The sequence below is a fragment of the Pinus tabuliformis genome, chromosome X (genome assembly GCF_031772625.1).
Source record: "Pinus tabuliformis cultivar Carrire ecotype Pingquan chromosome X, CPIR1, whole genome shotgun sequence".
Lineage (NCBI taxonomy): Eukaryota > Viridiplantae > Streptophyta > Pinopsida > Pinales > Pinaceae > Pinus > Pinus tabuliformis.
The window spans coordinates 1,144,095,431-1,144,383,788 of NC_142308.1; the positions used below are offsets into that span (position 1 = coordinate 1,144,095,431).

The 288,358-nt window shown below is 38.5% G+C and overlaps 4 protein-coding genes across 7 annotated transcripts; 2 read left to right on the forward strand and 2 right to left on the reverse strand.

Annotated features, from left to right (window-relative positions):
- Positions 1-39,961: 39,961 nt before the first annotated feature.
- Positions 39,962-42,192, reverse strand: LOC149143917 (uncharacterized). Its single transcript, XM_089451978.1, has 2 exons — positions 40,216-42,192; positions 39,962-39,976 (listed from the first exon to the last, which is right to left on the reverse strand). Exons 1-2 carry the CDS (start codon positions 42,190-42,192, stop codon positions 39,962-39,964), a joined length of 1,992 nt encoding a protein of 663 aa, XP_089308104.1.
- A 682-nt stretch (positions 42,193-42,874) lies between these two features.
- On the reverse strand, positions 42,875-44,020 carry LOC149143918 (uncharacterized). The gene has a single exon (XM_089451979.1). It carries the CDS (start codon positions 44,018-44,020, stop codon positions 42,875-42,877), a length of 1,146 nt encoding a protein of 381 aa, XP_089308105.1.
- A 4,538-nt stretch (positions 44,021-48,558) lies between these two features.
- Positions 48,559-179,385, forward strand: LOC149143919 (protein OVEREXPRESSOR OF CATIONIC PEROXIDASE 3-like). Of its 4 annotated transcripts, none has more exons than XR_016264223.1 (5): positions 48,559-49,002; positions 114,506-114,793; positions 114,903-115,226; positions 179,109-179,215; positions 179,305-179,385. XR_016264223.1 is itself a non-coding variant. In XM_089447484.1 (5 exons), exons 1-4 carry the CDS (start codon positions 48,787-48,789, stop codon positions 178,752-178,754), a joined length of 948 nt encoding a protein of 315 aa, XP_089303610.1. In that variant the 5' UTR covers positions 48,560-48,786; the 3' UTR covers positions 178,755-178,773; positions 179,109-179,385. The 4 variants fall into 4 exon arrangements, 2 of the variants coding, with proteins under 2 accessions (XP_089303611.1, XP_089303610.1); XR_016264224.1 differs by having other exon boundaries at positions 179,341-179,385; XM_089447484.1 differs by adding an exon at positions 178,635-178,773 and having other exon boundaries at positions 48,560-49,002; positions 179,109-179,385.
- Positions 49,488-65,004, forward strand: LOC149143920 (uncharacterized). The gene is made up of 4 exons (XM_089448614.1): positions 49,488-49,546; positions 49,664-49,716; positions 64,481-64,622; positions 64,751-65,004. Exons 1-4 carry the CDS (start codon positions 49,488-49,490, stop codon positions 64,956-64,958), a joined length of 462 nt encoding a protein of 153 aa, XP_089304740.1. The 3' UTR covers positions 64,959-65,004.
- Positions 179,386-288,358: the final 108,973 nt, after the last annotated feature.

Below are 288,358 nucleotides of genomic sequence, written 5' to 3' on the forward strand. Positions count from 1 at the left end.
GGTGGCATAGAGGACTATTTCGAAGTGAATGGGATCCCATTCCTTGTGCTATACAGGGATTAGGGGGGAAAAGAGGTTGGTGAGTGGGATGGTTTTCATGTAAATTGTAACCACCCTCCTCCCACATCTATCCAAGTAACTCGCCAATCAGGGTAAACATGCGACGAGAGAGGCCACTGTAAGGGATTCAACCTCCTTGGTGACCTTAAGGAAATGGAATCAGCGGAATGCATCAACCAGACCTTACACATCAATAACAACAACCCCACGAGACATCTCAGTCACTCAGACATCCTAACATTGGGTCCCAATGTCCTTTTATGCATCTTAACCTCTTGAAACTCTCATGCTATAGGCATGCCAGTGTTCAAGGACCTCTGGACGCTCTCATAGGCCTGCAAGCCAACGTTTAAGGGCTTTTCCCAGCAGACCAATGTCATTGTCCGTGGAATTCAAGGCACTTTTCTAGCCCAGAATTTTGGCCACTGCCCAGAACTTGTTATAACTTTCACAATTCATCAAATACATGATGACAAAGCTAATAAACCAGAGAACAACCTCAGGACTAAGCCTGACCATCCCCAACTGGGACTGACATTCTATCAAATACTTGGCATCAACACAACCTACAGGTCTAGGATACAAGACATAGCATGAATGAGTGAAAAAACTTATGAAACATGACAAGAATGATCACAACCTTCTCTATTGAACTATTATAACATCAACTAGGTCTTGCATCCATCATTTTAACATTTACAAGTAAATACATGAAATAACCATGACATGAACCGATCAATTGACCATGCTTATAACCAACATAAAACCATATAAATATCAGAGATATAAAAACCATTAAATCCACATATAAACAAGTGAAAAAAAAGAGAACTTAACTTTCATTAATCATAGGCAAATCCGACCAGTTTCGGGACTTCCACGTACCACCCGACTATAGACATGGTTGAACCAAATCTTTCTTTCAACCAATCACCACCATGCCATATTCCAAGGATGAATGTGGGATCTCATGGAAAAACCAATCCAAAAACAACCAAAGGACTCCAGAGGTTAAACCACCTCCACCCTCACCAAACCGTGATCGCACCAAATTGGTGCTCCGATCACAACCAAACCGAACTTGGAATGCCATCTAGAATCCATCACTATCATTGAGGAATTTTCCGTCTCCTTGTCTCTCAGGGTTTACCACAATCCAATCCTAGATCACTATGCCCTAAATCGAGACCAATCTCTCAGGCTTTACCGCAATCCAAACCCAAATCACTAAGCCCTAAATGGAGACTCCTCCCTCATGCTTTACCATATATCCTGCCAAAACCGGTCAAGGGATTCCTATGCCTTTGAGAATGAACCTTGAGACCACCTCCACCCCGGATTCTGAAGTCATTCCGACAAACGAAAGCTCAAAACTGAAATAAACATCCCAACACACCATGGCATCCAAAAAAGGCAAGGCTAGGCTGAAAACCACTGTCATAACCCGAAAAAACCATGCCACCGACAACAAGAGAACCATACACCAACATGCAAAGCCATGCATGTCTGAACCAGTTAGGAAATCACAATGCAATATGTTACCTGCAAGTATTCCTACTGAAGTTTCTTGATCATCCTCTTCTTCCTTGATCCTTGATTTCCTTCCTTTTTCTTTGTTTTCTTTTCCTTCCTTGATCCTTGCTTTCCTTCCTTTTTCTTTGCTTTCTTTTCCTTCCTTGATCCTTGCTTTCCTTCCTTTTTCTTTGCTTTCTTTTCCTTCCTTCATCCTTGCTTTCCTTCATTTTTCTTTCCTTGTTTTTCCTTCCTTGATCCAAAGCTAGAGTGCTCCAAGAAAACTCTAAGTTACCAAGAGTGAGAGAGCGAGAGAGAATAATGAGAGAGCTCCAACCTTGAATAGGCAAAAGGTTACGAATTGATCCTTAGAAGCCTTTTTATGAATGAGGCCTCTAATTTCATCATTTTCCATTACTTTCCTCCTCATATGCAACGTGTGACCTTTCACCTTACTTTTCTCCTAATTTCCTTTATTTTCATAAATAAATGTGCCAAAAATGCTTTTTTGCCTTTTAATGCCTTTGGCTTAGCCTTTGTCAATTTTCCTTAACCATAAACACATCCAGTGATGCCTACTAGTATATCTTTGCCCAACATTCAGCTTGGAATAAGTGTTCCTCAATCGTGGTCTTATTTTGCCTTTATTAATTGTTATTACATGAACTTTTCACTAGGGTTGTTACAAAAATGGGCTAAAATACCATTTCCCTAGCTAAAATGTTTAGAATTTGAGCGGAAACAAAAACCATAGCTAGAAAATTCACCCTTGTTCATTTGTTTCCCAACACGTGGGTAGCATGTGCTTGAGTCATCACCTATTTGGGAGGAAAAACTCTCTCCTCGAGCTTTTTCCCTTAATGTGAACCTCTAATAGATGATTAATTTGGTCTATAATATTATTTGTTAATGACCAATTCTTACGGGTATTGTTGTAAATAAGAATTACATGCTTATTAGGGAAGACACAAGCCCGACAATTAATAATGGTTGGGAAATTTAGTGATGGGTTGTATGGTATTTATTTATATAGGTCATTGCAACTATATTTATAATGCATAAGACATAATTTTGCCTTTATTTTATAAAGCAGTTTCCAATGTTGTTAATTTATAGCTTTGTGGTATCCAAGGAGAGGCCATAATTCTATATCAAATGCAATTACTTTTTATGGGAAAGTGTTGGTTAGGTATATTGTTGTATTTTCCATGCACTTGGTTATAATCCTTGTATTATCATAATTTATTATGTATGTGTTAAATTGGATGACTATCTATATGGGAATTTAATTATTTTTATTTATGGGCATTGTTGTTTGTATTGATATATGATAATTGCCTACAATTTCTACATCATAATGTTGATTACCATTTAATCAAATATCTGGGTATGTTAAACTATAATATCATGAATATTTGTGAATGTTATAAAGTACCTTGTAGCCACAACAATATGTGTAGGTTTCTAGGTGTGTTAAATTACATTAGTTATGTTAGGTCCATTAATGGTCAATATATGCAGGTTAATCTTTATTTAGTGTCATTCATGGTATGGAGATCAATACTTAGGTTGAATGAAACTACATTGAAGGAGTTGTTTCTCTAGATTTTTCCTCATCTTGTTATTTGGAGATTGGAACAAAAGGGACAAATCTCAAGTGGTTGATTAGAGGTTAGTCATTTGCTAGTCGCATGGTTATTAAGTAGGTGGTCCAAGGTAGAGATTAGAAAAAAACCCTTGATTTAAACTATTTGGTTGGGATGAAGTGGGGGGTGACTATGTTTCCTAGTTTTAAGAGTGAAGTGCATACATGGAAGCACCAAAAATTGGTAAAGAAGAAAGTTATACCCAAGGTAATGGGTTAGAAGGAAAATCCTTTATAAGGCACCTTTAAACATCATTTATGAATGATTGGAGGAAAAAAGTATTGGAGCTTATTTCTAGGTTATGGCCTGACTTTCCATGTCTTCAATAAAGGGTGGTTTGGATTTATCTTCTACTTAGAGAAGGATTCACTTTGTATTACGATGGGGGAAGTTGTTTTAGACATATGCATTTTTTACTTTCAATATATGGAATTCTTGTTTTGATCCATGTTTAGAAATGGCTACCAAGGTTTTGATTTTGGTCAAGATACTAAGCTTACCACTTGAATTTTGAACAAGTAAATTCTTAAGATATGTGAATAATATACTAGGTAAAAGTATTATATTTGACCCAGATTATAACTATAGTGATTGAGAAATTAGTTGCAAAAATTTTGGTTGACATTGACATTGGGTGATCCCTTAACTCTTGTGGATATCCATTGGACAATTTGTCACAATAGATCTGATAAAAATATACTTAAAATCCGAAATCTATACTATGAAGGTTATTTTTCCTTAGACTTTTGGATTTATTAGGTTACTATTTTATGCATACAATATATGAAATATGGAAAATATAGAACAAACATAAATACAATCACTCACAACCATAATAACACATGATATGACTTGGGAAACCCTTACAGGAGAAATCCTAGCTGGAAGGTGAGGTTCCCTTGCTCTCTTTTTATTTGAATGGAAATGGATGCAAGTACAAAGGAGTGAAACCTGTGGCCCATGGGATACCACAATGCACAAATCGTATTTATTTTCTCTCTCTCTATATACTCTTAGCAACTCTACTCATCTACGAAACAAAATGCACTCAAATAGAATGGAATCCCTTTTCCTCCCACTGACCCAATTATACCACAGTGTGATAGCCTACTAGTGGTTACATTTCACTGCTTCAACTCTTAAATGGAGTTACAATATTAACTTTTCTAGAGTCTTATTCATCATGATCACATGGCTAACACATTTTCCATGAATAACAGGGGCTAATATTACATCCTCTCAAATCATGGTGGACCAAACATGAATATCAACATCCGAGCGACATAAATTTTTCACATGGTCTTCGATTGAGGCAATTCTTGTGTCATTGGAAAGCTTTCTATGTGTAGAATAGCACTATGGGTGCAACACACAAGTGACAAATTTTTGCCCTCAAAACATGTCATCTGATGCATCAAACTATTTTTAAAAGCTTTCAAACCCCAATTCGCCGAATTGGAACCCATTGGTCCACTGAGTTGATTCCTCTAATTTTCCACTTTGAAAGCATCAAGATGGATAAAAAATAATATAATGATCCAATCTGGATCATTACAAATTTCCTTGTGGAGTGTTTCGAGATTGAGGTTGGTAATAAAGTATATACTGAAGTGTTGGATTATGTTAATGTACCATTTTGTTATGCTCGGTGCACATATATGGTCATGTCACAAAAAACTATTTGTACCCATGCATTTGTCAAATTTGGGAGAAGAAAGAAGAGGTAGGTTTAGAAATGAAATCTACCATAACTCCTTAAAAGGATGGGGGCTTGAAATATCTTGAACTTGGTTTAATAATTAAGGTTCAGGGGGTTTAGGTTCACGTATTCACGGATAAACAAGTTGATGTCGGTATTATTAGGGGGGGATGAGATCCCTAATGTGAATCGCAAGGATGAGGGTGACATAACACAAGAATTGGACATGGTCATTAATCGAGCCTAGTTCTCTAAGAGCCTACAAATCCTAAACGAGTTGAACAAGGATTTCAATCCTCTAGCCCAATCATTGTCTATTTTGAATGGTCATGACAATCTTGGTAAGTTACCTCCTATTTGTGAGTATGGTACTTTTGTAGTGGATTCTAGTGTAAAGAAGGTGTGGCCTACTCTCACTAAGAGAGTGCGAACTTTTAGGGTTCCTTATAAGGGTAAAAATGGGTGTCAAAATTATCACTTTTCGTTGAGTCTCTTAGTGAATGAAAGTGGGGAGAGTGGGGTTGTTTCTTCTATTTCTTTTTCTAATATCCATGTGGGAAGTGATTTTACTACTGAGGTGGAAATCCTCTCTTAGATATTGAAGAAGACAAAATTTGTGGTAGGGGAAAAGGTTGATATGACTTGAGACCTAAAAATTTGAATATTGTTGGCAATGGGTTTTGTTTGAGGGGATTAGGGATGGGTGTACATAAGGACATGAGTCCTGGATCAATAGATAAAAAGGGTTTCAGGAAACATGCAAAAGAGAAGGTTGTCAGCAAGATACAACGATGTAAACAATAGAAAATTTTGAGTGCGCACGTGCAGGGGGGGAAGGTGGAGAGGTAGAGGGTGGTTCTTAAAGTTAAACAACCCTAGTTTGATGGCATTAAATGATAATTCCTTCTTGTAATGTTAGTGCATTTTATAGTAAACTATGGGGAGTGGGGTTGTTCTCATTAATAGTCTTAGGAAATGTTTGAAATGTTGGGAATTTTTGGCAATTAATCCTATGGGACCTTCTAGGGAATTGATTACAAATTGGTGGTCAAACCTTGTTTTGACTAATTACTTGATGTGCTTTCAAGTATATGCATATAATTTAGTAGACCAAGTTTGGAAATGTTCATTATTATGATCAATGTATATGGCCCATATGATGAGAAATAAATTCCTTATGATAAGGTTTTTTTTTTTCTTTATAAGTGGTCTAAGAAGAGAGTTTGGTTGTTGGAAAGGGGGGATGTTAACTTCATTATTTATGGAAGAGAGACATTAAAGTTGATAAGGTTGGTAGATTAATTTATACATCGGTTGAAAGTCATAGGTCTTGTCAACGTGGAGCCCATATTTATCAAACCAATGGGATGAAGTGTCCAAGTGCTTAGATATATTCTTGGTTTCTAATGGTATTCTACATTTTGTTGAAAATAGCAACAAGAAATGATAAAAATAGAACGCATAAATTCCAGTTTAATTTGTTCTTGAATTAAACTGAGAATTAAAATCGAATTCTATTCTCATAGCAACTTGTAAATAGTTAATTAAGTTTAATTAACTTAATTAGCATAGGAATTTCGAGTTGGAAGTCTTTCTGAAGTCATGTATATGTTCTCCCTATATTATAGAGGTCCAGGATGAGTTAATTGTGAGTTATAATTAGATAACTTAGTTTACTGAGTTAAGTTCAATTAAATTAGTTCCAAACTGTTTTTGGAACTAATAGAGAGTTAACAGTCAATTGGTGCACTAATGCATTCACTAGTGCTACTCCATTTAATTGAAGATTCCCTCATCAGAAACTGATGCAGGTTGATTCTGAGAAAGACCCAATTGAGACTAGAGTGCAGGGGCAGTGTACTATCAGTTGTATAATTTTCTGAGTTGTACAAATGGTGCATGCAATCAGGGACTGAACCTAGAATGGATTGCGCAGTTTTGGATGCATTGGTTTCCCTTTAAGATGGGCTAATCATCCATAGGAATTGCGCAAGGAAATAGGGGCTTGGAGAGTTGGAGAATTGGCTAAGTGTTGGCCAAGAGTTTGCTTGTGAGCTAGAGATTGATTTTACTAAGTGCTGGGATTGTTCTTGTGAGAACTAGCATTGTATTATCATCTTGGATTTATGATTTAATGCAATACAAATAGTGAGGTTTTGAGCTGAGGCATTCCCTTAATACTTATTGTGTTATGTGCCATTGATTTATTTTCCTCTTGCTATTATTGTTTTTATTGATCTATTGGCTTCCGCTGGTTGAAAGTAGAAGTAGATTCTTGTCCTGTGCTTTATTAAATTGCACGAGCTTGTGAATATACAGGATTTTCTACATGGTATCAGAGTGGAGAACAATATACTAGATGAGATTTCGAAGTTTTGATTTTTTGGGTTACAAGTGAAATTCGAATTTGCAATGCATACTTTAGGATCGACAGATGGCATTCTACAGTTTGCGGCTCGAGTATGCCTTGGATGGCAACTCGAATTATATAACCAAGAAGGACGGGATGGAGGCCATGTTGGAGGATAATGGCTTGAAGGAATTCATTGATCATGACATTCCTAAGCCACCAGCATCGAAAGCTCAGAATATGGCCGAATGGAAGAAGTGTGTGGCAAGGGAGAGGCAGATAATACTTGAGGGAGTTCGAGACCACATTGTCTCGAGTCTCAATGGGAAGGAAACTCCACATGTTATGTGGAAAGCATTGAAGGAAATTTTCCATAATAGCAGTGACCAAAGGAAGTTGGTACTAAAAGATAAACTTCAAAAAATCAAGATGGAGGCAGGCAACTGAATTCAAAATTACTTGACCAAGTTCAGTCAATGTCGTGATGAACTTGGAAGTGTTGGAATCATGGTTACTGAGGATGATATGGTGAGTCTTGCTCTTGTTCGGCTCCCAAAGAGTTGGCATAGTTATTAGGACTATGTCAATCATCGGGAGAAGCTGCCAAATTGGGAACGACTGTGGTCAGATCTGATGCAGGAGGAGATTAGGAGGAACACTAGAGACATGACCTCTTCCAAGGAAGTGGAAGATGATTTTGCCTTAGCGAGTAAGGCAAAGAAGACCAAGGGAAATAAGTCCCAAGGTGAGGAGGATGGAAAGAAGATGGACTTGACGAAAGTCAAGTGTTTTCACTGTCATGAGCACGGGCACTATGCCGAGAATTGCCCACAGAAGAAAGAAAGCAAGAAGGAGCTGACAGTAGCGACGGCAGATGAAGCTCTAGCTTCACAATTTGAATTTCATTTCACTCTCGTTGCATGCATGCCCGGCACTGCCATGGGAGGCGTGTGGTATCTTGACAATGGTGTCTCATTCCATATGACGGGGAATAGAGATCTCTTTAGTGATTTTGAGGAGAAAGAACTCAAGCAGAGCATAGAGTTTGGAGATGACGAGAGGTATAGAGCTACTAGGATCGGTACGGTTACCTTTCAAAGGGAGTCTGGCTCCCCTCTTAGGATCACAGATGTGATGTATGTTCCAGGTCTAAAGAAGAATCTTGTTTCAGTCGCGGTATTGGAAGACCGTGGCCATGATGTGGTTTTTAGTAAGGTAAAGGTTCTCCTTAGACACATCACCACGGGACAGGTGAAACAGATCGGCTCATGGGTTAAGAACATGTATGATCTTGATGTTCAAGATGCATTCAAAGCCTTAAGGAGCAATGCAAAGGTTAGAGACTTGGTGGTTGAGAGGGAGAGTAAATTACCACTCAACATGCAGCCCCAAAAGAAGCCTCAAATCCAACTTCAGGATGTTGTGGAGCAACCACAACTAGAGAAGCTGAGAGGAGACCGAATTGAGAGATCCACTCAAGCAGAGAAGAAGCAGTCTCAGACAATTGTGGAGTAGGCACAATTAGAGAAGCCGAGAGGAGATCGAGTGGAGGCGTCCACTCATGCAGAGACCTCCAGTAGGGGGAAATTTCAAGCTAGGTGGGCAGAGGGATGACATGCAACCATACCTCCAGGTGTGAGGTGGGGCAATGTGAAGTGACAGTCCTAATAGGGCTGAAATTAGGCAAGGTCCATTGAGAGGCTTTATCTCATGGATCGTACCTTGCTACAGGAGCCCAAAGTACATAGTAGCGGGAGGAATTAGTGGGATTGATGTAGTCAAATATCAAAGTGATAGATGCTAGAGCAGTCAAATACTAAAGAGCATAGAGAAGGGTTGACAATAGCGCAGAAAGGCAGAGTCAACAGAAGTGCAGAGTTTTCAGTCGACAGAGGCAATAACAGTCAGAGACTTTGATGGCAGAGGCATCATTTTGATTCAGGTTGGATGTTTTTTTTTTTTTTTTGGAGTTGTTGGACCAATAACACTAGAAAGAAGTGTTGCATGCAGAACATTCCAAAGGTTCAGGATCGAGATCGAGTTGAATTCATTTCTTGTTGAGAGGGAGTATTGAAAATAGCAACAAGAAATGATAAAAATAGAATCTAAAAATCCCAGTTTAATTTGTCCTTGAAATAAACTGAGAATTAAAATCGAATTCTATTCTCATAGCAACTTGTACATAGTTAATCAAGTTTAATTAACTTAATTAGCTTACGAATTTTGAGTTGGAAGTCTTTCTGAAGTCATGTATATGTTCTCCCTATATTATAGGGGTCCAGGATGAGTTAATTGTGAGTTGTAATTAGATAACTCAGTTTACCGAGTTAAGTTCAGTTGAATTAGTTCCAAACTATTTGTGGAACTAATAGAGAGTTAATAGTCAGTTGGTGCACTAATGCATTCACTAGTGCTACTCTACTTAACTGAAGATTCCCTCATCAGAAAATCATGCATGTTGATTCTGAGAAAGACCCAGTTGAGACTAGAGTGCAAGGATAGTGTACTATCAGTTGCATAATTTTCTGAGTTGTACAGATGGTGCATGCAATCAGGAACTAAACCTATAAGGGATTGCACAGTTTTGGATGCACTGATTTCCCTTTAAGATGGGCTAATTAGCCATAGGAATTTCGCAAGGAAATAGGGACTTGGAGAGCTGGAGAATTGGCTAAGTGTTGGCTAAGAGTTTGCTTGTGAGTTGGAGATTGATTTTACTTAGTGTTGGGATTGTTCTTGTGAGAACAAGCATTGTATTATCATCTTGGATTTATGATTTAATGTAATACAGATAGTGGGGTTTTGAGTTGAGGCTTTCCCCGTATACTTATTGTGTTATGTTCCATTGATTTATCTTCCTCTTGCTATTATTGTTTTCATCGATCTATTGGCTTCCGCTGGTTGAAAGTAGAAGTATATTCTTGTCCCGTGCTTTAGTAAATTGCATGAGCTTGTGAATCTACAGGATTTTCTACACATTAGGTATACATATATCAAACCTAGGATGAAGCAATTGGAATATCTAATCACAATATTAATTTCTTATAACTAGAGCACATTTTTTTTTGTAAGAAAGTTTGGCTATTCTATAAGGGTCAAAGTAGAATACATAGATACAGTAGATTCATGAAGACTACTATGTTATCTCATTAGCAAACATCCATACCTAACATGGGTGATTGATAGAGCAAACCCAAAACCACTTTTTGTATTGAGAAAACATATATAGATAAAAGAAAAAACATCACTAGAACCTACATAGAGGGAAACTAGGTCATTTCAGTTCTTAAAGTAGAGAATTAAAGTATGTCCAAAATTGATACTAAGAAAGCTCGTTTATAAGGAAACTGGGCATGTCATAACTAACGAGTCTAATATTAATTCCAAATAGGAATGAAAACAAAAAAAAGAAAGACCTATAACTAGTTGTGACTATGCCCACTAATAACATCAGAGGTATAATGGAGCACAATTAGGGTTTCCTTGGAAGGCCCCAACAATTCAACCAAGAGTACATTGCCATTATTTCTCATCAACCAGGAATAAAGAGTTATCGAGAGCACGTTTTCTTGTCAAACACTTCCAACCCATTGGTCAATCTATTTCTAATTTGCTTCCCTAGACAACAAAATGTGAGTCGTGAAAGCCTTCATGTGCTAGTAGAGTTCTACAAATTGATACTAAGCAAGATCATTTATAAGGAAACTGGGCATGTCATAACTAAGGAGTCTAATATTAATTCCAAATAGGAATGACAACCAAACTAAAATTGTAAAAAAAAAATAAATAAAAAATAAATAAAAAGTCATAGAAAGAAGACCTATAACTAGTTGTGACTATGCCCACCAATAACATCAGAGGTAGAATGGAGCACAATTAGGGCGTTCTTGGAAGGCCCCAACAATTCAACCAAAAGTACATTGGCATTCTTTCTCATCAACCAGGAATAAAGAGTTATTGAGAGCTCGTTTTTCTTGTCAAACACTTCCAACCCATTGGTGCATCTATTTCTAATTTGCTTCCCTAGACAACAAAATGTGAGTCATGAAAGCCTTCATGTGCTAGTAGAGTTCTACCATTTGGTAGAATTTAGTGTAATAAGTGTGACTAGAGCCAAGGTCATGGAAAAACTCTTGAACCAATTGGTTCACATCCACTTCTTCATGATAGACCTACTCGAATTTGATGTCCTCATGTTGTGGTGAAAACACAACCCCCTATTATTAACTTAATTCTCATTATGGGGACCCTTTCATTGAATGGTTGGTCATATTACTATTTAATTTTGAGCATTTGGATTGCTTCAACGAGTTCGATATTTTCCTATCTTCCATTCATAACTTTTTGATCTCATTTGGTTTGTAAATGACGCCTAATTGAGATTGGATATTTTTCACTGCCTTGGCCTATTAAAATGTATAAATTGTACATTCCTTTTGTTTCATAAATTTATTTATTTGTAAATAATTAATTTTTAATTGTAAATTTTAATTTATATTTTGCAAATATTTTATTTTATACATAGGCCACGAGACCAAGATTGATATAATTAAATGGCTTTTGTAAGACCTTAACCATTAAACAAGTGGTGCACATATTAATATATCGGAACTTTGATATCCGAGGAATTCATTTGAAATCCCCGATATTCAAAGTCCAATCAATAAAGTGGCTCTTTTCAATAATCAAATGAATATAATAAACCGATTGTCGAAGGACCCACATTCCATGTCATTGTTTCCACTCCGACATATCGGAGGTAATGCATATCGAAGATTTCTTTTCGAGACACATTTTAAAAACTCTGATTCAACACTTCCTTCAATCCTCCACTATTTCTTTTCACCCATCCTCCGATATATGACATCCCTGATACTCTGATATCCTCATATCGTCGATCTCCGATATTCCCAACCCTCTGATTCTATGATAAAACCCTCCTATCCATATCGAAACTTCCTATCGGCTGTCACTCTTTTCAGCGTCTAATATCAACACTCCCTTTGATCTCCGATAGCGATATAACCTCTCGTTCTAACCTCTGGTAATCTCTCCATCTTTGATATCCCAATACACCCCCCTCTAACTTCTGATATCTGCCAGGCTCCGATATGTCAGACCCGATATGCGTATTAACGATGGTCTAACTGGAACATCATGTCCGTCTGTATATCAAAAGTTTTAAATGGTAACAATTGTAAAACCCTTGATATCTTAAACCTTTGATTTATGATATTCCTCTGGATCCGATGAGAACATAAACATCGGTTTAATGTTGATATCGCATCTGCTCCTCATCGAGACTTCTTTACATCACAAGTTTTATATTATTGCCATTGTTGAAAGTTTCGATATTCTCTTCGATACCTATTAACGCCTACCGCTTGTCACCTCCTATGGGCAGCGGTTGTATAAATTAAAAAAACCGTGATTTATATGGCTTTGGGCATAAATATAGTTTTTCACATTTTATGGTTTAAGTTTGTTTTTCGACATTTAAAAAAGAAAAAGCTCGTTACCAAAAAAAAAAAACTAATTATGTTTTCTTTTGACAGAGAGCTTCCGATAAAGGCTAATAATGAAACAAGATCTGACCAATGATACGATTGCCAATGAAATTCCTCGAGGTGGCAAATGGATCTATTAATAGGAAAAGGTTGTTGAATCAATTACTCACTATGAAACCGACGAGATAATTTTAGCACTGCACAAATCAAATAGAGCAATTCGTTCTACTATGCTCATCTGCATTTTTCCAGAATTCCAACTGAAGCCATCTTTGCTGTAACTAACTTTGTTGTTGAGAGATAAGGGGATTCTATTATATTTTCCCATTTTTTTTATAAATACTCATCTGTGGGTTGAGTTATGGGGATTCAAATCCGAAAGGAAGAGATGCAAAGGATTGCTTCGGCTTACAACCTATTTGTATAGGGGAGTTGAAACTCATTTACACCACTGTAATTTGATCGGATCCTTTTCTGCAGACAGGGAATCGAGTTTTGAGGCAGTAGAGGACTTGCACTATTGTAACTCTCTATTGTTTCTGTAACTTGATTCATCTTTATAATAATATTTATTTTTGTAATTGGTTGCATAGCACTACTGCTTGCTCTGTTATTGAAAATAAATTCTTCAGTATTTTTTTTTTAAATTCATTTATGATGTATGAGTATATTGGTTTGGCTTTAGCACTATTATTAAATGTTCACTGTTATACTCATTTAAAATATGGTCAAGCTATGTTGCAGGGTTAATCAGGAATGAGTTTTGAAACTGGAAATTGCATAAGAACGGACCTTTATCTCCTTGAGTTGCTAGCTATCTAACAATTTATTCTTATAGATGTCATGCTTTCTACATGTCATGTATTTGAACTATTTCAGTATTGTGGCATGAATATTTTCGTTCTTATGCATATGTTTTATTGGGAATTTGAGACGTTTGAAGTTGGATGTTTGTTAACTATTTAATAGGAATTTATTTGTATACATTTTCTCAAACAAGGATTAGATCTTGGAGTTATTTCCCTGATCTATTTCCTTTATCTAATTCCAATTTCAACATGCTTCTATTTATTTTCCTATCCTTTTAGCTTGCTCTTGATTGAGAGAAGGACTAATCCTTCCTTCAATCAAGGTAGCTCTAGGATTAGATGCATCTTAGATTATACTTTTCATTTAGTTCTACTTTCTGCATCCTAGAAGTCCCCTCATACAGAGGCAGCCTTTAGAGTGGTTTGGATGGGCCATAAAGTCAACTTAAGGATCACTTTCTTACCCGATCAGCAAGAAGAACCAATCTGATGTCTCTTCTCTATTGGTAGGTGAAAGTCATACTTTAAGCTAGTAGAGATAGAGAGAGGGTAACTAGACCCAATTGAACCAGTTAGAACACTATTTCAACGGAAAAGGAGCTACTTTAAGTTCCCGACCGGGCGGTCTCCCTTACATGTTGATGAGGCCATTTTTGGCGCTAATAGGAGAGCCTTGAGCCTTTCAGCTCATCCAAACTTACCGGATGATCAAGAAGCATATTGAGTCCTTGTCTAGTTTGAAGTTTGATGGTGAGAGTAAATTTTCTGCCTTAGATCATCTTTGTAATTTTGTAAATATATGTGAATCTTTCAATATTACTACTGACAATGAGATATGTAGGCTTCTTAATCTGACATTTTGAGAACGAATACGCAATGGTTCAAAGCACTACCAGCAAAATCAATTCATTCTTGGAACCATTTCATGCAGGTATTTCTAAAAGCGCATCAAAATTATAACTATGATAATTTGTGTTTAGAATTGGATAATATTTTCATGTATGAAGATGAATCTTTAGAAGAATTTTCTAATATATTTTGGTCACTTTGTTATAGATTTCATTTATGTGATTTACCTTCAAGTGAAGATTTGATTGAGCATTTTTCCTCTCTTGTTTCTTCTAATTATGAAGATACCGAATTAAATGATAAACAAGATATATCTAATTCATTACTTAGTCTTGAATCTGCAATTAATTTTATTGAGCCTGAGCCTAAGATTGAAATTAGATCACAACCTTTATCTTTGAAAAGTTGCAACAAACATTTTTCGATTTTTGAAATGAATCTTTCAAATATAAATGCAGAATTTGAAAATGTCACTGAAATAGTTTCTAATGATTCTTATGATCTGCAAGTAGGTGCAATAGAATTTAATTAACAACAAGATTTAAATAATGACTATGTCAATCTCTCTTCTCCTAAGGTAGATTATGAAAATTCAGAACAAATTTCTACTTCCACAACTGAAAGAGCTTCATTAAGCTAGAATTATAATGCAAATTGTCAAGATTAATCTTTTCAATCAACATTATATTCTGATAGTCATTATTTTCTTTATCCAGATATCTTTTCAGATCATGTTATATTAAACGATTATCATTTTAATCTTCTAGTTGAAAACAATTCTACCACTAGTTCTGAAAATTATGAAATTATCACTCATTCGGATGATAACTCTTTAGTCATTAACGATGTTCCTGAATCTCCCTCTCACATATTTTATCATCTTGCTAGTTCAGATCAACCATCTGATTTCCAATAGAGTGAGGTAATTTACAATGAATACCATGATGATGATGACAAAGTTTTTCATTCTGGACAAAGTGCACTAATATTAAAAACTAATTCATATCATGAAGATTCACGTGTTGTAATATTGTCTCCTCTTGTTGAACACGAATTTAATTTTGAGAATTTTGATGAGCCTATTTTGTAAGTTTCTAACGCAATTCATTCTAATTGTCTTTTGGGAACTTGAATCTATAACATTTTGTTGGAATGTCCTTCTAGTGGCAATTCAATTATTGAATTTAATGATAGGTTCCAAAGTTGCCCTGTAGCATTATTTTGTAATTATAATGTACACATCGATTTGGTTTTGTTCACTTTCTTTCGATTCTTTTGTTATGTTTTCTTTTGTGATATTTATGCAGACATGTTCAAAATCCTAGTATTGAAGACCCTTGAGATTCATTAATAGAAAATAATGAATATGTAGTTGAATATCAAGAAAAATTTCTTTTCCATTTTCACTTAATGTTCATCTCATTTCAAATATCTCTTTATTCTCTAAGGCATTGTCGACCAAATTTAACTCTTGAGAGTGTTCTACACAATCTGACCTACTACCTTCTCCTCTGGATAGTTTTCAATCTCTCACAAATATACACTCATACTTTTATGATCCCATAGATATTAGTTCAGAGAGAACATTCCAAAAGAGATGGTATACAAAGAAGTTATTTGTAAAGAAGTTGATGTTTCTACATACTTTAGCATTAGATGTACATAATGAATTTAGTTTAATTAGTTTAATTATAATTGCGCTTTTGTAATTGATTTTTGACTTTTATGTACATGCAACAAATAAAGCGCTTGAATGGTTACACTAGAAGTTTGATCTCACCTAGTCTTAAACTTCTTTTTAGATTAGGATTAGGAATATATTAGATTTCTTTTTGTTAATGTTTTATAGATTGAATAAAAAGATGATTTTAAACATTTTTAAGAAATACATGGAGGAAGATGAAGACCCATGAGGTAAACTTATTATTAAATTCTTCTAGGTATGCATTTTTATTATCATCTGTTTGTGTGTTTTATTTCAGTTTATTCTTTTCTGCTTCAGTGTTTCTTTCTTGAATTGTGTTGTTCTTTTTTGCACGTTTTGGTTTGATTTAGCTTTTGCTAATAAAACAGTTGTGCTAAATCCAAATGCTAAAAGGAGCATTTTTTCAAGCCTCACTCAGGGAGATTTCCTCAAATTTTAGTTTTTCTTATCATTTTTTATATATTTTTGAAAACAAGACTTGATTAAGGAAATAAAAATCCGTGTTAAGCTCTTAAAATAATTTTTTTAATCATAACTCTTCATTAGTTTGTTTATAATAAAATCATGAATGAGAAACTCATTAAACAAGACAACATTTTACTTGACAAATATATAGCAAGATCTTAAATGCCTTATGTCACGATATTGCTTTTATCTTATTTGAGTTATGCCTATTTCATGATTTTGCTTTCAATGGTTTACTTTTATTTTAGTTTGGTTTGCATTTCTATTCACTCCTGCTTTCGGATTTGATTTCATGACATTTCATTTTGTTTCCTTTTGAAAATCCCCTTGTGTGTGCTTTTGGTGATATTACCAACCTTTTAGTTGGAGGGCCTTTTCCACCCACCTTTGGTCTGATATATGGGAAATATTTACTCTTATTTAATGAAATTCATTGGCAAAAGGAAGAATACCAAGTTAATTATCAAATTGTTATCTTTAGGATTCAGATTTGAAACTCTTATTATAACTTTTTTCTTTATCATTTTGATAATATCACTTTATACGATAAGAGATAATTTTATTTTTGCAACAACTTATATTATAAACAGTTCTTGCTAAAGCAACAAAAAAACAACAAACAAGTTTTGTATTTTTATAATTCTTCTAAGTCATCCCAATCTCTTAAGGAGAAGATTTGTCTCCCAATTTATGATAAAAGCATTAGAGTGTAAATTAAAAGTTATGTAAAATACTTGAAAAATAGGGGGTCTCCATAATGAGCCAACCTACCATGATCATGGGTCTTGATGGTTATGACATTATCGTATCTAGTCACCAAACCAAGATAATGGCTTATCACAATTCGTTGTAAGATGATAGGTCTCATCACGAGCCAGCTTATTCATGACCATCAACGCTTGTGAATGGCATTGTCAATATTTGGTTACCAAGCCAGGACAATGGATTTTAGAGTTATTAATGAATTATGTCTCCTCTGAAATATTTAAACATAGATGGGATACTGACATTTCCTTTGGGCTAAAAGGTAACCCTGTCGAGGCTATGGACGCCTGCTGGTAGCAATGACTCTACCTATGACAACAAGATTTCATCTTTCCTACTAAACACAATGATAAGCTTTTTTTCTTTAAGTTGTTATCAATTAAATAATTGTTGTCAGACATGACTCTTATAATAAATTTTGAAGATACACAAAATGATAAAACTTTATTATTCGTTATTGGGATTTAATTAAAATTTGAATCCTAGCACTTTGATTTATTTAACCTTATTCATTTTTCTTAGAGTTTCATCATTTTTCCAGAGATAATTATTTCTTCCCAGTGTGTCACCATTGTTGTGGTAAAAACACAACCCCCCCATTATTGACTTAATTCTCATTATGGAGACCCTTTGATTGAATGGTTGGTCATATTACTATTGGATTTTGAGTATTTGGATTGCTTCAATGAGTTCAATATTTTCCTATCTTCCTATCATATTTTTTTGATCTCATTTGGTTGTTTGGTTTGCAAATGGCGCCTAGTTGAAGATTGGATATTTTTCACTACCTTGGCCTATTAAAATGTATAAATTGTACATTACTTTTATTTCGTAAATTTATTTATTTCTAAATAATTAATCTTCAATTGTAAATATCAATTTATATTATAAGAAGAGCTTCGGCGTAAATCACATATAGAAAGACCTTTGTCGACGCGTTTCGAACCAACAACTGTGGTTCATCGTCAGGACAAGTTGAAGAAACAGATTCAGCTTAGCATGTTAAATAGTCTGAGCAGAGACTCCAACGGCTAAATCGAACAACAGCTATTTTTGACCTTAGGACCCAGGTCAAATTATTATTCATTAATTTAATATTATTGTTATTTTTAATATTAATACAAAAAATATTTTTAATGGTTAGTTTTAAAAAATTAATTAATTAATTAATTAATAATTATATATATATATATATATATATATATATCTATATATATATATATATATATTAAAGTTATAAAATTAGGTTAAATAAATAAATAAATAAAATACTTTTAGAGGTTAGTTTAAAAAGATAATTTACTTATTTATTTAAATTATTTAATAATATAATATATATATATATATATAACGGGTAGTTTAAAAAAAATAAAAAAAAATAATTATAATGCTAAAAATCAGCAAATAAATAAATAATAATAATATATATTCGTTAAAAAAAATAATAATAATAATAATAAGTAAATAAATAATATTTATGATAATAAATACCAATATCAATCAGGGAAAAACGGAGCGACACAGGAGAAGGATTGGAAAGAGTCCAAAGCAAGAAGGATAAACCATAGGAGATAGGAAGGCTCCAGGGGAACGACGAAAGCGAAAAAGATGAAAGGGGGGGGGGGGGGGGGGGGAACTAAGATGAAAGGGCAGGGATCCAACATCTACTGATCTTCCAGCCGTCATCTCTATTGAGATTGTTAGGCCTTATTTCGATCTCAATAGCTTCCCTGAGTTTACGATGATGGAACATGGCAACTTTGGCAACAACCTCAGCCTCCTCAATACTAACGTGATGCTTGGTCTTATCCACATGCTCTGCTAGCGCTGAAGACTTGGTTCTCCCATGTCTTAGGTCAACTGCATGTTCGTTAATCCTCTGATGGATGGAGCGCCCTGTTTCCCCGATGTAGGGGGTCCCACACGAACAAGGGATCAAGTAGACACCCTTCATGTCCTTGGGGTTAACGGGATCTTTAACCGATCGGAGGGAATTACAAATAGTTTTGAGGGGTCTAAATGAAGAGGGAATATCATACCTCTTAAGGATCCGGGCAATCTTGTCCGTGGTTCCTTGGACATATGGAAGGTGGACACCTAGTCGGCGCTCTTTAGGCTCCTTCCTAATAACTGCATTTCTAGATGCTTTAAGGAAAGCCTTCTGACCTAGGTGCCTACTATATCCATTTTCCACAAAGACATCAAGGAGATGGGATTTCTCCTTTTCAAATCTCTCATTATCAGAAATCCTGAGGGCACGAGTAGCTAGGGTGTTAAGGACACCCATCTTCTGAGCAGGGAAATGATGGGAATCAGCATGAAGATACTGCTGAGTATGCGTTTTCTTCCGGAACACAGAGTGGGAGAGATAACCGTCCTTATTCCTAGAAATAAGAATATCTAGGAAAGGGAGGCAACCATTGACCTCTTTCTCCATGGTGAACTTAATGGCAAAGGACTGACTGTTGAGGTGATTGAAGAAGTGATCCAGCTCCTCTTGACCATGGGACCAGATGACGTTAGTGTCATCCACATACCTTTTCCAAAGCTTCGGAAGGAGACGAGCCGAGGCTAAAGCTTTGGTTTCGAAATCTTCCATAAAAAGATTCGCAACAATCGGGGAAAGGGGGGAGCCCATGGCAACACCACAAGTCTGTTCAAAGAATTCACCCTCGAAACAGAAGAAAGTGGAAGTGAGACAGATCTCAACCAGATGAGCGGTATCGGGATCTGTTAGGCGATAGATCACTTCCAAGGCCTCCTTTATAGGGATGCAAGTATAAAGAGAGACCACATCAAAGCTGACAAGAATGTCCTCAGGGTCCAGCCTAATATCCTTAATATCCTTAATGAAGGAAGCAGAGTCTTTAACGAAGGACTCAGTGCGGCCGACAAGGGGCTTAAGTTTGAGAGCAAGGAACTTAGCAAGAAGGTAGGTTGGACCACCAATGGTGTTGACGATAGGCCTCAGAGGGGCCCCTTCCTTGTGGATCTTAGGTAACCCATAGATCCTAGGAGTAATGGGACTGCTCTCAATGAGTTTGTGGCACAGGGAACTCACCGAGCTACTAGACTTGATGGCGAGAGCCACTGTCCTAGAAATCTTCTGTCCTAGCCCTCTGAAGAAGATTTCTAGGACAGTTGCTCTCGCCATCAAGTCTAGTAGCTCGGTGAGTTCCCTGTGCCACAAACTCATTGAGAGCAGTCCCATTACTCCTAGGATCTGTTATCTCAAAATCAAGCCCTGGAAGGCTGCAACCCAGGAAGACTTCAAGTAACTATTTCACACCAATCTTTTGACTAAGGCTTAGCCTCCTTAGCCTGAGAGGGCTCTCTCAAAGGGTTATTGATTTTGACTATAAATAAGATGGCTAACTCTCTTGAAATAACATTAACAAATATGAAGGCTGGACAAACATTGCATAGGTTTCCATTGGGCTTATGGAGTCAATCATACTTCAGTAAACAATGACACTGCTTTTACATAGAAGTCAGGGCATGTGGCATTTAGATGCTCAAAACACAACTCATAGAAAACCACAGTTTACAAATACACACAAGAAATCAGAGCAGCATAAGTGAATTCTGAGTGATTGTGTATTTATACAACTGTAAAAACATCAAGGACAAAGTAAAACCACACATCTTGAACATAGAAATATTGTATGAATCCTGAGAAGAAAAGCAGCAAATTATATTACTGAAACTGAGTTTTTACACAAGCCAAAACAATACTCTGTTTTATCAAATATCCAACCCTCATTACATAGATGTTCCAGCTATATATAGAAAATCCTTATTCTAACTACTTCGAGCTTCCTCCTCCAACATGAGGGGAACTCGAATTCTGCCTATGATGACACCTATCTTCTTTACAACAAACTATTAAATACAATTAATGCTAACTGGAGTTCTAAAAAGTTCTAATTTGACTATAACTCTAACTCTATCTTCCTCGTAGAATGATTCCTTCTTGTTCTCTGACACCTGGGCTCCTTTCAGTTTGGTTGAGATGGCTGAGATGAGCCACGTTGGCCTTGGATGCTATATGCTTTAACTGCTCAGTGATGTTGGGAGATATCCTTTGCTTTTCGGTTCCAGTCTTCCATAACTTGCTCGAATATACAGCAGCATGTCTTTAGCCCTTTAATAACCCAAAAATATAGGAGATCACCATGTTCCTGATGTGTTGGAGGCTTCATCGATGGGCAAGTGTGCAGGCCAAAATCCCTCGTATGTAACTCATTCAAAACCCTAATGACCGGTAATAAAGTGGCTTTATAACAGAAACTTTAAACTTGAGTCAAAACATGTCACCTTTTTAAAGGTACACCTGTCTTGATCTGAATGGTTGTGATAGCTTCATTTGGTCTCTTACATGTCCTTCCGGTGTTTCCTTTAGAAAATTCCCGATCATTTTACCAAACTGTTTGTTTGCGTTTAAAATCAACACCTACAGCAGTTTCGTAGCGCGCTACGAAACTGCTGAATTGTTTAAACAGCTTGTCTTTTTCCTGAGGTATTTACCGCCTAGACATTTGATTGCCAAAACTCCTTTTGGTCTTTGATACATATAGCAGGGATATTCATGTCCTCAAAACAATATAAACTAAGCAAAATTTGGCACAAAACCTTTCTTTGAACAGCAATTTCATTCAGCAGCTAACTGGCCTAGCTGTGCCTTCAAGTCTTCCACTTTCTTTCTCATAGCTTTATTCTCAGCTCTTAGATGCATGTTTATCTTTCTGAGGAGTTTGGCCTCTTTAATGGCAGGTACTGTCCATGTGTAAACATCGGCTACTGAATCCACCTGGTTTACTAGGTTTTCACTTCCTTTCAATACAGCTTTACGATAATTTGCATACCTGACTGCAGACTCCCTAGTGGCATTCTTCACATGAGCAATATCATGTTTAGCTGCTTCTAACTGATTCTTTATAGCTATAATATTTCCCCCTTGAGATATGATGACTGTTCTGTTGGTGTCTTTTTGCTTAATTTTCTCTGCCTCCTCTGTTCTGGGCAATTCTTCGGCTTCCTCTGTTCTGGACAATTTCTCAGCTTCCTTTACTTGCTTCCTTGTAATAGGTCTTCTGGGTTTGAAGATGAATTCTTCACCAGGTTCATCAAACTTCAGCCTTTTTGAGGCCTTAGGCTTCTTGGTACTTTCTGGTGATGACTGTGTCAAATCAATATGCACTGGTTCAATTTGCTCAAACTCAATGGCTTCCAATAAATCATTCAGGCTTGCCTTAGATACTGGGCTTTCTTCAACAGCTAAGGCTTTACCTTTTTCTTTACTTACTTGGCTTCTTGTCTTTACCCTTGACACTGTTTCAGACCTACTTGTTTCAGGTACAGTCCTCTTATGCTGAGCTTCTTCTTTTGTTGATTGCTGAGGAGGTTGTTCTCTGATGATCAGTGGTTTTACTGGTTTTCTTTGCTGTAACTTGGCTTGCTTTTTAACTCTTGCCTCTTTTTGAAGCTCAGCTATCGTGAATTCTTTGACTGGTTGCTCTTTAACTGGTTGTGGAGTAAGTCCAGTTTTGCTTTGGAAACCGGCCATGAAGATGAACGAATTCCAGTCTCTGCCTATCTTCTGAAGGCCATCTAAAACTAACAATTTAACCAAACCATGGTGAAATAAAGAAGTCTCGCAATCCTCTTTTCTCAGCTGCACCTTATCACACATTTTACTTAGACTGCGAAATAAGTAAAAAGGAATATCTATGGAAGCCTTCCCAGTGAAATGTAAAAGCAACTTGAAATGATAAGAGTAGACCTTATTGTATCTTCCTTCACATGTCAAGTATTTCTGAATGTAGGTGAGAAGAAGGGCATAATGCTCCTTAACATAGTTTCTGGGCACTGCTTTTGTTAGGTCTTCATTCACATATGCCTCTTTTAAGAACTCTTTACATGGATTCATATCAAATTTAAAGTTCTTAAACCATTCTTGCTGCCCTCTTGGGATTTCTGTTACAGCAGCTATTGCCTCTGGAGACACTTGAACTTCCAACATAGCTATTTTCGAATTTAAACCGGTGAAGTTCAAAGCAAACTCTTTGGTTACCTGCGCATGTCCTCCTTGCAGCTTTTTACAGAAGTTCCAGCACCCGGCATCTTTGAATGCTTTCTTCACGCCTTCATCCCTCAATGCTATGTCTAAACCTTCAGGTTCGGTCCTCTGGCATTTTCCAGATCTGTGTTCTTTCCTCTCCATTTGCTTTTTGAAATCTTTACACTCACAATGACCAACAGCTTCAGTTGAAATAGCGGTTCAGTTCTTTTTAACTCGGGCTCGCTTGTAATCAGGCTCGCTTGAAAACAGCCTCGCTTGAAAACTCAAATACATCATCCGATAAGCTTGTCACTTATGTAACACTTACGATCATCATCAAGATCCATGCACGGTACAATCCATCGGAATGATATTTCTGTGCGTTTCATCAAATCTATTGGTGGAGTGATGACTAATGAGCGCTTAGACATGCTACGGGAGGTACACAAAAACTGACATGAGAGGACAGAATTGGTGACTCATTAACAGACTTGACACTTTAGGAAAGATTCGCTGCGAAATGCACGAATCCGCGATTTCGCAGCGCGGTTAGTTTAAAATTCTAATAATGCGCTGCGAAACGGCTTAATGATAACGCGCTGCGAAATGACTGAACAATGATTACGCTGCGAAATCACGAAAAGACTTGGTGAATAGGATAAGACAAGACATGGCTTATAACACAATGATGGTGGAGGAGAACCAATAGGATTAGAGTATAATTTAAAACAAACACCTTTAAAACTCCAAATCCTAAGTATGAAACATAAAACGAAAACCATATGACACAGACCTTTGACATTGAACTAGGACCAAGGACTATATGCATAAAATTTTTATTCTAAGTGATAACAGGATCTATGGGTTACCTAAGATCCACAAGGAAGGGGCCCCTCTGAGGCCTATTGTCAACACCATTGGTGGTCCAACCTACCTTCTTGCTAAGTTCCTTGCTCTCAAACTTAAGCCCCTTGTCGGCCGCACTGAGTCCTTCGTTAAAGACTCTGCTTCCTTCATTAAGGAGCTTAAGGATATTAGGCTGGACCCTGAGGACATTCTTGTCAGCTTTGATGTGGTCTCTCTTTATACTTGCATCCCTATAAAGGAGGCCTTGGAAGTGATCTATCGCCTAACAGATCCCGATACCGCTCATCTGGTTGAGATCTGTCTCACTTCCACTTTCTTCTGTTTCGAGGGTGAATTCTTTGAATAGACTTGTGGTGTTGCCATGGGCTCCACCCTTTCCCCGATTGTTGCGAATTTTTTTATGGAAGATTTCGAAACCAAAGCTTTAGCCTCGGCTCGTCTCTTTCCGAAGCTTTGGAAAAGGTATGTGGATGACACTAACATCATCTGGTCCCATGGCCAAGAGGAGCTGGATCACTTCTTCAATCACCTCAACAGTCAGTCCTCTGCCATTAAGTTCACCATGGAGAAAGAGGTCAATGGTTGCCTCCCTTTCCTAGATATTCTTATTTCTAGGAATAAGGACGGCTATCTCTCCCACTCTGTGTTCCGAAAGAAAACGCATACTGAGCAGTATCTTCATGCTGATTCCCATCATTTCCCTGCTTAGAAGATGGGTGTCCTTAACACCCTCGCTACTCATGCCCTCAGGATTTCTGATAATGAGAGCTTTGATAAGGAGAAATCCCATCTCCTTGATGTCTTTGTGGAAAATGGATATAGTAGGCGCCTAGGTCAGAAGGCTTTCCTTAAAGCATCTAGAAATGCAGTTATTAGGAAGGAGCCTAAAGAGCGCCGACTAGGTGTCCACCTTCCATATGTCCAAGGAACCACGGACAAGATTGCCCGGATCCTTAAGAGGTATGATATTCCCTCTTCATTTAGACCCCTCAAAACTATTCATAATTCCCTCCGATCGGTTAAAGATCCCGTTAACCCCAAGGACATGAAGGGTGTCTACTTGATCCCTTGTTCGTGTAGGACCCCCTACATCGGGGAAACAGGGCGCTCCATCCATCAGAGGATTAGCGAACATGCAGCTGACCTAAGACATGGGAGAACCAAGTCTTCAGCGCTAGCAGAGCATGTGGATAAGACCAAGCATCACATTAGTATTGAGGAGGCTAAGGTTGTTGCCAAAGTTGCCATGTTCCATCATCGTAAACTCAGGGAAGCTATTGAGATCGAAAGAAGGCCTAACAATCTCAATAGAGATGACGGCTGGAAGATCAGTAGATGTTGGATCCCTGCCCTTTCATCTTAGTCTCCCCCCCCCCTTCATCTTTTTCGCTTTCGTCGTTCCCCTGGAGCCTTCCTATCTCCTATGGTTTATCCTTCTTGCTCTGGACTCTTTCCAATCCTTCTCCTGTGTCGCTCCGTTTTTCCCTGATTGATATTGGTATTTATTATCATAAATATTATTTATTTACTTATTATTATTATTATTTTAACGAATATATATTATTATTATTTATTTATTTGCTGATTTTTAGTATTATTATTTATTTGATTTAACTAGCATCCTTCATTTACCTTGTTTGTAAAAAAGTTAGGTCCTCAATTCAACTAATTCCCACCTAACTTTTATCTTAATAACCAAATATTATATCTTTAATATATATATATAATTTAAATAAATAAACTAAATTAAAGTTTTTAAAACTAACCATTAAAATTATTTTATTTACCTATATATTTCTACCTAATTTAACTTATTTCCATAAATAAGAATAATAATAATAATATTAAATTAATAAATAATAATTTGACTATTAATATTATTAATATATTAATATCAAGGCTATATTACTAATATAATATTAGTTATATTAAAAAAAAAAAAATTTACCTTAGGACTATATTATTAATATATAATAATAAATATTTTAATTAAATTAAATAAATTACCTTTTCTAACTAACCATTTAAATTATTTATTTATATTTTTTTAACCCTAATTTTATATATATATATATGATTATTAATAAATAAATTAATAAATTACTTTTTAAGCTAACCATTGAAATTCTTCTCGTCCTTAACAACATATTATTATATTATTAAATAATTTAAATAAATAAGTAAATTATCTTCTTAAACTAACCTCTAAAAGTATTTTATTTATTTATTTATTTATTTTTTAACCTAATTTTATAACTTTAATATATATATATATATACATATATTAATAATTAATAATTAATTAATTTTTTAAAACTAACCATTAAAAATATTTTTTGTATTAATATTAAAAATAACAATAATATTAAATTAATGAATAATAATTTGACCTGGGTCCTAAGGTCAAAAATAGCCGTTGTTCGATTTAGCCGTTGGAGTCTCTGCTCAGACTATTTAACCTGCTAAGCTGGATCTGTTTCTTCAACTTGTCCTGACCATGAACCACACTTGTTGGTTCGAAACGCGTCGACAAAGGTCTTTCTATATGTGATTTATGCCGAAGCTCTTCTTATAATTGTTATGGATCACAGAAGTCTCAATTCAACAATCAATTTATATTTTATAAATATTTTATTGTATACATAGCCCCCGAGACCAAGATTGATATAATTAAATGGCTTTAGGTAATATCTTAACCATTAAACAAGTGGTGCACATATTAATATATCATAACTTTGATATCGGAGGAATTCATTTGAAATCCCTGATATTCAAAGTCTAATTCATAAAGTGGATCTTTTCAATAATCAAATGAATATAATAAAGTGGTTGTCGGAGGACCCACATTCCACGTTATTGTTTCCGTCCCCGCATATAAGAGGTAATGCATATCGGAGATTTCCTTTCGAGACACATTTAAAAAAATCTAATACAACAGTTCCTCGAATCCTCCGATATTTCTTTTCACCCATCCTTCGATATATGACATCCTCGATACTCCGATATCCTCATATCGTCGATCTTTGATATTCCCAACCCTCCGATTCTTCGATAAACCCCTCTTATCCATATCGAAACTTCCTATCAGCTATCACTCTTTTCAACCTCCGATATCAAATCTATGATACAACACTCCCTCCGATCTCTGATAGCGATATAACCTCCCACTCCGACCTCCGTTAATCTCTCCATCGTCGATATCCTAATATGCCTCCCCCTCCGACTTTCGATATTTCTTAGGCTCCGATATGTCAAACTCGATATGCGCATTAACAATGGTCTAATTGGAACATTGTGTCTGCCTGTATATTAGGACTTTGAAATGGTAACAATTGTAAAACCTCGATATCTTAAACCTTCGATTTATGATATTCCTCTGGATCCAATGAGCATATAAACAATGGTTTAATGTTGTTATCACGTCCACTCCTCATCAGGACTTCTTTACATCACAAGTTTTATATTGTTGCCATTGTTAAAAGTTCCAATATCCATTTCTCTAATACTTGTTAAAGTTTTCCACTTGTCGCCTCCTATGGGCCGTTGTTGTATAAATTTAAAAAGTCGTGATTTATATGGTTTTGGGCATAAATAAAGTTCTTCACATTTTATGGTTTAAGTTTGTTTTTCGGCATTTAAAAAAGAAAAAACTCGTTACAAAAAAAATAATTATGTTTTCTTTTGACAAAGAGATTTCGATAAAGGCCGATAATGAAACAAGATCAGGCCAATGATACGATTGCCAATGAAATTCCTCTAGGCGGAAAATTGATCTATTAATAGGAAAAGGTTGTTGAATCAATTATTCGGTATGAAACCAATGAGATAATTTTACCACTGTGCAAATTAAACAGAGCAATCCGTTCTACTGTGCTCATCTGCATTTTTCTAGAATTCCAACTGAAGCCATCTTTGCTGTAGCTAACTTTGTTGTTGAGAGATAAGGGGAATCTGTTATATTTTCCCATTTTGTATAAATACTCATCTATGGGCTGAGTTATGGGGATTTGAATCTCGGAGGAAGAGAGGAAGAGGATTGCTTGGGTTTACAACTTGTTTGTATAGGGGAGTTGAAACTCATTTACACTATTGTAATGTGATCGGATCCTTTTCTACAAACATGGAATCGATTTTTGAGGCAGTAGAGGACTTGCACTACTATAACTCTCTATTGTTTTTGTAACTTGATTCATATTTATAATCATATTTATTTATGTAATTGGTTGCACAACACTATTGCTTTCTCTATTATTGAAAATAAATTCTTCAGTATTTTTTTTAAATTCATTTATGATGTATGAGTATATTGGTTTGGCTTTAGCACTATTGTTAAATGTTTATTGTTATGCTCATTTAAAATCTTGTCAAGCTATCTTGCAGGGTTAATCAAGAATGAGTTTTGAAACTGGAAATTGCATAAGAACAAACCTTTATCTCCTTGAGCTGCTAGCTATCTAACAATTTAATATTATAGATGTCCTACTTTCTACATGTCATGCATTTGAACTATTTCAGTATTGTGGCATAAATATTTTTGTTCTTATGCATATGTTTTATTGGGAATTGGAGATGTTTCCATTTGGATGTCTATTAACTATTTAATAAGCATTTATTTGTATACATTTGCTCAAACAAGGATTAGATCTTGGAACTATTTCCCTGATATATTTCCTTTATCTAATTCCAATTTCAACATGCTTTTGCTTATTTTCCTCTCCTTTTAGCTTGCTCTTGATTGAGAGAAGGACTAATCCTTCCTTCAATCAAGATAGGTATAGGATTATATGCATCTTAGATTATACTTTGCATTTAGTTGTACTTTCTACATCCTAGAAGTCCCCTCATACAGGGGCAGTCTTTAAAGTGGTTTGGCTGGGCCATAAAGTCAGCTTAAGGATCACTTTCTTGCCTGATCAGCAAGAAGATTCGATCTGACGTCTCTTCTCTATTGGTAGGTGAAAGTCATACTTTAAGTTAGTAGAGATAGAGAGAGGGTAACTGGACCCAATTGAACTAGTCAGAACCACCATTTCAACGGAAAAGGAGTTGCTTTAAGTTCTCGACCAGGTGGTGTCCCTTACATGTTGATGAGGCCATTTTTCCCGATCAACACCTCCTTAATGGATTTAATAGAGTGAGATATGTTGGATGTTGTGGTTTGATGGAACGTCAAGGTGTCAACAATCGCATTAGCTTTTGTCCCAATGAAATGGAGTGGGTATTTACCCCTACAAGAAGCTTGCTAGGCTATAGCCAATATAGGGATAACCAAAAGTTCAAACTTATAGGAAATCCAAATGAAATTGAAGCAGGTGACATAGTTAGGAGGAGCATGCATACTTACCATCAATTGGATGTTATGTGATTGAGGTGAATCAATCATCATGGAAAACAAAAAGCAAAGGACATACCACCTCGTCCTAGCAGCAACTTTACCTACTCTAATCATTATTGCCATCAACTTTTCCTAAATCATTTTGCAATGGCTCCCTTGAGAGAAAATGTCCTATTATATGGGCCTTACCTAAATATTAACCTCCTTTAGCATGATAGCATAGATCAAGGTGTTAATAAAACTACACAATGGAGTTTATTATCATTTGAAATATTGTGGTTGTATCCAACTAACGCTCCACTTAGGAAAAAACTAGAACACATTTCTGACAAACATCCCCATCCATTTAAGTTTAACCCGATGTGGTTAACTAAGGAAGATTTCCTGACTTTGGTTAAGAGGCATTGAAATTTATTTAATGTAATTTCCAATGATCCTTTTAGTAGTTAGTTTTCAAAGTCATTAAATATTATGAGATTCTCTTATTGGTTGAGAATCAACATTGTTATTCTATTGTTGCTTGACAAGATCAACACTCTAGCATTAGATTCTCAGGTTGTTGGCCTTACCTTAACGAAGAAACAAGTAGATATATAGGAAATGAAGGGAGAAACAAGTTCAATTTCATAATTCCCATACAATCTTTGGTTGGGTGCCTTAATTCGAAAGGAAAGGCTTAGCAGGGTTAGGTTAAATTCAAATTTTGTTCCCCTAAAAGCAAGTTTTGTCTTTTGAGGTTTTTCTAGTAAATATTGAAAGCCTTCGCCAATCGTGCATTGATGTTTTTCTAGTAAATATTGAAAGCCTTCGCCAATCGTGCATTGATGTAAGAAAAGTGGAAACAAAATTTATTGAATGGGTTGGGTAGAGAGTCAAGAACAATTATGAAACTTAGAGATATTGAGAGATGTTTGAATATCATACTTAGATATAATGTTGAAGGTGTTTTCCTAAGGAGGAATTGGTGGAGACTAAAGATTTATAAACTAGGAAAAATAAACCATTCATTGCTCATGAAGCTAATTAAAGAATGAAGAATTGTGCTACATAGCTAGGGTTAGGGGAAGAGAATACCTAAATTTTCACTTATTTAGTAGTTTTGAGTGTTCATACAATTTTGGACATGAAAAGCGATAATGGTGATATAGTGAGAAATTGCAAATGCTTTGGTAGCTTTAAGTGTTATAACTTTTGATTTTATTTACAAGGAACTTGAGGGAGTGAATATTCCAAAAGTTGTTAAACTGGCTTCTTATTTTCCTTAGATGGTGATGTTAGAAGATAATTAAATTTGTACAAGGAAGTCTTCAAGGATGAGCTATTGATTATTGTATCCTCTTTCTATAAATACAAAAGTCCAGGTCCTAATGAGTTGACTATTCAATTCTTATTAGGTTTTTTTTGAGTTGTTGAGAGGAGACTTATTAAGTGTATGTGGAAAGGTGGGACATAATAGCAAGGTTTTGGGCTCCTCATCCCAACTTTTATATCTTTTGTTCCAAGAGTAGATGAAATTCAATCTTTTGATGAGTTCAGGCTAATAACATTATGTGTTTATTTTACAAGATTATATGTAAAACACTAGTTGTGAGGCTAAGGAGGATTCTCTCCAAGGTAATTGATCCTAAACCGTTCAAGTTTTTAAAGGGGAGATAGATAGAATAAGTTGTAGGGTCTACATGGGAGGGTTTGCATACTACTGCAGTAAAAATGTTACTTGCTATGTCTATCAAACAAGATTTATCAAAAGCCCATCATAGGACTTGCTACCTTTATTTGAGACTTTTATTTATTCATATTGGATTTAGTGTTGTAGTGCTTAATTAGATAATGTACTACATTGCATCAATCTCATTTGTAGTTCTCAATAATGGGTGAAAGAAGGATACATTTTTGGTGCAATAGTTGGCTTTCAAGAGGTGGAAGGATTCTTAAATTTGTATTAGAGATTATTTCTAGTCTATTGGCACTATTTGGCATACATTTCCAAGGGAGTCTTGGAGAGGATTATGATGTGTTGTTTTGATTTTTTTCATAGAGAGGAAAGAGTCATAAGATGGGCCTTCATCTGGCAAAGTGGTAGCTCATATCTAGGCCAAAACCAAAATGGGGATGGGAATACAACACATTCACACCTTTGGAAAGGATTTAAAAATAAAAATCCTTTGGACCCTGACCATTAAGGGAAACCTATGAAAACATATTATCATTCATAATTATATATCTTTATCCTTGTTATTGGATTAAATTAGAAGCCCATGTAGTGGCATAAAAAAAATGTTTTCCTAATGGAATGTATTGAATTTATCATTCTCCATCACTGGAAGATATTTAGCATGGAAAGCATGCATTGATAGCAAAGTTAGACTAGGGATGAGCATAATTGTGGGCTACAATAGCTTTATTTTTCTCCCACCTCAACTTAATCATCTACTACAACATAAAGGATATTTTTCTCCTAGTCACATAGTTGACCAAGTATTTTGCATCAAGGGTGGAACGATTCTTTGACTTTGGGTCTTAAGGGTTTTAATTGAAGAGATGCCACATTTGCGTTAAGGATGCCTGATTAAGTGGTATGATTAAAAACAAAATTGTAGGCATGTATACAAACAAATTAGGATATAATGTAATGATGGAGTTGGTCACTCATGATTAGGTTTGGTGATGGAGTCATTTATGGAAAGTAAAAGCTAAAATGAAGAAAAAATAAATTATGTGGATTTCATTAATGAACAAGGAACCAACTTGGGACTTGCTATATATAAAGGAATACATTTGGTTTTAGCATTTGTATTCTTTGCATGAAGGATTAGGAACACGTTACTCATTTATTTGCCTAGAGCTCATATGCCTTACATGTTTGGAGGAATCAAAGTAAGTGAATTGGAGCAAATTATATTTGAAAAAGAAATTGAATTAAGGAATACTTGAGGTGTTGGTTTCAAAGAAGAGAAATGAAAGAATTTGAAGACATTCTCGTTTTGACTCTCTATGGTATACAATTGATTGCAATGCTTTGGTATTTGAACATAGAAACATAAATATTTTAGGTAGTTTTGCAAATTTGTGCTATATTTTTGTTCCATAGGACACATACATTTTTTAACAATATCTAGGTAAATTAAATTGATAGAAAACTATAACAGGAGATGCAACAAATGATACATCAATATGATGTTCCCAAAAAGTCTCAAACAAATAGTTACACTATCTATTAACAATCCTACTACAAGCCCAAAATAAAGATTAGCTTTGTCCTTATATAAACTTACCCAATGCTCCTTAATATTATATACTCTATGATATATTCCTAATATTCTCACTATTTTGAAAAACATGAAAAATTAACAAAGAACATACGAAGTAGTAGCATTCTCCATACTTACATTTGTTGGTTTAACTTCTTGGGTTACAGTGACCATATCCTTGTCAAATTGGTGCACATTTTCTTCCTCGAATTCTCCCCTAGATGAATTGGTTGGCAAGCTTTGGTGAGAAGCCATGCCCTTACACAAATTGAGAGCCAAAATTTGAACGAAACTACACTCAACTTCCACAACTACTAATTTCTTATTTAATTCCAAAAAATACCCCATATTTTTTGTTGCTTATGTTGTAATTTGAAATTTCATTTCATGATTTTTTTAAGCAATATTGAAAAATGAGGACATGTTGTAGTGCATGTACTACTAGTGGCTTATGTGGACATGACCAATTTATTGTACTTCTATAAAGTCCTTTTGATGCCTTGTATGACCAATTTCTTTAGCAAAATAAACATGTTATACCCCTTTTGTCTATGAACATACCACTCGTGAAGTCCCAAGCACTCAAATGTTATCGAACTCGAAGAACCACAAACTAGCCTAGCCAATTGGTTACATGGTTGGTGCAAACCTAAATCCTTTTAAGGCTTGTATATGAAGATCTACTAGGGGAGTGGTTCCTTTGGAAGATCCACAGTACCAAGAAAAACTTCGAATAACAAACAAAAAGAAAGAACACTAAATAACTAGCTAAGATGCTTAAAATACACACAATGTTTGTCCAATAAAGCTGCCATTCTCCCACAATGAGCTAGAGGAACTAATTCTAATAGATTACAAGCATGTGAGTTTAATGCATGTAATAAATAGATGAAGCGCCCCCATCCATTCACATTACATATTATATATTTAATAAGGTGTATAACTCATGGCATGTGATGATTTATGAATTCATTGTAGCTTTTCATGCCACGATTTAAGGCCATTAAACAAGCCTTGGTACAATTTAATAAGTGAGGGGATGATTATTGATATAATGTGTCGTTAACCTTTAATTGCCCAAATTTTGAACTTGAACCATAGTTTTCCCATTTACTTCTCGATTGCTTTCTTGTAAGACTTGATAAAAGTTGATGGAAGAAAAGGATAGTCTCATGGATCTGAATTGTGGATAGTGTGATTAATTATAGTTTTGGAATCTCCTCTCACTATTATCAATCACATGCAAATGTCTTTGGCTATTATGAAACCTTTCCATAGAGCATACATTTTTACTTTATAGTTGGAAGCAATACCAAGTCCCTAAACATAATAAGCTTATATTTCCCTTGTAGGGTCCTCGATGAACCTTTTGCATTTGCCACACTCATTTATGGGACACATACTAAAGGGTCTACTGCAAGACAGTTGGGAGAAATTTTGGCAGGTAAATCTTTAGCTTGAGAATACTTTGATGGTGCTTGTCAAGGATCAAAGAATAATAATGGTATTGAGGCAGTTGTTTATCTATTTGAGGATCATTTTATAAAGTTAAAAAGTAATTTGGGTAGTGGAACAAATGATATTTCTAAGTTTATGCCCCTTAAAATTCTTATGAAGTTAACTGTGGATAAAAATCTTAAGCATCTATAAATATTTGGGGATTATTTGTTAGTTATCATGTGGATGAATAATGAGCAAGGCATTCACGGTATTGCAATCTAGGGATTAGCTTAATAACATGTTTAGAATGTTGACAAAATATATTTTGAATTTTGTTCAAAATATATTTGAACAAAATTCACATTCTTGCATGTTCATAAGGAATTGAACTTGTTGGCTAATTCACTTTCAAAATAAGGGTTATAAATGGCGCCCAAGGATTTGATAAAAATGGAATTTGTGGCTAGAGACTTGATAGAGACAAGGTTCACTTTGATTTTTTTCTTAAAATGTTATATTTTTATCCAGTTTTAGATATAATGTCTTTGCGCAATGATTTTCTTATTTAGTTTTAAATAAACTAAAAGATTGAAATATGTTTCTCTTTGCTTTAAGTACAAGGCCATTTTTTTCTTGTGTGGTTCACAGTCCCCAGAGATCGATAACTGCCATGTCCAAAAAATAATTGTACTTGACATATCTGCCTGAAGGGATCACTTCCTACCAACCCAGCCACAGAGCCTGACCCCGAGAATGTTGAGAGAATTGAACCTGTGACCTCTCAATAACAGGGATGCTTTAAAAACATGGACTCGACCAACTGAGATAACCCTTAAGGATTTTAAATACAAGGCCACTATGAAAACATTCATGAATTATAATAGTATAACTTAGAGATTGTTAGATATATGATGCTAATAGTCACTCTTTTGGAATGTTGGTCTAGTTTGGGAGTGTTTGTTTTTAATCTAATTAAAACTTTTATATTACATAATTTACAAAATCATAGTATGTAGGGGGGGCTTTCCATTGAGGAAACCAAGCCCTCCTAAGAGTTCAAGCTAGCATGCCACAATGGGAAACCAAGTTTGGCAGAGTTAAACATGTCCACATAGAAAATATTATAGACTCGATAAACATAGGCATAAATTGGAAATGTTTGAACCAATAAAGTTTGGGATTAAAATGGTTGCATGTTATAGGAGGGTTCAACCATGTTTCTTGACTAATATAACTATGAAGCATAAAAAACACAAACATAATTAAAAATATTCAAATGGGAGGTAGTAAACCAAGGGATGGCCTAGAGTTACCTCTTTCTTAATAACATTGGGTTTCTAAGAGCTTGGAGTGCTTGCTAGGATAGAAGAGGGCGGAAGCGTGTTCTCGAGTACCAAGCTGGGGTTTTTTCTAGAGCCTTTGGATCTCCTCAAACCATCCTTGTCTTCTTTATGCTCAACTCATCTTGGGGGGTCTTTAATTGTGACAGTCAACTCAAACACCCCCTTCACAAAGGCCTCAAAACTTACCTTTAAAAAGTGAGAGCTGCTTCTTCATCTTAGTGATTTCAACCCCTTCTAGAGCGATTTCTTGGGAAACCATAACTTTCGTGGTCAATACATCTCAACAAGCATACAAAATTTCATTTCCCTAGTTCGAGAATTACCAGGGTCGTGAAGTTAGCCTTGTATCTCTGCTACGATCCTCTCAGAATACATACATTCCCATAATCTCTACATTGTTGCACCAACCTCATAAATGGAAACCCTACTTTATGTAGGACACATGTATAAAAATTGGTTGTAGGTGCACTCCATATCCTGCTTAACTCTTGTAACTTGTCACTGAACTGGATCCATGGAGTAGGCATAACCTCTCAACCCCTGCAACCATATGTTTTCCTCTATTTTTGCATTGAGAAGATGCCATGGATCCCACCCTTTCCCCAACTGGCCTATTAATAACTTAGGTTCCCTCCACCTGCATGTCCCCTCCGCACCAGTCTCAAATCTGAGTAATGAAAGGATGAATTTGAGTAGAGCAGAGACTAGGGGAACCTCGTGCATATAAATCCCATACCTCTTCTATCTAAGGGAATTAAAAATCCTTTGATGAAGTAGGAACACTACCCAATTCCCACTAAACCACCAAAATCACCTTGCATTTTATATGACCTCATTCATGGTGATCATCTTTCTCACGGATCAAATCCAAGCCACTATCCAACACAAGATCCCATCTGCATGCACCCACCCAAACCACCAACTTGATGATCCAACTCGCTCATGTGGACCATTAACATTCATCAGTTCCACACTCATTGTTGTGAGTGGGGATGTGTAGTACCTATAAAGAAGGAGGATGGAAAAGGAGCTCATACAAGGCACTCGTTACAACATTATGAATTGTTGCTCCCATCATCACTGACTTTGCCACAATGTTGATCTCAATTGCCATGTCTAGCATTTTTGTAACACCCTCCTCCTACATCTACCCAAGTAACCTACCAACCAGGGTAAACATGTGACGAAGAGTTACTATGATATGATTCAACTCCCTATGTAGTAGTTAAGGAAGTGGAACCGATGGAACATAGATAACCTAACCTTCTACACATGCAACAGAACCCCCAGGAGCCATCCAACCCATCCAGGTGACCAGCCCCCGAGACAAATTGACTTTTTGCTGCATTAAAGCCTCAATCACTCCCTTGACATGGGAATGCATACGATTGGAACCCTCTAGTCACTCCCACAGCAAGGCATGCATGCGATTGGGGACTTTTCTAGGTAGTTCTGTGCCAGTGACTCTGGATTCTGTGCCACTTTTTCAGGGCCAAGACTCAAGCCACTACCTAGAACTCCATGAAACTTCCATAAATGAAAAATAACATTGAAACAATGATACAAATGCAAATAATTGAACAAGGACTTGATTGGACCCCTACTAGCCATGACAAACATTTCGTCAAACATGTCACAAATATGCATCCTATAGGTTTAAACAACATATTTGAGCATAGGGGTCTCAAGTTTATCTAAGAATCACTAAGAAGCATTGTTGCCTCATCACAATAACTGCATTACCATCTATTAAGCAACACATTCATTGTACATTCAACGATTAACCAAAGCACATTGAGAGCCACACACTTTCACTGTCATAAAACTCATTCATAACCAACATATAACCAACAGAAATATCAAGGATATAACAACCATATAAGCCACATATAAACACATATATTTACCCATAAAATACCAATGAGAAAGAGAGCTCTTATTGATGATTGCATAAGCCAACCAAGTATGGGACTTCCACGAACCACCCGACTGTAGACTAGGCTAAACTAAATCTTTCTTTCAGCCAGTCACCTTGGTGCCATATTCCAAACATGAATGTGGGATCTCATAAAACAAAACAATCAAATCCATCTAGGACTTGTGGAGGCCAAACCACCTCAACCCTCAACCAATGATTCCACCTCATGTTGGACATCATTAACCATCACTTGATTAGTCTCTACCTAAGCTGTCCAGGGCTCTAGAGCATTTGTTCCAACGAGGGCTTCCAGGACTAGTAACTCATCTCACAGTTGCCGCCGGACTTCCAGAGCATTTGTCCAACCAGGGCTTCCAGGACTAGTAACTCAACCCACCAAGGGCTTCCAGAGCGTTTTTCCAACCAAGGCTTCTAGGACTAGTAACTCAATCCAAGCTATTATAGGGCTTCTAGAGCGTTTGTCCAACCAGGGCTTCCAGGACTAGTAACTCAACCCAAGATGTTACAGGGCTTCTAGAGCGTTCGTCCAACCAAGGCTTCCAGGAACTAATAACTCAACCCACAACCTAAGGCACAAGAAAACCAACTAGAAAACAAAAGTAAAACCCACAACACCATGACTATCTAGGAAATTGCAAGGCTAGGAAAAATCACTGTCAATCTAGGCAATCCCCCATGCTAATGACATATCATAACCAAATAAACACATACATATGCCATGCATGCCAAAACTAGCGAGGAAATCATACATGCAACTCGGTACCTGCAAGTCAAATCCGATGTAGCTGCTGATCCTGATGTCCTCTTGCGTTTTCTTGCTTTTCCTTTGCCTTGTTGCTCCAAATCCCAAATATGCCACAGTCCTCCAAGAGTGCTCTAAGAAAACTCTAAGTGTCCAAGAGTATGAGAGAGAGAGAGAGAGAGAGCTCCAAAACTGAACTGATCAAAAGCTTGCCAACTGATCCATAAGCCTTTTTATTAATGACGCCTTTATCTTCTTCATTTTCCATTATTTTCTTTTAATTCCTCCTCACATGCAACCTATGACCTTTCACCTTCCTTTTCTCCTATCTTCCATTATATTCATAAATAAAATGCCAATTAATGTCTCATGCCTTTCCAAAGCCTTTGCCATTGTCTTTGCCAATTTCATTTAGCCATAATAAATTGAAGTGATACCCCACTAGGATGTTTTGTCCACCATTCAGCTTGGAATACGTGTCCCATGACCTTGGTCTTATATTTTTTACATGGATTTTTAACCAAAACTGTTACAATCTTGCTTTGCCACAACCTAATACCCCATTCGAGGTGGTTTGGGAGAGTTGTTTTTCAAGTATTGTTCAAAGTGAACTTTCTATAAAGTGCCATGAGCAATTAAAACATGTGTATTTCATTTATTTTAATAAAATATGCGATTTTCTATCTTAGTAATTTTTCCTTATGAAAGATTTCACAAAATTTATTACAAATTTTTAAGTAAATCTTTATCTTTGCCCATAATTACTAAAAATAATATTTTATTATTATTTTTAAATAAATTATGATATTTTAACTTTTCAATTTTCTAATATATCTAGGTCTCTTTCAACAAATTTAGCATAATTTCATTGTGGCTTGGAACGGAATAATATACACTTTTCCATTTAAAATCCTTGCCATAGATTTGTTTAAAGGAAATAGAAGCATTTTGAAAACCATTTACATATTATAAAAAATATAAAGAAATATAAACAATCTATTTATTTGTATTTGATTAGATTATTTTAGACTTGAAAGTTAATATAAGTTATTATATTTGTGCATTCTATATTACGTAAATATATGACCATGTGTTTTAATAAGTTTGACCCGTAGAAAAATTTACTAAAATATGGAGACGTCATCTAAATTGTTATCGTTTTCATTGGTTGGAAATAGATTTATATAAATGAATTAAAAAAAAAGAAGATAAATTCATATTCAGATTAATAAAAAATATGTTAAAAACAAATTATATTATTTCAATGAAAAAGCAAAAATATGTACAAATATTCCTAATATACATGTAGTTCATTTATATGATATACATTAAATACGGATAAAATGTGAATTGAGATAAAGATTTTATATTTTTTTTTTTCCACTGGAAAAATCCGTAATTTTCATTATATGGAAAATTACATATTGTAGATGCTTTACGCATATGCTGAGGTCACTATTCACAGTCTATCTTTTAGTTACAAAAAGGATTCTGAACATAACCATCTAATCAGATGTACCTCGCAGGGCAATCTGCTGGTGCTATATATACCAACTATATACAAAGCCTTTTGGCTTTACCTTACTGTTTCAAAAAAATACATATTGCTTTGGTGATTACAAAATATATTTCTGTCAAAAAACCATGATATTCTTCAGATAATTTATTGTCCGGGTGCATTCTGATAACTCGGATCTATGTATGGTCGGTGGTAGTACTTGAACTCCTGTTGGCCTTGTACCTCTGTGATCTCCCATACTCCTCTGTCCATCAGCGCGGCCTCCTTGGATAGTTTGTCAGCACTTTCGTTATGTTCCCTGTAGATATGTGAACATGTGATGTCGTTAAAAGCTGCTTTGAGTTCAAATACTTCGTTTAATATAATGCTGAGTGTGTGAATGTGACAATCAGATATGCCGTTGAACCAATTTATGATGATTTTTGAGTCCCCGTAAATGTTTATGCAAGTGCAATGATGACCCAATGCAAAATGTAGTAAATGACGAAGTGTGATGAGTTCGGCAAAATTGTTCGTTCCAATTCCCAGTCCCGCTTTCACTTTGTAGTAATGATGCTCGTTTTTGTGTATGATAAATCCCCCTCCACAGCCCTGCCTGTTTGCGGCCCCATCAAAGAAAGCCCATGGAGTGTTTCGATCAATTCGGGGAGGAGGATGAGGGTGGCGCAGCTTAGGGGGCGGGGGATCTGGTAGTTCTCTGAATGCCGCAACAATTCCTGCCTCCATCATTGGCCAGTGTACAGGATTGTCATAAAAAATGATGCGATTTCTCGCTTTCCATATATGCCAGCTTACTAGAATTGGGAGATTGATGATTTTCGATCCTTTGTGCCGCGATTCCCATCCAGTCCAAGCCTCTGTCAGGTCTGTACCTTCCCAATTTCCAGAGTATGAAATGGTGTTTTTAAGAGATGTCCACAGTTCTTGTATCTTCCTGCAACGCATAAAAAGGTGCTCTGTGGATTCGGTAGCTCCTTTGCATAGCACGCACCAGGTTGGTCCATATTGTGCTCTGTGCGTTAGGTATTCGCCTGTAGGGACTTTGTTCCTCAGGATACACCAGAAGAAGAGTTTTGATCGCGGAGTTGCAGTGAGTTTCCATATACTATGCCACCAGTTCGAGATGACCTCAGGTTTTTTGTGGCTAATAAGAAAGATGTAGCCCGCCTTTGGAGAGTAAATTCCACTATCAGCCTGGTTCCATATCAGTTCATCCAGCCCCTCTATGATTCTGATGTGAGATTCAATCAGGGCCTCTCTGTAAATCTGCCATTCCTGATGCCATCTTTGTGGGAGATTTAATTGATGTGCTGTCCTCCAGGCCTGATGGAAAATGTCTGAGTTTTCTCTGTCTGCAATTTGGGCAATTACTTTGATATCTCGTGCGAGTAGATGTCCAACCAAATCTTGAGACAGAATATGTCTTCCTCCGCTGCCCGTCCATGGGTCGATTCCGATCCTAGCCAGGGTGCCATCTCTGATTTTCCAAACCAAGTTGTCTCTGATCATGGGCAGTGAGAATAGTAATGCTTTCCATATAGATGATATCCCAGCACAGTTCCAATTAGGTAGTCTGACCCATTCCATTATGCCAAGGGGCCATATATATTTGTGGTATGAGAGACGGGTCCATAAGCTCTGGCTAGTTAGCAATGCCCAGCTCATTTTCGCTGCCAATGCTTGTGCAAAAAGTGGAAGATCTTTTAGTCCCCATCCTCCCCACTTTTTTGGGAGTGCTATCTTCGGCCATCCGATCCAGGCAAAGATACGTTTGTCTTGATTTCCTGCCCAGAGATATCTGTTACATAATTGCTGTAGGCGAGCCAGAATGTGTCTTGGAATCCATGCGAGAGCCATCCAGAACACCGGAGTAGCTTCCAGCACGGATTTTATGAGTACTAATCGTCCTGCCCTGGATAGGTATCTATGACTCCAACAGGATAGTCTTTTTTCCAATTTTGATACCAGCCAGACCCAGTCTGCAATCTTCTGGCAAGTGGGCTTTAACCAGAAGCCCAGATACTTTAGACCCCTGTCCAATGGATGAATGATGTAAGGGAAAGCCTGTCGAGCTGTTTGAGATTCATTGACCGAGGTGCGGGCCAGAGTTATAGTAGATTTTCCTTGATTAACAATCATGCCTGTGGCCTGTGAGAAGAGTTGTAGTATGCGGGCAAGTGTCAATGTGTCTCTGATGCTACCATCCAATAGGATGAGTACATCATCCACGAACAGTAGGTGCGTGAGGAAGCATTCATCCGTGATCTTAAGGCCTCTGAGAGAACCTTCCCTTTTTGCTGAATTGATTAGTCGACTCAGTCCTTCCATGACCAATAGGAATAGAAGAGGTGATAGGGGCAGCCCTGACGAAGCCCCCTTTCAGAGTGAAAAAAAGGGGAAGCCGAGCCATTAATCAGGATGCTGAACGAGGGAGTAGAGATGCAAGCCATGATCCAGTTTATGAGAGGAAGAGGGAAGCCCAGATGAATAAGGAGCATCTTAATGTATAGCCAGCTGACTCGGTCGAAAGCTTTTGATAGGTCAATTTTCAGGAGGATGCATTTAAGGTGTTTGGACCAGATGGAGTGAAGGGCTTCCTGGGCGGATCCTATGGCTTCATGAATTTGTCTATCTTCCAGGAAAGCAAATTGCTGAGGAGCAATGTGTTTTGAAAGAATGGGTTTGAGTCTGTTAGCAATGATCTTAGAAATAATCTTGTATAGAACATTACACAGTGAAATGGGTCGAAAATCATCAAAGGAGGATGGGGAGTCAGATTTGGGGATGAGGGCAATGAAAGTAGAGTTTATCGCATGATATAAGCACCCAGATGTTCTACTTTCCTCTACCACCCTGAGAAGGTCCTGTCCCAGCAGGTCAAAGAAAGCTAAGTAGAATTCGATAGTCCAGCCGTCCGGCCCAGGACTCTTGTCCTTCTTGAACCATTTGAGTGTGCTTTCCAGTTCCTCCATAGTGACCGGGGCCAAAAGGTCAGTCGAGTCCTCCTCGGTTACAAATCTAGGGAAGTGAGTGGCCACATTAATGATCTCTGCCAAATTTGGACCTGGTGGATCTCTGCCAAATTTGGACCTGGTGGACTTCTGTACAATCTTCTAAAGTGAGATGTTCCAAGCTGGGAGAGCTTGTTGAAAGAGTCTGCAAGGCCTCCTTCGGGTAGGGGGAGATTCCATATAGTGTTTGCCACTTTCCTTCCCTTTGCGTAGTTGTGAAAGAACCTTGAGTTTTCATCCCCAACTTTCAGCCAAATAGCTCTGCTACGCAGTCTGATGGATTCCTCCCTTTGTCGAAGAATATTAGTCCTCTGGTTTTCCAACTCAATCAGTCGAGACTTGTCTTCGCCCGAGATAAATCCTAAGTTCCGATCGTCTAGTAGAGAGCTTAACTCTTCTTCAACAAGTGAGAGCTGAGCGGTTTCCTTGGTGAACTTCTCCTTGGCCCAATTAATGACTATATGCTTCAGCTCAGTTAGGTTTTTACAAAATCCCTTGGCCAGTGAAGCCTCTCTGTCAATGGGGTGTGCCATCCAGTACTCTGTGACCAATTTCATGAAGTCTTGGTCCTGAAGCCAGCTGTGATTGAATTTGAAGGGGGCTTTTGGCTTATGATGAGGGCCGAAGATCTCTAATAAAATTGGGGAGTGATCTGATATACCCCCCGATCCAACCCATTGTTTATAGAGATGTAAATGATGAAGCAGGGGGCCTTTTAGCAGGAATCTGTCCAGCCTGCGCGCCAAGGCAGCTGCTCCCACCCTTCTGTTCCTCCATGTAGGCATGGGTTTCTGCATGGGGATATCAATAAAGTTTGTCTGTTCCAGAGTATTTCGCATGAACTCTGTTATGGTATCCATCTGTGCCATAGAACCCCATGATTCACGGAACCCCAGAGAAAAATTTAGGTCTCCCCCCAGAATAGTGTGGTCAGGTGCCAATAATGTGAGATTAAGGAGCCGCCTCCAAAAGGGCTCCCTTTGGTGGCAGGGGCCATATACATTCACAATTCGAAAGGCTTGACCAAGTTCTGCAGAGAAAATGTCCATTCCCATGAATCCATGTCCTCCCCAGGATGAATCGACCCTGATAGATTTAGGGTTATAACCGAGCGCCAGTCCCCCAGATCGACCAGTGGCATCCATTGCCAAGAACTTCCATCTTGTCGCCAGTGAGAGTAAGGATTGTGTGATTGCCTCGGCCGAGCCTAGAGTCTCTTGGAGGAGAATAATGTCAGGCTGTTCCACCTCAAATAGTCTCCTGAGGGCTAGTTTCTTGGGGGCACTAGCCAGGCCCCGACAGTTGAATGATAAGCATTTCATGGGGGACCACTCCGGGGGGTTAAGGTTGCTCTAAGGACCCCATCAATTGTGGATTGTCGACCAGATGCGACCTCCGCCCCAGCCCGCCTGATAGCTTTGGAAAGATCAGATTTTCTGCCTCTGGAGGTCAGAGGTCCCAGTCCCAAGGGGACAATACCCAGACCGACCTGAGGTCCGGAGGTGACCGAAAGGTGAGTACGAGGACGAAGAGAGTAAGGGTGGGAGGTAGACTTTCTGGTTGATGACAGCGAGGAGGTAGAGGAAGAGGGCGGCAAGGTAGGAGGGGCAGTGGAGGCACACAAAGGAGGTGGTGAGATAGTGCAGTGAGCCATGGTGCAAGATGCAATTGAAGTAACGAAAGCAGAGGAGATACCAAGAGATAAGGAGGAAGAGTTTAGAGTAGTACCCGAGGCCTGTGCGGCTGCAGCTGCGGCCCGAGCCCTAGTCATAGGAGGCGAAGACGAGCCTAGCCCCTTCGACCCTGCCTTCACTGGTGAGCCCTGTGCTGATGTGTTCCCCTGCGGTGGGCGAAGGATGACCGGAGATGCGCCTCTAGATGGAGTGGGAGTGATCTTTGGGGAATCCTCCGGACTTTTGTTCAGCGGGCAGTCCTTGAATAGGTGTCCCACTTGATGACAACGGTTGCATCTGAACGGTACGCCTTCGTAATCGAGAATTTGGGTCCTGCTGTATTTTCCCCATTGCAGAGTGATCTTTTCCTCCAATCCCTCACGCGTATCCAAATGAACCAGCACGCGAGCTAGGGTTCGCTTCTTAGATTCTTCATACGTGCGATCATGATCCAGATACGTGCCCAATGCGTTACCAATCCTTATGAGTGCTTCCTCACTCCAATACTGTAGTGGCAGTCCAGGCAAACGCACCCACAGGGGTCCTGCACCAATCTGTTCGCGCTCTGGGTCAAAGAGGGGACTCCACCTCTTTAGCAGAACTGGTGCCATTTCAATGTGCCAGTATTTTGCCAGTACTAAATCCGTATAGACCTCCTTCGCGAAATGGAGGGAGAACCACCCTCGGGGGAGAACATGTACCTCCGGAAGTTCTTTGAGCAGGGCTCCCCAGATTTCCTTTACCCATTGCGTCAGTCGGCTTGCTGAATAGGCACGTCCCCGCACATGTCCTACCAAGACCGTTCTAGCCATGGTCACAGCTTCCCCTAAAGCTGATGGGTCTCCGAAGGAGATAGTGATATCTTTGGTCGTCGCTCTGATACACCTGGATTTCCTCTTCTTTGTGCGAGGCGCCGACGGGTGATCGACAAAGGGGTTTTTTACACCTTCAGGGGGGATGGGTTTCGAGGGTTTGACATTTACAGCCGGGGTACCAAAACATCCAGAGGGTCGAATCCCAGATTCCGGTAGGGTTTGAGATCCCTTCACCGGGGTGTCCACCGATGAAGTCGGGAGATCAGAGGGCAAGGGAGGGGGCTGATCGAAAGACAGAATATGAGGGGAAAAGGTAGAGAGAAGCTGAGCCGTACCAGGAGATAGCGGTGGGGCTTCAAGGCCAGGCGTCGATGCAGGAGGGTGGGCAGAGTCGAAATGGTTGATGAACGGATTTGGGAGTGCGACCACCGGCGAAGTGTCGAGAGAAAACGGTTCCGTAACAGTCAGGGGGGCGGTAACCGGCGCAGCAAAATTAGGGTTACCAAATATAATATGGTCCTCCAATGGATCCTCGGAATAATCCACGAGATCCACCTCCATGTGACCCTCCATGACAGCCAGCAGTTGAGGTAAACAACGACGGATGTTAGACGGCGCGTGATCGACTCCGTTGATCCGTTACAGTGAAACGGCAGGCCGGTAACAGCGACCGACTGCAGCACTTCAGCAAACCCTAACTTTCTTACCCTAGGCCCGCGCGCTCCTGTAGCTCTATTCGTTCTCCTTCTTCAGTTACTAGAGTCTCCTTTGCATTTGTCCTTTAAGGGGGAGCCTCCATTTCTAGCTCCTCGTCACTTAGCACTTTCGTAAGATCTACAATCATTATACTGGAAGCTTATTATTTTTGTTGAAGATTTGAAAGGATCCTATTTGTCTGAAGGTATTACCTGTGGCTATAGATAACAAAATTGAATTCTTTCTTGATGACCTGTGGCTCCTTGATCTTCACCATTTCTTCGCACCCTTAGATAGTCTTCTTCACATGGATTGATACCGAATTGATATTGTGATTGTGTGTTCGAATCAGATAAAGATTTTATATTATAAGCAAATATATACATATACATTTTAAGGAAAACAATTCGATATATCTTTTTTTTTCTTTGAAATATTTAGATGGAGGTTAGTTTAATCACTAGCCACAATAATGCCACAATAATATTTGGTAATTTGGTGAGACTTAGTTGAACTTAAACCTTAATTAGATTAAAATTGAAGACCTAATAACAAACTTTACCTTGAAATAATAATTTGAACATATTAAGGTAACAACTTTCCAAAACTTATAAACGTGATTCTTTTTTGGAGGTCATGAGTTCGAATCTAGAGAGGAGTAGGTGTATGTACACCTACATAGTTAAGTAGTCAAATCATTACACAAAGGGGATCTCATTGTCCCACAAACTAAAAAGTCTTATACATCAATTTGATATGTGATTAATCTGATACCTTAAAATTATATTTTTATACACAAACAACATACATTCTTACGTTTGTCCCTTCCATACTATGAAAAATAATTGATTTAAAATCATGTATATTATATAGTGAGGATATAACTCATAATCTAAGGTGTACTAATTTTACCATTAAATTACATGATTTACAATAATAAATGAATACATTTTACAAATATTATGCATCATTGTTATCTTATTAAACAATAACTTTATTTTATATTAACAATCATATTAATTAAATTAATAAAACAGTGTAATCCATAATTTACACAATAGCTTCATAGATAACAAATAAACTTCATAAACTTCAAAAATATCTAACTACCTTTATTTTTACTCATAATATTTAAAAATAACTAAATTTTAGCTTATTATACAACATGGTATTACCATTCAATTTTGCTTTGATCAAAAAATTCTGCCACTTATCCATAGTTTAACATTGAGAATTCGCTTTTTCTTATTTTTTTTTTGCAAGGTGATTAGTTAAAGTCTTATTATACTATAGGCTCTTTAGTAACTTCCATGTTTTAGTTACTAATTTATTTATTTATTTTATTCATTTTTCTATTATTTCCATTTTCATGAATTTTAATTTCTTCTCTTTATTTTCAATTTAAGATACCTTATTATTATATTAAAAACATATTTCAATAAATTTAATTATTAAAAAAATATTAATTAAAAATAAAATACATAAATATATATAAAAAATAAAAAATAAAAAATATATTAAAGTGTATATATGTTAATATAAACAATATTAATTAATCATATTCTTAATTTTTGATGATGACATTTAACAATATAATATTTTATTAATTGTTTTAATTTTGTGATAAATTTTTTATATTTATTATTTTTTAATTTAATTTAACTATATTTAAATTAAATAGGAGATATACTACTCGCTACTATATAATCCCTATTTTAATATCATAAGCAATACATTGTACACTATATCCACAAAAAAATATATCATAAAAACACCATATCCTCAAAAAAAATATATCGTAAAGACACCATATCCACAAAGAAAATCTCATACAAAAAAATATAGTAAGTAATCTCATAAGCAATACATTGTACACTATATCCACAAAAAAATATATCGTAAAAACACCATATCCACAAAAAAATATATAGTAAAGACACCATATCCACAAAGAAAATCTCATACAAAAAAATATAGTAAGTAATACATTGGACACCATATCCACAAAGAAAATATCATAAGGAATACATTTTACACAACGTTAACACTTTAAAATGAACATTTTGTAATAATTACAATCGTTTCATGATGCCTCATCATAAAAATGAAAATGAAATTTTAACATCCATGAGACTAGATATAGTCTATGAGATCACTAGCTTTCTCTGCTTTTTGCCTTTTGCAACTCAATCCTCTTATTATTCAAATTAATGATGAAATGAGCTGATCCAACCTTCTAAGAGTGCCCTCACTGAAAAGACAATGCCAAGAAACTGATGTTAACATACTATTGTAACTGTATTTGAAAGTATCACATTCCAAAATGAAATATTTTTCCGATTCCACTGTCTCACAAGCAAAAAAATACACAACCCGTTATTTCCAAACTTTTAAATACTTATACAAGTTAATTCCTAATTAAACAATAAAAATCTTTACTCTTCATATATCGAATAAACGAAGTATAAAGTAATTTGAATTGTTCGTTGGAGTTAAATTTTGCAATATCCTGGATATCGGTATTCAAAGGGTTTTAGATTTGAAAGCTCCGAGGTTCAGCCTTCTCTATTTACTACATAATGACAGTAGAGTGTAGTTTGCATTGTTAGCTGTGGTTCAGTTTTGCAATATCCTCCATATCGATATTTAAAGGGTTTTAAGATTTGAATGCCTCGAGGGAATTGAAGGGTTAAACTTTGAATGGACATTTGACATAACGCTGGGAGAATGAAGATAACAACAATGGTCATGACTCATTCTTCCTCTCCACCGCCACTAGCAATATTAAGTCCAGGGCGGTCACCTTTATCGCATAGACATTCTCTGCAAAGCGTTCGGTGGACATGGAGATGGTGGCCGTGTTCTCTGCAAGCTCGCTACGTTACTCAATTTCAAGTTGCAGCTTCTCGGCGCAACAGACCACTTTCTTCCTCAAAAACCAAGGTATCTTTTACAATTTCTTCTTAGTTTCCCTGGAGGCCCAATGCATTCAATGGAACATTTCCTTTCTCTTGTTTTTTCGTAGAGATAAATGCTTTTACTTGATTTGTCGGGAGCTTTGAACCCAAACTCTGCATTAACATGGTAATCCTCCTTTATATGGAGAAGATTACATAAAATTTAAACTTTGCATGCCTACCTTGAAAATTGAATGTCCTGATTATTAGTCAAACTGCTGAAAGACGGGATTTACCGAACAACCCATTTGAGTTTTGGTTTATTACTGTGAAATTTATTCACAAGGTCACTCTGTTGTCTGAGACATATATTCTCTATGGGATTGGAATTGTGTCCTTATTTGATTAGTAATAGGCTAGATGGTCCTGTTCTACAGTTGGACTAAGTACTATCTATTAATACCTTCGGTTAATGGAACTCTTGCAGCTACAAATACCCATTTCCTTTGTCAGGTAATGTAACTGTGGTCAATGGAATCAGAGGCTGCTTCTGACTTCCGAGTCCCCACGGATAATATGTTACTAGCAAGGTATACCCCAATTAAAAGAAAATGTTAAGTCCAATCTTATAATTATTTTGGTTGAAAACTTTCCCATCAGTGAAGGGTTGTTTTCAAGGTGAAATGAACTTATATTGTTTCAACCAGGATAACTTACAGGGAAAAGATCCAGTTATTTATTATCACTAAAAGTACTGGATGTTGGGTATACGAACAATGTCCCACATTGATTAGAAGTGATTGAAGTGGGAAGGATCATGGGTATATAAGGATGAACAAATATCTCCATTGGAATGAGGCCTTTTGGGGTAAAGCCCAAAAACAAACCCATAAGGGCTTAGGCCCAAATTGGACAATATCATACCATTGTGGAGATATGTGGTGTCTTGAGACCCAACAAGTGGTATCGGAGCCAAGTTCGAGGTTACCCAAGTGGATGAATCCTCGGAATGTCGAAACAAAGATGGTGAGCCCCCGTAAGCCTGTGGATGAGCTCGGTTAAACAGGCGGTGTGCTCCGGATTCTTCATGGACGTGTCTTGCCTACCAACACGGTGAAGAGGAGTTGACCTGGGATGGAGCAAGCTCTCGAGACCGGTGGTGCTACCATGTAAGGCGTGAGCCACCAACGCATTGAAGCGGAGAATCCTGGTTGGTAGAGAGGGGAGAATCCTGTGGATGGTTTGAGGGGAGGCTCGATGGTCCTTTGTTCGAGGGGAGGATTGTTGGGTATACGAACAATGTCCCACATTGATTAGAAGTGATTGAAGTGGGAAGGATCATGGGTATATAAGGATGAACAAATATCTCCATTGGAATGAGGCCTTTTGGGGTAAAGCCCAAAAACAAACCCATAAGGGCTTAGGCCCAAATTGGACAATATCATACCATTGTGGAGATATGTGGTGTCCTGAGACCCAACACTGGATAGTTTCAAAAGAGTCCTGTTTTTCATTTTTTGGCTTTTGATTAACCGAGCATTGTCTTAAGCTCTTCAATGATCAATTGTATCTCACAAATGGAATGTCTTGTAAACATGTTATACATGTTGGCATGTAGCTGTTTTTAATCGCATTTGATCTATTATCAAAGCTGGTATTTGGGTATGAGTCAAAACTACTGGACTTGACTTGGATAATGACTCATCGAGGCCAACGAGTAAGAGTTGATTCCGACTCAGAATACTTTAAAGTTGACTCGAGAAACCCCTAAAAATTTAAAAATATACGAAGTTTCAGAAGTTTTTTTCCCTCACTAAGTTGAAAGTTTGCATCGTCCATAAAATGCAAAATTTCAATAAATTGTCTCGAAGTGCACAGATGATACTCAATACTATAAAGTGACAGGTCTGCTGGTTGTATGCACAAAATGGGGTCAGTTAAACAAGAAAAATGAGTGCTTTTTTGTTATTCTGTGCCTTCATAGAGAGGCTACCAAGTCTAACTCATGAGACAGATGAATCAGACTTGCCAAGTCAATCTGACTTGTGTTTGACTTGCATACTCGTGAGTGAAAAATTGCGAGTAACTCAGGGTTGAGTCGACTTAGAAGAGATAACTCAACTTAGTTTCCTCAAAATGCAGAGTCAAGCACAGGATCAAAATACTCGGAAGAGTCTGGTAAAGCTGATTTGCATCAAGTGATGCGAAAATCTAAATTTGCATCTTGAAAAATCAAAATTATTGATCACTTTTCAATTTATTGTGGAGTTGTATTTGTAGAGTTCTCACATAATCATATTGATATTATTCAAATTTTATGGTGCTTGTACCTTAAGGCCCACCCATGGAGGGAAATGACTACTTGGTTATCAATAATTATATAGAAATGAATGAAATGGAAGCCATAAAAAATTAGAGTAATATTATAAGATGAGTAATCAATGATATAACACTGATAATTTAAATGCAAAAATATTAATATAAGGTGGCTAGCATGACATGGATGGTGGAATACATTTAAATGCAAGACTGTCAATAAAAATGGCTACACGAATTGGTACATTTTAATGGAAGACTTCCAATATAAGGCAGCTAGCATGACGCTAAAAATATAACATAACACAAAAAGGTGCAATCCTTATAAACTGGCTAAGTTGCATGAAATGCAGAAACATGTATTAGTTTTTGAAGCAAGAATGCTTGGAAACATGACCCCACACCTCCCCCAAAAAATTGGTACATTAGGGGAAACATAGTATACAAAAAATGCAAAATCACAAACCATGTCTATATTAACTCTCATAGATGATTACATGACACAAAATTCAAATTTATACTTTATAAATGAGGCTATACATCCAGAATCAGCCTTTATATTTGGTAAATGCAAAATCATATTTTTTTCCGAGGAAAAATCACAATTTTATTCAAAGAACAAAATTACACTTTTGTAGATGTTAAAAAATATTTGATCATACCAACCATGAAATGATTGGTGCCAAAACTATAAAAGAGAAACACAAATAAAAAATACATTTGGGAGCTAAGTGTGAAAGCACTTAGCTACCCTTTTCTGCCCTTCTTTTTCTCCACTTTTCGCCAACCACCATGGTTGGGAGTGGCAGTTATAATAGCTGACTAATTCTTTTCCGCATTCATAGGGACTTCTTTATCTAAATCCGAACTCTCTGATACATGGATTCTTTTGATGCCACCTGTCCCCTTTTCAAGGGAGATCTTTTCATTCTGCTGCATTGGAATTGTGGTTTCTGTTGCTTCATTAATTTTCGAGCTTGGAACGGTAGTTCCTGCATGCCCAACTCCTCCTTCCACTAGTGTTTCTTGTAGATTCCGATCAACAATACTTGTAGAATTCTCCATATTTTCTTCATCCTTTGCTTTGGAGAGATGCTATTCTGAGAATTGCCATCCCTTTAGCTTTTGGGCCTGTTTCTTTTTTTCCTTTTGGCTCTTTCTTTGCCTAAGGATACATGTTTTGTAAATGTCTTGTTTGAAGACAAATATGACATCTAAATGCCATGTTTTCAAAATCTAAAGGATGGGTCCACTGAAAGCTGTTATGAATCAGAAGTATGCGATCAGGTAAACCTTTACTAAGGTCTACCTCTACACAGATCTTGGCAAAAGTAAAAATTCCTTTTATGGCTCTATCCAGATCCAACTTTATAAACTTCCCCAAAGTATTTCCAATTCCTTCTAATACTTTGTGATGCAAAAATGGAGGGGGAGATTATGTAATCTGACCCAAACCGACATTTTGGAAACGACCGGGAACCATGGGGTCATAAAGAGGCCTGCACTACCCCAAAACCATGGACCCTCTTTTTGTTGATTTCTGGTAGCATCAAATGTGCTCTAAGTCTCAAATTTTGCAGGGAGGCTTGGGCACATGTATTCTAAAGAACCCAGAAAGCTTTTTGGCAAATTCCATCCAAAAACAATTTTATTAAAATAATTAATTATTTTTAGTGGGACTCTAAGTCTAAACTTAGGAAAATAAAATAATTAAAAGGTATTAATATAAATTGTGGGTGTAACTTCTAGAAGAAGACAAGGGTCAAGCAAAAATGATCTTAAGTTCCATTGATTAGCTTCTAATTTGGGCCGTTGAATGTCAACAAGGAGATTATTTAAGGAAGCTTGAGGGTCACTTGGAAGACACACAGAGAGTTCACAAGTTCGATTTTATGAAGCTGAGCAACTGCCGGGAGGATTTCAATAGTGAGCTGTGGCAGAGGGGCAGAGAGAGTTTTGGTTGGAGGATCTTCTTCGGAGCCAAGAATACTCAGCAGAGGGGCAGAAAGACACATAGAGGAGGCATCGCAGAGGGCAGAGAGGGTAACGCAGAGCCAAGAAGGGCTCACGCAGGCCCCACGCAGAGCAGCACAACAACTTCTAGTGCAGAGGTTCGTATTTGCTGGAGGAGCTGTCATTTTTGAGTCGGGAGGGCCAGAAAAGGCTCTTGAAGGCAGATTGATTCTTAATTGGGCTGACTCAGGGCCCACGCAGAAGTAGCCGGGGAACTCGCAATTTAGTGTTGATTTTGGGTAGCATCGGATGTGCTCTATCCACGAAATTTGGTGGAGAGGTTGGGGCACATGAGATCTCCAATACACAGAAAGGGTTTGGGCAGATTCTAAACAGATCAGGATATATTAAAATAATTAATATTTTTAATGGAGTCCCTAAGTCTAAACTTAGGGAAAATAAAATATTAATGTGTATTAATATGAATCTGTGTTAGAGTGGTCCAAAAGACACGGATCAAGCCAGATCTAATCTTAGCTGTTGATTAGGACTTAATCTCGGTCGTTAAGATGTCAACATGAAAAGTATAAGAGGAGGCTTGAGGGTCACTTGGAGATACACCAGAGTGATCAGTCATTCTATTCTCTAGAGCGGGGTTTGCTAAGAGAGATAGAATCAGTGATCGGGAGAGCAGCTGAGGGGCATTGAATACAGAGACTTAGAGAGGCAGAGATAGTGCCGGGACAACAACAGAGCAGCGAGAGAGAGAGAGACGCAGCAGCAGCTAGTGCTCACGCAGAGCCACACAGAGGTAGCTAAGTGCTGCGCAGAGCACCAGAGGGACCAATGTAGTTGACGCAGAGGCTTAGAGAGTTGACGCAGGGCCTCCTGGGGTTGACGCATGGCCAGCGCTGGGCTAGGAGAGGCTGACACAGTCCAGATTGGGTAGACGCTGGGGTTTGAGGGGCAGATTGGTGCTGAGTAGCTGCCGGAAGGATTATCCGGGGTTTTAACGAGTAGATTTGTTTGAAACGGAGAGGTATTACTGCGAAGGAAATTCTTTGTTGGGTAGGCCAATTTCAACACCCAGATTGTACTATGATATTGCTTAATAAGAAAACCCTCAGATAACTGCACCGATTTTCCCGCATTGGGTTTTTCCGGGGACATTGGTCCAAAAATAATGGTGTCATGTGGTGTGTTTGTTCTTGTTTCTTTTAGTTGTTGATCTGTAATATGTTGAGCATGCACTGGTGTTTATTTTTAGTATTTACTTTGTAAATAACTTGTTAAAGAAAAATAACAAGTAGGTAGGAATAAATCAAAAAAAGTGCATGAAAGGTTTCTAAACTAAGTAAACTTAGAAACTTCAACATGGTATTAGAGGGTGATTGCAGATCACATGAGGACTAAAAGACATCAGCGAAGCGGAGCAATAACAGCAAAAAACAGTTGTCCCGAGGTGACAAAAGCTGTTTCTAGCAGCGCAGAAGCCAAGAAGTGTGATGCAGAGCCAGCCAGAGCCACGCAGAAGAAGTCGGGAGCTGCACAGAGCCTCAGAGAGGCCAGTGTTGCTGACGCAGAGGGCTAGAGGGCTAACGCAGGGCATCCCAAGGTTGACGCAGACCCATCTAGGGTGACGCAGACCCAGCGTGAGGCAAAGAGGGGCTGACGCAGACCCATCTGGGGTGACGCAGAGAGGGGTTGACGCAGTTCACAGAGAGGCAGTTGCTGGAGTCTAGAAGGCTGCAGAAATATTGCAGAGTGGAGCTGGTGAGGTACTATAGTCAGAACAGTTCCTGACAGAGTAGGGCCAGAGGAGTTGTTACCGAGGGTTTCCAACCGAGGAACCTGGACCAGCAGTGTAGTTGCACAAGACGATCAGTGTGGGGGGCATTTCGACAAGCGACAAAAGGATTTCCAGGAGGGAAATCAAGACTCAGAGGGAGTCTAGAAGAGAACTTCCAGATGGGAAGTAGAGACTCAGAGGAGTTGAACAGAGAACTTCCAGGAGGGAAGTAGAGGAGTGTCATGGCACTACACGGGTAAGAGACCAGGATACACTGGACGGAGCATCGAACTTCGCAGTCTGGAAGGCCAGAATCTTATCAGTGCTTGACAGGAATCGTGTCAAGAACTTTGCCTTGAAGGTTATAGCTATCCTAATTGACCCCAATGATAATGACAAGTACGAAGAGGTGATGGCGAGGGGCAAGTGCATTATCCTTGACAGGGTCAAGGATCATGTGGTACCACATATAGCCAAGAAGGAAACGTCAGTTGAGATGTGGGAGGCTCTCAAGAACCTGTACCAGCATACTTCCGTGCAGAGAAGAATGCTGCTCGAGAACCAGATGAGGTCGCATCAGATGAATAAGGGTCAATCAATTGACACCTTCCTCAGAGGACTGAATGAGATTCGAGACCAATTGACTGCTATAGGAGCGACACCGGATCAAGAGTTTATGGTGAGGACATCCCTGAATGCTGTCTCAGAAGATTGGGAAGTGTTTGTCCAGAGTATCTTGGGCAGAGGGACTCTCCCACCTTGGGACGAGATGTGGGCAGCTCTTCGCCAGGAAGAGATCAGATGGAAGTCGAAGACAGGGAGTAGTGACAAAGGAATAAAGGTCAAGCAGGAGGAGGATGATGTGGCCCTAACATCTGAGGGAAAGCAAGAGAAGCGGAAGAAGAAAGATCTCTCCAAGATCAAGTGCTTCCACTGTGGGGAGATGGGTCATTATGCGACCCAGTGCCCAAGGAAGAAGAGTAAGGGAGAGTCTTCTAAGACTAAGGCAGAACCAGCACGGCCAAAGAAGGAAGTTTTGACAGACGATGACTGTGCCATGAGTGCACACACGCCACTTGAGAGGAAGTGGGGAGACATCGAGCTGGATTCAGGTGGACTACAAGCGATGAGGGGCAGGATCATTGAGGTACCTAGCCTCTTGGATTAGACCTTGCTACGGGAGCCCTGACAAGGAGTAGCAAGATTGGCTGGGTGGGTAGAGACGGATGCAGATGGAGCTGACATCGCGAGGCTAGCAGGCTGCAGCAGTGCGAGAGGCACATGAGTGTTGCATCAGTGCAGGACGACACAGAGAGGTGTGCAACAGTGCGAGATGCAGGAGAGTTGTGGCAACAATGCAGAGGTCAGAGAGGAAACACTTGTCAGCGGCAGAGGGAGCTTCAACATCAGTGGGTGTCTCTAGCCCAACAGGGAGGTCAGTTGGGAGATCAGTTACTTACTTCTCTTTTGACTTAGTTACAGGAGGACCCACAATAAAAACCATTTTCGTCAACGTTTCAAATCCCAACAGGGATCCATCATTAGGACTTCTTGAACTTCACTTTAAATTTTTCGAGTAAAATGATTTCACTCCATGTATCCCCTCCGTATAGGGAAATGATTCTGGATTTTAGACATCTGTGCAGTAACTAAGTTGCAGTGCAGCAGTGGGCAACACGATGCAACATGATGAGAGGAGGTGCAGTGCGGATGCAGTGCTAGGAGAAAGGACCAGCAGCAACACTGATGTAGTGCTGGGAGAAAGGACCAGCAATAGCATGGATGCAGAGGGAGCTGTTATACAGATGCAGCAGCGACAGTGGCAGAACCATGGGCAACAATACAGGATACAACAGCGCAGAGAATGTTGGGCAGGAAGGCCTAGCATTAGCACAGGTACTGATGGCAGATGATCAGAGTAATACTCAGTGAGGAGTATTGCTAGAGCACAATCCTCGCTAAGAGGGAGTGTTGATTTGGGGTAGCATCGGATGTGCTCTGGCCATGAAATTTGGTGGAGAGGTTGGGGCACATGAGATCCCCAATACCCAGAAAGGGTTTGGGAAGATTCTAAACAGATCAGGAGATATTAAAATAATTAATATTTTTAATGGAGTCCCTAAGTCTAAACTTAGAGAAAATAAAATATTAATGTGTATTAATATGAATCTGTGTTAGAGTGGTCCAAAAGACATGGATCAAGCAAGATCTAATCTTAGCCGTTGATTAGGGACTTAATCTCGGCCGTTGAGATGTCAACAGGAAAAGTATAAGAGGAGGCTTGAGGGTCACTTGGAGATACACCAGAGTGATCAGTCATTCTATTCTCTAGAGCGGGTTTGCTAAGAGAGATTGAATCAGTGATCGGGAGAGCATCTGAGGGGCATTGAGTACAGAGAGACAGAGAGGCAAAGATTGTGCTGGTACAGCAGCAGAGCAGCCAGAGAGAGAGACGCAGGAGTAGCGCATGCTCACGCAGGGCCACGCAGAGGCAACTAAGTGCTGCACAGAGCACTAGAGGGGCTAGCGTAGTTAACGCAGAGGCTCAAAGCGTTGACGCAGGGCCTCCTGGGGTTGATGCAGGCCAAGATAGACTGACGTAGGGCCAACACTGGGCTAGGAGAGGCTGACGCAGTCCAGATTGGGCAGATGCTGGGGTTTCAGGGGCAGATTGGTGCTAAGTAGCTGCTGGAAGGATCATCCGGGGTTTCAGCCAGTAGATTTGTCTGAAACAGAGATGTATTACTGCTAAGGAAATTCTCTGTTGGGTAGGCCAGTTTCAACACCCAGATTGTACTCTGATATTGCTTAATAAGAAAACCCTCAGATAGCTACATCGGTTTTCCTGCATTGGGTTTTTCCGGGGACATTGGTCCAAAAATAATGGTGTCATATGGTGTGTTTGTTCTTGTTTCTTTTAGTTGCTGATTTGTAATATGTTGAGCATGCACTGGTGTTTATTTTCAGTATTTACTTTGTAAATAACTTGTTAAAGAAAAATAACAAGTAGGTAGGAATAAATCAGAAAAAGTGCATGAAGGTTTTTTAAACTAAGTAAACTTAGAAACTTCAACATTTAGTTGCCGGATCAGTCGGGATCAACAATGTTGAGTGAGCTATTCTTACCAGTCTTTCTTGCCAAGTAATTTTCTCTGTAACGAGATTGTTGGGAGGGCATCCAGAGTTGTATTCAAAATACTTTTCCATAATAATAAAAACCCTCAGATCTGCTGCACCGGTTTTCTCGCATTGGGTTTTTCTGAGGACATTTGTCCAAAAAATACTGTGTCACTTGTGTGTATCTTTCTCTATTGTTTTGTTCTTGTTTTGGGCAAATTAATTAATTAAGTGAAGGCTGCAGTTGTATTAGCTTCGATATTTGCTGTAGGAAGCAGTAAATAATTTATTTTAGTAATTAACAAATAGGAGAAATTTAATTAGTTGATGCAGTGGTTGATTTGGGTGGGGTTCTCGAATTTCACAATTTGCAGTCTAGGTGGAGAAAACCCACTGATGTAGATCCTATGATTTGGGCTAGAATCCGTTGAATCTGCATATAACTACTCGAGAATGAAAATCGTTGTAAAGTGCATTAACCTCAGGAAGGTTAACTGCCATCGCTGGAACCTAATTCATCTTTTCTATGATGTAGGGTCTTCTAATATTGGGGATTTGACTAGATTTATTTTGTGTCTTAGCCTTTCTATTTACCACATCCTTAAACAAAACTGGTCCCTTAGTGTTATTGGATCTAGGACATTCTCCACGCAACCTTAGGTTTATGATGATAGATGAGTCTTGTTCCATGCCATATTCTTATAGCTGGATGGCATCTTGCATTGATTTCCTTGCAAAAATCAAACTTTGTAGCTTCGTTGGAATTCCCTTTTCTAGGACCTTGTGCTTCAAATCTTGCACTAGATCCCCAACAAAAACCCATATAATAATCGATTTCCCATCAAGGGTTTTCATAAAAACTTGAAAAGATGCCTTCTTTACCAGATCTGATTCGCAGTTATCATTCCCCTCCAATTTTTGAGATTTACCCCCCATCTTTAGAGATTTAAAGGGGACCTAATAAAACTCCCCCAGATCTGTAGAAAGAACAAGTTTTTCTACCAGATCTGAGAAGATAGATTGCAGAACCACAACACAGATCATTTGTGCAGGGTTTTGCCTCCAGAAATTCTCAAGGGACGAACCCCACATTACACGTTTTCGGCTACACAACATGATAAAGGCGTAGACTGCCAACTTTGAATGCGATGCTGACCAAACAAAACTCCACAAAAAAGGATTGGAGTTCTCCTTAACAAGACAAACCCGATCTAGTAACCATCACACACACAACAACCACATATGGAGAGGAAGGGCATTGACATGTCCATTGACAAAAAATTGAATGACATACAACCATTCTTTGCTCCAGAACTTTAGACAATACGTCCTAAACAACAGCCACGTACAATCACACCCAATGCATAGAGCACGAGGAAGGAAGCAACCTCCATGAGCACCAGGATCATACCAACGTTCAGTGACAACAAAGCCTGCAATCAAAGCATGAAACCCTAGTGCTCCTCATTTTTTAACATTTGTATATCTAGTTTTGAAGATTAGGTTCCTAATGCAAAATCACACACACACACACACATATATAATGTCACATTATCTTGAAAGAAAATAAGAATTATACAAATAATTGACATTTTAAAAGGAATCCATGTCTATATTAACTCCCATAGATGATTATATGGTGCAAAATCCAAAATTACACTTTATAAATGAGGCCGCACATCCAAAATCAACCTTTATATATGAGGCTATATGTGTTGAAAATGAAATCAAACATGAGCTAAAGATAAATACAATCACATATCCATCTCATCTTCATCTTCATCAACAAAAATAGAACAAGATTTTTGTTCAGTAGAATTGGAGCTTGGATTGGAGGATGAGGTAGCTCCACTTCCAATTGCATCACTACTAATATTGAGAGCAGCAAGAGAGAGTTCCAAGTTTGTGCACTTTGGGTCCACATCCTAGTCTTTTTAAGGTCCACTGAGTTCCAAGTTTGTGCACTCTGGATCCACATCCCAGTCTTTATGAGGTCCACTTGTATATTCTTCACCCCGACGAGACACAAGGTGTAGGTTTGAATGCACATATACAAGATCCTTAGCCTTTTGTGATTCCAATATGTTGTTCTTCACAGATGAATGAAACCATAGGTGGTCCAATTCCTTTTTGCTGATGAAGAGCTTGCCACTTGTGATAGAATATGAGTGGCAAGGATTTGCAAATATAGACCATTTGCCCCATGACAAGTCCACTATTTGATTCGAAATTGATCTGAATTGATGAATGGGTGTAAGACTTAGTTCTTGCAAGTTTAATCTAGCAATTTATGACGGTTAGTAAACCATGTAAAAGACAATGCAATTGTGATGTGGAATGAAACAAAAGGAAAAAATAATGAAAGGGGAAAAAGGAGAGACTAAGCCGAGGAATGGGAAATGAAAGGTTAGCCTGTTGGCCTTCCCATTACCCCAACTTTCCTTAATTTTTCACGGAGGTTCATTCTCAAAGGGTCTTTTTGGCGAAGGAGAGAAGAAGGAACAACCTTGTAACTGGAGATGGCTGAATGAAAGGTTGAGTTCCCATTCAAACTTGGTTTTCCCATTTGGGTTCCCAGGGTAAATAATGTCTCCATGTGTTTTTTTATTTATCTAACATGTCCATTTTTAATGGTTTCTATGAATATTTTAGTGGTTGTTGTGTTCGTTAGTGAGCTAAGATTTCATTTATCTCTGTAGCATTGGAGTTTTCATTCAAACTTGTAGTAGTTTATGAGTAACTGGATATTCTAACAGCTCTCTTTCCACCACTGTTGTTTAATTTTTGACATTGGATATTATTGGACATTGTTATTTGGCTGTTGCAATCTTGTAGGAGTTTATAATTCGGTTTAATTCTAGCTGTTGGGCAAATTTCTCAGTCCCACAGGCTCAATCTCCCCCTTATTTTGCAATTTCACTTTCCCTTTGAGCCATTAGTCACTACTAGGCAAAGTCATATTCCTTTTAGTGAATCCTTGTTCCCTGGGCAACTCTATACACATCAAGGATAATTCCTCACTCCTTGGGGGCAATTTTATACACAATTGGGTCAATTTCTCACTCCTTGGGTGGCTGTATATACAACAAGGACAATTCCTCATTCCTTGGGCAACTCTAAACATGATTGGGACGTTTCCCAATTGCCTGGGATGATTCCCCACTTACCTGGGACATTTTCCACTTGCCTGGGATGTTTTTAACTTTTTCAATTGCCTAGGATGTTTTCCCACTTACCTAGTGCGTTTTCCACTTGCTTGGGGCATTTTTCCAATTGGTTGTGTCATTTCCCACATGCTTGAACGACTTCACATCTTTCCTTGGGTGAATTTACATTGTCAGTCGATTTCACTACATTGCTGAACTATCTTGTTGAGAGGAATTTGGTGGGTACTTGTAAGGCATTCTTTTTCCCATATCAAAAGGCTATTTTTTAGCAAGGAGACATATATAGGAGTTCCACTACTATAGAAGGTTGAGAGGGGTAGGCAAGCTCCTTATTATTTTGACGATTCCTTACTATTGTGGGAAACAACCCTGGATCTAGCAACAAGGAAGTTGGAACAATTAACATGGAAGATGCTACAAAAACAAATACAATTTTCTCTTTATTAATGGTAAATCTAGTGGAGCCACGTAAGGAACTCACTAAAAATCCTACATCTAAAAATGAGCATTGAGAAGCTTGATTTTTAATTGCAATTTCAAGAGCAGTTTCTTCCAGTGTATATAATATCGCCGAGATATCGCCGATTTTCGTAAATATCGCAATATTTTCGGGGAGACGAAATATCGCCGAGAAAATATCGCGATATTTTGTCTCCCCGAAAATATCGCGATATTTCCGAAATATCGGCGATATTTCGGGAAAATATCGCGCGACGATGCAAAAAATCGCCCGGAGACAGTGAAAAATTGCCACGCGGCTATAAAAGTCCGATTTTGTTTTTTTTTCAATCATTTTCATTTCTGATTGCTGGAGAAGGAAGGGGAGAGCTATGTGCTTGCTGCCAAGGAGGGTTTGAGCGTTGAATAGCTATTATCGCCACCAACAACGAAGATTTTGTTGATCTAAGCTTGAAGAACAGTGAGACAATTTCATTTCTTCCATTAACAGGTATGTTCAAATAAACCCCTATGTTAATGAATTTTTTGTTAGTTTTAGGATTATTTTTGCTTGCCTATTTGCCTACAATCATTTTGCTTGTTTTTTTTCCATTTGCTATGATTTTCATGCCCATGAGCAAATGCAAGGGTTTTAACTTTTCTCCATATTTGGAGAGCAAACTCCATGTTTTTTTTTAACTTTCAAATACACCCTCTTATTGTCATTTATGGTTTTTCATTGAATTCACATTGCAAAATTGCAAATAATGTAGCAAAAAAACTATTTTGTAAAATGATGTGGTTATTACTTATTAAGTTATTAATTCCAATTGTTTTTTTTGGTGCCCTAGGTTTGAATTACCCACTACAAAATTCAAATATGCCAAAAGCCTTGGACCCATTTTGGGAGTATGGGAACCGTGATGGTGGGACAAATCGGGCATATCTTACATGCAAATTGTGTGGGACCAGGATGACAAGAGGGGTTACACGACTGAAATACCATTTGGCTAGACTTAGAGGACATGATGTTGGGATTTGTACAGTTTCTAGTCCGAAGCTTATACAAAAAGCTCTTGAGGCAATTGATGAAAAAGATAGAAAGAAGGAAGAGACAGAAAGAAACAAGGCTGAACGTGCAGGTAGATCTTTCGGGATATCTTCTCCTGATTTTGATGTTGAGGGTAGTGGGAGGGGCTCCACAGCTGGCACATCATCACCTGCTATTGCTAGTGCGAGGTCATCATTTTTTTTTCCACGAATAGGACATGGATCACAACCTGGCATAAAATCGCTTGTTAAAAAAGAAGAAGAAGCAAGAAGCAGATAGAGTCATGGGGAGGTGTATTTTCTGGAGCGACTTACCTCTCAGCATCACCAAAACCAATCCATTTTGGCAGCCAATGTGTGATGCTATCGCTGTTGTGGGCCCAGGGTACAAAAGTGCTACATATGAGGAGTTGCGGGGGTCAATTCTTCAAGCAGAAAAGCAGGACATCAACTCTAGATTGTTGGAGTTGAAAAAAACATGGGAAGTTACTGGATGCACAGTGATGTCTGATGGTTGGACAGATAGGAAGGTTAGGACCCTTCTAAATTTCTTGGTACATTGTCCTAAAGGTACCATGTTTATTAAATCGTTGGACGCATCAAAACATATCAAAGATGCAACAACGATATGTGAATTGTTAGATGGGTTCATTTGGGAGATTGGTGTGCAAAATGTGGTGCAAGTCATAACAGACAATGCAGCGAATTATGTGTCTGCCGGCAAGATGCTTATGGAGAGGCATCACACATTGTTCTGGACTCCATGTGTAGCACATTGTCTCGATTTGTTGCTTGAGGATATGGGGAAACTCTCCTTCATCAAGGAGGCGGTTGATATGGCTAGAAGCGTCCCCAAGTTTATTTATAACCATGCTTTTGTTCTTAGCCTCATGAGGAGGTTCACTAGAAACAAGGAGTTGCGGCGTCATGTGATCACACGTTTTGCCACAAACTTTATTACTCTTCAGTCCTTGCTTCGATGTCAGTGCGAGTTGAAGCAAATGTTTGTGTCTGATGACTGGTGTAATTGTAGATACAACAAGAGACAGGACGGGAAAGCCATTGCAAAAATGGTGTACTCTGAGACGTTTTGGCGTGGAGTAGAAGAAGCATGCTCAGTTAGTGAACCTATAGTAAAGGTTCTTAGATTGGTAGATGGGGAGAAGCCTGCAATGGCTTATTTGTATGAGGGCATGGATAGGGCCAAGGAGGCCATTCGTTCTTATTATGCAGACAAGGGTTCTATTGGCCTTGATAGGCAGATGATGTTATGGGATGTGATTGATAGTCGGTGGACAGGGATGCTTCATCGACCCATTCATGCAGCAACACTCTTCCTCAACCCCGCATTTTCATACAAATGTGGCTTTGATTTTGATGGCGAGGTGATGGAAGGGCTCCATTCTTATATTCATAGGATGGTACCTGATCCTGAGCTTCGTAGCAAAATCAATCGCGAGATACAGTATTATCGAGATTGTGTTGGCCTATTTGGCTTTGATGATGCTATTAGGGAAAGGACCCTCTTCATGCCACGTAAGTGACAAGTCATTACTCATTAGAAATTAGAATTTTCAATTTAGAATTTCCTTACTTATAATTCTATTTTTTTAAAATTCAATTATGTAACTTTTATTTGAAAGTTTAATTATGTTTTAAGTTTTTGAATTTTTTATTTCTTTATTTTGTTGTAGATATTTGGTGGCGAAGCTATGGTGCAAGGGCACCAAATTTGCAAAAATTGGCCATACGAATCTTGAGTCAAACATGTAGCTCTTCAGGGTGTGAGCGCAATTGGAGTGTATTTGAGAAAATACACGCAAAAAAGCGCAACAGGTATAACTTTGAGCTCCAACCTTCAGTTGAGCAATTACACTTATTGTAATTTTTAATTTTTAATTTATGACCTTCAAGTGTCAAGAGTCAAGAGTCAAGACTCATTAGTTTTTTTGACACTCTTACAGGTTGGAGTTCGCACGCCTCAATGATTTAGTGTATGTGCATTACAACATCCGACTTCGAGTGAGGCAAATAGAAGCACCAATGGATCCAGATGCCATTTCCTTAGACAATATTGATGTATTGTCTCAGTGGAGGGTGGAGTCTGAGGAGCCCATCTTGGAGGAGTCACCTTCATGGTTAGAGCCAGATGATCCATTAGAACAGGGGTAGCAAGAGGAGGACTCGAAGGAGGAGCAGCACTCAGAGGAGGAGCAAGAGGAGGAGGAGGAGGAGGAGGAGGACACTGTGGGAGCATCAACATCAACACCATCTGCTATAGATATAGGAGAGCACAACTCCATACCTAGCACTCATTATTTGACATTAGGTGCAGAGGCAGGGTCAGGGCCTTCTACTACTAGGGGCAGGCCTGGCAAACAACCCATCATGTTTTCCCGTAAAAGGGGGAGAGGGAAGTGATTTCAGCAAGATAGCTACTAGTTTTATTTGTTATGCTACATATAACTCATGATGATGAGATACTTTTATATATGTGATGTTATTTTGTATTGGTTCTCCACATTTGAGTCCTTGAATGGACAATTATCAGGGATCAACATGATTTGGTATCGCCTTTGATGTATCATTTCTATTTGACATCATATATATCAGTGCTTTCTTCATATTTATGTGCCAATGTGTTTATTTCATGTTGTTATTGCTTTATATGTTTAAAAATTTGAAAAAATGAATATATTATGCATTTTTTATGCTTGCCGATATTTGCTGATATTTTGCCGATAAGATATTTTCTGGACCCTCGCCGATATTTTGCCAATACCGATATTTTCAACGCTGGTTTCTTCTTCATTCTTTAACTTGTTGTTTCGGTGCAGCTCTCATTTCAATTTTAACTAGTGTACAAGTAGTGGCTGTAACTAGTGGTTCGGTATAGGGAGTAAGAGAATTCACGCACATGGTTATACTGATAGAGTTCATCTGGAATGGGTAAATCTCTTGGTATAAAGAGATATGGTTCTTGCATTTTAGAAATATACTAGGTACATAATTAAACTTCTCACTACCTTGTTTTTCCAATTCAGAAATTGAAGAGTCTGGCTGTAGCCATTAATGCTGAAGAGAGAGTGCATTGGCGTAGTGGAGATTAGCATTGGTGTTTGGTCACTAAATTTAAAGTGTTTGCAAAGCATTGTTTGCTATTGAGCTGGTAGTTATTTCCAGGTTGGTTGTTTTGTGCAGGCTGTATTGAGAGAAGGCCTTGTAGCCAGGAGAAGGAGAGAGGCCTTTGTACAGGGTAGAGGATAGAGGCCTAGTGGTCTTTTTGAGAATACAACACTTTGCCCAAGATTGAAATAGATAATAGAAAGATAATTCTGCACAATATTTGTGTTGGTGAAGCAAATGGGCTACAAATCCCTCATTTACAGATCACTATTTAAATAGGTCCATAGTCCTTGTCTCACTCAAAGATGATATGTCTGCAAAATCCTCTAATTCAACAACAAAACAAGCAAAATTTTCCCTCACTTTCTTTTTGAACTTTGTATAGAAGCTGGAAACAACCTTTGGAAGGCTTTCTTCACGCCATTGGACAACTCCTTGTCTTTATGTGGGGTGTCCCTTTAGCCCATTTCTTTGAACAATGAGTTCTTCATTGTAGAAGTTTGGATTTAGATCATGTGCCAAAGCATGCAATGGAGTGTTAAAAACACTCCACCTCGCAAAAATGATGGACCTCACACACTTTGCAAAACCAGCACCAACAAAAAGAAGAGTGGGAGCCTCTTGTGTAATAATTTCACGGTTTTCTCAACCATGGTATCCATGTCATCATAAATCTCTTTCAAGAAGGTTTGTCTGCATTTGCCTCTTGGATAAACTCAAATGCAGGTAATGTGAACCTGAGCAAGAAATTTATCTTGCTCCATCGATCCTTATCAATCAACACCCTTTGCATCATGCTTCCCCTCTTTGAATTTGTTGGTCTCTTCTCAGCTCAAGCCACACCCACCACCATACACATTAATGCACATTTGGCTTCAATATGATTGTGCAACATGATAAAGTTTGAGGTATATCTCGTCTCAACTGTTGAAGTATGTAGCTATGGTCGGTCTTCATAATAACAAATTATTGATGTATTTTGAACAAATAAAATTATTATTATTTTTATTGTCAAGCATGTTCTTCATGCTTTGTATTGGTCAAAAGAAAATTTAGAAGGGCATGTTCTTCATGGCCTTTGCAAAAGAAATAAATTTGAAATTTGTCTAGTGTCATTTGTCTCACCAAGATGCCAAATCGGCCCTCCTACCCCTCAAAGCTGACTCAGCTACATGTTGCACCCATTCGCTGGTGGAGAAGACTATATATATAGCACATTTGCATCCCTCATTTGGAGATCATCACACACACTCACATCTGATCTGAAACGAAGAAGGATTCTTGGAGGTCGAAATCAGAAGCTAATATTCATCTCTTTTAGCCTTCGCTCTAGTAAACAAGGAGGCCAAAGTCTGTTTGAATATCTGAGACATCTTCTGAGGCATGCAAAGTCTTTCTGTGGTACATCTTCTGAGGCATGCGAAGTCTTTGTGTGGTGCATATTCTGAGGCATGCGAAGTCTCTTTCTGTGGCACATTTTCTGTAGAGCATGCGAAGTCTGAGGCACATAATTCTGTAATGATACCCGAGTTCTGTGGCTGAGATAGAGGCCGAAATTCGGCCCTCTTGGAGACCTGTGACAGACTACATCAGACCTCTTTTGTGGACAAATTTGAAGGCACCTTGTCTTGGTATGCTGGAGGGTTGACTTGGATCTTGGTGAATAGTCATCTTGCTTCTATACTGGTCAGTTTGTCTATGATTTTGATGTCTCTTGTTGAATTGATTCTATAAGAAAAGACTGCTGGGTTTTCCCCTTGTGGGTTTTGCCCTGGCTGCTGGCCTAATTTCTGGTGTCTCTTGTCTCTTGTGCACTGTGATCTTTATTTATCTTGTACTTGAATGGTTAAATTGTTAAAGTATAATTGTTTGTTGAAGAATAAAGAAGGGCTAAAACAACAATAACACCTTCACAAATAATTGTCAAGATCAGAAATTCAACTTGTAATTGAATTTCAACATCAACAACTTTGAGCAATTCCAATTTGGAGTGTTCTCAATATATTGCTTGAGATTGGTGGTGTTTGGTGATGAATTTTATGGTCACTCTAGCCTGCCTTGTGACCTTATGAATCCATGTAGTTTAAGCCTCAATCTCTTCTAAAATCAGAATTAAAATATGGACAGCACAAAAAGTCCAAAAAATATGATTGTATTTACCCTCAATAATCATGCTCGCATTGTTGCAAATAGGCGCTTTATCCATGATGACTTGCACTGCATTTTCTAGGGCTACTTGCTCAATAGCAACAATTAAGTGTTCAGAAATGAAATTACCATCTTTTACCTCACCCGGACAATCTTTTGCTCTCAAAAGCATTACATCTTTTTGTGATGATGCAATGACATCGATCAATGGCCTATGCTATATATTAGTCCATCTATCTAAAATAATTTAAACCCCTGAGCTACTCAATGAGCTATGAATTGGTCTTGAAACATCCTCAAGCAATTGCCTCTCTTTCTTGAGCAAAACTATTCTGATTTTTCATAGTTTGGCTCCTTGATACCTTGAGGGGTTGTGTTAATTACCCTCACCAAATCCTGCCAATGGGGGATCCAAACCATGTTAAAAGGGATATTGCAAGTAGAGATGGCTCTGGCCACTCTTGGTCTTGGCTTCTTTTCTCCATTGATTGTTGAGCATCCATTAATTTGCTATTTTTACCTGCAGTCGAAATGTTTGATGTCTATTCGTGAACCTATGCCAGCCTCCTCTTCTTTGTTTCATGGACCATCCTTGGCCCATTACCAGCAACCAAGCAAGTATTCCTACCAATATTGCTTCTTTGCTCTTTCAACTTTTGAACATCATTATTCTCTTTGTCAAATTTGGCCCCCGCCTCCATATTTCTGGTGTGTGCACAAACATCATCACCCTTTACCATTTATGAAAAATATGTGACTTAACTCTTATGTAAGACCCCTTGTAGATCTTACCGTTGTTGCATAAATTAAAATTACACGTCCAGTCATATGAACACTGATTGCCCATTTGCTTGAGCTTAGTAAACATACTTTTAAAGAGGATAGTATTCTCTCTGCTTTCTTGCTTGAAGAGCTCTAGTGACATGAGAAATCACACTTTGAGAAAACATGGATGCTGCAAAAATAGTAAATAAATCCGCTCACCAAATATAGGGCTGCCCACAACCTTCTTGTTGCTGCTGCTGGGAATGCACCAAAGCTTGCCCCCAATTCTCCAATATATAAATAAAATGGTTGCTGCTGCTGTAGGAAGCTCCTCTTGTTGAAGAAAGTGTGAAGAATGAGTGATCTGAAGCACTTTCTTATAGGAAAAGAGAGGCTGTTAAGATTTCTAGATATTTCCAATTTCATTTTTTTTAAATGAATGTCAAAATTAATTAACTAGGTTTATAAACTAATTAGATGTCTTCGTTATTTCTTCTTCAAGTATTTTTAGGCTCTCTATGGGTACCATGCGCCTCATGGGTGTTTGTGTGGGCCCACAAACTTCCAAAAAATTGCCTGAAACACAGCCCAAACTCGCTGAAAACCTTGGAAACGTCGTTGGTTGTACTATATGATGCTTCCAAATTGGGAAACACCATAAGATATGGTTGGTGATGCTTCCAAGATGTTTCATACTGGTTTCTACATTTCTAGGTGTTTCGGGTATTGGAATGCTGCATAGCTAAGCATTTCTTGCAACATAGTAAACTAGTAATTATGAGTTTATTATTAAACTGTAGTTTTGTTTACTTGAATTTAAGGGAAGTTGGTCTATCGCTAGTCATAAATTCCTTATATTATATGAGCATCAAGCACCATCATATAAGAGTGAATCATTACATCAAATGAGGCATTAGGTCCGTGACTCCTTTGTTTGATTAATTTGATGTAAGTTTGAATGATTGAATCAAAATGTGGCATTAGCGCAATTTATTTGACTTCATTCACCATGATGCAAATTATGCAATAAAAGCTCCACTTTGTTGTGAATACTGGATAAGTTAGGCACTATTCTCAAATAATATTTTGATCTCATGCTATCCATGAGATATTGAGCTTCATGGAATAACAAATAAGAAATGCATTGAAGAAAAATATAAAAAATGTTTTTTTAGTGAGCTGATCATAGGAATGCATTTGATGGAACATCAACATAATCTTCAGTTTATGGTTCAAGACGAAGTAATGAGAACAACTGATCATTTGTTTAATTCCAGGGTGACAAAAGAAAGGATCTTATGTTGTAAAATCAAGTCACCTAAATAATTAAAAACAATTGATCATTTTTAATTCCATGATGACGAAATAAAGGAATGCCCTAAAATCAAGTCACCTAAGCCTTTTTATATGGTGAAAGAAGCATGAGGAACACACTCATTGTAGTTTTTGTTTAGATCTCTGTGGTTGTGCCTTTGCTTATGCAGTTATTCACAGATCACTTTGTAATAGAATTCACTTACTCCAAGCATTACTCAAGAGACATTAGATGAGTTCAAGTTTATATGGTCAATACATTTTGTTTACTCCTTTGTAAGATGATGATGACAATATTGAACCTAATCATAATAAATTATTCCACTTTAGAATTATGTCGCAAGAGTAACTATTTATGCGTGGTATAAATAGTTTTGATGTGATAAGTAACATTCTTGGCCCTATAACTGTATTTCCTAGATTGTCAATTTAATATGGTTTAGATCTTTCTTATGAAATTTATCCAAGTATATATGTGGATCTCTTTTATGCATTCCCCATACCTATTTTCTCCACTTCAGACTTTTACATTGTTGAAGAGCATGAAAATAGATCCGCATTGTAATAGAGCAAGCAATTTAAAATGGTCCAATTTCTTTACCAAGCCAAAAGTTGCTCATTTAACTATTCCTTCTGCAATTTTGATATCTTGAAGCTTATTTGATAAACAATGATAGTGTTTTTTTTTTTTCTAAGTAAGGTCTACTGCTATATTAAGAAAAAGAAAATATTTACAGGGGAATACAATCAGCGAGGAGGCCGAAGCCTGTCCTCAAGCATAACCAGCTTTAACCGAGACATGAGACCTAGTCCAGTAGAGTTTTTGGACCTTTGACATCCTTGACTCAAAATTACAAAAACTGTAGTCTGACTGGCTTGACAGAGCCAGGTTACAATATGAACCATTAAGCTTAGATGAAAGATTGCTGAAGCCATGGACTACAAAAAAGATCAAAAACCATATCCTAAGATTCAGCTTTAAGACTGTAAAAAAACTAGAACAGAGCACCCGTGATTAGATTGGCTGGTGGGAGGAGGCCTCCTGCCTTCCATTGTCTGGGCTGGGTGGGCCGAGCCAAATCACCGAGTCATCTTCATGCTGAGTCTGGTATTCCGGAATTGGCGAATCCTCATCAATTAAGTCCTCGACCTCCATTTTTGAAGCAGGCGGTGGCGGGACCTCTTCTACTGAGGCAGCGTGGCTGGTCGAGCCCAGTCTTGGAGCCCAAGTTCTGCCGACGTTCCTCTCTGCATTGGAAAATGGAAGTGGCTGGAGTTCTTCTACAGGAGCATCAAAGCCCGAAAGGTCCTGAGCAGCTTGCTGGGGAACTGGCCTGCGAACTCGATGCATCACGCCATTCTGATCAGCCAGAAGGATGTCGCAATCCTGGACGAATTCCACTGAAGGGGAGCTTGAGGTGGAACGTTCAGGATCCTCTTCTGAGATAAAAACAGTGAAGGTAACCACAACTTCAGGACGGACGAGACAACTGGGAAACCGAAACCTGAATGTCTGATAAGTGCCCTGAGGAAGGAGACACTCTTGCTCTGAGCTAGAAGATGAAGGGGGCTCTGCAGAAATGGGCGGGATTGGATACAGATCATCCAGAATTACGCGGGTACCCGTTCTTCCGCCGCGTCTTGGGACCCCTCTGAGGCGCGACATAGCTTGGAGAATGAAAATAACCAGATACTCGAGCAGCCAAAGAGAAATTACAGTCAGGCCGCCTTCATACCAAATGCTGAAAGTCGGAATAAGGAAATTCTGTGCAGGGGCCAGCCGGTGGAAACCCATATAACAGTGAGCCTTCTGTCTTAGCACGGGGGAGAGGCCTTGGGCCTTTCGCCCCTCTCCTACCCAAGCCTGAACCGCCATTCTGGTCATTAAAGCGAGTTCCTCCCGCTCAATTCGCAGACGAAGAGCCATTAAACACTGCATTAATCCTCTGATTTCTGTACAGGCTCTCTTGTACAGACGCCGGCGATGGCTGGTGCTTACAGCTGGCATGGCGCGTGCCATTGCAAGGGACAATTAAAGACACCCGCATCCGGGTGATAAACAATAATAGTGTTATGTATGAAAAACAAATGCAAAAGTTGTAGAAAGTTCATTGGTTATATAATAAAGAGAACAAATTTCAGCATTGGAATTTGCATTATGAACGTACTATTGCCATGGATTACCTAGGCATACTTGACTTTCCATTACTCTATGGTCTTTATGTAAGAGCTAGATATGCAATTTTTGCAAACAAATCTTATAGAATTTTTGAAAACTTCATCATCTCCACTATTGACCTGATTACCTTTATTATCTTTAAAATATAGTTGTGATGGACCTCTAAGTCAAATTGCATCTTTTCTTTGAGAGTCATCACAAGGTCCAATAATAGAAAAGTATTAAAATTTTCTGTACGAGTACTCTTTGAAAGTTATAGGACGAGTCTTTGTGGCCTGAATTAGCATGGATGCAGCTTAAGAAATGTTGGGCTCCCTAGGAAACATATCCTTAGTATAGCTAAGATTCTGGGATTTCTCACTCTATTGCAAGGTTGATTTTTTTCCATCCACAACATTAAAGTTTTGAATGGCATTGGTCGATTTTCACTTCTAATTTTTGTCAAGCTTCTTGTTGTGTGGATCAAGTTTGGCTGATTTGTTTGAAATTTTTGCAATAGAGAGGCAAGTCTTCATGCATTTCCCTTTGGCTTCTACATACATGGATTTCATATATGTTTTATCAAGGGTTTGAATGGCAAACAATGTAAGCTTTGTTTGGATGTAGTTTTGCAATACATTGATATACTCAAACACTAAAAATGTTGATCACAATAATGCACATGTTCTGAGTCTTGACATTGATGCTTCCATTAGAAGGATTGATCTAGATTGACCACTACTTGAAATGGGATTTGCTGAATAAAAAGGGAGGTGATTGATGTTGAAATTATATGAAATTGATTAAAAGGAATTTGGGTGCTACAAGTCATGGGATTAGTGCTCAATGGAACTTTAAAAATCGTTTTTGGTAGATAAGCTAATTATATTAGGGTTCGACGAATGACCACAAAAGTAGGTCAATGGGATTGAAGAGTATAACTAGTATGAATACAATGTGGGAGTTGAAGTGCAACTCCTAGAAATGTCAAAAATAATAGACACCTTACATAAATATAAAATCAAAACATATGTATAAATTGTGGCAAAGGTATGGTGATACAAAACATTATGTGAGTTTGGACAACTTAAGAACTTGTCAAGAGAGGGAGTGAGAGAGAGAGAGTGATTAGATGATGAGGTTGATGCTGTCAAGGTCTATTGAGTTTGATGGCAGATGGTGAGGGGGTAGAACAGGGCATTGGCTTGTTGACAAAGTCCTCTGGAACTATTTGGGGGTCTGACTGTATGATCTTCGGGGGAATGTGTGAGCAAAGTATACTTCTAGCATCTGAGGTTGAAAGAAGGAAACCTCAAATGGATATTTGGTTGCTCCTCTGGGTTTGGGAAGTAATCTGATAGGTGGAGGTGCTCTAATTTGAATTTGTTTGAAGTTGATCTCTCTAATGCTATGAGAACATGTGGCTTGATGCATGGGTTGGTATCGTAAAATTGGTCTTGATAACATTAGTTGGCCTGCCAAATGTGGAGGCTAAGGAGAAATCAGGGGTCTCACCATTTTTCTATCGGGATCTTTGTTGTGCCATTTGTTGCTCCAATATGACGGATCATCAGGGAAGTATGAGGTGATCAGTTTGGTCATCCGATGTTGGGGCATGGCATGCAAGAGCTAAAATCTTTGCCAGAAGATATCACCGACGAGGAGAGCTAAGCATCTCTAGTCCTGGTACCGAAAGACAGTAAGGAGGGAGCCCCATTAATCTTGATAGAGGTAGTATTAACATCCTCTGGTCTCATAGTATAAGGGACATCATAAAATAAGATGCATCTCCATCTCTGGTTTGTAAAGGTGGCACACTTGGCAGATCCTATGAGATTGTGGTATATGGTTATTTGTCTCTAGTGGGAGTTAATGGTAGTTGACCTGAAGTTGTCCCAAAGGGATCTTGAAGGCCATTGCTTTGGTGAGTATTTTGGTCATCTCGTTGGTTACTATTTGGAGCTCTTGTAAACCATTTTCTAGTTGAGCTAACCTCCTCTCTTTCTTCAGTTATTGTAATGTTCCCTAGAAATTAATTGTCAAAGGGACGGAATACCCTATAAATTCCCGTAGGCTAGAGTCCTCAATAAAAGGGAAAACTCCCAAAATACCCAAAGTCTGGGTGAGTTTTAGGGTAGATGGGCAAAGAAACCCAAAATTGGGGTTTGGAGTAAAGTTTATTCAATCATTTAAGAAGAAGAGGCCCCTCTAGGAAATCTATAAATAGAAGAAGGTTGAATTCATTTTGAAGCATCAAGTGTGGATCAATTTCATTTGTTTCTTGAGCATTAGCTTTGAGGGTTTTAAGACCCTTTTTCCTTTTGTCTATTTGGTGGTGAAAGATTCCACTCTAGTTGACACCGTTCCCTTTTTATCTCTAATTTGGCGCAAGATTATTTTCTGAAGGAGGAGTGAAATTCTTTGTTGGATTGTCTTTGTTCTGGGCACAAGAAAACTATTGGAAGACATCGAATTTTTTTAGGACTTTTTGGTTCTTGATCTTGGCACAATAAACATCATCTAGGAGAGTGAGGTTTTCTTGTAATTCTGTCCTGGCACAGGGCAATCATCTGTAAGGCAGCGAAAGTTCTTGATTGGCTCTTATTCTGGCACAGGAAAGCTTTCTAGAAGGGCAGTGAAGTTCTCTGTGATCTTGATCCTTTTCATGGGAATAATAATATCACTGAGGAAGCAGTGAGGTCCTTTGATTATTCTTGAAGTTTGCGAGGAAGGAAGTTTGGCTGAAATCTCCTCCTAAGGTTGAAGTCAAGAGAGTATTCTTCCTTGAAGTAGACGAGACTGTCGAGGGCACAAAAAACGTAGTTCTGGCACAGTTTGTGTTTGAAGGCCCTAAGTCAATTGTAACAGGCTGAATCTTACTATCTGAAGCAACAAATCTCTGAATCTAGGCAAACGAGGATTTTAAGAGTTGAAGGAAGCAAGGGTTTGGGCAGCGAGGGTATCTGTGGAGGCTTTCGAAGGTTGTTTGAGGCCCAAATTGACTCCGCAATGGATTATGTGGACAAGCAGATCAACGTTTTCATCCGAAAGGAAGAGTCCATATTGTAGTTGTTTTTTGTAGTACGAAGATGGTTTTCAAAGTTTGGTTTGGAACCCGCAATAGTTTTATCTAGTCCAAGTTGGTTGTATCTCTGCAATTGTGGATTGTGGTTAGGGTTTGCTGTACATCGGGTTCTGTTTAAGGAGCGTATTGCTGTGTGATTTTTTATGAACTATTGGTTATGTGGATTGGATTGATAAATATAGTGCACTAGTTTGATTCATTGGATATCTTCTGTTTTGCCTATTGCTAAAGTTCACTGAAGAATACATTGACTTCTTGATTTATTTATTTATTTATTTTTTCTGTTGCAATTGGAATTTTTATTTAAAGTCTTAATACCCTAAGAGATTATAGGGCAAAAATTACCCTAGCTCTCTACAATTATTCCTATTTTGTTTGGATTCCCTCCCTTTCCCTTGTATCGACTTGTAGTCGAGACCATCGAAATTCAAATAGATTCACAAACATTTTTTTTTCAACAATTTGAGTTGCTTTGATTAAGGTTTCTTCCTAAAGAGAACTTGAACCGCACTGATTTCAAATTACTTTAAATTTGTGTGTGATTGTGGCAGTGTTTAGATACACAAGTAAGTTGTTGTGGGATTTTGTCATATTTTGTAGTATGTTTTGCAACTTGCATATTGTTCAGAATTCTGTTTTCCATAAGTGTGCATTGTGTGTTTTATGCCCTTACTATATTGGTTTGAAATTTTTCAAATTTTGACAAAACGAGTCTTCATCTCTGCATCTCGAGTGGTAGGCCTTCTCTTTTTTGGAACTAGGAATTACACATCTTCAATTGTTCTTGTAAATTTGAGTTGTGCTCACAAACTTGGGGTTGTGGTCTTGTGTCCATCTTGCAACTTTGGCTAATAAGCTTATGCCTCTTTCAACCTTGCTTTGTCTTTTGCTCATAACTTTGCAACTTGGGGTTTTTGTTGAAGAATGTAACTCGTGTCAGTCTTCATAATTGTATTTGAGTCATATATTTGTCAAAAGAAAGAAAGAGAAAATTTATTTATAAAAGGGGAATTGTTTATAAGCATGGGTTTCATGCTTCATTCATTTCTAGGTCAAAGCCTCCATTTTAGGCTTCTAGGGTTGAGTTGTTGTCATCTTATAGATCCTTCTTGGGCTTCTTAAGTTAAGAAAAAATTATTATTGGTCATGTAAAACCTCATTCATCAAGTCGGTCCCACGCTTATCATGTCGGCCTCAAAGTACAGACTCCAACCACTGTAAATAGCGAATTAACTCGACCTATTTGACATCACTTGGATCTGCAACTTAAGAAGAAAGGATGAAATGTGAATATCATAAAAGAGCCTATTTCATAACTAGAAAGAGAAGGGAAACCAAGTGAAAAAGAAAGAAGCCCAGTCTTTGTCTTTTCTGTCACACGTGAAGGGATTGAAGCTTTGCAGGACAAAGGTACAAGATTATGATTACAGACCAAATTGTAAAAGGACGAAAGCCCTAATTGGTTAGTTTGATAGATGATTCGATGGACCAAAGGCCTATTTGATTCTGCATTATGTTGAAGGTAAATTCTTGAGGGCCGACTTGATTCATGGAGGTAAGGTCTTTGTCTTAGGTCAAGATTGTCTCAATTTGATTTGAAGTTTCTAGTAGAAAAGTTTGACTGGGTTTTCCCGATCATAGGGGTTTTTCCCTGGCTGAGTGCCAACATCTGTTGCCCATTTGTCTTTAATGATTTTTATGTTTTGGTAGCTGTTTGATGATCAAGAATATAATAATAATAATAAGAAGAAAAACCTAATAAGAATATCACAAGCGACTATCAAAGATAAAGAGAAATCAAATTAAATAAGCCCTAACTAAGCTGCCCTAGATTTCTCAACATGGTATCAAAGCTAAGGTCAATGACATAAAAGGCAGCTAAAAGATCACAATTTGTAGGGTTAAAGGACAGTCTTGAAGGCAAAACTCCTAGAATGAAATCCGAGCTTTAAAAGAGCATATTTCTGGGCACAATTACAAGTCTATACAACTAAATCAGGTCGCAGACCTAAGCTTATAGGTTGAACTAAGCAGTGTTGAAAATATCGGTATCGGCAAAATATCGATGAGGGTCCAGAAAACATCTTCTCGGCAATATCGGCGAAAATATCGGCAAATATTGGCAAGCATAAAAAATAATTTTTTCAAAATTTTAAACATAGCCAATATTTTGCCGATATTTTCAAAATATCATGATATTTTGCCGATATTTGCCAATAAACCGAAAATATTGCGATATTTTCAAAATCGAAAATATCGCGATATTTTCAAAACAGAAAATATCGCGATATTTTCTCAGCGATATATCGTTTTGCCGAAAATATCCCGATATTTTCGAATATCGCCGATATATAGCCGATATTATCAACAGTGTGTTGAAGTACCTAAAGGGGACTTGTAGCATATTTGTCAGGTCAGAAAGGCTAGATCTATAACCTAGACAAGGTTGAATCCATTGTGGGATAACGTAAAGTTCTATGCTTAAAATTTAGTCTCTGAAATCAATCTTGAGAGGTTATCATGGGTTCTATACTAGATCAAAGTGACCGAGTCATTTAATTTGAGGACCAGAGATAATCCGTGTAGCCAACAAAGAATTCACTTGAAGTAGAAATCAAGACTGAGATCTATGAAGAGCGAAGTTCTATCTAAAATTAAGAATCTGAATGTATCTCAAAAAATCGAAATTACAAAGACTAGAAACCAGCGAAAGGTGCAAGTATCAAAAGGACTAGGACAAAATCATTTGAGAGGCATTATAATTTATAAGCTTGTTTTTTTTTTTTTTTTTTACAAAATTGGTTGCTTGTTATATTCAAAAAAGTTGGAGGAGACTAAGCTCCGGTTTTACAATAGATGAAATCACAGTAGTTGCTTGTGACTGTATTTCATTGTGGCAATACACAAAAATGCCTTTACTGTTCGCTTGTAAGATACTAGAACAAGTATAAATTCTTATGAATTGGGACAGCAGCAGACTGGTTTTGCAGTACATCTAGTAAATGGTGATATGGCTGATATGTCGGGCGTTGGAGGCCTCAGGATGGCTGTCGGAGATCACGAGTTCTGCTGATTAAGATCCAATTTGCTGTTTCAAAATCTTCAAGAATGAGATTCAACTGCGTAGACAGAGATTTGCTGCAGAGGGAATCAAAAGTGTATTGGATTTGGTCAGAGTCCTTAATGACAGAGGCGCAGTTCATTGGAGAGAGGCGATTTGGGACAATCATGTGAATCAGGGGATGAATTGGTGCAGGCTCGCATGATTGCATAAGAGGCTTCCTTTTTCCCGAGAGTTGGCCTGGCTAGCTCTCTTATCCGCTTCTTGGTTGTTGGATCGTAGGACATGTAAGAAATGGTATTCCAGGTCCTGAGACAGCAGATTTTTACAACGACTGATGATTTGATGGAGAAAAAGATTGGATGCTTGTCTGTTGCTATTCATTAAACTGATTATTATAGCCGAGTCGCCAAAAATGAGGGCTTTGTTGATCCCTTGGTTCTGAAGCTGTAAGATACCTTGGTAAAGACCCAGAGCTTCAGCTCGGTTGTTGCTTAGATTTCCCAAACCCCATTCAAAGGAGGACACAGGTGCGCCTAAAGGATCAAGAATGATGCCCCCTGCGCCGGCAGCTCCCGGATTAGATTTAGAAGCTCCGTCAAAGAATAAAGAGTGAGATTTCTTTGAAAGGAGCCATTTACTGAACTCGTCTTTTGTGAGGCGGATTTTCCATTCAGGGTTGTCGGCTTTGCCTCTGAACTTACTGATCTTTGTTGTTGAAATGTTGCTGGACCTGTCTATAAGATTCCAAATAAAATTTCGCTCCTCTGCCCATAGGCTGACGGGATCGATTCTCTTTGTTATCTTAGATGCTATAGTTTCCGAGGCAAGGCTTGATGCTTTAATGAGAATGTGCCTGATTGTAGTTGTTTTATCTCGGAAGATCATACTATTTCGAGCGATCCATATGCGCCACAGAAGAGCAAAAGGAATGGCGTTCCAAACTCTTTTAGCTGGATTTTGCTTCGCTGATTGCCAAGGATAATTTCTCCTCCAGTTGTTTAAGGCTTCATCAATAGAATGTTGGGAATTCCAAATAGGGGGTGCAGAGGGGATGATGCTGCAAAGGGACAAGAAATAAATAAGTGCTGTATGGATTCCTCCGCCGCTTGACAGTTGGGACACCTAGAGGGTCCGAAAATGCCTCTTTTCCTGAGATTCTTTGCAGTTAAAAGTTTACCATGCAGAAGTGTCCACATGAAAAATTTGATCTTTGGAATTGCTTCAGCTCTTTTTAAAATCTTCCCGTGAGCCCAAACAGCAGTGGGGTGTTCCTTGCTACTCAAGTAGCTGTATCCTGCTTTGATGGAATAATTTGTTCCTGAAGGGTCCCAACGAAACTCATCCTTTTCACCTTTAATGGTGGGTGCAATACTGTGCAGACAGTTGCAAAGAGAATCAAAGCTACCTTTAAGATGGTGGGGTATGGGTGGAAATTCCCATTGTACCCAGGCATTAGATGATACATTCCATTGAGAGATTTGACTCAGGTTAGATATGCCTTTACTTTGAAGATAATGAATTATAGGGTCCATACCTGGAAGACTGTTTATGGGAGGGTTCCCCATGATTTTGTCCGAACCAAAGTTCACCGTTTCGCCTCCTTTTGGCACTTTGGAAACATTTTGCGCCATGAAGACGATGGCTTTTTTACAAAGTTTCCATATCTTTGTACAGTGTCTGTTGGGGATCTCAGAAGTGAGAATTTGCGTTCTTGACTGATTAAGATATTTTGATTCTAGGACTTTTTTCCACCATGCAGGTTGATTGTCCATTAGTCTCCAAATCAATTTCCCACCAAATGCTAAATTCATAAGAGATGGGGACCTGATGCCAAGACCTCCATTCTCTGGACTTTGAATGACCTGTTTCCAATTTACTAGGTTGTATTTTTTCTTTTCATTCTTGCCCCCTTGCCATAGAAAAAATCTGAGGATGCTATCCATTTTTCGGTGGAATGAAGCTGGAGCTTGGGCCAGAGAAAACTGATATAAGGGGAGGGAGGAGAGACCTGATTTTAGAAGAACCTGTCGCCCAGCTGGATTGAGCCACAGAGTTCCCCATTTCTGAACTTTCCTTTTCATTTTGTCTAGCGTTAAGTCCCAGACTCCAGTCTTTGCTTTCCCTATGGTTACCGGCATTCCCAAGTAACTGAAACAGTCCCAATTTAACTTGCAGGGGACACCAAAAACGTTGGCAATGCTATGTATCATTTGGGATGAAGCATTCCATCCATAAATACAACTTTTAAGGTGATTTATTTGACCTCCTGAATATCTCATAAACTTGTCAAGCAGGGACTTGAATCTTCTTGCAATAATGGTGGTCGCCCCCCCTAGCAGAAGGGTGTCATCGGCAAATTGAGAGTGGTTTATATTTTTAATGCCATCTTCAAACTTGATGCCCGTAATGAGGCCTGACTGCCTCTTTTGGTCAAGGGCACAACTAAATGATTCTGCCATGAGGATGAAGAGATAAGGGGATAAGGGGCAACCTTGCCTTAGTCCTCTTGAGGATTGAAAGGAGGGTCCGGGTCTTCCGTTGATGAGGGGAGCGATCCAAGGTCCAGAGATGCAGGCTCTTATGACATTAATAAGGAGAGGTGAGAAGCCCATCCTTTGAAGAACTGCAAATAAAAATGAATGCCTTACCCTGTCAAAGGCATTGGCCAGATCTAGTTTCAGAATGAAGCCTTTCTCATTCCTTGCATGACTTGAGTGTATGGCCTCTTGAACTAGAAGAATAGAGTCTGAAATTTGTCTATTAGCCATAAAGCCTCCTTGGTTTTCTGAGATCAGCATCGGTAGAAGAGGTTTGAGCCGAGAGGCTATGATTTTAGTGAAAATTTTGTATGATGAATTGCATAAAGATATAGGCCTGAAGCGAGAGAAATTGGATGGGCGGTTCTCCTTAGGAATGAGGGCCAAGTGGGTAGAATTTGTATATCCACCTATTTTGCCTTTTTTTTGGATCCACTTGATGTATTTTATGAGGTCCTTCTTTATCAACTCCCAGTAGTCCCTGTAAAAACAAATCGGGAAACCATCCGGTCCAGGTGCCTTGTTGGGCTGGAGGCTCCAGATTGCTTCAACTATTTCTTCCTCTTTTATTTCTGCTGTCAGGTTTTTATTCAGATCATCTGTGACTTTAGAATGCAAATGTTGTAGCAAATCATCATAAGATTCTTCCTCCTGTGCTTCGGTTAAAAGGTCCTTAAAATGTTCTGTGGCTGCTTCTTTGATATCTATTTGTTCCACATGTTGAGTCCCTGTGCTGTCCGTAATGGCAGTTATGGTGTTTCTGACTTGTCTTGCAGTGGCTTGTTTATGAAAGAAGGAGGTATTCTTGTCCCCACTTTCCAGCCATATTTGCCTTGATTTGATACGCCACTTTTCTTCCTCCTGCCTTTTAATTTTGCTCAATTTATTGTACAACTCTTCTTCTTGGACTTTTTCGTTATGGCAGTATTCCTTTTGTTCTATTGTGCATTGAAGTTCAGCAATTTGAAGTTTTAGCTCATGTTTTTCCTGTTCTGGCTCCTTATAGTGCGATTTGGCCCAGTATCTAAGCGCTTTTTGCACATTCTTTAATTTGTTCTCCCATATGTAGCCTGGGGAACCTTCAATATGCTGTCCCCAGGTGAGCTGGATGATGTTTCGGGCAGCTTGATGATCGCTCCAAATATGATTGTATTTAAATGGAAGCGGACCAAGGGCGCAGTGAGTATTCAATGCGAGTGTGATTGGATAGTGGTCTGAAACGGCAAAGGGTAAAATGGCAGAGTTTACAGATGAGAAGGTTGACAGGAGGGAGATATTAACCAAGAATCGATCCAGCCTCTCCATGATATTGTGGCTGCCCAGCCTTCGATTGCTCCATGTGAACTTGCGATTTTTTGGAGCTATATCTATCAGATCACCAGTGTGCATTATATTTTCCATTTGGTTCCTGAAAGGATCTGGCAGAAAATTCCCCCCTCGCTTTTCATTAGCATGCAGAATTAAGTTGAAGTCGCCGCCTACTATGATGTTGCTATTGTCTTCTTCCATAATGTGATTACTAAGAGCTTCCCAACAGATTTCTTTATCCCTGTAATGATTGGGAACATATACATTAAAGATGACAATCTGTTGATTGCTGATATTATTTCTCAGAATTGTTTTTATCCAATGCTGATCGATTAGCTCAGCTTCACTTTGCCAATCATTTTGGTTCCAGATGGTGGTAATTCCTCCAGAAGCTCCTCTAGCTTCGCATATGCTTCCTTTGTAATATTTATACTTTCCAATGATCTTGTTGATTTCTGATTCTCTTTGCTTTGTTTCCTGTAGTAATATGATGGATGGTTTCTCCTGCACTATAAGATCTGTTAGAGCATTGATTTTAGAGGGGTGCCCAAGTCCCCTACTGTTCCAAGAAAGTATTTTAATCATTTCAGACCTGTGATTCGAGGAGGTGCTCTGCCTCCCTTGTCTCTACTTGCTACTTCTTGATCTTTTGTGCCCTGAATGTAAGATTCTATTGGATTCTGCAGACCAAGGGCTATGTCTTTCTGCGCGTTTTCATCCCTATGCTGTTTTGTAGTCTTTCTCCCCGGCTTCTTTTGGCCATCAAAGGAAGATCCCTGATCCTTGGAGTTGCTTCGGGTTATTCTAGGGGGGAGGGGTTCAATTAAGAGGGGAGGAAGGGCAGTCATAGAGTGAGGGGAAGAGGGATGATCAGGAGGGTTCGAAGGAGTAGGGTCATCTTCAGGGAGGGAAAGAACATGGAAGGGGTTGGAGGATGGAGGAGATTGAAGGGATTTTCCAAATCCAGGGGATTGAGATTGATGAGGAGGGGAAGGCGGAGGAGATGGGATTTGGGCAGAGGTTTTATGAGAGGAGGGACCAGGTTCATTGGGTAAAGAGGGACTAGGGGTTGATTTTTTTTTTACCACTTCCCATTGCTGTTCTTGAGTATTATTATCCACATTAATGATCTTAGTACAACGATTAGCAAAATGACCATACTCGTGACATACCTTACACTTGAAGGGGATCTGTTCGTAATCGAGCTGTTGTATGTGCGACCATTCATCGACTTTGATCTTGATGGCTTCTGGAAGTCCTTTGCCCAGGTCGACCTCGACGCAGATATGGGCACATGCTTGCATGTTGTCTCTTGGCTCGCTTCTGTCAATATATTTGCCGACTGCATTTCCGATGGCTCGCACAGATTCATCTCCCCAGCAGTGTAATGGGAGATGGGGGAGGCGAACCCAAACAGGAACCGCATTAGGAATATCAAGCTCTGGATCGAAATCTGGCGTCCACTTGTTTAAGTACAGACCTCTGGAGTCCATAAAATATGGCCCATTGCGAAATATCAGATCCTTGTCATTCTTTGTCTCGAAGTGGAAGGTGAAGTAACCCTTCCCACAGAATCTAATAGCAATTTTCCCTTGGATTTTGTCCGACCAATTTCTTTCCACCCACCTCTGAACAGTTTTAGGTGAGGGCCAAAGACCAGTGAATTGCCCTATCAGACCCTTTTCGGCCAAAGCAAGTGCAGCCATTCTAGGCAGAGTAGGAGGAAGGGAAACCTCTTGTAATCCTTCTATTTTTTTTACAAATTTTGAAATGGCTGGGCGAGCTCGTTGAGGCGGCAAGGAGCTAACAAGAGCTGAGAAAGCCAGCTGCTGAGCGACCTCCTCCGGTGGAGCCTCCGGAGGGGCCATCAGGAAAGAGAGGGGCGCGAACCAGAGTTCTGATGGCGGCCAAGGCAGCGCGCTCGCGCGCTAGGGTTCTCAGGAGCGCGGGTTCGACAAACTTTTATAATTTATAAGCTTGTTATAAAAGCCACAGTCGCTGTAATATTTGAAGGAGATAAGGTCCCTGTAAAGTAATACTTGTGCACATCTATAGAAAAAGCCCTGTATACAAGAGGATGAGTCTCCACAGTAGCATTAAAAACCGACTTAAAAAAATCACGGTACTTGACATAATAAGACTTGTTTTGAAGTGGGATGTAATCTCAGTCTTTTGAAGTCTTGTAATTTGTGGAATGATGAATAGGTTCAAGGTCTACAAGCAAGCATATTATCTTTGTCTTAAAAGCAAGCAATTTAGACCAAGGAGAGGTCTATTTGGAAATATGTAACAACCTATTCCTGAAAACCTCTACTACAGTCAAGAGAAGATATCTAGCATTTTGGGCATCAACTTGAAGACCTTAGCTAACTCAAGTAAGTATTGATTGTACTCTTCATGTTTTAGTTTTCTAATAATTTGTCTCCAGTTTGCAAGAAAAGGGAAACAAGTGTGAAAATTTCATCACCGAAATTCTATTGCAACAACTAGAATATTAATTCTTCTAACTTATAAATTAATTATTCAGTTTATTGCTATGACAACAATGAATTAATCACACTGTAATCTTCACAAATTAAAATACTGTGGAAGATAAACTGGAAACTGAGAAAATACTGGCACACACACACAAAAATATAACACCATTATTTATAAACAGAAGTCCCTGGAAAAACCCAACTTGGGAAAACCGGTGCAGCAGTTGAGGGTTTTTATTATTAAGCAACAGTGAGAAATTCTGAGTACAATAAAAATCGGCAAACTGGCAAATCTATCTAAGAGGAATACTGGCAAAAATTATCTGAGGGAAATTACCCTCTCTTCGAGCAATCCCGACACTTGATTGCCCTTGAAAAACTAGCCGTCCAACCAACTCTGTGTAGGCCCTACGTCACCCTAGCGCAGTCCCTCAAATGCACTGCTTGAATCAACTGCCAATTTGGCAGTCCTGCTTGCTGCTAACTAAAAAACTATCTCTCTGGCACTTTGGAAAATATTCCCGGCCTTTGGAACTAAAAATGAGCTCCTCTTCAGCTGGATCAAATTGCCTTCTTGAGGCTTTGCGTTGCCCCTGTGTAGCCTCTTGGAGAAAATCTCAACCTCCTCTTTCTGACTCTCCAGAACTGGAAAAATTCCTCCAGACTCATTGTCTTTGCCCCTTTTTGACTCTGCTTCCCTTCTCTAGTTTGAACTCTTTCGACAATTGCTGTTGCTCTCTGGAGAATTAAACTGCCCAAGGAAATCGATCTCTTGTCTCACAAGTGTATCTCTCCATCTACCCATCGACTTCTTCTTATAATCTCCTGTTGGGACTGTTACCCACCACCTGTGGGTAGTGTATATAGGAGAATTTTATTTCTCCTAGATGTTCCTCAGCCGACAACCAACAACCCTTTGCAACCACTAGATAGCACGATGTGCCATTATCTCCACCACCTGAGCCAACCATGTGGTCCCTCTTCCACTTGTTATGATTGTATGTTTGAAGGTGGGCCTTTCGACCCCAAAGGTATGGCTTTTCGTTGGTATAGTTGAGTAATTTTCCTTGTCATGGGCACTATAACCCACCATTTTGTGGGTGATGTTCTGAGGATAATTTTTTTCTCCATGATGGTCCTCATTCGATAGCCAGCAACCCCTCGCAACCACCAACTAGTTCGATGTGCCATTTCTCTACCACCTGAGCCAACCATGTGGTCCCTCACCCAGCGGTCATGATCGTATGTTTGAAGGTGGGCCTCCCGAACCTAAAGGTATGCTTTGTTATTTGGTAATTGAGTATTCTAGTTTGTTTATCATGGAAACTTTGGGCATGGATTAATGGGGGAATTCGGCGGAAAGAGTGGTCTAGGTCTGTGCTCTTGCCCCTAGGTCTCTTTTGGGATGTTAACCTTACACCCTAGTCCCGTGGGATCTCTTTTATTGACCTATTGGTTTTAGGGATGGTACTACACGGGAAACCCTAATTTTAATTGCGTGGTCCCGCTCCCTGATTTGCATATATTACTCCTCTTTTGCTCATTACACCCCCAATCATCTCTTCTCCCCACTTGGGTCCATATTCCTCCTCTGGGTCCACAGAGGGTCAACGACCCCTTCCCCTTGCCCCACATATTGGGTCGAGCCTGGAATGATGCTCGGAGGTTGATGCAGCTAAAAGAAAATGAAAAAGCATAATTGGTCACATTCAACTGGAAATTGTACCACAAAATGCAAAATATGGCTGGGACAAATACATTTAGCAGCACGTGGGCAAAAGCCATGGCATGAGCTCTACCCCATTACATGGCCATCACCCTGGTTCCTACATGGCCCTTGATAAGCCTCCTTTATCATTCAGGAACCCATGATTGTCCCAACCCTTGGTGAGCGATGAACTGCCCCACCTTATAAGGGGGTATCCACTGCTATATTTTACGCATCATGCTCTCATTACCTAGAGCCCCGAGAAGTTAACCAAAGAAAATCATAAAAAGGCAAAAGGCATATGAAGAAGGGTGGAAAAATAAAGGTCGGGGTAACTCATGCACCACAATTGCTCCCTCTTACACATTATTTACCCGAGTGTGGGCTTACCTTTTATTAGCTACCCTTGTACCATGGCATGTGATCCAGGTTGCCCCCTTTCATTCCCTAGTCCATTCCATCATTATGCCACATGACACCACCATTTGAAGGATGTACCACGGACATACCACCCCCTTTAGAGGTAGAAACCACCTAATAGGATGCCTGGTTAATCCTATTTGGAGTTGGAAGACATTAGTACATGCCAAAGCCCACTATGGAAGGGCATGCCATTATCCTTGATTTATAAACTCTTTTACTTGATTTCTTTAATGACTTGGTGTGCTGGAAGGCACACAAACGCATTAGATCTTATGCAGGATTGCAATTGGTTTCCATTTGGGTTTGGTCTTCCTATACGAGGTCCTGACCCCAGAGGGCTACATTGGCACATGTAGGGTGTGTGAAGAGAGCCATGGGCCTCCACAATACCAGACAACACTCCATGGATCCCAACAACTATTCAGAGATTGCTCGTGGTTCACTTATTGGACGAGGAAGATGTCCCTGATCCATCAGGCCCAGCTGGCCCCAGAGTTGCACCATACACTTGGTAGATGATCCGAGATTTGCACAATGATGTGGCATCACCTACACCATCATCCTAGCCCTTGCAGGCGATCTACATGCATCTTCAATTTGTTTGGAGACCCATGAGGACACTTGTGTACCCCCACATGTCATTTGGAGCACCATAGGTTACTACAAGGGGCCAACCCCTTGTCCATTGCTTTTGGGAGTTCAACTACACATTATGGCACATATGGACTCCATTAGGCTTCCTCCAAAGGCCGACGACACGCACTATCCATTACTCGACCTCTTGAGAGGCTTATTCTTTTGTTTATGAGCTAGTTTGGTGGGCTTGTCACTAAAAGTTAGTTATTTTGCACATTATTTTATTGTAGGGGCTATTGTAGGCCTAATTAGCTAAATCAAACTCATTAGAAGTGTATAAATACAAGTGATGTGAATTCATTTTAGCATCATCACTTGGATTGATCATTAGCTCTTGTGAGAATTTCACATTCTTTGGAGGAGATTTTTGGATGAATGGATGAATTTTGATGTTTGGTTAAATCTTCTTTGTCTTAGAGCTTCTCTTGTTGGCAAATTTGATGATTGGATATATTCTTCTTGCATGTAAGTACCTTTAAAATGCTATTTTGTTATGTAATTTTGCTGCATCATGATGTTGGGAATTTCACTATTCTAGGGCTTATTTACTGCATCAATTTATGCGAGGTTGTGGAAATTAAGTTTCTAAATGGTGTTGTATCATGATTGGGCCATGCAATGAATGAATGAATGTTCCTAGGGATAACTATTTCTCTTGATAAGTCATCGAATTATGCTAAACGAAGTATAAAGACCTTGAAGCTGCTTCAAACTAGCCCTAAGCCTAGCGAAGTGTCTTCTAGGCCTCCTTGATAAGTTGAAATCGAGCCAAACTCTAATTTATCCATGACTCCATCTCTCCCAAAGAGCAAGGCACTGGTCTTCCACTGGTGATCACTTTAAAGAATATTTTTCTTCACCTTCTCTCTTTCTTTTTAGGCCTGCTTAGGTCACCTAGAGCATCACTTATCTCACAATCTAGCCATCCAAATATTTCAATTTTTGGTCCACAACTGCGCTGGAGTTTTCTCTGAAGGCCCTCCAAATTTGAGGCAATTCTAACAGTGGGATCTTGAGATATTGCAAGCCCGAGCTCGAGGGCCGTTTCTTGCCCTACATTTCCTTTGGCTAGGGACCTCATTGGGATTACTGCATCAAATTCAAAGAAAATTCCTCCTTTAATCCCTTTCTCCCCCTCAATTAGGTTAAGCACACCTTTGGTTGACAAATTCCATTGCCTTGACCTAATTCTGGTCCACTTGGTCCCGTGTGGTCCCACAACTTATTGAAGCCAATTTCACGAAGACCACTTGGAATCCAAGTTTCCACAAGGATTTTAGGAGCTAAGAGTCTTCTTGACAAGTCATATACTCAAACCCTAGCTCTTAGAATTCCCTTAAGCACTTCCTAGAGAGCCTTTCATCTTACTTTCAAAGCAAGCAAGCCATATATTTGAGCCTCTCTTGTGAATAGGATTCTAGGATCACCTCTCATCCTATCATTGATCCATTTATTTTCATGATCCTTATTATAACGGGTCTCCTCCCATCGGTGAAAGTTCGTAAAGAGTAGGGAGCTTTAGCCGAGGTGACAATGGGCTATTGCTCCATTGTTTCCCTTGACCTAGTAGTAGCCCTTCAAGGATCCCCTTTTAGGACCCCTGCTAGTTTGAGCGGTAACATTTTGGCGTCGTTGTCGGGGACACGAAACGTGTGTTTTGTTCCCATATGACACATTGACATATCATTATTGGTGACTCCATTGGACGAACGAAGCCCTAGTTCTTAATTATATTCTAAGGTTGATGCTTGTAGGGTGAAGCATGCATTTTTCTGGGCATCTTTAAAATCACCTTAGTGACTCCTACAAAATTTACATGTATACCTGAAGTAAGGTGTCTTTCTTTGATGATTTTCCCGCTTTGGACATCGCTAGCGTCCTTAGGCACCCTAATCATGTCAAAGGAAGAATGGTAAATGGGGTACCCGTGTTTTATGGTGACCCAAGCTCTGCGATTGACCATGTGGAAAGATTTAATGCACATACTTCAAAGGAGAAAGTGGTCCACCAGGATGTCCTTATGTTGTTATTCTTTAGTTCTCTCTATGGTCATAACTCATGGTTGCAAAATCACGAACCTAGGAGCATCTCATCTATTGAGGAGTTTGTTGATGGCTTTCTTAGGCATTTTCAAGTATGCCCTGCATTGAGCATTCAAGAGGAAGGCTTCATCGAGCATCATCAAGACCTTGAGAATCTAAGTGATGAATGGGAAGATGAGTCCTCCTTGGGTCCACATGATGAAAAGAATGATTTTGAGAACACCTGTGTTGGGAAGGATGAGTCCATGGAAAGTGAAGTTGAGACTAACCTTACCTTTCTCAAGGATATTACTCTCAATGAATCTCCTTTTGAGAACCTTGAAGAAGGTGACCCCATTAGCCCCTTGGAAGATGACATTGAAGATTACTTCCACATTGAAAAGGAGAAATGGGAAATTGTTGGTCCTCAATTTGATTGTGCTCCCATTTATGACACCGACAAGGAAGATGAGGTTGAGAGTGGTCTCCCCTTTCTCTTAGGCATTATTTATGATGACATATTCATCGATACCCTTGAGAAGAAGGGTCATTATTTTCCCTTACATGAAAAGGATGATTTTGAGGAAGAAAAACTCGTTGAATATAGTACTTCACCCTCCCCTTTGCCTTATCCTTTTGTTCATCACTTTAATGTGAAAATTCCTTAAGCCCGGGAATTCCTACTGCAACACTGATGATATTTCTTCTACTTGTTAGATTTACACGAACAAGTAATTTGCAGTTTCCTACGACAAACATCGAAATACATACACTGCAGCCTACACCATAAATAATATGCCGAAACAAGAAACTCAACAATAGAGAAAGATACACACAGATGACACAGTTGTTTTTGGACAAATGTCCCAGAAAAACCCAATGCGGGAAAACTGATGCAGCAGATCTAAGGGTTTTTATTATTAAGTAGTAGCAAATTCTGAATACATATTTGAATACCTCTCAGGTTATTCAGTTACAGAGAGAGAAATACTGGCAGAAAGATCTGTGAGATTACCTCACACAATCACTGAGAAAACCCTGGCTGATTCGGATACTGAATGAAGTGCCTCTAGCAGGCCCAACGCTGCTCTGCGCAGTCCTCACGTAGTCTCTGTGTCAACCTCTCTTGCTCTGCGTCACCCAGTCCCTACGCTGCTCTGCGCAGTCCTCACGTAGTCTCTGCGTCAACCTCTCTTGCTCTGCGTCACCCAGTCTGCTGATCAATTTGCTGCATGGAGTCTCTGCTCTCAGCCTCTCGATCTCCCACCCCGACTCCTAGCTTCTAAAGTGACTCTCCTCAACAAAATCTCGGAGTCTCTCTCACCCTTTGCGCTGCCTCTGCGTGGCCCTGCGTCAGCCTCCGCGTCTGGGCTACTGGATCACTCTCTGCCTCTCTCTGCTGATGATTCTTCATCTGAGAAAATCTCTCTCTAGATGCTATTCTTGCCCCTCAACTGCAAGAAATCTCCTCGATCAGAACTTCCTACTGAGAACTTCTCACTTCAGAAATTTGATCTCTTGATCTCTCGGTGTGTTTTCGAAATGATCCTCAAGCCCCTTCTTATATCTTTCGTTGGACAACCAACGACCTAGATTAACTTCTAATCAAAGGATCAAATCATTTTGGCTTGATCTTCGTCTTCTTCTAGGAGTTACACCCACAAGTAGATTAATACCCATTGATATTTTTAATTTCCTAAGTTTAGACTTAGGGTCCCATTAAAAAATATTAATTATTTTAATAAAATTGTCTCTGGGTGGAATCTGCCAAAACGCTTTCTGGGTTATTTGGAACACACGTGCCCAAGCCTCTCTGCAAAATTTGAGGCCTAGAGCACATCCGATGATACCCCAAATCAACACACCCTCTTAGCAAGGAATGTGCTCTAACAATATACTGCTGCTGCATACTGCTCTGACTCTGAAGCATCGTCCTCTACGCTGCTGATGTCTGACATGTTGTCCACCAACTACTGTGCTGCTGCTGCAACTGTATTGCTACTGACACTGCCACTATCAACACTGCATCCATACTACAACTCCCTCTTAAGTGTTGTATCTGTGCTACTGCTAGCACTGCCACTGCCCTGCAAACTGTTGCTGATAACAATGGGAAAAAATCTAAAATTACTTGATTAACTGTGTTTAGTATGATACCATGTGAATGCTGAAGCTTGACTGCGACTAGTCTCTGCGTTGACCCTTTGAATATACTGCGCTGCTGCTGACCTCTGCTCTGTGCCATCTGCACTGCTGCCAACTCTGCTCTGCGTTGTTCAGTCTCTGGCGCTCTTAGCTACTGCAAGTTGCAACTGTCTCTCGACACTCCTTAGCACCATCCGACACTAGTCCATCCTGCTACTCCTGGTCTGGGCTCCCGTAGCAAGGTATTGATCCAAGAGGTGGACTCCTCAAGGATCCTGCCCATTTGTAGCTCTTTCAAACTACAACTCCAAATTAGCCCACCTCCCTCCTGGAGGTATCTCGACTGTCATGGCAAACTCCTCCTCTTTGATCTTCGCGGGCGCAACCTTTGGATCATGTTTCTCATCTTTTTCCTTCTTCCTGAGAGGACACTGTGTAGCATAGTGACCCATCTCACCACACCTGAAACACTTGATCTTTGAGATGTCCTTCTTACGTCTCCGCTGCTCCTGTTGTCCCTTCGATGCAAGGGCTACATTATCCTCCTCCTCCTTGGGCTTCGACCCACTACTGCTACTGCTTCCGTCAAGTTTGACCTTGACCATGTCTCTCCTCAGTTCCTCTTGTTTTATAGTTGCCCACATCTCATCCCAATTCGACAATGCTGCTCTGCCCAGGATACTCTGGACAAAGACTTGCCACTCATTTGAGACAGAATTGAGGGCTAGTTTAACCAACTCTGAATCTTGAGGTGTATGCCCTGCAACAAACAATTCATCACGAGTCTACTTAATCTTCGTGAGGAATGGATCGACACGCTCCCCCTTCTGCATCTGAACAGATCTCAACTTTTGCTCCAAGTACATCTTCCGCTGCTCGGAAGATCCTTGATATAGCGTTGCCAAGGCATCCCACATCTCTTTAGCAGTCCCTCTGCTAGCAACGTGACACACCACGTGATCTTTGACTCCATCCAGGATCATCCTCTTAGCCTTCGCCATCTCTGCCTTGTACTTCTTCAGCGGATCTGGATTTGCTAGTTCAGCCACCACGCTGTGGACGTATGTCTTGAGGGCATGCTCATCTAGAAGGAATGACATTCTAGCCTTCTAGATGACGTAGTTGGATGCTCCATCCAACCTGTCCTGATCCCTCAAGCCACTGGTTGCCATTTCTGCCAACAAATAGAAAGTCGAATGACCTCCTCTCTCCTCTGTGCTGTTGCTGGGCTAGCCTACGCACTCCCTGTTGGAGCTAGTAAAAATGTTGCCCCTTGCTGCTGCTCAACTCTAGAGAATTCAAATTCCTTGGCTAGGAATTCTCTGAGGAAGAAATTCCCTCAACTGTGCTTCTCATCTTTCTTCTAACGATCTTCCGCCCAGCAAAACTACCTGTAGAAAAATTTGCATCCCACCAGCTCTCCTCACACTGAGGCTTCAGCGTTGCTCCCTCTGCCCTGGCAAAAATTCGAACTGGAAGTCCTTCTCTCCGTCGACTCTCTCGGAGAGAGACTGCCTCGAAAATTTGCACTCCCAGCTTGGATTGCGCAACCCCTCTGGAGTTTCGAGTTGTTGCCTCCTGCAGCTTTTTCGAACTCCCTCTTCTGCCCAGCACTGGATCTACCAGCTCTGCTCTTTTTGCTTCACCTATACCTCCGATATCATGTGAAAATTCCTTAAACCCGGGAATTCCTACTGCAACACTAATGATATTTCTTCTATTTGTTAGATTTACATGAACAAGTTATTTGCAGTTTCCTACGACAAACTTCGAAATACATACACTGCAACCTACACCAATAAATAATATGCTGAAACAAGAAATTGAGCAATAACGAAAGATACACACAAATGACACAGTTGTTCTTGGACAAATGTCCCCGGAAAAACCCAATGTGGGAAAACCGGTGAAGTAGATATGAGGGTTTTTATTATTAAGCAGTAGCAAATTCTGAATACATCTCTGAATACCTCTTAGGTTATTCAATTACAGAGAGAGAAATACTGACATAAATATCTGTGAGATTACCTCACACAATCATTGAGAAAATCCCGACTGATCTGGATACTGAATGAAGTGCCTTTGGCAGGCCCTACGCTGCTCTGCGCAGTCCTCACACAGTCTCTGTGTCAACCTCTCTAGGCTTTGCGTCACCCAGTCTGCTGATCGATTTGCTACCCGGAGTCTCTACTCTCAGCCTCCTGGTCTCACACCCCGACTCCCGGCTTCTAAAACTGACTCTCCTCAGCAAAATCTCAGACTCTCTCTCACCCTTTGCGCTGCCTCTGCGTGGCCCTGTGTCAGCCTCTGCGTCTGGGCTACTGGATCACTCTCTGCCTCTCTCTGCTGATGATTCTCTGGCTGAGAAAATCTCTCTCTCCGGATGCTATCCTTGCCCCTCAACTGCAAGAAATCTCCTCGATCAGAACTTCCTCCTGAGAACTTCTCACTTCAGAAATTCGATCTCTTGATCTCTCAATGTATTTTCCAAATGACCCTCAAGCCCCTTCTTATATCTTTCTGTTGGACAACCAATGACCTAGATTAACTCCTAATCAAAAGCTCAGATCATTTTGGCTTGATCTCCGTCTTCTTCTAGAAGTTACACCCATAATTAGATTAATGCCCATTAATATTTTTAATTTCCTAAGTTTAGACTTAGGGTCCCATTAAAAAATATTAATTATTTTAATAAAATTGTCTCTAGATGGAATTTCCCAAAACGCTTTCTGGGTTCTTTGGAATACATGTGCCCAAGCCTCCCTACAAAATTTGAGGCCTAAAGCACATCTGTTCCTACCTCAATCAACATTCAAGTCTTCCACAAATGATTCCCTTGGCCCTTTTCAAAGTGACCATGAGCCCTTTCCCCCTTCTGAGTATGGTGTCAAGGAAGAACCCCTCATTGACTATATTTCATCTCCTTTGACACACCCTCAAGATTATGTCATATGATCAATTTATAATCCACCCTTTTTGGTATGATCATCATAGGCAACCTAGTGTTTTTCCGTCTCATCATTCTCCCTTGCCTACTAATCATAATCCTATAGAGGCCATAAAATATGACATAAATGATAAGGACCATAATGGAAATAATATGCCTGAGGTTTCCATCTATCAAAAGTTTATGAGCCTAATCATCGACATCTCTATATTTTCGCTGGAAGAGAGGATCTCATGGACTGGATTACATCCTTTTCTTTCCTCTTCTCACATGATCATCCATGTGTGGGCATTCTATTTTCCTTCCTCCCACTGTCCTTGTCATCCATGTGATTCTGTCCACATTCGCTTTGGCATTGCTACATGATTAGTTATATAGACTAACATATTTATATTACTCTGATGATATGTTGGTTGCACTAGTTTTAAGATTACACTTAGTATTAGTTTTTTACCATATGCATGTTAGGGTAGGATGCATTGCATGCTGATTTTCACATTAGAACTAATGACATATGATATTTCTCATGGTAGATTAGCTGCATTTAGATTAAAATTTGCATATTTTTATTTTTCTGTTGATTTTATGGCCTAACACTAAGCATGGGTGATCATAAGACACCATAAAAACATGCTGCCCCATGCGTTTAGTCTTTGATATGTGCAGATAATGAGTCTACGGTAACCAAAAGATTGTTGTTGTTCTCATGACCTCCCTTTCGAGTAGCTTTGCCACTTTTCCGAGAGATCATGTCCCAGTTGGAGCCAGATTTACTTACGATTTTGTGGGTGATGTCTCTAGGAGAAATTTTTTCTCCATGATGGTCCTCAGCCGGCAACCAACAACCCCTTGTAGCCACCAACTAGCTCGATGTGCCATTTCTTTGCCACCTAAGCCAACCATGTGGTCCCTCATCCATTTGTCATGATCGTATGTTTGAAGGTGGGCCTCCCAAATCTAAAGGTATGCCTTGTTATTTGGTAATTGAGTATTCTAGTTTATTTATCATGGAAACTTTGGGCATGGATTAATGGGGGGTTTTGGCAGAAAGAGTTGTCTAGGTCCATGCTTTTGTCCCCCTGGTCTCTTTTGGGATGTTAACCTTGCACCCTAGTCCTGTGGGATCTCTTTTACTGACGTATTCGTTTTAGGGATGGTATTGCTTGGGAAACCATAATTTTGGTTGCGTGGTCCTGCTCCCCGATTCACATATATTACTCCCTTTCCGCTAATTACACCCAAAATCATCTCTCCTCCCACCTAGGTCCACATTCCTCCTCTGGGTCCACATAGGGTCAGCCACCCCCTCCCCTTGCCGCACATCTTAGGTCGGGTCTGGAATGATGCCCGAAGGTTGATGCAGCGAAAAGAAAAAGAAAAATCATAATTGGCCACATTCAATAGGAAATTGTACCACAAAATGCAAAAGATGGTCGAGACAAAAACATTTAACACGTGGGCAAAAGCCATGACATGAGCTCTACCCCATTCCATGGGCATCACCTTGGTTCCTACATGGCCCTTGATGAGCCTCCTTTATCATTCAGGAACCCATGATTGTCCCAACCCCTGGTGGGCGATGAACTACCCCACCTTATAAGGGGGTATCCACTGCTATACTTTACGCATCATGCTCTCATTACCTAGAGCCCCAAGTAGTTAACCAAAGAAAATCATAAAAAGGCAAAAGGCATATGAAGAAGGGTGGAAAAATCAAGGTCGGGGTAATTCATGCACCACGATTGCTCCCTCCTACACATTATTTACCCAAGTGTGGGCTTCCCTTTTATTAGCTACCCTTGTACCATGGCATGTTATCCAAGTTGTCCCCTTTCATTTCCTAGTCCATTCCATCATTATGCCACATGACACTACCATTTGAAGGATGTACCACGGACGTACCACCCCCTTAAGAGGTAAAAACCACTTAATAGGATGCCTGGTTAACCCTATTTGGAGCTGGGAGACATTAGCACATGTCAAAGCCCACTATGGAAGGGCATGCCATTATGAAGTGCTCACTTGTTATCCATGGTTTATAAACTCTTTTACTTGGTTTCTTTAATGACTTGGTGTGCTGGAAGGCATGGGGACGCATTGGATCTTATGCAGGATTGTAGGTGGTCTCCATTTGGGTTTGGTCTCCCTATACGGGGTCTTGACCTAGAGATTGCTCATGGTTCACTTATTGGATGAGGAAGGTGCACCTGATCCATCATGTCCAGCTGGCCCCAAAGTTGCACCATACACTTGGCAGATGATCCAGGACTTGCATGATGATGTGGCATCACCTACACCATCATCCTTGCCCTTGCAGGCGATCTACAGGCATCTTTGATTTGTTTGGAGAGCCATGAGGGCACTTGTGTGCCCCCACATGTCATTTGGAGCACCATAGGTTATTACAAGGGGCCAACCCCTTGTCCATTGCTTTTGGAAGTTCAACTACACATTATGGCGCATATGGACTCTATTAGGCCTGCTCCAAGGCCCAACGACATGCACTATCCATTATTCGACCTCTTGAGAGGCTTATTCTTTTGTTTATGAATTAGTTTGGCGGGCTTGTCACCAAAAGTTTGATAGTTTGCACATTATTTTATTGTAGGGGCTAATGTAGGCCTAACTAGCTAAATCAAACTCATTAGAAGTGTATAAATAGAAGTGATGTGAATTCATTTTAGCATCATCACTTGGATTGATCATTAGCTCTTTTGAGAATTTCGCATTCTTTGGAGGGGATTTTTGGATTTTTGGATGAATTTTGATGTTTGGTTAAATCTTTTTTGTCTTGGAGCTTCTCTTGTTGGCAAATTAGATGTCTGGATATATTCTTCTTGCATGTAAGTACCTTTAAAATGCTATTTTTTAATGTAATTTTGCTGCATCATGATGTTGGTAATTTCGCTATTCTAGGGCCTATTTACTGCATCAATTTATGTGAGGTTGGGGAAATTAAGTTTCTAAATGGTGTTGTATCAGGATTGGGCCATGCAATGAATGAATGAATGTTTTTAGGGATAAATATTTCTCTTGATAAGCCATCGAATTATGCTAAACGAAGTATACAGACCTTGAAGCTGCTTCAAACTAGCCCTAAGCCTAGCGAAGCGTGTTCTAGTCCTCCTTGATAAGTTGAAATCAAGCCAAAATCTAATTTATCCATGACTCCATCTCTCCTATAGAGAAACGAAGTATACAGACCTTGAAGCTGCTTCAAACTAGCCCTAAACCTAGCGAAGCGTGTTCTAGTTCTCCTTGATAAGTTGAAATCAAGCCAAAATCTAATTTATCCATGACTCCATCTCTCCTATAGAGAAAGGCACTGGTCTTCCACTGGTGATCACTTTAAAGAATATTTTTCTTCACCTTCTCTTTCTTTCTAGGCCTAGCCTGCATAGGTCACCTAGGGCATCACTTATCTCACAATCTAGCCATCTAAATACTTTGATTTTTGGTCCACAACTGCGCTGGAGTTTTCTCTAGAGGCCCTCCAAATTTGAGGCAAATCCGACAGTGGGATCTCGAGATATTGCAAGCCCTAGCTCGAGGACCATTTCTTGCCCTAGGTTTCCTTTGGCTAGTGACCTCATTGGGATTATTGCATCAAATTCAAAGAAAATTCCTCCTTTAATCCCTTTCTCCTCCTCAATTAGGTTAAGCACACCTTTGGTTGATAAATTCCATCCCCTTGACCTAATTCTGGGTCCACTTGGTCCCATGTGGTCCCACAACTTATTGTAGCCGATTTCACAAAGACCACTTGGAATCCAAGTTTCCACAAGGATTTTAGGAGCTAAGAGTCTTCTTAACAAGTCATATACTCAAACCATAGCTCTTAGAATTTCCCTAAGCCCTTCCTAGAGAGCCTTTCATCTTATTTTCAAAGCAAGCAAGCCATATATCTGAGCCTCTCTTGTGAATAGGCTTCTAGGATCACCTCTCATCTTATCATTGATCCATTCATTTTCGTGATCCTTATTATAATAGGTCTCCTCCCATCAGTTAAAGTCTGTAAAGAGTAGGGAGCTTTGGCCGAGGTGACAGTGGGCTATTGCTCCATTGTTTCCATTGACCTAGTAGTAGCCCTTCAAGGATCCCCTTTTAGGACCCCTCCTAGTTTGAGTGGTAACAAGCACTTTGGGGTATGGATTGGTGGGGGGATTCGGCGAAAAGAGTGGACTAGGTCTGTACTCTTGTCTCCACTGACCGATTCCCCAGTTAACCTTGTATCCTAGTCCCATGGGATCTCCTTTACTGACCATTAACTTCAGGGTCGACACTACATGGGAAATCCCAATTTTGGTTGCGTGGTCCCCCTTTCCGACACCATATACATCAATCCCTTCCACTCATTTTAGCCCCATTCATCTCTTTTTCCATCCAATTCCACATGTGTCCAATTGGTCCACATAGGTTTATTCTCCCTTTCATTGTCCACACCTTGGGTTGGCCTTGGAATGATGCCCGAGAATGATGCCCGAAGGTTGATACAGCTAAAAAGAAAAGAAAAATCGTAGTTTGGCCACTCTCAACAAGAAATGTACCACAAAATGCAAAAGATGGCCGGGACATACAAATTTAGCACGTGGGCAAAAGCCAAACATGAGCTCTATCCTTTATCCATGGCCATCACCCTGGTTCCTATGGGCCCTAAATGAGCCCCCTCCATCATGAAGGAACCCATGATTGTCCCAACCCCTAGTGGGCAATGAATTGCCCCACTTTTAGGGGGTGTCCACTGCTATATACCACACAACATGCTCTCATCCCCTGAAGCCCCTAGCAATTATGAAGGAAAATCAATCAAAGCAAAAGGCATATGAAGAAGGGTGGAAAACAAAGGCTAGGGTAATTCATGTACCATGATTTTCTTCCTCCTACACTCATATACCCAGGTGTGGGCTTTCCTTTATCATAGCTACTCTGTACCATAACATGTGGTCTGGATGATTCCCCTGATCCCCACTCCATTCCACCCCTTTATCATTTGCCACCTACCACTTGAGGGATGTCCTTTGGACATGTCACCCCTTTTAAAGGCTGAAACCACCTAATAGGGTCCTTGGTTAACCCCTTATTGAGCTTGGAGACACTTATACATGCCAAAGCCCGCTATGGAAGGACATGCCACCATGAAGTGTCCCATTGATTCCATGACTTGTAAGTTCTTTTACTTGATTATTCTAATGGTTTGTTGTATTGGAGGGCAAGGGGACGCATTGGATCTTATGCAGGATTGCAGGTGGGTTTCCATTTGGGGCTTGGTCTCCCTATACGGGGTCCTAACCCTCCTGAGGGCCACATTGGCACTTGTAGGGTGAGTGTTGAGAGCCATGGGCCTCCACCATAGCAGAGACTACTTCATGGATCCCCAACACCGATCATTGATTGCTCGTGTTCCACCTTGTTGGATGAGGTTGATGCACCTGGATCGCCATGCCCAACTGACTTCACACTTGCACCATACACTTGGTAGATGTTCCAGGGTCTAGAGGATGTCTCCTGCTGCAGTGGGAGGATTTATATCATCATCCTTGCCCTTACATACGGTCTACATGCATTCATTTTCGATCCACTTGGAGACCCATGAGGATGCCCTTGTGCCCCCACACCCACTTGGGAGCACCACAAGCCCTTGCCTGAAAAACAAGGGGCCCACCGCTTTTCTACTATGTTGGGAGTCCATTTTCACATCATGGCACCCCTTGGACTTCATTAGGCCTCTTCAAAGGCCCAACGACTCATTATGTTGATCATTCTGCCCTCTTGAGAGGCTTATCTTTATGTTATTGAGCTATTTGGTGGGCTTGTCACCAAAAGTATTGTTATTATGCACATTATTTTATTTTTGGGTCATTACTAGTCCAAATTAGGCCATTCGAATTCATTAGAGATTGTATAAATACAAGTGAGGTGATTCATTTTCATCATCATCACTTGGATTTGCATCTTAGTAGCTTCTTGAGAATTTCACATTCCCTTTTGGAGGAGGATTTTGGATGTTATGGATGAATTTTGATGTTTGGATATCTCTCTCTTGTCTTGGAGCTTTATTATTGGCATAATTTGGTGATTGGATATACTCTTTTACACATGTAAGTAATCTTTTCATGTCTATTCTTGTTATTTGCTTTAATACATGAATGTTGTTGGGATTTTCACTATACTAGGTCTGAAATTTACTGCTTTTCTTATGCGAAATTGTGGAAATTTAATCTTTTGTAGCGTTGCATCATCTCATGTATCATGTGTGAAAGGGTGAATGTTCCTAGAGTTTGTTTCTATTGAACATCTCGATAAGTCATCAATTATTGCACTTTGAAGTATAAATTCTTCTAGCAGCTACTATCATGCCCTAATTGCCATGCGAAGTTGTCTAGAAGGCTCCTTGATTGGTTGTAGTTCCTCTAAATCATAAATTTCATCTTAACTCCATCTTCCCCAAAGGATAAGGCATTGATCCTTCCATAAGTGATCATTTTCAAAGAGAATTTCTCTCACCTTCCCCTCTTTTTTTAGGCCTAGCCTCCATAGGTCACCTAGGGCATCACTTTTCTCATGATTTAGCCATCAAAAGAATTTGATCCCTTGCCCACAATTGCGCTGGTGTATCCTCTAGGGGCCCTCCAAATCTCACGAAATTCTGACAGTGGGATCTTGAGATATTTCAAGCCCTAGCTTGAAGATCAATTCTTGCCCCTAGTTTCCCATTGGATAATGACGTCATTGGGATCATAGCATTAAATCATCAAAAGAAGATTTTTTCTTTGATCCTCTACCCCTCCCTAATTAGGTCAAGTGCATACTTGGTTGACCAACTCCATAAACTTGACCTAATTTTGGGTCCACTTGGCCCTTTGTTGTCCCGCAACTTTTTGACTCCAATTCCATAAATATCACTTAGAAGCCAAGCATTCATAGGGCCTTTTGAGTCTAGGGGCTTCTTTGATAAGATATATTCTCAAACCCTAACCTCAAAAACCCTCTTAGCCCTTTTTAGAGAGCCTATCATCTTGCTTTCAAAGCAAGCAACCTATCTCATTGAGTCTCTCTTGTGAATAGGTCTAGGAATCACCCACTTATCTTATCATTGATGATATATTCTCGTGATTCCATCATATCGGGTCTCCTCCCATAAGTGAAAGTCCGTAAAGAGCAAAAAGCCTTAGCTGAGGTGACAGTGGCTATTGCTCCATCGTTGCCCTTGACCTAGTATTTGCTCTATAGGATCCCTTCCTAGTACCCCTGCTAGTTTGAGCGGTAACAAAGAATCCAATGATCAAGATTAAAACTTAATCAAGGGCTGAGATTATTTCCTTGTCAGTCAGTGTGAGTTTCTAGATGATTCACACCTTTCTCAATTAATACTGATTAATTAACCACTTTTCCTAAGTTTAGACTTCGAAAATATTTAAAAATTGGCTAATATTCTAATTGAACCATCTCTAAATTGAATTTCTAGAAATTATTTATGGGTTTTGGTAACCTCTCCACAAAGTTTCGAGTCTAGAACACCTCCGATGCTACAAACACTAACACTCCCTCTTAGCGAGGAAGGTGTTCTAGTGCTATACTGCTGCTACAACACTCTGTCTCTGCATCATCCTCCATACATGCTGCTGATGTCTGGCCATTGTGACTGCTTGCCATTGCTTGCCAACTATTGCACAACTCTGATGTTGCATTTGTACCGCTGCTGACACTGCACTGTACTGCTGACAACTCTGCATCTACATTGCAACTCCCTCTCAACTATTGTTGCTGCTACGACAACTCCAGCATCTGAGAAGCATCCGAAATAATAAATCAATTGTATCTCATGATACATTTGTCTCCTGAGTCCTGACTGCTACTAGCCTTTGCACCGCCCACTAAGGATTCTGCGCTGCTACTAACTCTGCTATTGAGCCTCATGCTCTGCTGTCAACATTGCTCTACGCTACTCAGCACTTGACTGCAACTGTCACTCAAGAATTTGATTGCATCACTGATACTGATCCATCCTGCTACTGAACACTATGGGCCCCCCGTAGCAAGGATATGGTCCTACACTGGACCTTGCCCAAGTCTCCTCTGCAATTTTGGGACTATATCTCCATATTGCCCCACCTCACCACTAGAGGTATAGCTGCAAACATGGCGAAGTCTTTCTCCAACCTGGAGGACTTGTCTATCTCTGCGGATGCTGCTGCCTAGTCCTGCTTCTCTTGCTTGTCCTTCTTCCTGAGAGGACACTGGGTACTATAGTGGCCAAACTCGCCACACCTGAAGCACTTGACCTTAGATAGGTCCTTCTTTTTCTTCTTCTCCTGTCCCTAACTGAGACCCTTTGATGCTAGGGCCACATTCTCCTCCTCTTTCTCACCCTCTAAACCCTTGTTGCTACTTCCGCTGATGGAGCTCTTTACTAGAGCTCACCTCATCTCCTCCCGCTGCAAGTTTGACCACATCCTGCCCCACTCTAATGTGTCTCGTCCCAAGATACTTTGAACAAAGACTTGCCATTCCTCTAAGACACTATTTAGGGCCAAACACACAAGCTCTGTAGGTTGAGGTGCTTCCTTAACGGCTGTAAACTGATCCTGAATTTCATGAATTCTGGTGAGGAAGGGTCTATGCCTTCACCCTTCGGCATCTTGATGTTTCTCGGCTTCACCTGCAGGAACATCTTCTGCTGCTCGGAAGGATTTTGATATCGCTGAGCGAGAGCATCCCACATATGTTTGGCACTGTCCTTGCCAGATATATGCGAGACTATATGGTCCCAGACTCCATCTAGGATCATTTGCTTCGACTTTGCCATCTTTTTCTTGTGTTCCTTCAACTGATCTGCATCGGTCGGTAATGCGACACATTATCTGCATAGGTCTTCAGTGCATATTCATCACACATGAATAACATCCTTGCCTTCTAGATGAGATAGTTGGAGGCTCCCTCCAGCCTATCCTGATCTCTAAGCGCAACTGTGGTCATCTTTGAAACTGAAACGAAAAACTCCCTCTTTCACTTGCTCCGCTGCTGAATCTGCTATTCACACTCCCTTTTGGAGTGAGAAGAGCTACTTGTAGCTACTACCAACTGCAACTGGAAATTTGAATTTCTAGGCTAGAAACCCTCTGAGAGAAATTTCCCTCTGTGTGTGCACTTCCTCTTCCACCGGACATTGATTATGCTCTAGCAAAACTGTTGCAAAACCCTTTTGCGCCCAAATAGGAATTTGCTCAGCGAAAATTACTGAGCTGTTGGTGCTTCCTCTGCCTGCTGGAATCACTTAACTAGCAAGTCGATTTTTTCTGCCAATCCTACATTGAAAAATCGAACTGCCCAACAATTTGCACTGCCTGGCTAGGCATTGCGCAACTCCTAGAAAAAATCATTGCGAATTTTTTTGCTTCTACTTCTAAGCTTCCCGTATGATCAAAATCGCTCTGATACCGTGTGAAAATTTCACCACCGAAATTCTATTGTAGCAACTGGAATTAATTCTTCTAACTGATAAATTAATTATTTAGTGTATTGCTATGACTACAACGAATTAATCACACTGCAATCTTCACAAATTAAAATACTACGAAAGGTAAACTGGAAACTGAGAAAATACTGGCACACACACAAAAAAAATATAACACCGTTATTTTTGGACAAAATTCGTTGGAAAAACCCAACTTGGGAAAACCGGTGCAACAACTGAGGGTTTTTATTATTAAGCAGTAGTGAGAAATTCTGAGTACAATAAAAATCGCCAAACTGGCGAATCTATCTAAGAGGAATATTGGCAAAAATTATTGGAGGGAAATTACCCTCTCTCCTAGCAATCCAGACACTTGAATGCCCCTAAAAAACTAGCTGTCCAACTAGCTTTGCGTAGGCCTTGTGTCACCCTAGTGCAGTCCCTCACACTCTACCTGAATTAGCTGCCAATCTAGCAGTCCTGCCTGCTGCTAACTGAGAAATTGTCTCTCCGACACTCTGGAAAATATTCTCGGCCTCTGTAACTGAAAACAAGCTCCTCTTTAGTTGTATCAAATTGCCCTCTTGAGGCCCTGCGGCCCCTGCGCAGCCTCTTGGAGAAAATCTGGGACTCCTCTTTTTGACTCTCTAAAATTGAAAAAACTCCTTCGGACTCACTGTCTCTGCCCCTCTCTGACTTTGCTTCCCTTCTCTGGCTCGAACTCTTTCGGCAACTACTGTTGCTCTCTGGAGAATCAAACTGCCCAAGGAAATGGATCTTGTTGCACATTGTTTGTCATAGTTCCAAGGAAGCAGTTGTGCCAATTTTTTCAAAAGATCAGAATCATCAGCGAACAACTTATCATGTCATCGTAAACCCATTCTGCAAATTTGTAATGTAAATGATGCTAGTAGGACTGTATAATTATGTCACAACCTAGGTAAGCCTATGATTTTTGCGACAAATTTAATCCTAGGAGGTTTTATAACCTTATCGATTGCCCGTGTTTCTAAACACGGCTAATCGGAAGAGTTTTTTCCCTCCAGTTTAAACCACAAAGCTAGGGTGAAGTTTATTTTCGATGTCTTAGGTGAGTCATATTTTTCTTAGTCAAGTCTGTTGTAAAAGTGATTTGGGAATAATTTAAGCTATTTGGCTAAATTATTTTATTACAAATCACTTGGTCTACTAGATCATATTGTGTCGCAGAATTGGGTAAATATTATGAAGGTCTATAACGAACGGGTATCCCCTTTTGAGGGTTGAAATGTAATTATCTAATGTAAAAAATATTTTAGTGCATGGTCCCTCGCAATCAGACACCATGGCTAAAGTATTTGAGAGTGGAAAAATAAATAATCCCTTCAAGTGTCAATTAATTAATTTTTTTGGCAAAATAAAAATTAAATCCTAAGCTAGAAAATTAATTAATTTAGAGTCAAAAAATTAAAATTAGAGATTAATTTATCCAAGTGGAAAATGACCAAAAAATTCGTGGGTCATGAGGAAGTCAAATTTTGGAGGTACCCCACCAAGGCAAAATTGGATATTTTAAGAAAAATTAAGCCTTTGGACCTTGGTGGTTAAGTCGAAGTTACATTTTTGAGGAAATTAGTCCAAAATAATTATTTTTGGATTAATAAAAAATGGTTTTAATGTGAAATTCGAAAATTCCTCAAAAATAAGTATTTTCGACGACAGAGATTAAAAGATGATCAAATATTTATCGACAATTGAGATTATTTTGACGGGGATCAAGCCAACTAGCCGTTATTTTCCACTTGGAGGGATTTCCTCTATAAATAGAAGGCTATTGAGCTTCTATTGTAGTCTTTGGCTGATGTAAAATTCTGTAAAGTGGGTTTGAAGCCACCACTATTCTGCTGGGAACGTTTGAATCTCATAATAAAAGACTTTGGGGTACAGTTCATGGTGTCTATATCTCATTGATCTTTGGTATGTGTTGTGTATGTGGTTTCCTATATTGTGCTTCAATGTTATATGAATTGTTATTTCGTTTGTAGATGATAGGAACAATCTATTGGTAAGTTTTGGGCTTATCTTAGGTGATCCGATTCATTGTATGATCTAACAATTTTCTCTTAAGGAATATATAGAGTTTGTAGGTTCCCTGACCTTTGGGCTCCAAGTTCACAGACTGTGGGCATAGGCTGACCTTGTTTGGGCTCCGGGAAATTTATGTGATTTTCTCACTTCGCTAAGGCTGTGGTTAATATCTATCTTTCGAAATACATCAAGCCATTGCCAAATTTTATAAAATAAATTATTCTTCAAAAAATCTTTCAAGCATTGTATATTTGTATATAATTTGTAAATTATTTTTGTAGAATAAATTTTGTAAAGAATTTTTTCTAACCCTTGTTTTGCATTAGCTGGGGTTTGGGATTGTATTTTCAAATTTTTGTAGATATTGGGGTTTTGGGCATTTTATTTTCATTTGTGCAAGTGAAATTCAAGAAGATTTGCGGGGTTGGAGCTAGATCGAGGTCCTTGAGGGTAAGATATAGTCTCTAGAATTTTGACAGCGCCAACATCAAAGGAAATTGGACAAATTGCTGATCTGAATCAAAATTGAATTTTAGGAAAGGGTTTCGATTTTTTTTTGGTCTCTAGGCCCAACGTCCCCTTCTAGGCCTAGCCACAGGCCAAATCTGGCCTCTTCTTCCTTGCTGTGGGCCCCATCAGCCTTGACATCAACCTTTTTAGGCCTTTAGGCTTGGCCGCAGGGCTTACGACCTTCTTCCAGCCCTCCTAGGCCTGCTGCAAGCCTCCCCTTCCCCTTGGCTTTCCCTCTTCCTCCTTCACTGCTCCTTTCCTCCTTCGTCTTGCCTCCTCCTCCCCTCTGCTTAGCCTCCTTATGCCTCCGTCCTCCTCCGTTGCTCTTGGCAACCCTCCTCTCCCTTGCCGTGGCCCTTTGAGGGCTCCCCCTTGAAGCCGCAAGCCTAAATAGGCCTTCTTCCCTCTGCCGCAGACCCAATCAAGGGCTTTCTCCCTTCACAACAGCCCCTTGTGGGGTCTTTCTCCTCTCGGCAGGCCTAAAATGCCTCCTTTCCCTTAGCCGCAGTCTTTCCTTGGCTCATTGTTGGCCTTCTAGCTCTCTTCCTTTGCTCTCTTTGCCTATGTGGGTAATTTGTCAATTTCTGGACTGAGTATTGGTGTGTTTTGCAGAGGTGTTGAGCATAATCTTTGGTGTTGTAGGTGTTCCAGTCGCTAGAGAAAATTTTGGGCAATTGGGCAAGTTTCTTCTACACTTAGAGCCTAAGTGTTTGATCTTTAAACCCTAAGTCCCCTCACTGTTTTGCTTCAACAAGAGAACTAATTCATATCAGTGATAAAATACTTATGAAAATGTTCTAAAAAATCATTCATAAAGTGCTTCACACATTAAGGAACTAATTGGATAAATTTGGCATTATTGTTTGAGTAAGATTTCAAGTTCTGGTGACTGTCATATATGCATCATAAGGTTTGAAATTATATCAGTGACATAAGTGTCTCCTCATTGTTTACATTCTATACTAAGAGAGATTGAAAGTTTAGGACTGTTTTGGCATTTGACACTAATTAGCTCACTGATTTCACAAGTAATGCACTGCTGTCATAAGGCCTACTTACTCATTGAATATCATTAGATCATAAGTAACTTGAAGTGCTTTCTCTAGCTCATGCTTTGTTATTGTGAAGAAGATCATTGGCATTGGTAATCTTGGATAAGAGTACTAATATTTGCATGTCTCTTGTGAGTTCGTTCATGATCTCTAAATGTTATAAAATTTGCACTAATAGGCTCACTCATAAAGCACTTGAAGCATTAAGCTCTAATCTCATAATTGTGTTGAATGGTTTAAGATATTTGGGCATTGACATTAAAGTAACTTGTTTCAATTGTGCATCATGGAGAGATTGTGATCTTGAGCTTCTAAGAATCTAATTGGTTGTGATCAAATTACAATATTTCGACATCCTTCTAATTGATTGGCATCTTGTATTGAAAATCATTGGCTAAGTGTTCTAAGTGGATAAGCGATCTTGTTCTCTTTTGACATCATTGGTTTATGGTTATTGAGAATCCTTGGCAATCTTAGAGCATACATCTTGTGATTATTGAATAATTGTATCGTGGGCATTTTTATCTCTCGTTGGCACTTGATAACTTGGCACATTTTCTTGTGGTTAAGATTGTATCTCATTGATAAGTACTTGTTGATATAATTTAAGAGCAAATCATAACTAAGTACTTAAAGAACACTTAAACAATCTTACCTTAAGAATCACTCATTCACCTTGCATATCATTCTAAGCTAGTCTTGCATCTAATAACTTACCTCCAGGCATAAGCTTGGTTGATAGACATTTAGGGCCACCCTTTCTCATCTAGCTTGAGGAGCCTAGCACCTCTTTAGTGGTTAACACAGTGACCTTGCAATTGTCCGAGCCACATTCTTTGCAGCGCCAGAGGCATTAGGTGGTTAGAACATAGGTGGAAGTATCGATAATCAACCCTCTGCTTGCTTCACGTTGGCTTCTATCACACAACCTACTCTAGAGACTAGTTCCAAAATAGTTAAGAGGAATGTTACACTTAGAATAGGCATCTAACTTAAAATCAACCAAGATTCTGCATTACACCTAAGTTTTAGGATTTGCATAGCATATAAGATAGTTAAGAATTCAAGCAATGGCTTAATTGATATAAAACAAGAAATTGACTCCATAAGGCACTGGTCTCACATTTAAATCTAATCTAATTTATAAATCTTGCTAAATCAACCAAGTGGCTAAGCCATTCAATTACATCTCCCAGACTTGTTGGTTGCCAACGAGTCTTTCATTTCCATCTTCCATAGAGACTACCCCCCATAGCTTGTTGTTGGGAGACAACTAGAACGGAGTGGGTGGGGATCAGAGTGACAACTTCCGTCCTGAGTCGTTGTTGCACCGTGCCTGTACAATGTGAGCGACAACAAATCTTGTCTCACAAGTGTATCTCTCCATCTACCCATCGACTTCTTATAATCTCCTGTTGGGACTCCAACGACCAAGATTAAAACTCAATCAAGGGCTGAGATTATTTTATTGTTGATCTGTGTCAGTTTCTAGATGATTCACACCTTTCTAAGTTAATACTGATTAATTAACCTCTTTTCCTAAGTTTAGACTTAGGAAATATTTAAAAATTGGCTAATAATCTAATTGAGCCATCTCTAGGTGGAATTTCCGGAAACGATTTCTGGGTTTTGGAGAACTCCTATGTTCTAGCCTCTCCACAAAGTTTCAAGACTAGAATACCTCTGATGCTACAAAAACTAACAAGAAGCTCAAAGGAATATCAAGCATGAGAGACAAAGGTATGTAATCTTGAGGTAAGTAGAGCATGATCATTTGTTTAGATTCTAGTATGAAATGTTTTTAGGGTTTAGTTGCTTCTAGGGTTTGCAAGTTTTTTCGTAATGAAGAATGTTAATATCCAAGGATTGTAAACCCTAGATAAAATATACAGAAACTCTTATCTGAATTCTCTAGTTCCCTCTAAGAAACCCTAAATTCTAATTCATAATATTTAGGGTTTGTAGGTATGTGATAATCTTTTATGAAAATAGGATTTGTAGTACTTACTACTTTGTACTCAAAATCCCTTGGAATTCATTCTCTAAGAAAACCCTAGATAAATATTATGTTATTGTACTTGTATATTTTGGTTGTGCTTGTCAATAAATATTGCAGGTGTGGTGACTTGATAAATCAAGTTGGATCCTTGGGTACAAGTTGACACATAAGGAAATGAACCATGAAAACGTTGTCATAATTCAGAGGGAGCCCTTCAATAATGAAACCCCACAAGTTTTGTAAATGGAGCAACTCAAGTTATATCTAAGACCACAGGATTTGTCGCTGAACTTCTTCATTAAAAAGTACGATCACTTTTGAAATTTACCTTGTATTACTAACTTTCTTATTTTTAAGGTTTTGAATCATAAAGATTCTTGTTAGGGTGATTGATCTCTAGATTAAATCAACGCTTGTCATACTCTCTTTTGTTTACTTTGGTAAAACCCTAACCTTTAGGGTTCACTGTAAAACCCCAATCTTCTTAGGGTTTGTTGATAAAGTCTATAATCTCTTGATGTATGAAACCCTAGCCTTTTTAGGGTTTTTCGTTGATATCTAGGTTATAGGAAGAAACCATAGATTTTTAGGGTTTATTAAATTAGGGTTTATGACGAAACCCTTGAATCAATTAATAAAAGATCCTAGGAATGAAATCCTCGGTGTATGTGCTTCCGTTTTATTGAAACCCTAGCTTGGTCAAGTTGTTGTATATCTAATGTTAAAATTTTGATGTTTGTGTCTAGGGTTTACGATAAAACCCTAGTAGAATTTGATATAAAATTCTAGGGCATGATAATAAAACCCTAGATATAGAAATGCTTTCATTATGATTGAAATGCTAACTCGATATAGTTGTTGACATCTAAGGCTTTAGTCTTAAATATGGAATCTAGGGTTTGTGACAAAAACCCTAGCATAAATGGATGAGAAAGTTTAGGGTATAAAAGATGTAACCCTTATTGATTATCAACCTAACTAGGTTTAGGTTTTGATATCTAAAGTTTGATTATTTTGATATTCCCATTGCAATAACATGCTAATCCTATTTTGTTAACTTCATGCTCCTATATATTTGTACTTGGTTGTACTCGTTCTTAAAGATTTGCAAGTACATAATCTTCAAGACGTTGAAGATGTTCATCTACCTCTTAATTAAAGATGACTGAGCATGATGAAGAGAGGAAGCTATGAGAATCTTGAAGTATTTGTTGGTGACCTTTTTGCCAAGTTAGGATAGAAGGAATGATGTATCAGAAGGTTGAAGTTCTCCGATGATGTGGTAATGCGAAAGAAAGAGCCTGTATAATTGAAGAATAAAGTTGTTGATCTCCCTAAGCTGAGAGGAAGCTTGATTAAAGAAAGTGTATATCTCCCCAGTTAAGAGGGAGGACATATTGTGACAACTATAGTGAAGACCTTGAAGAAAGAATGAGATCAAAGAATGGATGGATTCATGAAGTTGCAAACAAAGACTTGATTGTGTTGAGGAGTGCTGAGGCTGAGTTTGGTGCTGCTGAAGAAGTTAAAGAAGAAAGCTTCCGACGAGATGTGTTTGGATAATATGATGATGATCTAAGCAACATCAGAAGGATTAAGGACCCCGAAGGTTTGTGCTAACTTGTATATATTTGAAAGTCTGTTACGAATTGGGGTTGTGATTGTATAGGTAGATCTCTACATAAGAAGGTTGAACATTTTTGGAAGCATGCTTGGACTAATGGATATATTTGATTTAGTTGATAGGGAGAGATGAAGCATCTTGGGGCGACAAGATGCTGGGGAGGACATCTAGCTAGCCTATGATGATGTCTAGATCTTGAAGTGGAGAGGGTATCATTGGTCTTGTATAGCTCCGACCTTGGATACGATACCTAAATCCCTGGGTTGGTGTTAGAGCTGAAACCTGATGGTACCTATAGTGGCTAAAGCTTGGAACACACCCTAGTCTCAACCGGTTAGATACCTTGATCAAGTATCTAATTTATAGCATTGCGTGTGCTGTGACTATTTATAGAACATATCATTTTGAGATCATCCATGTACCTATGTATATATGTAATTATAAATACCTCCCTAGTTAAGAGGGAGTGTTGAAGAATGTAACTAGTGTCGGTCTTCCTAATTGTATTTCAGTCATATATTTGTCAAAAGAAAGAAAAAGAAAATTTATTTAAGAAAAGGAAATTATTTATAAGCATGGGCTTCATGCTTCATTCATTTCTAGTTCAAAGCCTCCGTTGTAGGCTTCTAGTGTTGAGTCCTTGTCATCTTATAGACTCTTATTGGGTTTCTTAAATCAAGAAAAATTTACTACTGGTCATGTAAAACCTCCTCCATCAAGTCGGCCCCAAGCTCATCATGTGGGCCTCAAAGTACAGACTCCAACCACTATAAATAGCAAATGAACTCGACCTATTTGACGTCACTTGTATTTGCAACTAAAGAAGAAAGGATGAAGTGCGAATATCATAAAAGAGCCTATTTCATAACCAGAAAGAGAAGGGAAACCAAGCGAAAAAGAAAGAAGTCTAATCTTTGTCTTTTCTGTCACACGTGTGAAGGGATTGAAGTTTTGTAGGATGAAGGTACAAGATTATGATTACAAACCAAATTGCAGAAGAACTGAAGCCATAATTGGTTAGTTTGATAGATGATTTGATGGACCAAAGGCCTATTTGATTCTGCATTATCTTGAAGGTAAATTCTTGAGGGCTGACTTGATGGATGGAGATAAGGTCTTTGTCTTAGGTCAAGATTGTCTCAATTTGATTTGAGTTTTCTAGTAGAAGAGTTTGACTAGGTTTTCCCCTTCATAGGGGTTTTACCCTGGCTAAGTGCCTGCATCTGGTGTCCATTTGTCTATAATGATTTTCATGTTTTGGTCGCTGTTTGATGATCAAGATTATAATAATAACAAGAAGAAGAAAAACCTATTAAGAATATCACAAGCAACTATCAAAGTTAAAGAGAAATCAAATTAAATAAGCCCTAACTAAGCTGCCCTAGATTTCTCAACAGTTTTGACCTCCACCAACTCTCCAACTTGACCATATGGTCTTTGACCAGTGCCGTGGCTTATACTTGATGGATTTTTCCTCAGTGGGATCCTTCAACCTCACAAAATAGCACTTACTCATATGACACAAATGTAGTAATTTAGATCATTTACTTTTATTTTTTAAGCTTCAAATCCAACTTATGTTGAAGCACCACTTTGTAATAGAAATGTGTATACATATTGTATATCACTTGACCTTTGTTGAATAAATTAAGATGAAATAGTAATATTAATGTTCAACAAATGACCAAAAAGGTAGGTCAATGGGACAAAAGAAAATTAGTACGATCAGTGATAAGTGCCCGTGGGAGTACATAAAGTTAGTCATTTAAAACATAATATCCCATATTAATACACGTTTTATTTCATGTGTTCTTTGGCATTTCTCCAAAGTCACAATATGTAAAATTTGAGCAACTTGGTTGATATGGTGAGCCCCAAATAAAGGGAAACTACGGCGGTGAAACTAAATGCAATATATATGGAAAATATGCATTAGATACAAAATATAAATAATAATAAAATTGAGAATAATCTATGAGAATATTTAAAATCCACACAATAAGCTCAAATCTAAGATAAAATTGGAGGTTAAGCTTTCAACAATCTAAAACAGAAATCACAGGAAAGGTTGACCTGACACAATTAAAATATTAAATCATTTCAACAAGAAAACCTTATGCTTCTCCTTTTAAATCATTGAAGACAATACATTCTTAAATCTGTTCAACGCCCATTGATGGATGAAAAAATTCCTCTGCTGTTCAAAAGTTTTACAGGATGAGTTGAAACTTCTGGAAATACTTCAAAAGGTTCAAAAGCTTGTGTAGGTGTTTTCTTACTATGAAATATGTAACATTTATGACTATGATGTACAAAAAGGCCTATCTATCCATTTCAAAATGAAACAAAAGGCCTTTGAAATCATCGACATCGGGTTTTTAAAGTTTAAAGGGTCAGAAAGATGAAAATATCAAAACAATATGAAGTAATTCTATTAAAATTTCGAGGCATTCCTAAATATTTTGAATGTAGTCTTAAACATTAACTGTATATTTATGGTATGGAAGGGTCCTACAACCCACTTCGTTTGTCAATGATAGCTTTGATAGATTCAAGGTTGGGGAAATGCAAAAATATGGATGTAAAAATATATTAAAATGGCATTGAAATGCTATTAGAATAATACAAAGGATCAGTATTTTTAATTGATGTTGAGATCTATGATCAGATTCAACAATACATTTATTTTGCTAGATTTTTGAAGAAGTAAGAGTACAAGAAAATGTGCAGGTACTGTTTTAACCATTGCCCCTTCCCAACACGGGTAGGAAATTTGGAGCCGTGGAGAAGTAATGGTGCCCCATCTCATACTTGCTTACATTCACAAACTGTTAAATTTTGGTTGTCTTACCAGATTGACATCTAACCTCGACTAATTTAGTTATGGATGGCTTTAGTTCATTGACAATATATTGCAGTTCCATGGTTTAGGGTTTTGTGTTTTAACATCAAAAATATTATGTTAGAGATGCTATTAGTATGTTTACTATTTCGATATGCCTTTTATTAACAGTAATAATTCTCAAGCTTGACCAAACAGAGGAGGAGGTTGATCAGTGTTAATATTAAGTGTCAATGATCACACATTTCATTTTCAACACCATGTCGGGGATATACTATGAATTAATACAACTAGGACTATCTTTTCCAGAAGGCACGAAAGAATGAAGAAGATGAGGACTCTCTAGATGAAGATGCTTTGGAGGCCTTGTTTAGCCAATTAGAGAAGGATCTGGAAAAAGATCAGTTATCTGATGATGATGAGAATGATATGATTACTGAGGAGGAAGTCTCTAAATTTGAAGAAGAGTTGAATGAAGCAATATCTGATATAGATGATGACGAGGAAGCACTGGATGAGTATCCACCATTGAAATTAGAAAACTGGCAACTTCAGATATTGGCTGCAGCTCTGGAGGTTGGGCGCCGTAAAGTTAGTGTAAGTGAGAAGCTTTAGTTGTGATTGGCATCATTGTACATCTATTTTTTATTTCAGTCTCTTGTTTACCAAGTCCTAGATCAACTGATCCAAGTTTTCTGCTCGGCAGGTTAAAAAGCTTGCAGAAGAATTAGGCCTTGACAGAGAAATAGTTCTTGATTTGCTGCGGAATCCTCCTCCTGAGTTGCTTCTAATTCAACCTGTGAAAGATAACATTGGGTCAGCTCAATCTTCCGTTAAGCCTGATAAAGATAATGTAGGGTCATCTGGATCTGATAGAAAACCCATAGATCCTACATTAAAAGAGGCATCAGAGAGTGACGCTGAGGTTCCAATGTTTGTCAATCAAGCGCAGTGGAATAGGAAGAAACGGATGAAAAAAGTGCAGATTGCTACACTTGAAAAAGTCTACCGCCGTACAAGGCGCCCAACTGTGAGTATTTCTTTTTGTTTTGTAAAACTATTATAATAGTGTGCTTCAAGTGGTATGCTTATCTCTGATGCTGTTAACAGTATACAAATATGAGAATATAAAATGGGAAAAAGAGGGGGCTATTGGTGTTAGTCTGATTTGTGTGTCATTTAGCAAAATGTTGTTGATGCAAGTTTGTTATTTTATGTTCAAAACCTCCATTTATTTTTAGCTTGAATGTTGGATGAATCAGCTTGCCTCAATGAAGATGCCCATAATGGTGCATAACTGAAATCACTGTAACTCACGATCTTGGTAGAAAGAACTTCGACAAGTGACAAACAGGGAAAGTTTAGCGAAGCATATCTTTATTAATCAACTACCTAAGAACAGAGCATCTTGGACAAGTAATATGGAAGTTGAAGTGATTACCTAGTCCATAGTCGAGAATGTAAAAATTCTTGTGAGATTTCATTGTCCAGTCAATCTTTGAATGTAAAAATTATTGTGAGATTTTGTTGTCCATGTTGATTTTTGGTAGCATCGGATGTGCTCTAAGTCTCAAAATTTGCAGGGAGGCTTAGACACATGCATTCTCCAATACCCATAAATCGTTTTGGGAAATTCCACCCAGAAACAGTTTTATTAAAATAATTAATTATTTTTAATGGGATCCTAAGTCTAAACTTAGGAAATTAAAATAATTAATGGGTATTAATCTAAATTGTGGGTGAAACTTCTAGAAGAAGGCAGAGATCAAGTCAATATGATCCTAGCCATTGATTAGAATCTAATCTGGGCCTTTGATTGATCAACGAAAGGATTATAAGAGGAGGCTTGATGGGCACTTGGAGAACTCACGAGAGACAGATACTCAGTTACTCGAGTAAGATCGATTTTCTCACTGGTCGAAGTTCGGCAAGAGAAAATCGAATCAGAGGGAGAGTTGCAGGCAATGTTGCAGGAAGCGTCCCCCCTGGTTCCAAGGCCCGAAGCGCATCCCGTGCGGATGCATCCAGGAAGCGTCCCCGGAAGTGCGCTTCCGCCTGTTTTGGACGCTTCCTGGAAATTTCAGAAGCTTTCCTCCAAAGCGCGCTTCGTACGGCGCTTCGGCAGTACGAAGTGTGGCGCTTCGGAGGGCGAAGCGTACGCTTCCGTACGATTCCGGAAAAGCGCCGTGCTGTTTAGAAAATCGTTTTTTTTTTCAATTTTTTTTTTTTAAATTTTAGGTGAGTTTGCTTGTTGGGGGTGGGTCCACCTTGGGTTAGGGTGAGGAATGAAGGCAAAAAAAATATAAAAAAATATAAATATAGCAGATGCTCCCTCATGGTAATGTTAAATTCTTAAAGTAAAAGTGACATTCTCCTTTATTTTTCATTTTCATCCTTTTACTTAAATTTTTAACATTACCATGAAATGACTCAGGATGTTTGAGAGTGGTTCCAGCCTCATTGGACTTCATATGGAAAAAATAGAATTTCATATCTTATTCAAAATTCAGCAGACTTAACAGTTTTCAGGAATTCATGATCAATGGGATTGTGGCATTTCATTAGATTATATCAAGTATGAAGGTATGCGATTAGCATTTAATCAAGAGCACCAAGCCCTATATGTACCCTAGTGTTGGTGGTGTTAATTGTTGAACTCCTTTGTCACGCGGCATGCCCTTAGCAAAAAATTACCTTTCAATCAAGTCAAAATCATCGATCAAGCATGTTAAGCATTTTCTACCATATTTTAAGTCTTGAATTAGGTAGTTTGATCAAAATTGGGCAATGTTGACTAATATCCCTAGACAATCGAGGTAGAGGCAAAGGCTAGATAAGAGGAGAAGAATCTAGATTCTAGATGGTTGATGCATCTAAATGGTTGATGCTCGAATAATTAATCATTAATGTACAATGGATGTTATATCTATCTTGATTTATGCAAAAATATGCATGTTTTCATGTCTTCTACAACTAATTTGGTATTTGGGATGTTTGTTTTGAGTATAAATGCAAAAAAATATAATATATATATATATATATATATATATATATATAGCAGACGCTTCGCTTCCTAGATTTTTGGAAAATGACGCTTCTGCGTCCCCGCTTCGTGCAACATTGGTTGCAGGTGAGAAAGAGAGAGGCGACATCAACATCTGTCGGGAGGGCAAGGCAAGAAGAAGCAGAGCAGGGAGAGCCAACACAAAAATGTGACGCAGAAAGAGGCAGCGCAAGGCAGGTTGACGTTGGGACTGCGTGAGCAGTCTAGCACTGGGCTAGCGTGAGGAAAAGTGACGCAGGAAGATGCAAAGGGATTCAGAGGGCTGAGGAGCACTTCTCCTGGATCAAAGATTTGTCAGGAAGTGTCTGTAAATTTTCTCACTTCTGTTCTATTGGTTGTATATTGTACAAGAGTTTTTTGCTGAAGAATATAAAGAAACCCTCATCTGTTGCACCGGTTTTCCCACATTGGGTTTTTTCGAGGACGATTGTCCAAAATTAATTGTCATTGTGGTTATTCTTGTGTTGTTATTGCATTCTCTTTTAGAATTTTATTTGTGAAGACTGCAGTAGAATTTATTTTGATATTCACCGTAAGAACATTGTGAATAACTTATTTCTGAGTTAATAAGTAGAAGAAATAATATTATCACTATTGTAGGATTTCTATTTTGAATTTTTCACATGGAATCAAAGCAAGGTTAAGCAGGAGTGCAAACTGAAGAGCCCTCATTGAGGAAAAGAAGGGAGTTCGAAATTACTGCAAAGGCAGAAAATCGAAACCCTAGAGAATTGCGTAGTTCTCAGGAAAGGACGCAATTTATTCTACAACAGTTGCTGGGGTAGGATAGCGTCAGAAAACAACACAAAGATGGATATTCAAAGTAACTCAGAATTGGCTTCTAGACTAGAAGAATTCACATGCCTAGCAAGTTCAGCGTCAGCGTTAGCAGATGTTTGGTATATTGATAGTGGGGCTTCAACTCATATGACTAGAGTACGAGAATATTTCTCGAGCTATCAAGAAGAACAAATGGATTTTCATATTACAATGGGAAATCAGACAAAGTGTACTCCAATAGGGAGGGGCACCATAACATTTCAGACAGAAGCAGGAACCAACATCCAAGCCACCAATGTTCTGCATGTGCCGGGATTAGGAATGAATCTGATTTCAGTGTCCCAGTTACAGGACAAGGGATACGATGTATACTTCATTGGAAAGAAAGTATATGTCAAGCATCCAAGTTGGAAGAAGAAAAGACAAATTGGAACTCATAGCAACAAATTGTATAGGTTGCAGCTTGAGTCTCCAATGGCACTTATAGACAACAACTATGATGGTGAAAAGGAATGAAATGAATTATGGCACAGGCGAATGGGACATTTACACCATGGAGCACTGAGGATGCTCAAAGAGACTGTTATAGGAGTACCAATCCTTAGTAGTGAACATGATGACTTATGCAGAGGGTGTGTACTAGGGAAGTACGCTAAAACAACTTTTTCCAGAAGTAACAATAGAGCAGAATGTGTATTAGGATTGATACACTTAGATATCTATGGTCCTATGTCCACAAGAGCTCTTAGTGGTGGCGAATACTTTGTCATGTTTATTGATGATCACTCCAGAAAAACCTGGATCTATTTCTTAAAGACTAAGGCCGAGGTCTTTGATCGTTTTCGAGAGTTTAAAGCTCTTGATGAAAATATGACAGGGAAAAAGTTACAGGTATTGCGTTCAGATAATGGTGGAGAATATATGGACAAAGACTTCACAGATTTTTGCGCAAAGGAGGGCATCAAAAGAGAGTGGACAACTCCATATAATTCGAAGCAGAATGGAGTAGCAGAACGGAAAAATAGAACTATTGTTGGGGCAGCCAAAGCTATGTTGTATGATCAAGATCTACCTAGGTATCTATGGGTAGAAGCTTGCAACACAACAATATATATCCAGAATAGAACTCCTCATAAAGCATTGGGGAAGAAAATGCCCGAAAGGGTCTTCACAGGGAAGAAGGCAGAAGTCAGTCATCTCAGGATATTCAGAAGCGTGGCTTCTTGTCACATTCCAGACGAGAAGCACAATAAACTGGATTAGACTGCAGATAAGGGATATCTCGTAGGATACAACGAGACCTCAAAGGCATACAAATCTACATTCTTAGCAACAGGGAGATTGTAGTAAGACGAGATGCAAAGTTCATGGAAGATAGAGCTTTCAGGGAATCTCGTGAGATGCCTGCAGAAGATCAGTCAGGAGATGTTCCACTGGTCCAGGAGCAGCAAGGAGGATAGGCAGTAGGACAAACACTTGGATCGAGTATAGTGACCAATACCAGTATCTCCTCAGAAGGAGGAAATCCAGATGGTTCTGAGCAGATGGAATAGCAGGATCAGGAGGAGTTGATTGAGCCTCCCACCACCAGTGGTAGAACCAACAGAGAAGTACGATAAACACTGAGGGATGTAGAGGAGTTTGTTGGAGCTCCTAGAACCGAGAAAAGGTTGCGTAGGCAACTTGACAGATACCAGGCATTGGTAGCTCAGGTTGAAGAACACTCTAGCTTTTAGGAAGCTGTTTAACACCAAGTATGGGTGGATGCCATGGTAGAAGAATACAACTCTATCATGACGAATGATGTTTGGGAAGTAGTACCTAGACCAGAAGATAGATCAGTTGTAGGATCACGATGGATCTACAAGATCAAGTATGCTGCAGATGGCAGTATAGAGAAGTACAAGGCTAGGTTCGTGGCAAAGGGGTATGCTCAGAAAGAAGGAATAGACTATGAAGAGACCTTTGCCCTAGTTGCTCGATACACCTCTATCAGATCCGTTATATCCCTAGTAGCTCAAATGGGATGGGAGATTCACCAGATGGATGTCAAGACAACATTCTTGAATGGGGTGATAGAAGAGGAGGTGTATATAGAACAACCCGAAGGCTTCGAAACTCATGAGAAGAGAAATCATGTTTGCAGATTAAAGAAAGCCCTGTATGGGCTCAAGAAGGCACCTAGAGCATGGTATGGTCGGATTGATAGTTACTTGCAGCAGTTGGGATTTGTCAAGAGTGATGTTGATCCCAATCTCTACTATTTGATGGTAGAGAATGAGCCACTTATTCTGGTATTATATGTAGATGACTTGTTCCTAACTAGGTCATCCAGGCTCATACAGGATTGCAAGAAGAATCTTGAAGCTGAATTCGACATGAAGGACATGGGGTTGATGTATTATTTTTTAGGATTGGAAGTTTGGCATAAGAATGGGGAATCTCTTCAGAATTTCTGTAGCATATCTTCCTTGGACAAGGAATATTTGCTACAGAAATTCTGAAGAGATTCAGAATGCAGGATTGTCGACCCATGGCTACTCCCATGATCACCAACTGTCAGAAAATAGATGTATCAGGAAACAAGGAAGTAGATCCCACCTTGTACATGCAACTCATTGGGTCACTCATGTATCTGGTCAACACTAGGCTGGACATTTGCTTCGCTGTCAACACTCTTAGTTAGTTCATGGTGAAACCAAAAAGGGTGCATTGGGCGACAGCTAGACACATTCTTAGGTATGTGTGCGGAACAATCGGATATGGTTTGAAATACTCCCGATGGGAGGACGTCAGATTGAATGGGTTCACAGATGTAGATTGGGCAGTTAGTTCATTGACCGAAAAAGTACCTCGGGGTACTGCTTCAGTGTTGGATCGGGGATGATATCTTGGTGCAGTAGGAAATCATAAATCGATAGCCCCGAGCTCAGCAGAAGCAGAATATATGGCGACCAACACAACTACGTGCGAAGCTATATGGCTCAGAAAATTGCTTGTGAGCTTGTTTAGAAAAAGGATGGAAGCGACCAGGGTTTACTGTGATAATCAGAGTTGTATCAAACTCTTTGAGAATCCAGTATTTCATGATCGGTTGAAACACATAGATATAAGATGTCACTTTATCAAAGACCGTGTTTAACGTGGGGCAGTACAACTACAATATGTCCCCACAGGAGATCAGGTAGCAGACATACTCACAAAGGATCTCAAAAGGGCTAAGTTCACTCAATTCAGAGAGCAGATGGGTATGGAAGAGAATCCATTTCAATAGCAGCATCAGTTTGCAGTGCAGGGCAGTTGGCAGTGGTAGTGCCAACAACAACACGGATGTAGAAATTCAAAGGGAGTTGCAGTACAGATGCAGCGTTGACAGTGGCAGGGTCAGTAACAGTACATATGCAACATTTGCGCAGTGGTTGATGGACAACAGGTCAGACATCAGCAACGTAGAGCACGATGTTATGAAGTTAGAGTGATGCTTCAGATGATTGCATTGCTAGAGTACATTTCTTGCTAAGAGGGAGTGTTGATTTCTGGTAGCATCGGATGTGCTCTAAGTCTCAAAATTTGCAGGGAGGCTTAGACACATGCATTCGCCAATACCCAGAAATTGTTTTGGAAAATTCCATCAAGAGACAGTTTTATTAAAATAATTAATTATTTTTAATGGGACCCTAAGTCTAAACTTAGGAAATTAAAATAATAATCTAAACTGTGGGTGAAACTCCTAGAAGAAGGCAGAGATCAAGTCAATATGATCCTAGCCATTGATTAGGGTCTAATTTGAGCCGTTGATTGATCAACGAGAGGATTATAAGAGGAGGCTTGATGGGCACTTGGAGAACTCACGAGAGGCAGATACTCAGTTACCTGAGTAAGATTGATTTTCTCATTGGTCGAAGTTCAGCAAGAGAAAATCGAATCAGAGGGAGAGTTGCAGGTGAGAAAGAGAGAGAGGGCATCAGCGTCAGCATCAGTTGGGAGGTACAAGGCAAGAAGACGCAGCGCAGGGAGAGCCAGCGCAAGGCAGGTTGACGCTGGGACTGCGTGAGCCGTCTGATGTTGGGCCAACGTGAGGAAAAGTGACGCAGGAAGACACAGAGGGATTCAGAGGGCTGAGGAGCACTTCTCCTGGATCAGAGATTTGTCAGGAAGCGTCTGTACATTTTCTCACTTCTATTCTATTGGTTGTATATTGTACAAGAGATTTTTGCTGAAGAATAATAAAGAAACCCTTATCCATTGCACTGGTTTTCCCACATTGGATTTTTCCGGGGACGATTGTCCAGAATTAATTGTGTCATTGTGGTTATTTGTGTGTTGTTATTGCTTGCGCTTTTAGAATTTTATTTGTGAAGACTGTAGTAGAATTTATTTTGATATTCACCGTAAGAACACTGTTAATAACTTATTTATGAGTTAATAAGTAGAAGAAATAATATTATCACTACAGTAGGATTTCTATTTTGAAATTTTCACAGTCCAGTCAATCTTCTAGTTCATAATTTTGGGGAAGAGGAATTTGAAGAAGTAATGTCGCAAGGCAAAATCAATTTCTAGACTAGACAAAAGGCTTCAAAAATGAGAATAATGTGAGATGAGTCTTGCAAAAAGATTACAACTGCCAGACAGATCATCTTAAAAACCAGTTCCTTGCTTGATAAAGATTTACTGTAATCATTCTGACCGTCAACCAATTGAGTTTTTAATATTTGATTCAAATGGGATAACTTCTTTTGGATAACATTTTGGGTGAAGAGGTTGCTTTAAGGTCCTAACAAAGCAATTATTAAACCATAGCGATCTCAATTGGATCTTCCCTCAAATAAATATGAAGTTCGGAACTTTGGAATCTTGGATGAAACATATTTAGATATGTTGAAGACAAAATCTTAACTCCTGCTAAGTGTTACCTCCAAGATCTGTACTCAAATATATTCAAATCCCTAAATGAAGTGGAACCCTAGAGGCACTTAAGAAGGTTGCCCACCATCACCACAACAACTCTTCTTCACAGTTTAGGCTGGATCTTCTTTGTCACAAGAGGAAAACCCTAGAAAAGTTGTTTATGATATCTTGAGAATTTGAGGGATGGTGAATTGGCATGACCAATACATTCCTAATTAGGCGATGGAGTTAGGGTTAACAATGAAGAGGGTCCGAATAGTATAATGGAGGCATAGTTGGGCTGTTATAAACATGATTTGACTGTTGATTTTTCTTATAAGAGATTGATCTTCTAATCTGATAATTACTTCCAATGATCCTTAATCAAGTTATCTTATGTCATTAAGCAATTATACATAGAAAATCTCAACAATAATGCAATATTAACAATAGAATCATAAAGAGACAACCAAACATCGAGAGACAACAAATTTGCCCTGGGAAAACCCAACCTTGGGAAAAACCCAGCAAACTTTTCTTCTTAGGAGAATAATTCTTTAATAGTATAATTCAGAACCTTTCTAGGAATTTGAGCCCAATTCAAATTCAAAAATACTAGTCAAACCTAGTCAAAATAACAGCGTCTCGAAGCTGGTCAATGTTGAATTTCCACAACACTCAAGAATCTGGGTTTGGTCTTAGAATCTCTAACACAAACACACTCAAGTGCCACAACAATAGTACTTTGCACAACGGAATCCACACACATCAGTGAATCAACTAGTGCACATGACAATTTTTAACTTTTCAAACGTACTACATGTTATATTACAAACTAGAATACAACAATCTTAGGGCTCCCGTACCAGGTATCATGGCCCTTTACAATTCTCCTGATACAAGGATGCAACTAGGGCTTGGTGTCAGTCACTTTGACCACCAATCTACCCTGGAGAAGACAATACTTGACCTACTTGTTGATGGTGGTCACACACAACCCTTTCAATTCACATGTCCTGAACACATCTGGTGGGTTCTGTTGCCTCTCATTCTGTAGCTCCTCAATCTGCCTCTATCAATGAACTTTTCTCCTTTAGGTCACTGAACTCGGCTCAATAAACTCTGCCCTCTAGTTGCCTCCTTTGTCCTTCAAGGTCTACAACACATAGGGTCTTTGATCAACTGTTCACAACTCTGTTTGTGAACAACCCTTTGGTCTGCCCACTTCTGCCTTCTTCTGCTACTATAATAATGGCAAGTCTAGGGCTTGGAGGTTGCCCTCTTTCCACCGTAGAAGTCCTTCTCTACATAGTGAACTAGGGCTGATTTATTAAACCCTTTTGGTTGCTCCTCTAGTGCTTCAAAGTCTGCGACCCTTTACCTCCAATACATTGCCTCTCTTAGCAGACTTGTTGTCCTTCACAAGTCCTACACTTAGGGTACAATGTGACAACTACTAACAGTCCTCCAATCTATTCTTAAGCTGCCACCAACAGTCCCAAACCGGGACCTCCAATTCTGCATTGCATCCTGCACTACTTCTCAACTTTCAGATCTGCCCATCTTTAGTCAGAATCTTGACTGATCTAGGGCTTCAAATATCTGCCCCTTGTTATGCAATTTGACTCCTCAAATTGCACAGATCTAGGTTCCCATGTACAACCACTAATAATGAACATCCTGACCATTCTTAGGTCATCCATCTCATCACTTTAAGCATACTCTTCTTCTTTACAAATCAGTTCCAACACATTTGTCCTATTTGCACTTCTGTCCAACATAGTCTGCAACCTCTCCTATTCTGCTACATTTGCACAACCCTAGAGGAATGCGACCTTCCATACTGAGATAACTTACTTTCTCATTAGGGTCTGATCTCTCATCCCTGTGCTCAAAATTTGGTTGCTTAGGAATATAACTAGGGATTTGATTTGTTCTTGAAGAAACCCTCAACTAGGGCTTAGCGTTTGCTGTACTAAACCCTTTACGACAACCTTCTCCACTCTAGAATCAGTCCTCCTTGGCATCGGCATACATGGTAACCCTACAACAAACCTGATCACAACTTCGGCCTCCTATTTGTACTGTTGTAACCTACAACAAGGTCTCTTCCTAATTTCAGCTCTTCGACTATCATTACTAGGCCAGGAAAAACCCTTATCTCGGCCTTATTAGCCCTCCTATACCTGTGTTGTGGCTGAGGCTTCTAGGGTGTCTTTCTTTTGAGCAAACATGCATTATGACCTTGTATTTGAGGCTTGGCCCTCTCTATAGAACTACGACCCCTTACCCCTTACAGAACAGGGATATTGGCCTTGCCTTACTAAGCTCCTTGGCTGTCCAAACTCTCCATAGTCTCGCTGCCACTTGAGGATGAATTTACTTGTGCATAATTAGATCTCGGCCTCCTAGTAGCCCTTTACGACGTCCTCTTCTTACGCAGATCCTACCTTCTCCGAGGCACGAACTTCATGAGGAAACAGTCCTCCCCTTGGGGCAAAATGACCTAGAAGGAACCCTTCTTGCTCCTCCATTCGTCCTCCCTAAAGGTGCTGCGACCTGAAGTATCCAAACCTCCTTCTAAGGCTACATAGCGACAATTTCTTGATCAAATGAGCTCCTCCCACTTGATGTGTCTAGCCTTGATCCTAAGGCCTCCTTAAATAATCTCTTAATTAGGCCTCTTAGGAACCCTCTAGAACTTAGGGGTTTTGATCCTCTAGACCTTGGGAATTAATTTTTCCTTTTAATCTTCTTTTTAATTCCTTCTTTAGATTTTAAACCCCATCATGGGTCTAAAACCCTTTCGCTTGGGTTCTTTTCCCACAAACCCTTTTTGTGACCAAACTCACACAAACCCATCTCACTAGGCTTGTGGAGTACCTCTCAAGCTACACAATTCAACAGTCAAACTCTCCAAAAAGCATGAAAGTGAATTCTGGTCAACTATGTTTAATGGGGGCCGAATTTCTACAGTCAAAACAACCTCCTTCCTCCATGGTCAAACTTGTCCAAAAATCAGTCAAACAACAATCCAAACATGGTTTGAATCTCGGTCAAAATAGAGCAGGTCAATGATGGTCAACGAGTAGCTTCAAACCTCAGAAATCTTCCTCCTTAACTCACACGTGTGAACAAAAGAATAGTAGATGTGATGATGATTTGAATTATTCCATTTGTGAAGTTGAATTGAGTATTTATGAGTCAAATGAGATGGGTTTTGACCAAGGGTCACACCCATTCATTGGCAGGGCCAACTTGTCACTTTGGGGCCTGCATGAAGCTCAAATTAATAGTTTTAATTTCCATATCTAATATTTTTCTTTGGCCAACTTAGGGGTCCTTTTTGGCATGCGGAAATACTTCCTGATGCTACACAAAAACCAACACTCCCTCTTAGCGTGCAAGGTATTGTCCTGCAACATATTTCCCTTCGCTGAAAATTCTCCTTCCTTAAGAAAAGTTTCATGAGCTTGTCATATTGAAGCATGTCTATAAAATAATCTTATCCTGAATTAGGAAACACATGTTTTTCAAATATCCAGGGTAGGCCAAAATCCTTTATGGCTCCTCAGGCAAATATGTCAACTCTTTTGGTCATGACCTACCCTAGGCATCAAATTTTTTCAACTTCTCAAGAGAAATTGCCTTTGACCATGCACCTTTCTGTTCAAAGTCCTTTGTGACTTACCCAAGTCCTTTTGGTATCAAAGGTGAATTTCATCTATTTCCTTTGGTCAACATAGCCAAATCCTTCTGGCAGCAATTTCCTTTTGGCTTCTAAGGAGATTTGTCCAATCGTATAGTTTCCCTAGAACATTCACTTTTGGTTGACCTAGCCAAGTCCTTTTGGCTTCAAAGGTGAATTTATCCATCTCTTCTTGGTCAAAGTCCTTTATGACCCAACCAAAGTCCTTTATGGCTTTAGGAGATGGTCTACTAAATTCTACAAATACCTCATCATTTCTTTTAATGAGGGAGACATTCAACATCATACTAAGCTCGTCTTTGTCCACAATCTACTCATTTGTGGATATGTACTAGAGCTCTATTGCTCCTCTTGATCCATGTCTCAGATGAAGTGATCCTGTCATTGCTTCATGACTTGTAATGTTGCTGCAAAGACCCACTTCGTCTCATCAGACACATCCAATGTACAACATGTTGAAGAATCTAGGGCAATTAGATATAATAGGATTCTGCTAGACTTGATAACAATTTGTGAAGCTTTTTTACAATTTATCTTGTTAGCTTAATCTTCTTCTCTTCTTATTAATGCATGTGTGTTTACTTCATCAAACTCCTATCAAAAACATAAAAACAAGAAGACAAGATGTTGGCTCTTTGCCAGGGCAAAACCTCTCTCTCTTAGAGAGGAAAACCCTTTTGTAAATTTCTCTTATTGAAGCTTCTTATTGATCAATGCCAAACCCTAGACCCTTGACAAGAATATCCTCCAAGCACAAGTCAAATCCTTCCTCCTTCCTGCACTTTGTTTTCCGACACTTCGTCCTCCTTCTTCCGGCACTTCGTTCCCCGACACTTCGTCCTCCTTCTTGCTTCTTTGACTGGAGATAGACCTTGTCTATGTGAGCTCTAGAGGAGATACTTGGCTTTTATACTTATTGAGATCCTTCACCTATGGAGACACCTTCCTTTTCTTGACTAACCGAGTTTCTTCTTTATGTGTAGTTGTAGGCTTGATGTGACAACACAACAACCCTAGTTTCTTGCATGCGTGGGAGGTTTCCTTGAATATTTGACTCCTTCTATCTTCACTTGGGAGAGCCTCTTCTTCGCTCTAATGGGAGGCCTTATAGGCCTAAGTTACTAGCCCAAACAATGAGAGATATGGGACTGATATGCTGCTGCTATTATGACTGCAGAGAGGCCTCTTTTTCTTGCACGTGTGGCTGTGTTTGACTCTTAGAACAACCCCTTAAACTTCGGTCTTGTCTTCTCCTTCTTCGCTGCACTAGAGGCTCCTTATACTTGGCTTCTTTCACTCTTTTCTTGACTTCTCTTGCTCGCTGATTTCAGAGGTGAGTTCCCTTTTCGTTGGAGGAGTGGACAACCTCTATATATAGAGGACTGTCCGTCCCTTAGGCCGACTTGAGGCCGACTTGAGGACAATAGGCTGACTTGAATTTTCTTCATCGTTTTTGCTCCTTTTGGTGACGTTGTTGCATGGAGAGGACTTGTCTTTGCTTGGAGGGATATTCTTTGACTCTTATACAAATATATACATGGTGTAACATGCCCTTAAGGGTCTTCAACATTTTCTTTTGACTCTTTGACTCACCTATAGCACTTTGACATGTGCTAGACCTATTTCAATGAGCAAGAAACTCATTGATAAATATAACAAAAAATAATATTTCTTTTCTTGAATAAATACAAATATCAAAAGTACATTTATGAAGACCGAACCTAGTTACACTTTCTTCAACACTCCCTCTTAACTAGGGAGGTATTCATAAATCATTACAAGGTGTTTGGCTATTTTTCAATCTTGAAGAATTCACATAAGAGAAACTAGATTGGCAATCCATTTGTTATAGCATCATAGTAACCAACATTGTTCATAGCAAGGCCTTGACTAACAAATCTATCTCTCATAAGATTAGAGCACAATATTGGCGAGACCAATGACTTATAGACACCTTAGTCATTGTCTCTCAAGGTACATACCCACCCGGGTGTTCACTAAGTATGACCTTCTAGGACTATTCTTGCCTTGGGTTCCCAACCCTCAAAGAATATCGATCCTCTTGCCTATTCTTGTCTTGGATGCCCTACACATCCTCAAAGAGTATCAGATGCCAAATGATTACCCAATCCTCCCATTCTTTCTTCCCAAGTGAAGACAAGAATGTTGTGTCTATCTCTTCCTCTTAATTGAGGAAGACATGCCCAAGTTTCCTCTGACAAGGAACTTGCCCAAGCTCCTTTGTAGTTGGGAACTTGTTAGAACTCCCTCTTAACTAGGGACTTGTCCATTCATCAACAACTTCTTTTTCATGGGTCCTTCAACTGCTTGATCTCCTTCTTTCCTTTGATGTCATGAAGTCTTTGTTTGAAATTCTTCTTGGTAGGGCATCGACCATCGATCACTTTCCTTCCTGGTTTGTCATGTCATTGCTCCCTTCGTGGAAAGTGGCCTTCTTGATATATATCAGGTCCTTTTGTCATCTGGATACTCCTTTGTCATCTTGTCTATGCTTCAGAATACTTATGGATGCTTAGTTGTACTTGCTTGTTCCCATACTTTGATTTAGTAGCCCTTCATGACTTCATCTTGATATTGCTTCAACATCAAATGGTGCTTTTGCTGGATGGCTTCTTCATCATGACATCTTTGTAGATTTGAATCAATTATCTGCACCTTACTATCTCCAAGGCCTTCATAGGTGTCAAGGCCCAAGGGTCCTTTGATCTTTTTCTTCCTTTGTTAGAGTTGTCATGCCTTCTTTCGAGAGATGTCTTTAATGGATCTTGTCAGATAGTGATTCTTTGTGACCATGGTGTTCTTCACATGCTTGATCTCTTTCTTCATTTGCTTCCTTTTGGATGATTAGTCAACCACCTTATACTCCTTATGGGAGCACTTCTTTATGTTGACCTTCATTGCATTGCAGTACATGTCTTCAAGCATGTCATTGGTGAAAGAGATCCTTTTATACTTGATCATGCCATAAAACTATTCCCATGACTCAATAATATATATGATGACATGACTTAACTTTGATGCATACATACCTCATCTTGATTCTTCTTTGATCATCTTGGCTTCATTTGATTGTCCTTGGTGTGGCCTTTCTTGCTTCATCTTTTCTTGCCTACATATCATCCTTTTCTTGAATCCCATGAATGGGAATCCAATGAGACATCTACTCTTGTTTATGAACCTTCTTTTGAAGATTCTATTAGAGGATCTTGAAGATCCTTACCTTGCAAATGTTTCTTCTTTTTGATGATGAAGGCCTTCTAAGATTTTTTAATCATGATCAATTATTCTTTCATTGTGGATGAGGTCCTATAATAGGTATGCTCCTTGTACATGAATATCTTGAGCTATATCTACCATGCTCCTATATTCTAGAAGATATCTTTAACCATGCATTCTATTCTATTCCTACATGCTCTTATACTACTCAAAACTTTGAAAGAAGACTTTAAGTAAAGAGGTTGACTTAGTCATAGTAGAGATCTAGAGGATCTTGCAAATGTTTCTTCTTTTTGATGATGAAGGCCTTCTAAGATTTTTTAATCATGATCAATTATTCTTTCATTGTGGATGAGGTCCTATAATAGGTATGTTCCTTGTACATGAATATCTTGAGCTATATCTACCATGCTCCTATATTCTAGAAGATATCTTTAACCATGCATTCTATTCTATTTCTACATGCTCCTATACTACTCAAAACTTTGAAAGAAGACTTTAAGTAAAGAGGTTGACTTAGTCATAGTAGAGATCTGGAGGATCTTCCTTCTTCTGCTTCTTGTCTTCTTCTTTCACTTCTTGAGTTACATGAGCTTCTTCCCTTTTTCTTTTGTTGTTGTTGTCCTTCTTAAGTTTAGGACAATCCCTTTTGTAGTGTCCATATTCTTGGCATCCAAAGCATTGGACTTTGGACATATCTCTATTGCTTGTTCTTCGTGGACCAAATTTGCCAAATTTTCCCTTTCTCTTGGCCATGGTAGCAAATGCTTGCTCCTTTGATCCCACATCATCCTTTGCTTTGAGTCTAGTTTCCTCTATCTTGCATAGAGACCATAGTTCACTTAGTGGAGTAGCTTCCTTCTTGGCATTTATGCTTGATGTGAAGTTGCCCCAATCCTCAGGTAGAGCATTGAGTACTACAATTGTCATTTCTCTGTCAGACATGACTTCTCCTAGCTCTTGAAGTTGATCCCTCATCTCAGAGATCTTCATGAAGTATGGAGCTATTCCTTCCTTTGATATCTTCATCTTGTACAAATCATTTCGTAGAGATATCACTTCTCCAGCTATGCTTACCGAGAATAGCTCTATTAGCTTGTCATAGATTTCTTTTGAGGTTTCAAATTTGGAGACATAAGGAATGAGAGAGTCTTTGATGGATTCTATTAGAATCCTTTGAGCTCTTGTCTCATCCTTATTGTACTTGGCTAAGGCTTGAGTTTGTTCCTTAGCAGGGATAGTGATATTCCCTTTGATGTGGTCTAGAAGTTCATTCTCTTTGAGAAGTAAATCAGTCCTCTTCTTCCATGCAAGGAAGTTAGTGGTCCCAACCAATTTGTTGCTTTCCTTGCAAAAAGACATTGAGGTATATTCAAGAGGGGACATATACTTACTTGATAGAGTTTGAGATGTAGTGGACTTGCTTTCTTCTTGAAGACTTGATGGCTTGCCTTCCTTAGATCTTGATGTTCTTCAAGTTGCTTCCTCCAAATGGACTTGTTTGATGATGCTTTTCCTTTATGAATGATAGATGGTAGACCTTTTTGTCCTTGATGTGATTGAGACTTCTTGGCTTGATGCTTCAACCTTGTAGATATTCTTGAGATGTTCTTCCTTGATGAGTCACCTTATGAGTGTTCTTGAGATGCCCTTTCCTTGATGTGTCACCTTAGCTCCGATACCATGTTGAAGAATCTAGGGAAATTAGATATAGTAGGATTCTTCTAGACTTGATAACAATTTGTGAAGCTCTTTTACAATTTATCTTGTTAGCTTAATCTTCTTCTCTTCTTATTAATGAATGTGTGTTTACTTCATCAAACTGCTATCAAAAACATAAGAAGAAGAACACAAGATGTTGGCTCTCTGCCAGGACAAAACCTCTCTCTCTTAGAGAGGAAAACCCTTTCGTAAATTCCTCTTATTGAAGCTTCTTATTGATCAATGCCAAACCCTAGACCCTTGACAAGAATATCCTCCAAGCACAAGCCAAATTCGTCCTCCTTCCGGCACTTCGTTCACCGACACTTCGTCCTCCTTCTTGCTTCTTTGACAGGAGATAGACCTTGTGTATGTGAGCTCTAGAGGAGATACTTGGCTTTTATACTTATTGAGATCCTTCACCTATGGAGACACCTTCCTTTTCTTGACTAACCAAGTTTCTTCTTGATGTGTAGTTGTAGGCTTGATGTGACAGCACAACAACCCTAGTTTCTCGCATGTGTGGGAGGTTTCCTTGAATATTTGACTCCTATCTTCGCTTGGGAGAGCCTCTTCTTCGCTCTAGTGGGAGGCCTTATAGGCCTAAGTTACTAGCCCAAACAATGAGAGATATGGGACTGATATGCTGCTGCTATTATGACTGCAGAGAGGCCTCTTTTTCTTGCACGTGTGGCTGTGTTTGATCCTTAGAACAACCCCTTAAACTTCGGCCTTGTCTTCTCCTTCTTCATTGCATTAGAGGCTCCTTATACTTGGCTTCTTTCACTCTTTTCTTGACTTCTCTTGCTCGCTGATTTCAGAGGTGAGTTACCTTTTCGTTGGAGGAGTGGACAACCTCTATATATAGAGGACTGTCCATCCCTTAGGCCGACTTGAGGATAGTAGGCTGACTTGAATTTTCTTCATCGTTTTTGCTCCTTTTGGTGACATCGTTGCATGGAGAGGACTTGTATTTGCTTGGAGGGATATTCTTTGACTCTTATACAAATATATACATGGTGTAACATGCCCTTAAGGGTCTTCAACATTTTCTTTTGACTCTTTGACTCACCTATAGCACTTTGACATGTGCTAGACCTATTTCAATGAGCAAGAAACTCATTGATAAATATAACAAAAATTAATAATTCTTTTCTTGAATAAATACAACTATCAAAAGTACATTTATGAAGACTGAACCTAGTTACACTTTCTTCAACACAACATAAATATCACTTTGCTACACCCAATGTACCATGAGGTGTTCATTTGTATAGCAAATATCTGGTCCATAGATATGGAATTGTAGTCCATACAAAACTAAACAATGTATTTCCTGTTAATTTTCCACTGTTCTATGCTATTACAATCACTTAGCCCAATGTTTTCTTCAATTAGCAATCAAATTTAATCTTCCAATGATAAATAGCAATTGTAGATAGAACAATAAATGCAATGTACAATAGAAGACAATCGGGAGCAATGACAAGAGACACAAGATTTGGTCAAAGACCAGGGAAAAACCCCACCCCACAAGGGGGAAAACCCTTGCAAATTCTTCTTCTATTAGATTGTCATCAAATGTTCAGTAGAGAGATACAATAATTTAATTCATCAACAAAAAGAGTCAAAGTCAATTCTTTGACTATCGAAGAGATCAATCATCCAATATCCAATAGATGAGCCTCAAAGTCAAATCTAGTCAACAAGTCAAAGTCTGCAATTCTACCACAGTCAACAACAACCAAAGATGCCCTAACCAATCCACAAGTCAACGGTCAAACTGCCTCAAAGGAGCTTGGTCATCAGTTAAAATATTCGGCCTTCCAAGTTGGTTAAACCTTAGTCAAAATAGTCCCAAACAACTCGGTCAAACTTGGTCAAAGGAGAGAGAAGAACCCTGTGGTTAACTTTAGATTTTAGAGGTCAAAGTCAATGGTCAATAATAGTCAAAGTAGCCCAAAAAATCTTAGTTCCTCCATAGAAAAACTCAGCCTCCAAAGATCGAACTTTTGCAAGTTAAAGTGAGTCAAAATACCAAGTCAAACTTGGTCAACAGTCACCCAAACAAAAAGTCAACGCAAAATTTCAGAAGTAGCCTTTATCCCTTTGCATGTGTGAGCTCAGACCTCTCAATTGCAGACCTGTATGAACCAATCCAAAGAAGAGAGAAGAAGATGCTTGTGATGTGATGCTCCAAAGTGATGTGGGATTAGGTCTATTTATATGTGTTGGAGGAGACCCAATTTGACTTCTAGGCCGACCTGAACTTTTGTGCACGTGTGGGTTTTCACATTAAAAATATATTTTTCCTTGACCAAATTAAATTCTTCGAAGGGCAAAGAGGGTCTTCTCTAGACGAGGAAGGTTGTCCAAAGGAGAGAATTTGTCCTTGAGTTGCCAAATTAACATTTCCAAGAAATAATATATAAGGTCAAAATCCTTCATCTTAATTTCTGAGGCTAACTCCTTCTGAAGCTGAAGTAGGTCTTCCTTGTGGTTATCCTGGTTGCTTCCTCTGTTACGAAAACAATCCTTTTTACTACTGCTACTCCCTCTTACTTGGGAGATCTTTCTAGTCACAAATTTTGCTTTTTTCTTTCTGAAGCTTTGTATCAATACAATGTTCCTGCAATCTCATTCAGTATACCATGGAATTATAATTGAGTAAAAAAATTACAAAGACAAAGGGATGTTAATGAAAAGAATAAAATTAATCAAAGGAGAAGAATATAAGTTAGGAGAAGAATATAAGTTATCTTTTGATTAAGAGATATATGGAATTGTCGACTCCCTCTTGATCCTTGCTTCCTTACTGAAATCTACCTACAATCTCATTTTAGTTCTTAACATCAATGATATAACTTTCTTCCTTGTATGACTTGTAGGGCTAGGGTTTATTCATCCCCTAGATCTTCCTCTGACATTCAGTATTCCAAATCTTGTACTAGGGTTTTATCCTTCAAACCCTAGGGTTAAATAGGTTGTCCTTTGCATCGAATGTTTTCACAAGGATTAGTTCCTTTTGATCATTGTTAACCTCAACCCATGACGTGATCTTGGTGTCTATAAGTCAATTTTATTATTGTAAGTGGAGGAATATATATGTAGTCCTCTACCTTTATCAGAACAAATAGCAGTCTGAGCAATATTTATTATACTAGACTATTAAATGTCGATTTTGGACATAGTCAAAAAGTCTGTAGTGAAAAAATGAACGTGTTCAATGGAGCTTGGCACTAATTACTTATTATGCCCATTCATGGAACTTGTATTCCTTTCTTTATTGTTCGATCATCATTCATTTTGTCATTAGCACATCGGGTTCTAACTGCAACCAAAATGAAAGCATGACCTAGACTTATCAGAATTCGACCTTCATGGTCAATCTTTCACAGACAATAAATGGGTTTCGCTTCCGCATCTCTGCTCATGTGGCTGATCTACATGTCTACAATATCCAATCACAAAACATCGAGTCTATCACCTTTTGACCTTCACATATGTGACTCATCCGAATATCTTGAATAGCCTGTAAACACCCCCGCACCTTAACCTCGATGGAAAGTGTTCACTTGCTAGTCCAATATCCCTTGTAATAATTAGAGAGATGGGATAATAAACCTTTTTTTTTCTCCAGAACTTGAGATAGTATCACCATTGTGTTCATCTCGATGAGATGATTCGGTGATATAAAATTTTACCCTAATCTGTTAATTTTTCATCAATTTGTTCTATGCTGCAACTATCACTTCAGCAATATCCAATAACATCCAATTTAACAATTTTACTTCTTCAATTATCCAATGATAGTAGAGCAATAGTAGATAGAACAATTAAACAAATGCACAATGAAAGACAACCAAGAGTCAAGAGACACGAATTTTTGGTCAATGACCAGGGCAAAACCCACTATGGGGAAAACCCTTGCAAATCTTCTTCTTATTAGATTGTCTTCAAATGTTCAACAAAGAAAGAGTACATCATCCAATATCCAATTTCAATATCCAAATAATGTCAATATGCCAAGCAACTATCCAGGAGAGATGGAGTCAACTGTGGTCAAATCTGATCTTCCTGAAATCTGCTCAAGTCAACAATAGTCAATTGTTGTTAAAGTGTGCCCTAACCAGAGATAGGACAATAGTCAAATGGTCTTCAAAGGAGGTCGATCCCAGAGCAATTTATGCAGCCTTCTTAGCTGAACAAAATGAGCCCAAAACAATGCAATTAGGACCAGTCAAACTTGGTCAACATAGAGGAGTAGCCTGCGGTCAAAGTCTGTGATTAGGGCTTTGGTCAAGTAGCACAAATTGCTTTGAATTAGCACCAATAGCCACGGCCTGTTGGAACAAAAAGGATTCACCCAAAAACGCAGTCAAAACATGCCAATAATGACCAAGTTGACATTGGTCAACGTCCTGCAACTCGTCCCAATCAGAAACAACCACTTGTCCTTCGCACATGTGAGAGAAATCCTTCAAATTTGAGCTGTACGAACCAATAGGAAGAGGAGAGAGAAGATGTGTTGTGAGGTGATGAAGTGCCAAATGAGGTTTGAGGTCTCTTGTATTTATATGAATTCATGTGGGTGAAAAGACATGACTTTTAGGCTTCATGAGCCAACATGATGGTGTAGCTGACCTTTACAATTTGCACATGTGTGGACTTCAATTAAGAAACACACTTCTTGTCCGATTTGAGTGATATTTAGGTCAATTTTGGTCCTCTCGAAAAGAGGAATTCAACGCAATAATTATCTCCATCAAATGAGTTGTCCAAAGTGGAATTTGACCCTAGTTGCATTATTTAACAAATCCGTCCTCTGGATGAAAAGTTATGATCTTTTAAATTTTCGACAAATCAGGGGGTGCCATGTCATCGACCCTGCCACGTAGAACCCACGTGGCTATGCCACCTGGTTAACCTTCCAGTGCCACATGGAAAATTGTTAATGGCTGCCGACCTGTTCATTGCCTTCCTGATCCAATCACGGCCAATCGCCATTTTTGGTGTTAAATCGACCGTTATCCTGGCTACAACTCCCGGTTTTGTTACCTGGCTAGAATTCTTGGTGTGCTACTCAGTTAAAATTCCTAGTGCACTACCCAACTAAAACTCTAGGTTCATTACCTGACTAGAACTCCCGGTGTGCTACCTACCTGGTGAAAACACTTGGTGCGCTACCTAGTGAAAACTCTCGATGCAACTTTGCTTTTTCCTCCAGAGAATAGTCTCCGGGATAGATTTTATGGGATGGTTACCCTGGCCCCGTTACCCCGACCCCTTACCAACACATGCCCCGCCTCATGCATCAGGAAACTAATCTCCAAGATAGAATTTACGGCCTGATTACCCTGACTCCTCATCAACGTGCACCCCGTTTCATGCACATGGGGAACTAATCTCCAAGATTGACTTTATGGGCTAGTTGCGCTGGCCCCATTACCCTAGCTTCTCATTAACATGCACCCCACTCCATGTATCTGGGGAACTAATCTCTGGGATAGATCTTATGGGATTATAACTCTTAAGGTACGCCTTCCACTCTTCCCTTTTGCGATAAGGCATAATCAAAACATTCAACCTGCTGCTTCCATGACGAGGCTTTTTGTTACGCCATGCAAATAAGGTTTAATCGACCAAGGCTATAAGGTTAAGTTCATGTCTGAATTGCAACAACACCACTCGTAGCACAATTTCACTCGTAGCCCGCAGATGAAGCTTTTGGCTGGAACTCGGGCCATGAGCAACATGTTCGCTCTTGCATCCGGTGGTTTCCATGAGGGTTTGCCCCCTTTTTGCACTATACGCCATTTACAAAGGAGTCTATCATGGCCCGGTTGCGGTGATTCTACAAACGTCTAGACTTGTGTCAAAGTTCCACCACGACCATTGGGGTTTGCTAAGACACCCTCTGGTGCTATCCCTTTTGAGCTTACGTTTGAGTTACTCTCTCCAGGTTCACAGTGTCTATAACGAGGATCTTTGGTCAGGGACTTGTTCATACAGGCCAACGACTTATCTATCCAGTCCCTCAAGGATTTGCAGTTCCTAGGATCTCTAGTATATTACCTGGATCTAACAGATCTCGGCATAGAGTTCTCCATGTCCCATTTGAGGACCCAATAAGTGCCACGAGCATATAACAACCACCATGAAGCACATGGTGCCAAGCGGGCCACTAGGAGATCAACACTCTTCAAGGAAACATGGAATCCCTTCTTTAGGTCCGAATTCAAGCAAGAGCCTTATGGAGAGGCACCTAATAAATAAGATTGCGGGCTTACAAGCACTCCCTTTTTAGGGACAGGGAACTCCAACCATAGCTACATCAATGGTTGTCAGTCACCTTCTACTACAGGCTTGGTGACTCTTGAAGGCCTCCAATGATCACATTACACACCACAATGCAACCCAGGGCCTACAATAAACATACAAGTAATTATGTGCACCTACTTGGGCACTTCTTGTATGATGGACCAAGAAGCAGAGCTTGTAATGGGTTCCCAAACAACTTGGCTATTTGCAAGGACCCGTGGATGATTTCTCCAGACAAGGTGCCAACCACATTCAACACAAGACTATAACCAACTATTCAAGGTTATAACCAAGCTCAAGAAGACATGCTTTACACAACACAACATACAGATATATTTGACCAAATCTTGAGTAACATCATGATGTGCATCATTGAGGGCTCGAAGAGGTCCCTCATATGAGATCTTAGATTGATGAGAATAAGGACAGAGGAAAATCCTCAGCATTATCACCTTGTAACATCAGCCATGCTGGTGCAAGTTATCGTTTATGTAATCATCATGCTGTAACAAGAAGTTCTCATACTGAATATTACTGTAAGTAAATCAAGCTTCTCATAGGCTATTCTAATGCCTTTCAGACATTGCACAATATGTTAATCAATTTGTGTAATACTAATAATATAATCATGTATTTGCACAACAACACCATTTCAAACTAGAGATGTATTACACATTCATTATCAGAAGACATACTTAAGAAGCACTTATAAGTCTTTGGGCAATTGAGTCTGGGACTAAGACTATCCCCCAACCATAGATAGTTGCAACCAATTCTCCCTTGCAGCTATCACCCCCAAGCCATATTCCAGGGATTGAGGGGTCTGTTGCTCAAGGCTACAAACACCAACTCTAGTTGCTCCTAGGACTCCAAAGATCCTTCTGCATCCACCCTCCAACTGAGTGGTAGTCAATGATGCACATGGAATCTAGAGACTGACCCTCTCCACACTAAAACTGAGTTGTAACCAACAAGGTGCAGGGAATGCAAAGACTCACCGTCTCCACCCTTCAGTAGAATCACGAGCATCAAAATACATAGGGAATCCAGAGACTCATTGTCTCCACCCTTCAACCGAGTTGTAATCAACAAGGTGCAGGGAATCCAGAGACTCACTGTCTCCACTCTTCAGTAGAATCGTGAGCAACAAAATACACAGGGAATCCAGAGACTCATTGTCTCCACCCTGCAAAACTCAACACCATGATTCCACCCAACCTAGGGAATCCAGAACAATACAAATCAAACATACAACAAGGAAGCCATCCAGAAACATTCCAGAAATTTTCCCAAGAATAATTCCTTCGCTGTAGCCCTTTAGGGATTTTCCAAGAATCACCATCTCCACCCTCCGGCCAATGGGGACTCAAGAGGCGATTTCTTCCCCACCTCGAAGTGATTTCCTCCCTGACATCTCTTGCCATCAGAATGTTGCTCATGTTCTCTGCATTCTTCTTTTTCCAAGCTTCTCTTGCTTACTGTTAAAATTGGCAACCAGGGCAAAACTTCATGTGGGTCATCTTATTCATGGCTAATAATATTTTTATTAGATTCTCTCGTCGAGAGGTGTAGGATTGATATAAAGATCATCCAATTCTGATAAATATTCATGAAGATATGAATTTATTTTGATTATGGAATTATTATCAAGCCGACCTACAACTCATGTAGGCTCAGAAGCCCAACAGTTGCATCTATTCACCCACCAACGTTGTGTATAAATATAAGAGGACTTTTCCTCATTTAGACTCACTCATCTCATCACATCTCTCTCTCTCTACTGCGCAGATATGAGTCTCTTCTCTACTGTGCTGAAATGGGTCTCTCTCTCTCACACATGTGAAGCCGGAAGCTGTTGAAATTGAAGCTGCAACTGCAGAAGTAAAGATTGACTTGCGTGGCCTAGAAGATCTCCTCTTTGGAACTGCGCTGTAGGTTCATCTGAACCTCCTCTGAAAGCCGCAACTTTTGGTGGTGGAATGAAGTCAATCCGATGAACGGTTTGCAAGATATTGACTGCCCTAGTTTGAAGCCGGAAACTGCTGAAATTGAAGCTGCAACTGCAGAAGTAAAGATTGACTTGCGTGGCCTAGAAGATCTCCTCTTTGGAACTGCGCTGTAGGTTCATCTGAACCTCCTTTGAAAGCCGCAACTTTTGGTGGTGGAATGAAGTCAATCCGACGAACGGTTTGCAAGATATCGACTGCCCTAGTTTGAAGCCAGAAACTGCTGAAACTGAAGTTGCAACTGCAGAAGTAAAGATTGACTTGCGTGGCCTAGAAGATCTCCTCATCTGAACTGCGCTGTAGGTTCATCTGAACCTCCTCTGGAAGCCGAAACTTTTGGTGGTGGAATGAAGTCAATCTGACTGTCGGTTTGTGAGATATGGTCTGCCCTAGTTTGATAATGAAGCCGCTAATGCTGATGCTACTGATCTAGGGTTTGCTACTGCTGATATGAATCAGATTTATTGTACTATTTCTCTCTGCTGAATTATTGAAGATAAAAGAAGATTTGATCAAAGGGTTTCCCCACACATTGTGGGGTTTGTCCCTGGCTAGCCGCCACATCTTGTGTCTCTTGTCTTGGCTTGTTTTCTGTCGATTGTTTAATGTTCTATCTGCACTTTACTTTATGTACATGTGATTGCTAATCGGTGGAATATAATAAGAAAAAGAAGTAAACTGTTATAAGCATAGAACATACCATAACTTAACACTTACCCTTTCTTCTGCTTCTTTCATCCGTCTATTTTGTTCTTCCCCAATTCTCTTCTCTAAGTTCCCCTATTGTGCGAGCCGTCTTCTGCTTTGTATACACTCTGATGACATTTCCAGAAGGTCTTGCCAACCCATGGCAAGTGAGCCACGTATTCCTCTTTGTTACTTGCTGGTTATGCTTAACCAATAGCCCATACCTTTTGCGGGCCTTGATCTTCTCCTTCAGCAACGCTGCCACCCCTGCATGTAATTCAAGGTTCTCTTTGTTGAAAAATGTGTAACTAGGTTTGGTCTTCATAAGTATGAAATGTATTCTTGTAAATATAAAATGGAAAAGAAATTATTATTATTATTATTATTGGAGCATGGGTTTCATGCCCAAGTTCTTTTACTCTATTGGTCAAGCACACATTGAGTGCTTCTAGGATTTGTCCTAGGTAGAAGAGTCATTATCATGTATGGGAGACCCTATGGGCACATTGTAAATTGTAAAGAAAAATTTATTTTGTCTTTGAAAGTGTCAAAATACCTCCAATATCAAGTAGGCCTAAGGAGCTATCAAGTCGGCCTAAGGCGCTGTCAAGTCGACCTACATGAAGAGCCACATCCACCCTTGAGGAAGCCTATATATAAGAAGAACTCGTCCTCCATTTGGATCACTCACTCTCTCATCTCTTATGCGAAGAAGTAGAAGAAGGAGAAGTCGAAGAAGGAAGTGCAAAGAAGAGGAAGTCGAAGTGTTTCTGGGCCTTATCTATTCTTCTGGGAAGATCGAAGTTAGGGTTTCTGCGTTGGATCTTTTGGGGTTCGATTTTGGAAGCAAAAGAGAAGGGAAGGCAAGCGAAGGTCTCTTAGGGCATTCTACTAGCCCTAGGACTCAAGTCAAGGCAAGCGAAGTCAAGAGGAAGGCTATTAGAGGGAGATCGAAGTCTCCTAGAGAAGCAACAACAGTTGCTGGGGAGCAGAATTTCGGATCTATTGGGAGGTCGAAGATATTGCAATAGGAGGTCGTGGTAGACTTGATCTTGGAGGGTATTTTTCTGAGTCTAGGTCATGGTATTCGTCAATTGAAAGATCTGAAAGATAAAGAAGAGATTTATGGGTTTTCCCCTCAAGAGGAGGGGTTTTGGCCCTGGCTTGCAGCCTATATACTGTGTCATTGTTCTTATTGTTTTGGTAGCTATTTGATGTATTGCACATTGGAATAATAACGAACAAAGCTAATAAGTAAAAGGTAACACAAACAGTTATCAAGTTAAGAGAATTAACATATTCATTGCCCTATTGAATTCTCAACATGGTATCAGAGCTTTGGTTCTCTAAGGGCATCATGAAGATCTCCTCTACAATGAAGAAGTTCATCAAGAAAATTGCAAGCCATCTCAAGAAAGGTATCAAGGAAGCATGGAGTTTCTTATTCTCTTCAAAGAAGGCATCAATCAATGAAAGGGATGAAGGTCTCTTCTCGGCTCTCTCTGGTACATTCCAAGACGAAGACATCTAGGTAATTGATAATGGTGCATCAAGGCACATGACTGGTCACTCCAACCAATTAAAGACCTTATCAAAAGGAAAATCTGCTTATTATGTGGAACTTGGAGACAACAAAAGCTATTCGGTGAAGGGAATTGGATCAACTTCCATAAAACTCGAAGATGGAAGCAACATCCACCTCAACAACATTATATTTGTTCCAGGTTTGCACAAAAATTTACTTTCTATTTCAAGTTTAGAAGACAAAGTAGATAGAGTAGCCTTCATTGATGGAAAAGTAGTTGTTTGGTGAAAAGACTCGAGCATAGATCAAGCGAAATTTATTGGTATCCGAGAAGGAAGGCTTTACAAATTAATATCTCCCATAAACCAAGCCCTAGTTCACATTGAGATTAGTCCATGTGAACTTTGGCATCGAAGGTTTGGTCATCTACATTTCAAAATACTTCCAACTTTAAGTTCCATAGTAGATGGAATATCGAATTTGAAGGAGGATCATGAAGGTGTCTGCAAGGGATGTGCATTGGGCAAGAATACCAAGAGACCATTTGGAAGCAGTGCGCCGCAATCGAAAGAAATCTTGGATCTCATTCACTCTAATGTGTGTGGCCCTATGACTCCAAAATCTCTTGGAGGCCATCTATACTATGTCACATTCATAGATGATCATTCAAGAAAAACCTAGGTTTACTTAGTGAAAACCAAGGATGAATTATTTACAAAATTTCAAGAATTCAAGGTTGAAGTGGAGAACCTTACAGAAAGAAGAATCAAGATACTGAGATCTGATAATGGAGGAGAATATACATCCAAAGAGATTATAGCATTCTGTAAGGAGTCTGGGATTAAGAGGGAGCTGATAGTCCCATACAATCCCGAACAAAATGGAGTCGCCGAAAGAAAGAACAGATCTATTGAAGAAAGTGTAAAAGTAATGTTACATGATCAAGATCTACCTAAGTTTCTGTGTGGAGAGGCAACAAAGACAATGGTCTACATTCAAAATCGATGTCCTCACAAATCTCTAGATAACAAGACTTCAGAAGAAGTGTTCACTGGGAAAAAGCCATCTGTAGATCATCTCCGAAGCTTTGGGTGTCCTGTATATATTCATATACCAAAGGACAAAAGAAAGAAGTTGGATCCTTTCGGTATGAAGGGAATATTTGTTGGGTATAGTAACTCATCAAAGGCCTATAAAATCTATATGAAAGATGGACATCACATTGAAGTTAGTCGTGATGTCATATTTGATGAGAGTATAGCATTCAAGAAGTCAAAAGAACTTTCCATAGATTCTGATGACGAAGAACTTCCGATATTTGAGGAGGAAATTGACAAGGAAGGAGAAGGATCACACCATGAAGAAGAAGGGCCAAGTGAACCTGTTCAACCCATGGTCATTCCAGAAACAAGGAAAAGACCTAATTGGTTGAAATCCACACTACTTGATGTAGAAGGTCATGGGGCAGCACAAGGATCATTTAGAGAAAGTAAGAGACCCAAGAAATATTCTGGTTATGCTACATACATGACAAAATTAATAGAAGCAGAACCATCCACCTTTGAAGAGGCTATAGATTCTACAACATCAAGAATGGAAGGATGCCATGAATGAAGAGTATCAATCTATAATGAAGAATGGAGTTTGGGAGATCGTACGTAGGCCCGAAGACAAATCTTTGGTTGCTTCCAAGTGGATCTATAAGATAATGCATGTAGCTGATGGAAGTATAGGTAAGTATAAAGCAAGATTTGTGGCTAGAGGTTTCTCTCAACTTGAAGGCATCGACTATGAAGAAACATTTGCTCCAACAACAAGATATACAACGATTCGATCATTAGTCTCTTTGGCAGCATCGATGGGATGGAACATCCACCAAATGGATGTCAATACCACGTTTCTGAATGGCACTGTTGTCGCACAGATTGACACGACAACCCTCAGACCGGGGGCTGTCACTCTGATCCCCGATCCCTCTGTTTAAGCCTGTCTCCCGCGGCTAAGGGGGGTAGTCCCTGTGAGATGATGAGACCAACTGTCGACTAGTTGGTTGGGAGACATGAGACACGATTAAAATAAGCACTAAAATGATTTGATTAATTTAGCAGACCAGTGCCTTAAGAGATTGTTATTAAAACGATTACTTGTTAGATGATATAGAAACATAAACTGTGAACAACAATCATTTGTCATCAGCTAAATCACAATGCTCTTAAAATGACCAAAACGATATCCAGCAACTGAAAATTTTGAAAAGATGAAAGCCTTAAACCACCACGAGAATCATGAATTATTAACCAGATATCATATTCGCATCTCGACTTGAAAATTTTAGATCTCAGCATGAAAGATGATAAATCCCGAAAATGACTGGATCTGACGAGGAAAAATTTTCCAAAATTTTTTTATACTTTTTTAATTTTTTTTTTTTTTTTTTTGATTTTATATTAAAAAAAATAAATAAAAAAAAAATAAAAAAAACTATTTAAAATGAAACTAAAACTTAATAAAATTTAAATCGCTAAGCCAAAATAAAACCTAACAAGACCTAAACTAAGATTGGATCTAAGTTAAACTTTATTCTAAAATCAAAACAAAATTGATTCCTAAAAATTTAAATAACAAAAGCTAGCTAAAAGGAAAGAATTCAAACCTAATGTAAATCAAACGCATATCAAAATTCCCTTACGCTACACGCATATTGCTTCTAAACGACTTGATGAGAAACGACCAAAATCATGAAATAGACTATGGAAATACGATCGTAATGGGAGAATACAGCTGAAACAAAAAACGCAGGCTTATGAGAGATGTTACCTGGCCCGAGGGTGAAGTCGTTTGAAACCGGTTCTATTACCTGGGGCAGAATAGTTTCACGCCTGAAGTTTGCAAGCAGCCTGACGTTTCGATGGCGGATGAAGATTACTTAAGAGCCTGCCACTTCCAGCCAATCAGGCAGCAGTGATTCAAGCAAATTGCGTGGGCGTCTTCAGTTTGATGGCCGGTGTGTTGACAAAATGCGGTTTCATCCACGTCGTCTGCCCTCTGGCGCTTGAACGCCTTATATCTGGCCACTGAAATTTAAATGTGCTGCAACTTGAGGCGATCCACGGTCTTACGAATTGATGAATGCCAGAAGTCGTGACCCTGGCTCAGACAAAAAAATCTAACGCAGGCCCAAGAAAATACGATGATACGCAGAGCCTCTCAGATGTATACACGCTGAAGCCGCTGCTTGTTCTCGTGAAAGGAGACTGGGCACGATTTTGTCTGCTAACCAAAAGAAATTCGGCAGCGATTGCAGGATGGCGTGATCTCTCACGCAGATCCCATTCAGGAGCTTATTTCTCAGTGAAAAATCCAGGCGTATACCAAAACTGTGATGACCCTCAAAAATTTGGAATTAAAATCTTTATTTGTCACTGGGATTGAGGCGTCTGATATCAGATGGCGGAGGTCTTTATGAACAGTTTTCGACAAATGAGGAGCTCAAAAAATTCTCAGTTTCTCTCGCTCCAGAAACTCTGAGAAATTTATCAAAACCCTATACCTGTAAACACAAGAAAACAAAAACCCTAATTAAATAAAATAATAATATTTTAAGTGAATAAATCGACGGATGAGATCAAGAGATGTCTTGATCCTCATCAACGGTCGAGATCATTTCTACATGGATCACTCGAACTAGCCGTTGGGATCATTTCCTTTATATAGGGTCTTAGGTGGTCATTTCAATTCATTGGATCTGTGAGTCTGGTACTGAAGAAGCTCTCTTGTAAATCTGTTTCTGGTTAATAAAAGAAGACTTTGGGGTCCATATCTTGCTGGTGTTACTCTCTTAAAATGCTGTGAGATTGTTTCATTTTCTGCATATGTTATTTTCAGCCTTTAATAATAGCTTTTTGTAGAGTATTGTGAGCGCAGGTATCTTGTTCACTTGCTGGGGTTTGGGTGCTGTTAGGGTTTCTGAAGTAGTGGCAGGTATCTCCATTACTTCCTGAGATCTAGCAGCATTTTTGCCCTCTTTATTGACAGTTGTTTTGAGCTGTGCAGAAAACATTTTCTGAAGGAATTTTGTGGGCGTTCGGGGAAGTTCTCGGCTGAACCAGCCAACTCCCGCAAGCATTTTCTGCTGAGCCCAGTTGGATTTGATCCTGGGTTTATCATTCGGTTTATTTTTCTAATTTTGCATGAGAGATTTTATGAAGTTCCTCACAGTGACAGTCTGAAATTTCTGTTCTTTAAAACATTTATGTGCTTATGGATAAATCTGGCTGTTAAGGGGTCAAATCTGTAAATTAATTAGCTGTTCTAGGGTTTCAGATTTCAAGATTTTGCTTTGTACAGTTTTGATTAGGGTTCTCAGTTTTCTTGTATCTACAGGCATAAGATTTCTGGACAAGCGACTGTTGGGAGCCTCAACCTGCATTTTAATACGGGCTAATCAACGAATATTCACTTATTTAACTAATCTGAGGACGCAGCGCATTGACTGGGTGAATCATTTGCTCACCACGTCCAACGTTCAAGTGAAACAGCGAAGTGTATATTGCGTGAAGGCTCCAGTTTCATTCAGGCAGCAAATCTGGGGTCGATCATTTCATTTACAAACACTCAGGCCTGCATAAGGATCTTTTCTTCGGGCCGCCGTCAGAGTTCTGGCTACGCAGTATGTTCTACTTGTTGAATCCGTCATCGATCATTCAGGTTTTCACGCCAGACGGAAAAGATTGAGACGAAGGTGAGCCTCAACCGTTCTCAGGTAAGCACTGTTTCATCGCCGCCATCTTTACATACGCAAGCTCAAATCGATTTTTGTTTTTAAATCGCTGTCAGTCTCTCCGCCTGCTAGCTGTGTCCTCTCATGTGTCTCCTTATTACCATCCGGAACGCTTCCTGTTGTTACTTGTTTCCTGGGCGGAATAGCCAGCTTTCTGATCCACGCTTTCCCTTCTTTGACGGTTTCTCACCGAAGTAATACGCATGATATCAGCTGCTGTTCATTCCGTTTCAGACCCGTGTGCAACCTGCCAGTCAACAAACCAAGGGAAATCCAAAACGTATCGATATTTCCTCTGCTGCGTGAAGTGCGAAATTTTTCCTACCTAAGTCTTGCTCACGTCCTGAATCTCGGGCCTTAGTATCTTTTATCATTCAGTCGTTTTTTTTTTTTTTTTTTTTTTTTATGTGGTCACGATAGTTTTAGTTAGACTTCGTTTTAGTTTTTTTTTGGTTTTAATTAGTTTCGTTTCATAAACTTCGATTTGGTTTTATAATATATATAAGAAATAAAAAAAAAAGGGTTAGCGTAGATTGAAATTTGGATTTCAATTTAATTTTTAGTTTTGTATAGTTTTTATTTTATGTGTTAGTTTTTAATGTTTTAGATATTAGTTAGATTTTAGATTTTTTCTTTTTAGGATTTTTATAAAAAAAAAAAAAAAAGATTTATTTAAATTTTGATTTAGTTTAATAGTTTTAATATAATTTAGTTTTAGAATAGATTTTAAATTTTGAATTTTTTAGATTTTTAATTTTAATTTTTATAATATTGAAAAAAAAAAAAATTTGAAAAAAGATTAAAAAAAAAATAAAATTTTTGAAAAAGTATAAAATTTTTTGTGGAAAATTTTCTTTGTCAGATCCAGTGATTTTCGGGATTTATCATCTTTCATGCTGAGATTTAAAAATTTCAAGTCGAGATGCGAAATTGATATCTGGTTAATGGTTTATGATTCGTGGTTGTTTAAAGTATTCATTTTTTGAAAATTCTGAATTACTGGATATCGTTTTGGTCATTCTAAGAGCATTGTGATTTAGCTGATGATAGATGATTGCTGTTCATGGTCCATATTTTTATATCATTTAACAAGTAATCGTTTTAACCACAATCTCTCAAGGCACTGGTCTGCTAAATTAATCAAATCCATCTAGTGCTTTTCATATCGTGTCTCGCGTCTCCCAACCAACTGGTCGACAGTTGGTCTCATCATCTCATAGGGACTACCCCCCTTAGCTGCGGGAGACAGGCTTAAACGGAGGGATCGGGGATCAGAGTGACAGCCCCCGGTCTGAGCGGTGTCGTGTCAATCTGCGCGACAACATTTTTTGGCGCCGTTGCCGGGGATAGAGTTTTTCTGTTCCTGGCGTTTCATCGACATTCATCTTCTCATCTCTCATCTCTCAGTTGAGCTGGCAGATTCAATATTTTTGGCATCTTTTCATCCCATATCAGTAGCATCTCTTCGGTTTGTTTCTTGTTTGGGTGGCGACTCCACTTTCTCATTTTTCCCAGACAAGAAGCCTTCCTCATATCTGCTTGTGATTCCTTTTTGGATCTTAGAATCAGATTCATTGTTGAAGTGGCGACTCCACTTCTTTCATCTCTTGATTTTCTTGAGCAGAGATCTAGTTCTATCATTCATCTAATCCCTTATCATTCATCATGGATTATTCATTTAAGCCATGTCGTTTTACTGAACGTCTCCATGATTTTCCGGAAGATGCCATTCCTAAGTTACCTATTTTCTCGGGTGGTGATCCAATCGCTGCTAAAAGGCATCTAGACTTGTTTATTCGCATCATGATCATATATTGCAGACCCTCTCAGTTTAATCATGATGATATCAAGATGCGTCTATTTGTCCTTTCTTTAGAAGATGATGCTTTGAATTGGTTTAACAATTTTCCTATGATTTTTGCACTTCTTTACAAGACATTGTTGATGCTTTTAAAAATAGATATGATAGTCCAAACAGCTTGCCTTCTACTTCTAAAAAAATTGTGCAACAGAATGAAAGTATTTTGATAAGCGGTCCAGCTGAAAGATCCCAAGACGATTCATCATGTCAGAATGTGTCATCCACCGGAAATATTGCAGATCAAGTTCATGATAGTGAAAAATCAGGGACAAATGACAATGAAAGGGAAGAGCAAAAGCAAATTTTACGAGATCTAATGATGCTGGTGAGAAATATGGAAATCAATCAAACTAGTTATGTCAATGATGTGAAAACTTTATGCACCCACCTGGAAAAACGTAATAGGGAGATTGAGGTCACGCAAAATCAGCATGCTAAAGAAATTGAGGCCATGAAAACTAAATATGAAACAGAAATTGGAAACATGCATAGCAAGATGTCAGTCTTAGAGGAAAATATGGTGACCATGAAAGCTGATCATGATAGGGAAATTGACTCTATGCAAAACAAGTTACTAACTATGGAAGAGGAAATGACTATCATGACGTTCAATCATAATAATCAGTTGGCTGACATGCAAGTGAATCATAAAGAAGAAATAAATTTCATGCAGCATTACTTGATGGACATAAAGGAAAAGAACAATAAAATGATAAAAGACATGGAAGAACACCATGTCAGACAAATCAATGCTATAAAGGTTGAACACTCTAGTCAGATGGATTCCATTAAAATACAGGTTCAAAGGTTTCAGCAATTGGAAGATGAAAGAAACCAGGTGACATCAATGGATCAGGAGCCTTCTCATGTGCTGCAACAAGCTCCATTTTATTATGAGGAGGTTATTGATTCGATTGAAAGATGGTTAATTGAAGGTGATCCGGATAGACTTAAGAATGATAAAGATCAGATGCGGGCTAAAGAAAGACATATCACGAATACTTCATCTGATAGTTTTGAAACAGAAAGTTCCAGGTCATCAGTAATTCAACCTGCCAGAAAGAAAAAACGTAAGAGAAAGAAAATAAGAAGAAGATTTGATTCATCAGACGGCCGTGAGCAGCTTGATTTTCGGATAGGAAAGAGTCCTACCATATGCAAAATTGGACATGGCACATCCGACAAGCAGCCGACAGATTTGCCTGAAAGCAGGCAAATGCTCAGTATGCACTATATTGAACACATCTGATGCCATGGGGCATCTTTTGTATCGTATTTCTAACCCTACTCCTTGCTTTTTCCGCATTTTTATTTCTGCTTTAGATAGTCAATAAATGAAGAGCTTTTATCTTTCCTGTGCTTAATGTTATATGATGATTTTTGGATGGACGCTACTTATTTTTGTGTTGTATGGATGCAGATTCTGGATTCTCACATTCCTGTAAGCAGCGACGTGTCCCCAAGTAGAGTCAGATGTTGACCAGTACCGGTCAACTACCCATGCAGTACACCACCCTTTTCTTGGCAAAAAGGGGCAGCACCTGATCGACATATCCGTGCCATCCTGCAGTCATCAGCAGTTTCATTATTTTGATTGTAAACCTAGTCTGCATGTATTAATTGTAAATAATCTTAGCAGATATGAGTCGTGTATGTGAATTGCCTAGGTGGACCTAACTTTCTAGTGGTAATCTACGTCCCGGAAGGTTTTTTGTCTCACCGATCCATGGATCGGCAGAGTTTTCCTTCAAACCTGACCCCAAAGCCGGGATGGATTTTGTCATTGGAATTTTAGGAGAATCCTAGTGTGTTGATCTGCTAGGTTATAGTTGTGTCGCAGAACTGGGTGAGTTGTGAGGGTCTATGTTAAATGGGTTTGTCCCCTTGAGATGTAAATTGTAAAAAGTCATCATGAAATGTGTCTTGAGGGTTGAAAATGTTTTAAATCCCCTCGTGAGTCCTAAGTCCTAGGTCCTAGGTGATGTTTCCGAAGGCTTAGTTCGATGATCCATTTAAAAAATGAAATAAAATAATAAAATAAATAAAAATTAAGAAATTTAAAATTTTTATAAAATAATAAATAATAAAAAATTTAAAAATTTAAAAATTAAAAAAATGAGATAAATAAAAAATAATAAAAAAAAAATTTAAAAATTTAAAAATTTAAAATATGAAATAAATAAAAAAATAATAAAAAATTAAAAAAACCCTAACTAATAAAATAATAATATTTTAAGTGAATAAATCGACGGATGAGATCAAGAGATGTCTTGATCCTCATCAACGGTCGAGATCATTTCTACATGGATCACTCGAACTAGCCGTTGGGATCATTTCCTTTATATAGGGTCTTATGTGGTCATTTCAATTCATTGGATCTGTGAGTCTGGTACTGAAGAAGCTCTCTTGTAAATCTGTTTCTGGTTAATAAAAGAAGACTTTGGAGTCCATATCTTGCTGGTGTTACTCTCTTAAAATGCTGTGAGATTGTTTCATTTTCTGCATATGTTATTTTCAGCCGTTAATAATAGCTTTTTGTAGAGTATTGTGAGCACAGGTATCTTGTTCACTTGCTGGGGTTTGGGTGCTGTTAGGGTTTTTGAAGTAGTGGCAGGTATCTCCATTACTTCCTGAGATCTAGCAGCATTTTTGCCCTCTTTATTGACAGTTGTTTTGAGCTGTGCAGAAAACATTTTCTGAAGGAATTTTGTGGGCGTTTGGGGAAGTTCTCGGCTGAACCAGCCAATTCCCGCAAGCATTTTCTGTTGAGCCCAGTTGGATTTGATCCTGGGTTTATCATTCGGTTTATTTTTCTAATTTTGCATGAGAGATTTTCTGAAGTTCCTCACAGTGACAGTCTGAAATTTCTGTTCTTTAAAACATTTCTGTGCTTATGAATAAATCTGGCTGTTAAGGGGTCAAATCTGTAAATTAATTCGCTATTCTAGGGGTTCAGATTTCAAGATTTTGCTTTGTACAGTTTTGATTAGGGTTCTCAGTTTTCTTGTATCTACAGGCATAAGATTTCTGGACAAGCGACTGTTGGGAGCCTCAACCTGCATTTTAATACGGGCTAATAAATGAATATTCACTTATTTAACTAATCTGAGGACGCAGCGCATTGACTGGGTGAATCATTTGCTCACCACGTCCAACGTTCAAGTGAAACAGCGAAGTGTATATTGCGTGAAGGCTCCAGTTTCATTTAGGCAGCGAATCTGGGGTCGATCATTTCATTTACAAACACTCAGGCCTGCATAAGGATCTTTTCTTCGGGCCGCCGTCAGAGTTCTGGCTACGCAGTATGTTCTACTTGTTGAATCCGTCATCGATCATTCAGGTTTTCACGCCAGACGGAAAAGATTGAGACGAAGGTGAGCCTCAGCCGTTCTCAGGTAAGCACTGTTTCATTGCCGCCGTCTTTACATACGCAAGCTCAAATCGATTTTTTAAATCGCTGTCAGTCTCTCCGCCTGCTAGCTGTGTCCTCTCATGTGTCTCCTTATTGCCATCCGGAACGCTTCCTGTTGTTACTTGTTTCCTGGGCGGAATAGCCAGCTTTCCGATCCACGCTTTCCCTTCTTTGACGGGTTCTCACCGAAGTAATACGCATGATATCTGCTGCTGTTCATTCCGTTTCAGACCCGTGTGCAACCTGCCAGTCAACAAACCAAGGGAAATCCAAAACGTATCGACATTTCCTCTGCTGCGTGAAGTGCGAAATTTTTTCCTACCTAAGCCTTGCTCACGTCCAGAATCTCGGGCCTTAGTTTCTTGTATCATTCAGTCGTTTTTGTATTATGTGGTCACGATAGTTTCAGTTAGACTTCGTTTTAGTTTTTTTTTTTTTTTTTGGTTTTAATTAGTTTCGTTTCATAAACTTCGATTTGGTTTTATAATATATATAAGAAAAAAAAAAAAAGGGTTAGCGTAGATTGAAATTTGGATTTCAATTTAATTTTTAGTTTTGTATAGTTTTTATTTTATGTGTTAGTTTTTAATGTTTTAGATATTAGTTAGATTTTAGATTTTTTCTTTTTAGGATTTTTATAAAAAAAAAAAAAAAAGATTTATTTAAATTTTGATTTAGTTTAATAGTTTTAATATAATTTAGTTTTAGAATAGATTTTAAATTTTGAATTTTTTAGATTTTTAATTTTAATTTTTATAATATTGAAAAAAAAAAAATTTGAAAAAAGATTAAAAAAAAAAAAAAATTTTGAAAAAGTATAAAATTTTTTGTGGAAAATTTTCTTCGTCAGATCCAGTGATTTTCGGGATTTATCATCTTTCATGCTGAGATTTAAAAATTTCAAGTCGAGATGCGAAATTGATATCTGGTTAATGGTTTATGATTCGTGGTTGTTTAAAGTATTCATTTTTTGAAAATTCTCAATTATTGGATATTGTTTTGGTCATTCTAAGAGCATTGTGATTTAGCTGATGATAGATGATTGCTGTTCATGGTCCATATTTTTATATCATTTAACAAGTAATCGTTTTAACCACGATCTCTCAAGGCACTGGTCTGCTAAATTAATAAAATCCATCTAGTGCTTTTCATATCGTGTCTCGCGTCTCCCAACCAACTGGTCGACAGTTGGTCTCATCATCTCACAGGGACTACCCCCCTTAGCCGCGGGAGACAGGCTTAAACGGAGGGATCGGGGATCAGAGTGACAGCCCCCGGTCTGAGCGTTGTCGTGTCAATCTGCGCGACAACAGGCACCATAGATGAAGAAGTCTATATAGAACAACCCTTGGGATTTGAAGTCAAAGATAGAAAGGCATATGTTTGCACATTGAAGGAAGCATTATATGGCCTCAAGCAAGCACCAACGGCATGCATACCTCCAAAGAATAGGCTTCACAAATAGGCTTCACAAAAAGTTCTACTGACTCGAACCTTTATATTAAGGTTGAAAATAATGAACCTGTAATTATTCTTCTGTATGTAGATGATCTTCTCTTGACAGGTGTAGAAGGTCGCGTTGAAGAATGTAAGAAGCAACTGGTAGCAAAATTTGACATGAAGGATCTTGGGTAGATGCATTGGTAGCAAAATTTGACATGAAGGATCTTGGGCAGATGCATTAGTATTTGGGACTAGAAGTTTGGCAAGGATCGAATGAAATCTATTTGGGTCAAGGAAAGTATGTGATCAAGATTCTAAAGAAGTTCGACATGATGGACTGTAAACCTATGACCACTTTGATGATCACAAATTTGAAAAAACTGAGGAGTTCCAAATCAAGCCCTGTGGATCCTTCTAGGTATAGACAACTTGTTGGCTCATTGATGTACTTGGTGAATACTCGACCAGACTTATGTTTTGCAGTAAATGTACTCAGTCAATTCCAAGTGGAGCCGAAGCATGATCATTGGATAGCAGCAAAGCATATTTTGAGATATCTGCGAGGAACCATCAACTACTGTTTGAAATATGATTGAAGGAATGATGTCCAATCAATTGGTTATACAGATTCCAATTGGGGAGGCAGTGAATAGGATGGAAGAAGCACTCCGGGAGGATGTTTCAGTTTAGGATCCTCCATTGTCTCATGGAGGAGTAGAAAGCAAGACATTGTTGCTTTGAGTAGTGCTGAGGCTAAATATGTTGTAGCATGTGAAGTATGCAGAGAAGCAGTATGGTTAAGGAAGCTGCTATCTGACTTGTTTGAAGGACCGATGAACCCTACAGTGATACTTTGTGATAACACCAATTGTTTTCGTTTGTCTGAGAATCCAGTGTTTCATGGAAAGACAAAGCACATCAACAACAAGTATCACTATATTCGAGAGCTAGTACAAAATGGTGTGCTGCAACTACGGTATATCTCCACTGATGAATAGGTAGCTGACATATTGATGAAATCACTTCTAAACAAGAAGCTTGTATACTTAAGGGACAAGCTTGGTTTGGTGGATTTGCCCTCCCTAATTGAGAGGGAGAGATAGACACTACATTCTTGTCTTCACTTGGGAAGAAAGAATGGAGGATTGGGTAACCATCTGACATTCGATACTCTTTGATAATTTGTTAGGGCATTCAAGACAAGAGTAGTCGTGGACCGATATTCTTTGAGGATTAGCTACCCAAGATAAGAATAGTCCAATGGGAGGTCATACTTTGTGAACACCCGGGTGGAGTATGTACCTTGGGAGACAATGAGGATGGTGTCTATACATCATTGGTCTCGTCAGCGTTGTGCTCTGACCTTGTGGAGAGATAGAGCTATTAGTCAAGGCCTTGCTATGTGACAATGCTGGTTAATATGATGCTAGACAGATGGGTTACCAATCCGACTCTTCTTATGAGATCTCTTCAGATTGAGAATAACCACAGACCTCTTATGAATAACTCCCTAGTTAAGAGAGTGTTGAAAAATGTGTAACTAGGTTTGGTCTTCATAAGTATGTGTTAATTTTAGGCAACAATGGTATGTTCCATGCTGTAGAGCAATTTTACTTCAATTTTTTTATTAGCCCAATATCAATATTCAGATTAGAAATAACATCAACATGATAGTAAAATGCAGATAGAACATAAACATAAGCAGTAGAAGATAAGCCAAGACAAGAGGACACAAGATGTGGCATTAGCCAGGGATAAACCCCAATGTGGGGAAACCCTTGATCAAATCTTCTTTTAGTCTTCAATAGTTCAACACAGAGAGAGTACAATTTACAAATCCAATAATTTATAACAGCAGCAAAAGAGCCCTAACTAGAAGAGTCAACGCTGGTCAACAGGGTAGATTTGACCCTTAGCGAATCGGTCAGCTTCAGTCAACTTCGGCCTCCAAACAACAAGATAAAACAACCCTCAAAACAATCAAATTCAACCGAGTCAAAGTTTGGTCAAACAGCCCACCTGCGGTCAGCCCTAGCTGCAGTTAATGCTGGTCAACTATCAACGTTTAGCCTCGATTTTTGTGCCTAGAAATGCGGCCTGCCCAAACAAAGATAGCCCTCACAAAAACGCAGTCAAAGGAGGTCAACACATGTTGGTCAATGCTTGGTCAAACTGTCCAAAAATTTGGTCTCCTGAAATTTCAGCCTCCTAAAATTTCGACCTCCCGAAATTTTGACCTTCTGAAATTTCGGACGTGTGGAGAGAGAGAGGCCTAGAAATCCATACCCAATCAATGAGGAGAGAGAGAGAAGTGTGAAGATGAGTGTGTCCAAATGAGGCTAAGTCACCTTCTATTTATATGCAACATTGAGGATGAATAGACGTGACTGTTGGGCTTCTGAGCCTACATAAGTTTGCTGGCCGACCTTGACAATTTGACCATAATCAAAATAAATTCATAACTTCATTTGTACATGTCAGAATCGGATGATCTTTAGATCAATCCTACACCTCTCGGAGAGAGGAATCCAAGAAAAATATCAGCTGTCATAAATAAGATGACCCATGTGGAGTTTGGCTCTAGTTGCCAATTTTAACACTCCCTCTCAACTAGGGAGAACTCCATCTGCTAATCCATCTGCCAATCTGTACTATCTCTGCCATCAATGCACTACTCTGCACTGCTCTGCTCTGTTGAACTATGAAGAAGAAGAAGTGATCGAGAATGTATCATACCATTCTTTACTGACCCGAAGTCAGTCCCAATCAAAAGAGAGTGTCTCATACCACTCTTACTGACCCGAAGTCAGTTCCAATCAAAAGAGAGTGTCTCATACCACTCTTATTGACCCGAAGTCAGTTCCAATTAATCCCAGATCAATATTGGTCATCCTAGCATAGGGAGTACGGTAGTACACGATGCGTCCATCGGTAGTTCTATGGTCCCTATCCTCATTTCCCTACTCATTAGCCAAATGAGAGGTACTTCCCATGAGTCCCAGACTGCATGGGTAGGATGTCTCTCATACCACTCTTATTGACCCGAAGTCAGTTCCAATTGATCCCAGATCAATATCGGTCATCCTAGCATAGGGAGTACGGTAGTACACGATGCGTCCATCGGTAGTACTATGGTCCCTATCCTCATTTCCCTACTCATTGGCCAAATGAGAGGTACTTCCCATGAGTCCCAGACTGCATGGGTAGGATGTCTCAACAGGAGAAGGATGAACCACTCATCCTGCCTACATGTCGCTAAGGGGTATCATATGGGAAGGCTGAACCACTCACCCTGTACACAACAAACCACTAGGGGAAGGCTGAACCACTCACCCTATGGTTGCTCATCGCTCCAAGAAGTACCCCAAGCCCCCGGAGCTCCCAAAGCTCAATGTCCATCTCATACAAGACCCTCATAAGAGGGTCTCTCCACGACTCCAAGTCGTTTTCGAAAGGCCAAGAACTTGACCTTCCCCAATGCCTTGTCAGAATATCGGCGACCTGCTCATCAGTCCCAATGTGATGGAGCCTTATTGCTCCTCGTTGTACCATATCCTGGATAAAGTGGTACCTAATATCTATATGCTTGGAGCGATCATGAAACATGGGATTCTTTGATAATCGGATCCCACTTTGGTTGTCGCAGAGGATCACAGTGGTATCCAACACATGTCCAAACAGCTCACTGAAGAGCTTCCTCAACCAGACAACTTCATAGGTGGCCATACTAGCAACTATGTAGCCAGCCTTGACGGTGCTCAAGGAAACCAATTTCTGCTTCCTGCTCATCCAGGATATCAAAGCAGAACCCAAAGAAAAACAACATACAAAAGTGCTCTTGCGATCCACCACACTGCCAGCCCAATCAGCATCAGAATAACCATGCAGCCTCACATCTTCGGCAGTGTATCTCAGTCCATGAGTGATTGTGCCCCGAAGATATCTCAGAAGATTCTTGGCACCAATCCAATGTATATGATGAGGCTCAACCATATATTGGCTCAATGTGTTAATTGCAAAACATATGTCCAGATGGGAGTTCACCAAGAACATCAGTGCTCCTATGAGTTGATGATACTCTGAAGCATTTCCCAATTCAGGTCCAACAACACTACCACATAACTTCTTAAAGTTAAGTTCCATTGGAGTAGTCACAGGCTTGCAGTCCACCATCCCAAATCTTTCCAATATCTTCACAACATTTTTTCCTTGAGAGAGGAAAATTTCACCTGGCTTTTGCCAGACCTCCAACCCTAAAAATAGTGCATCGGTCCTAGGTCCTTCATCTCAAATTTAGAAGCTAACTCCCTCTTACATTTGTGAATGAGAGGGTCTGCACTTCCATCAACTCCATGCTTGATTTTGTAGAAACACTTAGAGGTGACAACCGGTTTGTCCTGGGGCCTAGGGACCACATCGTAGACATCATTCTTCATAATTGACTCGTATTCTTCATTCATAGCATCCTTCCATACTTGATGCTTCACGACTTCTTCGAATGATGAAGGCTCATTTTGAATGATAGTGCTCATGGCGGTCAAATATCCTTGATACCTGCTCGGCTTCTTGCTTTCACTGAAAGTCCCCCTTGGTGCAATGTGTCTCTCAGCGTCTTCGAGAGTCTCCCTAAGCCATGAGGTTCTCCTTTTGGAGGAGGAGGGCTCATGAGGAGGAGGATTAATAGGATCCATAGGTTTATCAACATTAGGCATCGTTTTGTCTTCTTTTGCACCTTGATTTCTAGTGTCAGCTTCTTTGTCCTTTCTTAGGATAGGAAGGTTGTTGATATTCCTGAGGCCATATCTTCGTCAAAGGTGACATCATGACTTATCTCAACTTCCTTTTGACCAACCACATAAATTCTATGTCCCTTAAAATTTTTACTAATGCCCCCAAAGATTCCTTTCTTCCGAGATGCACCCAATTTACTTCTTTTCTCTTTCGGCACATGAAAATATACGAGACTTCCAAAAATTCTAAAATGAGAGACATCAGGTTTCTTACTAGTAAACATTTCTTCGGGAGTCTTGGAGTCCAATGCTTGTTGAGGGCATCAGTTTTGAACATACATGGTGATATTTGCAGCGTCAGCCCATAGGAACTTCGAAAGACCTTGATCATGAAGCATGGCACAAACTGCTTCTACAATAAAGCGATTCTTCCTTTCAGCCATACCATTCTGCTCAGGAGTGTATGGCGTTGTAGTCTCCCTCTTAATGGCAACTTCTCTAAAATAATCTTGGAATTCATTGGATTCGTACTTGGTCCCATTATCAGTCCTCAATATCTTGATTTTCTTCTTGGATTGGTTTTCGTTCAAGGCTTTGAAGTGTCGAAACCAGGTGAACACTTCATCCTTCTTCTTCAAAAAGTAGATCTAGGTCTTGCGAGAATAATCATCCGTAAAGGTGAGATAATATAAGTATCTTCCCAAAGAGTTTACGGGCATCATACCAGATATGTCGGAGTGGATCAATTGCAATATATTTGTGGTCTTGCTATTACTTGAGGGGAATGGTCCCTTTGTAAGTTTTCCTTCGGCACATTCTGAACATACACCTTCATGCTCTACTTTGAACTCGGGCATACCTGTCACCATTTGTCTCACATCGGGTAGGGCCTTATAATGAAGATGGGCAAACCTTCGGTGCCATAGTTCAGATTGTAGAGATGTGTCGCAAGACATGGCTCCCAATGGACTTCCTCCAACTTGATACAAAGTGTCAACCCTGAACCCAAGAGTAAAAGCATCTTTAAAATTTCTTTTCCAAACATGTACCTTTCCATCAATGAATGCCACCTTGAATCCTTTGTCCTCCATGGCTGAAATGGACACCAGGTTCTTCTTGAGATCAAGTACATATAGTACTTCTTGCAAATGAATAGTGTTACCTTGATTCAATTGAAGGGTAACATTCCCTACTCCCTTCACGGGATAGGTGGCATCGTCTCCAAGGATGATCTCCAAGTTTGTATCCTTTTCTATCAGATTAGAGAGGGCTTCCTTATATCCGGTGAAGTGCCTTGAGGCACCACTATCAATTAGCCAATTTCCCAAAGTGTCTGGAGGAGAGGTAGTGGAGAGGCCCGATATAAGATAGTACTCTTTTTGCTTATTGTTAACAACATTTGATTCTTCCTACTTGGAGTTCCTTGATTCCTTTGCCATTGGACCTTCCATTCCTTTGATCGTTGTTGTTGAAGTTGCCCCTGGAATGATTGTGATCATCATCATGTGATGTGTCCCTTCTATTTGGACACTCCCTTGCATAGTGGCCAAAATTATTGCAAACAAAACACCTTCCCTTCCTTCCTCCCTTAGATCCAGGGTTTCCATGGAAATGACCTTTAGACCCTGCATTATTTATCCTTTTGGCATGAGCGGAGAATGCAGTGGGGTTGCTTCTATTAGAAGGCATTTCTTGCTCCACCATTCTTGTTTCTTCTTGAATGCATCTCGACATCAATTCTTCAAACCCTGGAATTCGATCATTGTTGAGGAAAGTGGTTCTAGATACATACCACTTAGGTGGGAGTCCTGTAAGGGTGGTGAGAGTAAGTTCCTTGTCAGGAATGACTTGTCCAATTGAGAGTAGATCATTCTTGATCTCAGTAATCCTCAAGAAATAGGATTGAATATCCTCGTCCTTGCCCTTCTTAATATCCGTCAACTTATTCTTGAGGAATAGAATTTGATTAGCATTACTAAGCTTGAACATGCCGACCAACCTATCGTAGATCTCCTTGGAGGTCTTGAATTCGGAGATGTAGGCCACCAAATGCTTGCCAATGGAATCCCTGATAATCTTCTTTGCTTTGACTTCATCCCTATTGTACTTGGTCTTCGCAGCAACCGGTGCATTTGAAGGAGGTTAAGGGATTTTACCCTGCACATAGTCCATCACTTCTTTTTCTTCCAAAGTCAAATCAAGAGACATCTACCATCCATGATAGTCATATTTATCATGGAGCTTGTCTTTAGCCGGGAAGTAGGATGAGGAACCCATTGAACCTTTTGTCCTTGCCCAACTGTCTTTGGTGATTGCTCTTTCACTCTTGCTTGGGCTTTGTCTTCACCTCAGCGCTGATACCATGTTAATTTTAGGAAACAATGGTATGTTCTATGCTTTAGAACAATTTTACTTCAATTTCTTTATTAGCCCAGTATCAATATTCAGATTAGCAATCACATCAACATGATAGTAAAACGCAGATAGAACATAAACATAAACAGTAGAAGACAAGCCAAGACAAGAGGACACAAGATGTGGCACCAGCCAGGGACAAACCCCAATGTGGGGAAACCCTTGATCAAATCTTCTTTTAGTCTTCAATAGTTCAACAGAGAGAGATAGTACAATTTACAAATCTGATAATTTATAACAGCAACAAAAGAGCCCTAACCAGAAAAGTCAATGCTGGTCAACAGGGTAGATTTGACCCTTAGCAAATCGGTCAACTTCGGCCTCCAAACAACAAGATAAAACAGCCCTCAAAACAGTCAAATTCAACCCAGTCAAAGTCTGGTCAAACAACCCACTTGCGGTCAGCCATAGTTGCAGTCAACGTTGGTCAACAATCAACGTTTAGCCTCGATTTCTGTGCCCAGAAATGTGGCCTGCCCAAACAGAGATAGCCCTCACAAAAACGTAGTCAAAGGAGGTCAACGCATGCTGGTCAACGCTTGGTCAAACTGTCCAGAAATTCGGTCTCCTGAAATTTTGCTCTCCTGAAATTTTGGCCTCTTGAAATTTCGCTCTCTTGAAATTTCAGACGTGTGGAGAGAGAGAGGCCCAGAAATCCGTACCCAATCAATGAGGAGAGAGAGAGAAGTGTGAAGATGAGTGTGTCCAAATGAGGCTAAGTCACCTTCTATTTATGTGCAACGTTGAGGATGAATAGATGTGACTGTTGGGTTTCTGAGCCTACATAAGTTTGTTGGACGACCTTGACAATTTGACCATAATCAAAATAAATTCATAACTTCATTTGTACATGTCAGAATTAGATGATCTTTAGATCATCCTACACCTCTTGGAGAGAGGAATCCAAGAAAAATATCAGCTGTCATAAATAAGATGACCCATGTGGAGTTTGGCCCTAGTTGCCAATTTTAACAGTATGAAATGTATTCTTGTAAATATAAAATGGAAAAGAAATTATTATTATTATTGGAGCATGGGTTTCATGCTCAAGTTCTTTTATTTTATAGGTCAAGCACCCATTGAGTGCATCTAGGATTTGTCCTAGGTAGAAGAGTCATTATCATATATGGAAGACCTTATGGGCACATTGTAAATTGTAAAGAAAAATTTATTTTGTCTTGAAAGTGTCAAAATGCCTCCAAGATCATGTCGGCCTACATGAAGAGCCACGTCCACCCTTGAGGAAGCCTATATATAAGAACTCGTCCTCCATTTGTATCACTCATTCTCTCATCTCTTATGCAAAGAAGTAGAAGGAGAAGTCGAAGAAGGAAGTTGGAAGAAGTAGAAGGAGAAGTCGAAGAAGGAAGTGCGAAGAAGAGGAAGTCGAAGTGTTTCTGGGCCTTATCTATTCTTCTGGGAAGATCGAAGTTAGGGTTTCTGCGCTGGATCTTTCGGGGTTCGATTTTGGAAGCGGAAGAGAAGGGAAGGCAAGCGAAGTCTCTTAGGGCATCCTACTAGCCCTAGGACTCAAGTCAAGGCAAGCGATGTCAAGAGGAAGGCAATTAGAGGGAGATCGAAGTCTCCTAGAGAAGCAACAACAGTTGCTGGGGAGAAGAATTTCGGATCTACTGTGAGGTCGAAGATATTGCAACAGGAGGACGTGGTAGACTTGATCTTGGAGGGTATTTGTCTGAGTCTAGGTCATGGTATTCGCCAATTGAAAGATCTGAAAGATAAATAAGAGATTTATGGGTTTTCCCCTCAAGAGGAGGGGTTGTGGCCTTGGCTTGTCGCCTATATACTGTGTCACTGTTCTTACTGTTTTGGTAGCTGTTTGATGTATTGCACATTGGAATAATAACGAACAAAGCTAATAAGTAAAAGGTAACACAAACAATTATCAAGTTAAGAGAATTAACATATTCATTTCCCTATTGAATTCTCAACACTCTTCTTGCTTCCCTCTTCTTTCAATAGTGCATGGTCTTGCGTACTTCTTACAGTTCCATTAAATTCATGAACCGGTCCCTTAAGACATACAACAACCAACCTTTAATGGCTGTCCCAACAACTCAGATTTTATTGCCTTAAGGAAGGTCATACCATCCAGGAAAGCAACCTCCCTTGTGTTGAAAAATGTAACTATGCTCATTCTTCATAATTGTCTATGTATTTATATCATTGTATATTTACTGTAAAAAGTGAAAAAGAAGAAAAAGAAAATTATTGTCAAGCATGGGTTTCATGCTCTTTTATTTGTCTCCTAGGTCAAAGCATGCATTTCATGCTTCTAGGGTTTGTTATGAGTCAAGAATTTTTGCCATATGTATTAGACCCTTCTTGGCCTATTTATATGAAGAAAGAAAAAATATTTTGAGTCAAGAAAGTTAGATTTGCCTCCAAGACCAAGTCGGCCCTACCTGTGACAAGTCGGCTTTGATGTGGCTATTCGACCTATTGGAAAAGGTATATATTGGAGAAGACTTCGACCTTTTAGGACAGATATCACTCACATCTTCAATCTGCAATAGAAATGAAGTGCGAAGGTAGAAGAAAGAGGAGTAGCCCTAATGAAGGAGAGAGAAGCCCTAGCAAAGTCAAAGATCTGAAATTTATCTTGTTGCAGCTCCCATGTGCAAGTTTTCTAGGGTTTTTGGGCAGATTGCAGTTCCAAAGTTGCAGGCTGAAATTGCAGACCTAAAGTGGAGGCGAAAACCTTGATTGAGACAAAACTTTGAAGCATTGATCTTCGTTGACTTTTGGAAGCCTTGTCTTGTTTGGAGAGAATTCTTTGGAGGGCTGACTTGGTGTTAGGAGGGAATCTTTGTCTTGGTCTAGAGGTCTTGGATGTCTCATTTTGACTTGGTTCTATAAGAACAAGAGAATTTTGACTGGGTTTTCCCCTAGGAGAGGAGTTTTGCCCTAGTTGAAAGCCTACATATTGTGTTCTATTGTTCTTGTGATCTTCATGCTCTTTATGGTTTGATAGTTGCTTGATGAAAAGAAGATATAAGAAGATAATATAATTCAAATATATCACAAGCTATTATCAAAGTAAGAAAATCTTTTCTGGCTTTTGTTTCTAACATCCAGTCCCTGGAATCCGTGTCCCATAACTCAACCCGTAATTCTTTTATGAAATTATTTACATTGCAAAATGAGGTTACATAATTGGGGTTGTCACAAACCCCTCCCCCTTGGGGGAACACCGTCCTTAGTGTTCTTTACCGATATGCAACACAAAAGACATGCTTAAAACAAACAAATATTGCTTATGGAGCTTTATATACATAGCTCTATATAACATTTACAGTTTGTTGAAAATTGACAGCTAAGGGATGAATTTCCTTGATTAAAATCTCATTTCTAATAATTCTAGAGCGACTTTCTAAAAATAGAAAGTCATGTCTATCATTTCAATCATGACTTTCCAAAAATAGTAAATCACTTTACTTCAATTGGTAATCAAGTATAGTTGATGGAAAATAACTTAACTTATCATTAATCGATCCTAATAGTTTAATCTCGACTTAATCATCAATATTATTATTATTATTACTACTATTATCATTTATGATACTATTATATTATTATTAAAAGGAAATTCATGTCTCTCAATCATGGTTCTCAATCACGACACTCAATCATGTCATATGTAACTCCCCTCAATTAATGCATATGTTACTCTCTCTCACTTAATGGATATGTTACACTCTCTTACGCACTCTTTAAAAGCATGGCATATTCCTCTTACAAACCCATTAAAGCATGTCATAAAAAATTCCTCTTACACACTCTAATGCATATGTTACATTATGTCCTTTATGGCATAAGCTGCTAAGGCATGCGTGCCTCATTAATGACAAGAGTTACTAAGGCATGCGTACCTCCTTAATGGCATGAGTTACAAAGGCATGTATACCTCCCTAAATGGCATATGTAACTCCTCCTCAAGGCATGCGTATTACTCCTTCTTTATGCCCAAAATTTGTTGCTCCTCCTATATATATGTATCTCATATCATCTCATTCTCACTACTTGTGCATTGTGAAAGAAGGATTCAAACTTGAGAGAGAGAGAGTTGGAGAGACTTGAAGAAGATTGTGAGAGAGAGAGTTGGAGAGTAAGAGCATAACTTGAAGGTTGATTCAATGTTTGCATCCGCTGTTGCTACTAGTGATCTTCATGCCACAACTTGTTCAGATATGGGTGAACTTACTCATTCTCTTGATCTCTCATTGTACTTTGTATCTTTGCTGAACAATTGATATATAATAGAAGAGGAATCTGGTTGGGTTTTCTCCTTGTGGGTTTTGCCCTGATCATTGGATCTAAATTCTCTTTGTCTTATCTTGTTCTTGATTGCCTTCAATTGTGCATTTGGTTTATGTTCTATCAACAATTGCTTAACTAATATTGCAGCAAAAAGAAGTTTTGGAATAAGTAATTGTTACAAAATAGAACATTATAATTTCAACGCAGTTCATATACATTTGCTTTAACCAACAAACAGAAAGGGACATCCTTTTCTCATTGTGTCAACCATTTCCTAAGTGGCTTCCTCAGGCCCAAAGTGCCTCCACTGCACTTTGACTTGCTCTATTACTTGATTCTGGAGCTTGGTGCTCCTTCGATCTAGGATGTATAGTGGCTATGGCTGGAACTCTCCCTCTGGTTCCACCCGTAGCATAGGCCAATCAATCACATGATTAGAATCTTGTACATATCTTTTAAGCAAAGAAACATGAAAAACATCATGGACTTTTATTAATGGAGGTAAGGCCAGCTTGTAGACCACTGGTCCAATCCTTTCAAGGATTTCAAAAGGTCCACAAAAACGAGGTGCTAGCTTGGCACATGACCCAATCTTTAATGAACTGTTCTTGGGCTTAATCTGCAAATATACATGTTCCCCAACTTGGAACTCTTTATGTACCCTATGCTGATCTGCATAGCTTTTTTGCTTGTCTTGTGCCACCTTCAAATTCTGTTTGATGATTTTAATTTGCTGCTCTATTTCTTTGAGCATATCAGGCCCAATAAGGACCCTGATTATTGGATCACTCTAGCTGATAGGAGTATTGCAACTCCTCCCATACAATTTCTCAAATGGACTCATCTTCAAGGACTCTTGGTAGCCATTATTATATGCAAATTTTACAAGTGGAAGATACTCCTCCCACTTCTTTTGCTAGTGCATTACATACATCCTCAACATGTCTTTGAGGATTCGGTTCACCCTTTCTGTTTGTTCATCCGTCTACAAATGATAAACAATACTAAAGGCCAATTTAGTCCCCAAACCTGCAAATAGCTCCTTCCAAAACTTGGAAGTGAACTTAGCATCCCTATCTGAGATGACCTTCTTGGGAACTTGTTAAAATTGGCAATTAGGGCCAAATTCCACCTTGGGACAACTCATATGATGGAGATGATTATTGCATTGGATTCCTTTTTCCGAGAGGTCCAAATTTGATATAAAGATCAACTCATTCGGACAAGCAAAAGTGGAATTTTGAATTTATTCTCTCTCATGCACAAAATGTTAAGGTTGACCTTAGTTTAATGTAGGCTCATGAAGCCCAATAGATGTGTCCTTTCACCCTCAACGAATTGTATAGACAAGAGTGACCTCTCTCCTCATTTAGACATCACTCACTCATAATTTCTTCTCTCTCCTAATTTGATTGGTTCGTATAGCTTCGGGATCATCTCTCTCTCTCTCTCTCACTCACGTGTGGATGAAGGACGAATTTCTGGGACATATTGCAGGCCGAAATTTCAAAGTTTCAGGACAACATTGACCGAGCCCTTATTGACCAAGTTTGACTGCGTTTTCTGGGGCAGGATTTCGATCTCATTAGGGCGCATTTTTGGGCACAAAAATCGAGGTTTTCTGGGCATGTTGACCAGTGTTGACTTCTGTTTTGACCGCAGAAAATCACAACACATTTTCTTTCTCCTTTGAACGAGTTTTACTAAGCTATTTTGGGCTACATTTGACTCCTGTTCAGGGTGCTTTTGACCAAGGAAGACCGAGCTACATTTGACTTCCTGTTCAGGCCGCGTTTGACCAAGGAAGACCGAGCTGCATTGGTGAAGTTTTGCTGGTGTTTTGACCAATGTTGACTTTTTGGTTAGGGCTGAAATTGACTGCAGAATTTGACAGGGCTGATTTGACTGTGTATTGGGCATGTGAATTTGATTTTTGTACTCTCTCTGTGTGCTGAACTATTGAATAATAATAAGAAGATTTGATCAAAGGGTTTTCCCCACATTGGGGTTTTTCCCTGGCATTCGCCATATCTGGTGTCCTCTTGTCTTGGTTTGTTTTTTGCATATGTTTTTATGTTCTATCTGCATTTACTGTCAATGTGATTGCTACTAGAAATGATTGGAAATTGTCATTGGGCTGCTAAAGGAACATTGAAGTAAATTATGCTAAGCATAGAACATACCATTGTTATCTAAAATTAACATGGTAACAGAGCTCAGGTGAAGACAAATCCCAAGCAAGAGTAAGGAAAAGCAATCACTAAGGGAAGTTGGTACTTGGAACTAGTCTCAATGACGACTACATCTTACTTCAAATCCGAGGACAATCTTAAGGACAAATCCGACTATCATGCATGGAAGATGTCTCTAGATTTGACTTTGGAAGAAAATGATGCTATGGACTATGTCAAAGGAAGAGTGGTGGAGCCTCCATCAAGTGCATCCGCTGCTGCAAAAACAAAGTACAAGAAAGGTGAAGTTAAATCTAAGAAAATTATTGTTGATTCTATTCACAAGCCTTTGGTTGCCTATATTTCTGATTTGGAAACATCTAAGGAGATGTATGACAAAATGGTTGGGATGTTCAAAGTAAATAATGCAAATCAAGTCCTCTTTCTGAAGAACAAGTTGAAAGACATCAAGATGGATAGAGGAGAATCCATTCAATCCTACTTCATGAGGATTACCGAAATCAAGAATGATCTCCTATGTATTGGAGAAGTTATTGGTGACAAGGAGCTCACTCTTATTGCACTTGGAGGCCTTACAAGAGAATGGGATGTGTTTAATACTAGCATCCTCAATAATGATAGGATTCCGGGATTTGATGAATTATTGGCTAGATGCACTCAAGAAGAAACAAGGATGATGGAAAGATACAAGCCCTCAAATGGAAACAATCCTACTACCTTCTTTGCTCATGCTAAAAGGAAGAACAATGCTGGTCCATGAAGACAAGGTCAAGGGTTCAAGCCAGGATTCAAAGAAGGAAGAAAACGAAGATGCTTCAATTGCAACAGGTTTGGCCACTTTGCTAGAGAGTGTTCTCACAAGAAGGATACTCCAAGAGATGGTGACAACAATAACAACAACCACAAAGGCAATGGAATCAAAGGAACAATAGGTTCAACAACAAAGGAAAGAGGAATGCTCCCACTGCTCGATATGGAAATGTTCGTCCTCCCAAGAAGTCGAGAAACTCCTCATATGAAGAAGTTAATGTTGTATAAAAGCAAAAATAATTTTATCTTATTTCTGCCCTCACCACCACCTCTCCTTCAGATACATTGAATCATTGGTTGATTGATAGTGGTGCCTCAAGGCACTTCACTGGGTACAAGGAGGCCCTCTCAAACTTGATTGTAAAGAAGACAAATATGGAGATTATACTTGGGGATAATGCCACTTATCCCGTGAAAGGAATTGGGACTGTCACTCTTCACTTAAATCAAGGTCAAATCCTCCAAGAAGTGTTGTATGTACCTGATCTGAAAAAGAACATGGTCTCTATTTTTGCGATGGAAGATAAAGGTTTCAAGGTGACATTCATTGATGGGAAGGTTCGTGTTTGGCAAAGGAACCCGAAAGATGCATTCACACTTGGATTTAGCGTTGAAGGTCTCTATCAGGTTGGAGGGAGTCCTTTGGGAGCTATGACTTGCGATACTTCTCTTCAATCCGAATTATGGCACCGAAGATTTGCTCACCTTCATTACAAAGCCTTATCTGATGTAAGGAAGATGGTCACATTCAACTTAGATCGTGAAGGAGTTTGTCAGGGTTGTGCAACTGGAAAACATACAAGGGGGCCATTTCCCTTAAGTGAAAGTCAAACTACTGATGCTCTTCAATTGGGCCATTCTGATCTATTAGATATTTTGCCTGTAACATCTTTGCGAGGATATTTGTACTATGCAATTTTTGTGGATGACTTCTCTGGCAAAACATGGTTCTATTTCTTAAAGAAGTAGAACAAAGTGTTCAAATGGTTCCGCTCTTTCAAAGCCTTGGTTGAGAATCAAACAAGGACGAAGATCAAAACATTGAGGACCGATAATGGGACCGAATATTAGTCAAATGAATTCAATGACTATTATAGAGAAGCTGGCATTAAGAGGGAGACCACTACTGCATATACCCCTAAACAAAATGGTGTTGTCGAAAGGAAGAATCAAACTAACATAGAAGCCACCCGTGCCATGCTTCATGACCAAGGTCTACTGAAGTTCTTATGGGGAGAAGCTGCCAACACCGCTGTGTATGTTCAAAATAGATGCCTGCATCAAGCATTAGACTTCAAGACACCCGAAGAAGTCTTCACTGGTAAGCAACTTGATGTTTCTCATTTTAGAATTTTTTGTTGTCCCGTATATTTTCATGTGCCAAAAGAGAAAAGAAACAAGCAAGATGCATCTGGGAAGAAATGAACGTTTGTAGGCTATAGTGAAACTTCGAAGGCATATAGAATTTATGTGCCTTGTCAAATATAAGTGGAAATAAGTCATGATGTCACTTTCGATGAAGATTCTGCCCTTAGGAAAGTCTGAGATCTTCCTATTACTAGGAAGGACAATGATGATGATGCAAGAAAGCAGGATGAATCTTCGACAGATGATCCAATGCCCGATGTTGAAGGTCCAATGGATCCCATTGATCCACCTCCTAGTGAGCCCTCTACTTCAAGAAAAAGACCTTTGTGGCTCAAAGATACTCTTGAAGATACTAAAAGACATGTTGCACCAAGGGGAACATTTCGTGAAAGCAAGAAGCCGAACAGGTACCAAGGTTACTTAGCTGCAATGAGTATCATTGTACAATCTGAGCCATGTACATTCGAAGAAACCGTGAAGCACCAAGTTTGGAAGGATGCGATGAACGAGGAATATGAGTCAATCATGAAGAATGATGTCTGGGATGTGGTTCTAGACCCAAGGGCAAGTCTGTGGTCACTTCAAAATGGCTTTACAAAATCAAACATGGAGCTGATGGGAGTGCTGAAAAGTTCAAGGCTAGGTTCATTTCTCAAAGGGAAGGAGTGTACTATGATGAGATATTTGCACCGGTTGCCTGATATACCACTATCCGTTCGATCATAGCCCTTGCTGTCTCACAAAGATGGAGCCTACACCAAATGGATGTCAAAATTGCTTTCTTGCATGACTCGCTTAAGGAGGAAGTCTATGTAGAACCTAAGGGGTTTGAAGTTCAATATTGTAAGACACATGTATGCAACTTGCACCAAGGGGAACATTTCGTGAAAGCAAGAAGCCGAACAGGTACCAAGGTTACTTAGCTGCAATGAGTACCATTGTACAATCTGAGCCATGTACATTCGAAGAAACCGTGAAGCACCAAGTTTGGAAGGATGCGATGAACGAGGAATATGAGTCGATCATGAAGAATGATGTCTGGGATGTGGTTCCTAGACCCAAGGGCAAGTCTGTGGTCACTTCAAAATGGCTTTACAAAATCAAACATGGAGCTGATGGGAGTGCTGAAAAGTTCAAGGCTAGGTTCATTTCTCAAAAGGAAGGAGTGTACTATGATGAGATATTTGCACCGGTTGCCTGATATACCACTATCCGTTCGATCATAGCCCTTGCTGTCTCACAAAGATGGAGCCTACACCAAATGGATGTCAAAATTGCTTTTTTGCATGACTCGCTTAAGGAGGAAGTCTATGTAGAACCTAAGGGGTTTGAAGTTCAATATTGTAAGACACATGTATGCAGGTTGAAGAAAGCCCTCTATGGGTTGAAGCAAGCTCCCAGGGCTTGGTATGAGAGGATAGATAGCTATCTTATGAAGCTGGGATTTACAAGGAGTGAAGCTGACCCGAACCTATACTTCAAGGTTGAAAAGGACACGCCTCTCATTCTGGTCCTCTATGTGGATGATCTCTTTCTGACAGGTGATGACCCTCTCATTCATCAATGCAAGAGGGAGTTGGCTTTCGAATTTGAGATGAAGGACCTAAGACTGATGCACTATTTCCTATGGTTGGAGGTTTGGCAAAAGCCAGGTGAGATTTTTCTTTCTCAAGGAAAATACATTGTGAAGCTACTTGAGAGATGTGGGATGGTAGATTGCAAGTCCATGTCTACTCCGATGGAACTCAACTTCAAGAAGCTATGTGGAAGTGTTGTTAGGCCTGGATTAGTGAACCCTTCTGAGTATCATCAACTTGTGGGGGCCTTGATGTTCTTGGTAAACTCTCGTCCTGACATATGCTTCGCCGTGAACACGTTGAGTCAGTTTATGGTCGAGCCTCATCACATTCATTGGATTGCTGCTAAGAATCTCTTGAGATATCTCCAGGGCACAATCCATTATGGACTGAGATACACTGTCGGTAATTTGAGGCTACATGGATATACTGATGCTGACTGGGCTGGCAGTGTGGTGGATCGTCTTCAATATCTTGGATGAGCAGGAAGCAGAAATCAATTGCTTTAAGCATCGCCGAGGCCAAATACATTGTTGCGAGTATGGCCTGTTGTGAAGCTGTTTGGTTGAGGAAGCTCTTCAGTGAGCTATTTGAGCATGTGCTGGATACCACCGTGATCTTCTGTGACAACTAGAGTGGGATTCACCTTTCAGAGAATCCCGTGTTCCATGATTGCTCCAAGCACATTGATATCAGGTACCACTTTATTCAGGATATGGTACAATGGGGAGCAATAAGGCTCCAACACATCAAGACGAATGAGCAAGTCGCAAGCATTCTCACGAAGCCTTTGGGGAAGGTCAAATTCTTAACCTTCCGAGAGAGACTGGGAGTCGTGGAAAGACCCTCCTATTAGGGTTACGCATGAGTTGGACACTAAGCTCTAGGAGCTCCTGGGGGCTTGGGGTACTTCTTGGAGCTATGAGCGACCATAGGGTGAGTGGTTCACCTTCCCCTGTGATACCCCATCATGGTTGACATGTGTGTAGGGTGAGTGTTTCACCTTCCCTTACGATTGACATATGCATAGGATGAGTGGTTCACCTTCTCCTATGGCATATGAGCAGGATGAGTGGTTCACCTTCTCCTGTTGATGCCCCAACATACATCCTACCCATGGAGTCCGGGACTCATGGGAAGTACCTCTCATCTGGCCAATGAGTTGGGAAAAGTGGTTAGGGACCATAGCACTACCGATAGATGCATCGTGTACTGCCGTACTCCCTATGACTAGGATGCATGGTGTTCAACAACTTGATATGGGATCAAGGATTGACTTGTGTTAGTGAAAAGTGGTAAAGTCTTGTGACTCACTCTCGATCACTTCTTCATTATTATTTCATGGTTCAACAAAGCAGAGCAGAGTAGTGATGACAGACAGATTGACAGGTGGAATTGTCCCTAGTTGAAAGAGAGTGTTAAAATTGGCAACTAGGGCCAAATTCCACCTTGGGACAACTCATATGATGGAGATGATTATTGCATTGGATTCCTCTTTTTGAGAGGTCCAAATTTGATATAAAGATCATCTCATTCGGACAAGTAGAAGTGGAATTTTGAATTTATTCTCTCTCATGCACAAATTGTTAAGGTCGGCCTCAGATTAATGTAGGCTCACGAAGCCCAATATATGTGTCCTTTCACCCTCAAGGAATTGTATAAATAGGAGTGACCTCTCTCCTCATTTGGACATCACTCACTCATCATTTGTTCTCTCTCCTAATCTGATTGATTCGTACAACTTGGGGATCATCTCTCTCTTTCTCACACGTGTGGATGAAGGACGAATTTTCTGGGATAGATTGCAGGCCGAAATTTCAGAGTTTCAGGACAACGTTGACCAAGGCCTTATTGACCAAGTTTGACTGCGTTTTCTGGGGCAGAGTTTCAATCTCCTTAGGCTGCATTTCTGGGCACAAAAATCAATGTTTTCTGGGCATGTTGACCATCGTTGACTTTAGGTTGACTTCTGTTTTGACTGCAAAAAATCACAACAAATTTTCTCTCTCCTTTGACAAGTTTGACCGAGCTGTTTTGGGCTGCATTTGACCTCTAGTTCAGGCCGAGTTTGACCAAGGAAGACTGAGTTGCATTGGTGAAGTTTTGCTGCTGTTTTGACTAGCGTTGACTTTCTAGTTAGGGCTGAAATTGACTGCATAATTTGATAGGGATGATTTGACTGTGTATTGGGCAAGTGAATTTGATTTTTGTACTCTCTCTCTCTCTCTCTGCTGAACTATTGAATAATAATAAGAAGATTTGATCAAAGGGTTTTCCCCACATTGGGGTTTTTCCCTGGCATTTGCCATATCTGGTGTCCTCGTCTTGGCTTTTTTCTGCATATGTTTTTATGTTCTATTTGCATTTATTGTCAATGTGATTAAGTTAATGTGATTGCTACTGGAAATAATTGGAAATTGTCATTGGGCTGGTAAAGGAACATTGAAGTTAATTGTGCTAAGCATAGAACATACCATTGTTATCTAAAATTAACAGAACTCCATGCAACCTCACAATCTCCCTTATGAAAATTTGAGCCACCTCACTAGCTGAGTTGGTGGATTTGACCGCCACAAAGTGAGCTACCTTGCTCAACTTGTCAATCACCACCATAATTGCATCATGCTGTTTGGAGGTCCTCGTTAAGCCTATAATGAAATCCATGGAGATCACCTCCCACTTCCATTTCAGAATGGGAATGGGCTGCAATAAACCTGCTGGATGTTTGCACTCAACTTTCACTTGTTGACATTCTATGCATTTAGCAACAAAATCAACCACTTCTTTCTTCAAATTTGGCCAAAAATAAACTTTTTATGGTTGTGAGAGTCTTTTGGTAACTGAGATGGCCTGAATATGGCTTGTTGTGGAATTCTTTCATGATGAGCCCCTTCAATTCCTCACTATTTGGCGCAGATTCTATTCTTGAATTTGATTAGGCCATCACCTATGAGATGATACTCTTCATCCTCACCATCTTGCTACAACCTTCTCCTTTATTTGTTGGTACTTTTCATCACGTTGTCCTGCGTTTTTGGCCCTTTACCCCAGGTCCACTTCATAGAAGCTTATGGCTGCCAGATGATTCAATTGAATCCTTCTTCTAAGTGCATCGACCACCTTGTTCTCTTTGCCCTTTATATATCTGATTTCAAAATCAAACTCGCTGAGCGTGGCTAGCCATCTTGCCTGCCTTGCATTTAACTTGGCTTTTCAAATAAATACTTCAGCCCTCCATGATCAATCATTAGGGTGAATTTTCTACCAAGAAAGTAGTGTCTCCACATCTTTAGTGCATGGATGACGACAACTAATTCCAGATCATGAGTTACGTAATTTTGTTCATGTTCATTTAGCTTTCGGGACTCATAGCACACCACTTGACCTTCCTGCATCAACACTCCATTGAGCCTTCCTTGCAGGCCTCTGTGCATACTACAAAATCCTTATCAGGATTTGCAATTCTCAACACTGGTGCATTCGTGAGCAACTGTTTCAATTGCTCGAAGCTTTTTGCACACTCAACTGTCCATTCAAATTTCTTTTCTTTTCTCTGCAATGATGTGATAGGATGACCTATCTTGGAGAAGTTTCAGATGAACCTCCTATAGTAACCTACCAATCCCATGAATGATCTGACCTCATTCACATTCTTTGGTGTAGGCCATTCCATGATTGCCTTAATCTTCTCTGGGTCAACTGCTACTCCCTCCCTTGAGACAATATGCCTCAAGTAATGAATTTGTGATTGGAAGAAGTTACATAAAGCTTATTCTCTCTTAGCAATTGCAATACTGTTGCCAAACGTTGTTCATGCTTTTCTTCAGTTCTTGAATACACCAATATTCATCAGCAAAAACAATGACAAATTTGTTCAAATAAGGACGCAACACACCATTCATTAGACACATGAAAGTGGCAGGGGCATTAGTAAGCACTACAAACTCATAATGCCCGTATCTTGTCCTGAAAACAGTCTTGTGGATATCCTCCTCTTTGATGCACACTTAAAGATACCTAGACCCTATGTTGCAGGAAACGTAGGGCAAGGGGGCGTTTCCATACAGAAACAGGTACGAAACGCTGAAACGCGTGTGGTACGGCCCTGAAACGCGTTTCAGGCCGTACTGCTACGTTTCACGAAACTGAAACGTGACCAATGCGGCCTGAAACGCGTTTCAGGGCCGTATGACTCACGTTTCAGCTTTTTACTTGTGTTTTTTTTAAATTTGTTTTCTAATTTATTTTTAGGTTATCCTAGTGACTTCTAGGTGCTTCTAGATGCCTGTCTAAAGTTATAAAAGTGAACTTTTGCCCTAGTGTTGATATGCAGTTCATGGTAATGTTAAATTCTTAAATCCTTTTACTTAAATTTTTAACATTACCATGAAATGACTCAGGATGTTTGAGAGTGGTTTCACCCTCATTGGATTTCATATGGAGAAAGTAGAATTTTAGATCTCACTCAAAATCCAGCAGACTTATCTGTTTTTCAGGATTTCAGGATTGGGGGGGATTGCAATGTTTCCATTGGATTTTATCGTGTACTAGGGTATGGAACTTGTATTTAATCAAGAGAACCAAGCCCTCTATGCAGGGGAGACTCCCAATAATGAAGAGCATGTAGGCCCTAGGGTACTAGGGTATGAAACTTGTATTTAATCAAGAGCACTAAGGTCGTTCGACTATGTAGGAGGAGACTCCCAATCAAGCATGAGACAAGAAATTAGAAATTTCTCGTGGCTGATTTTGGATATTTCTATTTTCATTATGTGATCATTCATGAGTAAATGTGATGTAAATTTAGAGACTTATAGTTTATGCATTGACAATTGACAATTTTATCATAATGTAATAAATTAGAATGTATCATATATGCTTTATGATTGCACATATTTCTTAAATGTCCTAATATATATATATATATTCGCATTTCCCCGTTTCCAAAATTTGGGGAGGTCGCGTTTCGTATCGGTTCCCGTTTCGGAAACTCGTACCCGTTTCCCCGTTTCGTGCAACCTAGTCTAGACCTCAAATTGATTTTGGAGAGTACTACTGCTCCCCTCAACCGATCGAATAAATGATCATTCCGTGGCAACGGATACTGGTTCTTAATGGTTACTTTATTCAATTGCCAATAGCCAAAACAGAGTCAGAGCGTCCCATCATTTTTCGTCACAAATAACACTGGAGCTCGCCATGCGACCCACTCTACCGTATGTAACCTTTATCAAGCATTTCTTTTAGTTGCAATTTTAGCTCTACCAGCTCAGTAATGCTCATCTTGTATGGTGCTGTGGACACTAGTGCTGCTCTAGGAACCAATTCAATAGAGAAATTGACTTCCCTATGAGGAGGTAAACCAGGTATATCCGCTGGAAACACATCCTCATATTGCTGCAACACCAGATACTTCTTCAGCAATTCACTTTCTTCTTACCCAATGCTGTCACTAGCCTCTTTATTGTTGGATATTTGCACAACAAATAATTTACAGCCCTTCCAGCTACTGTGTTTAGCATGCATTGCTGTGATTAGTCTGACTGAAATTGGTTTTCGCTTGCCTTGTAATATTTTCCTTTTCCGAGCATCATCCAAGAATTCAGTTGCTTTTTCAAAACAATCCACTTTGGTCCTATGCATGTACATCCAGTCCATGCCCAATAATATGCTATACTCACCCAATGGCAACAAATTTAAATGTGCTATTGTGGGCATGCCACTGAGTTCAAATGCACAAGATTTCACCAAATGACTAACTTTTCTCTTTGTCCCGATTTCCAATTTAACTAGCCATGGCTCTGTGTGCAATTCCTTAATCAATTTGCACTTTTCCACAAGCTTCGGGCTGACATAGCTGTACTTAGAAATAGGGTCAATTAAAATGGAAGTGACTTGATCACACATCTTACCTTCCATCTCAATGATGGATGCTTGGTGGTCTGCTTGGCGATTGTCCACGACTGCATAAATTCTAGGCAAGCTCTGAGCTACGTCCCCCACTATGCGAGCTTCCTTGGAACTATAAATCTTAAGCCCTGGATTTCTTTGGTGTGGGCAGTTCCAAATGGAATAGCTGAAATGGAGAAAGCGTCAAAGCTTTCAAGCATGCCCCACACTACGTTTCTGTACTGTAAGAGGTTGGTGAGACGCCTATCTCGAACTTTAATATTCATTCACCACCAATTTTGAAACATTGCAGGTTTGGTTCTAGAATCTAAACACTACAAAAATTTAAAATTAAATGAATTCCAAACCCGAGTGGGGTTGTTGCCTGGCGAATTGTCCTCTGTTGCGCTGTTGCTATTCGAAAAAAAAACCTAAAACTAAAAACCATGCTGCAATAAACTTGAAATCCGGTCGTACTTACACAGTATCCATTCCCAATATATGGGATTCGTTTCCAAAATGCGGGATCCGTTTCCAACAAATTGGGATCCGCCACGTTGCAGTTTCTTGGACGGATCAAGGCGGATTCAGATCCGCCACGTTTCAGTTCCTTGGACAGATCAAGGCAGATTCGGATCCGGATCAGATCCGTGGATCCTTAACATATCAAACAACCAACAATACATCATTCTTCAATTGTGATTTCACCAAAACATCAAGAGGGCCTAATTGTGCCACACTTAACCAACAACTCTAGCTAGGGCAAATCCCAAAATAGGTTGAATAGTGCTAACTTGTACACAACAACAAGAAATATGCTTCAATAAACATAATGTTTGCAGGTAGAGTCTAGATGAAGGGAGGGTTTCACCTCAACCCCAACATTTTTTTATTAGAGGAAATTTGCTTTCTTTAAAGGTTATATCAACATACTTGAACTAGTAATTTTGGCCATCAAATCAACCCAAGAAAAACAAAGAAAGATGAAGAACAACACATTAAAATGCCGCTTATCTTCTCTCTCCCAAAATATCTTCATCTAAGCTAGGAGGGAAACTTCTACACTTCCAACCATGCCTCAAGCAAATGAATCTTTCATCTACCTTCATTCTAAATCAGGGCTTCATCCATCTAGAGTTTAAAGAGGTGAAAATAATATTTTAATCCATATAAGGTGTCCTCCAACCCAAGGTGCACCTCCCTTGGGCTTTCTTTAGGTGATTTAGGGCCTTTATTGTCAACAACTAGGGTTTGTGAAGGGAATTTTGGGTGAGGGCTTTTATATCTAGATATTTTAGTATTAAAAATACAAAATACCCAAATTAATCATGATTCCATCAATATATACTACACATGAAATGTTGAAGAATAAAATAGTCTCTAGGACAGAGGATTAACATAGAGGGTTTCTTTCCAGGGCACCTCAAAACCTTCTGAAACCACTGGTAGTCAGAAAATGCAGAAGGCTGAAGTCATTTTGGTCATTGTGGAACCTAATATCTGGGACCTTGTTTTCATTCTTATCATCTGGAAGATCAGATAAAGAATTACTGGAAAATATATCTTCATTTGAGAGGGAATCTTCACATACCTAATTAGTTCTTTTTTAAGGAATATTTCAACTTATAGTCACCTTTGCTCCAATCTTGTGTGAACTTCGATTAGGAAATATGTCAAAATTTTCATTTTTCTGAAAGTCAATTTCAATAAAGATGAATGGTAGTGAAAAATTTGTATTTCAAACATTTGATTTGATTATGCAGGATGCGATGGTAGATAATATCATACACCTGACAAATTTGCCACGTAAGGCTATTGTGAAGTGGTTCAATGACAAAAGAATGCAGGAGAGTCCCAAAATTGTATATAAAAAGCGCCAGTAATAGTATGCCAATGTTTTTGGTATGTCATCAAATGAACATATTTAGTGTTCTTTGTATTAGTGGACATTGCTCAACTTTGTAAAATAAAATGCAGAATTGTGGAATTAAGATCGTGTCCGATTTCCCAAGTCTTTGAAAATCAACAAATTTTTTATTTTTATTGCATGCCATTGTGTTCTCATATGTAGCATTCTTCGTATCAAAAGGTTTTGTTTGGACATTGTAAAATAGTATCACATAACAGAAAAACCAAGTTCTCCGCTTGCTGCATTGTTAAATTTACAGTTTTGCATTTTGTCATATAACTTTAAAGTACAGATTGTGTTAGAAACCATTGCCCTTCAATTTTTTCAGGTCTTCCTCATTCACAGACCTTGCGCTGCCTCACTGTCAAAATAATACAGGACAAGAATTGCACTGCAAATGAAGCAAAACATTTGAAAATAAAGAAACCAGAAGAGGTACTGCACATATTTGAAATACAAAGCCTAGCTCATTGCATTGGTGAATTTACAGTTTTTCATTTTGTCATATAACTTTAAAAGTACAGGTTGCAATATAGACCAGTACTCTTCAATTTGATCAGGTCTTCCTGTTCGCGGACCTTGTGCTGGCTGGGTGGCAAAACCTACATGAACGCACTGCAAAAGAAGCAAAACATTTGAAAACAAACAAACTTGAAGAGAGGCATGGAAAATCTTTGATATGGAAATCCTAACTTGGTCATGCCGTACTTTTGAAGAGAAAAACATTGAGGTTTTGCATTGCATGACCCCTATCAGTTTAATATTTTGAACCTATTATAGTAGTCCATTTCTACAGTAATTGACTATTCACCTTGAGACATGCATTACGTTAGAGTCTAAACAAGTGCTACAATTGAAATGTAGCTCTACATAATAGTCGCAATACCTTGCTTTGCAAGATGATAATTATACATGTTCTTGGTGTATGTTGTTAGAATGGTTACATTCAATAAGTGTTATTTACGAATCATGTTATATGTTGAATATGGAGCCACTGTAATGATAAAATTTAAATAATGAGGTTCGAGATTTGGTGGTCAAATCACCGAATCAAGTAGGGTGTTGTAGATAGTTTTCTGGAGTGAACTGTGTGTATTAGCTTGAAACAATTCACTCCAGAAAATTATCTACGAATGACTGGCTGTGGAAATCTGTAAGTTCCCAAGGGGATTTTTTTTCCCCTAGGGTTTCTCTGTTTGGCTAGGGTTACTAATAAATCAGATGATACACAGAAGTACACTCTCTAACAATGAGCATGCATGAATATAAAGATCTTTACAGCAATATAATTGTCTAGCAGTAGTGCACATTCACAGTAACAGTAGCATGGAAGAATTCCAACAGTAATTAAGTTCTTCAGCAATCTCACAGCAGATAGGGTTGACTGCCCAAGTAACAGGTATTGTATCCAACCAAGGAGAATGCTGATTTGTGGTGTCAGCAAAACCAGTACACACTGTAACTATACTAAACTAATAAGTCCAGGTATGCTATAACAATTTATTATCTACTGTGCTATTCTGCTCTTACTGCACAGGGATCTGCTTGTCCTGGGACTGTCCCTTCCTGATCCGAGCTGATGCAACCCGTGGATCCTTGAATGAGATCTGTGTTTGAAATAGCCCTTGTTGTGACAGATGCTGACTGTGGATTATCCCGGCGACACTAGACAACTTCCTTGCTGGCTTAAACTCAGACCTCGGTGCGTCAGGGAGGCTTCACTGCAGTTCCCCTCTACTTAACTGAGCGTCTGGTGCCCACAGATCTTGCTGTTCCAGCTTGCTGACCAGTCGAGTAACCACAGAAAATTCCTTCGCTGCTGTCTCAGATTTCAGCCAGACGGGTCTGCAGCCCTGCGGCCCCAAATTCCTCAGAATATCTTCCAATTGGGCCGCAAATCCAATAAATCAAACTGTCTCCAACGAACCTGCAAACAGATTGCTCCAAATCTGCCTCAGGGAAGGCCAAACTGCCTCAGGAAATGCCCTCTGAAGTTGCCCAGAATATCACGCAATTCTGCTACAGAAAGGTCAATTCGCCACAAGAAAGAATGCAACAAAACCTGCCTACACCAGATCTGACCAGAACAGCTTCAACAGATCTGAGTTTTGCCCTAGATTTGCAACAAAAACTTGCTGTCTACCCAATTGGATGAAACCCACCATTCCAGACCAGAACAGAAGATAAAGGAAGAGTTTACTAACTAGGGTGAAATATTTCACTACCAAAATTAGTAGGGAAAAAAGGGTCTTAAAACCTTCAGAGCCTGAGGCTCAAGAAAATCAGAGATATTCCAATCCAAAATTGATGATCTCCATTTGATCTCAACTCTCCTCTATTTATAGATTTTTCATGGGCTCATGGGCTCCCAAATGTGAGGGGTTGTGGGTGCAACTCCCAATTTTGGGTCTTTTTGCTTGAGCCGACCCAACTTTTGCCCCAACATTGGAAAATTTGGGTTTTCTACCCCTTTCTCAAGACTATAGCGTAGGGGGTCAGATAGGCTATTTTGTCCCCCTTTATTCAATCAATTGGGAGAGGACATTACAAAATCTACACTCGATAACAACTAGGGTGTGTTATTAATGTAATCTATGGCAGCTAATAGCGTGTGACAGATGCAACATTGCAACATTATTAATAAAATATTTCTTTTATTTTATCTTGCCATCATTTGCGTACCATATTATCCTACATGGTATCAGAGTTATACTGATTTAGTGTGTGTTATTAATGTAATCTATGGCAATTCATAGCATGTGACAGATGCAACATTGCAACATTATTAATAAAATATTTCTTTTATTTTATCTTGCCATTATTTGCGCACCATATTATCCTACATGGTATCAGAGTTGTACTGATTCTCCGATATGTAAAATGAGAAAAGATCATGAAGGTCAAATCCAGAATTAGAAGGCACCTTGGACAAAGGAATGTGAAAGACAAGGCATGTGTTTTTTTAATGTTGAAATAAGTGCAAAGATAATCATTATTATTTTCTATTTTTTGTAAATATGTAAGTTTAAAACATTGGGGAAATGTTTTTGCCCACAACGAAAATTGGTGGCAGAAAAAAGAAGAATGGGCATCATGTCGAATCCAACGTGTAGAATACAAAGAAAATTGAAAATGAGACACTAGAGTCAATACCAGGTGGTCGATGTGCACAAGAGAAGGCGACATTTCATGAACATTGGTCCAATTTCAAGAAGATTGTTTGATGCCATGGCATAGAGCCAGAATGAAGACAAAGATAATAGTAGCGTGCATCACGAAAAATGGCATGAGTCAAGGGAAAAATTGTTACATAAAGATAGATGTAAGCAATGAGAGAATGCATTTGTAGGAATTTACAGGGTAAGTTCTTTAGATAGAACACCAAAGGAAAGCACTCACAAACAGATCACAAATCAATACACCAGTTTTCTTGATATGGTTAAAACTCTCAAAGAGGGTAACAGTGCACGACTTGAGCCAACACGACCACTTCAGGAATTTATTAATGTAAAAGAAAGAAAATTTACATAAGTTTCTCTCATGAACGGTCACCTTACAAATGACCCTCCATGCTCTTTAAATAGAAATCATGGACCAATTGGTGTTAAGCCATAGATCAAACGTCGGTAATATCGAGGAGAGAATGAACCGTCGAATCACTTCTTGTCTAGAACATATCGTGACCGTTAGATTGTAAGTTACAAAAAGTACATACTAAAGAAACACACTTTACCTAACTATACACTAGACCAAGTTATAATTAACTATTTCCTATGTGTCGGAATACCTTAATTAGAGCCTATCCCCCCCTTTAGTGACAACTCCTTGAACTCCAACCATAAATCGAAGTTTAGTAAAGTTTGCCTCTGTGAGAGCCTTTGTAAAGATGTCTACAACTTGATCATCGGTTGAACAATATTGTATTTCAAGAACATGGTCATGAATGAGCTTTCTAATAAAGTGCATGTGTAGTTCAATGTGTTTGTTGCGCTGATGTTGGACTAGGTCTTTGCATAGTTGAATGGCACTTTGATTATCACACCAAAGTGTATTTGGATGTTGCTGCTGAAAGCCAAACTTTGACAGGATCTGACGAAGCCACAGGGTTTCCTTACTAGCTTCTACAACGCCACGATACTCTGCTTTTGTTGAAGAAAGAGAAATGGCACTTTGTTTCTTGCAAGCCCATGTAATAGGTCCAAAACCAAGAGTGAAGACATAACTTGCAGTGGGCTTCCGATCATCAGGGTCACCAACCCAATCCGAACCAATGAAACCAACCAATAGAGGAGATACCTCTGCACTATAATGAATCCCAAGCTGAATTGTACCTTGAACATATCAAAGTATTCTTTTAGCTGCTTTCCGATGACTTTCATGTGGGTTTTGCATAAACCGAGCAATAAGGCCAACAACAAAGGAATGGTCAGGACGGGTATGGGTCAGATACAAAATTTTTCCTACAAGCTGATGGTCTAAGGTAGCATCAACTTCAGGGGAAGTACAAGTGACTGAAAGTTTGGCTCTAGACTGAAAGGGAGAAGGAGCTGACTTACAGTCTTCCATGTGAAAGTGGCGTAGAAGATCACAAGCATACTTGGGCTGGGAAAGGGAAATACTTTCCTTGGATTGCAAGACTTGAAGACCAAGAAAATAATGCAAGTGTCCTAAGTCTGTCATTTCAAATTGCTTTTTAGGGTTGGACTTCCCATGGTTTATAAGGTTGGGATCACTACCAGTAAGGATAAGACCATCAACATAAAGAACAAGAATGATAAGAGACTTGCCCACTTTCTTGGTGTAGACAATATTGTCAGAATGACACCTAGAAAAGCCAATATCTAAAAGAAAGCTATCTATTTTGGCATACCAAGCCTGAGGGGTTTGCTTGAGACCATAAAGGGATTTCTTAAGTCGACATACAACGCTGGAGTCTGTTTGTATAAAGCCAGGAGGTTGTTCCATATAGATTTCTTCATGCAAGTCCCCATGCAAGAAGACAGTTTTAACATCCATTTGATGGACTTCCCATTTGAAAGAGACAAGAAGGGAAATAACAAAGCGGATAGAGTTCATTTTGGCAACAGGGGAGAAGATTTCAGTATAGTCAATGCCTTCAACCTATGAAAAACCCTTAGCAACAAGACGAGCTTTATGTTTATCAACTTTTCCATATGGTCCAAACTTGGTTCTATAAACCCATTTGCATCTAACAAGTTTCGTCCCTTTGGAAGAGGAACAAGATCCCATGTATCATTTGCTAATAATGAACGATATTATTCATTCATAGCTGCGTCCCAATCTGGATGGCTTGAAGCTTCTGCAAAGGTGTAAGGATCATAATTCGCTGAAGCTTGAGCCAGTAAAGAAGAGACTCTATCGAACTGAGAATGTGTATGTTGCTGATCTGTAGGATCACCTGCAAGAGCACTCGCTGCATCCTGAGTAACACAGACCCATTTTGGAAGTTGAGGAGCTGAAGGAGGATCCCGAGAAGGTGGGGGAGAATTGTCATCCTCACTGTCATCATCCGAAGAAGAATTATTTTTCAAAAGTAGGAGGGATAGAGAGAGGTGGCACATCCACTGAACTAGGCTCATAGACCGATATATTTTTAGCAAACTTTACATCTCTTCTAATGATAACATTTTTGGATTTAGGTGGAAGAAGTCTATATCCCTTGACATCTTCAGAATATCCAATAAAAATACATTTTTCACTCTTAGGTTCTATGGCTTTATGTTTCTCATCGGGAATATGGGCCCATGCTTCACTTCCAAAAACACGAAAGTGACTTACATCTGATTTAATTGAGCTCCATGCTTCTTCTGGAGTGATATTCTTTAAAACCTTAGTAGGAGTGCGATTTACTATGTAATTTGCACAGTTAATTGCCTCTGCCCAAAAACTAAGACTAAGCCCTTTAGATTGAAGCATACGATTAGCTCTTTCCTTTAAGGTGTGATTCTTCCTTTTAGCTACACCATTTTGTTGTGGTGTATATGGAACAATATGTTGCAATTGAATTCCATGCTCAGTGCAAAAGTTGATGAATTTGTTGTTAACATATTCTCCACCATTATCAGATCTTAGCTTAAGAATTTGATGTCCAGTTTGTTTCTCAACAAAGGCCTTAAAGGCCGAACATGTTAAAGATTTCACTCTTGAGTTTTAAGAAGTATACCCAAGTCCGTTTGGAGAAATCATCAATGGAAGTTAAGAAATACTTGTAGCCAGAGAATGAAACAATTGGAAGTGGACCACATAAATCACTGTGCACAAGCTGTAAAGGGGCTGAGGCGTGCCAAGAGGCACGTTTTTCAAAACTATCCCAATGATGTTTTCCGAGTACACATCCGGAACAAACACCATCTCTACAAGATACCATAGGAAGACCTGTCACCATATTTTCCTTACATAGATTTTGAAGGGAGCGATAGTTTAAGTGACCAAATCACTCATGCCAAAGTTTGCTCACTTCATCATTATGAGCAACAAATACCGAGGGAAGAGTTGATGACCCAAAGTTGTTAAACTTATACAACCTTGTAGAATCATCAGCAATGCCAGTGGCTAAAATCTGTCTAGGATCTCTTAGTTCCTTAATTACAACATCATGAGGTGAAAATCAATGGTTTTACTGTCCCCTGAATGAGTTATCTGATATACAAATAGAAGGTTGCGGGATAAGGTAGGAACACATAATACATCATTAAATTGACCATTGTCTAGATGAATAGTTCCAGTCCCTACAACATTGAGAGATCTATCATCACCAACACATATATTTTTGGTGTTACAATCATTTAAAGAAGAAAACATGGCTTTGTTTTTGGCCATGTGATAAGAAGCTCTAGAATCAATGAGCCACTCATGAGAATGAAAAGAAGAAGATGCATTTAGTGCATAACTAGACCAAGATGCTTGACAATCACATGCAGAAAGTGTTATTCCTGAAGATGAAGTTGAAGAGTGCTCCAAATGGATGTTATGCTTCTTCATTGTTGCTTCCAAGGCTTCCATCTTTTTAAAGCATTTGGATAAGCTAAGATGATATTCTTTAAAACCTTAGTAGGAGTGCGATTTACTATGTAATTTGCACAGTTAATTGCCTCTGCCCAAAAACTAAGACTAAGCCCTTTAGATTGAAGCATACGATTAGCTCTTTCCTTTAAGGTGTGATTCTTCCTTTTAGCTACACCATTTTGTTGTGGTGTATATGGAACAATATGTTGCAATTGAATTCCATGCTCAGTGCAAAAGTTGATGAATTTGTTGTTAACATATTCTCCGCCATTATCAGATCTTAGCTTAAGAATTTGATGTCCAGTTTGTTTCTCAACAAAGGCCTTAAAGGCCGAACATGTTAAAGATTTCACTCTTGATTTTTAAGAAGTATACCCAAGTCCGTTTGGAGAAATCATCAATGGAAGTTAAGAAATACTTGTAGCCAGAGAATGAAACAATTGGAAGTGGACCACATAAATCACTGTGCACAAGCTGTAAAGGGGCTGAGGCGTGCCAAGAGGCACGTTTTTCAAAACTATCCCAATGATGTTTTCCGAGTACACATCCGGAACAAACACCATCTCTGCAAGATACCATAGGAAGACCTGTCACCATGTTTTCCTTACATAGATTTTGAAGGGAGCGATAGTTTAAGTGACCAAACCGCTCATGCCAAAGTTTGCTCACTTCATCATTATGAGCAACAAATACCGAGGGAAGAGTTGATGACCCAAAGTTGTTAAACTTATACAACCTTGTAGAATCATCAGCAATGCCAGTGGCTAAAATCTATCTAGGATCTCTTAGTTCCTTAATTACAACATCATGAGGTGAAAATCAATGGTTTTACTGTCCCCTGAATGAGTTATCTGATATACAAATAGAAGGTTGCAGGATAAGGTAGGAACACATAATACATCATTAAATTGACCATTGTCTAGATGAATAGTTCCAGTCCCTACAACATTGAGAGATCTATCATCACCAACACATATATCATTGGTGTTACAATCATTTAAAGAAGAAAACATGGCTTTGTTTTTGGCCATGTGATAAGAAGCTCTAGAATCAATGAGCCACTCATGAGAATGAAAAGAAGATGCATTTAGTGCATAACTAGACCGAGATGCTTGACAATCACATGCAAAAAGTGTTATTCCTGAAGATGAAGTTGAAGAGTGCTCCAAATGGATGTTATGCTTCTTCATTGCTGCTTCCAAGGCTTCCATCTTTTTAAAGCATTTGGATTCTAAGTGGCCATCACGATTACAAAAGTTGCAATGTCTATCAATCTTCTTCCCTCTGTTTTTATTTGCCTTGTCATTTTGTTGAATTGATTTTTCATTTTGAGACTGAAATTGCTGAGAACCATTGTTTGGTTTAGGACCATTCTTTTTAGGATGTTGCTTCTTAGAATTCTTTGAATTTGGTTGCTGTTGGGTTGCTAAGGCTTTCTTAGAAGAGTTTTCAGTATTAAGAAGACCAAGATGTAAGAGTTTTTCTTGTTCTCTTATTAAAAAATCACAAAAGACATCAAAGCAGGGGGACTTGTAGTCTTGTCCTTGAGAATAAAGGCTTCTCTTGTAGAATGGAAGGTGGACACAAACACAGAGCAGGCTGGTCCCAACTTAGTAAGAATGGAATAGATAAGGCTACCATATTCTTTCTTAACCTTAACACATTCCAAAAGAAGTCTAAGGGTTTTGAACTTGGATAAAAAATCTTCAATGAAAGAAAAATTATTGGGGTCCAACGTAAGCAACTCATTTTCGAGTTGATGGGCTCTAATTTAATTTTTAATTCCAAAAACTTTATTGCGTTGTTTCATTGCTTCATCAAGGGTATCAAGTTCTGCGATATGGAATCTAGGGTATGGAGAAATAGACATCCCTATCAACCCACGTGTTTGATCTTCCCTATTTTCCCATTTGGCTTGCTTATCTTCATCTTTAGGTTTGGTCTCTAGGCCTGAGGCTATTCTATAAAGACCGTCACTTCTAAGTAAATCTTCAATGAAAGACAACCATTGGAAGTAGTTGGTGCTGTCAAGAATAATTTGGTATGGACTTTCCATTTTAACAGAAACTGAAGCTGTAGATGCTGAAACTAAGTGTTCTAATGGAAAGATCTTGAAAAATTAGGGCGATAAAAAAAAAAAAAAACGGCTCTAAAAACAACGTCCGGACGAAGAAGTTATGGATTTTTGAAGAAAAGTTGTTGAAGATGCCGACAAAGTACGTGAATGTGCAGAAGTGAATGATAATGCTATATTTAAAAAAAAAAAATCTCCCATTTTCCAAACTTAATTTAATTAGCTCAATTAAAAAAAAAAATTATGTGACCCACTTTTATAAATAAGTGAAAATCACTTTTACAATGGTACTTTATGAGACACCCACTAAATTGTAACTTAAATAAAAGATAAAGAGACTTTAAAATTATAAGTGAGTCACTTTTTATAATGGGTGAGAACACTTTTACATAAAGTAACTTTAAAACATAAGTTACATGTGCTTTTTGAAAAAGTAACTCAACAAAAAGAAAGACTTACCCAAGACCTCTATTCTCATGAAATAGCTTTGGACCAAGTGAGCTAGTTTAAATGTTAATAATTTTTGGAAAAGAGGAAGGGGTGTTTTTTTTGTTTTGTTTTTGTTCTTTTCTTTAATCACTAAAGCTTTGGAGTGCGTGTTTACTTGAGAAAGCCCTTTTTGCCTACAAAACAAAAACCACACAACTCAAAACGGACATGCAAAAAAAACCAAACCTTACAGTTTGAAGAAAGATTTCGTTGGAAATTAAATATTTTCCTCAATGTTTCTGATTTTCCGAGATCACACTAAGGCGCGGCGGAAAATAGCATACACATGAGAAAAATCTTTCCTTTCTGTTTTTGATTTGCCCAGATCGCACAGAGTTGCGAGACAAAGAGTATACACATAAATGAAAGATATGGATTCGCTAATAAGAAACAAAGAGATAAATAAACTGAAATAAATAGAGAGATAAATAACTAAAACTGAAAATAAAGATTGTATACCTTCAGATCTTAAAAATGATGTAGCTAGAGCTACTTGAAACCTTTTCGTGTGAAACGAAAGGGGTTCCTCACTGGAACAGATGCTTCTAACACAATAGAGGAATCCTCTTGGCCCGAAAGCAATAAGAAACAATAGATCTAGGAAACGACAGTTGGATGCAGTTATACCGGCTTCAGATTTGGATCACCAACGGATGCGACCCTCAAATAGCTCTGATACCATGTAGGAATTTATAGGGTAAGTTTCTTCGATAGAACACTAAAGGACACCACTCACAAACAGATCACAAATCAGTACACTAGTATTCTTGACGTGGTTAAAATCCTCGAAGAGGGAAACAGTCCCGGCCTGAGCCAACGCAACCACTTCAGGGAATTTATTAATGTAAAAGATAGAAAATTTATATAAGCTTCTCTCATGAACGGTCACCTTACAACTGACCCTCCATGATATTTAAATAGTGACCATGGACGAATCGGGTGTTAAGCCACGGATCAAGTGTCGGTAATACCGAGGAGAGAATGAACCGTTATATCACTTCATGTCTAGAACATATCGTGACCGTTGGATTGTAAGTTACAAAAAGTACATACTAAAGAAACACACTTTACCTAACTATACACTAGACCAGGTTATACTTAACTATTTCCTATGTGTCGGAATATCTTAACAACGTTAAAGTCACCAACCAAATCAAAGCAACACAGAAATGAAAAAAATAGTTATTATCCCTGCCGATCAACACTTAAGCAAAACTTGTTGAAAGCCACCTCCCTAGCCACCACTGAATCCATTGGCTTATTTCCTTCGTTCACCCTTGCTCTGTGCTGTGGGTTGTTCTTTTCTTTGTTGCATGCGTAGGAGTTTATAGCTTATAAGTGGGCGCGAAGCAAAAGAATACGAGCACTGCTCCTCTGGGACACTTTATACTTTCCTGTGTAATTCATGCTGAGCAATACGTAGGCAACATTGAACTGTCAGAAGAAAAGAGAAAGTGGGAGTAAGTCCCAAAACAAAGATTGAAAATACGCAATGAAAGGTATGTTCCATAATCACATCGTGCAGTCGCTGAGGAGTTCATCACGACCATGCACAAATATTATCGGCCTCAGGAGAGCGGGCAAAAGGATTGAAGAGCAGGAGAGCTTTGCATTCACAATTGAAGTGGATGTGATGCAACAAATTCCATATAGTGTAGAGCACAACGAGGAGACAGACAAGCAAGATTTTTGGGTAGTATTTGAGGTTTTGTTGGGCAGAGGCTGCTTTGTGGAGCGCAACGCTCGCCGTTTGAGTCAGGTAATCTGCGACAACTTTAGCGAAATCTTGTTTTTATAGGGTAATATGTTCTGAGCAGTTTTCTCTTCTGATGGAGTATATGTCAACGAGACACAACCATGGCTTGAAATAAAGGGTGGATCTCAGACTACATGTAACTACAATTTTGGGGAAAATTTTAAAATTCGTTGTTTCAAGCACCGGAGAATAGAATCAGCTAGAAATGAATTCAAACATGACAACATGACAAGAAATTTCAGAACCCGTGGAAACAAATGATCTAGGGCAAGTGAAAATTGCCTCATTTGCCAAAGCTGGGAAGTGGGTTTGGGTCAATGCCAAATAGTATCGGGGCATTTTAAAACGAAGACTAGCTCATCTAAAATGGCAGCAAACAAGGAAAAAACTGTCTCAAAGAGAAAGTACTCGAGCCCTTTGCAATAAGCACTCAAACAAGTCCCCTTTGCAAGAATTTGACAACAAGAAGTCCAGAGGATAAGTCATTTATGATTCTGTTTTCTTTAGTCCCATATCCACACCTCTCACTTGGTCATCTAATCTTTATGTGAAAGAATTGTTAAATGCAAAACGGAGGCTGGGGGTTTTAGAAGCTAAAGAGCAGGAAAGAGATAATAAAACTCATATAATAACAACTGAGAATAAAGCTTAAACAAAAAACAATAAAGTTTTGAAAGAAGAAGTGGTATTGCTACAAAAAGCTCTCCTCATAGGGAAGACAAAATGGCAACGCATGAAGGTGAATGTGCAAAACATAAAGAAATATGTAGTGGAAAGTACAGAGGCGGTGAATGCGAAACCATCCTAGGATAAAGGGAAAGTGGTTGCCAAAATAGACAACCATGAAGAGAAAATCGGAGAAGAAAGGAAAGGAGATTCCACAAAAGTTTCCAAAACTTGGGTTCAAGTTATTAGCAATTCTGCTAATAGGGAAGGAGAAACAAACATTCGGGTTGACAACATGCAAGATAGAAGAAGCAAAGAAAGACAAAATAGAGCAACAAAAATAATTATGCAAGGGACTTCTTGAAAGACAAGTTATTATGGCAAGGAAAAATATGCCAAGCATGGAGGGTGGGTAAGTTTAACGGTGAGAGGGCTAGGCCCATAAAAGTCATCATGCCTAGCTTGCGTGATAAATATATCATTCTAAGCAAGAAGCATCTGTTGAGGGGTTCTCGCTTTTTTCTAGAAGAAGATTTAACTATATGACAACAGGAGGAAAGGAGGGAGGAAATGTTAAAGGTTAGGGCAGCGAGAGATGAAGGCAAGAGAGCATGGATTTATAAAGGTAAAGCTGTGATAACGCGATTTGGACCTCCTTCCAAAACAGAGCAGCAAGATGGTAATAAAGAAGAGGCAACACACTGTTCAACAGGAAATCAAGAAGCAAGGTCAGTATGGGAAAGCAGGGACAAAAACTCAACTGTGAGTCTTACGTGTCAAAATAAATAGCAATCAAGTCATACCCATGTTTCTTTAAGATTAGTTTGTTGGAACTGCGGAGGCTACCCATGGAGACGAGGACCTGGGTTAGGGCCTATTGCGGAAGATAGAGACATAATTTGCGCCATAGAAACACATGAGCATGAAGGGTGCAAGACATCTTTGTTTGAAGGATACTGGAAGATGGTAGTGTAGAACAAAGCAGCAGGGAATGGCAAAGGACACGGGGTATCATGGTATTAGTGAGGGAAAAAGAAGGTCATCTCATTCAGTTAGAAAAAGAAGACTCAAATAAACAATTCATTTGTGGTTTAAAATATTAGAAAATTGAAATCACATCAGAATTGCAACGTGTTATTTTGCGTTGCAAGTTTAAAAAATCTACAAAAGTAGAGGGCTTGACCACAAAGATCCCTTTGCAGCCTTAAAAGTAGATATTGCAACATATTCTCAGCTAGGTGAAGTCCTTACAGTGGGTGATTTCAATGCTAGGACTATAAGTGAGCAAGCTAGCATTCTTTGTTGTAAAGAAGACTACGACCCTATATGGCTTACAGGAGAGAGTAATCATCAGCGAGAAAGAATTTCAGAGGACGAGGGTTGCAATTTCTTTGGTGAACAATTACTTACTCTATGTGGGGCCTTCGATTTAGTCATTTGTAATGGCTTGACTAGATGGGCAAAGTCCGGTAATTTCACTTGTAATACTTACAATGGAGCAAGTGTAGTAGATTATGTAATTTACTCACATGGTTTGTGTGAGAAAATGGAGGAAGTTTTGATTGGAGATTAGCTTTGGGACTCAAAATCAGATCACAAGCCAATTTATTTAAGTTTCTCTTGGACCGGGAAAAAGTAATTAAAGTCAAAAACTCAATGTGTTCAACAAATCTCCCAAAGGAAAAAACTCTTTTGACTCCAGAAAATTGTAATACCTTGAAAATGACGCTAGAGAAGCTCTTCAAGAAGGAGAAAATCCCAATTCACGACCTTCATAGTCACGAATTAACACTTTTAATTCAAAGTGCACTTGCAGAGTGCAAAAGAGAAAAATTATGAAGTCTAAAACAAATTGCTTTCCGGTTAATGCTTGGTTTGACGAGGAATGCAAAAAGACAAGGAAAATATGGAAAGAGTCAAATAAGGATAACATACAGCTCAAAGCTTACAAGCATATATTAAGAAAGAAAAAGGCCAATTTCATGGTTTCAAGGAGGGAAGAACTAACCTTGGGGAAAATAATCCCAAATTATTTTGGAAGGAGCTCCAATTGAGAAAGATGCAAATTGAAATTAGTATTACAACTTCTAAATGGTTTGACTATTCAAGACAATTCTATGTGCAGGATCCCAATGTTGACCCTCCCCCCTTGGTCAACGCTGATACTTGACTCTTCACGGTGCAAGAGGTAGAGATTGGTATCAAGAAGTTGGGTGTTGGAAAAAAAAAAGACTTAGCTGAACTCCAAGGAGAGTATCTAAAGTGGGGCTTAAAGATTCTTGCACCTCACATTACAAAATTTTTCAACAACATCATACAACAGGGGTTCCCTACAGATTGGACAACCAGTTTGGCAATACCTCTTTTCAAGAGTGGTGATGTCAATAATCCCTCCAATTATAGGACCATAATGATAAACCCTTTGTTTGCGAAGTTATTTGGAATCATGCTAGAAAATAAAATCAGCGAGTGGGCAGAAGAAGGAGATAAGCGTGTTAAAGGGAAATCAAGTTTTAGACCTAAACATTCCACAGTTGATCATTGTATAACTTTAAGGCACATCATTGAAAAAGTTTGGGAGAAAAAGGAAGAAGTCTTTTGCTGCTTTGTTGATTTCAGAAAAGCGTTTGACACGGTTCCTAGATATAAGCTTTGGCACAGAATGGAGGAACTTTGGGTTCCTAAACATTTGAGAGTAGCTATGCACAGGTTGTATGAAGAGGTGAAAGTCAAAATTAGAACTTCAACAGACATTTATGAAATTTTCAGAAGCGATATCAGGGTCAAGCAAGGTTGCCCACTGTCTCCTAACCATTTTGGTTTATATATCAACAAGCTTGAGGAGTGGTTAAATTCGCAAGGGGGTGATGGTATCTATTTGGGCAAGTTTGTTATAAGGATTATTTTGTATGCAGATGACCTTATTCTGATTGTTAAATCAGCTCTTGGTTTGCAAGAGCACTTACTATCCCTTGAGCATTTTTGTAAAAGGGTGGGGATGCAAGTCAATATTAGCAAAACAAAAGTAATGGTTTTCTCTAAAAAAGAAAATATAACCAACATAAGTTCTACTTTGAAGGCAACATTCTGGAAGAAGTTGCGGATTACAAATACCTTGGAATTGACTTCAACAAAAATCTAAGCTAGGATCGCTGTAGAAAGAAAAGAACTTTGGGGGGGTTGGAAAACATTTTATGCTTTTCAAAATAGGTGTAGAGAGGCAGAGTTATGGGACTGGAAAACCACTCAAACTCTTTTTGGGCTTTTATTGATTCTGGTGATTCTTTAAGGTTGTGAATTGTAGGCCAACAATACATCTGACATGCAATGGAAACAAATTGAGAAAATTCAAAAGTGTTTGATTACAAACAAATTCAAAATTAAAAGTGCAGCTCCTTATGCTATTTTGTTAAGTGAAACATGGGTTTCTCCTATTGAAGCAATTGCTATAGTGCGAGTTATAAGGTATTTAAAAAAATTGAGCAAATGGAAGAGGGCAGATGGCCTAAGGTTGTCTTTAATGACATATTGTGCAAAAAAAAGGACTTGGATGCAGCAAAGTAACAAATGGTTTAGTAAATGGGGTATTTGCTTGAACGTGTGTCCCATAAACAGTAAAGAGATAAACACTTTTGTTATGGATAAGTTCCACAAGCGTACTTGGGATAAGGAGCTAGGGAGAAAGAAAAATTACTATATTGAAGTGTTTAATACCATTCATAATCATCAACAAAAAATGTATATAGAGGCCAATATTTCTTGGAGAGCCAAAATTCTTATTGTTCAGTTAAGGATTAATTCTCATCAACTCCGTTGTGAAACAGGGCACTGGAAAATGCCAAAAGAAGTGGGGGAGGAAAGAGTATGTATTTTTTGTTCTTCCGGAAAGTGGAAACGGAAAAGCATTTCATTTTAAAATGCGAGACCTTCAAAGACAACAGGGAAAGTAATGCAAATACTCTGGCAACTATCTCTTGGGATAATATATTTAGTGAGGGGTTTGTCGAGAAGCTGCGAGCGTTTATTGTGAGGCTTCACAGGAAAAGTGCCGAATACATAAACCAGATGAAGAAGCAATCTGTCCCATTGGCTATTTTTAGCCTTGTGGATGTTAAAATAATTTTCTTTCTTTCTTTCTATAACGCATTTGATTTTGTGTTGACTTTCAATTAATTTGGTAATTGACCAAAAATTAAACAAAATTTCAAAAAGTTAACATTAGGGTATCTAATTTTATTTTTATTTATTGATAATTTAATTTATTTATTTTGCATTTCTATTGGTTAAGAGCAATAGAGTTTTATTGTGCCATCATTACTATCGCTGTTAGCTGCCAACGCATAGAAAGTGGTATCGTATTTCGAGGCATGGACATCTCAGTTCATCATATTGATTTGAAATCTGTGCGAAAGTTGGGGAGTGACGTACAATTGAAAATACTAGAGCTCTGTAAAGTGATATGAGGGATAGCCATCATAGAGACAATAACAACTCTCACTGGATTTGGATTCACCATTAATTGAAATAATATACCACTGCTATGAGCAATTAATCAACCCTAATTATATATAATAAATAAAGAAACCCTAATTATAATAAACTCTAATTATAAATAAATAAAGAAAACCACAAAACTTTCGTATCTTTTTGGAAGTCCTATTCCTACTGATTTTTTGTCTCATATATGCTGGCATGCTGGCTATTTTTGAGCCCTTATGTACCATCTGAACTTTTATATTGACTCAATACTATGTTGCCTTTTCTCTCTGAAAAAAAAAACTATAAAATTAAAATAGTTATAGGACTGGCTTAAAATGTATCATATAAATAAATTACGCCACATAACGTGAGAAGTAAACCTACACAGATTCCACTGAAAATAATTAAGACAATCCACGGTGGAAAAATAATTATTTTAATTTTATTGAACTCTCCAAGAAATTTTCCTCACATTCCATAGACTACGATGAATTTTGTACGATCCATCCATGATGTAAGAGATTGACCATTGAGCATTGAACCCTGAATGATTTTCACCCTCCACTATGAAAGGTTTGTAAGCGGGTTTTTAGATTGCAACACAGCTTTAAAAATGGTCTATTAATCTTTCGGTATGTTAGTTTCATCAATAATCAAATTTTCTATATTCCTCTTAATTGCTTGGCCTATAGCAAATATATGATGCAACAAAAGCATCAAATCTCTCTCTTTCCTTGGTAAAACCTTCCATGTAAACTCCCAACTAGCGATTACATATATTATCGTGGGCATCACTGGAGCAGGTTGGAAGTAAGACCTCTTCCTCTCTATTATTTTCCCTCACGCGCCGACTTGGAGCAGGGCCCGACCTCTTCTTGGACCCGACTATTAACTATGGCCCACTTGAGGCCAGGGGTCGAGCTGTTTACCCCATGTCCTTTTTCTCTACCCACTGAACTCCTCCAAGGTCTGACTATTGGCGAGGCCGACCAAACTCATTGGTCGGGATCAGGCTTGGTTGCGAGAGTCAGCTTTTTTCTTCGTGTCGCCCTTACTCTTAGGCCGAAGGCCCGACTAAAATAGCTCTCGACTTCTTGACCATAGAACGATCTATTCAGGTCGATTCACTTTTTGCTCTGCTGGTATCACATTTAGAGGCATGGATGTCTCAATTCATTCAACTGGTTTGAAATCTGTGCAGAAGTTGGGGAGTGTGACGTACAATGGAAAATACAGAGGCTCTGCAAAGCGATCCGAGGGATAGCCATGTTAGACACAAAATGATAGCTCTCACTAGCTTTGGATTCACCATTAATTGAAATAATATACCACTGCTATGAACAATATGAGCAATTAATCAACCCTAATTATAAATAATAAATAAAGAAACCATAACTATAATCAACCCTATTTATAAATAAATAAAGAAAACCACATAACTTCAAAATAAATCTACGATTCCATTAAAAATTAATTGCTACAATTGAATGTGTAATCATAATTATTTTAATTTTATAGGACTTGCCTAGAATGTATCATATAAATAAATAACGTCACATAACTTGAAAAGTAAACATACACAGATTCCACTGAAAATAATTAAGACAATCCACAGTGGCAAAATAATTATTTATTTTTATTGAACTCTCCAAGAATTTTTCCCCATTTTCTACACACTACAATGAGTTTTGTACAATCCATCTATGATGTAAGAGATTGACCATTGACCATTGAACCCTGAACAACTTTCACCCTCTGTTATGAAAGGATTGTAAGTGGCTTTTTAGATTGCAACAAAGTTTTAAAAATAGTCTATTGATCTTTCAGTATGTTAATTTCATCAATAATCAAATTTTCTATATTTGTCTTAATTGCTTGGCATATAGAAAATATCTGGTGCAACGGAAGCATCAAATCTTTCTCTTTCTTGGGAAAAACCTTCCACGTAAACTTCCAACTGGCGTGGGTCCTTTTGGAGCAGGTTGGAGGTCCCTCACGCTCCGACTTGGAGCAGGGCTAGACCTCTTCTCAGACGACAACCAATATATCCAAGGCTATTGAGCCATAAATACGCGAGGGCAGAGTATGCCCACCATTAGATCGAAACAAGTACATGATCAAGCGGTGGGCATACACTGCCCCGCGTATTTATGGTTCGATAGCTTGGTAAATAAGCCTCGCCTTCTCAGACCCGACTACTAACTATGGCCCACTTGAGGTTGGGGGTCAGGTTGTTTACCCCATGTTCTTTTTTGCTATTGACCGTTCTTTTTTGCTATTGACCGAACTCCTTTGAGGTCTGACTGTTGGCGAGGTTGACCAAACTCGTTGGTCGGGGTCAGGCTTGGTTGTGTGAGTGTTCTTTTTTCTTCATGTAGCCCTTACTCTTGGGCTAAAGGCCTGAATAAAATAGCTCCCGATTTCTTGACCAAGGGACTCTATTCAGGGCAATTCCCTTTCTACTCTGCTGGTATCGCATTTCAAGGCATGGATGTCTCATTTCATCATACTGGTTTGAAATCTGTGCAGAAGTTGGGAGGGCGACGTGCAATGGAAAATACAGAGGCTATGTAAAGCTATCCACGGGATAGCCATGATAAACACAGAATGACAACTCTCACTGGCTTTGGATTCCCCATTAATTGGAATGAATAATATACCACTGTTATAAACAATATGAACAATTAATGAATTTGCTAACTGTAAGCGCCGATGGCTATGAATATAATATGTCTGGCTTGGTTTTATAGAGAATTGTTATGGAAAAAACTAATTCGTGAAGCGCTGCTCCTGACGAGCTTTATTAATGTCTCAAAGACTTGGTCCATGACCTTTTTTCCTAAGAATATCTATATCCATTTTAAGGTAGATGGATATTATGATGATTTTTAATTATTATCTAAGGTAAATGGATATTAAGATATATATATTTTTAATATTTGTCTTATTAAATTTTTTGACTTAAGTCAATAGTGTAACATTCTAAAGATCTTTTTTCAAAACTAGATGTTTATTATAACTGTTAAAAATATTAAGGATGTCTACATTGGTCTCTCTATTTAATCTGGTGCCATGATCTGATTCTCGATCTTGTCTTGATGATGAACCACACTGGATGGTTCGAAATGCGTTGATAAATTATCTCTAATGTGATTTCTCCGAAAATATTTCCGAACACATAGTCAACATTACTTTTATAATTAAGTTTATGTTAAAAAATAACTTAAGAAATTATTAGAAATTAATTGCAATTCATAAAATAAGACTTAAATTTAAAATATCTATAATCAACCCTAATCATAAATATTTTAATTTTATAGGACTTGCCCATAATGTATCATATAAATAACGCCACATAACTTGAGAAGTAAACTTACATAGATTCCACTTAAAATAATTAAGACAATCCACGATGGAAAAATAATTATTTTAATTTTATTGAACTCTCCAAGAAAATTTCCTCATTTTTCACACATTGTGATGAGTTTTGTACGATCCATCCATGATGTAAGAGATTGACCATTGACCATTGAACCCTAAACGACTTTCACCCTCCACTATGAAAGGATTGTAAGTGGGTTTTCAAATTGCAACAAAGCTTTAAAAATGGTCTATTGATCTTTCGGTATGTTAGTTTCATCAATAATTAGATTTTATGTATTCCTCTTAGTTGCTTGGATTATAGAAAATATTTGATGCAACAGAAGCATCAAATCTTTCTCTTTCCTGGAAAAAACCTTCCATGTAAACTCCCAATCAACAATTACACATGCGAATATCATCGTGGGTCCCACTGGAGCAGGGAAGAGTTAAGATCTCCTCTCTTTGCTATTTTCCTTCATGTGCCGACAACACTATTTTTAGATGAACATTTTATATATATATATATATCTAAATATTACGCGTCTTTTTCTAATAAATAAATATTAGATGATATATTATTATGATAATTTGATTATCATAATGGAATTGACACCAAATAATATATATAAAAATCTAAATATTACACGTCTTTTTCTAATAAATAAATATTACATGATATATTATTTTGATAATTTGATTATCATAATGGAATTGACAATCGTTTTCTAAACTTTGGAACTTTTAAAACGTGACGAGCATGGTACATATAATGTGCTCCCGACTTTGCTATGTGAATTTTGTTGGGTAATCGGGAGTCGAGAGTGCGCAGTTAAAGAACTTGGAGAATGGAGAAAAGCCCTGACCTCCAACTTGATTTGGGGAATTGTGCCTAGGCTATTCTAGTTAAAATGTTTTTTGAATTTTTTTAAGGGTATAACAGAAATCCGAGAAAGGGATTTCTTGAGTGTGGATTTCTATTTATTTAGTTAAGTTAAATTTTCTCTATAATGGTTAAATTTTATCTAGAAAAAATGTTTTTTGAAATTTTTTAAGGGAATAACAGAGATCCGAGAAAGGGATTTCTTGAGTGTGGATTTTTATTTATTTATTTAAGTTAAATTTTCTGCATAATGGTTAAATTTTATCTAGAAGTACAACGACACGAAGCTGCCATATTTTTCATCTTAGCTAATAGCTAATGATAAAACTTTTTAAATAAATAATATTCAATATTGGTAGTTGAGAATAGCGAGCTTACTTGTTACAGCGAAGGTGTTTTTTAAGAGGGAGTTGCTCTGGAGGTCTTTCATCGTCTGTCTAGAGCCTATAGGAATATGACACATGTTAGAACTTTATATTTATTGCATTTACTCGGATCTCACACACAAGTGTCGATACTCTGTACTTATTGCTTTTAGTCAGGTCACACGATCATAAATGAACGAATCAAAGTGACGTTCGACGCATAAAGACTTTGGTAATTCTTGTTATGAATATATGATTGAATGGTTTTTAATGATGTCCACGAGACCCCATGGTCTAAGAGGCCACCAAATAAGTTAAACCATATTCAAATGTTTTTTCTTGTTATTTATGCTATTGTGAATCTGGAGTAAGAAATTCGTTATTTTGTGAAGTCTTTTCTCCTCAAAAAGCTCAGTGAGGCTGTTCACCTTTCGACTGTTATCAAACTGATGACGAATTCCTTCATATGATGCACATTCTATAATGCCATTTTGTTTCTACTGCCCTTGTGTTGCAAAAAATGCAAGTTCTTTCTTCCCACTCTTCTTTAGGGGTCGCCCATCTCTTGGTTTCACACCTTAGATGATGGTAACTAGTCCTCAACTGCGCAATTAATATTTTTTCTTTTCCCTTGATTGTGGAACTCAAATACTCTTTATCATCATGCTTCCACATGAGGTTAAATTCTTTTACATAATATGCTTTTTTTTGCCTACTTGTTTTGTTCACATGGCAGTCCTGAGTTTTTCTAACAACCACTTTTTTATCTCCTCCTTAGCGTGAGGACGATCATGCAGATTTATTTCCCATTTGCCTAACCACTTTTTATTTTTCTTTGGCCACGTCTTTTTTCGACGACTTAACTCTTCTTTGACAACCAACTTTAGCCATCGATGCTTATCCATATTTTCAACCTTCTTTAGGTAACTTAGCAAATGAATGATCGTTGAAGCCTCAATTGGAAACATACCAGCGTCAGCTAAAAGTATGTCATATGGAACCGTTGCTTTGACTTTGAGGCTACTTGTGATTAGATGTTTTTGGATTTTTTCTATTTGCCGCCATTTGAGGCTTGACATGTTACTCCCCCGTATCTCGCAACCATAGAGGATAACTGGCACCACTAATAAACCAAATAGGGTTTTCTTAGTCTTCCAATCCCATAATTATGCTTGTCTACACTTGTTCTGAAGAAGGTAGGAAACTTTCCACCCTCCTTAGATTTTCTTTGATCTACATGTCTCCTAGCTGACCTTGTAGTGGAACTCAATTCCTAGATATTTGTACTCAATATGCAAACTCGATTGTTCGACCACACGCTGGGATGGATGAAGTGATTGAGCCAACACATCCATGGGGTCTCAAGCTACGAATGGAACACAATCTCCACAGTGAATCCCAACTCACCATGAGTGTTCTTCGATGAGAAGTAGAGTACGTTGATACGTTGACACTTTGTAACCTCCTCGTGCTACTTGGTTAATATTTTGCAGTAAGCCTCCTGGTAAAGAAAGAATGCATATTTAGAGACATTCTTGTATCCAGTAATCTTAGAAGCTAATCGATTTCCATGAATCACTTTGGTTTTAGACACTTAGACTGTCGTAGTTATATGGCCATTAACAAACTTGATGAGTCAAAAACTGTCTTCGGATCTGCTGCACTCCCCCTATGCTGGGTATGCCTTGAGACAACCGGATGTGCGGGTCCCACGATCTTGTAAGTCCAATCCGGGGCAATCCGACGGTACGAAGACTTTGTCCTGCGTCTTTGTCTTCAAATCTCATAATAAATGTTTATTAGGTAAATGGTTATATTTTCCATTGTAAGTTTTTATATTTTAGGATTATTTAAATAATCAAATTATGTAATTAATTATAAAATATTTGTCATTTAGAAAATTTGAAAAATACTTTAAATATTTGAAAAATTAATTTAATAAAAACTTTAATAAACTTTTTATTTCCTTTGATTTTTTAAAATTTAAATATTGCTTGATCCTTTGATCGTTGAGGCTATACCTACTCATAAATAATTATTGAAATTAAGTTTTAAAATAATTTTAACAAAATAATATTTTTTTTATTGTAATAGTTGTCTTAAGGGATTATTAATTTTTAACAATAAAGCTTGAAACTTCTACATAAAATCTCATCATTTAGGGATGAAAGACCACTCAAAGATTGAAGCTTTTACATAAAATCTCATCATTTCATTGATAGAGATGATAGACAACTCAAGATAAATCCATTTGACATTCATTTATGTGACATTTATAATTCAAAAGAAATTAAATATTAGAATAAAAGTTCGTAATTTAAAAAATAATGATAAAGTAATATAAAATATGAGATTCTTGATTTATTTTGGGCCAAGGGAAAAATCAAGGAAAAATGTTCACCATCATCAACATGTTTTCTATCCATTTTATTTCATTTTCACTCCACTATACCTTTAGCACAAATCTTGATTTTGACCCATTAGGGATAGCATAAATAACACCGCTAAAAAATGTGCCATTACTTGCATTTCCCATAAAGAATTACAATTTTGATTGTTTTTCACCCAATTTCTTTGAAGGGAAGGTAGTTATAAGTGGACATTTTTAAACCCTAATAGCTATTCTTAGCCTCGAAATGGTCAATTAACAACTATTTTTATCACCATGTCAAAGGAATTTAACCACTATTTTTCATATAAATAAAGGCTTAAGGTCTTTCCATCCATCCATCTATAGTAGGTACATGCTACTAAAGCACATGAGAGATCTTGAGGGCTTCTTCCTCTTACTAGTGCTTTGTATTTTCATGTTACTTGCTTACTCAACTAAGGAGGGATTATACACATCAAGGAGGCTTTGGAGCAACATCTTCAACAAATCTATTACCTAGGCGATATCTTAGATCTTTCTATTGGTTATCGAGATATTTTTTTACCTTTTTTCAAATTGTTTATTCATGTTTTCTTGTAATAGTTTTTTAGTTCTTTTCTTTTCATGTGAATAGACTAAGGTTTGAAGCTTTGTTAAGCATATCTAGGATTTTTCCATGAGGCATATGTATGATATGTTTTCGTTTTATGCATTTCTTGGGTTTAATATCAAATATACATTCATTAGTTTAGTGTAAATTTTACACCTTTTATGCAATTTATACCCAATAGATTGGTGAATCCACCACGGAATATAACCATTTTTGCTTCATGTGCATGTGTGTTTGATCCTCCTACCCTCTTTACCATTGATATTTTTGAAGTTTTTGCTTGCTATTTATTTTTATGGCGTGTTTATAAGAAATTACAAGTGGAAACCCTTCAATTCTACCTTAGAAATATGCATGCAACTACCTCAAAAATTTTATGGACGAACAAATTTTTTTGGTGAAGTTTTGGAAAATGTTCACCACCATCAACATGTTTTATATCCATTTAATTTCATTTTCACTCCACTATACCTTTAGCACAAATCTTGATTTTGACCTGTTAGGGGTAGCATAAATAATACCCCTAAAAAGTGTACCATTACTTGCATTTCCCATAAAGAATTACTGTTTTGATTGTTTTTCAACTAATTTCTTTGAAGGGAAGGTAGTTATAAGTTGATCCAAATTTAAATAGCAACACAACAAATTACAGAGATAACCATAAACACAGAGATGCAACGGAAATAATACTTCATTTCGTTAATGTAAAATGCTAAAATATGCTTACAAACAGAAATGGAAATACACCAACTAATGTGATCGTAGCTTATCTCTGAGAAGAGATGTGGCGGCTACATGCTTCTGAACTCAACTACAATGAGGCTCAAGGGCCTTTTTATTATTGAACAATAAGAGCAAACCCTAAACAACCAAAACCCTAACCCGAGGAGATGTAACACTAAGAGTTTATGGGCCATGTTGGGGTGAGTTGGACAACCAACTTCTTGGGGTCGTGACTTGGTCATATTATCTTCGTTTGACGCGCATGATAGCTCGTTGGAAAGATCTCTCCGAGGACTACGATGAAACAGAGAATTTTAGAAAAAAAATCGCAGGCGGTAGATTTCCAAAAAAACATCGTTTAGGGCCTCAAAACGGCTCCGGAAGTTTAGGACCCGAAAAACTGCTAAAAATAGTAAACTGTGCTACAATTAAGGTAACTGAAAAACTGAAAGAAGCAAAGGTGGGGGTCCAAGTGGAAATGGTGGGTGGCCATCAATATCCACCTGGATCATAAGTGGACATTTATAAACCCTAATAGCTATTCTTAGCTTCAATATGGTCAATTAACAACTATTTTTATGACCATGTTAAAGGAATTTAACAACTATTTTTCCTATAAATAAATGCTTAAGGTCTCTCCATCCATCTATCTATAGTAGGTACATGCTACTAAAGCACATGTGAGATCTTGAGAACTCCTTCCTCTTACTAGAGCTTTGCATTTTCATGTTACTTTCTCATTCAACTAAGGAGGGATTATACACATCAAGGAGGCTTTGGAGCAACATCTTCAACAAGTATATTCCCTAGGTGATATCTTAGATCTTTCTATTAGTTATGGAGATATTTTTTAGTTTCTTTCAAATTGTTTATTCTTGTTTTCTTGTAATAGTTTTTTAGTTCTTTTCTTTTCACGTGAATAGACTAAGGTTTGAAGCTTTGTGAAGCATATCTAGGATTTTTCCATGAGGCATCTGTAGGATATGTTATCATTTTCTCCATTTATTTGGTTTAATATCAAATATACATTCATTAGTTTAGCGTAAATTTTACACCTTTGATGCAATTTATACCCAATAGATTAGTGAATCCACTAGGGAATATAACCACTTTTTCCTCCTTGGTTGTGCATGTGTGTTTGATCCATTTACCCCCTTTACCATTGAGATTTTTGAAGTTTTTGCTTGCTATTTATTTTTATGATGTGTTTATAAGAAATTACAAGTGGAAATCCTTTAGTTCTACCTTAGAAACATGCTTGCAACTATTGAGAAATCAATAGGGCTATAAGTTATATGATTTCTCTTAAACTTGATAACTGCTTGTGATGTCTTTTTACTTTTCTTAATTATTTGCTTATTCTCTTATTATTATGTTGTTCTTTTCATCAAACAACTACCAAAACAAGAAGATCAACAATACACAAGAACACAGGATGTAGGATGTCAAGCTAGGGCCAAAACCTCTCCTCTTGAGAGGAAAATCCACAAATCCCTTCTCTTCTTATAGATTCTTCAAATGATGAATTCCAAGACCTCTAGACCAAGACTAATACACTTCCAAGACCCAAACAAACCTTCCTGATGATGTGCTTCTCTTGTCCAAGTCAAACCCAATCAAATCTCTTCTAGCTGCACAACTTCGACCCCCAGCTACAAAATTTTGGCCTCTACTGAAAGTCTGAAATTTTCGGCCCCTGCAACTGCTACTGCTTCCACAAGTGTGAGAAAAATTTAGTCTCCCAAGGCCTCCCAACAACTTCACTTGACTTGCTTCCTTTTCTAGGGTTAGTAGGTGACCTATTAGGCCCATCTTTCAACGATTTTGATCTTCTTCCCGCAACTTGAGAATTTCGACCTTGACGCTGCAAAACCCTAGCCTTCCTTCTTCGCACGTGTGAGAAAGAGAGAGAGAAATGACCCAAACACTTGTCCTTCGTACTTATTCTCCTTTTCTATCCTTCTTTTCTTCTCCTTCACTTAGATGATGAGAAGTGAATGTGTCCATAGGAGGTTGAGTTCCCTCCTATATATAAGCTTCCAAGGAGGACAAAATGTCCTAAATGAGGTTGACTTCTTAGCTTCCAAGCTAACTTGGTCTTGGAGGGTATTTTGACATTTTTAAATACAAAAATAATTCTTTTTACATGTTACAATGTGCCCGATGGGGTCTTATTCATATGACAATGACTCTTTTGGCTTCGTGACCCTAGGACAAACCATAGAAGCATTCAATGGGTGCTTGACCTCTAAATAAAAGACCTTGAGCATGAAACCCATGCTACCAAAGTAACAATAATAAATTTTCTTTCTTTTTACAATATACAAGAATCAAAAGTACATTTTATGTTTATGAAGATCAAACCTAGTTACACATTTCAACACTCCCTCTTAACTAGGGAGGTATTCATAATAGTAAATGGAAATTCTCAAACCGAAGAGATCTCATAAGAAGAGTCAGATTGGTAAGCCATCTCATAAGCTATCATTTCAACTAATCTCTTTGCATCATACCAACCAACATTGTCACATAGCAAGGCCTTGACTGACAACTCTATCTCTCCACAAGATCACAACACAATGTTGGCGAGACTAATGACTGATAAACACCATCATCATTGTCTCTCAAGGCACATACCCCACCCAGGTGTTCACAGGGTATGTCCTTTTAGGACAATTCCTATCTTGGAATACCACATCCTCAAGGAATTTCCTCTTTGACTACTCTTACATCTTGGATGCCCTACCTCATCCTCAAAGAGTATAAAAAACCATATGCTTACCCAATCCTCCATTCTTTATTCACGAAGTGAAGACAAGAATGATGTGTCTATCTCTCCCTCTGAACTAGGGAGGATACATCAACCAATCTAAGCTTGTCTCTCAAATACACAAGATTCTTATTAAGAAGATATTTTTTTCAAGATGTCAGCTACCTACTCATCACTGGAGGTATATTGTAGCTGCAACACTCCATCTTGCACTAGCTTTCGTATGTAGTGATACTTATTATTTATGTTCTTTGTCTTTCCATGGAACACTGGGTCTTCAGACAACCTTATACAACTGGTGTTATCTCAATGTATCACTGTAGGGTCCATCAGTCCTTCAAATAAGTCAGACAATAGCTTCCTCAACCACACAACTTCTCTGCTAACTCACAGGCTGCAATGTATTCATCCTCAGCACTACTCAAAGCAATAGATTCTTGCTTTCTACTCATCCAGGATATCATAGAGGATCCCAAACTAAAACATCCTCCATTAATGCTTCTCCCATCCATCTCACTACCTCCCCAGTTAGAATTTGTATATCCAATCAAGTGGAAATCATTCCTTTTATCATGCTTCAGGTAGCAGTGTATTGTTCCATGAGGATATCTCATTATATGCTTAGCTTTTATCCAATGGTAATGCTTAGGATCTACCTGGAACTAACTAAGAATATTCACTACAAAACAAATGTTTGGTCGAGTATTTACCAAATACATTAGAGAGCCAACCAATTGTCTATACCTTGACAAATCCACATGTCTTGAATCAAAGCTTCTCAACCTCTTCAAATTTGTGACCATAGGGGTTCTCATAGGTTTGCAATCCATCATGTCAAACCTTTTCAACATCTTAATCACATATTTTCCTTGACCTAGATATATCTCATCAGGTCCTTGCCAAACTTCCAACCCTAAATAATAGTGCATCAGCCCTAGATCCTTCATATCGAATTTTGCTGCCAATTGCTTTTTATACTCTTGAATACGACCTTCCACACCTATCATGAGAAGATCATCCACATATAGAAGAATTACTACAGGTTCATACTTCACAACCTTGATATAGAAATTCAGATCAACGAAACTCTTTGAGAAACCCAACCTTTGAAGGTATGTGTCCATTCTTGCATGCCAAGCACTTGGTGCTTGCTTAAGGCCATAAAGTTCCTTCTTCAGCCTACAAACACGAGTTTCTCTATCTTTTACTTCAAATCCCAATGGTTGTTCTATATAGACTTCTTCATCGATAGTACCATTCAGGAATGCTTGCTTAACATCCATTTGATGGATGTTCCATCCCATTGATGTTGCCAAAGAGACCGACGATCGAATAGTTGTATACCTTGCTGTAGGTGCAATTGTCTCTTCATAATCGATTCCTTCTTGTTGGGAGAAAACCCTAGCCACAAATCTTCCCTTATATTTATCAATACTTCCATTTGTTACATGTTTAATCTTGTAGAGCCACTTGGAATTTAACACAAATTTGTCTTTAGGCCTAGGAATGATTTCTTAAACTTCACTTTTCATTATTGATTGATATTATCCATTCATGGCATCTTTCCATTCTTGATGTTCGATAACTTCTTCAAAGGTGGATGGTTCTACCTCAATTAACTTTGTCATATAGGCTACATACCTTGAATATATTTTCGACTTCTTACTTTCCCTAAATGTACCCTTGGCTGCTCCATGTCCCTCTGCATCTAGAAAAATATACTTTAAACAGTTAGGTCTTTTTCTATTCTCGGGGATGATGGCTTGTTGCATAGGTTCACTGGGACCTACTTCTTCGTGATTTGAATCCTATTCCTCCCTAGTGCATTCTTCTTCAAATATTGAAAGTTCTTCATCATCAGAGTCAATCAAGAGGTTCTTCTCTTGAATGCAATACTTTCATCAAAGATTACATCTTGACTTACTTCTATTTGGTGCCCTTGTTTTATGTAGATCCTGTATGCCTATGAAGTGTTACTATAGGCAACAAATATTCCCTTCATGCTTGTAGGATCCAACTTCTTTCTTTTATCTTTTGAAATGTGAATGTAGACAAGACAACCAAATATTTGGAGATGGTCTACATTTGGTTTCTTCCCAGTGAATTCTTCTTTAGGAGTCATGTTGTCTAGTCATCTATGAGGACTTCCATTTTGAACATACACAACAATTTTTGTTGCTTCACCCCACATAAATTTAGGTAAGTATTGATCACGTAACATGGCTCTAACACTTTCCTCAATTGATCGATTGTTTTGTTCCGCAACTCCATTTTGTTCAGGATTATATGGGACTATCAACTCCCTCTTAACCCCAACCTCCTTACAAAAATCTATGAGTTTCTTAGATGTATATTCTCCTCCATTATCATATCTTAGTACCTTTATTCTTCTTTCTATAAGGTTCTATACTTCAACTTTGAATTCTTGAAATTTGTGGAATACTTCATCCTTGGACTTCAACAAACTGATCTAATTTTTCCTTGAGTGGTCATCAATGAATGTTACATAATATAAATGACCTCCAAGAGACTTTGTAGACATAGGACGAGATACATCAGAGTGACTGAGATCCAAAATTTCTTTTGAACTTGAAGCACTACTTCCAAATGGTTTCTTAAATTTTTTACCTAATGCACATCCCTTGCATACTCCTTCATGATCATCCTTGAGTTCAGGGATGCCATTCACTATTGAATTTAGAGTTGGTAAGATTTTGTAATGAAGGTGTCCAAACCTTCTATGCCAAAGTTCTTATCGACTTACTTCAATGTGAACCAAAGCTTGAGAGAGAGCGGTCAACAATCTGTAGAGTCTTCCTTCACGAATCCCAATGATTTTTGCATTGTCAATGCTTGAGCTTTTATCCCATACCACAACCTTTCCATCTATAAAAGAAACTCTATCTCCCTTATCTTCTAGACATGAAATATAAAATAAGTATTTATGCAAACTTGGTACAAACAAGATGTTATTGAGATGAATGTTTCCTCCATTCTCCAGTTCTAGTGAAGTTGATCCAATTCCTCTTACAAGATAGATCTCATTGTCACTAAGTTAAACAAAGTAGGAATATTTTCCTCTTGATAAGGTATTTAGTTGTTTGTGCTCACCTATCATATGTATTTATGCTCCACTGTCGATTACCCAAATATTTTCATCTTCAAACGTACCTGTAAGTGTTGAGAACAATCCCTTGTCCTTTGTAGAAGTCTTGGTCATACTATCTTTGATTGGTAATAGGATATTACATAATGCCTTGATACTTTGATTGAGATGATTTGCCACCATAGAACACTTCTTGAAATATTCCTTCAAAGATGTAGTGATCTACATAATTCCCTTAGCCAACTAGCTTTGATTCCATGTTGAGAAATCAATAGGGCTATAAGTTAGGTGATTTCTCTTAAACTTGATTAATGCTTGTGATGTCTTTTTACTTTTCTTAATTATTTGTTTCTTCTCTTATTATTATGTTGTTCCTTTCATCAAACAACTACTAAAACAAGAAGATCAACAATACACAAGAACATAAGATGTAGGATGTCAAGCCAGTGCCAAAACCTCTCCTCTTGAGAGGAAAACCCACAAATCCCTTCTCTTCTTATAGATTCGTCAAATGAAGAATTCCAAGACCTCTAGACCAAGACCAATACCGTTCCAAGACCAAGTCAAACCTTCTTGATGATGTGCTTCTCTTGTCCAAATCAAACCCAATCAAATCTCTTCTAGCTGCACAACTTCAATCCCAGCTACAAAATTTCGGCCTTCACTGTAGCTTGGAAATTTTTGGCTCCTGCAACTGCTACTGCTTCCACACGTATGAGAAAAATCTAGTCTCCCAAGGCCTCCCAACAACTTCGCTTGACTTGCTTCCTTTTCTAGGGCTAGTAGGTGACCTATTAGGCCCTTTTTTAGTAATTTTGATCTTCTTCCTGCAACTTGAGAATTTCTACCTTGAAGCTACACAATTCTAGCCTTCCTGCATCGTACGTGTGAGAAAGAGAGAGAGAAATGACCCAAACACTTGTCCTTCGTCCTTTTTCTCCTTCGTTATCCTTCTTCTGCTTCTCCTTCTCTTAGATGATGGGAAGTGAATGTGTCCATAAGAGGTCGAGTTCCCTCCTATATTTAGGCTTCCAAGGAGGATGAAATGCCCTAAATGAGGCGAAGTTCTTAGCTGCCAGTCCGACTTGGTCTTGGATGGTATTTTGACACTTTTTAATACAAAAATAATTATTTTACTTGTGAAAATGTTCTTCACGGGGTCTTCTTCATATGACAATGACTATTTTGACTTCTTGACCCTAGGACAAACCCTAGAAGAACTCAATGGGTGTTAGACCTCTGAATAAAATACCTTGCGCATGAAACCCATGCTACAAAAATAACAATAATCAATTTTCTTTCTTTTTACAATATACAAAAATCAAAAGTACATTTTATATTTATGAAGAGCGAACCTAGTTACACATTTCAACAACAACTACCACAAAAATTTTATAGACAAATATATTTTTTTGGTGAAGTTTCTACATTAATTCAACACACTTTCCCCTTAGAACCTACACTCTTCCATCACACTTATTGGGCCTTTTTCTGCACCACTTTAGCATAGGAAACAAAGGTACATCTATGCATTGAGAACATGGAAAACAAGGTACTTTTCTGCACTAACTCCAAAATTAAATTTTCCACCATTTTTTATTTTTCTCTTGGCTTGAGGAATAGACTTATAGGGTTTATTTTTCCTTTTAGAGTACTTACACTATATTTGAAGTGCATTCATCAAGAGGTTTCATAGGTTGAGAAAGCCCTCCTAGAATGATTAACATCTTCCATTTTTTTTTTTTTTTTGTTATTTGTCTATATCTCTTTTTGATTGCATTTCATACCACTGTTTAAGTGTGTTTATGATATGCCTTAACATGTTTGGATAATTCTTAGATGGACCTTATTTGCATGACCTTAAGACAATGAAAGACTTCTTTAGTTACACAAATATTTGTCCTAGCCTTTAGGTTTGTTATTTAAGTAGACTATTTATTTCATATTAGAGAGTTTGTAAAGTTTTGGTAATGAGTCATCTTTGATTTTTACCATAATTTAAGCAAGTCTTTGCATAAAAAAAAGGGTAGGAATAAGATGTAAATAAATATACTTAACATGAGTTTCTTCCCACCATTATTTATGTAGGAGTAAAATTGTAAATGTATAGACTTCTCAATTTATTATTCCCTTCAAAGAAAGACTATAAGATTCACTTTCCCTCTTAACCATCGTTAATTTCACATTGACTAATACAAGTTATAATATTTTATGCAATTTTTTCTAGAGCATAATTTCTAACTTGGGTGGCAGGCACTAAATTGCTCTGCAATACTTGTTTTAAATGGATTCTTAATGTTGCACTCAATTCATTTACATATAATCAAAACTTAACGTCGTCCTCTTCAATGTTCCCTTCCCTTGCTTTAGCGTATGCTAATAATTAATTTGATATATTAACAAGAGATATATTGTGGTAATATTTGTCTTCGACAATATGTTATAATACTTTTATATTAACTAATAATAATAAAAAATCAACCTAATATTATAAAAAAAAATATAATAATTAAAGCGGGTACATGAGGACAATTAATGAGTAAGGTTTTCATTATTTGTTGTTTGTAATTAATTTGTTATATATAGATGTATACTCGTAATGAGAGCAGTATATTTTAATTCTATGAAGGGATTTATTGTAATTAATTTTTTTAATTAATTAATTTATTTTTTATTTATTTTTATTTTTTTAGAACGAAAAAAGCTGTATTGTATTATATAAGAAATATAACGGTTCCCATAACGGATACATATTCATATGATAGTGATAATATGACTGTATCTGTCAAAAGTGAGAAACAAGTCATCAAGATAAGGTCATTCTTGTTCTGTATGTAGGTACAAAGAAGCAAAGATTTTACAATCAGTCTGTAGATACAAGATCCCCGAAAAACTTTGCCAAAAAACAACTATATAAGAAAAAACGCTTTTGAAGACAAGCATGACTGAGAAACTGCTAAAGTGAGATTATAAGACTGGAGGAGAGAACCCCTGAATAGTGAAGATTTCATCGTCGGACAGAACCTACACAAACCATAAACCCGGTGATGATGAGAGACCCTTTTTTGATAAAGAATCTGCCTTCAGATTTTGCGACTTGCTGATATGTTTTATGGAGGATTTGAGCATATCATTCCAAAGAGATCTGATCCTGTTCATCCAGCTAGCGAGATGAGGCATAAAGATATTGTTTTCCTTGTGCACAAAATCCACCATAACCTTTAAGTCTCCAAATATCGATACATGCCTAATATCTAGAAAGGAACCAAAATATAACAGACCAGCAAGAGCCATTGCTTCTGCTTTAGAGTTAGATCCCCTTCCTCCTTTCTAATGGATACTGAAATGGCAGGATTCATTAATCAGAATATAAACCCCACAGCCACAGATGCCTCTCTGTTCAGCACCATCAAAAAACGTGCATGGGAATGAAGGAAAACCTAGGGGATCTGAAGGGAGAACAACTTCATTTTCCTTAGGTGCCTTGAAAGAGAGGCTTTCATAAGACAATAAAACCGTAGAGAAATATCCACAGGAGAGGATTGGATGCTGTTGAAAATGGAGTTGTTCCTCGCCTTCCATATGCTCCATAGACAAATAATAAACAACGGCCTCCAGATCACTTTCTGTTGGCTCCACCAATAAAACGCATCAGATATAGAGGAATGAGACATATGAAGAATATCGAACCATTTCTCCACAGACAACCAGAGTTGCTGGGCGATATGACAATCCATGAATAAATGCCAGTTGCTTTCCTCATCAGATCTGCACATAGGACAAAGCCCCGGTCCCTGCCAACCCCTCTTTCTCAAATTTTCCCAGGAAAGATTTCTGTTACGGTACAACAGCCATGCAAAAAAAACCATTTTTGATGGGCACTCGGATTTCCAAAAAGTAACAGGAAAAACAGGACTGAGATGGGGATCCCTCTTGTCCATTAAAGTCTGGTAAACCTCTTTCACTCTGACACCAAACAATGACTTTGAATTTTTCCAAATAATATCATCTGATTCCTCCGAGCGAAAGATACCACATGATCTAAGACTCATCCTTATAGGCTCCCATAATATGGCAATAGAGTACGACATCTGAAGGAGATCAACATCTTTCCATAGAGGGATTGATCCATGCCACCTAGCAATTAAACTACTCCAAAAAAAGAGACCTCTCCTGTGGAAAAATTTTAATAAAACCTCCGACACATAAATGTCCTCGGCTCCACACAGAAAAAAATCATATCCAATCAGAATTTTTTTACCTGTTTGAAACCACTATATTAAGTTCTCCAAGAAGAAGCCTTCCATCCTATGCAAACTTTTCCAGATTGTTGACCCATGGGAGGGGCCGATCCTTCCCTCCCTTAACCATAAAGAAAAATCTTTGTCGCCCAGATATTTATTTTTAATAATCATGCTCCAGGATCCTTCACCAAAAATACACCTCCAAAGCGATTTACATAAAAGCGCCTTTCCAAAACTGCGAAGGTTCAACAAACCCCAGCCTTCCATGCTCTTAGGAGAAGAGATATCTGATAATTTTGTGAGGTGAAATTTCCGTCTTTCTGCTTGACCTCCCCAGATGAAATTCGCTGTAATCTTATCCATTTTATTAATAACGCTTGCAGGAAGGAAGAACAAGTGGGCCCAGAGTACAACTAACTGGTTCAACACAGATTGTGCCAGAATGACTCTGCCCGCCAGAGAAAGACATCTAAATTCCCACAATGAAATCTTCTTGTGGTATCTATCAATAATCCACTGCCAGTCCTTTTTGGAATAGTCGTTTGCTTTAAGCTGGAACCCCAAGTATTTAATTCCCTGTTTGATCGAGTGGGACTTCACGCCAAACAAGGTTGATAAACAATCCACCGCTTCTTGACTGATTTCATTATGATAAAAGATATATTTTTCCTTGTTTATTCGCAGACCAGAAGCCTTCTGAAACTTTCTGAGGATATCATAAAAGCAAGTCCATGTAAACCTACATAACATGCCAAACAAGATAATGTCATCAACAAAAAGGTTATGGGAGATAGAGATGTTCCTGCAAATTTTTAAAGGGCGGCATCTTTTTTCTGCTACTGCTTTGTTGATATGGAGGCTGAGCGTGTTCATCGCCAGAATGAAAATCAATGGCGATAAGGGGCATCCCTGGCGGAGACCCCTGGCTGCCGGGAAAAAGGACGAAGGGATTCCATTAATAATAATAGCATAGTTCACCCCTTCTATACAAGCCATGACCCAGTTAATCATATTGGGCCTCAACCCAATCTTAGCAAGCAAACATCTAATAAAACTCCAGTCCAGGCAGTCATATGCCTTACGAAGATCAATTTTGAAGATGATGTCTTCACTCTTTCTTGAATGTATGGCAAACAAACCTTCCTGTGTAGAAGCAACCGCGTCCAGAATGTTCCTCCCTCTAAGGAAAGCATGTTGATCTTTTGATATAAACTCAGAAAGAGTTCCTTTGATTCTTTCAGCAATAATTTTAGAGACTATCTTGAACGAAATGTTACACAAAGAAATTGGCTGATAGTCCTGAAGGGATACAACATCATTCTTTTTTGGAATCAACGCTATAAGAGTTGATGAAATTTTATTGTTTATACTACTAGACATTCTTGTGGCCTCCACCATTCTTAGCAGATCACCTTTTATCAGGTCAAAAAAGTGGATTAAGAATTCAATCATCCAGCCGTCTGGACCCGGGCTTTTGTCCCTTTTAAAAGACTTCATAGACGCCAAGAGCTCCTCCTGCGAAATCGGCTGAATTTTTTTTTCATTTAATTCATCATCAAACATCTGGGGAAATAATTCTATGCCCCACAGAATATCCTGTATCCTGCAATTTTCAGATTTCTTGTACTGATTTTCAAAAAATCTAACAGCCTCCTTTGTAATATCCTGATGGGCATATAGGAAAACTCCATTTTCGTCCTTTAACTTCCATATAGAATTCTTAGCCCGTCTGGCGCTCGCATATTTATGAATTTTTTTTGTATTTTTATCTCCCTCCCTAAGCCAGGTCGCCCTACTCTTTAGTCTCCAGCAAGCTTCTTCCTGTTCCAGAATCTTTTGCTTTTTCCTCTGCAGCTCCTTTATCCGGCATCTCATCTCAAAAGAGGGCTGTTTATCATTCATGGATACCATAATATTGTCCAACTCTGTTTGAATCTCCCGAAGGGACTTTCTGCTCATTTGTCTTTTTTGAAACTGCCATTCCTTTGCCACTTTTCGAATTGAATCCATTTTATCCCTGAAGGTCATAAAACAAGGAAAGGATTTTTCTGAAATCCCCTTCCAACACTGAGTTATCACCTCATTAAAGACTGGGTCCTCAAGACTTGTTCTGTTGAATTTGAAAGAGTATCCCTTTCTAAAACCCTTTTCTCTCCACCCTAGAATAATCGGCCTGTGATTAGAGATAAAAACATTCTCAATTGATGAGAAAGGCATGCCCATCTCTTCAATTAAGCTGTCATGGAGGATAAATCTATCCAGCCTTTTCGCTATATAAGCACTTTCAGATCGCCCATTTCCCACGTCGGCATCATTTTTGATGGAAGGATGTCAAAAAGGTTCCTGCATAAAAGTTCATTTTTGATTCTATCAGCAATCGGATCTAAATTTTTCTTTGCACCCCAAATTTCCTCCATACTCAAAGAGACATTTAGATCTCCTGCAATCAGCAAAAAATCAATGTCAAGAATTTCTGATTCGAACAGTTTATCCCAAAATGGCCGTCTGTTCTTGTAGGGCGCATACATATTAAGAATATTAATTGGATTTCTATGACCCCTTAGATGAGTTGCGATAAGAATGCCAGCCATACAACTATATGCCTTTGCCTGAATCCAATCAGGGTCCCATAACACCCCCAGACCCCCCAAGAGGCCAACTGCATCTAATGCCGATATGTGCCATAAAGGAAACATCTTTCTAAAATAAGAAATTGCAACAGATGAATCATGCATGGTCTCCTGAATCAAAATGATTTTGGGATTTACTGTACGGAAAAGGTCCCTTAAAGCCAAAAAATTTTGGTCTGCCCCTAGACCTCTAATATTCATAGATAGAGCAAAATTCATTTTGGAGATTTTCCGGCCTTGCTTGCTCTAAGGGGCCGATCATCTGTCATATCAATAACCGGGACATCTATAAGGGACAAATTCCGAATACCCCTACCAGCTCCGTCTCCCCTTCCCCTGAAGTGTCTGCTACCCCTATTGTTCTTCCTCCTCACTATTATATTGCAGGCGGAATCAGGGCTAATGCGAGGAGACGAGGGCTTTCGAGGCTTGTGAATAGTAAGCGGTCTGAGGTCCATCAAGTTCTTATTTAAAAGATAGTCTAAATCATGACCCATGGAGATTGACGGGGAAGATGATGGGGAGTTTGCAGGAGTAGCCGAAATTAGAGGAGCCTTCCCTTTCCCACTCGAGGAGATAATCTTCTTTGGAGACGGGGATGAGGAAGAAACCACAAGGGTTTCCTTTTTAGGGAAGATGGGGGGAAGAGGATCAGGGGGGGGACAAGGGACCTCGAAATCAGAGGCAGGTTCCAGCGGTGGCATAGAAGGAGATATAGCATTTAACGAAGACGAGGATTTGGGTTGGGTTTGGTGATTGCCTTCTAGAGAGATCCTTGACTGGACATTTTGCATAGGAGACAAAGAATTTTCAGATGGAAGGCTCTCCGATTCTAGGGAGGGACATTTCCTCCGGTAGAATTTTTTCCCAAAATGAGCAAGGATAATTTTAGGGGCGAATGTTCGCCCTTTGGCGAAATTAAGGGGTTTTAAATTTTTAGTGGGCGAATATTTTGTATCATAGTACATTTTTACAAATCACCTCAAATAGACCACCTTATTTTAAGGGAGAGGGTAAAAAAGGTAAATTTAGCCCTTGAAATTAGGACTTACAACCTTCCATTCGTCCATTTTCAAGAATAGGTTTTATTTAAGTGAATCCATTCGCCCATTTTCAAGAATAGGTTTTATTTAAGTGAATCCATTCGCCCATTTTCAAGAATAGGTTTTATTTAAGTGAATCCTATGGGCCAAATACCATATTTATAAAAGAGGTATGGTAAATTAATAAAAATATAAATAAATGAGAGGTATGGTAAATAAATAAAACATTTTTTATATTTACTCCTTAAGTCACCTTATATACATGTAAGGGTGTAAACAAATAAAAATATAAGTAAAGTGGAGGTATGGTAAATAGATAAAACGTCTTTTTATACTTACTCAAAAGGTATGGTAAATAAATAAAAATATAAATAAACTAGACGTATCGTAAATAAATAAAACCTCTTTTTATATTTAGTCCATAACCCTCGTTCTATTTATGAAGGCTCAAGAAATAGATTTTATTTAAGTGAATCCTATGGGCCAAATACCATATTTGTAAAAGAGGTATGGTAAATTAATAAAAACATAAATAAACGAGAGGTATGGTAAACAAATAAAACATTTTTTTATATTTACTCCATAAGTCACCTTATATTTACGAACACTCAAAAAATAGGTTATATTTAGGTGAAACCTATGGCCAAAATACTATGGGACAAATACCATGGACTAGATTGTTATTAATACCATGCAAAAAACCATTATTAACCCTAATATTAGAATTAATAAAAATAAAAATGGCACATGGTATTGACCCATGGTATTCACCAAAATGGCACATGGTATTGACCCATGGTATTCACCTGGAATGTAGCCTATTTAAATGGGGGAATTAAACCAGCATGTAGCCTATGCTAAGATTCACTAGGACTTTACAAAGTTTTATTATTTAGTGAAAGACTCGCCAAGATCTTACAAGATTTTATAATTGAGTAAAATATTCGCCATGCCTGGTGAGAGATTCGCCAAAAAATTATATATACATATTATATTATTGATAAAATCGCCTTCCATTTTTCCTATATACCATGGAGATTCGCCCATTTATTATATTTATAAATTTAGGGGGGGGAGTTCTTAAAATTTTCCCTGAAAATGAGAAAGACCCTGCTGCGAATTATTATTCATTCATAGCTGTGTCCCAATCTGGATGGCTTGAAGCTTCTGCAAAGGTGTCAGGATCATAATTCGCTGAAGCTTGAGCCAGTAAAGAAGAGACTCTATCGAACTGAGAATGTGTACGTTGCTGATCTGTAGGATCACCTGCAAGAGTAGCCACTGCATCCTGAGTAACACAGACCCATTTTGGAAGTTGAGGAGCTGAAGGAGGATCCCGAGAAGGTGGGGGAGAATTGTCATCCTCACTGTCATCATCCGAAGAAGAAATATTTTTCAGAAGTAGAAGGGATAGAGAGAGGTGGCACATCCACTGAACTAGGCTCATAGACCGATATATTTTTAGCAAACTTTACATCTTTTCTAATGATAACATTTTTGGATTTAGGTGGAAGAAGTCTATATCCCTTGACATCTTCAGAATATCCAACAAAAATACATTTTTCACTCTTAGGTTCTATGGCTTTATGTTTCTCATCGGGAATATGGGCCCATGCTTCACTTCCAAAAACACGAAAGTGACTTACATCTAATTTAATTGAGCTCCATGCTTCTTCTGGAGTGATATTCTTTAAAACCTTAGTAGGAGTGCGATTTACTATGTAATTTGCACAGTTAATTGCCTCTGCCCAAAAACTAAGACTAAGCCCTTTAGATTGAAGCATACGATTAGCTCTTTCCTTTAAGGTGCGATTCTTCCTTTTAGCTACACCATTTTGTTGTGGTGTATATGGAACAATATGTTGCAATTGAATTCCATGCTCAGTGCAAAAGTTAATGAATTTGTTGTTTACATATTCTCTGCCATTATCAGATCTTAGCTTAAGAATTTGATGTCCAGTTTGTTTCTCAACAAAGGCCTTAAAGGCCAAGAACATGTTAAAGATTTCACTCTTGAGTTTTAAGAAGTATACCCAAGTCCGTTTGGAGAAATCATCAATGGAAGTTAAGAAATACTTGTAGCCAGAGAATGAAACAATTGGAAGTGGACCACATAAATCACTGTGCACAAGCTGTAAAGGGGCTGAGGCGTGCTAAGAGGCATGTTTTTCAAAACTATCCCAATGATGTTTTCTGAGTACACATCCGGAACAAACACCATCTCTGCAAGATACCATAGGAAGACCTGTCACCATGTTTTCCTTACATAGATTTTGAAGGGAGCGATAGTTTAAGTGACCAAATCGCTCATGAAAAAGTTTGCTCACTTCATCATTATGAGCAACAAATACCGAGGGAAGAGTTGATGACCCAAAGTTGTTAAACTTATACACCCTTGTAGAATCATCAACAATGCCAGTGGCTAAAATCTGTCTAGGATCTCTTGGTTCCTTAATTACAACATCATGAGGTGAAAATTCAATGGTTTTACTGTCACCTGAATGAGTTATCTGATATACAAATAGAAGGTTGAAGGATAAGGTAGGAACACATAATACATCATTAAATTGACCATTGTCTAGATGAATAGTTCCAGTCCCTACAACATTGAGAGATCTATCATCACCAACACATATTTTTGGTGTTACAATCATTTAAAGAAGAAAACATGGCTTTGTTTTTGGCCATGTGATAAGAAGCTCTAGAATCAATGAGCCACTCATGAGAATGAGAAGAAGAAGATGCATTTAGTGCATAACTAGATCGAGATGCTTGACAATCACATGTAGAAAGTGTTATTCCTAAAGATGAAGTTGAAGTTGAAGAGTGCTCCAAATGGATGTTATGCTTCTTCATTGCTGCTTCCAAGGCTTCCATCTTTTTAAAGCATTTGGATTCTAAGTGGCCATCACGATTACAAAAGTTGCAATGTCTATCAATCTTCTTCCCTTTGTTTTTATTTGCCTTATCATTTTGTTGAATTGATTTTTCATTTTGAGACTGAAATTGCTTAGAACCCTTGTTTGGTTTAGGACCATTCTTTTTAGGATGTTGCTTCTTAAGATTCTTTGAATTTGGTTGCTGTTGGGTTGCTAAGGCTTTCTTAGAAGAGTTTTCAATATTAAGAAGACCAAGATGTAAGAGTTTTTCTTGTTCTCTTATTAAAAAATCACAAAAGACATCAAAAGAGGGGGACTTGTAGTCTTGTCCTTGAGAAATAAAGGCTTCTCTTGTAGAATGGAAGGTGGACACAAACACAGAGCAGGCTGGTCTCAACTTAGTAAGAATGGAATAAATAAGGCTACATATTCTTTCTTAACCTTAACACATTCCAAAAGAAGTCTAAGGGTTTTGAACTTGGATAAAAAATCTTCAATGTAAGAAAAATTATTGGGGTCCTCCGTAAGCAACTCATTTTCGAGTTGATGGGCTCTAATTTAATTTTTAATTCCAAAAACTTTATTGCGTTGTTTCATTGCTTCATCAAGGGTATCAAGTTTTGCGATATGGAATCTAAGGTATGGCGAAATAGACATCCCTATCAACCCACGTGCTTGATCTTCCCTATTTTCCCATTTGGCTTGCTTATCTTCATCTTTAGGTTTGGTCTCTAGGCCTGAGGCTATTCTATAAAGACCTCCATTTCCAAGTAAATCTTCAACGAAAGACAACCATTGGAAGTAGTTGGTGCTGCCAAGAATAATTTGGCATGGACTTTCCATTTTAACAGAAACTGAAGCTGTAGACGCTGAAATTAAGTGTTCTAATGGAAAGATCTTGAAAAATTAGGGCGATTAAGAAAAAAAACGGCTCTAAAAACAACGTCCGGATGAAGAAGTTATGGATTTTTGAAGAAAAGTTGTTGAAGATGCCGACAAAGTACGTGAATGTGCAGAAGTGAATGATAATGCTATATTTAAAAATAAACACCCCATTTTCCAAACTTAATTTAATTAGCTCAATTTAAAAAAAAAAAATTATGTGACCCACTTTTATAAATAAGTGAAAATCACTTTTACAATGGTACTTTATGAGCCACCCACTAAATTGTAACTTGTAACTTAAATAAAAGATAAAGAGACTTTAAAATTATAAGTGAGTCACTTTTTATAATGGGTGAAAACACTTTTACATAAAGTAACTTTAAAACATAAGTTACATGTGCTTTTTGAAAAAATAACTCAACAAAAAGAAAGACTTACCCAAGACCTCTATTCTCATGAAATAACTTTGGACCAAGTGAGCTAGTTTAAATGTTAATAATTTTTGGAAAAGAGGAAGGGGTGTTTTTTTTGTATTGTTTTTTTCTTTTCTTTAATCACTAAAGCTTTGGAGTGCGTGTTTACTTGAGAAAGCCCTTTTTGCCTACAAAACAAAAACCACACAACTCAAAACGGACATGTAAAAAAAAACCAAACCTTACAGTTTGAAGATAGATTTCGCTGGAAACTAAATATTTTCCTCAATGTTTCTGATTTTCCGAGATCACACTAAGGCGCGGCGGAAAATAGCATACACATGAGAAAAATCTTTCCTTTCTGTTTTTGATTTGCCCAGATCGCACAGAGTTGCGGGGCAAAGAGTATACACATAAATGAAAGGTATGGATTCGCTAATAAGAAACAAAAAGATAAATAAACCGAAATAAATAGATAGATAAATAGCTAAAACTGAAAATAAAGATTGTATACCTCCAGATCTTAAAAATGATGTAGCTAGGGCTACATGAAACCTTTTCGTGTGAAACAAAAGGGGTTCCTCACTGGAACAGATGCTTCTAACACAATAGAGGAATCCTCTTGGCCTGAAAGCAGTAAGAAACAATAGATCTAGGAAATGACAGTTGGACGTAGTTATACCGGCTTCGGATTTGGATCACCAACGGATGCGACTCTCAAATAGCTCTGATACCATGTAGGAATTTACAGGTAAGTTTCTCTGATAGAACACCAAAGGACACCACTCACAAACAGATCAGATCAGTACACTAGTATTCTTGACGTGGTTAAAACCCTCGAAGAGGGAAACAGTCCGGCCTGAGCCAACGCAGCCACTTCAGGCAATTTATTAATGTAAAAGAAAGAAAATTTACATAAGCTTCTCTCATGAACGGTCACCTTACCACTGACCCTCCATGATCTTTAAATAGAGACCATGGACTAATCGGGTGTTAAGCCATGGATCAAGTGTCGATAATATCGAGGAGAGAATGAACCGTTATATCACTTCATGTCTAGAACATATCGTGACCGTTGGATTGTAAGTTACAAAAAGTACATACTAAAGAAACACACTTTACCTAACTATACACTAGACCAGGTTATACTTAACTATTTCCTATGTGTCGGAATATCCTAACAACGTTAAAGTCACCAACCAAATCAAAGCAACACACAAATGAAAAAAATAGTTATTATCCCTGTTGATCAACACTTATGCAAAACTTGTTGAAAGCCACCTCCCTAGCTACCACTGAATCCATCGGCTTATTTCCTTCGTTCACCACTGCTCTGTGCTGTGGGTTGTTCTTTTCTTTGTTGCATGCGTAGGAGTTTATAGGTTATAAGTGGGCGCAAAGCAAAAGAATACGAGCACTGCTCCTCTGGGACACTTTATACTTTCCTGTGTAATTCATGTTGAGCAATACGTAGGCGACATTGGACCGTCAGAAGAAAAGAGAAAGTGGGAGTAAGTCCCAAAACAAAGATTGAAAATATGCAATGAAAGGTATGTTCCATAATCACATTGTGCAGTCGTTGAGGAGTTCATCACGACCATGCACAAATATTATCGGCCTCAGGAGAGCAGGCAAAAGGATTGAAGAGCAGGAGAGCTTTGCCTTCACAGTTGAAGTGGATGTGATGCAACAAATTCCATATAGTGCAGAGCACAACGAGAAGACAAACGAGCAAGATTTTTGGGTAGTATTTGAGGTTTTGTTGGGCAGAGGCTGCTTTGTGGAGTGCAACGCTCGCCGTTTGAGTCAGGTAATCTGCAACAACTTTAACGAAATCTTGTTTTTATAGGGTAATATGTTCTGAGCAGTTTTCTCTTCTGATGGAGTATATGTCAACGAGACGCAACCATGGCTTGAAATAAAGGGTGGATCTCAGACTACATGTAACTACAATTTTGGGGAAAATTTTAAAATTCGTTGTTTCAAGCACCGGAGAATCGAATCAGCTAGAAATGCATTCAAACATGATAACAGAACAAGAAATTTTAGAACCTGTGGAAACAAATGATCTAGGGCAAGTGAAAATTGCCTCATCTGCCAAAGCTAGGAAGTGGGTTTGGGTCAATGCCAAATAGTATCGGGGCATTTTAAAACGAAGGCTAGCTCATCTAAAATGGCAGCGAACAAGGAAAAAATTGTCTCAAAGAGAAAGTACTCGAGCCCTTTGCAATAAGCACTCAAACAAGTCCCCTTTGCAAGAGTTTGACAACAAGAAGTTCAGAGGATAAGTCATTTATGATTCTGTTTTCTTTAGTCCCATATCCACACCTCTCACTTGGTCATCTAATCTTTATGTGAAAGAATTGTTAAATGCAAAAGGGAGGCTGGGGGTTTTAGAAGCTAAAGAGCAGGAAAGAGATCATAAAATTCATATAATAACAACTGAGAATAAAGCTTAAACAAAAAGCAATAAAGTTTTGAAAGAAGAAGTGGTATTGCTACAAGAAGCTCTCCTCATAGGGAAGACAAAATGGCAACGCATGAAGGTGAATGTGCAAAACATAAAGAAATATGTAGTGGAAAGTACAGAGGCGGTGAATGCAAAACCATCCTAGGATAAAGAGAAAACGGTTGCCAAAATAGACAATCATGAAGAGAAAATCGGAGAATAAAGAAAATGAGATTTCATAAAAGTTTCCAAAACTTGGGTTCAAGTTATTAGCAATTCTGCTAATAGGGAAGGAGAAACAAACATTCGGGTTGACAACATGCAAGATAGAGGAAGCAAAGAAAGACAAAATAGAGCAACAAAAATAATTATACAAGGGACTTCTTGAAAGACAAGTTATTATGGCAAGGAAAATTTGCCAAGCATGGAGGGTGGGTAAGTTTAACGGTGAGAGGGCTAGGCCCATAAAAGTCATCATGCCTAGCTTGCGTGATAAATATATCATTCTAAGCAAGAAGCATATGTTGAGGGGTTCTCGCTTTTTTCTAGAAGAAGATTTAACTATATGACAACAGGAGGAAAGGAGGGAGGAAATGTTAAAGGATAGGGCAGCGAGAGATGAAGGCAAGAGAGCATGGATCTATAAAGGTAACGCTGTGATAGTGCGATTTGGACCTCCTTCCAAAACAGAGTAGCAAGATGGTAATAAAGAAGAGGCAACACACTGTTCAACAGGAAATCAAGAAGCAAGGTTAGTATGGAAAGCAGGGACAAAAACTCAACTGTGAGTCTTACGTGTCAAAATAAATAGAAATCAAGTCATACCCATGTTTCCTTAAGATTAGTTTGTTGGAACTGCAAAGGCTACCCATGGAGACGATGACCTGGGTTAGGGTCTATTGTGGAAGATAGAGACATAATTTGCGCCATAGAAACACATGAGCATGAAGGGTGCAAGACATCTTTGTTTGAATGATACTGGAAGATGGTAGTGTAGAACAAAGCAGCAGGGGATGGCAAAGAACACGGGTTATCATGGTATTAGTGAGGGAAAAAGAAGGTCATCTCATTCAGTTAGAAAAAGAAGACTCAAATAAACAATTCATTTGTGGTTTAAAATATCAGAAAATGGAAATCACATCAGAATTGCAGTGTGTTATTTTGCGCTGCAAGTTTAAAAAATCTACAAAAGTAGAGGGCTTGACCACAAAGATCCCTTTGCAGCCTTAAAAGTAGATATTGCAACATATTCTCAGCTAGGTGAAGTCCTTACAGTGGGTGATTTCAATGCTAGGACTATAAGTGAGCAAGATAGCATTCTTTGTTGTAAAGAAGACTACGACCCTATTTGGCTTACAGGAGAGAGTAATCATCAGCGAGAAAGAATTTCAGAGGACGAGGGCTGCAATTTCTATGGTGAACAATTACTTACTCTATGTGGGGCCTTCAATTTAATCATTTGTAATGGCTTGACTAGATGGGCAAAGTACGATAATTTCACTTGTAATACTTACAATGGAGAAAGTGTAATAGATTATGTAATTTATTCACATGGTTTGTGTGAGAAAATGGAGGAAGTTTTGATTGGAGATTAGCTTTGGGACTCAAAATAAGATCACAAGCCAATTTATTTAAGTTTCTCTTGGACCGGGAAAAAGTAATTAAAGTCAAAAACTCAATGTGTTCAACAAATCTCCCAAAGGACAAAATTCTTTTGACTCCAGAAAATTGTAATACCTTGAAAATAACGATAGAGAAGCTCTTCAAGAAGGAGAAAATCCCAATTCACGACCTTCATAGTCACGAATTAACACTTTTAATTCAAAGTGCACTTGTAGAGTGCAAAAGAGAAAAAATTATGAAGTCTAAAACAAATTGCTTTTCGGTTAATGCTTGGTTTGACGAGGAATGCAAAAAGACAAGGAAAATGTGGAAAGAGTCAAATAAGGATAACATACAGCTCAAAGCTTACAAGCATATATTAAGAAAGAAAAAGGCCAATTTCATGGTTTCAAGGAGGGAAGAACTAACCTTGGGGAAAAATAATCCCAAATTATTTTGGAAGGAGCTCCAATTGAGAAAGATGCAAACTGAAAATAGTATTACAACTTCTAAATGGTTTGACTATTCAAGACAATTCTATGAACATGATCCCAATGTTGACCCTCCCCCCTTGGTCAACGCTGATACTCGACTCTTCACGGTGCAAGAGGTAGAGATTGGTATCAAGAAGTTGGGTGTTGGAAAAGAAAAAGACTTAGCTGAACTCCAAGCAGAGTATCTAAAGTGGGGCTTAAAGATTCTTGCACCTCACATTACAAAATTTTTCAACAACATCATACAACAGGGGTTCCCTACAGATTGGACAACTAGTTTGGCAATACCTCTTTTCAAGAGTGGTGATGTCAATAATCCCTCCAATTATAGGACCATAATGATAAACCCTTTGTTTGCAAAGTTATTTGGAAGCATGCTAGAAAATAAAATCAGCGAGTGAGCAGAAGAAGGAGATAAGCGTGTTAAAGGGAAATCAAGTTTTAGACCTAAACATTCCACAGTTGATCATTGTATAAATCTAAGGCACATCATTGAAAAAGTTTGGGAGAAAAAGGAAGAAGTCTTTTGCTGCTTTGTTGATTTCAGAAAAGCGTTTGACACGGTTCCTAGATATAAGTTTTGGCACAGAATGGAGGAACTTTGGGTTCCTAAACATTTGAGACTAGCTATGCACAGGCTGTATGAAGAGGTGAAAGTCAAAATTAGAACTTCAACAGACATTTATGAAATTTTTAGAAGCGATATCAGGATCAAGCAAGGTTGCCCACTGTCTCCTAACCATTTTGGTTTATATATCAACAAGCTTGAGGAGTGGTTAAATTCGCAAGGTGGTGATGGTATCTATTTGGGCAAGTTTGTTATAAGGATTCTTTTGTATGTAGATGACCTTATTCTGATTGTTAAATCTGCTCTTGGTTTGCAAGAGCACTTACTATCCCTTGAGCATTTTTGTAAAAGGGTGGGGATGCAAGTCAATATTAGCAAAACAAAAGTAATGGTTTTCTCTAAAAAAGAAAATATAACCAACATAAGTTCTACTTTGAAGGCAACATTCTGGAAGAAGTTGCGGATTACAAATACCTTGGAATTGACTTCAACAAAAATCTAAGCTAGGATCGCTGTAGAAAGAAAAGAATTTTGGGGGGTTGGAAAACATTTTATGCTTTTCAAAATAGGTGTAGAGAGATAGAGTTATCGGACTAGAAAACCACTCAAACTCTTTTTGGGCTTTTATTGATTCTGGTGATCCTTTAAGGTTGTGAATTGTAGGCCAACAATACATCTGACATGCAGTGGAAACAAATTGAGAAAATTCAAAAGCGTTTGATTACAAACAAATTCAAAATTAAAAGTGCAGCTCCTTATGCTATCTTGTTAAGTGAAACATGGGTTTCTCCTATTGAAGCAATTGCTATGGTGCGAGTTATAAGGTATTTACAAAAATTGAGCAAATGGAAGAGGGCAGATGGCCTAAGGTTGTCTTTAATGACATATTGTGCAAAAAAAAGGGACTTGGATGCAGCAAAGTAACAAATGGTTTAGTAAATGGGGTATTTGCTTGAACGTGTGTCCCATAAACAGTAAAGAGATAAACACTTTTGTCATGGATAAGTTCCACAAGCGTACTTGGGATAAGGAGCTAGGGAGAAAGAAAAATTACTATATTGAAGTGTTTAATACCATTCATAATCATCAACAAAAAATGTATATAGAGGCCAATATTTATTGGAGAGACAAAATTCTTATTGTTCAGTTAAGGACTAATTCTCATCAACTTCGTTGTGAAATAGGGCACTGGAAAATGCTAAAAGAAGTGGGGGAGGAAAGAGTATGTATTTTTTGTTCCTCTGGAAAGTGGAAACGGAAAAGCATTTCATTTTAAAATGCGAGACCTTGAAAGACAACAAGGAAAGTAATGCAAATACTCTGGCAACCATCTCTTGGGATAATATATTTAGTGAGGGGTTTGTCAAAAAGCTACGAGCATTTATTGTGAGGCTTCACAGGAAAAGTGCCGAATACATAAACCAGATGAAAAAGCCATCTGTCCCATTGGTTATTTTTAGCCTTGTGGATGTTAAAATAATTTTCTTTCTTTCTTTCTATAACGCATTTGATTTTGTGTTGACTTTCAATTAATTTGGCAATTGACCAAAAATTAAACAAAATTTCAAAAAGTTAACATTAGGGTATCTAATTTTATTTTTATTTATTGATAATTTAATTTATTTATTTTGCATTTTATTTATTGATAATTTAATTTATTTATTTTGCATTTCTATTGGTTAAGAGCAATAGAGTTTTATTGTGCCATCATTACTATGGCTGTTAGCCGCCAACGCATAGAAAGTGGTATCGTATTTCGAGGCATGGACATCTCAGTTCATCATATTGGTTTGAAATCTGTGTGAAAGTTGGGGAGGGTGACGTACAATTGAAAATACGAGAGCTCTGTAAAGTGATATGAGGGATAGCCATCATAGAGACAGAATGACAACTCTCACTGGATTTGGATTCACCATTAATTGAAATAATATACCACTGCTATGAGCAATATGAGCAATTAATCAACCCTAATTATATATAATAAATAAAGAAACCCTAATTATAATAAACTCTAATTATAAATAAATAAAGAAAACCACATAACTTCCGAATCCTTTTGGAAGTCTTATTCCTACTGATCTTTTGTCTCATATACGCTGGCATGCTGGCTATTTTTGAAGAAAACCACATAACTTCCGTATCCTTTTGGAAGTCCTATTCCTACTGATTTTTTGTCTCATATACGTTGGCATGCTGGCTATTTTTGAGCCCTTATGTACCATCTGAACTTTTATATTGACTGAATATAATACTATGTTGCTTTTTCTCTCTAAAAAAAACTATAATTATTTTAATTTTATAGGACTGGCCTAAAATATATCATATAAATAAATTATGCCACATAACGTGAGAAGTAAACCTACACAGATTCCACTGAAAATAATTAAGACAATCCACGGTGGAAAAATAATTATTTTAATTTTATTGAACTCTCCAAGAAATTTTCCTCATATTCCATAGACTACGATGAGTTTCGTACGATCCATCCATGATGTAAGAGATTGACCATTGACCATTGAACCCTGAACGATTTTCACCCTCCACTATGAAAGGTTTGTAAGCGGGTTTTCAGATTGCAACAAAGCTTTAAAAATGGTCTATTGATCTTTCGGTATGTTAGTTTCATCAATAATCAAATTTTCTATATTCCTCTTAATTGCTTGGCCTATAGCAAATATATGATGCAACAAAAGCATCAAATCTTTCTCTCTTTCCTTGGTAAAACCTTCCATGTAAACTCCCAACTAGCGATTACATATATTATCGTGGGCATCACTGGAGCAGGTTGGAAGTAAGACCTCTTCCTCTCTATTATTTTCCCTCACGCGCCGACTTGGAGCAGGGCCCGACCTCTTCTTGGACCCGACTATTAACTATGGCCCACTTGAGGCCAGGGGTCGAGCTGTTTACCCCATGTCCTTTTTCTCTACCCACTGAACTCCTCCAAGGTCTGACTATTGGCGAGGCCGACCAAACTCATTGGTCGGGATCAGGCTTGGTTGCGAGAGTCAGCTTTTTTCTTCGTGTCGCTGTTACTCTTAGGCCGAAGGCCCGACTAAAATAGCTCTCGACTTCTTGACCATAGAACGATCTATTCTGGTCGATTCACTTTTTGCTCTGCTGGTATCACATTTAGAGGCATGGACGTCTCAATTCATTGCACTGGTTTGAAATCTGTGCAGAAGTTGGGGAGTGTGACGTACAATGGAAAATACAGAGGCTCTGCAAAGCGATCCGAGGGATAGCCATGTTAGACACAAAATGATAGCTCTCACTAGCTTTGGATTCACCATTAATTGAAATAATATACCACTGCTATGAACAATATGAGCAATTAATCAACCCTAATTATAAATAATAAATAAAGAAACCATAATTATAATCAACCCTATTTATAAATAAATAAAGAAAACCACATAACTTCAAAATAAATCTATGATTCCATTAAAAATTAATTGCTACAATTGAATGTGTAATCATAATTATTTTAATTTTATAGGACTTGCCTAGAATGTATCATATAAATAAATAACGTCACATAACTTGAAAAGTAAACATACACAGATTCCACTGAAAATAATTAAGACAATCCACAGTGGCAAAATAATTATTTATTTTTATTGAACTCTCCAAGAATTTTTCCCCATTTTCTACACACTACAATGAGTTTTGTACAATCCATCTATGATGTAAGAGATTGACCATTGACCATTGAACCCTGAACGACTTTCACCCTCTGTTATGAAAGGATTGTAAGTGGGTTTTTAGATTGCAACAAAGTTTTAAAAATAGTCTATTGATCTTTCAGTATGTTAATTTCATCAATAATCAAATTTTCTATATTTGTCTTAATTGCTTGGCATATAGAAAATATCTGGTGCAACGGAAGCATCAAATCTTTCTCTTTCTTGGGAAAAACCTTCCACGTAAACTTCCAACTGGCGTGGGTCCTTTTGGAGCAGGTTGGAGGTCCCTCACGCTCCGACTTGGAGCAGGGCTAGACCTCTTCTCAGACGACAACCAATATATCCAAGGCTATTGAGCCATAAATACGCGAGGGCAGAGTATGCCCACCATTAGATCGAAACAAGTACATGATCAAGCGGTGGGCATACACTGCCCCGCGTATTTATGGTTCGATAGCTTGGTAAATAAGCCTCGCCTTCTCAGACCCGACTACTAACTATGGCCCACTTGAGGTTGGGGGTCAGGTTGTTTACCCCATGTTCTTTTTTGCTATTGACCGTTCTTTTTTGCTATTGACCGAACTCCTTTGAGGTCTGACTGTTGGCGAGGTTGACCAAACTCGTTGGTCGGGGTCAGGCTTGGTTGTGTGAGTGTTCTTTTTTCTTCATGTAGCCCTTACTCTTGGGCTAAAGGCCTGAATAAAATAGCTCCCGATTTCTTGACCAAGGGACTCTATTCAGGGCAATTCCCTTTCTACTCTGCTGGTATCGCATTTCAAGGCATGGATGTCTCATTTCATCATACTGGTTTGAAATCTGTGCAGAAGTTGGGAGGGCGACGTGCAATGGAAAATACAGAGGCTATGTAAAGCTATCCACGGGATAGCCATGATAAACACAGAATGACAACTCTCACTGGCTTTGGATTCCCCATTAATTGGAATGAATAATATACCACTGTTATAAACAATATGAACAATTAATGAATTTGCTAACTGTAAGCGCCGATGGCTATGAATATAATATGTCTGGCTTGGTTTTATAGAGAATTGTTATGGAAAAAACTAATTCGTGAAGCGCTGCTCCTGACGAGCTTTATTAATGTCTCAAAGACTTGGTCCATGACCTTTTTTCCTAAGAATATCTATATCCATTTTAAGGTAAATGGATATTAAGATGATTTTTAATTATTATCAAAGGTAAATGGATATTAAGATAATTTTTTTTAATATTTGTCTTATTAAATTTTTTGACTTAAGTCAATAGTGTAACATTCTAAAGATCTTTCTTCAAAACTAGATGTTTATTATAACTGTTAAAAATATAAAGGATGTCTACATTGGTCTTTCTATTTAATCTGGTGCCATGATCTGATTCTCTATCTTGTCTTGACGATGAACCACACTAGATGGTTTGAAACGCGTTGATAAATTATCTCTAATGTGATTTCTCCGAAAAAATTTCCGAACACATAGTCAACATTACTTTTATAATTAAGTTTATGTTAAAAAATAACTTAAGAAATTATTAGATTTTTATTGAAATTCATAAAATAAAACTTCAATTTAAATAATCAACCCTAATCATAAATATTTTAATTTTAAAGGACTTGCCCATAATATATCATATAAATAACGCCACATAACTTGAGAAGTAAACTTACATAGATTCCACTTAAAATAATTAAGACAATCCACGATGGGAAAAAATTATTTTAATTTTATTGAACTTTCCAAGAAAATTTCCTCATTGTTCACACATTGTGATGAGTTTTGTACGATCCATCCATGATGTAAGAGATTGACCATTGACGATTGAACCCTGAACGACTTTCACCCTCCACTATGAAAGGATTGTAAGCGAGTTTTCAAATTACAACAAAGCTTTAAAAATGGTCTATTGATTTTTCGGTATGTTAGTTTCATCAATAATTAGATTTTATGTATTCCTCTTAGTTGCTTGGATTATAGAAAATATTTGATGCAACAGAAGCATCAAATCTTTCTCTTTCCTGGAAAAAACCTTCCATGTAAACTCCCAATCAACAATTACACATGCGAATATCATCGTGGGTCCCACTGGAGCAGGGAAGAGTTAAGATCTCCTCTCTTTGCTATTTTCCTTCATGTGCCGACAACACTATTTTTAGATGAACATTTTATATATATATATATATCTAAATATTACGCGTCTTTTTCTAATAAATAAATATTAGATGATATATTATTATGATAATTTGATTATCATAATGGAATTGACACCAAATAATATATATAAAAATCTAAATATTACACGTCTTTTTCTAATAAATAAATATTACATGATATATTATTTTGATAATTTGATTATCATAATGGAATTGACAATCGTTTTCTAAACTTTGGAACTTTTAAAACGTGACGAGCATGGTACATATAATGTGCTCCCGACTTTGCTATGTGAATTTTGTTGGGTAATCGGGAGTCGAGAGTGCGCAGTTAAAGAACTTGGAGAATGGAGAAAAGCCCTGACCTCCGACTTGATTGGGGAATTGTGCCCAGGCTATTCTAGTTAAAATGTTTTTTGAAATTTTTTAAGGGAATAACAGAAATCCGAGAAAGGGATTTCTTGAGTGTGGATTTCTGTTTATTTATTTAAGTTAAATTTTCTCTATAATGGTTAAATTTTATCTAGAAGTACAACGACACCAAGCTGCCATATTTTTCATCTTAGCTAATAGCTAATGATAAAACTTTTTAAATAAATAATATTCAATATTAACACCAAGCTGCCATATTTTTTTTCATCTTAGCTAATAGCTAATGATAAAACTTTTTAAATAAATAATATTCAATATTGGTAGTTGAGAATAGCGGGCCTACTTGTTACACCGAAGTTGTTTTTTAAGAGGGAGTTGCTCTGGAGGTCTTTCGTCGTCTGTCTAGAGCCTATAGGAATATGACACATGTTAGAGCTTCATATTTATTGTGTTTACTCGGATCTCACACACAAGTGTCGATACTCTGTACTTATTGCTTTTAGCTAGGTCACACGATCATAAATGAATGAATCAAAGTGACGTTCGACGCATAAAGACTTTGGTAATTCTTGTTATGAATATATGCATGAATGGTTTTTAATGATGTCCACGAGACCCCATGGTCTAAGGGACCACCAAATAACTTAAACCATATTCAATTTTTTTTTCTTGTTATTTATTCTATTGTGAATATGGAGTAAGAAATCCATTATTTTGTGAAGTCTTTTCTCCTCAGAAAGCTTAGTGAGACTGTTCACTTTTAGACTGATATCAAACTGATGACGAATTCCTTCATATGATGCACATTCTATAATTCCATTTTGTTTCTACTGCCCTTGTGTTGCAAAAAATGCAAGTTCTTTCTTCCCACTCTTCTTTAGGGGTCGCCCATCTCTCGGTTTCACACCTTAGATGATAGTAACTTGTCCTCAACTGCGTAATTAATATTTTATTTTTTCCCTTGATTGTGGAACTCAAATACTCTTTATCATCATGCTTCCACATGAGGTTAAATTCTTTTACATAATATGCTTTTTTTTGGCCTACTTGTGTTGTTCACATGGCAGTCCTGAATTTTTCTAACAACCACTTTTTTATCTCCTCCTTAGCGTGAGGACGGTCATGCAGATTTTTTTCCCATTTGCCTAACAACTTTTTATTTTGCTTCGTCCACGTCTTTTTTCGACGGCTTAACTCTTCTTTGACAACCAACTTGAGCCATCGATCCTTATCTATATTTTCAACCTTCTTTAGGTAACTTAGCAAATGAATGATCGTTGAAGCCTCAATTGGAAACATACCAGCCTCAGCTAAAAGTATATCATATGGAACCGTTGATTTGACTTTGAGGCTACTTGTGATTAGATGTTTTTGGATTTTTTCTATTTGCCGCCATTTGAGGCTTGACATGTTACTCCCCCATATCTCGCAACCATAGAGGATAACTGGCACTACTAATAAACCAAATAGGGTTTTCTTAGTCTTCCAATCCCATAATTTTGCTTGTCTACACCTGTTTTGAAGAAGGTAGGAAACTTTCCACCCTCCTTAGATTCTCTTTGATCTACATGTCTCTCAGTTGACCCTGTAGTGGAACTCAATTCCTAGATATTTTTACTTGATATGCAAACTCGATTGTTGACCACACGTTGGGATGGATGAAGCGATTGAGCCCACACATCCATGGGTCTCAAGCTACGAATGGAGCACAATCTCCACAATGAATCCCAACTCACCATGAGTGTTCTTCGATGAGAAGTAGAATACTTTGATACGTTGAGGCTTTGTAACCTCCTCGTGCTACTTGGTTAATATTTTGCAGTAAGCCTCCTGGTAAAGAAAGAATGCATAGTTAGAGACGTTATTCTATCCAGTAATCTTAGAAGCTAATCGCTTTCCATGAATCACTTTGGTTTTAGACACTTAGACCGTTGTAGTTATATGGTCATTAACAAACTTGATGAGTCAAAAATTGTCTCGATCTGGTGTCAGATTAGATTCGGATCTGCCGCACTCCCCCTATGTCGAGTATGCCTTGAGATGACCAGATGTGCAGGTCCCACGATCTTGTCAGTCCAATCGGGGCAATCCGACGTACGAAGACTTTGTCCTGCGTCTTTGTCTTCAAATCTCATAATAAATGTTTATTAGGTAAATGGTTATATTTTCCATTTTAAGTTTTTATATTTTAGGATTATTTAAATAATCAAATTATGTAATTAATTATAAAATATTTTTCATTTTGAAAATTTGAAAAATATTTTAAAAATTAATTTAGTAAAAACTTTAATAAACTTTTTATTTCCTTTGTTTTTTTAAAATCTAAATATTGTTTGATCCTTTGATCGTTGAGGCTATACCTACTCATAAATAATTATTGAAATTAACTTTTAAATAATTTTAACAGAATAATGTTTTTTATTGTAATAGTTGTCTTAAGGGAGTATTAATTTTGAACAAAAAAAGCTTGAAACCTTTACATAAAATCTCATCATTTAGGGATGATAGACCACTCAAAGCTTGAAGCTTTTACATAAAATCTCATCATTTCATTGATAGGGATGATAGACAACTCAAGGTAAATCTATTTGACATTCATTTATGTGACATTTATAATTCAAAAGAAATTAAATAATAAAATAAAAGTTCATAATTTAAAAAATAATGATAAAGTAATATAAAATATGAGATTCTTGATTTATTTTGGGCCAAGGGAAAAATCAGAGAAAAATGTTCACCATCATCAACATGTTTTCTATCCATTTTATTTCGCTTTCACTCCACTATACCTTTGGCACAAATCTTGATTTTGACCCATTAGGGATAGCATAAATAATACCCCTAAAAAATGTGCCATTACTTGCATTTCCCATAAAGAATTACAATTTTGATTGTTTTTCACCCAATTTCTTTGAAGGGAAGGTAGTTATAAGTGGACATTTTAAAACCCTAATAGCTATTCTTAGCCTCGAAATGGTCAATTAACAACTATTTTTATCACCATGTCAAAGGAATTTAACCACTACTTTTCATATAAATAAAGGCTTAAGGTCTCTCCATCCATCCATCTATAGTAGGTACATGCTACTAAAGCACATGAGAGATCTTAGGACTCCTTCCTCTTACTAGTGCTTTGTATTTTCATGTTACTTGCTCACTCAACTAATGAGGGATTATACACATCAAGGAGGGTTTGGAGCAACATCTTCAACAAATCTATTACCTAGGCGATATCTTAGATCTTTCTATTGGTTATCGAGATATTTTTTACCTTTTTTCAAATTGCTTATTCATGTTTTCTTGTAATAGTTTTTAGTTCTTTTCTTTTCACGTGAATAGATTAAGGTTTGAAGCTTTGTTAAGCATATCTAGGATTTTTCCATGAGGCATATGTATGAGATGTTTTCATTTTATGCATTTGTTGGGTTTAATATCAAATATACATTCATTAGTTTAGTGTAAAATTTACACCTTTTATGCAATTTATACCCAATAGATTGGTGAATCCACTAGGGAATATAACCATTTTTTCTTGTTGTGCATGTGTGTTTGATCCCCCTACCCCCTTTACCATTGAGATTTTTGAAGTTTTTTCTTGCTATTTATTTTTATGACGTGTTTATAAGAAATTACAAGTGGAAACCCTTCAATTCTACCTTAGAAACATGCATGCAACTAGCTCAAAAATTTTATGGACAAACATATTTTTTTGGTGAAGTTTTGGAAAATGTTCACCACCATCAACATGTTTTATATCCATTTAATTTCATTTTCACTCCACTATACCTTTAGCACAAATCTTGATTTTGACCCGTTAGGGGTCGCATAAATAATACCCCTAAAAAGTGTACCATTACTTGCATTTCCCATAAAGAATTATAGTTTTGATTGTTTTTCAATCAATTTCTTTGAAAGGGAAGGTAGTTATAAGTTGATCCGGATTTAAACAGGAAACACAGAGATGCAGTGGAAATAATACTTCATTTCATTAATGTAAAATACTAAAATATGCTTACAAACAGAAATGGAAATACACCATCTAGGGCGATGGTAGCCTATCTCTGAGAAGAGATGTGGCAGCTACATGCCTCTAAACTCAACTACAATGAGGCTCAAGGGCCTTTTTATTATTGAACAATAAGAGCAAACCCTAAACAACCAAAACCCTAACCCGAGGAGATGTAACACCAAGAGTTTATGGGCCCCGTTGGGGTGAGTTGGACAACCAACTTCCCGGGGTCATGACTTGGTCATATTATCTCCGTTTGACGCGCATGATAGCCCATTGGAAATATCTCTCCGAGGACTACGACGAAAAAGACTGTGTCTGATGCACATTCTATAATTCCATTTTGTTTCTACTGCCCTTGTGTTGCAAAAAATGCAAGTTCTTTCTTCCCACTCTTCTTTAGGGGCTGCCCATCTCTCGGTTTCACACCTTAGATGATAGTAACTTGTCCTCAACTGCGTAATTAATATTTTATTTTTTCCCTTGATTGTGGAACTCAAATACTCTTTATCATCATGCTCCCACATGAGGTTAAATTCTTTTACATAATATGCTTTTTTTTGGCCTACTTGTGTTGTTCACATGGCAGTCCTGAATTTTTCTAACAACCACTTTTTTATCTCCTCCTTAGCGTGAGGACGGTCATGCAGATTTTTTTCCCATTTGCCTAACAATTTTTTATTTTGCTTCGTCCACGTCTTTTTTCGACGGCTTAACTCTTCTTTGACAACCAACTTGAGCCATTGATCCTTATCTATATTTTCAACCTTATTTAGGTAACTTAGCAAATGAATGATCGTTGAAGCCTCAATTGGAAACATACCAGCCTCAGCTAAAAGTATATCATATGGAACCGTTGATTTGACTTTGAGGCTACTTGTGATTAGATGTTTTTGGATTTTTTCTATTTGCCGCCATTTGAGGCTTGACATATTACTCCCCCATATCTCGCAACCATAGAGGATAACTGGCACTACTAATAAACCAAATAGGGTTTTCTTAGTCTTCCAATCCCATAATTTTGCTTGTCTACACCTATTCTGAAGAAGGTAGGAAACTTTCCACCCTCCTTAGATTCTCTTTGATCTACATGTCTCTCAGTTGACCTTGTAGTGGAACTCAATTCCTAGATATTTGTACTCGATATGCAAACTCGATTGTCGACCACACGCTGGGATGGATGAAGCGATTGAGCCCACACATCCATGGGGTCTCAAGCTATGAATGGAGCACAATCTCCACAATGAATCCCAACTCACCATGAGTGTTCTTCGATGAGAAGTAGAATACTTTGATATGTTGAGGCTTTGTAACCTCCTCGTGCTACTTGGTTAATATTTTGCAGTAAGCCTCCTGGTAAAGAAAGAATGCATAGTTAGAGACGTTCTTCTATCCAGTAATCTTAGAAGCTAATCGCTTTCCATGAATCACTTTGGTTTTAGACACTTAGACCGTCGTAGTTGTATGGCCATTAACAAACTTGATGAGTCAAAAATTGTCTCGATCTGGTGTCAGATTAGATTCGGATCTGCCGCACTCCCTCTATGCCGGGTATGCCTTGAGACGACCGGATGTGCGGGTCCCATGATCTTGTCAGTCCAATCGGGGCAATCCGATGTATGAAGACTTTGTCCTACGTCTTTGTCTTCAAATCTCATAATAAATGTTTATTTGGTAAATGGTTATATTTTCCATTTTAAGTTTTTATATTTTAGGATTATTTAAATAATCAAATTATGTAATTAAATATAAAATATTTTTCACTTTGAAAATTTGAAAAATATTTTAAAAACTAATTTAGTAAAAACTTTAATAAACTTTATATTTCCTTTGTTTTTTCAAAATCTAAATACTGTTTGATCCTTTGATCGTTGAGGCTATACCTACTCATAAATAATTATTGAAATTAACTTTTAAATAATTTTAATAGAATAATGTTTTTTATTTGTAATAGTTGTTTTAAGGGAGTATTAATTTTGAACAAAAAAGCTTGAAACCTTTACATAAATCTCATCATTTAGGGATGATAGACCACTCAAAGCTTGAAGCTTTTACATAAAATCTCATCATTTCATTGATAGGGATGATAGACAACTCAAGATAAATCTATTTGACATTCATTTATGTGACATTTATAATTCAAAAGAAATTAAATAATAAAATAAATGTTCATAATTTAAAAAATAATGATAAAGTTATATAAAATATGAGATTCTTGATTTATTTTGGGCCAAGGGAAAAATCAGAGAAAAATGTTCACCATCATCAACATGTTTTCTATCCATTTTATTTCCTTTTCACTCCACTATACCTTTAGCACAAATCTTGATTTTGACCCATTAGGGATAGCGTAACTAATACCCCTAAAAAATGTGCCATTACTTGCATTTCCCATAAAGAATTACAATTTTGATTGTTTTTCACCCAATTTCTTTGAAGGGAAGGTAGTTATAAGTGGACATTTTTAAACCCTAATAGCTATTCTTAGCATCAAAATGGTCAATTAACAACTATTTTTATCACCATGTCAAAGGAATTTAACCACTATTTTTCATATAAATAAAGGCTTAAGGTCTCTTCATCCATCCATCTATAGTAGGTAGATGCTACTAAAGCACATGAGAGATCTTAGGACTCCTTCCTCTTACTAGTGCTTTGTATTTTCATGTTACTTGCTCACTCAACTAAGGAGGGATTATACACATCAATGAGGCTTTGGAGCAACATCTTCAACAAATCTATTAGCTAGGCGATATCTTAGATCTTTCTATTGGTTATCGAGATATTTTTTACCTTTTTTCAAATTGTTTATTCATGTTTTCTTGTAATAGTTTTTTAGTTCTTTTCTTTTCACGTGAATAGATTAAGGTTTGAAGCTTTGTTAAGCATATCTAGGATTTTTCCATGAGGCATCTGTATGAGATGTTTTCATTTTATGCATTTATTGGGTTTAATATCAAATATACATTCATTAGTTTAGTGTAAAATTTACACCTTTTATGCAATTTATACCCAATAGATTGGTGAATCCACCAGGGAATATGACCATTTTTTCTTGCTGTGCATGTGTGTTTGATCCCCCTACCCCCTTTACCATTGAGATTTTTGAAGTTTTTTCTTGCTACTTATTTTTATGATGTGTTTATAAGAAATTACAAGTGGAAACCCTTCAATTCTACCTTAGAAACATGCATGCAACTACTTCAAAATTTTTATGGACAAACATATTTTTTTGGTGAAGTTTTGGAAAATGTTCACCACCATCAACATGTTTTATATCCATTTAATTTCATTTTTACTCCACTATACCTTTAGCACAAATCTTGATTTTGACCCGTTAGGGGTTGCATAAATAATACCCCTAAAAAGTGTACCATTACTTGCATTTCCCATAAAGAATTACATTTTTGATTGTTTTTCAACCAATTTCTTTGAAGAGAAGGTAGTTATAAGTTGATTCAGATTTAAACAGGAACACAACAAATTACAGAGATAACCATAAACACAGAGATGCAGTGGAAATAATACATCATTTCATTAATGTAAAATATTGAAATATGCTTACAAACAGAAATGGAAATACACCAGCTAGGGCGATGGTAGCCTATCTCTGAGAAGAGATGTGGCGGCTACATGCCTCTAAATTCAACTACAATGATGCTCAAGGGCCTTTTTATTATTGAACAATAAGAGCAAACCCTAAACAACCAAAACCCTAACCCGAGGAGATGTAACACCAAGAGTTTATGGGCCCTGTTGGGGTGAGTTGGACAACCAACTTCCCAGGGTCATGACTTGGTCATATTATCTCCGTTTGACGTGCATGATAGCCTGTTGGAAATATATCTCTGAGGACTACGATGAAAAAGACAATTCTAAATATTTCATCGCAGGCAGCAGATTTCCAAAAAAACGTCGTTTAGGGCCTCAAAACGGCTCCGGAAGTTTAGGACCCGAAAAACTGCTAAAAATAGAAAATTGTGCTACAATTAAGGAAACTGAAAAACTGAAAGAAGCAATGGTGGGGGTCCAAGTGGAATTGGCGGGTGGCCACCAATATCCACCTGGATCATTCCTCTCCCCTTAGGAAACAATGGTACCCATTGCATTGAGTTTCTCCATGAGATGAGGAAACTTCTGCTGAACTTGGTCCTTGGTGAGCCACTTGCCCTGGTGAAGGAGTTGGTGTGCTTTGACAACTCGATACAATTGGATATTCTGCTGGCGAGTGTGCTTGATTTGTGTGTCCATGATCCAATCAGTTGTAGCTTGTTTCATGCAATCTGGATTTAACTTTGTGGGTGTGAGTTGTTCTGCAATGTCAGATGTGTCTAGTAATGGTGGAAAGTATGGCCGAAGGCAGTCCACATTGAACACTAGGTGCAGGCCAAGGAATGGGGGAATGCTGAGCTCAAATGCATTGTCTCCCACAACCTTGGTAATGGTGTAAGGACCATATCGAAGTGGTCTGAGTTTCCGATAGGCTTCGGTAAGGCGTTCCTTTTGCAAATGCAACCAGACTTTGTCGCCCACCTGAAACTTGTGTGGCATCCGATGTTGATCATGTCGCTTCTTGTACTTGGCATTTGATTTTTGCAGAATGTCATGGACCTGTTGGCGAATATGTTGGATGTGCTCAATGAAGCTGTTTTGCCTTATTTGTTTCGAACTAGACATGCACCAAATCTGCATGAATAGCTGCAAATGGCATGGCCACATCAATGGGACATAGTGGCTGGAATCCCAAGCCCACCTAAAAAGGGCTGTGGCCGGTCGAGCTGTGGAGAGCCCGGTTGTAGCTGTGCTGAACATAGGGGAGGCTCTCATCCCATGTGCGAGGATGATTTGAGTTGTACATGCACAAAATATGTACAATCATCCTATTGACAACCTCTGTTTGGCCATTAGTTTGAGGATGGAAGGCTGTGGACTTAGTGAGTTTGGTGTCCAACATCGACCAGAGACTGGACCAAAATGTACTGAGGAACCTGCTGTCCCGATCTGAGATGATAGACTGTCGGATTCCAAAGTGTACCCACACTTGTTCAAAGAAGAGTTTAGCAGTGGCTTCATCTATGATATTCTTCTTATAGGCCACCATAGTGGCCATCTTCGAGAACTTGTCGACGACTACAAAGACACAGTCGTTTCCATGCTTAGTGGAAGGAAGGCCTGACATATAATCCATGGAGATGGATTCCCAAGGTCGACTAGGGGTAGGCAATGGGGTATAGAGGCCTTGCTTCTTGATGGTCAGTTTGGCAATAGCGCAGGCAGTGCATGATCTGATGTACTTCCCAACATCCTGTTGAAGATTTGGCCAATAGAAATACTTCTGCAGTACTGCCACCATTTTGTTGACCCTGAAATGCCCAACAGCCCAACTGTAGTGTGCTTCCCAAATCATCTTGGCGCGCTCGCTTGAAGGAACACAAAGGTGACCCAGGTGGCATAACAGGGCATCCAGGAGGTGAAAATCTGGAACATGCTAACCCTCCAAGAGTGTCTAGTATGTGAGTATGAATTCTGGGTCGCTTTTGTAGAGAAGTGGCCAATCAGAAGTCTCGTGCCCACAAGAGTTGAGCACGGTGGTTAACGCCATGATCGGTGGTCGACTAAGGCAATCTGCAACATTATTGGTGCTGCCCTTCTTATATTTGATATTCAAAAGGAACTGTTGCAGTTATGTGGACCACTTCTAATGGCAATCATTCTGCAATTTCCCTTGGGTCTGTATGAATTGCAGGGGTCGGTGGTCTGTGTGGATGACCGTTTCCTTTCCCAAAATGTAATGCTTCCGTTGTCGGCAGGCCCACACAATGGAATACATCTCTTTGTCATAAGTGGGATACATCCAGACTATGTCTGAAAGTGTCTCACTGTGATATGCCACTGGATGCCCGTGTTGAGTAAGGACTGCCCCAATAGCATAGTCAGAGGCATTTGTCTCGACCTCAAATGGTTGTTGAAAGTCTGGTAATGCGAGCACTGGTCCCGAGCAGAGGCGATATTTCAACTCTGTGAATGCCTTCTGTTGATATTCAGACCAAAATATTTTTTCTTTCGCTCCTCCCTTGGTGACTTGACTCAGGGGCCAAGTGATATGAGAAAATCCCAACACGAATTTTGGTAGAAGTTGGCAAGACCTAGAAAGCTGCGGAGCTCTACAAGAGTGGTTGGAGATGGCCAATCCCAATGACTTGGATCTTGGCTGGATCCACATGCACCCCCTGTTCATCAATAATGTATCCCAGATATTGAACCTGGGTCATGCCAAAAGTGCATTTCTCCAAATTGGCACATAAATTGTGTTGTCGCAGTGTTTGGAGAACCTGTCGGATGTGGTGGAGGTGCTCTTCCTAACTCTGGCTGAAGATCAGGATGTCATCCAAGTATACCACTACAAATGAGTTGGTGAATGGCCGCAAGATGTCATCCATTAGCCTCATGAAGGTTGCAGGAGCATTCATCAATCAAAAGGCATAACCAACCATTCGAAAATGCCCTCCTTGGCTTTGAAGGCAGTGTTCCACACATCAGAGGGTTCGATTGGTACCTGGTGATATCCTGACTTCAAATCGATATTGCTGAAATATTTTGCCCCTTCAGTTGGTCTAGGAGGTCATCAATCCGTGGGATTAGGTACCTATTACGGACAGTGATCTTGTTCAGTGCTCGATAGTCAATACAAAGTCTCCAAGTCCCATCCTTCTTCTGTACCAATACGATCGGGCTTCCACAAGGCGATGAACTTGGACGGATGTGACCTTTCTGCAGCAGCTCATGAATCTGCCTCTTGATTTCATCGTTCTCCAGAATGGAGTGCCGATAGATTGGTCCATTGGGTAGCGGTGCACCTAGGGTCAGATTGATGGAGTGCTTGACCTGACAGTGCAGAGGAACCCCTGCGGGGGAGGTGAAGATGTCCTCGTACTCCTCCATGACCTTGTCCATCTGTAGTTGTCGTGCATAGGGCCCTTGTCTAGAGGTCGTGGCCACTGTCTTCTTCTTTCCTTGAGGGTGTATCATCAGGAAAACAAATTTCCCAGTTTTGGAAATGAGCTTACTGCATTGTTTTGCAGTAACCAAAGAGATGGCGGTAGGCAGTGTTACCTCCGGTATCCTGTACAACTTATTTCCCAAAGTAACAATAACAGTACGGGGCCTTGATTCATACACAACATGTTGCTTCCACAAGTATGGTTGTCTTAATAATACATCACAAACTTCAAGGGGAGCAATGTCACACAATACCTCATCCGTGAAGGGCTTGATGTTGTATGGAAGGCGACATTGTTGGCTCATGTGAAGATCCCGTCCTTGGTGAAGCCACCCAATGGTGTACGGTTGTGGATGTGCTGTGGTCGGTAAGCCCAACCAATTCACAACCTCTGCCAAAATGAGGTTCTTTTGGCTACCGCTGTCGACAATGAACTGTAGCGGGGAGCCCTTTACCCACATCTAGGAGTGGAAGAGACTCTCCTCCTCCTCTGGATCTTCGGGTTCCTCCTTCTGGATCAATGTGGTAGCAACGGTGGCGTTGGGCTCTGCATCGATAATCTGCTTCTGTTTGTCATTCCCCTTGTCGGGTTCTGACTCAGAGTCAAAACATGCATATGATTTTGAAACCTTTAGCTCGGCCACTAGTGACTACTTGGCTCGACACTCACTTGTGTTGTGAGTGTCTAATGGAACTTACACCACTTTCCCATGTCCTTTTTCGGCTTTGCGACACTGTTCTTTGCTTGCAGCTTTGGCAGGTTGTCTTGGGCCACCCTGCCTTGGCTTTGTCCTTTGTTCTGCGGTTTGGGGGCACCTTTCCCTTGCTTCGGATTCACAGATCCAAAGTCTCGCTTCTTCTGTTTAAACTTTTGCTCGACCTTGATGGCATATCGGTATGCCATGCCGAGTGAGGAGATGTTTAGGAATTCTATTTCTTCCTGGATGTACTTGTGTAGGCAACTGCGGTATTTGAGTACCAAATGCTGCTCCGAATCCTTGATACCCAACTTTGTGTGAAGGGTATGGAAAATATTGGTAAACTCCGGCACGTCTTGGTCCCTTCCTTGCTGCAGCATGGTCCACTTTATGTATTGATCCTCATAGCTTCCGACAGGGTAGTACTGCTCCTTGATGGCATCCCGGAATGAATTCCAAGTGGGTGTGGCTGAAAATAGTGAGCCTGTACTTTCATCCTTCTGCTCGTAGTAGGTTTCCCACCAGTTCTTGACGTGGGGGGCTGCTTTGAGAAGAGTGAAAATAATATTTTCTCGACTGGAAAAATCATGAACAGAAAAATAACCCTTTAGCAGATTTAACCATTTATCGACGACATCTGCGTCTATCTAACCCTCGAATATGGGGATTTCAAAATTAACTTGTACCTTAAATGATGTGGCATTTCCAGAGTAGTTCTTGGAAGCCGATGCGTCGCCCCTGGGTAGCCACTGAAGGATCTAGGCAAAGCTGTCCATCACTGTGTTCCTTTGTCGCTCGAGGGCTTCTTCGAGCAAGATTTTGATAGGATCTCCTGCCCCCTCGTCTTTCTTTTCATCTATGGCAGGCCGTCGGGATTTGCGAGTCTAGTCTTGCAAAGGTTCGACCAGTTCAAGCCCTAAGTCCTTATATCTCGACCTCGTTGGGGACATGGAAAGAAAAACAGAGAAAAATAGCAGACCGCTCTGATACCACTGATCCAGATTTAAACAGGAACACAACAAATTACAGAGATAACCATAAACATAGAGATGCAACGGAAGTAATAATTCATTTCATTAATGTAAAATACTGAAATATGCTTACAAACAGAAATGAAAATACACCAGCTAGGGCGATGATAGCTTATCTCTGAGAAGAGATGTGGTGGCTACATGCCTCTGAACTCAACTACAATGAGGCTCAAGGGCATTTTTATTATTGAACAATAAGAGCAAACCCTAAACAACCAAAACCCTAACATGAGGAGATGTAACATCAAGAGTTTATGGGCCCCATTGGGGTGAGTTGGACAACCAACTTCTCGGGGTCATGACTTGGTCATATTATCTCCGTTTGACGCACATGATAGCCCGTTGGAAAGATCTCTCTGAGGAATACGACGGAAAAGACGATTTTAGACAGAAAATCGTAGGCGGTAGATTTCCAAAAAACCATTGTTTAGGGCCTCAAAACAGCTCCTTGAATATATTTTCGTCTTCTTACTTTCCCTAAATGTACCCTTGGCTGCTCCATGTCCCTCTGCATCTAGAAAAGTAGACTTTAAACAGTTAGGTCTTTTTCTATTCTCAGGGATGATGGCTTGTTGCACAAGTTCACTGGGACCTACTTCTTCGTGATTTGAATCCTATTCCTCCCTAGTGCATTCTTCTTCAAGTATTGAAAGTTCTTCATCTGAATTCGAGTCAATCAAGAGGTTCTTCTCTTGAATGCAATACTTTCATCAAAGATTACATCTTGACTTACTTCTATTTGGTGGCCTTGTTTTATGTAGATCCTGTTATGCCTATGAAGTGTTACTATAGCCAACAAATATTCCCTTCATGCTTGTAGAATCCAAGTTATTTCTTTTATCTTTCGAAATGTGAGTGTAGGCAAGACAACCAAATATTTGGAGATGGTCTACATTTGGTTTCTTCCCAGTGAATTCTTCTTTAGGAGTCATGCTATCTAGTCATCTATGAGGACTTCGATTTGAACATACACAATAGTTTTTGTTGCTTCACCCCACTTAAATTTAGGTAAGTATTGATCATGTAACATGGCTCTAACACTTTCCTCAATCGATTGATTGTTTTGTTCCACAACTCCATTTTGTTCAAGATTATATGGGACTATCAACTCCCTCTTAACCCCAACCTCACAAAAAGCTATGAGTTTCTTAGATGTATATTCTCCTCCATTATCAGATCTTAGTACCTTTATTCTTCTTTCTATGAGGTTCTATACTTCAACTTTGAATTCTTGAAATTTGTCGAATACTTCATCCTTGGACTTCAACAAATAGATCTAATTTTTCCTTGAGTAGTCATCAATGAATGTTACATAATATAGATGACCTCCAAGAGACTTTATAGACATAGGATGAGATACATTAGAGTGATTGAGATCCAAAATTTCTTTTGAACTTGAAGCACTGCTTCCAAATGGTTTCTTAAAATTTTTACCTAATGCACATCCCTTGCATACTCCTTCATGATCATCCTTGAGTTCAGGGATGCCATTCACTATTGAATTTAGAGTTGGTAAGATTTTTTAATGAAGGTGTCCAAACCTTCTATGCCAAAGTTCGTATCGACTTACTTCAATGTGAACCAAAGGTTGAGAGAGAGGGGTCAACAATCTGTAGAGTCTTCCTTCACGAATCCCAATGATTTTTGCATTGTCAATGCTTGAGCTTTTATCCCATACCACAACCTTTCCATCTATAAAAGAAACTCTATCTCCCTTATCTTCTAGACATGAAATATAAAGTAAGTATTTATGCAAACTTGGTACGAACAAGATGTTATTGAGATGAATGTTTCCTCCATTCTCCAGTTCTAGCAAAGTTGATCCAATTCCTCTTACAAGATAGCTCTTATTGTCACCAAGTTAAACAAAGTAGGAATATTTTCCTCTTGATAAGTTCTTTAGTTGTTTGTGCTCACCTGTCATATGTATTTATGCTCCACTGTCGATTACCCAAGTATTTTCATCTTCAAACGTACCTGTAAGTGTTGAGAACAATCCCTTGTCCTTTGTAGAAGTCTTGGTCATACTATCTTTGATTGATAATAGGATATTACATAATGCCCTGATACTTTGATTGAGATGATTTGCCACCATAGAACACTTCTTGAAAGATTCCTTCAAAGATGTAGTGATCTACATAATTCCCTTAACCAACCTTAGCTCCGATTCCATGTTGAGAATTCAATAGGGCTATAAGTTAGGTGATTTCTCTTAAACTTGATTACTGCTTGTGATGTCTTTTTTCTTTTCTTAATTATTTGCTTCTTCTCTTATTATTAGATTGTTGCTTTTATCAAACAACTACCAAAACAAGAAGATCAACAATACATAAGAACATAAGATGTAGGATGTCAAGCCAGGGCCAAAACCTCTCCTCTTGAGAGGAAAACCCACAAATCCCTTCTCTTCTTATAGATTCTTCAAATGACGAATTCCAAGACCTCTAGACCAAGACCAATACCCTTCCAAGACCAAGTCAAACCTTCTTGATGATGTGCTTCTCTTGTCCAAATCAAACCCAATCAAACCTCTTCTAGCTGCACAACTTCAATCCCAGCTACAAAATTTCAGCCTCCACTGTAGCTTTGAAGTTTTTGGCCCCTACAATTGCTACTGCTTCCACACGTATGAGAAAAATCTAGTCTCCCAAGGCCTCCCAACAACTTCGCTTGACTTGCTTCCTTTTATAGGGCCAGTAGGTGACCTATTAAGCCCTTCTTTATCTTCTTCTTGCAACTTGAGAATTTCGACCTTGAAGCTACAAAAATCTAGCCTTCCTGCATCGCACGTGTGAGAAAGAGAGAGAGAGAAATGACCCAAATGCTTGTCCTTCGTCCTTCTCCTTTGCTATCCTTCTTCTGCTTCTCCTTCTCTTAGATGATGGGAAGTGAATGTGTCCATAAGAGGTCGAGTTCCCTCCTATATATAGGCTTCCAAGGAGGATGAAATGCCCTAAATGAGGCGAAGTTCTTAGCTGCTAGTCCGACTTGGTCTTGGAGGGTATTTTGACACTTTTTAATACAAAATAATTATTTTACTTGTTAAAATGTTCTTGACGGGGTCTTCTTCATATGACAATGACTATTTTGACTTCTTGACCCTAGGACAAACCCTAGAAGAACTCAATGGGTGCTAGACCTCTGAATAAAAGACCGGTTTCATGCTACAAAAATAACAATAATAAATTTTCTTTCTTTTTACAATATACAAAATCAAAAGTACATTTTATATTTATGAAGAGTGAACCTAGTTACACATTTCAACAACAACTACCACAAAACTTTTATAGACAAACATATTTTTTTGGTGAAGTTTCTACATTAATTCAACACACTTTCCCCCCTAGAACCTACACTATTCCATCACACTTATTGGGCCTTTTTCTGCACCACTTTAACATAGGAAACAAAGGTACATCTATGCATTGAGAACATGGAAAACAAGGTACTTTTCTGCACTAACTCCAAAATTGAATTTTCCACCATTTTTTTTTTCTCTTGGCTTGAGGAATAGACTTATAGGGTTTATTTTTCCTTTTAGAGTACTTACACTATATTTGAAGTGCATCCATCAAGAGGTTTCATAGGTTGAGAAAGCCCTCCTAGAATGATTAACATCTTCCAATTTTTTTTTTTTGATTGCATTTCATACTACTGTTTAAGTGTGTTTATGATATGCCTTTAATATGTTTGGATAATTCTTAGATGTACCTTATTTGCATGACCTTAAGACAATGAATGACTTCTTTAGTTACACAAATATTTGTCCTAGCCTTTAGGTTTGTTATTTAAGTTGACTATTTATTTCATATTAGAGAGTTTGTAAAGTTTTGGAAATGAGTCATCTTTGATTTTTACCATAATTTAAGCAAGTCTTTGCATAAAAAAAAGGATAAGAATAAGATGTAAATAAATATACTTAACATGAGTTTCTTCCAACCATTATTTATATAGGAGTAAAATTGTAAATGTATAGACTTCTCAATTTATTATTCCCTCCAAAGAAAGACTATAAGATTCACTTTCCCTATTAACCATCATTAATTTCACATTGACTAATACAAGTTATAATATTTTATGCAATTTTTTCTAGAGCATAATTTCTAACTTGGATGGCACGCACTAAATTGCCCTGCAATACTTGTTTTAAATGGATTCTTAATGTTGCACTCAATTCATTTACATATAATCAAAACTTGGTATGCTAATAATTAATTTGATATATTAACCAGAGATAAATTGTGAATATTTGTCTTCGAAAATATGTTATAATACTTTTATATTAACTAATAATAAAAAAAAATCAACCCAATATTATAATAAAAAAATATAATAATTAAAGCGGGCACATGAGGACAATTAATGAGTAAGGTTTTCATTATTTGTTGTTTGTAATTAATTTGTTATATATAGATGTATACTCGTAATGAGAGGAGTATATTTTAATTTTATGAAGGGATTTATTGTAATTAATTTGTTCTCTAGATATCTATCTCAGTGCTGCGCTTGTATGTTCACATTTAATTGAAAAAAATATAAATAAAAAATGGTTAAATACAATTTTTTATTTTTTTATTTTTTTTTGCAATTTATTATATATTTGATATTATAGAACTTATTTTAAATATATTGATAATTTTAAATTATAAAATGTTAAAATACTGAGATATTTAAAAATATATTGATAAAATTATATTAAAATTGTTTATCAAGTGTTTTTATTCAACATTGTGTTTAGGTAGTTTTTAAATTCATCCCGATGCATTTGAGAAAACAATCTACTAATAAATTATTGGAACATATTAATATGCATCACGTATCATGTGATAATACTGCAATAAATGTTTAATAGGTTCCAAACATTGTAGTGTAAATTAAAAGTAATAAATTCCTTATAGAATGGATGTACACTTTTGGACTTAAAAATATTTGTAAATGTTATGTCTTTTATTTTTATTATTTTTAATGTATCTTTTGTTTGATTTTATTTACAACACCATTCAACATAAATAGCCTAGCGTGATTGTTCTAAAAGTTCCTCTCCATCTATGCATAATCTTCCATTCACATGCATGGATGGGGTTTGGCGAAAAAAATATAGATTTTCCATACAATTCTATACAAATAATTGATTAAAATGAACAAATATGGTATTAAAGTTTATAAAAAAGACCATCCACAGATACAGTTATTATATTTGTGTGGCCAGAGATAATGCAATCATCAAATATCTTTCTATTTTAATTGTAATTTTTATTAATTTAAAGCTATATGTCTTTAACTATATTTAAACTAAGCGAGAGTAGCTACACTGTAGCCCTTGTTCAAATGTGACAGATGATTCATACATTTCAAAGTTCAATAATTAAACTAAGTGACAAAGAATGCTAACTATGTGGCATTGTTTGATTTCAAAATAATAAGAAAATGCAAATTTATATTCATATACAAACTTTAGAAATATATCTATGGGCAATTTATATTATTTGAAGGCTTGTTAATAGTAATCATAAATAATTTGACGAGCAACGATAATATGCATGCTATAGTTTCAAGAAGCTAAAGATAATATGCATGTTGCAGTTTCAAGGTGCTCACTTTCAAGATACAATTCCACTTCCTTGGAAGGAGCTCCTCCATGTTGTTGTAGGTTGATTTCCTTGCAACAAATAAATTCATTTGGGAACTATTACTACAAAATATAACATCATAGTGCAAAGCTTCGCTAAGCACTCTGAATTAAAGGAAACAATAGGATTAGTTGTCAATGTCACCTTAGTGATTGCTCACCTGTTATTCTCCAGTCAGATTCTACCCCCACGAGGGACTCTTCTCCAATGGATCTTGAGGATTAGATAACCCAACTACTCTTTGTTAGATTTCTAATACCCAATTGTTGGTTTAACAAAAATTTTGCAATGAAGAAATTGAAAATTGAACTCTGAACACTTTACTAAATATGTTGAGTATTATAACAAATAATAGCAACAAAAACTAAATTCACGAAGACATAGGCACACAATAAAAAATATAGTCGAATTTACCCAGGAAACCTCCACTGGGGAAAACTTGCCAACTTGCGTGTTTTATTATTATTATGCTCAACAAAAATCTTAGAAAATTGATTACAAATACTGGGAAAAATTCCCAGTCAATTTGTTGTCCCTCAACACATTGTTTTTTGCCTCTCTAATGAACTCGGCCTCTACATATGCAGTTGTACATACTCGTACAACCTAATCGGCCTTGGAAGGTGAGCACATTGCTGAAGAAATCATTGAGGCTATTCGACCTTTGTCTCTTTGCCCTATCACGCTCAATTGGAACCTCTGCTTGCTGAGTTAAAACACACAAGTCTCTAGTGCGTAATGATTATAGCCAAGTCCGTGCCCTTCTATTTTTATAAGATCAATCTGACCACATAATTCAAGTCGAATGGCCCTTTAACTCAAGTTGAATTGGCTACTAGATTCCATCATTAACTCAAGTCGAATTGCTGAGATCGATATACTTTTTTACTATAGGAAAATTAGAATTTTCCTAAGTCAAAATAAAGTGAAAATATAACTGTGCCTTAACTTCACTTGTCAGTTCCACTGTGAAATTTAGCAGAGCCCTTCCATATCTAACTTCAATTAACACTCCCTCGTAGAGAGGAAGGTGTAATGAACTACGCTGAGTTTATCTCTAAAGTAGACGAATCTGCCTCTTGCCAATGCCTTGGTCAAGATATTTGTTGTCTACTCCTTTATAGTTATTTACTGAAGTTTGACTTTACCCCTTGAACAAAATCTATGATATGGTGGTACCTAATCTCGATGTGCTTGGAGTGGTCATGGAACATTGGATTTTCAGATAGCTTGATGTACCTTTGATTATCACAGTTTATGACGGTGGGCTCAAACCTATGATTGAACTACTTGACAAGTAGATTCCTCAACCAAATAGACTTTCAAGGTGCTAAGATGGCAACCATATACTCGGACTCAGTTGAGCTCAGTGCCACTAATCTTTGCTTCCTATTGAGCTAGGAAATAATTGTTGACACAACACTGAAAGCACAACCTAAAGTTCTCTTCTTGTCTACTGAACCCCCTACCCAATTTTCATATGTGAATCCTTGAATACTCACTCCATCAACTTGTCTGTACAAAAAACCCATAATCTGATATGCCGTTGAGATACCTGAACACCTGCTTAGCATCAACCCAATGCACTCTGGTCGACTCAACCATAAACTGGATCAATTGGTTAACTACAAAGAAAATGTTTGGTCATGTGTTCACAAGATACATCAACGACCCTAGGAGACACTTATAGAGAGTGGGATCCACTTGCTCACCTTTGGTAGCGTCCACCTTCCTCTAGTTTGTGACGAGAGGCGTGGTCATGGGCTTGCAATCCTGCATATGGAATCTCTTGAGAATCTCCTGCGCATACCTGCTTGTCCCAAAAAAAATATCCCCATCACCTTGACAAACCTCCAATTTGAGGAAATAATGCATAAGGCCTATATCCTTCATCTCAAACTCTTCTGCAAGATCTCTCTTACAGTCACAAATGAGCTCCTTGTCCCTTGTCAATATCAAATCATCAACATATAACAAAAGAATGATAAGTTGGCTCTCAACCATAATATAGTACAAGTTATGGTCAACGTCACTCTTGTTGAAACCAAATATGAGAAGGTAGCTGTCTATTTGGGCATACCATGCTCTCGATACCTGCTTGAGGCCATAAAAGACTCTCTTTAGCTTGCACACACGTGTGCCTCCATTGAAAGACTCAAACCCCTCAAACTGTTCAACTATATTGTTAAAATTGGCAACTAGGGCCAAACTCCATGTGGGTCATCTTATTCATGGCTGATAATATTTTTATTAGATTCCTCTCGTTGAGAGGTGTAGGATTGATCTAAAGATCATTTGCTTCCAATAAGTATTTATTGAGATATGAATTTATTTTGATTATGGAATAATTATCAAGCCGACCAGCAATTCATGTAGGCTTAGAATCCCAATAGTCCATCTATTCAATTATCAACAGTTGTATATAAATACAGGAGGTATTTTCCTCATTTGGACTCACTCAACTCATCACATCTCTCTCTCTCTCTCCTGCGCAGAAAAGAGGCTCTTCTCCTATTGCGCAGAAAGAGACTCTTTTCTCACATGTGTGGAAGGAAGGTGCAGAATTTAGGGCTGCAACTGCAGAACCAAAGTTTGGCCAGCATTGACCATCAGTCTGCCTCTCAGAACTACACTGTAGGTGAATCTGGATCTCCTCTGAAAGCCGCATTTTTTTGTGAAGGAATCAAGCCGATCTGACGATCGGTTTGCAAGATATTGTTTGCTCTAGTTTGGCTAATCTAGGGTTTGCTACTGCTGATGTAAATCAGATTTATGTATTATTTCTCTCTTCTGAATTATTGAATATAAAGGAAGATTTGATCAAAGGGTTTCCCCACATTGGGGTTTGTCCCTGGCTAGCTGCCACATCTTGTGTCTCTTGTCTTGGCTTGTTTTCTGTCGATCGTTTAATGTTTTATCTGCACTTTACTTTATGTACATGTGATTGCTAATCTGTGGATAATAATAAGAAAGATAAGTAAACTGCTATAAGCATAGAACATACCATAAATTAACATGGTATCAGAGCTGAGGTGAAGACAAAGCCCGAGCAAGAGCAAGAGCAATCTCCGAAGAGAAGATTGGTGAGGCTATCCTAAAAGAACTATGGGGTCCTCAACACTCTTTTCTGCCGAAGACAAGCTCCGTGAGAAAGCTGACTATCACGGATGGAAGATGTCTATCGATCTAACCGTAGAAGAGAAAGGAGTGTTGGACCATGTGAGAGGCAATATTGTTGAGTCTCCATCAAATGCACCCGCTGCTGCCAGGAACAAATGGAAAATCGGTGAAGTCAAAACAAAGAAGATCATTCAGGATTCTATCGACAAGCGCTTGGTGGCCTACATCTCCGACCTGAACACCTCCAAGGAAATCTACGATAGACTGGTGAGTTTATTTAAAGTTAATGATGCAAATCAAGTTTTGTTTCTTATAAATAAGCTAAAGGAAATTAAGAAGGGCAAAGATGAGAGTATGCAAGCATACTTCTTAAGAATCACCGAGATTAGGAACGATCTCCTATCTATTGGGGAGACTATTACTAATAGGGAAATGGCACTCACGACTCTTGGAGGATTACCATCCGAATGGTACGTGTTCAGGACTACTCTTTTGAACAATAATGTAATTCCTGGTTTCGAGGAATTAATGGCTAGATGCATTCAAGAAGAAACAAGGGTAGAAGAGCAAGAAATGCCCATGCCAAAAGGTCCTCCTATTGCCTTTTCTTCTCATGCTAAGAAAAGAAATAATTCGGGACTAAATAAAAAAGAAAGGCTAGACCTAAGGGTGGAAGAAAAGGATGATGTTACATTTGCGATAAAGCAGGTCACTATGCAAGGGAGTGCCTTGATAGAAAGGACTCACACCGGGACGATGATCAAAATCCCTCTCATGGAAATCAAAGGAATGGCAAATTCAATAGCAAAGGTAAAAGGAGTGTTGGAAATCAAGGAAGAGGACAACCATTCAAGAAGGCTAGAAATTCCAGGTACGAATCCAACATTGTTGAAAATAAGCAAGATGAATATTATACCGGCTGCTCTATCTACCTCTTCTCCTTCGGACTCAATGGGAATTTGGCTCATTGATAGTGGTGCCTCAAGGCACTTCACTGGTCACAAAGAAGTTCTCCATAATCTGATAGAGAAAGAAACTAACCTGGAAATTGTCCTTGGAGATAATATGAAATATCCCGTGAAAGGTGTAGGCAATGTCGCTCTCAACTTGAATCAATGTAATACGATCCACTTACGGGATGTATTATATGTACCTGACCTCAAAAAGAACCTGGTGTCCATCTCGGCAATGGAAGACAAAGGCTACAAGGTAACCTTCAACGATGGCAAGGTATGTATATGGAAAAATAATGTTAAAGATGCCTTCACTCTTGGGTTTCGAGTTGATTCATTATATCAGGTTGGTGGAAGTCCGCTAGGTGTCATGTCTTGTGACACATCTCTTCAGTCTGAACTTTGGCATTGGAGGTTTGCCCACCTTCATTACAAAGCTCTACCTGATGTAAGACAAATGGTAATAGGGATGCTCGAATTCCGAGTAGAGAAAGAGGGTGTATGTCTGGGATGTGCCGAAGGAAAGCTCAAAAGGGGACCATTCCCCTCAAGCCAAAGCAATACCTCTGATATATTACAACTGGTTCACTCAGACATTCCTGGTATGATGCCTGTGAACTCCTTGGTAGGATATTCATATTACCTTACTTTTACAGATGACTATTCTCGAAAGACTTGGATATAATTCTTGAAAAAGAAGGATGAAGTGTTCTCTTGGTTTCGACACTTCAAAGCCTTGATCGAGAATCAAATCGAAAAGAAGATCAAGATCTTAAGGACTGATAACGGGACTGAATATGAATCTAACAAGTTTCATGACTTCTGTAAAGAGGCTGGCATCAAGAGGGAGACTACTACACCATATACTCCTAAACAAAATGGTGTGGCAGAAAGGAAGAACTCTACGATTGTGGAAGTTGTCCTTGCCATGCTCCATGATCAAAGACTTCCGAAGTTTCTATGGGCTGAAGCTGCAAACATCGCCGTATATGTACAAAACTGATGCCCTCATCAAGCATTGGGTTCCAAGACTCCTGAAGAAATGTTCATCGGTAGGAAACTTGACGTATCTCATTTTAGAATTTTTGCAAGCCCTGTATATTTTCATGTGTCGAAAGAGAAAAGGAATAAATTAGGTGCATCTGGAAAGAAAGGAATCTTCGTGGGCTATGGTGAAAATACTAAGGGCTATAGAATCTATGTAGCCAGTCAAAGGGAAGTTGTGATTAGTCATGATGTCACCTTTGACAAAGATATGGCCCTCAGCAAGGTGGACAATCTTCCGACTTTGAGGAGCTCTCAAGAAGAAGAAAAGGATGATGAAACAATGCTTGATGTGGAAGAACCGATGGATCCTATTGATCCACATGAGCCTTCCTCTTCTAGGAAGAGGCCCTCTTGGCTTAGGGGGCTACTCGATGATGCTCAAGGACACACTGTAGCCCGAGGAACCTTTCATGAAAGTAAGAAACCCAACAGGTATCAGGGATACCTGACCATCATGGGCACGATCATACAAAATGAGCCTTCATCATTCTCAGATGCCGTCAAGCATGAAGTATGGAAGGATGCTATGATCGAAGAATATGAGTCTATTATGAAGAATGATGTCTAGGAAGTAGTTCCTAGACCCTAGGACAAGACAATTGTCACTTCTAAATGGCTTTACAAGATAAAACATGCAACAGATGTTAGTACAGAAAAATATAAGGCTTGTTTTGTCGCTCGTGGCTTCTCCCAAAAGGAAGGTATAGACTATGATGAGATATTTGCACCTGTTGCCAGATATACCACCATCCGCTCGATCATAGCCCTTGCGGCTTCACAAGGATGGAACCTACATCAGATGGATGTAAAGACCGTGTTCTTGCATGGTTCGATCAAAAAAGAGGTCTACGTGGAGCAACCCGAAGGATTTAAGATTTATGATCGAAAATCTCATGTATGCAGGTTGAAGAAGGCCCTCTATGGGCTGAAGCAAGCACCCTGAGCATGGTGTGAGTGGATCGATAACTACTTGATGAAGCTGGGATTCACTAGGAGTGAAGTCGATCCTAACCTTTACTTTAAGGTTGAAGATGACAAACCTCTCATACTAGTGTTGTATGTTGACGACCTCTTCCTAATAGGTGAAGACTCTCTCATTGACAAATGTAAGAGGGAGTTGGCTTTTGAATTTGAAATGAAGGACCTAGGACTAATGCACTATTTCCTAGGACTTGAAGTTTGGCAGAAGCCAAGGGAAATTTTCCCATCTCAAGGAAAATATGTGGTGAAAATATTGGAAAGATTTGGTATGGTGGACTGCAAGCTTGTAACTACCCCAATGGAGCTTGACTTTAAGAAGTTAAGCAGTGGCGCTGTTGGACCTGTTTTACGAAATGCCACCGAGTATCGTCAACTCGTCGGAGCATTAATGTTCTTAGTGAACTCCCGTCCAGATATATGCTTTGCAGTCAACATGTTGAGTCAACATATGGTTGAACCTCACCACATACATTGGATTGGTGCCAAGAATCTGTTAAGATATCTTCGTGGCACAATCACATATGGGCTAAGATACACTGCCAGAGATGTGAGACTACTTGGATACACTGACGCTGATTGGGTAGGAAATGTGGAGGACTGTAAGAGCACTTTCGGGTGCTGCTTCTCCTTGGGATCTGCTTCGATATCCTATATGAGCAGGAAGCAGAAGTCAGTGGCTTTGAGCACCGCTGAAGCAGAATATATTGCTGCTAGCATGGCCTCCTGTGAGGCAGTCTGGTTGCGAAAGCTCTTCAGTGAGCTATATGGATTTACATTGGATACCACCGTGATATTATGTGACAACCAGAGTGGGATTCGTTTTTCAGAGAATCCCATATTTCATGATCGCTCCAAGCATATCGATATCAGGTACCACTATATTCAAGATATGGTGCAATGGGGAGCTATAAGGCTCCAACATATCGGTACAGATGAACAGGTCGCCGACATCCTGACAAAGCCCCTAGGGAAGGTCAAATTCCTGACTTTCTGAGAATGACTTGGTGTCATTCAAAGACCCTCTGATGAGGGTCCTGTATGATGTATTGAGCTCTGGGAGCTCCGGGGGGGTGCAGGGTACTTCTTGGAGTGACATATGACCACAGGGTAAAAGAATCAAAACTTTCCCTGTAACACCCCGTGGTGACTATGTAGCAGGATGATTAGTTCTCCTGTGAGGTCTGGATGATGTGTTCTCCATGAAAATTGTGTAGCAAGATGATTAGTTCTCCCGTGAGGCCTGGATGATGTGTTCTCCATGATGATTATGTAGCAGGATGATTAGTTCTCCTGTGAGGTCTGGATGATCTGTTCTCCATGAAAATTGTGTAGCAGGATGATCAGTTCTCATGTGAGGACATGATTGATTAGTTCTCCTCTCAAGGCATCCTACCCATGCAGTCTGGGACTCATGGGAAGTACCTCTCATCTGATTAATGAGCAGGGAAATGAAGATAGGGACCATAGTAGTACCGATGGACACATCGCTGTATCTATTGTACTCCCTATACTAGGATGACCTTCATTGATCTGGGATCAATGATACTGGTTTGGGACCAGTGGTAGGAGTTGTACCCACTATGACGCTGACTTCGGGTCAGTTGGGACTGGTCTGGGCCCAGTGGTACACACTCTGAGACTAGCTTTGAGTCAGTGGAGGATGATACTTGTCTAGGACCAGTGGTAGGAGTTGTACCCACTATGACGTTGACTTCGGGTCGGTTGAGACTGGTCTGGGACTAGTGGTACACACTCTGAGACTGAATTTGAGTTAGTGGAGGATGATACTGGTCTAGGACCAGTGGTAGGAGTTGTACCCACTATGACGCTGACTTCGGGTCGGTTGAGACTGGTCTGGGACCAGTGGTACACACTCTGAGACTGACTTTGAGTCAGTATGATACATCCTCGATCATTTCTTCCTCTTCATAATTCAGACAAAGCAAGGCAGAGTAGATCAGAAAAGGGTAGAACAGAATAGAGCAGAGCAGGCATGATAGAGCATAACAGAGCAGGGGTCAAGCTATACAGGGCAGTGCATTTGATGGATGAATAGTAGCGACTGATAGATAGATTGGGATGGAGTTCTCCCTAGTTGAGAGGGAGTGTTAAAATTGGAAACTAGGGCCAAACTCCATGTGGGTCATCTTATTCATGGCTGATAATGTTTTTATTAGATTCCTCTCGTTGATAGGTGTAGGATTGATTTAAAGATCATTCAACTCCGATAAGTATTTTTGGAGATATGAATTTATTTTGATTATGGAATAATTATCAAGCCGACCAGCAACTCATGTAGGCTCAAAAGCCCAAAAGTCGCATCTATTAAATCATCAACAGTTGTGTATAAATACATGAGGTCTTTTCCTCATTTGAACTCACTCAACTCATCACATCTCTCTCTCTCTCTCTCCTGCGCAGAAAAGAGGCTCTTCTCCTACTACGCAGAAAGAGACTTTTCTCTCACACGTGTGGAAGGAAGGTGCAGAATTTAGGAATGCAATTGCAGAACCAAAGTTTGACCAACGTTGACCATCAGTCTGCCTCTCAGAATTTCGTTGTAAGTGAATCTAGATATCCTTTGAAGGCCACATTTTTTGGTGAAGGAATCAAGTCGATTCGACGGTCGGTTTGCAAGATATTGTTTGCCCTAGTTTGGCTGATCTAGGGTTTGCTGCTGCTGATATAAATAAGATTTATGTATTATTTCTCTCTGCTGAATTATTGAAGATAAAGGAAGATTTGATCAAAGGGTTTCTCCACATTGGGGTTTGTCCTTGGCTAGCCGCTGTTAGTGTCGGTATCTTCATCCCTCCGTCAGAGATCAAATCTTCTTGTTGCATTTCATATTAGGTGTCCCGCCCAGTCAGCTGCATTCCATCAGGCACATGGATCATCTGACGGAAGTGCTCCTACAGTTTCCCTCATGTCATTTACTTGCTGGCTCACGTTTATTCGTCAAAAGCATATACAGTCACCTTTTTGTCTTAAAGATTGCAAAAGTCTTTTAAGGGTTTCATTGTCATTAGGTGTAGGGTTTCATTAGGGTTTCATCCAAAAGTGTTTCAAAGTGTCCAATAACAACCAGCAGGCACATGAGGAGGTTCTAGTCTCAATAAATTTTATAATCAAGTGCTCAGAGATGTGTCTTTCCTCAAAACTATGTAATTTTATTTTCTTCATATGTAAATCACTCCACCTGTAACCCTAGTCACTTTCCCTAGCCCCAGTAGCTCCAACCCCCTGCAAAACAAGCAAAACACAGGTCATTCAGTCCATCACAAGTTCTAATAAAGTGAAAAATTTCAAAACAGTGTTCAAAATAAAGTCATTTTCAAAACATTGTAAAAGTGGGTTTTGCAAACCAAAAATTTAAAGACTCCTTGTATATAAGTCATGTCTCCAATTTGAAAAGCTCATTTTCACTCTTGGAAGCAAAGCAAAGCCGTGTCTAGAGTGAGCAAGAGAAAGTGGGAGAAATTTGCTAAAAAACAGAGGCACGGCGCATTAGGTCACTGTCGCGGCGCATAGAGCTGGCACGACGCATTGGGCTGCCCTCCACAGTGCAAAAAATACACTGGCATGACGCATAGAGAAGGCACGGCGCGTTGGGTTTGAGGCGCGGCGCATAGAGCTACCAAGCCCGATTCTCTCAAAAACTCCCTCAAATTGCCAAAATCACTCAACTCTTCTAGTGTGCAAGTAAGTCAAGATCTTTTCCTTGCTAGTAAAGGAGTTTTTCTTAAAGTTTATGGTGGTTGTGTAAAAGAAAATTCAAACCCTAATACCTTGAAATTTCTCAAAATCCATTGCCTAGGGTTTGTACTTGTCATTTTTTCTCCAAGTTTGTTCTACCACTCCCTCATTTTTTCACTCCTCCATTCATTTTCTCAGCTTATCCACCCATTCCCTAACTCCCATATTCAGTCATCCCTATCCCCAATTCCCATTTTCCCAAATCCTAACTACAAATCCCCAAACCCTAATTGCCATCCCAAACCCTAAATATCATCCCCTAAACCCTTTCATTCCCTAAAACCCTACAGCTAGCATCAAACCCTCCCCTCATCAGTACCACTCATCCATGGAGCTTACAAATCATTAAAGAAAACCGACAAGAAATCAAGAGGGCACAAGGCAAGTTGACACCCATTGAGAAAAATGACGAGGACTGGGAATATGTGTTGGAGAAAGTGAAGAAGTTGCTAGAGAAGGCGAATAGGGAGAAAACAATGTTGAGGCGCATGGCCCACCATTACATAGCGAGGAATATGAGTTGCAAGGCAAGAATCAGGAGCTTAAAGGCAAAATTGAAAAGGGCATCAAGGAGGCAAAAGGAGCTTGATAAAATTCAGATTTTGGCTGAGGCTTCCTTGGCCCACCACAATGCTTGATGGAGAAGACTCAGCCCAAATTTCAAAAAATTTGGGGCACTTTTTGCATTTTTGAAAATTTTGGCACAAAAACAGGATTTTCTGCTCTATGCGCCGCGCCACCTGGCGTTCGCTTTTGATGGAGGCCTCCAAATGACAAAAACTTAGCATTTTTGGATTTGGCATGGAAAAATATGCTTTCCTACCAATGGCCAAGAAATTTGGGCAGGTTTTGAGCCCTCAAAAAGGTCAAAAACACTAAAAAAATGACCTTACTGCCCCTATTTTGACACACAGGAAACAATGTTGGGAGAACTGAATTTTGGAGGGGCAAATAGAGGCCAAATTGAAAAATTCCACTTGGGTTGGAAAGTAGACAGGCAGACCTTTCCAACAAACACACTTGGAGTGAATTTGGACACCGAGAAGGCCTCCAAAAGTGGGTCCAAATAGGCGCTACGCATAGAGAATCAGGCATGGCGCATAGAGGAAATTTTGCCAGTTTGACCAAGTATTACTCTGTTTTCGCCCAGCTTTGGCTAGTTTGACTTTTTCAATTTCTTAATGGAAAATTTGTGATGTAATTTAATGTACATTGATGGATCATGATGTAAGTATGTCAAATTTTCACTGATGGAGGTAGATTCATTGGTTAAAATGTTGTTTGAAACTGAATGAATCAGTTCCCTTGTTTCTAGAGCCATGCTGTTCCATTGCCTGATTTCTAGTTCTCAGTTTAGAATTGGTTGGAACAACTCCTAAACTCATGAGCTCGACCCCTGGAGGCTAGGATGAGTTTTTGTTTGCCTATATCTTATGTTTTTCAGTCATTAGCATGGTTGGACTTTTGAGAAAGCCTTGAGCTTCATTGTACACTCATATCAGCATTTTGGCTAAGGAATTGAGACCAGGGTTTGCAACACTCTTTGGGATCCATGTGGCAATTTGTCTTGGTACAATGCTTTCTTTTGTAATTGTGAATTTAATTATGTGTTTTGTGTACCATTATCTTTCTTTTTTCTTCTTAGCTAAATCAAACAAGGGAGAAAGGTAGAATCCATTGAAATTGCAATGCTCTACCTTGGGTTTGCTTTAGTTTTTGATGTTTTTAGCTATTTGGAGAGGATCCATGAGTTTTCTTGCCCTCTTCAGCTCCTCACCTGTCTGATCCTTCCATCTCATTCAATTTGAAGTGCCAAAAACATTTGCCTACCTTGCCTCATTGAGATCTCTGCAAGACTGAGCCTCATTCCTCGCACTCAAAAGCTGCCTTTCCATCTGAGCCAACAAAACATCTTTAAATTCAATCAAACTCTTTCAAATCCATACCTAGCCTAAAATCAGTATTTCTATCAGTGATCTTAAGTCCTCATTGATCATAATTTGCTGAGATTGACCAGGAGAGAGCCCTCTCCCGACTTGGTAGGGCTAGCTACTAGGTTAAGCGTGGTTTGATGTTGGTCGTAGATCCTACCTTTCTCAGCCCGAGGTAGATTTAGGCTCTAACAGCCGCCACATCTTGTGTCTCTTATCTTGGCTTATTTTCCGTCGATCGTTTAAAGTTGTATCTACACTTTACTTTATGTACATGTGATTGCTAATATGTGGATAATAATAAGAAAGATAAGTAAACTGCTATAAGCATAGAACATACCATAAATTAACATATATCTCTTCATCAACAACTCCATTAAGGAAGGCAGTCTTCATGTCCATTTGGTGAATCTTCCACCCCATCTGCGCTGCAATCGCCAAGATAGTCCTAATGGACGAATATAGGGCCACTGGTACGAATGCCTGATCATAGTCCATCCCTTCGACCTGAGAGAACACTTTGGCCATGTATCTAGCCTTACACTTTTCCACACTCCCACCAATTGCATGCTTAATCTTGTACACCTAACATGAACCAACCACTGACTTGCCAACTGGTCTTGGCACAATCTCCTAGATGTCATTATGCATGATAGAGGAATACTCCTCCACCATGGAATCTCACCATACCATTTTAAGAAGATTCCTCCTTATGGAAAGAAGGTTTTGATTTTATCACCTTAGTCATAAGTGTCATGTACCCAATGTATCTATGTGGTTGTTTACTCTGTTTGAATGTGGAACTAGGAGCTCTAACTCTCTCCTGAGCCTCCTTGATTAACTAGTTTTCCCACCTAGCTCCTCCTCTCCTTGCACCGCAAGTCACTAGCTAAGTGGGACCCTCTAATGCTACTCTCTCCTCATGTTCCTATGCTTTCTCCTCAATTCTGTGTTGGTCGACCTACCCAACAAATGGATGTGATGAAGGTTGAGAAACTAGTTGAGCTTCTTGCTTGGGAGCCTGCTACTCTTCCTCCTGTGCTGCACCCTGCTGATGCTCTAAGGAATTACTAAGAGCCCTCTCTTCCTTGAACTTCACATCACATCTGATCACTCTCTTCCTAAGTGCTGGAATGCACACCTTGTACGCCTTAGATGTCTCGTTATAGCCCACAAAAATTCCCTTCTCTGCTATGGGCTCCAGCTTCTTTTAACTATATGAAGATACGTGGTCGTAAACAATATTGCCAAAAGTACGGAGGTGGGACATGTCAGGCTTCTTGCTTTTGAAATCCTCCTTTAACGTGACTTTGCCTAGCACCCTTTGTGGACTCTTGTTCTACAAAAAAACTATAACGTTGCATGCTTTTTCCCAATGAAACATAGGTAGACCCTGGTGATGCAACATAGACTTGGATGTTCCAACAATGCTCCTATTCTTGCACTTAGCCACACCATTTTATTGAGTGTTATAAGGTGTGGTGAGCTATCTCTTGATTCCCTCCTTGGCACATAAGTCTCTAAAGACATTAGAGATGTACTCCCCACCATTTTATGACCTCAACTTCTTGATCCTCCTACCAGTATGGTTCTCCACCAAGGCTTTGAACTCCATGAAATTTGAGAAGGATTGATCTTTCTTCTTCATGAAGATCCAATTCTTTCTCAAGTGGTCATCAATGAAGGTGACATAATATCTATATCCCATCAGGGATGGAAAGGAAAATGTTCCCATACATCTGAATGTAATAGCTTTGAGATGCTCTTGGCCTTGTTGTCTCTGCTAGAAAAGGATGCCTTTGCATACTTTCCAAGTGTGCAACCCTTGCACAAATCATGCTAATCTATGCTGTATTGTGGCAAACCTATAGCAATATCCCTCCAAATCTTCAGTTCTCCATTGTGTAAGTGACCCATACACCTATGCCAAAGCTCCCCAAGGTCACATTTATGTGCACTAATATCTTTGCTACTCAAGGTCACTTCTGTCTCAAACTGTAACCTATAGAGGTTCTTCACCCTAACTCCAATCTGTTGAAATATCCCTATTGTTGGTGATATGATTGGATGCTCCATTGTCAATATACCATACATTGCTAGCCATTGAGCTTGCGATGCAAGCTATGAGCGAAAACTCCTCCTCAAACTGAGAAGTGAAATTCTCCACCTCCGTTGATGTTGCCATGTGATCCTTCTTGGATCCCTTCTTCATGTTTGGGCACTTGGTGTAGTGCCCAAACTAATGACAAGAGAAGCACTTCACTTTGTTGAGATATTTCTTGTTGCCTCCTGAACTGGACTCGGTCCCTTCTGGATTTTTATTTCCCTTGGCCTTGCCCTCTTTATGAGCTAGGGAAAAGTTTTCCTCTTCCTCAACCTTTGTATGAGACCCAAATTTATCTTGCTTCCGGATCTCCCCTTGTGCACAATCACTCCACAAGCTCTCCCATCCTAGTAGCTTTTCTCTACCACTGATTGCATCAACAAAATTTTCCCATGACTTGGAAAAACCCAATAGTGCAAAACTAACAAGGTATTTGTCCAAGACTCTCTCCCCAACTTCGACTAACTCGTCCTTCACTTGGGTGAATTTGGTTAGGTATAATATCATAGAATCAGACTTAGCCATCTTGATATTTTTGAGTTTATCTTTGAGTACCAACTCCCTAGCCTCACTTTTGCCTAGGTACAACCCTAAGATAATTGTCCACATAGCCTAATATATCTTCTTACTTGAAAGGTGAGGTATGATGTGATCCTCGACTCCTTCAATGATTATTCTTTCTACCTATGAATCCTTGTTATGTTGGGCCAATTGCTGAGGATCTGCTAGTGTGGCTGGTGGACTCTCCACAAATTTCCAAGCTCCCCGCTCCTCCAAAACTACCCCAATTTTCTCCTTCTAAGAACAAAAATTAGAGTGCCCATCAAGGCGGTCCTGAAATATCAGCACCAAATATGCCCTCCTGTAAGTTAAAACTACTTAGAAACCCTTGCACAAAGCTTGAAGTGATCGACGTCCCTTTACTTGCATCCTTCACTTGCCCCTATGGAAAACAACACGCTTTCTGGTCTTCAACCAGAGACCCGCTTTAATACCATGTTAGCTTTCTAATACCTAGCTGATAATTTAATAAAAATTCTACGATGAAGAAATTGAAAACTAAACTCCAAACAATTTTAATAAATATGTTGATTATTCTAACAAATAATCTGAACGGAAAATAAATTCACAAAGACACAGGCACACAATAAATAATATACCAAAATTTACCTAGTTTTATCTCACTTTTGCTTCATTGGTTTAATTTCAACAATGTAATTTTTATTTATTAAAAAAAAAATTTAGGCACCGACAGTGGGATTGTCAGTGTCAATTGTAAAAAGTTGAATAAAAACACCGATAGATAGAATATCAATGCCTGTTGCAGATTTGTAAAATAAAATGCGTTGAAAACTAGAGTATCAACACTAGTTTTAAATTTTCAAATTAAAGCACCGACAACAGGAGTATCAACACCCATTTGAATTTTAAAGTTTTGGAGGCCAATATCAAAAGACATTGACAGGGCACACATCAGTAGAGGAACGGTAACTGATCAAGTGAGCATTGACTAAGAAAAGGGTCACACAACATATTATGATTCCGCATGACATTTGTCCATCGCCAAGAGGTAATCTTATGGTAAAAATCATGATTTCACAGAAGAATTTTCTGTAACCACTAGTCATGTGAATAATTATTTCATTATGTAATTTATTGGTCACACTTTAAACTTATTTGTTCTGAATGGTGAAATTCAGTTTAGTGGGCGGTTAATCCTTTGTATGTTTCATTCGCTGAAAGAAAATTAGTGGTTGTCCTAAAATATGAGATCAAATCCCACTTCCGTCTATGGTGAAAGTGTCTTTGATGGTGGAAATTATGGGGAAGAGTGGAAAATACACAGAGGAGAGCCCAAAGGACTCGACCTACTCGAGGCATATTCAGAAATTCAATAGTGTTTTCGAGAGGCGAGATGAGATGAGTTTTTCTTCCAGTGTTCAGATTACCATGATGGTGTTGTCAGGGCCTTCGCTAAAGGTTTTGATGGCCATGGAGTTAATCTTGGAGGGGTTTATTTTCCTATTACTAAGGAGGTGATCGCGGAAGCCACATGCCTCCTTGTGGACGGAGAACGGTGGTCCAAAATCCATATTTTGACCGAAATTGATGTGTCATTTTTCTTGAAGGATGAATACAAGGACAGACCCCAACGTTTAGAGATCTAGAGAAGCTCGTTGAAGGATGAATAACATGTGCTCCTGCGGATTGCGCAATCATATTTCACATGCAAGGGACACTTCAATAAGGTTAATTTATATCATTTCCGCTTCCTTTCCCACATCACAAGACATGTCAGGATGAATGCCCCTTATTTTATGTTAATGAGTCTCAAACAAATGTTTGCAAGGGTCAAGGAAAAACAAAATGTTTCCTCTCATTTTATTTATCACAAGGGTTTGATTAAGATATTGGTTGAAAATAATCTAATAAAATTCAATAGAACTTGGGAACATTTTCTCTTTTGGGGGGTTTTGTAGAGACTGTTAAACCAAAGAGAGGCAGAAAGAAAGGAACTACGAAAACTGTTAAACAACCCAAAACCAGGAACAGGGGACATCATCCATTTAAACCATAAGCCAGAAAAGAGCAGAATCTATTCCTCCTTTAGTTCTTGAATGGCAAGGGTTTATACAAGAAGAAGCGCAAGGCTTAGAGAAATGAAAATTTTGCCTTCTCCCCATGTGCCTTTTTCTACAAAGACAAAGATCATTAAGCCAACGAAGGGGGCCGAGGGTAAAGCCACTGAAACTAAGACAGATGAGACAAAATCTAACAGAGAACCTACCATAGCTGAGATTTATAGAGGTAGAAAGAGGCCACATATGAGGCCATGGAACAAGCTCAGGCTAAATATTAAACTGAAACAAAACCCTAAGATGGAAAAATAGGTCATTGACGTAGATGACACCCCTCAAAAGGATTTAATAATAAATAAGGAAAAGCCTACAAGTTCCAAAAGACCTAAAAATCAAAGTAAGAAACCTGCTATAGAGACCAAGAAAGCTAAAGAAGGGAGAAAAAGTAATGTTGATATCCTGTTAGAAGCAACTAGCAGCACACTCAACTAGTCATCTTAAGAGCATAATTTTGGTTGCCAACAGTTTTCAAGGGATTTTGACTAGGCACTGATAGTTACGCTGTCAACGATTTTGGCTGCTGAAGTTTTGATGAGCGTTGACAGCTATAGTGTTAGCGCGATTTTGTGCCAATTTCTATGAAACACTGACAACTAGCTTGTCAACAATCCCAATTTCTCTCCCGACTTGAAAGGGTACCAGTGAATCTGTCAACGCTGGAGGGAAACTGTTTTTGGAAGTGGTCAAGAACAACTTGGAGAAGAGGTAGCCCCAAATGAAGGAGTTGAGTATTTGTTTCCTCTTTTGATTGGTTAAGGCCATGTTTTAAGGAAATATTACCATATTAGGCATGATGATGAGGCAGGGATTTCAGAAAAACTAGGCAGGATATTAGTCATCAATTTTGACCCTAAGTTTCAGCCATGATTCCAGCAAGATGTTTGATCTTCAGATACAAAATATCCTTGATTTTATTTCATAATAGAACCATTTAATGTATTCAGTTTTTTATCGTATTTGTACTCTTTTGTTTTCAAACTTTGTAATTTAGTTTTTGCTAGAAACTTGGTTATAGTTTGTAAGTCATCTATAAAGACAAAGGATTTGTAATGAGGAAGCATTGGAACCTTTTGAAAGAAAACCTTCTTGTTTAATGTGCGTGTGTGTGATAAGCTATTATACAATAGTTTATGTGAGAAGCCTGCAAAAATTTATGTGTTTTCGACTCCTTATCTATTTTCTAAGTTTTATATGTTCTTCAATATTTGAATACTAGGTTGTTCAGTTGGAATTCATACTTGTGTGCTCCAAATTAATTTATTCAAGTATTTATTACTTGTTTTTCACTCAAAGATTACACTAGTTACTTTTTGATATTCTTTGATTTCCAAACTTGTCAAAGGAGTTGTTAATATCTTGTTTTTGCTGATATTTTCTCACTGAACCTCTGGTTTATATAAAACTGATTGGGTTAGAATCCATGCTCAATGGTGAAATTTCCTATAGTCCAACCAACCTTAGTTTTTCTCAATTAATCTGTCCATAGAGCATATTACAAACCTTATACCATTGTAAGCTTAGGTAGTTAAGTTTAGGGAGAGATCCCTCTCTAGATTGAAGGGCCAACTTTCAATTTAAAGAGGTTAGAGGTTACTTTAGTTTTTTCCCTCTACAACCATGGCTTTTTCTAAGTGATAAAATTTTGGCGTCGTTACTGGGGAACGAAAGATACATCCTCCCCAAATGATGATTGTCTAAAACAAATCTCTGAGAGAAAACATGGATTTGAATATCAGTTTTTTGCTGCAAAAATTTCCTTTGGCGACTCCATTGTTGAGGTTTAAGGCGATCCCATTGTGGAATTTCTAGCTCATAGGGGAGTCTAAACTCGAAGGAACCCAAATCCCAATCCACTAGAGATCTTATCAAGTCCAGAAAAATTGTTTAGAAAAAGAAGATCTCTAGAAGAATGAGGTACTATTAGTTTAGGAAGGTCATGTTCCTTACCTAAAAAAGTTGAATCCATAGATGATATACAATTTGATATTAAGTTTGAGAAAACTCTGTTTAGGTCTAAGTCTGAAACTAATCTCTTAGATACTGTATTTGATGAGACAAAATTTAAGACCTTCATTCCTAGCTTTGCCAATCAAGGATTTTATTTATTACCACAAGACCAAGAGATTTGGCTTCAATTTGAAAAATTGGAAAAATTAGTTCACGAGCTTCAGATAGTTGGATCTAAGTCTCCAACTTTCCCATTTTCTATTCCACTATTTTTTGCCTCAATTGGACCTTTGGTCTCTGTTCGACCTCATATTCCTGTTTCATCAATTGTCACAACTACAACTTCATTTCCCTTGTCATCCACATTCCAAATTCCTATTTATGTTCATTCTTCAACCTCTTCTCACATAACCATGGATGTTAGATACACCCCTTTCAATCTCCAAGATCCACTACATGATCTTCTTCTGAATTTTGGTTAGTGTTTAATTCAGTTTTATGGGACAAGACCCTTTACATCCCAACAACACGTGGATACATTTAATGACTTCATATTTTTGGAGGAGGTAGATAATGAGGATGTCAAATTAAGACTTTTTGCCCAAGGCCTTCCAGGAGAGGTTAAAAAATGGTATAGAGGATTTCCAGGAGGAGGCATTGCAAACTTTCAATAGTTTGAACAAATTTTCCTTGCTAGATGGGAGGTGAAGAAGAACCCTTTACAAATCTTGGTTGAATATGAAAATTTAAAGAGAAACCTGGGGGAAACAATGCAATAATTTTCTGCTAGGTTTAATAGGGTTTACAATTCAATCCTAGCTGATATTAACCCCCCCCCCATGGTTTAGCCTTGCTTCATTATGCTGATGGTTTTGACGCTGAGCTAGCTTATCAACTGAGAGTAAGGAACCCCATTACACTTGAAACCATACAAAATAATTCCATTGGAGTGGAAACTAATTTGCTGGCCAAAAAAGTAAAAAGTGGGGACTGAAAGGAAATTAGCATTTAAAGATTAACCTTCTTCTTCATCATATGCCCAGTTTGATGTTATGTTAAAGACAATGGGCCTCAAGGCCCTCAAAACCATTAAAAAGAGCATAAAGGTCATGAAGACCAGCAAGCCATGAGACCTCCTTTTCCTGAGAATTTTGTTGGTGAAGAGTCAACTAAGGAAGAAGATCAACAAATGAACTATTTTGATGATGAAGAAACTTAAGTGTTTGTGACTAAATAAGAACATGTTAAGTCTACTAAATCTTCAAAAGAAAAATACAGCACTCCAATGATGTTTGATTCAGAAATTTATCAGCAAGGATATAATAATGTAGTGGCATATTTTCAAAGACAATACAATCTCAAGGGATGAAATGTTCCAATTAAAACTCCACCACTGAAACCTACAATAGGAGAAAAACAAGCTGAACCAAAAAAGGATATACTTAAGAGAGATGATGAAAGAAAAAAGGATGCTCCAAAAAAGATTGATGAAGCTAAGAAATATGTGAAAGAAGTTGAGAAGGCGCATGCATCATTCAACTTGGGGAGTGAAATTGGTAAATTAAAAATTTCTATTCCTTTTGTTGAATTGTTGAAGAATGAGAAGTATAAGAAACAATTTTTTTCAATGGTAAGGGTTTCAAGACTGATCAAATAAATATCATTTAACAAGATTCTCTCAATCTAAATGATGATGCTCCCGATTTTATATTTGGTCCCCATGTAACCAATGTGAATGATGATGTCCACCTTTTTATGTTAGTCTAAAAATCCATGACATGATCCTCCATAATGCCATGGTGGACTCTGGAGCATCACACAACTTGATGCCTAAGTCAGTCATGGACAATTTGGGACATAAGATTTCCATGCCGTATAAGGATTTGTTTTCATTTGATTCAAGAAAGGTCAAGTGTGTGGGTTTAGTTAAATATATTGTGGTGAATTTAACTCAATTTCCAGCAAAAAGTATCGTTATGGACGTAGTAGTAGCAAATATCCCACCCAGGTTTGGCATGCTACTTTGAAGGTATTGGGAAACCAGGTTGGGAGGCACCCTACACATGGATATGTCTTATGAATTAATTCCAGTATTTTGAGAACTAAGAAGGCTTAATAGGGAAGTCCAAATGAAGTATGTGGTCAGTAGTAAAAAAAAGTTGAGAAATCATCCTCTTTATGTGGTTGACACCGAGCTTGGCTCTTATATTTTCTAAAACGATTTCTGTGTAGAAGATGAGAAACGAAAACAAATTGAAGGCGAAGTTCAAGAGGAAAATGTGCTGCTAGTTGAAGATAAAGGGATATGGAACATGCATTTTGATGGTTCCACTTGCAAAGACAGTTCAGGGACAGGTCTCTGGATTATTCCTCCAGATCTTACTAGTCAGTTGCATTCTTTCAAGTTGTATTTCAAATGTACCAATAACATTGCAGAGTATGAAGCTTTGATCATTGGGCTAAATCTATTGAGAGAACAGAAAGCAAGGAGGATTCATGTCTTTGGAATTTCAGAGTTGGTTGTGAAGAAAGTCTTGGGCTTATATCAAGCCAAACATCTGAGGATGAGGGATTATTGAAATGAGGTATGTGATATGCTTGACAATTTATTTTTAGAACATAAACTATCTATTGTTTTTAGTGAAGAAAATGCAATAAAAGGTTCCTTAGCTACTGTTGCTAGTGCTTTAAAAATTCCCATTCATCCAAATAGAAAGTATGGAATTATTGTAAAGCACATACTCTCTATCCCATACAACATCAAACATTGGAAGAATTTTGAAGATGACCAACAAATCCATAGATTATTAGAGATGGTTGATGAATTTACAAATGCACTAGCTGATCAAAATGAAGATGAAGAACCTAACTTGAATGCAAAATTATATGTTTTGATAAATGCTATAGTTAGACAAGAACTTATTCAGCTAAGCAATAATTTTATTCCTAGAGGTTTGGTCCCTCTAGAAAGATTGTTTGACAACAATGATGTAGTTGTAAAACCTAGGATTCGTCCAAGTGATAATGAGTTGGAGGATTATAATTTAGGAACAGATGTTGATTCTAAGTTGGTTAAGGTGTCTAATTCTTTAAAGACAAAGTAAAAGTAACAATATGAAAAATTGTTGAAGGAATTTTCATATGTGTTAAAAGATGACTCGCTGCAAAGATCATTTTTCCATTAAGGTTTTCTAATTGGATTTCCAATCTAGTTCCAGATAGGAAAAAGAGTGGAGAAACCAGACTTTGTGTGGATTAAAAATCTGAATAAGGTTTCTATGAAGGACAACTATCTATTACCCAAGATGGAATATATATTGCAGAAAGTAGTTGGTGCTGAGAGGATTTCCATGCTTGATGGTTTTTTCTGGATATAACCAAATACCAGTGAATATGAGAGATCAAGACAAGACATGATTTACTACACCATGGGGCACCTTCATGTACTCCAAAATGCCTTTAGTGCTGATGAATGCTTGAGAAACATTTCACAGGGCGATGGAAATAACATTTGTAGATGAGAAAGACAAATTTGTAGTGGTTTATCTACATGACATAATAGTCTTCTCACCATCAGATTCAACTCACCTGAAACATCTCAGACAATTTTTTCTGAAGTGCAAAAAATTCAGCATATCTCTTAATCCAAAGAAGTCACACTTTTCTATGCAGGAGGGTAGAATATTGGGTCACATAGTTTTGAAAGAGGGAATCAAAATTGATCTAGATAGAGTTGCAACAATAAAAAAGTTAGAACCGCCCAGAAGTAAAAAGGAAATATAGTATTTCCTAGGTAAAGCTAATTTTATAAGGAGGTTTGTTTCGAATTTTGCAGAAATCGTAAAGGAAATTACCAACATGCTGAAAAAGGGCAGCGGGATTAAGTGGACAGTTTCAGCTTGAGAAGCATTTGATGGAATTAAAATTGCATTGTCCCAAACACCTCTTCTTATAAGCCCTAATTTTTAAAAGGAATTTCTGATTTTTTCAATTGCATCTGAACATACCCTCTCTGGAGTATTATTATAGAAAAATAGTGATGAATGGGAGAAACCTATTTATTTTTTCAGAAAATCATTAAGGGATGTAGAGTTGAAGTACAAAATCATGGAGAAACAAGCATTTGCGCTTGTTAAAACATTTAAGGTCTTTAGAATATATATTCTGCATTCTCATGTTAAAGCTTTTGTTCCTAACAACATAGTTAAAGATATTTTAAATCAACCTGATAGTGATGGAAGAAGAGCTAAGTGGATCACTAAGATATTGGAATATGACTTGGAGATCAAGCCAACAAAGCTGATTAAAGGTTAGGGTTTAGCTTAACTGATTACAAAGACAAGTGCTAATTCCTTCGGTATAGAATTTTTATGAATATGTTTGAATGACACAGATGACATGATGAGTTTAACAATGTCTAATGAACTAAAACAATGCCCATGGTACACCGATATAATGTATGTTCTGCAGAATTTAGAGGCTCCACCAGAGACAACAAAAACCATAACTATATCACTGAAAATGAAAGCGATTAAATAATTTTGTCTTGATGGATATTTGTACTTGAAAGATCCATCCTGAATACTCCTAAACTGTTTGATAGAAGATGAAGCAAAGAAGGTTGTAAAGGAATTCCATCGGGGTGCTTGTGGAGGGCACCATTATTGGAAATCTACAACGAACAAGATCCTCAGGGCATGTTTTTATTGGCCGACATTGTTTTCAGATGTTCATAAGGAAGTAGAAGCCTGTTGCAAGTGCTATATTTTTAAAGGGAAAGCTAAGCTGCTGTAATTACCTCTCAAGCCTATCTCAAAAGAAACCCCATGTCAACAATGGGGATTGGACTTCATAGGAGAGATCCACCCAACTTCCTCAAGTCAACACAAGTGGATTTTGAATGCCACGAATTACTTCACAAAATGGATTGAGGCAATTCTAACAAGAAAAGCTATAGATATGTGGTAATTCAGTTTCTAGAATATATTTTTTCTAGATTTGGTTTTTGAGAAGGATTATAACAGAAAATGCTTATGCCTTCAAATCCCATAATATGATCAAGTTCTATGAGGAGTATAATGTCGAGTTGAGCGATTTTGCAATGTAATATCCCCAGGGAAATGGATTGGCATAATCATCTAACAAAATCTTGATTAGAATTATCAAAAAAATGTTAGAGGATAATAAAAAAATCTTGGCATACCAAGTTGAAGTTTTCTTTATGGGCGGACAAGAATAGTTCCAAAAGATTAATCAATACTTCTCCATTTCAAATAGTCTATGGTACTGAAGCATTTTTTCCAGTTTATTTAAGTATACATGTAATGAGGCTGTTGTAAGAGCATAATGTAGAGCCAAATGAATTTTAGAGGACAATAAATCAACTTATTGAAGCTGAAGAATTGAGACAAGAGGTATACAATCAATCAAAGTTTCTCCAAGATAAACTGAAAAAAGGTGTTTGATAAAAAGGTGAAAGAAAACAATTTTAAGGTTCAAGATATGGTTTTAAAATGGGATGATAGGATTGAAGATAAAGGGAAGCATGGGAAGTTTGATCATCTTTGGAAAGGACCCTACAAAATAGCTACATTTCATGGTAAGAATGCATTCATTCTGGAGGATATAAACAGTGAGCTCATCAGTGAAGGCCCAATAAATGGGTGTTTTCTAAAACCTTACTTGTCTTGAAAGAGTAATGTTCATTTTCTATTTGTATATATCCATTTTATTTTCAAAGTAGTTGCAGGTGTGGAAAACACTAGGAAGGATTTGAAGCTCGGAGTGAAGACCCTAAGATCCAGACTAGTGTTGGACAATGGATCAAGCACTAGAAATATGAGTTCTATGCTACCTCACTGGGAGGAGAACATCCCTGTTGGAGCCAAATGCTATCTCAGTTTTGCTTCATTGGTTTAATGTCAGCAATGTAATTTTTATTTATTCAAAAGTTTTTTAGATGCTGACAGTGAGATTGTCAGCGCCAATTGTAAAAAGTTGAATAAAAACGTTGACAAACATAATATAAACGCCTATTGTAGATTTGTAAAATAAAATGACTGACAACTAGAGTATCAATGCTAGTTTTAAATTTGTAAATTAAAACAACAACAACTAGAGTATCAACACCCATTTTAATTTTAAAGTTTTGGTGGTCAATATCAAAAGGTGTGGATAGGGTACACGTCAGCAGAGGAGCGGTAACAGATCAAGCAAGCACTGACTAAGCAGAGGGTGACACAACAGATTATGATTTCGCATGACATTTTTCCGCCGCCAAGAGGTAATCTTATGGTAAAAATCATGATTTCATAGAAGAATTTTCCGTAACCACCAATAATGTGAATAATTATTTCATTATGTAATTTATTGAGTGTCAAATTTTAAATTTATTTGTTATGAACAGTGAAATTCAGTTTAGTGGGTCGTTAATCCTTTATATGTTTCATTCCCCAAAAGCGAATCAGTGGTTATCCTGAAATATGAGATTGAATCCCACTCCCATCTTCAGTGAAAGTGTATTTGACGGTGGAAATTATGGTGAAGAGTGGAAAATTACACAGAGGGAAGCCCAAAGGATTCGACTTGCTCGAGGCATATCCATAAATACAACAACGTTTTCAAGAGGAAGGATGGGATGAGATTGTCTTCCAGTGTACATATTACCATGACGATGCTTCCAAGGCCTTCACTAAAGGTTTTGATGACCAATCAGTTAATGTCGGAGGATTTTCTTTTACTTTTACTTAGCTGGTGATTGCGGAAGCCACAAGCCTCCCTATGGATGGAGAATAGTGGTTCAAAAGCCATATTCTGGTCTGAATTGATGTGTTGTTATTCTTTAAGGATGAATACAAGGGTAAACCTTAGTGTTCAAAGATACAAAGAAGTTGGTTGAAGGGAGAATGACATGTGCTCCTGTGGATTGTACAATCATATTTCAAATGAGAGGGACACTTCAACAAGGTTAATTTATATTATTTCCACTTCCTTGCCCACATTGTAGGAAAGGTCAAGATGAATGCCCCTTATTTTATGTTAATGGGTCTCAAACAAATGTCTGCAAGGGTCAAGCAAAAACCAGATGTTTCCTCTCATTTTGTTTATCACAAACATTTGATTAAGATGTTGACTGAAAATCATCTAAGAAAAGTCAATAGAACTTGGGAACACTTTCTCTTTTGGGGGGGTTTTGTAGAGACTATTAAACCAAAGAGAGCTAGAAAGAAAGGAACTAAGAAAATTGTTAAACAACCCCAAAACCAAGAACATGGGACATCATCCATTCAAGCCAAAAGCAAGAAAATAGAAGAATCTATTCCTCCTTTAATTCCTGAATTGGAAAGGGTTTATACAAGAAGGAGAACAAGACTTATAAAAATGAATTTTCTTCCTTCTCACCATGTGCCTTTTTTTGCAGAGACTGAGATTATTAAGCCAACAAAGGAGGCCAAGGGTAAAGCCACTGAACCTGAGACATAGGAGGAAACATCTGATAAAGAACCTACCTTAGTTGAGATTTATAGAGGTTGAAAGTGGCCACATATGAGACCATGGAAAAAACTTAGGCTAAATATTAAACTGAAACAAAACCCTGAGTTGGTAATGTTATCACTCGGGTTGTTCCCTAAAGTTGTAAGAAAGGGAATACGGCCGAGGTAACCACAGACCAATCTTTTAGATACAGATTCTAGCCAATCTGCATCCAGAGAGGGCTCTCTCTTTATGATTTAGCTTTGTTTTGATATGTGTTAGGCTAGTTATGAAGTACAAGGATTTTGTTTTGAGTTTTGGTTGGAGGAATGGAGATTCAATAGAACAGTGAGGTAAAACTGAAGAGTTCCAGTGCATTGGGCATGATGGAGTCAAAGGAGGATAGCTTCCTGGATTAGGTTCCTGAACAGAGAAAGGTATCACAGAGCAAGGTAATCAAACATGGAGCAATTCATAGGCTGGAATCAGGTGGAATGGAGTTAATGAGTGAAGGGCAATTATGAATCCTTCATCATGTTGACAGAGGGAAAATGGCTGACTACTGTTAAGGAGCAGTTAAGAATTCCTTAGCAAATATTCAAGATGAAAGAATTAGGGGAAACAGGAGCAACGAAGAATTAACTGTTTATTCTAATTCTGAAGAAAACATTAATAATAACAAAGACTGAACACAGAGTGCAATCAAGCAAATTCTGAGTTATTCTTTTTCTCTATTATTTAGATCATGAAACATAGATGATATAGTAAACACAGAAACTGTAAAACACAAGTTAGAAGGGACTTATTGATCCATAAGATGATTCAAGAATTCTGTAAAATGGTCTTTAGCAGCAATTCCTCATTCAGTAAGCCAGACAAAAATGGTTCCAACAGCCTTTTATTCCAAAAACTTCAGAATTACAGCAAAGTCTGAGAATGCTTCCCAATCAACCAACCCCAAATACTTCATCTGGGGGGGTATTTATACAAAAATGTCAAGATATCATACAAAATATCTGATAGAAATAATATCTGCTGACAATTAATGCTTCTTTTACACAGATAGAGACAGACAGTCTCGAAAATAGGGAGACAATAAATAGATGCAATAAATTCATGCTGCACTGGTTTTTCTGTCTTTATGAGAAGTACTGGAGGTAGGTGCTGTAAGTCGGTTCACAACCGTCTTCTATTAATCCTCTGTGCTGGTTATTCTGCCTTGGCCGGACTTTCTTTATCTCTGATGTGATACGCTCTCACCCGCCTGAGCGTGATTCATTTATATCTTCTGCATTATAGTGGATGGTCCGAAATTTTCAATTGACCAAAGATAAGTTTATAGGATTTCTAACATGCTTTACCACCACTCCGGTCCTATTAATTTATGTCTCTGCAACTTTCTCAAAGTTTCGCCAGTCTCTGTGTACCTGAAGAAAATAGGTGGGATGGTAACAGATGCTTCACCTCGTGTTCTACGTAGAACAAATTTTCCAGGCTATCATAGAGTGACTGGCCAAATGGAAGTGATTTTTCTCCTGAAGTACTTGATGATGTATCAACTTGACTAACAACATATGTATTCAATTTATGTACATAGTCCTTGTGTTTCATCAGACGATTATTACTTCCCAAAGGACTTGGCAAACCTTTTTGATGCAGGACTGTAAACTTTTCTGTGAAAGAATCAATCTCTACTTGCATGTCCTGGCATCTTCTGTCCAAATTTTGCATTAGAGTTCTCATGGTTAGAACTCTCTTGATGTATAGAATGGTGCCTGTTCTGTCTCTAATTTCCAGTGCTTCCAGTTCTTCACTGGTCTTGGTATTCAAAAAATGTATTACTTTGTTAGCTTACTCAGGCATCTGTCCTAATAAGGCTCTTGTTTTCTGAATCTCCACTTGGGCCACTCTTATCAAGTCAATCTGCTCATAAAAAGTTTGAATGGACCTCCACACATCACTAAGGGATTGAGTGATGTTGTTCCACAAAATTCCTTTGATTTCTGCCAGAGGTTTATCCAGAGAGAGATCCTTTTCTAATGCTCTTACCTTATTCTCCAATGCTTTGATCTCCCTTGTTTTCTCTGCCACATTCATCTTGGATTTATCATAACTCTATTCAACCTTTGCCAATTTTTCTTTGACTTTCTTCAGCTCTAATACTTGGAGTTTCAATTCCTCCATGGCCTTTATCAACTGTTCTATAGTCATAGTAGTACCGCTACCTGGTGCTGTTGCTGTTGCTATGATGATCTCTGTTGTTGATGCCGGGACAGTGGGAGGCAATGCTGTTATAACTGTGGAGGGGGTAGTAGTGACTGTTGGAGCTACTTCAGGTGGCTGGAAGGTCGACTCTCCCTGCTTTTCTTGTAGTGCTTTCTCCAATCCCTGCTCTGTCTCACTCAATCTCTCATTCAGTCTCATGAGCAGGTCCATCATGTCCTCTTCCGTTTTCTGCTGCACAACATCTGCAGTCTGTGGATGCATAGAAGGAGGCATTTTAAGCTATTTTCTGAGGGCAGCAATGTCCTCTTCTTTCTTCTTCATCAGTGCCTTTATGCCTTTGGCATCTTTGGGATCATGTCCCAGTTCAATGATGATATATTCCAAGGATTTGATCCTGTTGTCCTTTGCTAAAGAAGAAGCTTTCTCTAAGTCTAATTGAGCAGAGGTATTATTCAAGGAATTTTGCAATTTATGAGCCAGCATAGCTTTATCAGTTAGTGTGGAGTAGACCATCTCTCTAGTCTGTTTTTGCAGCTCAATCTGGTCTATTAGATGAATTTCCTTGGCTAAGACCTCTAGATTTTTCCTGATGTAATTAGCTGTTGATTGTGGTTGCTGCACCTTGGGCTTGAAATAACTCATGATCATTTTGCCCTCCTTGATGTCATAGGCAGAAATCACTCTTAGCTGTTTTGTGGGGGCCATCTTAAGATATTGATTGTAAATTTGCAGCCTTAGTGGATCATTTCTAGCCTTTATCTCTGTGAATGTTCTTTTGATGTCAGAGGTTTGCTTGCTTGGTGGCCTAGTGGATGAAACTTCCACACTATGCTGCCTTTCTAGCTCCTGTCTATGTAAGCTGGTTGATGTGTCCACCACTGGGGAAGTCTGCTGGGTAACACTCTCACCTCTTAAACTTTCTATTGTTTCTTCAATGATTTCCTCTTCAGATAGAGGATCCAATCTTTGCCTTTTTGCACCCGGCTGTTCTGCAGGTCCACTGATGGGTGTGTCCTCTTATCTGTCTCTTTTATTTCCTTTTTCCTCATTTAGAGGAGTTTGTAATGTAGGAATCTCTTCCGCTTTGGTTTGGACTGGGGGAATTTTCCCCTGCTGATCAGTCATTGCTTGCTGCTCCGTTCCTGCTACTTCCTTGCCCTTAGAAGACCCTGTGACTGGTGCACTGGTTTCTTGTACAGGTTGCTATGAAGTTCCAGCAGAGGATGTACCCACTCCGGTTTGCTTAGGCAGCTTGAAAGATACCTGTCCAAAAGAGTCCAGGTCAAGGGTCTTTTCAAGATCTTTCATCGCTTGTTCCATCATTTCTTGCTGAGTAAGTTCTTCTATCAATGTACCCTGTACCCACTCAACCTGATTAGAAAATTTCTCTATTTCAGGGATGCTATGATGTTTATAAGCCGATAGCCTGTTTTTTACTTTTCTGTCACTTATAAAGCTATTTGGGTAATATGCACCCACCAGAAACTTTTCTTCAATTTAAGGTCTTCCCCTAATATCTTATCAGCATCTTCCCATGCCTCCCTCTTGTTAATGATAAAATGGCCTAATTGGTTTTTTATTCTCAGCTGAGCCTTTTTCTTTGCATTGCAAAAGTGAGTTAAATCTGCACTGATAAGTTGCCTGAAATACTCCAGTGCAAACAGTCTCATAGGCACATATTTGGGCAGCTTATAAGGGCACAGTTCACGACCATATACTCTGATTTCAGTATGATTCTGGTAGAGGTACCAGTCACCTATTCTGTAGTTTTTTGAGAGCTGTAAAATCTTCTTTATATCCCTAGAGAGCCTAGGAGGAAGAGCTTATATCAATAGAGTGGAGGGTGAATGTATAAACCAATCAATGAATTCACAGTAGGTATAAGGGGATTCACAAACATTGTGGAAGACTGAGGTCCAAAAGATCACAGACCTCCTCTCTCCTTTGGAATCCAATTTCCTGATGGGAAATGAAAAACTGTCTGGCTGATAATATAGCAGAAGGTGATATATGAAAGAGGTGTATTTGAAGACTCCTCTTTCTAGATTTATGAATTGCTCATTGATTTTATTGGCAATGAAAGAGGCATAATCATATTTGACAGTAGGGGGCTGTCTTCGAGTAAACATTGACAACATAACTAAGTTGGTCTCATCAACAAATTCACTGGTTTTGAATCCCAAGATATAGGATATCATGTCAAGGATAAGCTTTCCTATTTCAGTAAACCAGGAATGCACATAGGGAGGTGGGCCTTGGGGCTGGCAATCATGTTTCATGAATATTTTAGCAATTCGGGTTATTTCTGAACTGGGCAATTGAGAGCCTTGCTCAAGCAAAAATCCCATGGAAAGAGGAGCAAGGGGCTGAGTGGGATGGAAGTATAACATCTCATTGATAGATTCAGCAGTTATGTAGAAGAGAATAGTTTGGGAAGGGGTCATAACTGCTTTACTGATAGGGTCATAGTTTGCACAACAATGGTGAATAATATCTGGGAACACATTGAATGAGGGAAGGTAATACCTGGGGAGATTAGATTCCCATATTCCAAGGATATTAGAGTTACTAAGATAACTATTCCTAATTCGGCAGAATGCCTGGGGATGGTTCATATCACCAGATAACTCTTTAATTTGAAAATATCTGTCAGCCAAGGGCAACCAATCCAGGTCTTTGTGAGGTGCATTGAGGGGTGCAACATTGAGGGCCATAGGGGCTTCCTTGTTCAGTTCTCTGTGTTTTTAAACTGGAGGTCAAGTTTCTGTGGAAAAATAGGCAAAACAGTAGTTTAGGGTGTCTTTTTCTGAGAGCTATAGACGGAATTTAGCTTGAATTTGGCTCTTTGGGTAAAATTTACAGAGGAAAAACGAAATTACAGGTTCGGGAGGCAAATTGGGGTAAATACCTGTTTTTTAGAGGCGAACAGTGCATTTGCAGGTTGACTGACGAGCTGGGGAGCAGGACACTGGACTTTGTTTCGCCAGGTGGCGAACTGTATGCTTGAGCAGTTGCTTGGACATAGTTTGCATGCAACAATTTCGCAGAAAAAAACGAATGAAATTGGGCGAAAATGACATTTTCACGATTTTTTAACAAAATTTGGCGTTCGCGAGGCTTTTTGGCACTTTTTGGTTGGATGACGTCATTGGGATGTGACGTTTTGTCGTGACGGGGGGGTACGGGAGAATTATGTGGCGCTGACATAGCGATGGCGTCAGTGGGCGGGGTCAGCGGGAGGGCGGTAAGCGGCATTGGCCCGCACCGCTTATGAGCTAAGGCAGTTTCTGGTGGAGGGGCCGTGAGCATGGCGAGAGGGCGCCGCGTGTCCCTGGTACGACGGAAATACCGCCGACTCCCCTTGATCGTGGGCCGTCGGAGGTCGGAGGTGACGGAGGGTTTAGGAGCAAGCCCCATATATCAAATCAAATGTTGATTAAATATATTGGGGTCGGTTTGATTGGGTGCAGGGTGATTAGACTGTTAATTAACCGGATGTTAATTAACTTTTAACATTGTGCGCGGGGAGGGTTATTTAATAAGTTTCAGGTGAACTTATAAATTCCCAATTTTAACAGCGATATGGTTTATATTTAAACCTGGGTGGGGGATATTAATACATGGGGTTTTATTGTATAGATATAATACGGGGGAAGGGGAATTTATAAGGGATTTACTAAGTAATATTTAAGGGTTAATATGAGAGATATGGTAAAAAAGAGCGCTAAGTTATAGGGTTTTTAAAACTTAGGCTTAGGGGATGAAAAGGGTTTTACACAAGAAATGTGGCTTTGTGCCTAAGCAAAAATGTGATTTTACTTAAGCCTTTTATGTAATGAGATGAAGTGGTTTAAGAGGGATATTAAGCAGATCTCAACACCCTGGGGGAGATTAGTGAGTGATTTTGGGGGAAGTGTGAAGGGAAGTTAGTCATACCTCACTTGATTTGTAACCAAACAGTTGCCATGATACTTATGATAACTATAAGATGAACATATTTGAGAGACAAAATTAATCATAAGCATGCTTCTGCAACACCAAACTACCTACCCAGCCTATTATACCTAACATTTTTTCTTCCTTTTTCTTTGGGTGCACTTGAACTGGCAAACCCTCAACAATCTTCTTTTCTCTGCATAACAAGCCTATATAAATCAACACTTGTAACTTCCAAGGGCTCAGATTTAACTGTTGAGCTCCTTTGCTTCTCTACCTATCTACTTATCTGCCAAGATTGAACAGTTTGGACATATTTTATTCTTTATTACTAAAACAGGGAATTGAAACAAGAACTAGCCAAGATTAAGTTGTTTGGCCATTCATCAGTTGTGACAAAGAGTTCCACAAGCTGTACATGAAACTTTATTTACAGAACATGAAATAGTAGTGGCATTTGTACTTGCACCCTTTCCTGGTCCTCTTTATTTGGGGTTCATTTCTTTCATTTTTTCTTTTGACCATTTCATTATTTTTTCCCCTTGATCTTTCTTTTAGGGCATACCCTCTTTTCATTTTTTAATTTTTTGATTTTTTCAAAATATGGAAAACCTTTGTAGCACGGAAAGGATGAACATATTAGGGATTGTAACCAGTCAATCATGAAATATGACACCTATTGGTATAGGAGCATAACACTGGCTCCACTTGGGGATGGCTTTTCCTGGTGAAAAGTCAAGAACAGCAGGTCAGATGGCCTTCTAAACAAATCTTGCATCATTCTGAAATCTTCTTTTGTTGTAAGTAAACAAAACTGTACAAAGGACCATGTGAAATATACACATCTTTCATGAGCTGATTCAAACAATTGCAACTCTGTTTTGCTAGTTTGTCTGAATGTTTGTTCTTATGCTTTTAGCTCCCAAGTCTTCTTTTACAATTTCTGATAAACTAAAAATGAGGCAAAACACAAAAGTGGTAAAGTTTCTTGACTATTCCTCAAAATTTTCTGCACATTCCTCCCTACTGTTATTGCTGTAATAAAATGCAGAAACTGAACATCACTATGTACAAGTTAGAGTCGGGATATATCAGCAAACTGGAACAAAATAGTTTTTCAACATCCGACCATTAACTAGTCCTTCTTCTGCTTCTGTACCATCCAGGGTTTTCAAAAATTAGGAATTGTTTCCCTGTGAGGCCTGAATAATAAAAGGTCCCTTCCATAGGATGTCAAACTTCCCATGCTTTCCTTTATCTTCTCTTCTGGAATCCCCTTTCAAAACTTTGTCCCCTATGTAAAAATCTTCTGCCTTGGTCCTCTTATCAAATATCTTCTTGAGTTTTTCTTGTAGCACTTGAGATCTTTGATATACTTCTTCCCTAGTTTGCTGCAAGTGGATGGTCTGATTAATCCTTCTTTGAATGTCATTGGGTTCCACCTGAGCTTCTTGCAGTAATTTCATCACAGGGATTCCTAAGGATGAAGGAAATACAGCCTCCATACCATAGACTAGCTCATATGGACTAGTTCCAATGGATCTCTTGGTGGTTAATCTATCTGCCCATAGTGCATTGATGAGCTTCTTATGCCAGTTTTTCTTGTTTTCTTCCAACATTTTTTTAATGATGTTGATCAGGATTTTATTGGAGGACTCAGCTAAACCATTACCTTGAGGGTAATAGGCTGTGGAGTGGCCTAGAGTGATATGGTATTTGTGACAGAAACTGACCATTCTCTTGGATTTGAAAGCAGCGGTATTATCAGTTATAATTTTTTCAGGACAACGAAATCTAGACAAGGTGTTGGTTTCTAAGAATTGAATGATCACTGAATCATTGGCTTGTCTACAAGGGATGGCTTCTATCCACTTGGTAAAATAATCTGTAGCGGTTAGGATCCATTTATGTTGGCCAGAAGAGGGAGGATGAATTTCCCCAATGAAGTCTAAACCCCATTGTTGGAATGGTCTTTCAGTGGAAATTGGTTTAAGGGGTAGAGGTAAAAGTTTCCTCTTGCCTTCAAAGATTTGACATTTATGGCAAGCAGTGACAAATTTTTTGACATCAATAAACAAGATGGGCCAATAGAATCCAGCCCTTTGAATTTTGTCAGCAGTTGATTTCTAGTACAAATGTCCACCACAGTCCCCTGCATGAAATTCTTTGAGTACCTTATCAGCTTTATCTTTTATTAGACAATTTAATAGAACACCTTCATGATTTTTCCAAAAGAGAGCACTATCTAAAATACAAAACTTTGAAGCTTTCATTTTTATAAACCTTTTCTTTGTTCTGGATAACCCTGGAGGAGCCTGCAGGTTTAATAATACATAACATATATCAGCATACCAAGGTGATTCTAGGAAGGCCTGGCTGATTTGTGGAGTCGCCATCTCTTGTTCATTATCCAGTTCATTAATATCCAGGGCTTGGCAATTGGTTTCAGTCATGAGTTTAGCCAATCCCTATCCTTTTATAAGTTTTGTAGGTTTTATTTCAATATCATACTCTAATATAGTAGCAATCCATTTACCTCTTTTGCCTTCAATCCCCTCTTGGGTTAGGATATCTTTGACAACAGTGCTTGGTACATAAGCTATTATATGAGAGTATAGTATGTAGACTCTGAAATCTTTGATGGCTTTCATAAGTGCATAAGCCTGTTTTTCCATGATTGGGTATTTTAGTGGTGCATCCCTTAGTGCTTTACTAAAAAAGGCTATGGGTTTTTCACATCCTTGGTCATCTTTCTGTAGTAAAACAGCAGCAATAGTATGTTCTGATGCAAATGAGAATATTATGAAGTCTCTATCAAATTTTGGGCTTGTAAGGACTGGTGTTTTGGTTAAATCTATTTTGATTTCTTCAAATGCTTGTTTGGATTCTAATGTCCATTTAACCTTGGAATCCTTTTTCAGCATATTATTCAACAATTTAATTAATTCAGCCAAGTTAGGTATGAATCTTCTTAAAAAATTGATTTTCCCTAGGAAAGCTTGCAGTTCTTTGACATTTCTGGGGTGTGGTATTTGTAAAATGGCTTCTATTCTGTCATGATCAATTTTGATGCTATCTTTTGAGATTATGTGGCCCAACAGTTTGTCCTCCTCTAGGCCGAATAATGACTTCTTTGGATTTAGTGATATACCATATTTTCTGCATGTTAAAAATACTTGTCTTAGATGATCTATGTTATATACCTAGGGGGGATAATATGAGGTACAAAGGGAGGTACCCAAGGCAATAATGTAATAATGGGATGGGCCATAGTGATAAATAAGGTGGTTAACCCATATCATGTAAGGGACCACAAGTAGTTAGTAATAATGTAATGGGCCCATGGTATTAGTTCGATGGTATGAGAGAACCATGATAATGATCCATAGTATTGTATGTATGAAGCCTATATAGAGGCTAGAGCCTCCACATGGAGGGGTGTCAAGGATTATTGTATGAACATGCATATGGCTTGTGGAGTGTTCTCCTTCCTTAAGGAGTGAATGTATGGTGTTGCCCTACCTTAACGGTTTTGATCAATAAAGAGAATCATTTCTATCTATATTCAGATCTTATCATCTCTTGGGTTTATTTCTATTATCATATATTTTTGGGTTAGATCTATAACAAGTGGTATCAAAGTTCTTTTTTGGGAAAAAGTGGAGAATTTTTTTTTTTTTTTTGCAGGATTTCTGGGGTGGCGAGTTGCAGATAATATCTGTACGTTTTGGTGCAAGATCTGAAAAATATAATTGCAGATCTGGATTCTTTGTGAAAAAATAGCCGATTTAAAAAAAAAAATCTGTTGAATCGGAGTCCAGATGAAGGAGATATTGCTGATCTAAAAATCAGTGGGGTTGCAAAAAAATTTTCAGGGCAGCGAGTTTGCAGCGCAGATCTGGATGTCTTGGTGCAAGATCTACAAAATCTAATTGCAGATCTGAATTCTTTGTGAAAAAATACCTGATTTCAAAAAAAAAAATCAGTCAAATCGGAGTCTGGATGAGGGAGATATTGCTGATTTAAAATCAGCTCATTTTTTAGTAATTTTTTGTGACGGTAGGAGAGTTGCAGCGCAGATCTAAAATTCCAGTGCCTGGATCAGGATTTCTATCACATGGATAGATGTAGAATGGTTGTTCCATCTCCAAAAATAGGTCATAATAGGGATTCTGAGAAATATTGACAGAATTGTGACCATTTCAAATTTTCGCCAATTTTTTTGTGATGGCGGGCCTAGATCAGAATTTGAGGGACTTGTATAAATTTGATGGCTCTCATCCAGCCAAATGGCTAGCAAAATTGGAGAAATATTTCAAATTGGATTACATCTACGATGATGTGACTTAGCTGAGTATGGGAACAATGTATTTGGACAATGAAAGACGACAATGGTGGCAAGGGCAACAATGTTGCTATAGAAGGCCCTTGACTTGGGACACATTCAAAAAAGTTCTTATGGACCACTTTGACCATAAATCTAATCTTGTGGATAAGCTTACACAGACAGACACACAGCATAGCAAAGATTTTATTTTTACAGGAAAAAAGGAAACCAAGAAACCTAAAGGGTTATTTTCTGCTGGTATCTCCTTACTGCAGGTTCATGGATTGATTCAAAAGGAGAAGATCATTGTGTCTATAAATCCTAGCTGCAAGCATAATTTTATCAATGTTAATTTGGCAAAAAAATTGCAAGTTCCAGCCAAACACATTGAAAATACACAAATTGATGATGAGGATGTTCAAGTGTATAAGGATTTGAAGATTTCTATGGATAAGTATGTGTTGCATGGTGATTTTTATACTTCAGAGATGGATAATATAGATATTGTTTTGAGATATTCTTGGATGGAATCTATGGGTACTATCAATATTAATGTGCAGAAGAAATTCCTGAAGCTCTGGTATAAAAAGAAGAAAATTACATTACAGGATATTTCCATCAATAAACAGGTAGAGTACATGGAGGCTGAAGCAGAAGATGTTCCAGGGACTGACATCTCAG

What these genes read in the sequence shown, in the direction of transcription:
- LOC149143920 (XM_089448614.1), top strand. Translation starts at nt 49,488, where the DNA reads ATGGAATCAGAGGCTGCTTCTGACTTCCGAGTCCCCACGGATAATATG. An exon ending in TATCACTAAAAGTACTGGAT is followed by an intron (nt 49,717 to 64,480) that starts GTTGGGTATACG and finishes ATTTTGTTGTAG; the next exon opens with ATATTTGGTGGCGAAGCTAT. An exon ending in CACGCAAAAAAGCGCAACAG is followed by an intron (nt 64,623 to 64,750) that starts GTATAACTTTGA and finishes ACACTCTTACAG; the next exon opens with GTTGGAGTTCGCACGCCTCA.
- LOC149143918 (XM_089451979.1), bottom strand. Translation starts at nt 44,020, where the DNA reads ATGGATGCCACTGGTCGATCTGGGGGACTGGCGCTCGGTTATAACCCT.
- LOC149143917 (XM_089451978.1), bottom strand. Translation starts at nt 42,192, where the DNA reads ATGGAAGGACTGAGTCGACTAATCAATTCAGCAAAAAGGGAAGGTTCT.
- LOC149143919 (XM_089447484.1), top strand. Translation starts at nt 48,787, where the DNA reads ATGAAGATAACAACAATGGTCATGACTCATTCTTCCTCTCCACCGCCA. An exon ending in TTTCTTCCTCAAAAACCAAG is followed by an intron (nt 49,003 to 114,505) that starts GTATCTTTTACA and finishes TATCTTTTCCAG; the next exon opens with AAGGCACGAAAGAATGAAGA. An exon ending in GCCGTACAAGGCGCCCAACT is followed by an intron (nt 115,227 to 178,634) that starts GTGAGTATTTCT and finishes TTGATTATGCAG; the next exon opens with GATGCGATGGTAGATAATAT.